The 228,909-nt window shown below is 47.2% G+C and overlaps 1 protein-coding gene across 4 annotated transcripts; it reads right to left on the reverse strand.

Annotated features, from left to right (window-relative positions):
* Nucleotides 1-9,458: 9,458 nt before the first annotated feature.
* LOC146808579 (uncharacterized) lies at nt 9,459-193,458 on the reverse strand. 4 transcript variants are annotated; one of them, XM_085620644.1, is made up of 7 exons: nt 189,045-189,152; nt 92,625-92,726; nt 91,199-91,300; nt 58,351-58,452; nt 31,081-31,182; nt 24,797-24,898; nt 9,459-9,542 (listed from the first exon to the last, which is right to left on the reverse strand). In XM_085620644.1, exons 1-6 carry the CDS (start codon nt 189,118-189,120, stop codon nt 24,804-24,806), a joined length of 579 nt encoding a protein of 192 aa, XP_085476770.1. In that variant the 5' UTR covers nt 189,121-189,152; the 3' UTR covers nt 9,459-9,542; nt 24,797-24,803. The 4 variants fall into 4 exon arrangements, 3 of the variants coding, with proteins under 3 accessions (XP_085476770.1, XP_085476771.1, XP_085476769.1); XR_014967577.1 differs by lacking the exons at nt 9,459-9,542; nt 189,045-189,152 and adding exons at nt 22,075-22,258; nt 141,165-141,389; XM_085620645.1 differs by lacking the exons at nt 9,459-9,542; nt 189,045-189,152 and adding exons at nt 22,075-22,258; nt 193,407-193,458.
* Nucleotides 193,459-228,909: the final 35,451 nt, after the last annotated feature.

Raw genomic sequence — 228,909 nt, forward strand, 5'->3', positions numbered from 1 at the left:
CGGACGTAGGAAAACTGAAAGAAGAATTTCCCATAGTGTTTGGAGGCAAGGTCGGCAAATTGACTAAATTCACACACAAGATCAATCTCAAGGCAGATGCGAAACCGGTGTGCCACAAAGTGAGAAATATCCCACTAGCAATTAGAGAGAAAGTACAGCAAGAATTACGCAGACTAGAAGACAACGGCATCATAGAACCGATAACCAGCGCGGAGTGGTTGGCGCCCTTGGTGGTAGCAATGAAACCAAACGGCAAGGTGCGTCTGTGTGTAGACCTGAGGGAATTGAACAAAAACATAATAGTAGAAAATTCCCACTACCAAGGATAGACGAGATGCTAGCGAAAACCAAGGGGGTGAAATGGTTCTCTACCATCGACCTCACATCAGCCTACCATCAGATAGCCCTATACCACACATGCCAAAAATTGACATCGTTCATAACCCCGTTCGTGGTCATGGGCAAGAACAAAGCAGACCATGATGCTAAGTTGTCCAAAGTCCTACATGTCTTGGAATGCAATGGACTCACGGCAGAGTGGGACAAATGCCGGTTCGGAATGACATCGGTCACATACTTAGGGCATGAGATCAGCGACCAAGGCATCACACCTAAACAATCCAATGTCAAAGCAATATGCGATGCGCCATCCCCGGGAACCAAGGAAGAAGTCAGATCATTTCTAGGCATGTCTGAATTCTACAGCAAATTTGTACCGCATTTCGCCACTAAGACACACCACTTACGCCAACTCCTCCGGGATAAAACAACCTTCAAGTGGACAGAGGAGACACAAAAAGAATTCCAGAAGATCAAAACAGACATCAGCACAGCAGTTCCTTTGAGCGGATATGATCAGCAAGCTAGATAAGTATAAACGACAGATGAGAGTGAAAGGGGCCTAGGAGCGTTCCTAATGCAAGAGACGAAAGATGGGGAACCGGCCACCCTCAGCTTCGCATCCAGATCATTATCGCCTACGGAGCAAAAGTACAGTGTAATAGAAAAGGAGATGTTGGCGGCAGTCTGGGCCATGGAAAAGTTCCGCCAATTCTTATGGGGTACAAGATTCAGGATAAGAACAGACCATAAGCCTCTGGTCAAAGTCCTCACATCATCTGGACATGCTAGTGCAACCCCCCCGCATAGTGAAGATGACTTTGAAATTATTGGATTACAGGTATGATATAGAACACATCCCAGGAACCAAAAATAAAGTAGCAGACTATCTCATTCGTGCCGCAGCCATGGAGGAAGCTCCGAGTGGCTCCGAGGATGAAGACACCAGAGTGGCGTTCACGGAAGATCACAAACGAGTGATAAGCGAACAGGAGTGGAAGGAATCATACGAGACTGACTCAGACATCGGGGCGGTCAAGCAGTTCACACTTAGGGGATGGCTAGAGAAGAGACACGTGGAGGCAGCGCTCAGGAAATTCTTTGAAGTGAGAGAGGAGTTATCGGTTTGTGACCAAGGGATCTTCCTGCGGAGAGGAGAAAAGGTAGTTCCTCCCAACACGCTGGTGCCACGCTTACTGGCCCTCATACACGAAGGACACCTGGGCATTGTGAAAACGAAGCTCAGGGCGAAACAGATGTACTGGTGGCCGGCAATGGATAACCAGGTAGAAAGGCACGTGCAGGAGTGTGAACAATGCCAAAGAGCGAACAAGTACCAAAGCCTGATGCACCCACCCTCAGGGAAAATCAACAACCCCACCAACCCTGTTGAGGATCTGTCGATAGACATCTTGGGTCCAATATTGGATACTCAGGGAGTCCAGAAATACGTGGCGGTACTTGTGGACCGGTACTCCAAGTGGCCAGAAGTGGACATACAGGAAGACATGGACACTGACAAAATATTACAGTTTCTCACAACCATTTTTCTTAGAGAAGGTATTCCACGCTCTCTTCTAAGTGACAATGGGCCTCAGTTCACGTCTGAAATATGGAATGCGTACATGGGAAGGAATGGTATAAAGGTCAAACATACTTCCATATACCATCCAGCGGGAAACGGACTAGCCGAAAGGTTCAATAGAGTCATCATGGGCTCGATACAGTCAGCGATAGGAGCTGGGAAGGACTGGGAGAAAGAATTAAAGTGCATGTTGTGGGCATACAGGATTACCCCGACCAGCACAGGATACAGCCCCTTCCAGATCCTCAGAGGTCGAGACCCATTCACGAAGGACAATGTTGCCTGGAAAGAGCGCACTATCACGAGCAAGTGGTCTCCAGCAGTAGTGCAAGACAATCTGGAAAAGGTACAGAGAATATATACCGAACACTTCAATAGAAGAAGAGATGTCAAGGAGACGGAGTTAGAGAGAGGAGAGTGGGTTTGTGTCAAACTAGCCCAGTTAAGAAGGAAAGGCGACAGCGAGTTCAGTGCACCTATGCAAGTGGAGGAGGTTTACAACCGAGCAGCCCTGCTGAGCGATGGAAAAGTTTGGTCTCAGGACAGGATGTCCAAATGCAACAAGATATTGAGATGGAATGAAAGAGAAAGTGGACAGACAGCAACTCCCCGGATTCAAGATACTGAGGTCAATCCGGTGGGAGCAGGAACGGGAATGACCAGAGAAAGAGAGAGAGAGGAGGAAGTAGAGAAGGGGGGTCATCCAGGAGCTAAGGAACTTTTGGGAAGCACCAGTGGATCGCCTTGCAGGGGAGTTCCCTGGAGTATAGGAAGAAGCGGAACGAGGAATTCCCAAGAAGTTGCCGTGTACACTTCCAGTACTCCGGTGAGGCGTACCCGCACCGGCAGAGCTGTGGTAAGACCGTTGAAGTACAGAGACTTTGAGATGGGAGATGGGAACGAGTCCACCAGCAGGTAGACTGAGAGACATTATCTTATGTGTGAAATGTATGTCCGTAAAGGGGGGAGACATGTAGCGTCACGCTCTAGTCTTCACGGTGTTGCGTGATGACGTAGAGCGCGGTGGCCATTTTGGAAATGCGTATTAGCGCAGAGCCTACGAGCAGATCGGACGTCTCCCGGCGCTCTCCTAAATGAATATGCTTTACAAATAAAAGTTGTACCTTACCAGCAACAATAAGTGTGAAGTGTCCTTCCTCCCTGGGGACCCCACAACATTACAGGTAGCTATGGGGCTTGAGGAAATCAAGGATGCAAAAGGCACAAAACATGTAGGGGCACATTTACAAGCCCCTTGTGTGACTTTTGCGCTGCAGTTGCGTCACTTTTTTGATGCAACAGCGGCGCAAACAATGTGGCCTATTTACAACGTGACGCATCTAGGGAGATGCATCATGTTGTAAAGCCCTGCATCACATTATACCTGCATCAGGTATAATGTATGCAGGGTGGGCGTTCCCACGCAGGAAGGCCTCGTAAAAGTGACTCAGTGAAATCTACAAGATTTCACTGCGTCTACAAGATTTCACTGCGCCACTTTTAGGACGCCACTGCGTCAAAACCTTACGCCTGCTTCAAGCAGGCGTAAGTAGTGACACAGTGTAGTGGGAATAGGCCTCAACACGCATTGCTGGAGTTGCGTTGTGCTTGCGACACAACTCCAGCAATGCGTGACTTTTCCACCAACAGATGCATCAGAATTTCTGACGCATCTGTCAATCCTTGCGCCATCTATGGTGGCGCAAGGGTTTCTAAGGGTGGTGCAGGGAAAGTGACGCATCTGTACAGATGCGTCACTTTCTTCTAAATCTGCCCCGTAATACCTTCTGAAATCGTGAAGGTCTTTGAGAATTTCTATGATAAACTATATATGGAAAACACACAACCTCGAACGGGCAGGCCGTCACCTTGGATTCTATTACCCCATGTGACTGGTCAGACCACCACTGCATCCTTTTTTATATCAACAAGGAGGTACAGTTGTGGAAGGCTCAACCAACGAAATCAAAGATATGGAAAAGGGACCTCAGACTAGTAAACCCTGTTGAGCTAGCCGCCCTCTGTACATCGACCCTCTCCTCGCAAGTGGACCTGTCAGAGGTGCAGTTACTCACTGACTCCTACAATGTGACCATCTCCAACATCATGAATGACATTGCTCCACTCAAACATAAAAATGCCTCAACTAAAATTTCCAAACCGTGGTATAATGAAAACCTAAACACGGAACGTCGCAACCTTAGGGCAGTTGAACGCTCCTGTAGATCGAATCCCTCCTCGCACCAACTCAAACTCCTAAGAGACGCCAGGAGCCTTTATCACAAACAAATCAGGAACGCCAAGTCTAACTATTTCAGACACCAATTAGGTCAAGCGGCAAACCGCCCCAAGAGACTTTTCGAATTGGTCAAACAGCAATCAATTGTAGGTCCAAACCTATCGGAACCAGGAAGCAGTCCACCCTCATGTGACGACCTTGCTTCTTTCTTCATCGAGAAATCTAACTCATATCAACTGAGCTCGCTGCTAAGAAGGCCGGACTCCTCTCCTCCAGGACAGCCTCTCCACCTGTCCTCTTTGAAAAGCTCAACTCTACCCCCCTGATCCCTAAGAACAATGCAGCCTGGGACACCTTTGCCCCGCTCAGTGAACAAGATATCAAAAAGATTCTCCTGAATATCAACCCTTCTAACCACTTCAGTGACCCGTTACCCCCATCCATTTTCAAGGAAATCATGAATGCACTCATCCCTACCTGGACAAGGATTGTAAATGCGTCTCTGTCACAAGGCACAATCCCTGATTGCTTAAAAGCAGCCCAAGTATCCCCTATACTAAAAAACCCTAACGCTGATAGGTCAGACCTCAATAATTTCTGACCTATCTCCAACATTCCCACCCTTGCGAAACTCCTTGAAAAATGCGTTCAGTCCCAACTCTGTGCTCACATTGACAACTACCAGCTCTTGGACCAACATCAATCCGGCTTTCGGACGGGGCATAGCACCGAATCGGCCCTCATTCATGTTATGGATGACATTCTAAATATTCTCGATCAAAATGAATCCTGCCTCCTGATCCTCCTTGATCTTTCCTCTGCTTTTGACACGGTCAATCATGTCAATCTCTTAGCTATCTTGCAAAACAGGATGGGTTTTGGTGATCAGGTGCTACAGTGGTTCTCGTCCTTCCTCCATCACAGATCGCAAAGAGTCAAGACAAATCACTCTCTCTCTCTCCTGTTCTCATGGGGGTCCCACAAGGATCTGTGTTATCTCTTATCCTCTTCAACCTTTTTCTTGGAACCATTAGCTAACGCACTTAACTCCATGGATATTTATTTCCACATGTATGCTGACGACACGCAACTCTACTTGAAAATCTCATCCCCGGAAAACCTCATATCACTCAACACCATCCTAACGTATACTCAAAACTGGTTAACTGAGAACCATCTCCTGCTCAACACCTCAAAAACTGAATTCTTGCTCGTCTCCCCTCAGAATCACACCCCCAATCTTGACCTCTGGCTGAACAACCTCACTGCTTTCAACTGCACTCCGCTCATCGTAAACTCAGCCAAATCTCTAGGAGTCACCATGGACAAGAACCTGAATATGAAAAATCATATCAGCAACACATGTAAAGGAGCAAACCACTTGATAAGGACACTCAGAAACATCAAACCTTTCCTTCCACTTAAGGAGTTCAAGCAGGTGGTTCAAGCGCTGGTCCTACCGAGGCTAGATTATGGCAGTGCAACCCTCTGTGGCCTGCCAAAATACACCCTGGCTCCGCTAAGGGCCTCATTGAACGCTGCTGCTAGACTGGTTACAGGCACCAAACGCAATGAGCGCATATCGCCAGTCCTAAACACTCTAAATTGGCTCCCCTATGAAGCACGAACCCAGCTAAAATTGCCACGATGAAGCACAAAGCTATCCACTTCAAGACGCCAAGGTATCTGGCGCAAAAACTTCAACTATCTTGTGGTGTAAGAGTCTCTAGAAGCGCTACTACCTTACTCTTGAAGCCACCTATCCTGAACAAAAAGAGAACCTCTCACAGAGCCTTCTCTGGCGCGGCTCCAAAGATATGGAACTCTCTTCCTCCAGAAATACGCAGAATCACCAGAACAACGGTGTTCAAACTGGAAGTCAAAAGATTCCTGATGAATAAACTCCCTCAGTAATTGGGCTACCCACCTTGGCCCGTTGACATTGTTCCTACTTCCATTGTGTCAACATTTACTACTATACTTTTTTTTTTTTTTTCTTATTGTGTACACTGTACTCTGTTTAGCATAAACTGTATGTGAATTTTTATGCACTGTACGATTCATTTGTGTTTTCATCTTGTGGTTGTTACATTATTAGCCTTCCAGGTCTTGTTTGATTGTAAAGCGCTCTGATATCCCCTGGGATCTTGTTCGCGCTATATAAAACTTTATAAATAAATAAATAAATAAAACCTATAGCCAGGAATGAAGGCACAATACTACAATTAATCGATAGGGCCAGGCTCTGGTTGTAAGATCAGTCTATTCTCGAGCAATCAGTCTCAGCAGAAGAAGTGGCTGCAGCAATGGGATCATTAACCATTGGAAGGCTCCAGGGCCAGATAATATCCCTTTTGAATTATAAGAGGCATTGTTAAAAGAATATTGGAGGACATTGATCGGCTTCGGCCCCTCTGCTGAGGGAATTGCATTGGCTAACAATAAAGAACAGATCCTTTTTTAAGATCTGCTGTTTTACATATAATGCATTGAATGAAAGAGGCCCTCTCTATTTGCGTAAAAAACTATTAAAGTATTCTCCTGGCAGAAAACTTAGATCCAGCACTCTAGATCTTCTCCAGGTTCCCAGAATTTGCCTTACCCACACCAGAGGTAGAGCTTTCTCATATCTAGCGCCAAGTTACTGGAATAAGCTCCCTCTAGCCGTACGTAAAATTCCAACTCTAAGCATTTTCAGGAAACAGCTGAAAGCGTTTTTGTTCTAAACAGGACACTTTTCTTGCTATCCGGATCTTTTAACCCTCAGTACATTCTCCTAGTTAGCGCCTAGATGCCCCAGGGTGAGTTGTGCGCTCTATAAAAACCATTTAACATAACATAACATGTTGGTAGTCTTTCAAAAAGCTCAGTTAGGGGAGACACAAGCCTCATGGGAAGAAAACAACATAGTAGTGTTTAAAAAAAAAACTAAACCCCCATTAAAGCCAGGGTCCTATCGAAACAAATATAACAATGTACTACTGGCTACGGACATGCTACAAAATATGGGTGTTTTGATATCAGAAAATATATACAAGCCTAGTTAGCAGAATCTCCTTCAGTCTATGAGCTTTTAATGGGGGAGGGGGCTAAAGGTCTCCTAAAAACCCTGAAGCTAGCTACTATAATAAAACTATATGTAAGGTTTTGTTAGGGGTATTTAGAGTATGGCAGCAATTCATAAGGAAAATAAAATTGCCTAAATATAACTACTATATGCCATAATGGGGGGCTGTTACCTTACCAGTGATATTCCAAAATGTAATAATGAAGGCTGGGGGGCGAAAAGGAATTTCATGGCTGGGGGATCTCATATCTGATGAAAATGTAAGCTCGTTTGGAGACCTCTGGGAGAAATGTAAGATTCCCCTTCAACACTTTTTTTAATATCTTCAGAGCGGGAAATTTCTAAATAAATTGGATAGGACAAATGGGCCGGTGACCCGGATACCTATCATTGAGATAATTGGTAAAAGAGCCAAGATTGGAGCTATTTATGATTCATTTATTCAAAACGTTCCCAATGATTTAGAAATCCAGAGTGTTAAATGGGAAGGTAGACTAGGGTTTGAGGGAACAATAGTGCAAGAATCCTTAGACATTGGTGATGAGGTAATATTGACAGCTGGTCTAAAAAAGCCAGCATTTTAAGACTGTGTTTGACTTGTATTTTACCCCAGCTAAATTGTTCAACTGGGGAAGGAGAGAGGATGACCACTGTCCTTGGTGTAGGGAGCCGAGGGCTGAAATTGCCCACATGTTTTTCTCAGTCCAAGACTGGGAACTTTGCCTTATGATATGGCTACATTTTTAGAAGAGATTACTGGAGTCCCAATAGTAATTACATCTACAATGGCACTTCTAGGAGTATTAGAGGATCCACGAGGAAACCAGCTGGTAGAAAAAGAGGGCTACCTGATATTTATTGCAATGACTTTAATACGGATGTGTATCGCTATAAAATGGCTTCATCCAGAACCCCCAATTTTTATTAATGTTAATCTAGATTTCTGGCAATCCACACTCTGGAAATTAAGTTGTATGAGTGTAAGAGGTGAAAGGCTCAGAAATGGGGAACCCAGATATGGCACTCAGTCTCCCAATGGCTGAATTAAGGTGAATTTGAACCATTTGACATCATAGTTTAACATCAAAATATATAATTTGCTTTCCTTTTTCTTTTCTCTGGTTTAAGTGTGTAATGTAATGACATCCAGGAAACAAGTAAATTCCAGGTATTTATTTAAAATTCAGGTAGCGAGAGACACAGTACGTATTAGTACATGAGGATAAGATGATAACTGCCAACTCTGGAACATGGAACATAAGTTGTACAACGCAGGTACAGCGTTCCATGTTCCAGACAGGGAAATCAAGGAAGAAATAATATTACAAAGGGGACATGAAGAATGGTGAAGAATGTAACACATCCCACCCCTATTAAGAATAAAAATAATTAAGTCAAATACCTTCCGGGTAATTTTTTTTGTCGAATATTACTCTTAACTCTAGATGCTATTGACTGTGTAGAATGAGAAACATTACCAGAAATATTAGGAGGTTCATGTAACATAAAAGGTTTACCACTATGCAAAGTTTTACATTTTTGAACTCTTCTTACATTCCAAACCCTACCATCCTGGGTAATGCGATACATCCACAACCTCTTTCTCACAACATCCATCCAAGGTTCACTAGACATGCTAGCTGATTGAATGCCATCCTTAAGAACACGATTAAAGTGTTCTACTTGGCCATTTTCTCTTGGTTCATATAAGGAAGTAGTCAAATGTTTGATATTGCACATGTTAAAAAAATCCTCCATTTCATGCGACGTGAGTTGTATCCCATTATCAGTTACAATTATCTCAGGGGAACCCTCACGTGCAAAAACTTCTTTAATAAAAGTGGGAATGACTTGGGATGGAGCATTAGCCACAAACTTGACATCTGGCCATTTAAAGTGGTAGTCCATCATGACTAAAGCAAAATGAGCATTCAAGGGCAGATGTTTAAAGGGCCCAGAAACATCAAAAGCCACCTTTTGCCAAGGAAAACAGGCCAAGACACAGGTTCAAGAGGGGCAGAGGAAACACAAAGCATCTTATCACTGCTTATGCATTCTGGACACTCTCTAACAGTCCTATCTACCATTTTGTCAAGGCCAGGCCACCAAAAATTGGCTCTGATAAGCCGTTTCATAGAGGACATACCTAAATGTCCTTGATGAGTAAGTAACAAAATTTTGTTCTGCATGGAGACAGGAGGAATAATCTTACCTCCACTTTCTTCTATCTCGGCAGACACACGACAAAAAGGAGCAAGGTCAGCAGAAGTATGTCTTTCTTTGGGCCATCCATTTTTCACACACTCAGAAATCTGCTGACACAAAGGGTCACTAGTCATTTCCATTGTCCAGTCATATTCAGATAAATTTACAAATTGATGAGAAACAAAATCTTTTATAGTGGCAATTACATCTACATCTTGTTCAATAGAAGAAACATACACGTCATTGCAAGGTAACCTTGAAAGAAAGTCTGCAGTGACATTGTTCCTGCCCGGAACGTTTACTACTTCAAAGTCATACTCCTGTAGACAATATGTGAGTCGGGCTATGCGAGCAGTAGAATTCCAACCTCCCCTGGAGATAATATACTAACTAGGGGCTTATGGTCAGTTCTAAGTATGAATGTACTTCCCCACACATAATTACGAAAATGTTTGATGGCCCAGATACATGACAACAACTCCCTTTCAATTACAGCATATCTCCTTTCAGTCTCAGAGAGAGTCCTCGATGCAAAGGCTACACACCATTCATCTGTCACACTGGCTAAGAACTCCTCCCAGTCCTTAAAGACTAGCATCCACTGTAATAATACACTTCTTATTGAGACAAAAGGATTTTAGGGTAGGGGCATTAACAATCTCTTCTTTGATCTGTCTAAAGGCTGCGTCTTGTTTATCTGTCCAGATAAACTCAGAAGGTTTCCTCATCAATTCTCTGAGGGGTTCCATTTTGGTGGCAACGTTCTGTATGAATTTACTATAGTATTTGCATGGACCTGCAAAAGAGAGAAGTTTTTTCTTATTGTCAGGAGCTGGTGCATTGATGATAGCATCCACCAAAGCTTTCTTAGGTACCACACCCTCACCAGAAAGGGTATGTCCTAGATTACAGACTTACAAAAAGATTTACATTTGCCAGCCTTGAGTGTTAAACCACTTTCTCCCAACCTGGAACAAACTTCTTTAAGGTGATGAGTGTGTTCATCCTCATTTTTAGAAAAGATCAGAATATCATCTTGGAAGCACTTAACAAATGCGCTCAGATCTTTGAAAATGTGATACATAGCCCTTTGAAATACAGATGCGGCCAAAGCTAGTCCGAAAGGCATCCTTTTAAATTGGAAAAGACCATGGGGTGTTATAAAGGCAGTGTAGTGTTTCACATCATCTGTAAATTCAATCTGATGATAAACTGACCGAAGGTCAAGAGTGGAAAATATACAAGCACCATCTAACATGCATAGCATTTCATTAATGTTAGGGAGAGGGTGACAATCAGTAACCAAATTGGTATTCAATGCCCTTAAGTCAACACATAACCTAATACTTTTATCAGGTTTAAGGGCTAAAACAATGGGAGAATTCCACTCAGATGACTCAATCTCCTCAATAATATCATCCTTAACCATGGCATCCAACATGTCCCTTAATTCCGTTCTAATGCTAATAGGAACTCCTCTTAATTTTTGTTTTACAGGAACTGAACCTACCTTGACTTTGATTCTGTGACTGAAGCCTCTAAGTGTCCCCAAATTATCAGAAAAAACATGAGGGAATAAATCTGTAAATTTTGTACTAGATGGGGATAAAGCAAGTATTGAAACTGGTTCTTTGTTCCTGGGATTCAAGAGAATGCCTAACCTGGCTTGGTCCCGCCAGCCTAACACATTGACGCCTTTGAATGCCACATAAAATTTGATGGTGGCAGAATTATCTTTAAACTCAATAGGTACTTCTTTGAAACCTATAAAATCAATTTTAGAACCATCAAAACTGAAAGCAACAATGTCAGGTTCACACAGCAAATTGATATCAACAAGTTCTCCCAGGCATTGTGAACAATACTCTTTGGTAATAATGGTCCAAGGAGATCCTGAGTCTGCCATGAGCTCCAATCCTTTTCCTAAGATGTGTACAATGCATTTTGGAGAACACATTTTGTCTGCCTCGATACATCAAATAAATCTTGAATAGAAACCACAACCCCAGACTCTACATCTCCACAAGAGTGATCATTAGCAGAAATATCACAAGCAACATAAGAAACAATTCCTCTTCCTACATTGGAAGAAGAAAATGCGAATTTTTTCGAATCAAGTTTAGATTTAGACACATTTTTACACATTTTTGAGAAATGTCGCGAACGTCCACATTTGTTACACTCTTTGCCTATAGCGGGACATTGTGGAAATGAGGCTATGTGGTCTGGAGTACCACATCTATGACAAGAAAACTGTTTGAATTTATTCTCTCCATTGTAGTTGGAATATCATTTCGAAGTACTAGGGTTGACAACGTTGACCTCATTTGGAGTAGTGGATTTAGTTTCTTTGTCGAGGGACTTGATCCATTCATCAGATTGTTCTAAAGCTTTGGCTGTACTAATTGCCGTCTCCAAATTGGGATCACCTGATATCCATAGTTGTTCTTGAACTTTTTTACTTTTAACGTGCACGATGATTTGATCCCTGATCATCTCATCAGTCATCAAACTAAAGTTGTAATGCAAAGACAACGCACGTAGAGCGGTGAGAAACTCATCAAAACCTTTATTTTCATCTTGAGCCCTAGTATAAAATTTAAACCTATTAAGTGCCACACTGGTCGTAGGTTTAAATCTACCTTCTATACGCAAAACAGCTTCATCATATGCATTGTAATCTCCACCAGACCTGACAGGAGGAGGAGTTCTGTAAACTAATTGTCCTTCCGAACCTAGAGAGTGGAGAAAAATATTTTTCTTCCTTTCAGCTGACATGCGTTCTCCATCAATGGCCTTTAGGAAAGTGAAAAACTCCTCCTTCCATCTTGTCCAAGGGATAGGTGGTTCTCCTTTTGATTGTAGGAATTTAGAAGGTGGGTCAAATTGCATATTTACGATAATGTTAAATGTTGGCTCAGAGAAATATAAGAGACTAATTGTAGACTAACTGGAGACATGCAATTGTATAGACAGGATTAAATTCACTAAAAATAATAAGGTACAGTATGATATTTTAGACTGCAAATTAAATGAAATTCACTAAAAGCAATAACATGCAGTATGCTATTTTGAAATGTAAAGTTAATGGTGTGCCTCTTAGTAAGTAAAACAGACTTTTCTAACTGTCAAGCCAACAATTAGAAATTATTTAGCCATTTTAGCCAGGTGTGCACCACATATCGTGCACTGATAGTAGAAATATGCAGTATTAATAAATATGACTTGAACTCAATACCAATGGAATGTACCAGATGGCGTAGCACAAGTAGATATTATGCTGCACAAAATATGGAGATCACTGTAGTTTTACCTTGTAGAACGCAGGAAAAGTTATCAAATTGCCACTAGAGGTATGCACAGGCCGCAGAGTTAGTAAAAATACAAGTTTGCCGCTTGTAATCTTTTATCGTTGAGGAGGTAATGTTAATGACAATATTGAATCTCCATAATAAAATCCTACCGTTAAAGGTTTCTGAAGATAAACCTTTACCAATATGGCTGCCGACGTGATGACAAAATGCGCAACCAATGATAGCATGTTGTTAAATGTGTAGCAGCGGTGCGCGTTGATCATGCATTCTGCGTCACAGTTCGTATCTAGGCAACCGGACGAATGATGCTCGTGCGCAGGTCAGGCACACTAAATGCCAATAATGTATAAAATTCGTAACTTATGATTGGAAACTCAGAGATCCTCGAAATTTCGGCAAACAGCACCAGCAGGAAGTCGGCAACACGCAGGACGCTCACACAGGTCCCGAATCATCAACTCCGAAGCTGGGTCCGAAAGAAGACATCACCGCACCTGTGCCTCGTCTGGAAACGTGACTGAGGAGGTCTTCAGTAATTCGTCGCCAATTTGTAATGTAATGACATTCAGGAAACAAGTAAATTCCAGGTATTTATTTTAAATTCAGGTAGAGAGAGACACAGTACGTCTTAGTACATGAGGATAAGATGATAACTGCCAACTCTGGAACATGAAAGATAAGTTGCACAACGCAGGTACAGCGTTCCATGTTCCAGACAGGGAAATCAAGGAAGAAATAATATTACAAAGGGGACATGAAGAATGGTGAAGAATGTAACAAAGTGTTAAGAAGAAAGTATGGTAATCCTATTACAACAGCACCTATTACAACATGCCCCTGTCTCTGCAATACCCGGAATTTTTAGTCTCTGCTCCAGCACTTTCTCTCAATGAATTATGTGTCCATACTGTTTTATCTTTGCCCTTCGCATCTGTTACCTTGTATAATTTTTTTTGCCTCCGTGGTTTTACCTCCCCATATCCCAACAACTTTTAGAGCTCAGATAAAAATTTTATGTAATTGAATGATTGTTAAAATGCTGAGATCTAATCTGTTTGTAATGAGGTACCGATGATTTTTGTCATCACTCTGGATATCTGAGGTATCCTCATTCTAAGGTTATTTTTTGTTTTCTTTTAAATGCAAATAAATAAAAAAAAAAAAAGATGGGCTCTCCCAGGCACGACAGCGGCTCTGCTTAGCACACACACAAGTTTTCCAAAACTTTGATGTTCCTACACGGACCATACTATTTTGGGAGACACACCAGTATTTTTACACGGACCAGGCACCGGTAATACTCACACAAGCTGAACACAACAACGGGCCTTACCAGCAGTACCTCAGCTGTAGCCAGAATTCACAAACTATGCAAAATACATCAAGCAAAGAAAAAACACAGTGGGCAGAACTCTGTGGACTCTCGTGGAAAGTTTGTGTAGCTCTGCGTAATTCCACATGGTAAAACTCTGCAAGTTTCACTCACCCCTACTACTATAGTGGCAGGGGGGGGGGGGGGCAAATGGACATAGCTTGTATGGGATTTCAAGTCTTTGCATACTCAGCAGCAATTAAAAGGGAGAACCATGTACTCTGCCCTCTGACTAAGAGAGAAGAAGAAAGAACCCACTTGTCTTGGGCAGTCACTACAGAAGAGATTGAGCTCCAATAACTCAAACTATGTATTCACTTCCATCAAGGATTTTAGATCGTTTTTCAACGTGGAACTGTAGAGAAAGCAAACTTGCTTTGCCTTGGATAAGCACAAGAAGTTAGAATGATTTGTCCTTTCCAGAAGTGGGCCTGCTATGTTTATATTTGTGCGTCCCTTTGAGGTTTAAATTCTCACTACAGTGTACACGACGCCAGTATACACAACTTCACTCTGCCGTATTTGACTGTATGCCAGTACAGTGTTCACCAGCCCCCTCTACACCACTCCACTGTATGCCCATCTACTGTACCCGATTACACTGTAAGCTACTTCACTCTTCACTACTCCACTGCCTGGTATCCCACTCTACCCCATTCCAATGTACACCATTCAAATCTATGCCACTGTGTACTGTACATCACTTCACGTTAATCCAGTATAGGCTAATCCACTGTACGCCACTCCACTGTATTCCACTCTATGGCCACTCCAATATACACTTATACACTGTATGCAACTTCACTCTACACCACTCCACTCTATGGTATCCCACTCTACCCCATTCCAATGTACACCATTCAAATCTATGCCACTGTGTACTGTACGTCACTCCACGCTAATCCAGTATAGGCTAATCCACTGTATGCCACTCCACTGTATTCCACTCTATGGCCACTCCAATATACACTAACACGGTATGCAACTTCACTCTACACCACTCCACTCTATGGTATCCCACTCTATCCCATTCCTATGTACACCATTCAAATCTATGCCACTGTGTACTGTACGTCACTCCACGCTAATCCAGTATAGGCTAATCCACTGTACGCCACTCCACTGTATTCCACTCTATGGCCACTCCAATATACGCTAATGCACTGTTTGTAACTTCACTCTACACCACTCCACTCTATGGTATCCCACTCTATACCATTCCTATGTTCACCACTCCTTCCTATGCCAACCTCTTTATGGGTTGGTTCAAGGAGGTGTGGCTCTGGGGCCAGAATGGGTCACATTGGATTGAACATATATACTACTGGGACAGGTACATCAACGATATCCTGATGATCTGGACAGGGTCTGTGGACGAGTTTCTGACCAGTACATTTGGATATGAATATGTACAAAATGTCATTTACTATGAACTTTGATCGGCAAACGATAAAATTCCTCGATGTCGAATTGTACACATGTGGCTTCACGTTAATGAGCAGAATGTGTAGAAAAAAGACATCCTGTAACATATTTTTACATGCAAGTAGTGACCATTCCAGACATCCCATTTATGCATACCATATGGAGAAATGTCCAGGACCAGGAGGAACTACAGTTCAGATAAAGATTATCTTAGGAACTTGGCTGACATTAAACAGAAGTTCCTTATCAGAGGCTATGACAGTGGCACCATCAGAAATGCACATGAAAGAGCGATGAAGCTAGACGGACAAGTCACACTTAAAGACAACAGACCTAAGCAAGACAAACAAACAGAAACTATTAGACGTATCATCATCTATTGCAGTAACAGAAGTGATGGCAATAGGATTCGGAACAGACACTGCCACTTGTTGAAAGAATGCACCAATATTGCAAAACATGTCACCAGACACCCAGAAAATGCCTTTTGCAATGGAAGAATTCTTAGAGGACTTATCAGCCCCAGTAACCCAGGCAAAAAAGGACGTGAGAAACGGTTAACACCACACATGAAAGGTTTCCACAAATGCGTATGCTGCACTATGCGCAGAGTTGCAAAAAAGAATAACTCATTTAAATATAACGAAAGCCCCATCTTCTAAATCAAATGCAACATAAATTGAACAGTACAGTTTGTGGTCTACGTGTTGATTTATAAGTGCAATACAATTTATGTGGGAAGCACAGTGAGAATGGTCAAAGTAATGGAACACTTTCACGCAGTGAAACAAGGGGATCATAAATACCCCTTTGCACTTCATACACTGAGTTGTAAAACAACTAGACCAACATAGGAGCTTTTAGTTCCATGGTCTAGAAATGGTACAACAAAATGATAGAGGAGGTAACCAAGAGTTACACTTAAGATGCCAAGAAGCCATTTGGATTTTGAGTCTCAAAGCTGTGAAGAAAGATCTTAACATGGATCAGGAATTGCATTACTTCTTGTGTGATTAAGAACTGATCATATCTACCGTATTTTGTGACAATGTACTGCTAACAAGTGCTCCATACTATGATGCATGGACCTAGGAAACAGTAATGATATATAATTCCAAATGTGGCAGTAGGAAGCTTTATATCTGCTTCCAATACAGTCACAATGGTGCCTTTTTTCTCTATATATTGGGGTACATCCTGAAGCTTCCTCATTCTGTCACCTTGCTTTTCACTTATAACACAAATGAGTAGATAAATGTGGCCTCAAACTATTCACTCAGTGTGTAATATAGCAAGACATTGAGGACACAGTCTGACTTATCACATGACTGATTGCTCTATGAGTATCTAGCTTGGACCTGTACAAGAATATATATATACAATCTTTCATATACATACCCACTTTTGAGCATTTTTTTATGAGCAGTTCACAGCATTTGTTTGGAAACATATGCCATAACATATAACTTTACACATTATAGTAACTGCTGCCCGATATACCAATCTGGTCACCATATATCACCCCTGGAACTGACTACACGATTTGCAGGCCATGTACATATTCATTCGTTCAGTAAGGAAACACACTCTAATATGGCTGCCACTATCCTCTTGGAAGTGATTCTGACAATGGATCTCAATTGCATTATTCAGGCCAACATGGGAGGCCGTCTTCTTATCATACTGAGGGCAGGCCAGCTACATTTAATATACTTTCAGAATAGAGATGATCAATTTTAAGTTCCTACACTCGTGGACTCACTTCTATAGCAATGCTCATCATTCGAATAAGGCTGCCATATTCACGTATAGAGAGTGGAGTTCTGAATACAGCTAGTCTGTCTATTCTTACACTGACTACTTATCCTAGATTCAACATGGCACCCATGCAAAACTCAACAACATGCCATTTGAGTGTATACACGCGAGCGCCCTCCCGCAGGAATGCGTTGTAGATATTGAAAGTATGTAAGTATGTTTAAAGTACCCTTTAGGGACCTAGGGACCAGTGTGTGCACGGGGATTCTCTGTTGCTGATTTATGCGAGTTACTGGCTGACATGAGATACAAGCATATACTAATATAAGACGAGGCATGGTGATTTTGCTTTAGAAATAGACAGAATCGGACTGGATAATATTTTAAATACAAAATATATATTTATATCTCTATAGCAGAATAATATAACAGCCAGACATTATCCCAGACTCCACACACAATAGTGGAGCCACATAAGGTAGGACTTTAGAGTTTATTTATTGTATACGACCAGACACTAGCTGATGTAGAGGCAGTTTCTGAAGGTGTTCTCAATTATTTATAGCCACAATACTCTAGGACAATCCTGCTTCTTTTGCATATGTTACCAGAAGACTAGGTGAGTCTTCAGACCTTTTGTAACACTACATGGACCCAGGGGTCACATCTACAGTTGGAGAAACCAATGTGTGCATGTCATAGGGAGACTTGACAAGTACCTTGTTTCAATGAATAATAGCAACGGACTCAGGGGAATATTAGCAAGACCGGCGATAAAATTATCGCCATTTTAGCGGCAGCTTCCTGCCGCTAAAACGGCGATAATTTTATCGCCAGTCTTGCTAATATGCCCCTCAGTTTTTAACAACTAATACCACATTGATGGGGATTTGTAAATAAATGGACACACAATGTTTTTAATTCAGACTTAAAGTGCTCACTATAATAGACACAGAGCCGTAGTTGATCACATGATATTTTAAGGGACACTGCTCAGGTGATGAGATCTTAAATACTTAGGCGCTCCTCATAAATTGTGATTATATTCATGTTTGTCGCCCTGATGAATTCTGCTGCAACATTCTCAGGAATAGATTAAACACATGTTGGTGAGGGCAAAATGGATTAATGGATGTTTAATCAAGACAATATGTTTAAACCACAATCTCAACTCTGAATTCTGGTGTGCTTGGAGAACCCCTTTTTGAAAATAATAGTGGTGCAAGTTATGTTTATGGGCATTGATTCTGTTGAAATGAAACAAAGAGATGCTGTTAGACAAAACAATCCAGTGAAAGTTAGTATTGCAGTAAATGATCTCATTGGAAACCAACTATCCAGGAGGTCTGAATCAGGGCAAAGAACTGTGGGTTCATTTGGATCAATAGGGGTATATCAATGTAGCAAGAAAATGACAATGAGCTGATTGATAAGCTGTCTGTTAATTTGAACTAGTTGACTTTCGAGTATAAACCATCTATATTGATAGAAGGTCCACTTGGACTAGATTGGTATAATGTTTAGTTTAAACAAATCTTTAATTTGTGATAGTCAGAATTTTCTGAAAGGATGGAATATGGGAAAGTTTATGTTTAATATTTGAGTGTTTTACTTTCAGTGATATATTAGATATATTAAAGAAACCCTACTCAACATTGGTGTCTGTTTGTATCCAAAAGTTGTAATAAGGTTTGTAGTCCTATTTTATCTTCTGTACTGTAACTCAAGATGGCTGAATAAGTTAAAGTTTTAAAGAAACTGACAAAATACTGGTCGCAGAAAGGTTGTGTTTAGTTGTAAACATGTAACCTGTGTCTAACGTTATGCAACTGAACAGATGAATTTCAGTGCCAAGAGGTGGTGATTTTTTATTTGAGACATGCTCCACGTTTAAATTGCATCTGAATTTCTTACCGGCTGCCCAGCGAAGTCAGCGCTGGCTGTGTGAGAGAGTCGCGGACAGAGCAGGGGAGCGTTGTTTTCATATACATATATGTATGGTTAAAAGTTAAAGTGATGTCAAAATTACATGAAAATGTAAGTTAAAAGATAGTATTTTATTTAAAAAAAAAAAAACGCATTTGCCATGGATGGTGATGTCATTAATCCTATCATTTCAGATGAAATTAGAGATGTTATCGATGATATCATAGAACAAGTCCTAAGTGATGTAATAGGTGATGTCATATGAGAGGGCAAAAGTTATACATGGCTAGTGAGAAATTTATAGTTCCTTCATTCATCTATAACTGGTGAATACCTATCTGTAGTGTCAGATAACCAGGAAAAGCATCCACTCAGGAGCCCTGTCGGATCCTTGCCCACACCACATCTTCCTCAGATCAGTGGCCGCAATCACCCCACAGCTTCGCCACACCATCAACTGCTCCATCGAAACCACCACCTTCCCTGATGGCTGGAGACACGCCGAGATAAACCCCCTGGTGAAGAAGCCGTCCTCAAACCCGCTGACCTCAGGAACTCCAGGCCCATCTCCCTCCTCCCAGCCAAGGCCATTAGGAAGGCCATCAATGCCTAACTCTCCGCTTTCCTAGAAGTAAATCACGCCCTGTAAACCTCCCCATCTGGCTTCCAAAGCAACAACAGCACAGAGGCTGCACTCCTCGCCGCCACCACCGACAACATCCGCTCCCTCCTCAATCTGGGCGAGGCCACAGCTCTTATCCTACTGGACTTCTCGGCTGTCTTCGACACCGTCTCCCACGCACCCTAATAACGAGATTCCATGATGCCGGCATCTACGACAAGGCACTGGACTGGATTCACTCGTTCCTCACCGGCCGAACTCAGCAAATCATACTACCCCTGTTCCTCTCAGAACCCACAGAGATCAGCTGCGGAGTGCCCCAGGGTTCTTCCCTAAGCCCCACCCTCTTCAATGTCTACATGACCCCCCGTGCAGCCATCGTCAGAAACCACAGAGTCAACATAGTCTCCCCAACCAACGACACCCAGCTGATTCTCTCCCTCACTCACAAACCCAAAACCGCCAGAACCAACTTCCACAGTGGAATGAGGGACATTGCTACCTGGAAGAAAGATAGCTGCGTCAAGCTGAACTCAAAGAAGACTGAAGTACTCATCCTGGGACCTACCCGCCAGCCGCTTTGGGAACCCCTCCGACGCCGACGGACCATGCACGTAACCTTGGCATCAAACTGGACTCGTTGCTCACAATGAACCGCCAAATCAACGCAGTTTCCTCACTCTGCTTCTACACATTCTGCCTGCTTCAAAAGACATTCAGATAGATCCCCACAGAATCCATAAAGATGGTAACACATGCACTCCTCACCGGCAGACTCGACTACGGCAACGCGCTCTATGAGGCGTCAACCAGAAACTACAGAACGTCCAAAATGCCGTAGCCAGACTGGTCCTCTACTTCCCACACCACAGTCACATCACGCAATACCTTAGACAACTCCACTGGCTCCCAGTCAACAAGAGAATCACCTTCAAGCTCCTCATACATGCCTACAAAGCTCTCCACAATGAAGGACCAGCATACCTGAACCACCGCCTTACATTCCACATAACCGCCAGACAACTCTGTTCCGCACATCTTGCCTCCGTCTCCAGGATCCACAAGACCAGAACCAGAGAAAGATTGTTCTCTTACCTCGTCGCCAAGACCTGGAACACCCTGCCCATCCACTTCAGGCAAACCGCGTCACTGACCCAATTCAAAAAGGCCCTCAAGATCTGGCTCTTTGATTGATCCTACACCAGAAGCACTAGCAGCCCCCCCCATCTCCAGTGCCTTGAAAGCCTCACAGGTTGTAGCTGTGCTATACAAACCATTGATTGATTGATTGATTGATTGATTGATTGATTGATTGATTGATTGATTGACTGAACCAATAACAATATAAGAATATAAATATAAACTTAGAAATGTTATAATATTGTTTCTGTTCTGTGCATTTTCAATAATTTTTTTTCAAGTTGAATTTTTTTTATGAAAGAGATTCTTTGTTATTATATTTGTAAAAGAGTTTTAATGTTATTTATATAGTATGAGTAAAGAAAGTTGTGTTAAAATTAAATGTCTTCCAATTTTTTGGGGGGAGAGAAATTAACCATTTGTAATGATTTCATTACTATTATTACTACTATTTAACTTACTTGTGTTTTAATTTTTTCATCAGTTTTTCCCACAATATATTTTATACTCTATTTTCTAGTTTACTGTATTTTGCTTTTTAAAGCACTGCATTGTTGTAGTAGATATTTCAGTGGTAGATATGTTTATCATTTGCTTATTATTTGCAGTATGTTGGTAATTTTAGTTTACGAATAGATATTTTGGGAGTAATTATTTTGACTGCAATGTTTTGGTACATAGATATCTCTGCAGTAGATGTATTTTTAGAACCACAGGGCCAGAGGTTTCAGTTCAGGACACAGAGCTGGCCTTTCTTTCTTTCAGTTCAAGGAAGATGACCATATTGCACAATCAAAGTGTGTAGATAGGCCGGCAAGTAAACAGTACTAGACATATATTCTGCCAGCCCTATTAAAGGAGATCATAAGTACAGAGGGGAAAGGATCCATATTTACACAATACCATAACTTGAGGGAAAGAGGAACAGGAAGAACCAGACTAACTAACTGCTTTGTAATTCACCCTTTGTAACATTGTCAAACGGTGCGCATCATGAACGCGTATGTCATGAATGTATGAAGATTTTTGTAGTCCATGCATGAAACTCTATCTACATTTTATTAAAGAGGAGTCTGATATTATAGGACATCTCTTTATTTTTCCTGCTCCGCATCAGTGTACCAAGCAACATCATAAATGACAAACAGCATCCGCAAACAATGCCGCAACTGCTCCATCCTCAACGGGCGCGAAGAGAGAAGAGCCAGGGCCTGGTGGACATCATTGAATGCTGAGACCCTGGATGCAGGTGATGATCCCATCATTCTGAAAAACAAGGATACAATTCACAAAAGGCCATGCGTGGTTTGGCGGCAAAGTTAAGGATCAATGAGGTAGCATGACAAAGGTATCTGCATAACCACGGTTAACTTGGCCATTGTTGAACCATGACCAGAAGCTCTTGACTAGTTTAGAAGGGTACTGAAAAAATCTCCTCTTCAGTCTGCCACAAATTCACACAGGGATTCCTGGCAGGAATAGATTTACTGCTGTGGATTCCTGCACTGTGAATGGAGAGACACCTGCAGTCATAAACCCCACTAAGGGGGTAGGAAGTTTGGGAACACCCACAGAAGGAACTCTAATTTCACACCCTCTTTCCCTCACAATGACCAGAGATTTGTTTCGGCCAATGGGTGGATCACACTCAGTTTTGATAGGGTGTGGGTGAGGTGCTTTCTCCTCAGGCAAAATGTTTTACTGAAGAAAATAGAAAAATAAAAAAAATATATGTTTGCACTGTGGGTTCCATTACACCTTTGCTTGAATCTATGCTTTGTAGATTTCCATGTAAAGGAAATAGGACCACAGATACCATGTGACGTTCTTAGTAGTACATCAAATACACAAAATATGATGGGAGACATGCTTTCAATGCATGTGACCACTGGTAGTCACTCGCATTCCAATCCATCATTCTATTTCCCTATCATGCCATCTCAGGATGCACCACATGCAGACCAGTCTTGACCCTGCGCCAATAGGAACAGTCCAGCCCGGTCAGCCTGGGGAGGTCCTTCCTGAACCATAACACACGTAATGCAAGACCAGTTTTGCACTAATTGGGACTCGTCAGTCGGGTGTAGCTTGTTTCTAGTCGCACAGTGAGAACGAGACCCGGGTCTGAGCATAACTGTGCCACTTAAGGCGGTACATGAAACACACAAAATATGATGCAAGGAATGCCTGCACCTGTGCTAGACCCAGGTCAAGCTGGTTGTAGGGCTCAGCACTGCACTACAGGGAGCCTAATAACTGTTCATAAAGAGGTCTGTATGACCATTGGCCGAGGAAGATCTGCCACTGTGAGTCTTCTTGACCTTTCAACAGCCTAAGAACTGATATATCTTGACCTGTGGGACTGGGAGTCAAGGGGAGGCCATGGGCTGGACTGCTCTTTCATAACGGGCTGTACCCGGGAGGTCCTTATCCCACCCCTTAAGTCATTGTCTACCCACATTTTGCAGACACCCGCAGGAGTCCTCATTAAGGCGGACTCTTTTCAATCTGTATGCAACTCCTTCCAATCTCATTACTACATACCATCTTTCATGAATGTATTATACTGATGATTCCCTGTATGGTTCGGAGCCTTGATAGAAACACCAATGAGGTCCATAATACACTTCAAAGGGGATTCAGGCACTTGCATACTGGCTGTCAAGAAAATGCCTTAAATGTAACTCAGACAAAACTCTGCTAAGGATGCTGGGTGGACCTTCATCTATTTGATCCCCAGGTTGCTGACTTGACACACTGGGCCTCACCCCAGCTTCTTTTAGGACTCTTACAAATCTTGGTGTGATATTTGATGATGACATTTCCTCCAAGATCCTGATTACTAAGGCATCTGAGGGCTGCTTCTTTCACCTCAGAGGTTTGAGGAAAATAATTTATTTCATCTCTGACAACACTAGCGATCTCACTATTCGAGCCATAATGGGCGCAAGAATGAATTATGCCTCCACTGTAAGTTGCTTCAGCTTCATCTAACCTGTCAAAAGCACACCTGGTACAGAATCCAACTGCCTCACTTCTCCTTAAAGTGCCCTGGTGTGTTCCTAACTCTTGGGAACGGCATTCCTTGCACCGGCTTCCCATACGGAAACGAGACCTAGTCAAGAGTCTTTGTTCTAGTTTGAAAGCCCTTTGTACCCATGGGCAGCTTCAGGCGGGTGGTTGCTCGGTCCATGCATCCAGCTCCTCAGGGTATACTTGGCGGAGGTGTTTAAGATTAGTAAGTTCTGTCAGGACGGTAAGGCTTCTGCTCTCCGGATGGCCCCATCCTGAAATGACTTACCACAGGATGTCAGACTCCTTCAAAACTGCCTGGAGTTCAGGAAGAAACTTACGATGCCGCTCTTTGAGCTACAGTGGGTGTCTTGGACCAGATGTAGCTGAAGGTAGCTATGCATCGGAGCACCTTGTGCGCTTTATAAACACAACAAATAAAATAAATATACAATTAAGACTATACTATCGTTATATAATAATGCACACTATAAGAAAACTAAGTACAACTAACAATTCATGTTTTGATTACCATATCAAACACTGAGTGGCCAGTGATCAGTCTCATGATATCTCATCACATCACATGCCTCCATTTTACTATAAGACACTGATGCATTGAAGCTTTATTGCTTCAGATATAGGCTCAAGGCAGCATCACAGCCCAGGGTGGGACCCTCAGGACTCAGGCCAACCCTTGGGAGGAGGGGTTCCACCATGGGAGGACCACATGACTTGCTGTCATCCTTCTCTTCTGAGGTTGGCCATTTCCTATCATGCGTCAATACTCACCGGGGCTTTATTTGCACGGATATCGACAAAGCTTGCTTAGGCAGATATGACCCATAGGACAAGGTCTTTCTGGTCTACACTCTATAAAGCACGGTCCTTTGCCTGGAATAGAGAAATACGACAGTATGAACAGACATTATTAACATGTTAAAAACCTGTGAGTGCCCCATTTTGGTACCATAGCAATGTAAATAGCATCTTATTGCCTGAAGATGTTCATGAGTAATGAAGGGCGGGAGTCAATATGCCATTCCCTCTGAACCTTGAACCTTTACTGACTTTTCTTAATCCAAATCTCACCTGCCTCGTTGTAAATCTACCCCCTGGAGAGAAACACTCCCTTGGAATGTTCCAGACTCAAATATGGACAACAAGTCACCAGAATGGCAGGTGTACAAGAAGTGACATAATCTATGCTTTGGTACTGATGACATCAGATGTTCCCCCTACTCTTAGGCCCTAAGATTAAAATCTAAGTTTAACGGAGACAAAAGTCTAACTTTACTCCTCCTAAATGCCCTTTGTGAATACCAAAAATCGTAAAGTTAGACTTAAGTCTCAGTTTACTTTTGTGAATCAGGCCCCAAGTGTGTAACAATTGCTACAAGACGCAAGGTGCAGCGGCCTAAGGCTAGCTTTAAGGAAAACCACTGCTGATGGGGGGAATGCGGGAATTCATCTGTGCATTTGGTAATTACTGGACCACATTTCAGATCCTTGTTTTTTGTCAATGTGCTACTTTAGACAAAGATTGGCCATATGTAAATCAGTCTTGATTCCACTCCAATAGGAACAGTCCACCCTGTACTGTCAGGCCAGGTCCACCTCAGAGGAAATGCAAGAAAACCCAGACCAGTTTTGGCTTCGTAATGTGAGGGTTAAAATGTCATTGTGAACCTATGAGTGAATGTGATGGGTAGTGAATGAATGTAGAGGTGAATGCTTGAGTGTGATGTGCTATGTGTGAATCTGAAGGAGAGTGCATCAAAATGAAGAGGTATGTGTGAATTTCAAGGGGTGTGTGTGAAAGTGAAGGGATATGCCTACAAGCGAAGGGCAATATGTGAATGTACGTCAGTGAGCATGAATCTGAAGGTGAACGCATAAATGTGAGAGAAAATGCAAGATTGTCAGAAGATGTGAAAAGATCTAAAGGGCCATGGTGGGGAGTGAAGGCGTGTGCATGAATGGGAAGGAGTTTCAATGAATGTAAAGGGGTAATTTTGAAAAAGAGGTTGTATGCACAAGTATGAAGGGGTATGCATGAATATTAAGACCTGTGTGTGAATGTGAAGGGGTGTGCATGAAAGTGAAGGGGTATGTTTAAATATAAACAAGTATAGGTGAATGTAAATGTTATGTGTTAATGTGGGGGGGTATGTGTGAATATAAAGGGGCATATGTGAATTTAAAAGAGAATTTGTGAAGGGTATGGGTGAATGTGAAGGGGTTTATGTGAACATACAAAGGTAAGTGTGAATGTGAAAGGACATGCATGAATGTAAAGGGTATGTTTGAATGTGAAGGGATAAATGTGAATAAAGAGGTATGTCAGAATGTGAAGGGGTATATGTGAATGTAAAGGATATGTTTGAATGTGAGGGGGTATAAGTGAATGCGTATGATGTGTGAATGTGAAACGGTATGTGTGAGTGTGAAAGAGTAAATGTCAATGTGAAAGAGTATATGTGAATTTGGGGGCATGTGAAATATGAAAGTGTATGTGTGAATATGATGGGACATGTATGAAATTGAATAAGTAGGTTTGAATAAGACAGGCCTTATTTGATAGTGTATCGTAGGTCTAAATGTGAAAGGGTATGGGTGAACGTGAAGTGGTATATGTGAATCAGAGTGGTATGTGTGATTGTGAAGGGGTAATTTTGAATGTGAAGTGATATGCTTGAGTATGAAGGAGTATGCATGAATATTAGAACCTGGGTGTCAACGTGAAGGGGTGTGCATGAATGTGAAGAGGTGTGTTGGAACATAAAGAGGTATCTGTGAATGTAAATGTGTGTGTGATTGTGTAAGGTATGTGTGAATGTGAAGGTGTGTGTGAACATAAAAGAGTATTTGTGAATGTAAAGGGGTATGTGTGAACATAAAAGAGTATTTGTGAATGGTATGCATGAATGTTAAGGGGTATATATGAACGTACAAAGCTATGTGTGAATGTGAAAGGGCATGCTTGAATGTGAAGGGATATATGTGAATGTAAAGGGTCTGTTTGAATTTTAAGGGGTATTTGTGAATGACGTGTGAGTGTGAAGGGGTGAATGTGAATGTGAGAGTATATGTGAATGTGGGGGCATGTGAGATATGAAAGTGTATGTGTGAATATGATGGGACATGCATGAAATTGAATAAGTAGGTTTGAATAAGACAGGGCTTACTTGATAGTGTATCGTAGGTCTAAATGTGAAAGGGTATGGTTGAACGTGAAGGTGTATATCTGAATCAGAGTGGTATATGTGATTGTGAAGGGGTAATTTTGATTGTGAAGTGATATGCATGAGTATGAAGGAGTATGCATGAATATTAGAACCTGGGTGTGAACGTGAAGGGGTGAGCATAAATGTGAAGAGGTATGTTGGAACATAAAGAGGTATCTGTGAATGTAAATGTGTGTGTGAATGTGGAAGGTATGTGTGAATGTGAAGGTGTGTGTATGAACAAAAAAGAGTATTTGTGAATGGTATGCATGAATGTGAAGGGATATATATGAACGTACAAAGCTATGTGTGAATGTGAAAGGGCATGCTTGAATGTGAAGGGATATATGTGAATGTAAAGGGTCTGTTTGAATTTGAAGGGGTATTTGTGAATGACGTGTGAGTGTGAAGGGGTAAATGTGAATGTGAAAGGGTATTAGTGAAAGCATAGAGGTATATGTGATATTAAGGTGTATGTGTGAATGTGATGGGGCACGCGTGAAATGAAATGGGTATGTTTGAATATGCCTGTGCTTATTTGAAAGTGTATGGTAGGTCTAAATGTGAAAGGGTAGGAGTGATCGTGAAGGGGTATATGTGAATCAGAGTGGCATGTGTGAACGTGAAGGGGTGCAATCCCTTACCACGCATGCCTGAACAACGCGGTCTTAACAACAACCGTGTCTTAACTATGCATGCCTTTACAACCAATTTAGTTGTAATGGCATAATTGGTAAAGGCACATGCACGGTTATACCCTGGCCCCTGCCCTGAGTCCTAAAACCAGTCCTAAATCCCAGCCCCCTGCCCGGAGTACGACCCCAGCCCTAAAAACACCCTAGCCCCCCACCCTGACTACTAAAAGCCCGGACCCATGCTCTAATAACGAAGCCCCCAGGCCCTGCGCCCTGAGTCCGAAAACCCAGATCCCAGCCTTGAAATTGACCCCAACCCCTCCCCCCTGCCCTGAGCTCTAAAACATTGACCCTGGACCTAAAAAACACCCCAGCCTCCTGCACTTAAACCGCCTCCCCATCCGTAAAAAGTACCCTGACCCCTGTCCTGAAGGCCTAAAACACGGACCTGCAATCTATCCAGCCCACCACTCTGAGCCCTAAAACTGACCTCTCTGCCCTATAAAATACCCTGACCACCTGCCCTGAGCCTTAAAACACCTCCGACCCTCTCCATTGGCTCCGAGTATTGAGCGCGAACTACTAGTAGCGTCTAAACCACGCCTACGCATGGTAAAGACATATGTGTGGTGTGGACATGCGTGGTGATTCCCCCTGAGTTGTTTAGCCACGCATAGTTTAGGCTGCGTGGTTAAGGCTGTTTCCCGTATGTGAATGGCATGTGTGAATGTGAAAGGGTATGTGCGAGTGTGTAGGGTCATGCATGAATTTCAATGGGTACATGTGAATATGACATGATTTATGTGAAAGAGAACGGTTTGTGTGTGTGCGCCTCTCTTCTTCGTTTCACATCTGTTCCTGCTCTCCCTCTCACACTCTCATCACCGTCTGTTTCTATTGCATTCTCCATTTCTGTCTCTTCCTGCTCATCTATCTCCTTTGTACATTCCTACCCATTTGCCTCTGTCTCTGGGTGTGTGATGTCACTTCCTGTGATATCATTGATGTCAAAGGGTGTGTAACGTCACTTTCACTAACCCTGGTATTTCAGGGGCTCATCGTCCAGGTCAGCCCTGTTTATCAGAACTGACCACGCGCCTAGAAACGGACCGATATTTGATCTGATAGCCGGTGTGCGGAGCTGGGATATATTTGGGGTACTAAAGCCATTAATGGTGACCTTGAGGCTGTGGAGCCGGAGGGGAGCTGTAGGCATTACCTACACCCACCCCTGTCTCCGCAGTGGTGGGGGTGGGACTGCCAGCCTTACATGTGCCTTCTCCACACTTCCTTCTGTGCAGTCAGTCTTTCATTAGACTGTGATAATGCAGGCACAAGACGGGGGTGGACCGGGGGGTATGGAGATACCCCCCTCTATATTTGGAGTGGGGACCCCCTTCCCCCTACTTGAGCCAAAAGAAATCAGAGAAATGTCACCTGTGCCCTGGCAGGGCGGCTGCTTGCAAGTATAGACACTGTACACATGTAAGCTGGCCTCAGGGCGCTTTAAACCCCAGCCCACTGGGGGCAGCCCCTGGATGTGCACTAGAGGCCCAGGGGAGGGGGGGTCTGCTTCTGAATCTGTTATCTGACTGAACATTAACCCTTTTACCTCCTAATGAATACTTCTTCGGCTCTCTAAACACTATTTAAAGGTGTCATATCAAGTTCTACACATCTAAGGGCAGTGGGGCATAACTACTAGGGGATGGTGGAGCGCGGAGTTAATCCGAAATTGCTCACGCCGCACTTTGCCATTCTGAAAACGCAGGGCTGTGCCGTATTTATGATATTGCGGTGCAGCCCTGCATTTCCCCCAGAGCTGGCACTAAAATCAGCTGCCTAGCGCCAACGCAGACGCCCTTGTATCATAGCGCAAGGGTTCCTGCGTTGAGGGAATGATTGCTTATATTCCGGAAAGTGTCGATTCCTGAACATAAACAATCACTAATGGCGATTTGTAACTCCTATGTGTGCTGCATTGCGCAGCCCACTTAGAAGTTCAAAATCGACATTTTGTAATGATTGATTATGTGCAGGAAGGGACACCTTCCTGCACATGAACAATCATTGATGATGACTTGCTCTTTCTATGTGTGCTGCAGAATGCAACACAGATAGAAACAGCAAAAACGAGGGGAAATAAACAATTTCTCCTTGTTTCACCATGTTTAGACCAGGTTATTTTTGTCTTAATTTCGGCGCTGCCTCCTATTTACGCCACCCTTGTAAATAGGGGGCAGCGTCAACATCAGAGGTTGTTGCCGCCAAACCCCCACCGCAACACCCATTGCCCGCCCCTTTCACATTAAGTGTAGCGTGAACGAGGGCATTATTTACAAGGTGGTGTTAAGACACGTTAAGTGGCTTAACACCACTTTGTAAACAATGCGAAGGGTTTATTGCAAAAAGAACTTCGCAAAAATTGACATTCCTGCAGCGCTAAGCCCTTGTAAATATGCCCCAGTGTGTCTTTCAGCTATTTCTGAGGTATACCATCAATGGATATCTAGAACCTAATTTATAAAATCGTAAAGCAAACCAAAAATGTTCTTTATAAAGTTTCTTTTGGAATATGGTAAATTGTTGTTTATTTAAAAGTGGCTGGCTTAGTTCTAAGTAGGGAATATTATTAGGGTTTAATAATATATATTACGATGTCCCTGTCTGTGAGATCATTGTGAATTAAATATGCTAACTTGTTCCATTGTTATATTTCCAGGACTTGTGCCCTGTGTTAATGTATTTATATTTTCCTGTGCATTTGAATTCAGCAGCACCTGAGGTCTGGTTTGCTCTAGAACTGCCAAAAAACATCACCGGCCTTAAAAAGTAATATTGCCCTTTATAAACACAATAAATAAAAGAAATACACAAATAAGACTATACCTTAGTTATATATTAATGCACAATATAAACAAAATATGTACAACTTACACATCACGTGTGATCATCTTAGCAAACGCTGTGTGGCCAGTGATGAACCTCTTGATATCTCATCACATCACATGCCTCCATTTTACTATAAGACACTGGTGCATTGAAGCTTTATTGCTTCAGATAAAGGCTCAAGGCAGCATCACAGCCCAGGGTGGGACCCTCAGGACTGAGGCCAACCCTTGGGAGGAGGTGTTCCACCATGGGAGGACCCCAAGACTAGCGGCCAGCCTTCTCTTCTGAGGTTGGCCATTTCCTATCATGCGTCAATACTCACGGGGGCTTTTTTCGCACTGATGTCCACAACCGTTGCTTACGCAGGTCTGACCCTCAGGACAAGATTCTTTTGGTCCACACCGTTCAACACACGGTCCTATGTCTGGAATAGAGAAATACAACAGTATGAATAGACATTATTAACATGTTAAAAACCTGTGAAAGCCTCATTGTGGCACCAAAGTAATGTAAATAGCATCTTATTGCCTGAAGGTGTTCATGAGTAATGAAGGGCGAGGGTCAATACGCCGTTCCCTCTGAATATTGAACCTTTAGTGACTTTTCTCACGACCCTAATCCAAATCTCACCTGCCTCATTGTAAATCTAGCCCCTGGAGAGAAACACTCCCTTGGAATGTTCCCGACTTAAATATGGACAACAAGTCACCAGAATGGCGGGTGTACAAGTTCAAGTTCAAATAACTTTATTCGAATGTAATCTTTACAATCATAAAAGTACATTTCATAGACATACAAACATAAACACATTACATGGATGTATAATAAAAAGAAACCATCCATTTGATTTATGAGACAAAAAATGATTTACAGAGATATTGTAGAACCAGAACAACAGGCAGAATAAAACAAGTTAAGAATATAAATAGTTATACAAAGTTAAAAAGTGCAATGATAGTAGCAGCATAATTAACCCTCCATACTTTTCCTGAAAATAATGGCTAGTTTCAAGAAACTGCATACGAATAGAGTGCAGTCACAATTCAGGGGTTGGAGGTAATAAAGTGCTGGTTTGATCTGTGTGAATTGTAGATCTTTTAGGCAAGGCTTTAAATACAACTTCCGAGGTACTGTATAATAAGGACAAACAAATAAAAAGTGCGCCAAATCTTGCGGAGACTTCCCGTCGCAGTTGCAAGCAGGTAGCACTTGGCCTCGGTGGGCCCCTCTTGGTACTGCCAACAGGAGATGAAATAAGTCAAAACGGAACCTTGTCAATAGATAACGTTCATATCCAGACATGCACCATGATAGATACGGTTCCATTTGCGAACATGTTTTGAGTAGGGCATGGTTCCTAACACTATCTTTCAATAGCTCACCCTCCTCCCGGGCAAAATACCTAGTTGACATAAATGTTTTTTTCACGAAAGTAACATCTGCTTTGGTTATGGAGTTTGGGGTTGAGAACAGGTCCGGCCGTCCCATTTCAGTGAGACAGTCGTTAATGTACCTCCGCCACGGAACCTTGAGCCTACCCTCCCAAGTTAGAGCTTCTTTTAGTATGGCATGAGTGAGAGGTATATCGTCGTTTAGCCAAGAGTTCAACCAACATAATAGGGGGTTTGCTGCTATTCTGTCACTCAGAAATGGTACACCTAACTCCTCATGTACCGAGAAGTTTCCGGTTCCCCTTGGCAGCCTCAATACCTTCTTTAAAAAATTATTTTCTGCAACCTCCAGGTCTCGCGTCTGACTGTAGCCCCAAAGCTCGCTACCATAGCAAGCAGTGGCAACACTCTTGGCTTGATATAATTTAAGCAGAGCAGCCACCGGGCTATTGCCCATTTTTCTAGCGAAGCCAAGAATGGCTGCATTGACGCGTGTTACTTCACCCTTCTTTTTGACAACGGCTGGGCCCCAAACTAGTTGGTCGTCAAGAAGGACCCCGAGGTATGAGAAGGTTTTGGAATTTGGCGGGTGTACAAGAAGTGACATCATCTATGCTTTGGTACTCATGACATCAGATGTTCCACCGACTCTTTGGCCCTAAGATTAAAACCTAAGTTTAACGGAGACAAAAGTCTAACTTTACTGCTCTTAAACGCCCTTTGTGAATACCGAGAGTCGTAAAGTTAGACTTAAGTCTCAGTTTACTTTTGTGAATCAGGCCCCAAGTATGTAACAATTGCTAAAAGACGCAAGGATGGTTACTGAATGAATGTAGAGGGGTATGCTTGAGTGTGATGTGCTATGTGTGAATCTGAAGGAGTGTGCATCAACGTGAAGAGGTATGTGTGAATTTCAAGGGTTGTGTGTGAAAGTGAAGGGATATGCCTACAAGCGAAGGGCAATATGTGAATGTACGTCAGTGAGCCTGAATCTGAAGGTGAACGCATAAATGTGAGAGAACATTCAAGATTGTCAGAAGATGAGAAAAGATTTAAAGGGCCATGGTGGGGAGTGAAGGCGTGTGCATGAATAGGAAGGAGTATCAATGAATGTGAAGGTGTAATTTTGAAAAAGAAGTTGTATTCACAAGTACGAAGGGGTATGCATGAATATTAAGACCTGTGTGTGAATGTGAAGGGGTGTGCATGAAAGTGAAGGGGTATGTTTAAATATAAACAAGTATATGTGAATTTAAATGGTATGTGTGAATGTGGAAGGGTATGTGTGAATATAAAAGGGCATATGTGAATATAAAAGAGCATTTGTGAAGGGTCTGGGTGAATGTGAAGGGGTTTATATGAACATACAAAGCTATGTGTGAATGTGAAAGGACATGCATGAATGTAAAGGGTATGTTTGAATGTGAAGGGATAAATGTAAATGAAGAGGTATGTCAGAATGTGAAGGGGTATATGTGAATGTAAAGGATATGTTTGAATGTGAGGGGGTATAAGTGAATGCTAATGACGTTTGAATGTGAAACGGTATGTGTGAGTGTGAAAGAGTAAATGTCAATGTGAAAGAGTATATGTGAATTTGGGGGCATGTGAGATATGAAAGTGTATGTGTGAATATGATGGGACATGCATGAAATTGCATAAGTAGGTTTGAATAAGACAGGTCTTATTTGATAGAGTATGGTAGGTCTAAATGTGAAAGGGTATGGATGAACGTGAAGGTGTATATGTGAATCAGAGTGGTATGTGTGAATGTGAAGGTGTATATGTGAATCAGAGTGGCATGTGTGATTCTGAGGGGGTAATTTTGAATGTGAAGTGATATGCATGAGTATGAAGGAGTATGCATGAATATTAGAACCTGGATGTGAACGTGAAGGGGTGAGCATGAATGTGAAGGGGTATGTTGGAACCACTGTTCCCAATAAGGTGTGCGCGAGCGCGCATGCGCACCATGGTCACCCGGAGCGCACAGTGTCCTGGATTTAGCACGCACACTGCATCCCTGAAAGACGGTTCGCGCCGCAGCTTTTAAAACACGAGCGGTGCGAAATACGGTCATTTCCTGGTTGCGGGAGGCAGGAAGAGACAATGGTGACACCAGGGAGCGGCAGGTGAGTGTCTCCCTTACTGCCTGTCGGGTTAGGGAGGGCAGGAATTCACTTGCTGCATTCCTTTTCCTTATGGTGCGCGGCTGTGGGGCTGATCTTGGCCTTTGAGATAGTATTTGTGTTAATTGCAGCGCTATTGTAGGCTGCAATTAACATGAATGCTATCTCAAAGGCCAAGATCAGCCCCACAGCCGCGCTCCATCATGAAAATTAATGCAGCAAATCTAAAGCACGATGTGTGCTTTCAGGATTCTGAAAACACACGTCGTGTTGGTTAACTTTCTGCATTTCTTTTCTTAAGACTGTGCTGTTGCGGGGCTGATGTGGGCCTTCGAGATAGTACTCATGTTACTTTCAGAGCACACGGGCGCTGCAATTAACATGAATACTATTTCAAAGGCCCACAACCAGCCTTGCAGCCGTGCACTTTAAGGAAAAGGAATGCAGAAACGCAACAAGCACGACTTGTGCGTTCAGGATTCTGAACGCACACGTCATGTTTGAGACTGCGCATAGCTGCCAAGTTTTCAGATTGCGGTGTGTGACATTGTCATATTTTCAGACTAATTATGAGTGACATTTCAATGACTAGGAGTGACACTTTCTTGCGAGCTAAATCAAGCAAAGAAGAGGAGGGAAATATACAAATATCAGAAACAGCATCTATTTGAGTAATGAGAAACTCTATGAATTTAACGGCTTCAGACCACAAGTAAATTATGCAGCCAGGAAAAAAGCATTCTGTGAAATTAAAATACAAACTGCTACTTTTGTTCTTTATTATAGTTCAACACTTCTTTAATTAAGATTATTATATGTGCTCAGTCTCTTAGGCACTTACTTTGTTGGTTAACGTTCTCAGGCGTGTTGGGTCCATGGCAACAGGTGGGCCCCTGCGTGGCCAGACAGCAGCGATATGGAATTCGGCGGCTTACGAACGCCATCTACCTGGTCTGGGTGGGTCTGGCTCATGACTGGGAGACAGCCGCTGTTGACGCTGGTGGGACCGGGGTCAACTTAGTCCAGGATACATAATGCTCAATATAATACAGTCGCCGCCGCAGTGGTGAGATCAACACGCCCAGCTGCCATGCTATTACCCATACTGAGCTGAGCAAATGCAGCCGTGTGGTGTTCTTATCGCACATGCTGCTTCTTCAGTACCGGAGCTGATCACTGGTACCCCGCCTCTCTTTTCATGTTGCGGGCTGTACCTTGTCTCCGGGCGCCAGCAAGGGCTGGCAGTTGTGGCCCGGACACATTTGGCTTCAACCGCCCGGCGCATTCACCAGGCAGGGTCTATCAAGGCCTCAGCCTGCGTAGATTCTCTTTCCTCTTTACCTTGAGGGCCCCCTCGTGACACGGAGGAGACCTAATGAGAGTTTTATTGCCATGGACAATAGAGGATTTTGTAACGGCCCCGGCAAGTTATAAGCTTTGAGGATATTTCAAATGATAAATGTTCCAGCCCAAGGATCGCGCACCGCTCTCACAGCTTTCAGCATGGTGTGTAGACATCATAGACACTCCGCTTGACAGCTGTGAGGGGTGCTATAATGCGTGACTTTGCATTTCAGTGCGGTGATGCAGACCACGGCACTGAAATACGATAGTCTCACGCCTGATGCGTGACACTTGGCAGGGCTAACTGCATTTCTTTTATTAGTGCGGGGCTGCGGAGCGGATTGTTGGCCTTAGGCAGTTTTATATAGCGCTATCTCGATCCAAAGGTATCAGCGTGCTTTACATAAGCACCAGTTGCGTTACGGACGGACACATTCATTTTTAGGCTACCTATACTCTAGTGCTTCTAAACCATCTATTGCTTTTCTTCATACTTGTTTTATTGTGCCCTCTTCCCTGGGTCTCCTTTTCATGGTGATTTATTTTTGTAATTCTTTAAATATTCTGTGCCACACCCTCTCCAATGATAGGCGGAAGCTCTCCTGCCCTGCATGGATTAATTATGCCACCAGCCATCACTGTGTCATTACCCTGCAGTGACCAGCTATCACCCATCGCAATCAGGTAACAAAAGAAGAGAGAGTGATCATTATTGGTGCTAGGCTCTTGCTGCTTATTGTCATATGTTTGAAATAGAGATACCTTCAAGCCTTCCATATTTGAGGACGCAAAGGCACGAGCCATTTGTATCATTTTCGAAAAGGTAAAGGATATTTAAATCAGAACCTTTTGGTCTTCTACGTTTCAATCCCAAAACAAAGAAAAAATGTAAACGCAGGACAGTTTTTATTTAAATGAAGTAGTTGTAAAGCGGATGCTAACTTTATTAGCTGTGCAGGCAGAATGTGGTTCAATATATTCATCTAATTTTAAAAAGCATATATGGACATTTTTTAAGAACAGTTAGAACATTGGAATGTTGGGAGCTCCATTGAAAACAATGGAGCGCTCCGGGCTTATAATGGCTGGCGTGAGCCCGGAGCGCCAACATTCCAATGTTTCTTTGTTCACAGCTCTCGCTGTGAACAAAGGCTTCAGGGAGCCTGAGGGGATTTCAATCCCCTCGCGCTCCCTGAAGGCTTTCTTTTATTTGTTAGAACATTCTGCCCTCTAGTGGCAGAATGTTCTAATAGCCTTATAGCCCTTCGTAGCAGGGCTATACCGGCTTTTAAAGTCCCGCTGCTTTGTTAAAGCCCCTCGCCTTCGGCTCGGGCCTTTACCGATGCAGCGGGCCTTTAATAGCCGGTATAGCCTGCTACGGCGGGCTATAAGGCTATAATAAAATGTGCCTTGAAAATTCTATCACATATTTGTCCAGCAATATAAAACAAGGGTAAATACAAACATTACTTGTAGTTTGGATTGGGAGCTATAAAATCATCTATGTGAACTGTTTTTCTGTTTTGCCCTAAATCCTGTGCAGCTGGTGGTTTGTATCGTGGCTTGTGCCAACTGCTGTACTTTCATAAAGGGGTTGAATGCCGGGGCCAGAACTCATACCTCAAAGTTCTAACCCGAAACTCAATTAGAGCCCTAGCAGAAGGCAACAGACTGTTTGCTAGTGCTTAATTTGAGCCAGTGGCTGCAGGAGAAGTCTAGGGTTAAAACATACAGGAGTGGTTAGGGTTGTCTTTACTAATAAGAATGTATTTCTACTCAAACCAACCCTTTTTACCATCATTAGTATAGTGAAAGATGATTCATGTCATTGCGCGTATTTCTAAATTGAAAACCTGCCTTAAGATACTTCATTTGACGCTACATTTGTGGAAAGGAACTCTCTTTTCCCTTTTTTAAGTAAAGGTTTGGAGTGATATTTGGCGCTACACCCACACGCGCGGTCTGGTTCCGGGCGCACATAGCCTTAGTTGCAGCGCACAGAGACCTTATACTGCCGCACAAAGAGGAATAAAATTAGAGGGAACATTGGTGGGAACATAAAGAGGTATCTTTGAATGTAAATGTGTGTGTGTGAATGTGTAAGGTATGTGTGAATGTGAAGGTGTATGTGTGAACATAAAAGAGTATTTGTGAATGGTATGCATGAATGTGAAGGGGTTTATATGAACGTACAATAGCTATGTGTGAATGTGAAAGGGCATGCTTGAATGTTGAAGGGATATATGTGAATGTAAACAGTCTGTTTGAATTTGAAAGGGTATTTGTGAATGATGTGTGAGTGGGAAAGGGTAAACGTGAAAGGGTATTAATGAAAGCATAGCGGTATATGTGATATGAAGGTGTATGTGGGAATGTGATGGGGCATGCGTGAAATTAAATGGGTATGTTTGAATATGCCCGGGCTTATTTGAAAGTGTATGGCAGGTCTAAATGTGAAAGGGAAGGGGTGAACATGAAGGGGTATATGTGAATCAGAGTGACATGTGTGATTGTGAAGGGGTGCAATCCCTTACCACGCATGCCTGAACAACGAGGTCCTAACAACAACCGTGTCTTAACTATGCATGCCTTTACCACGCATGCCTTTACAACCAATTTAGTTGTAATGGCATAGTTTGTAAAGGCACATGCACGGGTATACCCTAGCCCCTGCCCGGAGTCATAAAACCAGTCCTAAATCCCAGCCCCCTGCCCCGAGTACGACCCCATCCCTAAAAACACCCAGCCCCCCACCCTGACTTCTAAAAGCCCGGACCCCAGCTCTAATAACGAACCCCCCCAGGCAGGCCCGGTTCTAGCGGGTGGGCCGGGTGGGCCAGGCCCACCCAAACATGAGCCTGGCCCACCCAAACATGAGCCTGGCCCACCCAAACATGAGCCTGGCCCACCCAAACATGAGCCTGGCTCACCCCTGGCCCACCCAAACATGAGCCTGGCTCACCCCTGGCCCACCCAAACATGAGCCTGGCCCTCACAGTGAATCTGCCAACGATGCTCAATGATAATAAAAAATGTACCGATACCTCTGGTGATTTACGCTCCTGCTGAAAAGCCATCATTTTGTCTGTTGGTAGTTTTTAAATGCAGATAATTTGAAATGTATGTGGCTAGCTCAGTGGGTTACTGCCTTTGTCACAGAGACTGCACGTTCCCCCTTCTTCCTACCTCCTGTACAATCAGAATGAAGAGGCCGTTTACGTTGTAAATGGTGTTCAAAGTGGGGAGATTTGCAGATCAAGAGAAAGTCGAGGCTTGTGTGAAACATAAAAACGCAGTGGACCTTAATAGGATACAAAGTGAGGCAGTATAGTCCATCGTGTCAATGCGCCTGCTGCTGCTGTGTGCAACATTCAGCCTAGACGGACATTCTTGCTGGACCAGTTTTGCCTTTCATCCCTCTGAGTTTGAAATGGGCATTGTGAATTCGGGGTGATATGTACCCTCAGATGACCTTGTCCTGTATGGTCGTCCCCTGAGAATGAGTTACAATGTGAAAAGATACCGTGGCGCTCACCTAATTCCTTCTAGACAGCACTCCCTATTCAAACCAACATCCTTCAAAAAGGGCCTTTTTATGTAAAATAAACGCAAGATTTACTGCACGACTATCCCCTACAGGTACAAACAAACATACAAAAATTTACATTAAAACCAATAACTTTTGACTTTTTCCAAAGTCATGCAATTGATAACACACATTAAAAACATCGATTAGTGTTTTTTACACAGGTACTTTCAGTCCAGAAGTCTATCTACTCGCTGCTTTTCATTGGCACGCTGCACCCATCACTTTACACCCAACAAGCCCTTCACAACCAATGGCAGGTCGGAACACTGATGTGGACATCGGGGAAGACATACGTTAGGGGCAGTCGTGTTCATTCATTGCATGGCCTCTGTGCTGGAAGCCTGCACAGCGGGCGGCTCGTTAAGTGCTTGCTGGGAACGGGTGGCAGACAGGGTCTGTCTGAAGGACAGCCAGAGGGCTCACACTGCAGATAGGCCTATGTTCTTTTATATGGTGCGCATGTGTCTGAGTTGACGTCAGAGCCCTTTAATAAAAGGCACAACAGACACTGTACATTATGTACATTCAGAGCCAAGACAACTAAATCACGATGCCTCATCAGAAGTAGTAAGTGCTATGTACACAAATCGCCATTCACACGTGTCCTCATTACAGAAGTGCTCTCTCGATGAACAAAGGCTGTGAGTGAACCACAGGACGATGGAGCGTCATGGCCAGAAGAGGCGCAAGATTTAAAAACAATCATTTGCAATGCAATAGGTCTTGCATTTGCTAGAGTTTGAGCTATTGGCATTGTAAATAAGAGTGCCTTGTATTTATGTGTTCGTTTTTTAAACATAAATTAAATGCATTGTCATTTACAAAGCCAATAGCTTAAACTCTTGCAAACGCGAGACCTATTGCATTGCACATGCCTGTTTATTTAATTAGCAGTCGGTTCATTAGGGCAACTGTGGAACATACTTTAAAGTGTATGCTAATTATATTTACTACTATATTCAATGTTTCAAGTTTGGAGGTGATTTTACTAATCTTTTTTAGCTGGAGCAGGGACGGATTGGTACTGCGGCCATTCGGGCATTGGCCAAAGGGCCGGTGTCTCAGTGCCCTCTGTGGGCCGTTTTTTTCTCCTTTTCCAGTCCACAGAGGGCACTGGACAGGGAGAGTAAAGCAGCCTTGCTGGGCAGCCTTGCGATATGGCCGTTCGGCGATTATCAGCTGTGGTCTTTCTTTGACCCCTGCCCTGTCAAGCAATCACACTGATGGTGGGCTGGGGAGCGGGTGATTGTGTGCCAGAATCGGCCTCCCTGGTGCCCAGGTGTTGCTCAGGCCATTGAGCCATTTTCACCTCAGCCCCCCTGGGGCCCAGGCAGCCCAGGAACAGTGTTTGCATTTGACACCTCGCCCACAGCCCTTCTCGTTCAGGGCATAGTGCGGGCGAGGAAGAATGGGTCTCGCTGTGGGGGACAGGCAGGGCACCGGGTGCCAAGCTGGGGTGGGGCGCTTAAAGCACACATGGTTTGGAGCTATCAAGGTGCGTGTCTGCTCGCCCATCTTGCTGTCCTTGAGTTTAGAGGCAGTGTGGGAGCGCTCACGCCACCCCTCGGATCAGAAGAAAGATGGCGGCAGCCGCATTTTGTTATTTAAAGCCGACCAGCTTGCTTGTCTTCCTTTTGGTGCTCAGCAGGGCAGGCACATTCTGTGGTAAGAGGACCAGAGATGTCATTGGCCTGTCATGGGAGCAGGAGGCCCTTGTGGCTTTTTTTGCCTCTAGAGAAACGATCAGGAGAGACACGTTATTTACTTTTACATTTCTGACTGTGCTGTGTGCAGGGAAGGGCCCTGCCAGTGGTAAGCACTTCAAGTAAATACAGCCTGCCAATGAAATGTCATTCTATGCTGTCTTATATTAAAGTCTTTAACTTTGCAAATAAAAAACTCTGATCTGGTTCACAGCAAAGACTGTAAGAACCCTTAAAATAATTCAAGACAGCCACGCCGTCCTCTTTTACATGTCAATCATTTTGGATCATGTTGCATGGTTTGCTCCCCTAACCTGTAGTAGTATTTCCTTTTCTCTGATGTTTTGGTTTTCATGTAATATGAGTCTTGTAAAATGCGACTGTGAATGGGTGTTGCGGATGGGACATGATTTAGAGCTGTGGAGCCTGTAGAGCTGTGGAGCCTGTAGAGCTGTGGAGCCTGCAGAGCTGTGGAGCCTGTAGAGCTGTGGAGCCTGTAGAGCTGTGGAGTCTGTAGAGCTGTGGAGCTGTGGAGCCTGTAGAGCTGTGGAGCCTGTAGAGCTGTGGAGACTGACCCCATTGTATGTCCTTGTCAGTGCTTGTCACCGGGTTTTAAAAGTATCCAAATGACATGATCATCCATTCATTGGCCTCTTTGCCAGTAAAGAGAGAGAGACAGAATTGGTTGTATATGGGCTACCCCCTTTCCTGCGTGTTCCCTCCTCATCCCGCACTCCATCATCCATCCCATGTCCACGGCCCTCCCTGCTAGGGAGATCAGATGGAGCACGTGCCTAGTGCACGGCTGACAGCTCTGGAGACAGAATAATGCTCACATATCAACCAAGTGAAATTGTCATTCTATCGAAATTATGCGGGTACACAGCTGTGAAAGCACAGAGAGCACCAAAGAAAACAAGCATTGAAAATGCAATAGGTCTCGCCTTTGATTAAGTTAAAGCCATTTGCTTTGCTAATGGTGTTGTATAGCAAAGCAAATGGCTTTAACTTAATGAAAGGCGAGACCGATTGCATTTCCAATGCTTGTTGTTGATATCATCATTCTGGTAACACTGGACAACCCCCTCCACTTGTCTGAGATGTGCCCCATCTGTAAAGCTTCACGCGTGGCCCGGGCTCTCACTCATAAGGGGTATAGCATCTGTTATTAAAACATGCAAGGAAGCTGCAGGAAAGTTGTAGGGGGCCATTGCTAACATGAGTCTAACAAGCAAGTCATCATGAAGTCACCTTTTGGTCATGCCACATTTTAGAGAAACGCCATATTATTCAAGATGCCTGGTCTTTCTGTCTCTGTGTCTTCAGTCCTGCATCTCCCCGCCCCTATAAGATTCCTCTGTGTATCTCTCTCTCAACGGCCTCTGCAAAAGTGAAGACAACTGATGTAATGTGTTGTCCCGATTAACAATAACGCACCGACCTGTTAAATGAAGCCTCTAGTGCATCAGAAAATGTGCCACTTTTAAGGTTTCTTCCCCTGCGTTTCTGTGGCAGGGTTAACTTCACATGTTCCTGAATAGTGGTGTGGTGTGGCATTTTATGGAGTGAAACTGTGAGGCGTGGAATTGTGTGGTGCGGAATGCTGCAGTGTGCTATTGTGTGCAGATCAAACAGAAAACAGAGATCTCAGTGTTTGGGGAAGCAGACGAGGAAAGCGAAGATGCAGGCATTAAAAAGAAGTAGTCAAATTAAACAGCACGTGCTGAAGTGTTTGTTCATAAAGAAAGTGTGTTTGTGGAAATTGCACAGATTTGCGTCATGGACAAAGGGCGCCTGGAGCTCGTAACAGTGACTGGAGGAATGATCAGAAATGAATGTGTCGGAGATGGTATGTGCGACCGGTGCGGCCGCACTGGGCGCTGACCTTTGGAGGGGGCGCTGTCCTCAGGGGGGGCACCATTTTTTAGCATTAACTTCTGATTGGAGATGAGGGACAGTTTTGCCTGGTGGTAGTGAGAGAATCTGAGGAGGAGGTCATTGGGCGTGGTGGGCGTCAAAAATGATTGTCGCACCGGGCGCCACCAGCACTCAAGCCGGCCCTGGGTATGTGGCTTCTAGATCGTGGAAACAGAGGCAGTGGCATATATTATGTGAAATATGCTAACGTGTGTTAAGTAAATTAAAGAAGACGACTGTTTAAATAAAGGTATCCGAGCTATTACAGATGTGAAGAGAGGAATAAAAAAAATGTCAAATATGTGCTTTGCAAGTAGCTATGAAAGTACACGCTTTTAAAAATAAGGTATGTTGTGTCTGAAGTCAAAAAGGCCTTGCGAGTAGGTTTCTTACAACCAGGGAACAGTAGGAAAAATGAAACACACGGCCAGTTGAAAGTGTGTGTGCTAATGTTTCAAGACGGGCAGGATGACAGATAGCAGCAATACAGAAAAGTGGTGGGTGGGCGGGGGAGAAGAAATAGTGCCTGAAAAACAGCGCGAAGGCGGACGCACTCTAATTAAAATGAATCAATGTGTGCTTGGTCCATGTGCGGAACAAAGAAAAGGAGACGACTGTCGCAGGCTGGGCAGCTACGAAGCAGCAAAGAACAGTGGCAAGACATTCAACCAATGGCATGCAATGGGCGGGCTGTTCGCCCCTTGTTGCACACAAGAGTCACGAAGAGACAGCACATATGCTGTCCAGTCGAGACCTAAAAACTAAACCTATTGTTTTGTAGGATTCTTTAGAATGTGATCACTCATTTTTCGTTGCTATAAGCGTTTATGAATGATCACACAACCAATACTAGAGCAAAAAGATATTGGCAAACCTGGTAAGTCATACAATTGCAGAAACTGATTCCTCAGAATGACCGTTCTGAGGTAATAAGTGATCCAGGCGGTAATGTTTAACGGAGGGGGGCGAGACATTGCAGGCTCAAGGCAGGGGCCTGGATTGGACTCAGCTCTGGGTTCTCCTGGACCCTGGAGCCCAAGACGAGGCGAGCTTTCATGTGACTTCTGCCGGCCACCCACGCTCTAAAATCCTGTGCCAAGAATTAAAGTCAAACCTTAAAGTTTGATGTAAAATAGAAAGCGAAAGCTATCTACTGGCTGAATCGCGTAATGTGAAATCACCTGGGATCGATCAATCCTGGCTTGCTATCCTGGGCAAATGGTATATTTCACCATGCCTTCTTTTTCATCATAATTGCGTATGAGGGCATTTTGAGATACATGAACTTGTTATGTGACCTGCACAAAAACAACTCTTGTGCTTGATTTAATAAACTATGATGTTGCTTCATATATAAACAAGCATTTGCAATGCAATAGGTCTCGCATTTACATGAGTTTGAGCTATTGACATTGCAAATGACAATGCCTTTTATTTTTGTTTTCGTTTAAAAAAAAAAAAGGCATTGTTATTTACAATGCCAATAACTTAAACTCACGTGTAAATGCGAGACCTATTGCATTGCAAATGCTTGTTTTTCTAATGCAGTCTTTGACACATAATTTTGTTTGAGAAGTCGCTGCTTTAAAATAAAAGTGTTCTCTGCGCAGAGTCCAGCTGTTCCTGCACGTCATAGATCTGCACTTAATTAAACACTAATTATCTGGCAATGGAACTTGATTTTGCGGATGGGTAGCATTCAGCCACAGAAGAGAAGAACAGAAGCTTCATGGACAGGGGAAATAACAGACATGAGATGGGAGAGGCTGACATAGGAAGTCATGGAAATAGGCAAATGTGGGAAGACACACACATACACCAACACAGGGGACATGAGAGGAGACCGGAAGATGGGGGGTAATTACAAGATAAAACATAGATTTGGTAGGTACAGGAAGTGCCTGACATAAGCATACACTAATTTACAGCGACATGAACAGCCAAGACACAAACACATGAAGACCAGGGAAGGTCTAGAAAGTGGACAGTGACATGTGAAAAGGGATATGGAGAAAAGGGAACAGTGGGAACCACGAAATCAGAAAGACATTAAAATGGGAGCCATTTGCTTTTCAAATACGATCTAATGTAACATAACTTACAATTATTCCTAACCCTTTTTAATTGGCGTCTGGTTTATTAAAAGCAAAGAACTATTGGTGCGTTCCATAAAAACGTATAAAAACCCTGCAGGGAAAATGTTTTGGAGGTTGTTTTCCCATTAAATAAATAGTCTTGGTAATGTGCAACTCAAAATCAGCAGCCCCACTAAAAATGTTTAAGCTGTGGCATTACAGCTATTACAGCTCTGGCTAGAAGTGCAGGTATTGTCCATTAAAAGCGCAGCAGCACTTCTGAGACATGTCAGTACTCTCCAAAAAACTTATGGGAGGCTTAGCCTTACTGAAAAGTGTTTGTCCTGAATATGAAATTGTAACTGACTTGCTGAGAAATTATTGAATACCGGTTTTTCATATTTGTTATGATCTTTTATAAGGAGGAGGTTTCAGTCAGAGAATGCCTGTTGCACACCTGGTGACAAATGTTTGTCCTGCCCCAATACTTGTCTGGCAGGGCTGCTAGGAACTGTCAGTAATGGCACAAGTGTAGCAACACTCATGGGAAGTGATGGTATTGTTCACGAAAATGTACATCCCAGCTGAAAGAAGTGCAGTTATGGGGAAGACATGATGGCTAGCTGAATTATTTTTAATTTGAGCAGCCTGCCAGCAGCCTAATTCAATGAGCCACAGTTGTGTGCCTAGTATCCCAATAGCCCTGCGCAGCCCGGTTAAGCTGAGTGACCTTGTTTTCAGTTTCCTACACAGGCAGGCTTCAATGTCTCCTACAGTTACATTGCACAAATCACACTTAGCATTTGAATGTCTGTCCAAACTGGTTAGGCAGATGCCTGAACACTGTTACAACTAGGCCTCAATGCACTAGGAATGCTACATATGGTGGAAAGGAGTTCTTCTTTTCTTAGGGGATGTTACATTTTTGCAATGTACTTACTCAATGATGTGTTCTTTTTGAGGAAGACAGCACATGTCTGGTTGGTATACTACCTGTTTGGTGATAGTGGATAAGACAGGAGAAACCCATACACCCAACAGGGACCTTGGTAATCTTTGTTCCAAACAATAATGTCCCAGAGGAAATCAATAAGGAAAGAACAAATATATGAATGCTTACAATACTAAAAAAAGCGAGACCTATTGGCTATCAATTAACTGCATTTGGAAAAAAAAAGTGCTCGATGCTTGTCTCTTTTAGGAAGCTTTGAAAAAAAAAATTTAAAAAAATTGTGCGTGGCTTCCTGTGTAACACCCTTAACAGACGCCCTGTAGATGAACTTGCAGAGCAATACATTATTTTAAGATCTTCTAGGACAATCTCTCGTGAGCAAGAGAGAAATACGTGCTTAACATGAGTTTCGTGATGTTACACTGTCCTCTTTCCTTGCTCGAGAGCAGTAGTCTGTTTTCAAGACTGTTTCTTTTCCCGGGCTTTGGGGAAGAACTTTTATTACCATACAGCTGCCACACTGCACATAAATCTGTGGTCAGGGAAACCCACAGATGGGATGTTAGCCATATTAGATTACTTCTTTCCACGACAGAACACCAGCCTCTCTAAGGATCGGGGTTCAAATTGTGGGCAGGTGAGCGAAAGGAGGCTTTAGTTATTGCTGAGTGCTGACGACAGTTCTTAGCCAGGATGCCAGTTGTGTTTTTAAAAGCAGTTTTTATCATAATGCTCATGAAAGAGTCTTTAACTTTCGTGGCTGTTTTGTAGAAATATGGGGTTTTTTTGTAATTTGTATTCGCTGCAGAGCAAAATTAATATATTCCCTTCACACAGATACTGCAAATGCTGTTCTAGCATTCAGAAGAGGAAGCATGCAATATGGAGACAACATGCTGTGTCGCCTAGCAACAAAAGTCGACCTCGTGCGTATCGTACAAAACACGTTTCGCAGAAAAACCTCTGCTACCGCTTCATTTTTTTAAGTTAAGCACGATACGCTAGGGAAATATCTCTTACGTTTTAGTTAGTGAAAGTAGCTAAGTGAAAGTACAGGAATATTGAAATAAGAAAGTTTACAGAATCACATTTTACAATTTAAGTCATATGTGATATCAGCAAAAGTAATTACGCAGAAATGTTCTCTGTAGATTGTGAACACAGAACATGTGATTGGGCTAATTTGGTAGTACCTGTGCATTTGCAATCACGTTCTCTAAGACAGTTTATTTAGTTGTATTTATTTGATATTTTCTGATTTTGAGCGCTACAGGCTACCCATTGGCCATTTCAGAGCATCACTAGAAGTGATGAGCACACGGAAAGGACTGGGAAAACATCACAATGCAAACAAGCATTGGCCACGCGGCCGCGAAAGTGAAGCAGACGCGGCCGCGATAACAAAAGTGAAAGTGATCGAGATCACGATCGCGTGCTACGGAGGAAAGACACATGGCGCCGCGCGCGTGCACGTTCACGTGCACTGTAGCTTTAGGCCACGGCAGCACTTTGAAAAGGCCCAGTTATAAAATGTCTCTTCGAGCCTTTGGCTCGCGAGACCTAAAAAGAATATAGGCCACACATAGGAAGTACATGACAACTGACCTGCCTGTTACACTTCACTAATGTATTTATCGGGGTGGGGGGTCAAGAATGTTTCTACGTTCATGGTTAAAAACTGTCTATTTCAATGAATGCCTGCAATGAAGTGATACAATCAGACGTACTTAAAGTGAAACGCTTCTGCATGTTAATAAAATGTACTTTTTTGAGTTTCAAAGATACTACCTTTTTATTATTATTACATGATGTTTGTTGCACCATTTTACATGACAAACATTTTCATTACTCGGCTTGTGCACGGTCTCTTAGAACCAAGCTAGATCCCCTTGGCTCGGCTGCATTTTAAAATGTTCCCATGAGGCACAGGGTCAAGACTGATTTGCATATGACTGGGTCTAAACTGGGGTGGCATGGTGAGCATAAGAACAATGGATTTAACCCAGATCTATTGACTGGGGGTGAATGTTTGATTTGCTCTGCATTCCGTCAATCTGTGTGTCTTTTGCTTTCTCGCCCTAAGTGCGCCTACCCAGACGTGGGTCCCCGGCTCACTGTGCCACTGGATTCAAGCTATCCTGGCTGATGAGGGCTGATGCCGCTCCAGAATGCTTGTTTCCAGTCTAGAGAGGACCTGACTTGGCAGTTTGGGCTGGTCTATTCCCATGAGGCACAGGGTCAACACTGATTTGCATATGACTGGGTCTAAACTGGGGTGGCATGGTGAGCAAAGGAATGATGGATTTAACCCAGATCTATTGACTGGGGTGAATGTTAGATTTGCTCTGCATTCCGTCCATCATTGGTGTGTCTTTTGCATTTTAATATGTTGGCTCGCCTACCTCTACAGATTAATAATGGGTCACCGTGTGCTATACACACGCCAAAGACAAAACAGCATACAATATCATGATCATGGTCATCAGCTTTCTTCCAACTTTGATACAATGATAAATACTGCGCTGTAAAATAGTTGTTATAGCGCAACAAAGCCGACAGCACTATATAAAAAAACATTAATGAAATAAATATGCTGCTACATTTTATAATCTATAAAGTGCAGGTAATGAAAACAGTACAAGTGGGCTCCAAATCGTAAGTTGATGTCAGACGGTGGTGTGCGCGTGTGTGTGTGCATTTCAATATCTGCATGCAGTATCTAACCCATTTGACTGGTGTACAGTTAATGTAATTTGAGTAAGGATGTTTGCTCAAAGTATGACTGGAGGGAAAACAAACTTGACGAACATGTTCAAACGTGCCCTTCACCCAAAGGCAGTCTGCTAGCTCTGTCTTTGCCTCCCGGGACAAAGGCAATCCCAGCTTCACTTCTTGCCACTGCCAATACTATGTGATCCTGGCCAGCGAGTATAAAGCTTCACCTCCCTTTCCAGATACTCTTAGCTGCTTTGATATCTGGAAGATGGAATGTCGTACTTTTGATTTCTCATGATACGCTCGTGAATGCAGTGAAGCGCACAGTGAGCGCGCCAACGAATACTAGGCTGTTAGTCGCCAAGTAAAGCAAGAATGGGCGCACTTCCCTACAGAATTAAACCGAGAGTGCAGGTCCAAAAAAATACTGTACTCAGGATGCTCAAAAGGACGAAAGGGGGGGGGGGGTTGACAGTGAGAAAATCGTGAGCGCCTACGAGGAATCGCGTCACCCTTACCTTCCGCGCGCTGCTTCTTCGGGTGTTCCGCCATGCTTGGTTTCCCGTTGCTGCTTCGGTCACTCGCCCTCCAGAAGTTCTTCAAGAAACTGTAAACAAAGCCCTCTTCTACAGTTGGAGCAGCTGGGCTCCCGGGCAGTCAGGCAGATATAGTCGTTTACAACTTCCTGGTCTGATTCCACCCTCCCCTCAGCCACACCTTCTGATACTCTACTGAGAATGACCCTCGGCACCTTGAGTCCTCTCTATGCAGATCACGGTGTTGTTTATGTTGTTAACGCTTTATTCGCGCACCCTGCTATTCGCCTGACAGTGACTTCGGAGAATAACTCTGCTCGGTCAGGATCAGGCAGAACCCACAGGCGGTCACAACAGATGTCAGCTCGGCCTCGGGCTGAGTTAGGGATACATGATTCAATGGCATAACAAACTCATCCCAGGCTATATAAATTACCTGACAGTTGCCTAATACTGCAGTGGGTCATTCCTGCACGAGCAGAGACAGGCAGGAAAGTGCGATTAAGGCAAAGAATAAAATGTAAAATAAAGGAAAGTTAAATTAATGTTAAGACAAAGTGAAACAAGCGCTCGCCATTATGTTTTTCGTTCGCCTTTTTCTGCCATCCCACTTGGACGGCCTCGCCTGTTAAAAGGTTTCTTATCTTTATGGGGCCATGTGTTTGGCCCCATAAAGAAGATAAGAAACCTTTTACGCCAGCAGGAAGTCAGGCGAGCTAGTCCAACTGGGACGGCTCTAAAGGAGAAAAGTGTACGTCACTGGAAGCTCTTTTCCAATGGCTGGCCACCATTTAGCATAAACGGTGACGCCAGCCAATGGAAAAGAGGGGCGGGGCTGAAACCCTGCTAGTGAAAGCTACTCAAAAACAAAAAATCTCGCCAGCGAGACTGCGCATGTCTGCACAGCCTACGCTAGCCGAGACCTAAAAATGCAGTTTGATGTGTGGGTAAAGGGGGAGCTAACAGTGGTTGTCGCACAGGGCACCACCATTTCCAAAGCCGGCCCTGGGGCCAGGTGATGTAGTGAACTCACACCATCATCACCTCGAATGTGGGCCACTTTTTTCGGCATTGCCCGGGCCAAATTGTGGTCCCAATCCGACCCTGACCAGGAGCAAATAAAGTGGAACCGGATGGTGGCTGGTATGGGGTTGGGCCCCAAGTAGAGCTGTGAGATAAGATGCACTGGAAAGGGGTGGTAGAAAAGTGGATAATCAAGCCTGGAAGGGAGTGCGTTGCAGAGTCCGGGGTCAGGTGGAGGTAGTAATGAAGAGGGATTCTCCCTGAAGGCTCGCACAGAGGGAGCCCGCGTAGTGTCACTTGCCTGATACTCACACCTCAGAAACATTACATGGAAAAAAACACTTTTTGAGAGTGATAACATTGAGAAAGAGATTTGGAAAAGAGTGCGTTTTACTGGGCCTTGTAAGACTAAGAAGAGATAAAGGACGGCCCAGAAGCAGGCCTGCCCAGACATATATGCGACAAATCGAGCCCGCAGTGGCCCACCCGAATGCACCCTTGTCCCACCCAAATAAAATTTCCTGGAGCCGGGCCTGCCCCCAGGCCATGCACCCTAAAACCCAGCTCCCAGGATTGAAATTGACCCCGACCCCCCCTGCCCTGAGCCCTAAAACATTGACCCTAGACCTGAAAAACACCCCAGCCTCCCGCCCTAAAACCGTACCCCCAGCCGTAAAAAGTACCCTGACCCCCGTCCTGAAGGCCTAAAACACGGACCTGCAAACAACCCAGCCCCCCACTCTGAGCCCTAAAACTGGCCTCTTTGCCCTATTAAATACCCTGACCACCTGCCCTGAGCCTTAAAACCCTAAAAAGTTACCCGACCCCTAAACTCCCAGAAATCGTACTCACCAAGCCGTTCCTCGTCCGAGCAGCAAGTCATCTCCGACCCTCTCCATTGGCTCTGAGTAATGAGCGCGGACTACTAGTAGCGTCTAAACCACGCCTACGCGTGTTAAAGGCATATGTGTGGTGTGGACATGCGTGGTGATTCCCCCTGAGTTGTTTAGCCACGCATAATTTAGGCTGCGTTTTTAAGGCTGTTTCCCGTATGTGAATGGCATGTGTGAATGTGAAAGGGTATGTGCGAGTGTGAAGGGTCATGCATGAAATTCAATGGGTTCATGTGAACATGACATGATTTATGTGAAAGAGAACGGTTTGTGTGTGTGCGCCTCTCTTCTTCACCTCACATCTGTTCCTGCTCTCCCTCTCACACTCTCATCACCGTCTGTTTCTATTGCATTCTCAATTTCTGTCTCTTCCTGCTCCTCTCTCTCCCTTTTACTCTCCTACCCATTTGCCTCACTGCTTTTTCTTGCTTTATCTTTCTTGATCTTTCTTTCTCTCACTAACTCTCTCTCACTCAGTGCCTCTGTCTCTGGGTGTGTGATGTCACTTCCTGTGATATCATTGATGTCAAAGGGTGTGTGACGTCACTTTCACTAACTCTGGTATTTCAGGGGCTCATCGTCCAGGGCAGCCCTGTTTATCAGAACTGACCACGCGCCTGTAGTGTCCTGCGAGACACGTTCTAGTGTTTCAACAGGAAGTTGTAATCCCAGCCACTCCCTCGAGGGCTGGACACACTGCACCCCACACCCATCCATCACGGGTGTCACGAGTGACGTGGCCCCGTCAATAAAAGGGCCCGAGTGCACGTGCTCGTGGGGAGTTGCTACCCGACATATCCTTGTGTCCGTGTCGCTCCTTCACCTTCATGTGGGCCTGAGGCCCAACATTACACTGGCGACGAGGCGGGTCTGACCCCGTGTGCCTGCGTCTCGGCGCTTCATCGTCCCTCGAGGGGAGGGAACATGCCAGAGATGTGAATTTCCCGCAGCCCGTGGAGCGAGTTTGACAGCGTCACGGTGTGTCGACCGGAGACTGGCTGTCTCCCACCCTCATCAGCTACGGTGCAGCGGAGAGAAGACGCCGATGCCCAGCTCAGGTGTGAGGGTGATAAGCCTACCGCCCCCACTACGATGTTTGCATTCCCCCCGAGGGCAGTAGCGGGCCACCTCAGCGTCCGCCGACTGGCGACCGTCGCGGCGCAGCTGAACGCCTCCTGAAGCACCTCCACCGGAGGGAAAGTGGGCCACCCTACGGCACCCCTGCAGAGCGCAGGCATCTGTGAGCCCTGACACAGGAGAGCACCAGCGGACGCCGATGCACCAGAGCGGCTGTAGCACCTGAGGTAGGACTGAAATTGCCCAGGGAGGACGCGCTGCACCCCCACTCAGCGACTGCTCAGTGAGCGCCGGGGGAGGAAGTGACAGTGAGGCGGCATTGCGGGGAATGAGTCCGTGCCCCCCTTACCTGCTCAGGAGGGGGTAGTCCATCTTGTCTGCCGCCGGCTGCCCAGCAAAGCCGCGTCACAGCAGAAGGCTTCGATCCAGCGCCGCGAAATGACCCGGCAAATGCCTCTGTCTCCCACACCCGGATGCGGCCCACAAAAGGAGAAGCCCGCCTAACTCCGACATCACGCTCGTGATCGACGAAACGGCTACGGCGGCTGAAAGAGCGGCGCGCAGCGCCACCTGGCGGTTGCCCGGGAATACCGCAGCATCCCACAAGGAGCAGCGCAAAGGAAAAGCCCCGATTGTCCCGCAAACTAAATGCACACACCAAAGCCCGTAAAGTGCTGGAAAGGAATAGGGGGCCTCAACGCGCAAAGACACTCGTGAGGTTCAAGCCAACGCTGCCTCAAGCACTGCTGCACAGCCTGCAATACCCCCGCGTACCTTGGAAGCCTCCCGCGCTATCGCCTGACTGCGCTCCTCTCTCCTGCAGAGCCGCACCTGCCAGTAGTAGAGTTTGTCCCTCGTGTGCTGGGAGGCGGTGAGTGTATCCAGAGTGCCACAGAGTCACCGCGCTAATGCCAAGGAAGATGGTAGGAGAGGCGAAGAACTTTGGCCTCCTTTGACATCCACAGAGCACTGCTCCTGCACCCACTGCCCCACCGTGCATGTTGTGCACCGCACGGCGCATGAGCGGATCTGCCAGCATGAGCAGTATGTATGGCCTGGAAGCACGAAGTCAAACGGCAGCGGCCTCTCTACAAGCGCTTGCCAGTGCATAATCCCTATCACAGTGCATTGAAGCAACACAAGCCGGTACCGGCATCGCCTGTACCAGCAGAAGCCCACAGTCCAAGGACAGATTTACCCTGAGGCCCAAGAAGCCAGTACCGCGAAAGAGGGGTGCCTCATATGCCTCTCCAAGCACACAGGCCAGCAAGCATCAACTGCAACAGCCTTTGCAGACAAGGGCAGTACCCCCCAATGATGGTGTGCAGTACTGCAGGAAGGGAACCGCACCCCTACACCCTGTCTCACAGTGATTGTCCACAGCACGCCCGAGCGGTCGTCTGGCCACATCGCACAGAAAATTAGCAGGCTGCAGGACCCCGACCTGTTTTCCTTCGCCAGGCGGACACAGCTGAGGCTGCTGAGGAAGGAAGAGAAGCCAGTTGAGGAAGCGTTAAGCTTCCACCACTCCCGCAAGACAAAAGCCAAGACTTACCTCGCTGGCAACCGCAAGAAGGATTGACCGGGGTCTCCTGCAGTGACCACGCCTCCCCGCAGACAGGAGTGAAGAAGGACGTGCTGCCCCTTCACAGAAGCACCAAGCCTCAACACACGTCAGCCGCTCACTGCACGTCAATGAAGAAGGGGCAAGCCATCTGCTAGGATTTGCTGGCACATGCAGTCACCGCATGACTGAGATACAACCAGAGGCCCAGGACTACGACAGCACGAGGAAGTACCGAGACGCCCGAGACAGCAAACCCCAAGAGAAGCATACGGCGGCGGGGTGCGAGGCGCAACACCCTGACAGGCTGTTTAGACTTTGGCAAGAAAATACTGTTACACAACACTGAGTACTCCTTGGAAGCCCGTAACTTTCTCCAGCCCAGGCACGCGCCGATCAAGCTCAAGCAGCAACACCAAATACGCTGCGACACAAGCCACAAGAGCGGACGACCAGCCGAGACGGCAACGTCTGAAGGGAGCTGCCTCCCACAATAGCACAGGCACCCCAGTGCTGGGAGAGAGCACGCAAGGCAAAGACGGAGCAAACGTGGTCCGGAGCACGTAGAAGACCACACCAGTGAATCCGACAACGCGGGCAGGCGCCCGGGAGATAGAAGCATCTCCGCAACGACACACAGCTGAGCGCAGCACAGAGAGCGACCATGTCCCCACTGCACCAGCGAAGCCCCGCAGAGGGCAGAAAAGCAACACAGGGTCCTCCTCAACACTGCCTCAAGATGGAGTCGGCGGTGACCCACAACAGGCAAAAGAGGAGTTGCACCCGCAGCGGCCCGAAAGCGTCACAGTGTCCGTGACACAGTGTCCTCCTCAACACAGCCTCAAGATGGAGTCGGCGGTGACCCACGACAGGCAAGGAAGGAGTCGCACACTCCACGTGGTGGCCGCCACAGCAACAGGCGCTCCAACGCCAGCGCCACGCGACTGGACGTCACGTCGCCCAGCAAGCAAGGAGCGCGCCGGAGCGAAGGCAGAAGCCGGCGCCATGACAGCGCCGCCTCGAGGTCCATGCACAACGCCCTCGAAGAAAGAAGAGTGACAGCCCTGTCACCCTGAAAAACCGGAAGACACAGGAAGACTGAATAGACCGGAAAAAGGAGAAGACCGGGGACTCACAGCAAGCCAAGAGCTCACCCTGACACATCTGACAGCCACCAAGGCGGACCACCGTCCCTGGGCATTGCCTCACAGGAGAACCGAACGTAAGCGGCAGCAGTTGCAAACCGCGTCTCTCCACAACACGTCTCCAGGTGAACGGCCACTCCCCAAGCGTCGGCTGTCCAAGTCAAGGGGCATCCCTGCTCCTGTCCGCAGATGCCATGGGTGAAGATCTGCCCTGAGTGTCCGTCCTCACACCGCCTCAAGATGGAGTCGGCAGTGGCCCCCAAGCCAGGCAAGAGAGGATCAACGCACTCGACGTGTTAAGCCGCCATGGACACTCAACATCAGCAAGGCGGAAGCACGTGGCTGCCCAGGTCCATCCTAACATCCGAACTCTCCCAGCGAATCACCAACACCTGTCATTCCGAATCACCACATGGCTGGCAACCGTCACCCACGCCAGCCATCGGCACATGCGTCAAGCACCACTCCCTGAGTACCGACGGACTGGAGTCCTTAACCGTTGCCACACCAGCCGACTAAAGGGAACCCAAAACCTCCTGTGAACCTGGCCTACACCGGACCCGCGGCAACGAGTGCAAGTCTTGGCCAAGACTCATCCACCCGTGAGGGTTGTGCGTGCGACCAAGCAACGGCTCCTCGGCGGTCCTGCAGCTGCCCCAGACGGCACACAAGCAGCGGCTCCAGCGCAGCCTTCCTATAGTCCCGCAGCAACCCCGACGACGGGCCTCCCCAGGCGGGAGAGCGAGAAGAGACATTGCCCCACCAACAGGGTACCGATCACAGCCCAGCGTTCCACAGGGACAGTCGGTCCAGCAACACCTCCGTGAACTCTCACATTGGACCCCGTCCATGATCATGACGCAGCCCACCAAAAGAACTAGTAGATCTCACCACAGACCATCACCGACGTCAGCCAAGAGGAAGCCATGCAAGACCCGTCATTGTCAGTGAACGGACGGTAGGCAGCGGACGTCTCCAAGCCAGCGGTCGTGCCCTGAGTCCCTCAGGTTAAACTACGAGTGCCCGCGGAGAAGGTTCTGCTGCAAGCCAAGGCCACCAGCCAACATCTGATGTCGTCCTGCCACCTGACTCGAGAAGCTGATGGACCCTGTGGTATTTCATCAACTGTGTTTTTCCCCGCAGGTTGGACTTGACTTTTGTGTTTTGTCCTTCAATAAAGTTGGGGAGGAATGTAGTGTCCTGCGAGACACGTTCTAGTGTTTCAACAGGAAGTTGTAATCCCAGCCACTCCCTCGAGGGCTGGACACACTGCACCCCACACCCATCCATCACGGGTGTCACGAGTGACGTGGCCCCGTCAATAAAAGGGCCCGAGTGCACGTGCTCGTGGGGAGTTGCTACCCGACATATCCTTGTGTCCGTGTCGCTCCTTCACCTTCATGTGGGCCTGAGGCCCAACATTACAGCGCCTAGAAACGGACCGATATTTGATCTGATAGCCGGTGTGCGGAGCTGGGATATATTTGGGGTACTAAAGCCCTTAATGGTGACCTTGAGGCTGTGGAGCCGGAGGGGAGCTGTAGGCATTACCTACACCCACCCTTGTCTCCGCAGTGGTGGGGATGGCACTGCCAGCCTTACATGTGCCTTCTCCACACTTCCTTCTGTGCAGTCAGTCTATCATTAGACTGTGATACTGCAGGCAAAAGACGGGGGGGGGGGGGGTATGGAGAGACACCCCCCTCTATATTTAGAGTGGGGACCCCCTTCCCCCTACTTGAGTCAAAATAATCAGGGGAGTGTCACCTGTGCCCTGACAGGGCGGCTGCTTGGAAGTAGAGATGCTGTACACGTGTAAGCTGGCCTCAGGGCGCTTTACACCCCAGCCCACTGGGGGCAGCCCCTGGATGTGCACTAGAGGCCCAGCGGGGGGGGGGGGGGGGGTCTGCTTCTGAATCTCTTATCTGACTGAACATTAACCCTTTTATCTCCTAATGAATACCTCGTCGGCTCTCTAAACACAATTTTAAGGTGTCATATCAAGTTCTACACATCTAAGGGCAGTGGGGCATAACTACTAGCGGATGGTAGAGCGCGGAGTAAATCCGAAATTGCTCACGCCGCACTTCACCATTCTGAAAACGCAGGGCTGTGCCGTATTTATGATATTGCGGCGCAGCCCTGCATTTCTGCCAGAGCTGGCACTAAAATCAGCTGCCTAGCGCCAACGCAGACGCCCTTACATCATAGCGCAAGGGTTCCTGCGTTGAGAGAATGATTGCTTATATTCCGGAAAGTGTCCCTTCCTGCACATAAACTATCACTAATGGCGATTAGTAACTCCTATGTGTGCTGCATTGCGCAGCCCACTTAGAAGTTCAAAATCGACATTTTGTAATGATTGATTATGTGCAGGAAGGGACACCTTCCTGCACATGAACAATCATTGATGATGACTTGCTCTTTCTATGTGTACTGCAGAATGCAACACAGATAGAAACAGCAAAAATGAGGGGAAATAAACAATTTCTCCTCGTTTCACCATGTTTAGACCGGGTTTTTTCTGTCTTAGTTTTGGCGCTGCCTCCTATTTACGCCACCTTTGTAAATAGGGGGCAGCGTCAACATCAAAGATTGTTGCCGCCAAACCCCCACCGCAACACCCATTGCCCGCCCCTTTCACATTAAGTGTAGCATGAAAGAGGGCATTATTTACAAGGCAGTGTTAAGACACGTTAAGTGGCTTAACGCCACTTTGTAAATAACGCGAAGGGTTTATTGCCAAAACAACGTCGCAAAAGGTGACATTCCTGCGGCGATAAGCCCTTGTAAATATGCCCCAGTGTGTCTTTCAGCTATTTCTGAGGTATACCACCAAAGGATATCTAGAATCTAATTTATAAAATCGTAAAGCAAACCAAAGATGTTCTTTATAAAGTTTCTTTTGGAATATGGTAAATTGTTGTTTATTTAAAAGTGGCTGGCTTAGTTCTAAGTGGGGAATATTATTAGGATTTAATAATATATATTATGATGTTCCTGTTTGTGACATCATTGTGAATTAAATATGCTAACTTGTTCCATTGCTATATTTCCAGGACTGGTGTCCAGTGTTAATGTATTTATATTTTCCTGTGCATTTGAATTCAGCAGCACCTGAGGTCTGGTTTGCTCTAGAACTGCCAACAAACATCACCGGCCTTAAAAAGTAATATTGCGCTTTATAAACACACAAATAAAATAAATATACAAATAAGACTATACCTTAGTTATATATTAATCCACACTATAAACAACTTACACATCACATTTGATCATCTTAGCAAACGCTGTGTGGCCAGTGATGAACCTCTTGATATCTCATCACATCACATGCCTTCATTTTACTATAAGACACTGATGCATTGAAGCTTTATTGCTTCAGATAAAGGCTCAAGGCAGCATCACAGCCCAGAGTGGTACCCTCAGGACTGAGGCCAACCCTTGGGAGGAGGGGTTCCACCATGGGAGGACCCCAAGACTAGCGGCCAGCCTTCTCTTCTGAAGGTGGCCATTTCCTATCATGTGTCAATACTCACCGGGGCTTTTTTTGCACTGTCTTCCACAACCGTTGCTTACGCAGGTCTGACCCACAGGGCAAGATCCTCCTCGACCACACTTGTCAGCGCACAGTCCTATGTCTGGAATAGAGAAATAGGACAGTATGAACAGACTTTAGAAAACATGTTAAAAACCTGTGAGTGCCCCATACCATACTAAGTTTATAGCATCTTATTGGCTGAAGATGTTCATGACGTAATGGCAGGCAAGAGTCAATACGCCGTTCCCTCAGAACCTTGAACCTTTACTGACGTTTCTCACGACCCTAATCCAAATCCCACCTGCCTCATTCTGAATCCACCCCCTAGAGAGAAACGCTCCCTTGGAATGTTCCAGACTCAAACATGGACAACAAGTCACCAGAATTGCAGGTGTACAAGAAGTGACATCATCTAAGCTTTGGTACTCATGACATCAGATGTTCCCCCTACTCTTAGGGCCTAAGCATGAAGTAGTCTCCTACTTGATGCTGGAGGGACAAGAGAAGCACAAACAGATCAAACTGTATAAGGTAAACTGTGCTCAGAAAGACAATGTCCTTTCCCTTCATGCCACTGGCTTCCTGACCTCGGAGCAGGAATACTAAGGCTGTGCCAGGATTTAAAAGGCTAATGCAGGGGCAACAGCTCCTGCCTCTGATTGGTGACCAGGGGCTCAGATAAAATGATGCCCTCCTCTGAAGGACAGGCGGGCAGGGCTTTCACCTCAAGATCCCTACGACTCATTCCGCCGCTCTGTGGCACGCTGGATCCTGCCATGCGATCACCAGGTATGTAGCTCTTGCTAAAAGACACAAGGTGAAGCGACCTAAGAACAGCGTTGAGGAAAAGAGATGGTGATGGGTGGAATATATTAATTTGTCTCTGCATTTGGTAATTACTGGGGCCAAATTTCTGACCCATGTTTCTGTCACTATGCTACTTGGGACAAAGATTGGCCATTTGTAAATCAGTCTTGATTCCGCTCCAGTAGGAAGAGTCCACCCTGTACTCTAAGGCCAGGTCCACCTCAGAGGAAATGCAAGAAAACCTAGAAAAGTTTCAACCTGTTTTGGCTTCATAATGTGATGGTTTAAATGTCATTGTGAACATATGGGTGAATGTGATGGGTAGTGAATGAATGTATTGGGGTATGTTTGAATGTGATGTGCTTTGTGTGATTGTGAAGGATCGTGCATCAATGTGAAGGGGTATGTGTGAATGTCAAGGGGTGTGTCCGAAAGTGAAGGGATATGCCTTCAAGTGAAGGGGAATTTGTGAATGAAAGTGCGCATGAAGCTGAAGGTGTACGCATGAATGTGGGAGGACATGCAAGATTGTCAGAAGATAAGAATATATCTGGAGGCCCATGTGGGATTGTGAATGGGTGTGCATGAATGGGAAGGACTAGCAATGAATGTGAAGGGGTAATTTTGAATGTTAAATTTTATGCACGAGTACGAAGGGGTATGCATGAATATTGAGACCTCTGTGTGAATGTGAAGGGATATGTATGGAAATGGTATGTTTGAATGTGGAAGGGTATGTGTGAATGTAAAAGGGTATATGTAAATATAAAACAGTATTTGTAAAGGGTATGCGTGAACGTAAAGGGGTATATGTGAACATACAAAGCTATGTGTGAATGTGAAAGGGCATGTGTTAGAACTGGGGGTCTCTAGTTGGCAGAGGTAGGTACCTTTGACCAAATAGGGACCCTTGCTTCTAAGTCAGGGAAAGGGGATTACACTACTGGATAACCCCTGCTCACCCCCTTGGTAGCTTGGCACGAGCAGACAGACTGATCTTAGAGGCAGTGTGCTAAGCATTTGTGACACATACAGTAATACAGTGAAAACACTACAGATAGACACCATATAGACCTAACACAAGACCACAAATGACAAAAATCCACAATACTGTACTTAAAATTGATGTAAAGATGGTAGTTTTAGCTTAGTTCAAGTTGTAGGTAAATGCAACAAAGTTCTCACAAAAGTATCTAGATGCGTAACGCAAAATAAACAAAAGTCTCGCAGCGTTGGAGATGCGTCGGTTTCTTGCTTCAGGGGAGATAATGCATCACGCCTCAATGCTTGCGCAGAGTAGGGGATGCGTCTTGATCCTTACCAGAGAGGAGGTGATGCGTAGACTCTTGTGCTGCAGCCCATTTGCGATGCGGCAAGATGGCACCTCAATGCGATGCGACAATCCGGTGCGATACGATAAGATGGTGCCCTTGATGTGACGATATTGAGATGATGCAGCACGCCCTGGCAGCCTTGAGGTGACTCTGTACTTTGGAGCCGCGACAGGCCCTGTGACACACTTCTCCGGTGACGCGACGGCAACCCTCACGGCTCTGATACGCTTCTCCGGTGATGCGACAGCAGACAGCTGCGACGAAGGCACACCTCTGGGAGATGCGGCGGCGGCACGCTTCTCTGGCGATGCGATGACTACAGCTGCGGTGGCGACACCCTTCCTCTCGTTGCGTCGCGCTTCCAGCTCCCAACGATACGCAGGCTTCTGCAGATTGAATTCCCAGCAAGGAAATTCAGGGGGGAGCTGGTGTTGAAGTCTGTTGTCCCTGAGACTGCATCAGGAGGCAAGCACAAGTTCAAGCCCTTGGAGAACTATTCTGCAAGATGATGAAGTACACACAAAGTTACTTCTCCTCTCCTTGGCACTGAAGACACCACTGTAGGCCAACCCAGCAACACAGCACACTGGCAGGGGGGCAGTCCACTTCTACAGCTTCCTTTGGTTCTTCTCCTTGGCAGAGGTTTCTTCTTGTTATTCCAGAAGTGATCTAAAGTCTTGGGGTTTGGGTCCACATATTTATACTACTTTTCTCTTTGTTCTCTGAAGGCAGAGAGGCCTTTGCCTAGTCCAAACCAGTACTTTGTTTACCTGACTCCTTCTTTCCTTTCAGAGTGCAGGGCAGAGACATAAGACACACCACAGGAGGTGGAGCCAGCATTGTGGAGGGAAGGCACAGCCCTATTCAGGTCCCAGGTGCAATTCCTCCCACCCATTTACATGCAGATCTTCCTATTTAGCCCTGTGCTGACTCATCCTCTCCCCTGGAATCCCCCAGCCCTTGTCACTCACAGAACCAGACACAAAATACACAACATAGCAGAGGCAGGCTTGGACAGTTAAGCAAGAAAATACCTACTTTCTAAAAGTGGTATTTTCAAACACAGAATGTTAAAACCAGCTTTACTAAAAGATGTATTTTATCATTCTGAGTTCAGGCACACTAAACTCGAATGTCTACCATGTTCCCTGAGTCAGTTAGGATTATAGAATGCAATAATCGAACTGCCCATTCTGGCCTATGGGGAACAGATAACCTTGTAATACTGAAAAACGAAAATGGCTGTAATTCACTATTAGGACATGCCACACACACCAGGGCATGTCCTATTTTATACTTACAATGCACCATGCCCTTGGACCTACCATGGGGGTGTCTGATATGAAGATAAGGGAAGGTTTAGGGACTGGCAAATGGGTGCACTTGGTCAGTCAGCTTGACAGTACCAGATTGCACACAGGCTCTGCAATGGCAGACCTGAGACACACTTTACAAGCTGCTTCTGTGGGTGGCACAACCAGTGCTGTAAGCCCACCAGCAGCATTTGATTTACAAGCCCTGGGCACCCATGGTGAATTCTTTTGAGAGTTTGGTCACCTGAAGCACGGGTGCTGTGCACATGGCAGTCTTCGGGGCGTCAAACGCCTTCTGACAAGTGTCAGTCCAGTTCACTTCCTTGGGCTGCTTCCTGGACGTCAGCTCAGTCAAGGGTGCAACAATGTAGCCATACCCCTTGACAAACCTCCTGTAGTACCCCGTGAGTCTTAAAAAGGCTCTCACCTGTGTCTGAGTCTTTGGGGGTTCCCATGCCAGGATGGTATCAATCTTGGGTTGCAGGGGCGCCACCTGGCCGCTCCCTACCTGGAGCGCCAAGTACACCACAGAACCCTGCCCGATCTGGCACTTACTCGCCTTGATCGTGAGGCCTGCCTTGCGCAGTGCCATCAACACTTCCCAGAGGTAACGCAGATCTTCTTCCAAACTGGCGCTGAAAACTCCAATGTCATCCAGGTAGGCGGCGCTGAAATCTCCCAGTCTACCGAACACCTGGTTGACCAACCTCTGAAAGGTGGCAGGGGCATTCTTCATCCCAAAGGGCATAACCCAGAATTGGTAGTGCCCATCTGGTGTGGAGAATGCTGACCTCTCTATGGTCCCATCAGTTACGGCGATCTGCCAGTACCCAGACGTCAAATCAAACGTGCTGAGGTACCGTGCAGCCCCTAACCGATCAATGAGCTCATCAGCTCTGGGGATGCACGTCAGTCCTGGTGACTGAATTGAGCCCTCGGTAGTCCACACAGAACCTGAGTTCAGGTGTGGAACCAGGCGAGGCAGCCTTTGGGACCAAGCCCACTGAGCTGGCCCAAGGACTGTTGGAGGACTCAATAACCCCTAAGGCAAACATCTTGGAGACTTTCGCCTTGATGCAAGTCCTGACCTTGTCAGTCACTCTGTAAGCCTTGTGCTTGACAGGAGGACTGTCCCCAGTGTCCACATCATGGACGCACCACTCAGTGACACCAGGAACCAAGGAAAACAAATCAGAGAATTGTCCCAACAGTTGGCGACAATCTTGCTGCTGATCAGTGGTCAGTGTGGCAGAGAGGCTGACGCCATCCACTGACCCATCTTGCTCTGTGGCAGACAGGAGGTCAGGAAGAGGCTCTGTCTCCTCCTCCATTCCATCATCCGTTGCTAGGAGCATGCCCACTTCGGACCTTTCTAAGTGGGGCTTCAGGAGGTTAACATGTAGGACCCGCAAAGGGTCCCTTGGAGACCGCAAATTCACCAAGTAGGTGATATCTCTCTTGTGCTCCACCACCTCAAATGGACCGGTCTACCTGTCCTGGAGCGCACAAGTCTCTACAGGAGCCATGACACAAACTTTCTGTCCAGGTTGAAGCTCAGAGTGGCATTCTGATCGTACCACCGCTTATCTCTTCCTGGCTGGCTTCCAGATTCGCCTGAGCGAGCTCTCTGAATCTCCGAGTTTGGTTCCTGACGGCCAGCATGTAACTGTATACATCCTGGGGAGGTTTCCTGGGAGATTGCTCCCAGCCTTCCTTGACCAGACTCAAAGGTCCTCTTACCGGGTGTCCATACAAACGTTCAAAGGGACTGAACACTAGGGACTTTTGTCGCACCTCACAGTAAGCAAACAGAAGGCATGGCAAGAGGACGTCCCACTTATGCCTCATTGGTTCTTCAAGACCCATGATCATGCGTTTAAGGGTCCGTTGAATCTTTCAACCAGCCCATTACCTTGGGGGTGGTAACAAGTGGTGAACTTGTAGGTAACACCACACTCCTTCCACAGGGACTTCATATGACTGGATATGAAATTGGCACCATTGCCTGACACCACCTCTCTGGGGAACCCCACACGGGAGAAAATCCCCATCAGTGCACGTCCCACCACGGGGGCTGTCACTGTCTTAGCGGGATGGCTTCCAGGTACCGGGTGGCATGGTCCACCAAGACCAGGATAAACCTGTTGCCCATGTCTGTCTTGGGGTCCAGTGGCCCCACAATGTCAATGCCCACCCGTTCAAAGGGGGTACTGACTACCAGGAAAGGTTGGAGAGGAGCCTTTTGCTTCCTTCCACTTTTCCCACTTGCCTGGCAAGTTTGAGAAGTCCTACAATGAGTATCTGAACTCTTCCGTGTTAGACCTGGCACCTTGGCGTGGGTCTCCCTTCCATTTTTCGCTGTTGCCTCATGTGTTTTTGCTGGTGTTAGTTGCTCATGGCACTGTGCCACTGCTGTCCAATGCCACAGTGCAAGTGCTCCCTATTGTAAATTAATGTATGAAAATTTGTGATTCCATGATTGGTTGGTTTGGTTTACCTGTCAGACCCTAGTACAGTGCACCAGGAGTGCCCAGGGCTTGTAAATCCAAATGCTGCTGGTGGGCTTGTTTCCGGTCCAGGGAAGACATGGCTTGGCAGTTCGGGCTGGACTGTTCCCATGAGGCACAGGATCAGACTGATTTGCATATGGCCATGTCTGAACTGGGGTGGCAGAGTGGGCTAAAGAATGATGATGGATTAAACCCAGATCAGTTGACTGGGGGTGAGTGCTTGCAATGTTCAACACTCCGTCCATCATTTCCTTTGGTTTTGCTTTGTTTGCCATAAGTTGGCAGGGTATGCTCAGACGTGAGTCCCTTGCTCACTTTGCCACTGGATTCAAGCAAGCCTGGCTGAAGACGGCTGAAATGCTAGAAACCGGTCCTAGGAAGCTTGTTTCCGGTCCAGGGAAGACATGGCTTGGCAGTTCGGGCTGGACTGTTCCCATGAGGCACAGGGTCAGACTGATTTGCATATGGCCATGTCTGAACTGGGGTGGCAGAGTGGGCTAAAGAATGATGATGGATAAACCCAGATCAGTTGACTGGGGGTGAGTGCTTGCAATGTTCAACACTCCGTCCATCATTTCCTTTGGTTTTGCTGGTGGGCTTGCAGCACTGGTTGTGCCACCCACAGAAGCAGCCTGCAAAAGTGTGTCTAAGGTCTGCCATTGCAGAGCCAGCGTGCAGTCTGGTACTGTCATGCTGACTGGGTAAGTGCACTTACTTGCCAGTCCCTAAACCTTCCCTTTTCTTCATATCAGACACCCCTATGGTAGGCCTAAGGGCAGGGTGCATTGTAAGGATAAGGTAGGACATGCCCTGGTGTGTGTGGCATGTTCTAATAGTGAATTACAGCCATTTTGTTTTTTTAGGTCTCGCCTGAGACAGCGCCTGCTGTCTCTTCGAGACATTTAGTAAGTGGCTTTTAAAAGTGCCACCAGAGGCTTTTGGTGGCCTAAAGCTTGAGTGCACGTGAGCGTGCACGCCCATAGCCGCCATCTGCCTTTCTGTCATGGCTCATTAAGCTTCCTCCACCCCCTTGCTGTCTGCTCTCACTACCCCCCCTTCTCCCCCCTCCCTTCTCCCTCTCCCTCCTCCTTATCTTGTTATTCTTAACTTTGCAACCCTGCCTGTAATAGCACTTTTCCCATAACTTTTAGCTGTGTTGCATGGCTAAAAGTTATGATGAAATAGCGCTAAGGTGCATTCGAGCGCTATGAAAAAAGTGCTATAACATGTTAGTTGGAATGAATGGAGCCACAACAAACACATCTTTGGCTGCACCAGGCTGGGCCCGAGCACAGAGCTCATTAGTGCTAAGAGGTATGTTTGCAGTATGTCAAGCACAAGATACTCCAGATTGTAGCCCAGCTGAGGAGCCTTAGAAAACATGGCTTGTATTCAACGTATCAATAGTAGTACACTAAATTGCTAGGTGAAATGATCCGCATTCACGGGTGACTGTTTGTGGAGGGGGTTGGCCAGAAAGGGAATAGATGATGATTTATGGATGGAGCTTAGAAAAGCAGAGCTCAGACATCCATTAAATGAGGCCCGTGCTTATAATTCCAAACAGAAAGGAGAGGCCAGCGCAGGGACTTTACCACTCATCAGCTGACCCCCGGGTTCTATGAGTAGCTCATATTGCAAAACATGGCAAATATATAAATATATATATATGCAAAAAAGGAGCAGAGAACTCTGGGTAGTTCTCAAGTTTAGGTGGAAAGCAGCTCCTGTATGGAGCACTCTCAACACCAGCGACACTCTAGATCTGCTCACCTCAAATGTCTGTTTTTCTATCAAAGTTTTTAAGCATAGGATTAGCACAGTGCCATCCACGTCGAGATAGAAAAGGACAAAGCCTTTTGCCATTTCTACAGCAAAGTCTTTAAGCATAGGACTAGCACAGTGCTGTTCTTGCCGAGCTGTAAAATGACAAAAGCCATTTACCACTCCAGGCACAGTATTCACTGTAGAAATGGCAAAAGACTTTGTCCTTTTCTATCTCGGCGTGGATGGCACTGTGCTAATCCTATGCTTAAAAACTTTGATAGAAAAACAGACATTTGAGGTGAGCAGATCTAGATTGTCGCTGGTGTTGAGAGTGCTCTATGCAGGAGCTGCTTTCCACCTAAACTTGAGAGCTACCCAGAGTTCTCTGCTCCTTTTTTGCATAATTTATTCGTCACTCTGTGCCTGAAAGGGTATTTTTTTTACTTATACTGGGTGCTCCCTGGTGTCTGGACAAAGCTGTACCTCTCTGAAGAGCTCTAATTAGAGTGAAACACTGTGTCAGGGGTTGCTTTTGCTCATTTTGGGTTGGCTTGGTTGGTATTTTACCCATTCAAAGCTGTAATACTGTGCCTGGAGTGGTAAATGGCTTTTGTCATTTTACAGCTCGGCAAGAACAGCACTGTGCTAGTTCTATGCTTAAAGGCTTTGCTGTAGAAATGGCAAAAGACATTGTGGCATATCAGCAACACCCGGCGATAATTATCGCTCAGCGCTCTTAGCATGAGGATAATTATCGCCGGGTAACGTGGATTTTTATGGCTGAGATAGCGTGCTATTAGCAACGCTTATCTCCTCAGCGATTAAAATCCTCACGCTAACTGCCTAACGTGAGATTATCGTTGGAAACCCAGAGATAATCTCACGCAATGTGGCGTTAGCTTGCTGATAGGGACTCACAAACTTAGCCAAACGATTCAACGATTACAAATTTGATGAGGGGGGGATGTGTTATGATCTAGTAAGAATTTGATGCATCCTCTCTGTTGCTGTCCTTGCCTTGCTGCTCAGTCTATGTGATGTCATCGGAATGTTGAGAGTGTTGGAGGGGGAGGAGAGATCAGTTGGTGTGGAAGGGCTGAGCAGCAGGGAGGCTGCTCCTGGTGGGGCATTGCTGGACATTGATTAAGGCCTGGCATGAACTTGTTGTGGATCCTGCTTGAAGAATAAAGCTGAGATCTTGAACCACATCTTTGGACTACCTAGCTTTCTTTTATTTGTAACACTGGCGACGATTTTGAAGAACCTGCGTGCTACTTGGAGATTGGACTTTTTAGAAATCAAAAGAATTTCGACTAACTGAATCATATGGATTTAAAGAAACCTGGCACCCTTTATGCCCCACCAGTGACCCCGTCAACGGTCGCCCAAGACTAATTTGTGCCAGTTTCTATTTGCCTGTCTACTACTACGTTTTGTTCCTTCTTTATTGGCCTGCTGTGACATACCACACACTCTCTAACGTATGCTGTGGAAGACTAACTCTCCTGCCTATGCGTGATACCAATGTAGAGATGCAGAGGATGGCAAAACCTCTGGAAGCTGTTCCAATCGTGGTGTAGTGTTGAGGAACTCTGCTGTACGATCGGATGTAAACTTGGTTGAGAGGCACAGAGCAACTCCCGGTGTTCGAGTCACACGCAAGGTTTGAACAGCGGCTCATCTGTTGTTTGCTGTCCAACAGTGTACCAAGAGAACCGAGCGTGTCTGAACTGAGGAGTGTATTGTTGAATGTACACGGTATTTTGATCCTAATTTCAAGCGTTACTTTAATTCATCTGACTGTTAACCGTGGTGTTGAAGTTTGAATATAATGCTCGTGTCGTGAATAGCGCGCGCAGTTTACCTGCTTCTCAGTGAGCGGTGATGTTGCCATGGATCCTCTTCGACGTTCTTAACTGTGCGCTGTGGATTCCTGTTCCGTAGCCTGCATGCAACAACGTGCCGAGAGCCACCCGACGCGCTGTTGCCTACGTGCCACCACTTTAGAATTGATTTTTTTTTTACAGCTACTTATTTTTAAGTTGTGGTGGCAATTTTTATTTTGGCAACACGATATTGGAGGAACTTGTTCAGGGCTCAATTGGAGTAGCGGCAACTTTTCCACGGTTACCAAGGATGCCAGAATGTGGGGGTTTCTAGACCTTCTTTGGCTGATGTTAATGGTTCGGATGTAGCGGCGACTGTTCCACGGTTACCAAGGGAGAGGCAGAGTCAAATGGAAGATTCCCTTTTGTTTCGCTATCATACAAGGCACCTGTGAGCCTCGGGTGAGAAGTCGCTCACCGGTCATTTTGGCTGTTTTGTAAATCTCTCAAATGTGAAGTCTATGTTTTTGCTTTAATGTCTAATGCCATACTTATACTTCCGTTTTTGTTTCCCAGGCTTATGAAGCTTTACTATGTTCTTTTCAGAGTATTCGAAGTGATGAGTGAATGCTATCTTATGTATGTTATCGCTAGTATAAGGTGTTAGACTTGTAGGTGTGTGCAGTTAAAGGATTACATAGGTAGTATCCTAAGTCCTCCAGTTTATGCAGAAGAGGGGGTGTTGTTATCTCCCAAGTCCTGCAAGTGTATACTGCACTGTAGTGCGTAAATGGGTGCTGTAGGGAAGGTGTCTAGTGTCCCCAGTCTTGCGAGCTTGTGATTATGAGGGTTTGTCCTTAGTCACATTTCTCTATATACCTGATTTGGTATTTGTATGTATTTGAGTATGAGAGGGGGGGGAAGTGTGTAGTGTCCTTGTTTTGTATAAATAGAGGGAGAGAGAGAGTGTAGTGTCCCTGGTTTTGTTAGTGTATGTTGTTTATTAGGTTTTGCCTCATGAGAGGTGTTTGGACTGTTGTTACATTGGACTGTGCGCTACGGGTGCGCACATAAGAAGACTTCTTCTTTTGAAGTAGTCTCTCAGACTTACCTGTCTGGTTTTACCCTTGAATTGGTGGTTACCTCGTGTGAGGTGTTGGTCTGTGCGTTATGGGTGCGCACGCAAGAAGACTCCTTATTTTGAGGCTTCTCAGACTTACCTGTCTGGTTTTACCCTTGTATTGGTTACCTCGTGTGAAGTGTTGGTCTGTGCGTTACGGGTGCGCACGAGAGAAGACTCCTTCTTATGAAGCTTCTCTGACTTACCTGTTTAGGTGATACCCTGTGTTTGGTTGTTACGTTGGACTGTGCGTTATGGGTGCGCACATAAGAAGACTTCTTCTTTTGAGGCTTCTCAGACTTACTTGTCTGGTTTTACCCTTGAATTGGTGGTTACCTCGTGTGAGGTGTTGGTCTGTGCGTCACAGGTACGCACGTGTGGAAACTTCTTATCTTCTAGCTTTCTGATTTGCCTGTCAGGGGTTGCAAGATTACCCCTTTCAGTGTTATGTTCTGAAGCTTTGTGTTATTCTTGAAGCTCATTGATTTTTGTTTGTGTGCATCTCTATCAACGCACATTTTATTTAATTAGTCTTATTGCATGTGAGTACATTGTTCTTGCATGTTCGTATTTTTACAAATTTGATGAGGGGGGATGTGTTATGATCTAGTAAGCATTTGATGCATCCTTTCTGTTGCTGTCCTTCCCTTGCTGCTCAGTCTATGTGATGTCATCGGAATGTTGAGAGGGTTTGAGTGGGAGCAGAGATCAGTTGGTGTGGAAGGGCTGAGCAGCAGGGAGGCTGCTCCTGGTGGGGCATTGCATGGTATTGAATGAGGCCTAGCATGAGACTTAATGTGGATCCTATCTGAAGAATAAAGCTGTGATCCTGAACTACATCACTGGACCACGTATCTTTCATTTATTTGTAACAATTGGTAAGGTGCACCAACAGTGTTCGTGTTCAAGAAAAGCTTCTGTCAAAAAATCCTTCTTTGATTGAGGTTGTGGCTATTGTGGAGGGAATGGAGAACACTTCCAAATGGGTGAAAGAGATTAGGAAGAACAAAGAAGAAAAAGGCCAAAAACTTAGTGAAGTGCATGCTATAGAAGAGGAAGAAAACCTTGAGGGTTGCAGTACTCTAGCGAAGATTTCTCCTTCTAGTAATAGCAAGACACCTGTTGAAAAGGACACGCGTGTGCGTTCTCCTTCTAAAAGTGTTCATAATAAGGGAGAACGTGACAGCCATCCTGCTGAGGGGAGTAGTAATTCTGGTGATAAAACTACTAGTCCTAAACCTAAGTGTATGAGGTGTGGCAGCTTTTCACATTTCTCCAATTATCCGCACTGTTTTGCGAGGGAGGCAGTGTGTAACAAGTGTGGCATTAAGGGGCATTACGCTAGAGTGTACAAGGCCCTTGACAATAACCGGAACCCACAGAAAATGTTTGAAGTTGTACCCACTATTCTTTTGAGAGTTAAGGCTGATGGTGGGGAAATAGATGCGGATAGAATAGTTATGCCAGAATGTAAAATCATGGTTGATGGGTATAATTTTTCTGTCCTAGCTGATTCTGGTTCGCCTTTTACCATGATTGCTAATAAGCAGTGGGATGAGTGTGTGGGTCTTGACAATGTGACCTTGTTGACACCAGATATCAACCCTGTTAGTTATGGTGGTTCTAAGATCAATGTCCTTGGTTATGTTCAAGCTCTTTTCAAATTCTAGGACAGGCACACCATGGGTAAAGTTTATGTGGCTGAAAGAGGGGAAAATTTGCTTGGATGGAGACATCAGCGTGATCTTGGCATTATGCTTAACCCTTGTGCCAAGGATCCCAAGGATCAGGTCATGTTGGTGGACTCCTTGGGTGCGAGTAATGAATGCTATGATAAGTTTCCAAAGGTCTTTTCTGATGCCTTGGGTTGCCTTAAGGGGTTTGAGCATCACATCGTCCTGAAAGAAAGAGCCATACCTTGTGTACACAAAGTGAGGAGGGTGCCTAACATGATGGTTGAGCCACTCAAGACTGAGTTGCAGAGATTGCTTGATTTGGGGATTATTGAAGAGATTGAGGCCTCAGAGTGGCTTGCACCCATTGTTCTTGACCCTAAGGATGGAGGAGCAAGTGTCAGGATGTGTGTGGACCTGAGGGGACTGAACGAGTGGATTTGGGTTGATCGTCAACCCTTGCCTAACATATCTGAGTCTCTTAGTATTCTCAGAGGAGCTAAGATTTTCAGTGTGTTGGATCTATCTTCGGCTTACCACCAAGTTATGCTGCACAAAGACTCAAGGCATCTTACATCTTTTGTGACACCTTTGGGGGCTTATCGCTTTCTCCGAATGCCTTTTGGGTTGGCATCGGCGGCGGCTTGCTTCCAAAGGGTCATGAAGATGGTACTTGGGAAGATACCTAATGTTATGTTTTTCCAAGATGATATTTTAATATATGGCAAGGATGAGAAGGAACATTGCTCGACTCTCTATACAGTATTAGAGAAGCTGAAGGATGCTGTACTCGCGGTTAAAAAACAAAAATGTCGAGTGGGGTTGAATTCTGTGACGTACTTAGGACATGTGATCTCTGGAGAGGGCATACAACCCAAGTTGGAGCTAGCTGAATCTGTAGTGAAGGCTCCCGTTCCTCAAGATAAGGACCAAGTGAGATCATTTTTGGGACTCGCCGAGTTCTATTCTAAATTTGTTCAAGGTTTTGCAAGTGTAGCTGAACCCATCAGGACTCTGCTTAAAAAGGGGACACAGTTTGCCTGGTCTGACGAGTGTCAGGAGGCCTCTGATTGTATAAAGGCTGAGATAGGTAAAATGCCCACTTTAGGACATTTTGATGTGAATAGTACGACTGTTCTGACGACAGATGCCAGTCTAAAAGGGTTGGGAGCTGTGCTCTCCCAGGTAGTGGATGGTGAGGATAGAGCTATTGCTTTTGCTTCAAGGGCTCTTAAGGATGCGGAAGTTAATTACTCTTGTATTGAGAGAGAAGCATTGAGTGTTTTCTGGGCAGTACAACATTTTAAGTTTTACCTCTGGGGAATTCCCTTTTTGGTCCGAACGCATCATCGTCCCTTGGTTCAAGTTTTCTCATGCCGCCACAATGAGAACATTACACCTAGACTCAAGCGTTGGAGTGAGGGACTTCAGGAATTTAATTTTGTGGTTCGGTACATTCCAGGCTTGAGTAATAAATCTGCAGATTGTCTTTCTCGATTACCAGTTGGTCAAACCTCAGACTGTAGTGTAGTTGAAGGTGTACTTTGGGTTGCGGAATCTGCCTTTACATCTGAAGAGTGGTTGGAGGGTGTAGGTAGTGACAAGGATTTTGTTCTCCTTTAAGAGTGGATAAATCATGGGTGGCCTGATTATAAGGTTCTGGATCTTGACATGAAACCTTTTTGGGCTGTGAGGGAGGAGTTGTCTTTTTGTTATGATAATCTCATGAGAGGTGATAGAGTGATTCCTCCCAGTGTTTTTAGGGACAAAATAGTTAACCTTGCTCAGGAAGGTCATTTGGGTAGGAGTTTAACAAAAGCCCGGGTGAGGGAGAAGTACTGGTGGCCTAGTATGGATCGTATGATTGAGTGTGTGGTTAAGGATTGTTTGTCTTGTGCTTCAAATGATAAATCTCACACTCCTAACAATGCTCTTTTGTCCCCTGTTGAGGTTCCCGATAGGGTGTGGACGAAGTTGGGTTTGGATATAGTGGGCCCATTTGAACTGTTACCTTCTTTTGAAAGGTTTGTTCTTTTGCTTGTGGATTATACCTCCAAGTGGGTGGTCACCAAGTGTGTGTCTGTGGCTAGCACAAAAACAGTGATAGACTTTCTTAAAGATGTCTTTGTTTCGGAAGGAGTTCCAAGGTTCTTGGTCACTGACAATGGGGTACAGTTTGTCTCTCATGAAATGTGCAATTTTCTTAAGGATTTTAACATTGTTCATCAGAAGACAGCTTTATATTCGCCTCAGGCCAATGGATTAGCTGAAAGAATGAACAGGGTGGTTAAGGGTTGTGCTCAGCTTGCTCTGGAATTGAAGATACCCTTTGGTACTGTTTTGAGGGACACCTGGTGGGCTCACCGCACTACACCGAATGCTATCACACTAAAATCTCCCTTTGAAGATTTGAGGGAGAGGAAAGCTCTTTCCAAGTTGAATCCTAGTTGGCTGCCTCCCAGTGTTGGCAGTAGTATATCTGCAACCACGAGACGTACCAGAGTTACTGATTACCAGGGGAGGTATAAATCAAGTTATGATTCTAGGATGAATGTGAAATACAAGAAGTGGTGTGTTGGTGATCAAGTGCTTGTGAAGAATCCTAGACACACCTTTAAAGGTAGATCTGGTTTTCTGGGTCCTTTCACCATTGTGGCCATCAGGAAGAATGTCGTAAAGGTTGACACAGATTGCTGGTGGAGTATGTCTAGATTGGTCAGATATTCGGGTGGTTTTCAGAATGTGGGGGTTCCCAGACCTGCTTTGACTGATGTAGATAGTTCGGATGGGAATAGTGCCCTTGATAGAGGGGAATCTAAATCTTATTCTCCTAGGTGTAGGAGGGTGCCCATCAAATTGAAAGACTATGTGTTGTACTAGTGTTATTTTTATTGTTTGTGCAGCCGCCATATTGTGGCTATAGTTAATAACTGCATGCTGCGCTAGTGCTCATTTTTACCTGCTTTGCTTTAATTTATGCTTGCTTGCAGGGTGTCATTTTCTGTAGTTGTTTTGTTGTACTTCTATGAATTAGAATTTTATTGTTAATATGTGTTGTTGTTTGTTTTATTGGGAAGGGGATGTGTTGTGATCTATAATCTAGAATACTCTCCATGTCATGGAATGGAGTGATGCATCGGATGATGGATCACTCATTCCAGAGGGAGAGAAAGCACCGGCAGAAGTGTTGGTGCTGTGTAATCGATCTCGCTGTATTGTCAATAAACCATTGACTTTAACCTCATCAAGTGGATCGATTCTTCATTACACCATGATATCCACCCTCCATAGGATATCATGGCTAAGTCAATCCTGAAGCAGGCGTAAGGAAAGTAGCGATAACAGGGGTTATCGCTACTTTTCCTGACGCTATGCTTCATAGCGTGGGGCTTGATGATAGGAGAAATGTCGCTTAGCGACATTTCTCCTGTCATGTTAGGTCAGGAATGCCCACTTTGCATCTCATTAGAGATGCAAACCTGGGCGTAAAGAATCCCCACGCTAAAGCAAGGTTTCACACGTTAGCATGGCCTTGCTAATATAGCGATAAAATTATCGTCGCTTTTCGGCCGTTTTCGGTTGCAAAAGCGGCGATAATTTTTTATTGCCTGCTTGTAAATATGCCCCTTTGTCCTTTTATATCTCGGCGTGGAGGGCACTGTGCTAATCCTATGGTATAAAACTTTGAAAGAAAAACAGACATTTGAGGTGAGCAGATCTAGAGTGTCGCTGGTGTTGAGAGTGCTCTATACAGGAGCTGCTTTCCACCTAAACTTGAGAACAACCCAGAGTTCTCTGCTCCTTTTTTGCATAATTTATTCGTCACTCTATGCCTGAAAGGGCATTTTTTTGAGATATATATATATATATATATATATATATATATATATATATATATATATATATATATATATATATATATATATATATATATACATATATATATATATACACACACATTACCTACTGGCGGTCGCCAGTAGGTAGTTATAGTTAGGACCACGTTTCCATAGGAAATCCGCAACATTCTATTTTGAATAACTTTGGCGCCGGTCGACGAATCCTCGCAAATTTTTCAAAATAGATGGGGCGCTACGCTCCGCTCCTACCCTGAAAGTCTCGGGGGGATTCGTCAAGCGGGGGCTGAGATAAAAGGGAGGTCCCAAAACGCGTTTTTCCCATGCATTTTTCCATAGGACCTTTAGACAGGGCTACAGTCCGAACGGCTGAACAGAATTTAATGAAATTTGGCAGAGAGGTAGTCCCCAGGTCAAGGAAGTGCCTTTTGTAGGTTTGGTGTAAATCTGTTCAGTAGATTCTGAGAAAATAGCCTTTAAATCAATATATATATCTGAGCCAGCTTACGGTGCGCTTACGGTACGCTTACCGTACGCGAAGCGCACCGTGCGCGCACGGAACGAACTGCGTTAAGTGGGCGCGCACGCCACGAATGGCGTAAAGTAACTTAGCATTTAAAAAACCGTACAAATTCACTGAAAAAACCATAGGTTTCACACACGTTATAGTTAGGAATTAGCATTTAAAAAACCTTGCAAATTCACTGAAAAAACCATAGGTTTCACACATGTTATAGTTAGCTGGACATTTTACTGATAAAAAACCAATGAAATTCCCCCGTTATAGTTACTGTAGGCAACTATAACTCACGCGACCGTAATCCTCTGCTGATCACATATGTGTCTTTATGAAAAAAAAATATTTGTAATATATGTATAGCTAAAATTTAATGGAAGAAGACATGGGCAAATAAGTGTCTAAATACAGTATTAGCATCAGCAGAGGATTGCGGTCGCGTGAGTTATAGTTGCCTACAGTAACTATAACGGGGGAATTTCATTGGTTTTTTATCAGTAAAATGTCCAGCTAACTATAACATGTGTGAAACCTATGGTTTTTTCAGTGAATATAAATATACATATACATATACATATATATATATACATATACATATATACATACATATTCTCTTCTGTCCACTGATTGCATGTGTCTCTAGCAGGCAAAGCAAGGCAGACACATTTTACAGTCACGATATGGAAAACCAATATACATGTACACGGGTTTCAAACCTTTGCTCTAATAACATGATAAACTGTGCCCGCCGTCCTAGCACCTTTCCCCTAATTATTAGCCATGTTGCATGGCTGAAAATTATTTAAAAAATAGCTCAGTGCTGCTTTGTAGTGTTTTGACAAAAGCTATTACACAGCCAGCACTGCCCTCATTATACCACTTGTCTTTTCTTTCAGTCATGCTACACGGCAGCCGTGCTGCTGTACAACATGGGTAAAAGACAATGACAAAGCCAATACCTTTTCATCAATCCACGACCCATTTATCCACTATTTCACCTTTCCATCCACCCACATATTTTTCTATCAATCACTTTCTCTTCTATTATCCTTTCACCTACTATCCATCTATTTACTCATTCATCCTTTCACCCTTCCCTCCTTCCTGTCCTCTATCGATCCTCCGAGTCATCCTTTCACTGTTCATCCATTCACCCATCCTTTCTTTCTTCCATTCTCAACTCATCCAGCCACCCAACTCCCTTCCATTCACTCTTCCATCTTTCCACCCTTCCATTCATCCTTTTGTTCCAGCAGTCTTCCAGTCCTCTTTTCATTCATCCATCCTTTCATCTTTCCAAACCTTCTTTCACCCTTCTTTGTTTTTCTCTTTTCCTCCAACCACCTTTCCTTCTGTCTCTATTTTAATTCTTCTTTCCACACTTCCTTCTTTGCACCCTTCTTTTGTCTCACACTTCCTTCCACTCTTCCCTTCACATTTCTTCGTTTTATCCTTCCATTCATACTTGTATCCTTCCTCCCTTTTTTCCCTTCCTCATTTCACCATTTATATTTAGAAATCTATTTCTTTTCTTCCATCTTTGATTTTTTACTTTATTATCTTTCTATGTACCTCTATCTGTTTGATGCCTCTGCTTTTTGGATTTCCACATTTTATTCATTCAATCCTGTCTCCTTCACGCACTTGGCTCAGTTGTCAGCCGTAGGCCTACACGCCTCAGCTCTTACTGTTCTGCAAACCTGAAGACAGAAACAGCCCTCAAAAGAGTCAACATTTTAGTGCCTTATCAGCCAAGTGGCTCATGTCAACACCCACCACACCTCTAGCTGCTATAGTAGAGGGTTTAGGCATAGCCAATAGGTCTAGCCTTTGGGACCTTAAGTGTTTAGTTATCCAGCACAATATCTTTGGTGCAACAACATCAACTGTTGCATGGCTAAACACTTATAAGGTCCCAAAGACGAGACCTATTGGCTATGCCAATGCATGTCACTATTGCAAGGCTACCTGTTCTCCATAGGCCAGAATGGGCAGTTTGATTATTACATTTTATAATCCTAACTGACTCCGGGAACATGGTAGAAATTCGAATTTAGTATGCCTGAACTCAGAATGATAAAATACATATTTTAGTGAAGTTGGTTTTAACATTCTGTATTTGAAAATGCCACTTTTAGAAAGTAGGTATTTTCTTGCTTAACTTTCCAAGTCTGCCTCTGCTTGGTTGTGTATTGTGTGTCTGGGTCTGTGAGTGACAGGGGATGGGGGATTCCAGGGGAGAGGGTGAGTCAGCACATGGCTGAATAGGAAGATCTGCATGTAGATGGGTGGGAGGATTTGCACCTGGGACCTGAATAGGGTGGTGCCGTCCCTCCACAATGCTGGCTCCCCCTCCTGTGGTGTGTCTGATGTCTCTGCCCTGCACTCTGAATGGAAAGAAGGAGTCAGGTAAACAAAGTACTCCAAGACTGACCAGAACTGGTTTGGACTAGGCAAAGGCCCCTCTGCCCTCAGAGGACAAAGGATTTTGGGGTATAAGTATTGGGAGCCTGATCCTAAGAACTTAGATCACTTTGGGAAACAAGAAGAAACTCTGCTGAGGAGAGGAACCAAGAAGAAACGGAGGAGAGACCATCCCTGAAACTGGGGGATTTAACTGCAGGGGTTGCCTACTGCCAAAGAGAGGAGAAAGGAACTTTGAGTGTACTTTTGCTCAACTTGTGAAGGATCTCCAAGGGCTTGGAAAAGAGCTTGCCTCCTGCTGAAGTCTCAGGAACAACAGACTTCACCCCCCAGCTCCCTAGAGTTCTTTGGCAGTGCCTGCTGCTGTTGTTGGGCCTTCTGAGGGACTGCGTGTCGCAAGGAGCTGGAAGCGCGATTCGAGAAGGAGAAGCGTGCCGCCGTCATAGCTGTTGTCGTTGCATTGCATAAAGTGTGTCGCCGCTGCAGCTGTCGCATCGAGCGGAAGCATCTCGCATCATCAAAGAAGTGTCTCGCAACGCCGAAGAAGCATGTCACCATCGCAGCCATCGTAGCTGACGCATTGCATCGCATCAAGAGAAGAGTATCACATCGAGGAAGAAGCATGTTGCCATCGCAGCCATCATAGTTGTCGCATTGCACCGCATCAAGAAAAGCGCCTCGCATCCACGGAGAAGCGTTTCGCCGTCGGAGCTGCATATAGGAGGTCGTTCTCCCAGTAGATCCAATGTGATCCAGACTGATCACCTGCTGCCTGGTTTGTGGCCTGCTGCCACAGACCCACAAGAGAAGGGCACTTCCTATGTTCTGCACAAAATTCCTCCCTCGAGGGTCCTCCTTCTTGCTGCCAATGAGTCAGCTCAGGCACGCCACAAATTTCAGCAACCTGTTCTCCTGTAGGTACCAGGGCATCCTCCTCAAGGTCTGCCTCCTCCTGGACCGTGGGAACAATGGGGGCTGGTTTCCCGCGCCCCCTACCTCGTCTCTTTAAGGCAGGTCCCTGGGCCACACTTTAAGGCTCCAGGACCTCTTCAACACCCTTACTGGCTGCCATAGACCAATTTGTAACACACGCCCACTCAGGCAGACCCAACATCTCCAAATGAGCCTTCTTCTCCACCTTAGCCCAAGTGGAGCTCTCAAAATCATTGCCCAACAGACAATCTACAGGCATGGCTGGCCTCACAGCTATCTGAAGAGTACCAGAGACCCCACCCCACTCAAAGGGAACCTGAGCCACCTTGCAGTGGCTCTCTGTGTTGTCAGCAGCAACAACTGGGTAAAAGGCATTGGGGACAACCTGCTCTTGAGACACCAGGTGACACTTGACAGCTGCCACACTGGCTCCTGTGTCTCTAAGAGCCTCCACTCTATGGCCATTGATGGTCACCCACTGCCTGTATTTCTTAGTGTTATCAGGCAGCTGAGCTTGAGGGACCATCTCAAAGTCTCCTAATGAGACAAAGGACATTTCTGCAGGACCCCACCCACCTTGGGCACCCTTCTCGTCCCCTCCCAGGGCTACACTTGCCATCTGACGGGATGGTGCACGTGGTGGCACTCTGGACTCCTTCATGGGACACTGTGCATCAAACCAATGGTGGCCCACTTGGCCACACGTAAAGTACTTGTAGGGGCCCCTCTGAACAGGTTTACCTTTCGGGCTTCTTGCTTCTTCTCAGGGGGAGGCTGGGAACCCTTCCCTTGGCTCCCTTGGGAATTACTTTAGGGCCCTTTCTGGAACTCCCTCTGTTTACCCTTGTTCCCCCCCCCCACTCTTCTGCTGGGGACCCTGCCCACCCTTGGATGAATCTCCCACATGACCCTTGTGGACCCTGGTACTGACCCAGCGGACCGCCTCCTCAGCAAGCTTCCTAGGATTAGTTAACTGGCTATCAATACGGTGCTGGCATAACTCTGGAAAACAGTTAGCAGAAAAGTGATCCCATGCAAACAAATCATAGAGCTCTTCAAAAGTATCCACTTTACTAACCTTCACCCAACCATCCATAGCTCTGCAACAGAAAGAAACATATTCCACCCAAGTGGTTCCCTCCAGCTTCGTGCAACTCCTAAACCTCGGTCTATAGAGTTCTGGGGTTAAACCATACCTTGTCATCAGGGTTTCCTTCATGTGGGCATAAGACATCCTATTCTCACTGGGCAGGTCTAACAAAGTATCCCTCCCCTCACTCACAAAGCGGCCCCACAACCCAGCTCCCCAATTCTTCTCAGGGACCCGGTGGGCCAACATTGCTATCTCATAGGCTGTAAACCACTACCCAATATCCTCATGCTCATGGAAATCTTTGATGACATCCTTGGGAATATACACTCTGCTTTCTGAAGGCACAGATGGTGCGCTGCCACCAGAGGGAGCGATCTCTAAGCCCTTTGCCTTGATCTCTAACTCCCTCAACATCCTCTCATGCTCCATTCTCATTCTCGCTCTCTCCCAGGACAACTTGTTATTCTCTATTTCCCTCTGACCCTCCATCTTAAGCTTAGCCATCTCCAGCTTGTGTGCAAATATTTCTCTCCCTGTCTTCCAGCTCTCTGGGGGACAGGTCTTTGGAAGAGACACTACTGGCAGGTGGGGACGGTACCCCTTCCCTGGCTGGAAACACTGGCCTTTCCAGTTGCCCATCTGCATCCCCAGCTGGCTCCACCGCTGACTCAGGGGCATTTCTTGCTTCTACCCAGGCCCTCAGCGCCTTTTGGTAGTCATCCCTTTTGGAAATGCCTGGTGTAGCAACTTTCAATTTCTTGCAGAGATGCTTGAGCTGTTTCAAAGTGTAGGTTACCAATCTAGCTTCCTCAAAATCAAGATCCATAGATGCAACAGATGCTGGTCTACTCATGGCAGTAAGAATTGGCAGTTCTCAGGAAAAAATAACAGTCCAAGGAAAAAAAATTCGACCAAAAAAGTATGTGGTCGCGTTTGGTCTGCACTTACTAGTAGTGTACACCAATCACTGTATATGAGTGACAAATGCAGGTTCAAATCCTCACAGCTGACTACCATTGTTAGAACTGGGGGTCTCTAGTTGACAGAGGTAGGTCCCTTTGACCAAATAGGGACCCTTGCTTCTATGTCCGGGAAAGGGGATTACACTACTGGATAACCCCTGCTCACCTCCTTGGTAGCTTGCCACGAGCAGACAGGCTTACCTAAGAGGCAGTGTGTTAAGCATTTGTGAACACATACAGTAATACAGTGAAAACACTACAGATGGACACCAGTTCCCTGTCACCATGGTGACACTTGCCCTTGTGTCCCTATATGCCACAGCTTTCTGACCATTGATCAGAGGCTCCTGTTTGTACTTGCCCAAAGAAATGTACTTGCCCAAAGAATATATAAATACACAAGGAACTTTTGAGATAGGTGCGTGGCAGGGAAGATACAAAGAGCTGCTCTGTTCATGGCACGAGTCCAATTAAGTGAAAAAAAAAACAAGAGTGTGACAAACACAGGAAATATGATCAGAATGTAAGGGGTCCTGTAACCTGACTAAATACTACAAGCCTCGCAGAGCAGCACATGCGCGCTGCTAGGCTCGACCTAATGACGAGTTGCAACTTTTATGTGTGCTGCACAAAGCAACCCACATAGAAGTTACAAAACGCCATTTCAGATTGTTTGTGCAGGAAGGGACATCTTCCTGGATGTAAACAATCATTCCCACAAAGCAGGCACCCTTGCACTAAGGTGGAGGGGTGCCTGCGTTAGCGCTAGGCAGCTGTAATTAGCGTGAGCGCAGAGGCAAATGCCGGACTGCACCGTATTGTTGTAAATATGGTGCAGCCCTGTGTTTCAAAACTGGCGGAGCGCGGCATAAAGCCAAGAAGGCTGACACCGCACGCCATCACTTTTCTTGTAAATATGCCCCTCAGCGTGTTCCATCCGTAATCGCTTTTTTTTGTTTATGCGGGATTGAGTGTTTGGAGTGAGATCTTGTGCTGAAGACTGATTAGGTCGAAATGCGGGTCCCTCATCTTCAACATGGAAGAAATGAAGTAAATCACATGTGTGTGTGAGTATGTGCGCATGTGTGTGTTTTGAGTGTGTATGCGAGTGGTGTATGTGTGCGCATGTGTGGGGGTGTATGCATGTGTGTGTGTGTGTGGACGAGTGCTTTTTTTATTTTAGGATTTTTTTCATTGCATGAAAGTGACAAACTTCTAAAACTGTCTCATGTTTCAAATACCCAGTCGCCTCTATGCTTCACAAGTGTGGCACCTCCTTACAAGTCATCATCAATGACATTATGTAAACAATGAAACAGGATAAATCGAGCCAATAGCAGAGGGTATGTTTAATGCATTGTTGCATATTGATTTATATTAGTGGGGTTCACTATTTTCTTAACTATGTTTTATGATTTTGATAGGCTTTATTTCGATACATAAAATATCTTAAAAGCAGTTCAACAGTTAAGAAAAACAGCAGAAAAAGGAAAACACTTTTCCAACAAGACAATAAAAACAATGCTTAATAAATACAATTAGTACAGTTAAGATCAGAATTAGATTGATACGGAAAGCCTTTTTCCACGAATCAACCAGGACCACTTTAAAAATTTAGACACAGCACAAACCACCAAATTGGATGTGTCGGACAATAAAATACGCAGGGTCACTGTGTGATTGCGAGTTCCCAACTGTCTACAAAGTGGTTTAAGCCAGTACCTCCTGGGAGAGCAATAATCAGGGCATTCAAAAAGAATATGCGCCACAGTCTTGACCCGCGTGGAGCAGAGGGCACGAAAGGGGGAGGGCTGGGGTGACAATTTCCACCGGGATATCAAATCACCTACAGGTAGGATCCCTACTCTGAATTTAAAATATAAGGCCCTATCAAAAGGAATAGAAATCATATCGAGATATGGTTCGTAAGCTACCAGGTCTTTAATCCTCAAAAAGGCTACAGTTGACTTGCATTGGCGTGGATCAACAGTAAGTTTAAATGAAACCCAATCCCAATACAATTTCTTTAGAGTGGCTTTGGGAGGGGCAGATCGAGTAGCCCAAGCTTCACCTAAGCCCAACTCCCCCAAAAGATGTTTAACGTCCCTCAACCATTTAATCCTACACCAGCCCCCCATAGACATCACCTCGGACAGTCCCTCCGCATAGGATGCTAGTTCAGGGACCCTCCACAAGCGGGCCCACAAGAGCAAGGGTCGTAGTCGAGCTTGATCCGCAATTGATCTACAGCCTAAATCCAGCAAAACTGGAACTGTGGGTGTACTCGAAGGGAGAGCCATCAGATCTTTCAAAAATTTGCTCTCCGATTTTGCAAGCACGTCAAGATTGCCTATGCCCCACAACTCTGCCCCATACAAGGCAGCACTAACCCCTCTAGCTTTATAAATCTCCACAACTGGGGCAATAAATTGTTTTGTGGAAGTACGATGTTCCTTGAGCAAGGCACCACCCACCCTTTTGTGATTAAGAAGCATCTTGTTGATGTGCAGAGTCCAACACATAGAGTCGCTAAGGCGGATTCCCAGGTAATCAAACTCTGATAGCCTCTCCAGGTAGGCAGAGTTCAACACGGGAAGGCGCCCCAGTTTCCCAGGGGGATTCATGATCAAATATTTGGTCTTATCGACATTGATCACCAATCCCCTAAGGGAACAAAACTCCTGAAAGCGATTAAGAAGTTTTTGGAGGCCCTGGGGGGTCTTTGCAATGAGGAGAGTGTCATCTGCAAAGAGCAGTGTAGGGATCCGAGTGCCCGCCAGGGACGGTTCTTGAAGCAAATGCTCAACCACCCCATTCACATAAAGAGAGAATAGGGTGGGAGCTAACACACATCCCTGGCGGACACCCCTACTTACAGGAATTCTATCAGTTTTCTCCCCATTCTTACCCCACCGGACCTGTGCATAATTGTCTGTATGTAGTTTTATCAGGAGTGATAGGATATAGGACGGCAACTCCAAACCCTGCAAGACCCTCCACAGTTCCTCTCTAGGTACCAGGTCAAAGGCAGTCTTGAGGTCAATGAAGGCCAAATAAAGACTGCCCTTGCCCAGCACCACCACCTTCCAATACAGGAGCGCCAGTCTAAAGACTTTCTCGATAGTCCCGGTTCCAGAGCGAAAACCAGCCTGGAAATCAGATAAAATCTTATTGTCATCCACCCATTGGAGGATTCTCCCCAGAATCACCTTCCCTACCACCTTTTGAGACAAATCAATAAGGCTTATGGGCCTATAGTTGGCGGGGTTGTCCCGACAACCCTTCTTGAATATCGGGACAACCTCCGCCCCTTTCCAGGATTCCGGTACAGATGCTCCCCCCATAATTGCATTCAATAGGGTGGAAACCAACTTCCCCCATTGCTTAGGATTAGCACGTAACAAGTCACCGGGTATCCCATCAGGCCTAGCAGCTTTTAGGGGGACCAGGGACTTGATTACGAGCTCCACTTCTCTGTCGGTAAAGGGATACGCCTCAGTGTCCACTGCCTCAGCCATCAGAGTGAAGGAGTCGTTAAGGACCCCCTTGACAGGGGTATAAAGGGACAAAAAGTGGCTAAACCAATTCTGAGCTGGGATATTACATGTCAGCAAAGTGTCAACAGGCCTATCCCTAGATCTTACCAAACTCCAAAATCCCCTTGCATTCCTTTCCAGGCTTGCAGCCAGGAGGTCCGCCCAGAACTTCTCCTCCCCCTCTCTTTTTGCTGCCTTTAAAGTCTGGGAGTAGTCTTTCCTTGCAAGCCTGATAGCTACCTGGGATTTAGATTTAACAGCCCCAACCAGCGCTTTTTTCTTAACTCTGCATTTTTTTGTAAACCAACCCTGCGATTTGGGCAGCAACTTCCTGTTGTTAGCACGGGAAGCCATGCTAGGGAGAATAAATAGGTTACTCAATGCCCTAGTTAAGTCGCAGAAGGTTAGCGTAATCTCCTCGGGCGATCGGATCAGCGACTCCGACTTGCACAGTGCTGTGGCCAGGAGTGCCCCTATATCTTCCACTTTCTCTTCGGACATAATAAGCTTTGCCCACTTCAGCCGTCTACCACAATTAGATGGGAGAACTTCGTGGGAAATAGGTGCTATATGGGACGATAATCCCCCCTTGACAGTTAACCACTGGGAAAAGAGAGTGAGTGAGAGGAGATTATGATCACTCTCAATGGTAGGTATGATCTCCATATCCTTCAGGATGCTCCATAGACTTGCGTCAAGAAGAATGTAATCTATTCTAGACGTATGATTTGGCCTATTATAAGTATGGGCACCCACTAGGTCAGACTTGGACCTCCCATTAACAGCCCTAAGATCAAATTCCATGTTAAGTGAGTTGATCTGTACCACCACTTGGGACCACCTCTTAATGGGAGGTAGCGCTAGGGCAGGAATACCCCTCCTGGAGTCCTCCTCACCACTTCCCAATATATCGTCGAGGCCCAAGGGCTCAAATGTGCAATTCAGATCTCCTGCCACCAAAATGCGAGATTTATTGGGGCGCTGCCTAAGCAGATCTTCTAGTAAGGATATTGTGGCCGATAGTATATCACCCTTCGTACCTCTGGCATAGACTTTAAAAATGTCCAGGAGGAGGCCGCCCCGTGTGCCCTTTATAGTAATATTGAGGAGGTCGGGAGAATTGGTAGGATGCTGAACCACCTGACAATCAAGAGCAACATCAACCCATATGAGGAGACCGCCCGAAGGGCGTCCCTTGCCTGAGACTGGGGGGACAGCAGGAACAAAATAAGTCGAATGACCTACCTTGTGGCAGGGTTCCCTGCACCATGTTTCCTGGAAAATGCAAATGGAGTAGCCCTCCACAAGCCCATTCCAGTCCGGAAGTCCCAGCTTCCTTGAAAGACCCGCGACGTTCCAGCAAAGAATCTTAATATCTGGATCCGCCACAACCGACTCTCTACAGTTAAAGTCCTGTGGTAAATTAGTGGCTTTATCCAACTGAGAGGGAAAAGAAACATTGCTTTTATTCGGCACGTTAGGCACAGGAGCAACACCTGGGCAATGATCCCTACAGACCACCCCATGGCACGTGTCGGTTCAATATCCCGACGGCCTCCCATAATACCCGGGCCAAAATGCTGGTTGAAATAAATGAGGGATAGCAGGATTCACGGGATAGATAGGATCGTTGCTCCAACCCCCACCAGAATGTGCACCATAGTAATTTGCTGCGGACCTAGGGTAAAAATAGGTTAAGTCTACTACACCAATGTTTGCCCCCCCAATTGCGTACTCTGGATTGCAAATAGTTTGGGCAACCCTAATGTCTTTAAAGTTTACCACCACACAATCTCCTTCTAGGTGCTTACGACCATAACCTACCCACCCTACCCTTCTCACTCCTAGGATCAACCCATCTAAACCTCTAGGAAGAGGTCTATTAGACTTTAACCAGTGCATGGTTTTATTTTTTAAAGCCTGATAGGATTCATATTGATCTTCCTTCAAAGTGGGTACGTTGGTAAGTATGGCAACATACGGGTGGCATTCGGGGGGCAAATTTACCGGTGGAAAAGTAGGAGACGCTTTTGGGAGAGATTACTCTGGCTGGGTTTCTCTGGGGGGGTTAATGCAAATTCTGGAAGAGTAAGCTTGATCAAGACCAATGCCCTTAGCAATCCCATTTGAGGTTTCCTTATATTTAGAAGGTCCCTTCCTACCCGGCAACTCAGCCCTGATAGGCTTCTCTACCGGGACATTAAGAGGCTTCGGCACACTCGATTGTACTAGGCCCAATTGACTAATACCACCTAAAGTATCCGTAACCTGAGTAGGAGGTACATTAGCCACAACCGACAAATTTGCAGTGTTTGCTCTATTAGAGGCGGTAGATATATCCTGTGTGGGTGCAGCGAGCATCCGGGTGCCACTATCCCCTCCCTGTCCACCCTCCTTGTTTTTAGAATGCAGTTTGATAAGGGTTTTCAGAGAGAAAAAATTGTCCAAAGTTGCCTGTTCAAATCTATCCAACCTCTCTCCCAACTCTTTTACTCTTTCCACAATCGGGGACAATAAAGTTTCCATCAGATCTTCAAGTTGTGAAATTGTCACAGAGACATTAGATGGAACTGAATGGCAGTCTAGTGTTGGATCTACACATGCGTCCTCAGTCATAAGACCTGAAGGATCCCCCCCTTTCCCAACCCAATGATTTTCGTAGCCAGCCCCTCACCCGCTTTAGTTCCTATTCCCCTTACACCTTGTTTCCTTAGTCTCTTGTGGAGTTTAGGGAAGCTGCCTTTACGTGGGCTAACGCTACTTTTCCTTTTAGTAGCAGTTATATTCGTAGAAACCGTTAGAGGTACCACAGGTGGTTGAGAAATATTGACTTGGGTAGTTGGAATAGTTGTGCGTTTTGGTAGAACGGGGAATTCACTGGAGCATGGGTCAGCACTACTGCTGTCGATAGGAGGGGGAATGGATATAGCTGCCAAGTTCTCCAACCTATCTATGCTGGCCCTCAAGGATACAACCCGTAATGGCTCCGGTGGAGGGGATGTCATTAGAAGGGGATCTGGACTACATACAGGCGAGGTAACAAGTGCCAGAGAACCCAATGAATACCGTTTCGACAGAGGAAGTTCTAGGGAGAGACGCCGCTCTGTCATTACAATCTCCTTCTCTATGACAGCAGCCACTCGTGTGATAAACTGGTCCATAGTGCCTGTAATACAACTGGCTCCACCCTCACCTCCTCTCCTGAGGCTCTTCCCTGAGCGGGTGGACATTAACACAGTCTATAACAGTAACCAAATGTTAATAATGGTAGTAACACCCCTATACGTCTCAACGTATCAATGAGATTATCAGGGGGATGGCCCGACCCGGCCCTGTACAGCACCGGACTGCCACAGACTGCCCGCCCTTTGCCCGGGCTTCACTCCGTGCTTCGACCCTCGCGCGTCCCGCGTGCGCGGTCGTAGGCGTAGTTAAGTACGTATAGGCTGGCGGCGTGGCTTGCAGGGAGAGCGGGCCAGGTGTGAACTATTGGCCAGGCAGGGACTCCTGGGAGATGGAGTCCCTGCAGTACCGCTCGCAGCCCTACTGCTGCCACAGACCTCCCCAGCCGCCGCAGAAACCACAGTCACTCCGCCGCTCCTTCCGTGAAGTGGGACCCGCGAAGCGGGTCCGGCGAACAGCGATGGCAAGCACAGCAGCTAAGTCCAGGAGATGAGGGTCCACTTGCCCAGGAATTACACAGAAGTACAAACAGTCCCACCAGCACCGGGAAAGGAGGATGATTTTTAAATGCAGCTGGTGTGCTGGGGGCGTGGCTTGCAGGGAGAGCGGGCCAGGTGTCAACTATTGGCCAGGCAGGGACTCCTGGGAGATGGAGTCCCTGCAGTACCGCTCGCAGCCCTACTGCTGCCACAGACCTCCCCAGCCGCCGCAGAAACCACAGTCACTCCGCCGCTCCTTCCGTGAAGCGGGACCCGCGAAGCGGGTCCGGCGAACAGCGATGGCAAGCACAGCAGCTAAGTCCAGGAGATGAGGGTCCACTTGCCCAGGAATTACACAGAAGCACAAACAGTCCCAATAGTAGAGGGTATGTTTAATGCATTGTTGCATATTGATTTATATTAGTGGGGTTCACCATTTTCTTAACTATGTTTTATGTAACTCTCCCTTTTATTAATACATACACTGGGTGCCACATTTATCAAAGTGTTGTGTTGCCCTTGCGTCACGCAATGTAACGCACGGGTAATAAAAAACTAAAGTCAGAATTATCGAGCCACGCCAGGCCCCTTTGCACGTCCCTGTGGGGCTCAGTAAATCTAGAGTAACGCAAGACAGCAGAAGTCGCAGCTTCCACGGAGGCGTTCCATGGGTGCAGTGTTGGTATTCTCACACGTCCACCATAAATTTAGGCGCAGTCCCAGATTTACCATGAGTGCTTGTCCTGGGAATGTGTCAAAATTCGATGCCTTCCCAAGTGAGGTGTAACGAAGAGAAATATCTTTATTTTTCCATGATTTTTATTTCTCTTTCAATGTGTGCTGCATTATGCAGCACACACAGAATGAGGAAAAGCATCAGCTGTCTCTTCCTGCACAAGAACAATCCTGCTTAGCAAACGGGCACACTTGCAGCATGACGCAAAGGTACCTTCACTGCGCTAGACAGCCAAAAGTACACCGGTGCAAGGAGAGGACAGGAATGCACAATATATTGTTAAATATGGTGCATTCCTGCCCTCTTTCTTTTACGCGGTGCAGCGCCGCAAATTAGCTGCTGCGTTGCCTAAAAAATGTATACATTTCGTTCTAGAGTGGAGTAGCATCAATTATTGTGATGTCATCAGGCTCAAGCTCATGTTGCATCACTTTCTGGGATTCAAAGTCATATAATGTCACGTCCTGTGATATCATTGATGTCAAAGGGTGTGTGATGTCACTTGTACTAACCCTGGTATTTCAGGGGTTCATCGTCCAGGGCAGCCCTGTTTATCCGAACTGACCACGCGCCTAGAAACGGACCGATATTTGATCTGATAGCCGGTGTGCGGAGCTGGGATATATTTGGGGTACTAAAGCCATTAATGGTCACCTTGAGGCTGTGGAGCCGGAGGAGAGCTGTAGGCATTACCTACACCCACCCTTGTCCCCGCAGTGGTGGGGTTGGCACTGCCAGCCTTACATGTGCCTTCTCCACACTTCCTTCTGTACAGTCAGTCTTTCATTATAAGGTGATACTGCAGGCACAAGACGGGGGTGGACAGGGGGTATGGAGAGACACCCCCCTCTATTTTTTTTTAAGTAGTGACTCCCTTACCCCTACTTGAGTCAAAAGGAATCAGGGGAGTGTCACCTGTGCCCTGGCAGGGCGGCTGCTTGGATGTAGAGACACTGTACACGTGTAAGCTGGCCTCAGGGCGCTTTAATCCTGAGCCCACTGGGAGCTGCCCCTGCACCAGAGTTCCAGCTGGGGGTGGTCTGGTTCTGAATCTCTTATCTGGCTTAACATAAACCTTTTTACCTCCTAATGAATACCTCGTCGACTCACTAAACACAATTTAAAGGTGTCATACCAAGTTCTACACATCTAGGAACAGTGGGGCATATTTAGTAGGGGATGGTGGAAAGCAGCATTAAGACGAAATTGCTAACGCCACACTCCGCCATTCTGAAAATGCAGGGCTGTGCTGTATTTACGATAATACAGCGTAGCCCTGCGTTTCCCTTAGCACTGGTGCTAAATTCAGCTGCCTAGCGCCAACGCAGGCACCGTAGTGCAGGGTGTCTGCTATGAGAGGATGATTGTTTATGTGCAGGAAGGTGTCCCTTCCTGCACATAAACAATCACTAATGGCGAGAGTAGCTCATATGTGTGCTGCATTCTGGCAGTAGCAAATCGTCATTATTTAATGATTGTTTCTATGCAGGAAGGGACACCTTCCTGCACATTAACAATCATTCATGGCGATTAGTAGGTGTGTGCTGCATTGTGCAGCACACTTAGAAGTTGCAAACTGTAATTATTTAATGATTGTTTATGTGCAAGTAGAGACACCTTCCTGCACATGATCAATCATTATTGGCGTTTTGCTCTTTCTGTGCGTGCTGCAGAATGGGGCACACATAGAAACAGTAAAATGAGGAGAAAAACAATTTTTCCTCCTTTCACCATGTAAAGACAAGGTTTTTTGTCTTAATATTGGGGCTTGCTCCTACTTACACCACCCTTGTAAATAGGGGGCAGCGTCAATACCAAAGAGGGTTGCGAACGAATGTGCTCCACAACACCCATAGCGCGGCCCATTCACACTAATTGTAGCGTGAAAGGGGGCATTATTTACAAGGCGGGGTTAAGCCTCGTTAAGTGGCTTAACGTCACCTTGCAATGTACGCAAAGGGTTTATCACCGAAGGAACATTGCAGGAAGGGACGTTCCTGCAGCATTAAGCCCCTGTAAATATGCCCCAGTGTGTCTTTCAGCTATTCCTGAGATAAACCACCAATGGATATCTAGAACCTGATTTATAGATTCTCAAAGCAAAGCAAAAATGTCCTTTTAAAATTTCTTTGAGGTTAGGCTAAATTGTTGTTCATTTAAAAGTGGGTGGTTTAGTTATAAGTGGGGGGTTATTAAAAGAGTTTAATTATATATATGATGATGTCCCTGTCTGTTAGATCATTGTGAATTAAATATGCTAACTTGTCCCCTCGCTTTATTTCCAGGGCTTGTGTCCAGTGTTAATGTATTTATATTTTCCTGTGCATTTGAATTCAGCAGCACCTGAGGTCTGGTTTGCTCTAGAACTGCCAACAAACATCACCGGCCTTAAAAAGTAATATTGCTCTTTATAAACACACAAATAAAATAAATATACAAATCAGACTATACCTTAGTTATATATTAATGCACAATATAAACAAAACATGTACAACTTACACATCACGTGTGATCATCTTAGCCAACGCTGTGCGGCCAGTGATCAACCTCTTAATATCTCATCCCATCACATGCCTCCATTTTACTATAAGACACTGATGCATTGAAGCTTTATTGCTTCAGATAAAGGCTCAAGGCAGCATCACAGCCCAGGGTGGGACCCTCAGGACTGAGGCCAACCCTTGGGAGGAGGGGTTCCACCATGGGAGGACCCCAAGACTAGTGACCAGCCTTCTCTTCTGAAGGTGGCCATTTCCTATCATGCGTCAATACTCACGGGGGCTTTGTTTGCACTGTCTTCCACAACCGTTGCTTACGCAGGTCTGACCCACAGGACAACGTCCTCCTCGACCACACTTGTCAGCGCACAGTCCTATGTCTGGAATAGAGAAATACAACAGTATTAATAGAAATTAGAAAACATGTTAAAAACCTGTGAGTGCCCCATTTTGGCACCATACTAAGTTTATAGCATCTTATTGGCTGAAGATGTTCATGACGTAATGGCAGACTAGAGTCAATACACCATTTCCTCAGAACCTTGAACCTTTACTGACTTTTCTCAACGCCAAAATCCATATCCCATCTGCCTCATTCTGAATCCACCCCTTAGAGAGAAGCACTCCCTTGGAATGTTCCAGACTCAAAAATGGACAATAAGTCATCAAAATGGCGGCTGTACAAGAACTGACATCATCTAAGCTTTGGTACTCATGACATCAGATGTCCCCCCTACTCTTATGCCCTAAGAATGAAGTAGTCTCCTACTTGATGCTGAAGGGACAAGAGAAGCACAAACAGATCAAATTGTATAAGGTAAACTGTGCTCAGAAAGACAATGTCCTTTCCCTTCATGCCACTGGCTTCCTGACCTCAGAGCAGGGACAGCAAGGCTGTGCCAGGGTTTAAAAGGCTAATGCAGGGGTAACAGCTCCTGCCTCTGATTGGTGACCGGGGGCTCAGATCAAATGATGCCCTCCTCGTATGGACAGCCGGGCAGGGCATTCACCTCAAGGTCCCTACGACTCATCCCGCCGCTCTGTGGCACGCTGGAACCTGCCATGCGATCACCAGTATGTAGCTCTTGCTAAAATACATAGGGTCAGATTTATGTTCCCTGGCGCATCCCTGCAAATCAGCAGGGATGCGCCAGGGAAGATGCGTCATGCAAGTTTGCCCTTGCGCCACCGCAGATGCGCCACATTTACAATGCGGTGCATCATGGCGCAAGGACAAGCAGATGCGTGACGCATCTCCCGGCGTAAGGTTGGCGCAGTGCTGAAGTTGTGTCGCAAGCGCGACGCAACTCCAGCACTGTTCCAACCTGCCCTATCCCTAACATGGTGCGTCAAGCCTTACGCCTGCTTCAAGGAGGCGCAGAGTTTTGACGCATCAGCGTTGGAAAAGTGACTCAGTAAAATCTTATAGATTTCACTGAGTCACTTTTCAGGGGCGTTCCTGCGGTGGAAAGCCCCCCCTGCGTAGAAACCCCCACATGAAACCTGACGCAGGTTTCATGTGGCGCAGGGCCTTACACCGTGACGCATCCCCATAGATGCGTCACGATGTAAATAGGACGCAACGTGGCGCAGGGTTTACGCCGCCGCTGCGTCACATGGGGTTCCACCATGGGAGGACCACAAGACTTGCTGCCATCCTTCTCTTCTGAAGGTGGCCATTTCCTATCATGCGTCAATACTCACCTGGGCTTTTTATGCAGTGATGTCCACAACCGTTGCTCACGCAGGTCTGACCCTCAGGACAAGGTCCTTCTAGATCACACAGTTCAACGCACGGTCCTATGGCTGGAATAAAGAAATAGGACAGTATGAACAGACATTATTAACATGTTAAAAAACTGTGAGTGCCCCATTTTGTCACCATAGTAATGTATTGCCTGAAGATGTTCATGAGTAATGAAGGGCGAGAGTCAAGACACCGTTCCCTCAGAACCTTGAACCTTTGCTGACTTTTCTCACAACCCTATTCCAAATCCCATCTGCCTCATTGTGACTCCACCCCCTGGAGAGAAACACTCCCTTGGAATGTTCCAGACTCAAACATGGACAAGTCATCAAAATGGCAGCTGTACAAGAAGTGACATCATCTAAGCTTTGGTACTTATGACATCAGATGTTCCCCCTACTCTTATGCTGTAAGAATGAAGTAGTCCCCTACTTGATGCTGAAGGGACAAGAGAAGCACAAACAGATCAAATTGTATAAGGTAAACTGCTCAGAAAGACAATGTCCTTTCCCTTCATGCCACTGGCTTCCTGACCTCGGAGCAGGCATACCAAGGCTTTGCCAGGGTTTAAAAGGCTAATGCAGGGGTTGTAGTGAAGATTACTATCTCCCTATGTACAATGCTAAGTTAGCACAACCGTGTTAGATGTTAGAAAGCAATCTTGCCGCTTTTGCTGCTTTTGCACGCGACACTGTTGTTGCATGTTAATTGAGAAATGCTTACTCGACTTTGCTTCACATGAGAACTGTCTGTTGTTAACATCCTTAACAGTGAGCAGCGACCTTGGTCTGTACATTGTGTAAAGAAACAGTCTGGGTCACTAGACGGTGCATGTTGTTGGGTGCAGGTTGATCGTCCCACTATTTAGCCATAACATGCACGCAGCTGCAGATACCTGAAAGACGAGTGATTTTAATATTGCAGTGCAGCATGTTTTAGATTCATTCGGAAGAAGAGCGTTCCCAGGAGAGAGCCTAGCTGATCCGGTGATGTGATTCCACTAAGCTGATCCATACGGTATGGGGTTCCCCATTCAAGCCTAGAGACCTTCTATTAGTCTAATAATAATACTATTAGTTTACTAGCGAAAGGAAGGTTGCTGATTTCCACTGTGTTTTTATTATGATTGCTCCTTTCATTTTCTATGGTATTGTAACAATGCTGATGGTTCTGATCTTAACCATTTGTCTGCTTATGTTAGCCAAAGTACTGCATCTTAGGACACGAGGTTTATAAATTAAACTCTTTAAACTTTACAGTGTCTTTATTTATTCTGTTGTGGACTGATATGAGAATAATTACGAACAGGTATTTCTGATTCCCACCATTCCTGAGAATATTCTAAGTCGCCTGTTCTGGGTTGCCTATACATTGGGACCGCCGAGCGAAACCTCGGCTAACGAATGGGACACTAAGCTAGTAGGATAAGGGGTTCTGGGTTCTGAGGGGAGTTTTTGGTACACCACAATTCTCTGAGGTCCTGGGTTCCTGCGCTTAGTTCTGTGCATAAGCAGAATCCCTGCAACATGGCGCACCTAACGTTTGGTCTATTGATTTGAAACGCCTTAGTAGTGCTTGTATTAGTCCACAACACCCTCACTCTGGTTTCCGGTTGACGGGAGTGACGGTTTAACCTACCTAGGTTTCGACTAATAGGTTCCTTCAAGCTTGATCATTAAAAAGGTTATTTTTACTGAACCCTAGTGCTACTGTGGATATCGTTGTTACTCTTTAGTGTGTCCTTATGGCTGTCGAAATTGCCGCACATAGTCGAGCCCCTCTGCGCCGTCATTTGACGACGTATGGGGTGCCAGATGATGGGACGACTGTTATTTTTGTGGTGAGCGCTGATGCATCATACCCGTATGAGTTATTCTACTCATGGGTGACTTTCCCGGCGGTGGATGCAGACGATGATACGTTTCATACCTTTACTCCCACGCAGCTACCTCCGGTCTATACCCCATATAGGACACAAGAAATTCCTATTTCTGCCTTGCAGCATACTATTTGGTTTAATGGCGCCCTTCCCCATGCGGTTGCACCGGCTAGAATGGGCCCGTTGTCTATTGCAGGGGCTACATGGCCGGTGCTGGCCGGTTTTACGCCTCATCCCCGCTATCTCACGGTGGCGGTGGCTGAGTTGCGCGTGCTACACACAGCCCTGATTACGGTACATAGGGCTTTAGTGCAGTACGTGTCACGCAACGTCCAGGCGGGGGCACCTGCTGTTGCGGGACACACAACTGGCCACCACGCGTTGGTTATTAGTCCTGTTATGGTTAATTCGGTAGTGGGCAAGCGCCCCCAGAGTAAGGATGAATTTCCTTGCTGGCTTGCTGAGAAATTTGACCAACTGGAAGCGGTTTTTCCGCACACCACTCCTGTGGAGAAACACAGGAATCTCACCATTACTTTGCCGAAGGACCTGGTCCCAGATATGGCCAATTGTGACAACTGGGGTAAGGTCTTTGCTGCGACCTATTCGAAGTGCTATGGCACTCCGTCTATGTCTGGGCTACCCTCCGTCATCAAGAAAGTTCAAGACAATCATGATGCGGAGGCTGCTATTGAATTGGGAATGAGGCTTGTCGACAGCTTCGATGTGGTATGTTCCATGGTGATGGGCAACCTCAATGGAGATGCCATGCAGTTCCAAGTAGCTAATATGCTGGACCTCGTGGATGACGTCGACAAGCCCAGGGAATTCGCTAAAATTATTGCGAAAGCCTACAGAACTGTGGGACGTAGTGCCTTAGGTGTGAAACCTACAGTGATCATTCCTGATGTAGTACAGCAAACTAAGGTGAGTTCGTCTACTAAAGACAAAAGACCCAATTTTCCTAAACAAAGTTGGAGAAGTTAAAAACAGGGGAAGCAGCAACAGAAACAGGGTTCTCGTCCTGCCTCACCCGTCCAGTCGGCGGGTTAATGCACATATGATCTGCGCGATCGTTCTCGTATCAAGTCACCTGATAGATTTCAGGTTTCTGAACAACGCTCTCCTCGTTCTTCACAGGAAACATCGGCTTCCCAATCCGGTGGCGGAGACCGTGGGAAAGGAAGGGGTGCCCAAGGTCGTGAGCAACCCCGTCAGACTGACGGCAAAGGCAAGCAGGACAAGTCTGCACGTCAAAAACCCCCGTTTCAGAAGAAGAAAGTTGATGCCCTAACAGCGAGGTATGCCTCAGATAGTACGGATGCAGCTTCGGAACCTGACATGGGCACTAACGCTGCTCGACAGCGCGGCGGAAGTTACAGTAGTGCGACGAGCACTGCGTCCATATCTGGTGGCGACAGCAACTGATACATTTGTGACTGTTGAAACTGCTGACACTCGCGTGGCTCCCCCTGACAGACTGTATAATATAGTCCTTTTAATTGAGGGTGACATACACACACAATTCAAGGGATTTTTTGGGATAATCTGACCTCCTCCTATGATATTCTTTTGGCGGAGGCTGATTGGCCCCCAGCTTTCGTTTTAGACGCTCCTAGAGGGGAGGAGATGATCCTCCCATCCTTTGCGCACACGGTGCCGAAGGACCAGTCTAAGAGGTTAGCCGGGGAGTGGGCTCAGGTGCTCGCACCTGCATTGTATCGTAATCAGGTAGGCTGGGATAAATTGTCTCCTAGCCATGAGATTCCGTTGCGGTCAACTCCCCAGCCGCAACCCCAATATCCCATGCGTCGCGAAGCAAGACCTCACGTCGCATCTATCCTTGAACATTTGGAATATCAAGGAGTAATTGAAACATGTGTGTCACCAATGAATAACCCTTTATTCACTGTGACGAAGCCTGATGGGTCGTACCGCCTAGTTTTGGATTACCGGCACTTAAACTCACACTGCCAGACGTGCGCGGTACAAAATACCCACAGTTCTGCTCTCGTCGATAGTCTCGTGAGAAAACGGTTTAAAACCACACTTGACATATCCAATGGCTTTTACAGCCATAACCTGTCCTCTCTCAGTAGTGAGTGGGCGGCGTTCACCTCGGGTGGCAAACAAAAACAGTTCAAAAGGCTGCCAATGGGCTATAAAAACAGCCCTGGTGTTTTTGCCGCTCGTGTGGTCTCTCTCTTGGAGATGGTAGACCCGGAAGCATACTCGTATGTCGATGATATCTATCTGACGGACGACGAGTTGATCCCGCACCTGACTCGCGTAGATAACATAATTACTATGTTTGCAGACTTCGGTTACAAGTTCAACTTTGCGAAGTCTCACATTGCCGGGTATACAGTGTTGTTCTTGAGGTACGAATTCAACAATGAAGATCGAGGATTGGGCCCGCACTTCCTTGAGAAATGCGCATGCCTTCGTGCTCCTACAACACTGTCAATCAATCTATCAATCATAGGCATTTGTATAGCGCACTGCTCACCCGGAGGGTCTCAAGGCGCTGGGGGGGAGGGAACGCTACTGCTCGAACAGCCAGGTCTTGAGTTGCTTCCTGAAGGCGAGATGGTCTTGCGTTGTCCGGAGGTGGATGGGGAGGGAGTTCCATGTCCTGCCAGGTAGGAGAAGGATCTTCCTCCGGCGGTGGCTCTGCGGATGCAGGGGACGGTGGCGAGAGCGAGGCTGGCGGAGCAGAGCTGGCGGGTGGGCTTGTGGAAGGTCAGGCGGCTGTTGAGGAACTTGGGGCCCAGGTCATGGAGGGCCTTGTGTGCGTGGGTGAGGAGTCGGAACGTGATTCTTTTGTTGACGGGGAGCCAGTGCAGGTCTCTCAGGTGTCCGGAGATGTGGCTGTGTCGGGGGATGTCCAGGATGAGTCGTGCTGAGGCGTTCTGGATCCGTTGGAGTTTCTTCTGGAGTTTGGCGGCGGTGCCGGCGTAGAGGGCGTTCCCGTAGTCCAGACGACTGGTGACGAGGGCCTGGGTGACCGTCTTCCTAGTCTCGGTGGGGATCCACCGGAAGATCTTTCGAAGCATGCGCAGGGTGTTGAAGCATGAAGACGAGACAGCGTTGAATTGTCTGGTCATCGAGAGGGAGGAGTCCAGGATGAAGCCTAGGTTGCGTGCGTGGTCCGTTGGCTTGGGGGTGGCTCCCAGGGCGGGGGGCCACCAGGAGTCGTCCCAGGCGGAGGGTGATGATCCCCGGATGAGGACCTCCGTCTTGTCTGAGTTCAGTTTCAGGCGGCTGTTCTTCATCCATTCGGCGACGTCTTTCATCCCTTCATGTAGGCTGGCTCTGGCGGCGTCCGGGTCGCTGGTGAGGGAGAGGATCAGCTGGGTGTCGTCGGCGTAGGTGATGATCTTGAGGTTGTGTTGACGTGCGATGGTTGCGAGGGGGCTCATGTAGACGTTGAAGAGGGTGGGGCTGAGCGATGACCCTTCTGGAACGCCGCAGATGACTTCGGTGGCCGCTGACCGGAACGGGGGGAGGCGGACTCTCTGGGTTCTTCCGGCGAGGAATGAGGTGATCCACTCCAGGGCCTTCTCCTGGATGCCGGTGTTGTTCAGGCGCTGTACCAGGGTGCGGTGGCAGACAGTGTTGAACGCTGCGGAGAGGTCCAGGAGGATGAGGGCCGCAGTTTCCCCGTTGTCCATTAGGGATCTGATGTCGTCTGTGACTGCGATGAGGGCGGTCTCCGTGCTGTGGTTGGCTCGGAAGCCGGATTGCGAGTGGTCGAGGGATCCGTTGGTCTCGAGGAAGGCGGCTAGCTGTCTGTTGACGGTCTTCTCGATGACTTTGGCAGGAAACGGGAGGAGCGAGATGGGGCGGTAGTTCTTGAGGTCGGAGGGGTCTGCAGTTGGTTTCTTCAGCAGGGCACTGATCTCGGCGTGTTTCCAGCACTCCGGGAAGGTGGCGGTGTTGAAGGAGGCGTTGATGATGTCGCGGAGGTGGGGTGCGATGATGTGGTCGGCCGTGTTGAAGATGTGGTGTGGGCAGGGGTCCGTAGGGGATCCGGAGTGGATGGTGTTCATTGTGCGTGCTGTGTCTTTGGTGCTGACTGGGGTCCAGGTGCGGAGGGTGGCGGTGGGGGGCATCGGTTCGGTGGTGGGGTTCGTGGTTGATGGGCCAAAGCTGTTGTGAATGTTGGCGATCTTGTCGTGGAAGAAGGCTGCGAGGGAGTCGCAGAGGTCTTGCGAGGGAGTGATGTCATTGTTTCCGGCGTCGGGGTTGGAGAGCTCTTTTACGATGCTGAAGAGTTCCTTGCTGTTGTGGGTGTTGTTGTCCAGTCGTTCCTTGAAGGCTGTCTTCTTTGTGGCGCGGATCAGTTGGTTGTGTTTGCGGGTGGCGTGTTTGAGGGCCGTCATGTTGTCTGTGGTCTGGTTGGTGCGCCAGGTGTTCTCCAGGGAGCGGCAGTTCTTCTTGGAGGTGATGAGCTCGTCGTGAACCAGGAGGCTTTCTTGCTGCCGCGTCTGCTGGGGGGGTTCTTCTTCAGTGGTGCGAGGGCGTCTGCGCAGTTGGTGATCCACTGTGTGAGGTTGTTGGCGGCTTCGTGGGGGTCCGTTGAGCTGGTGGGGGGGGTTCTGGCTGAGGAAGGTGGTGAGCTGGTCGCCGGTGATCTTGTTCCTGCTCCTGCGGGGGGCTTGTTGAGGGTGGTGGTGGGTCGTTGTTTTACGGAAGCTGAAGTGGACGCAGCAGTGGTCAGTCCACTGGAGATTGGTGGAGTGGCTGAAGGTGACGTATTTGCTGGATGAGAATACTGGGTCAAGCGTGTGGCCGGCGTAGTGGGTGGGGGTGGTTACCAGTTGCTTGAGTCCGAGGTTGGCCAGGTTGTCCAGCAGAGCAGTGGTGTTGCGGTCCTTGTTGTCCTCCAGGTGGAAGTTGAGGTCCCCCAGGAGGATGTAGTCGGTGGAATTGATGGCGTGCGGGCTGACGAAGTCTGTGATGTCTTCGCTGAACTGTGTGCGTGGTCCCGGTGGTCTGTAGACGAGGGTGCCTCTGAGCATGGTCTTGGGGTCGGTGTGTATCTGGAAGTGGAGGTGTTCGGCAGAGGTGAAGGTGTCATCGGAGTTGGTTGTGATGCGGATGGTGTTCTTGTGGATGATAGCGATGCCTCCTCCTGTCTGGTTGACGCGGTCCTTCCTGGTGATTTTGTAGCCTTCCGGGACGGCGATGGCGACGTCGGGCGCTGAGGAGGCGTTCATCCAGGTTTCCGTCAGGAAGGCGATGTCTGGTGCTGTCGAGTCGAGGAGGTTCCAGAGTTCGACGGCATGCCTGTGAACGGAGCGGGTGTTGAGCAGGATGCACATCAGGTGTTTGTTGCTGGGGCTCGGTTTAGCAGGTGCGGTGTTGGGTCGGAGGCCGGTGAAGTGGCAGGTCAGGCAGGTGAAGGGTCCGTGGGTGCGTCTCGGGGTGGCTCGGTAGCAGGCGGTGTTTCGGCCGGCATTGAGTGTGTGGAGGGTTTTGGCGTCATAGCTGTGCGGGGTGTGCTGGCGAGGACCAGGGGGTCTGGCGCTGGGCGCGGTCCAGGCGCGAACGGGCGCAGACGGGCTTACCTTTGGCGCACCTTCGGCGCTCAATTGGCGCTCACACTGCGTGCGTCCGCTGCGCGGTCACTCTGGGGGCGTCATAAGTAAGGAGCCGGGAGGGAGGAGCAGCTGGGTGGCGGGAGCGGGGCGGCGAATAGAATCACAGGGGGGCGGGGCCGCAGGGAGGCCACAGCAGGAAATTCCAAGAAGCAGCGGGCAGCGGGAAATTCCCAGGAGCAGCGGGAAATTCCCTGGAGCAGCGGGCAGCGAGCGAAGGAATCTGCAGGCAGGAGGCGGCAAAGGCAGGCAGGAACGGCAGCAGTGAGTAACTGAAGAAACTACAATCTTTGCTGGGCTTTCTGAATTTCAGTCGTACCTACATTCCTGACTATGCCCAGCGTATCAAGCCGCTTTATGCCTTGGTACAACCTACTTTTTCCAAATCTTGTTGGCTGCCGGAGCATTCAGCTACATTGCAGTCATTGCAAGCTGATCTTCTTGCTTCTAAATACTTACAGACGCGTGACAACCACACTAACCTGGTCATTAGAATTGTGCCGGGCACAGTGGGTTTCACATACTTAACGTTCAATGAGGGCGACTCCGTCCCCATTGCTTACAAATCCCACTTGTACACTTCAGCTGACCTGCGATTTTCCGCTGTCGAGAAAGTACTGACGGCAGTACAGATGCGATCCTGAAAGAACGAGCGCTATCACAAGGGAAACGTATGTTGGTGGTAACACCATATCCTGCCCTTGAGGCAGTGACAAAAGCTAGTGTACCCAATTCTAAAGCTTTGCATCCAAGGTGGATACAATGGGCAATTTCCTTGACTTCGCCTGACGTCACATATATCTTTGACGCAGCATTACAGACTCAGGAGTTCTTGCAGTATGAATTCGTTCATTCAGCTCCTCTGACTTTGCGCCCGCTCGAGGATTACCATTGTGTCATTTACACTGACGGTTCTGCGCAACCCGCAACTGGGTCAAAGCACGCCTATTCAGCGGCCTGCGCAATTGTGGTCGGTACTTTCGTGAATGGTGAATTCCAATCCGATGTAGTGTATACGCAGTCCTTGGGTGATTGTACCACGCAGTTGGCAGAGCTTCGTGCTCTGGTGCTTGCACTGGGGTTTGCTGATCCTCGAGTCACTACTCTTATAGTGAGTGACTTGTTTTATTGTGTTCAAGCTTACAACGACAATCTACATTTTTGGTCTCAAAATGACTATCGTGATTCCAAAGTTAGCACAGTTAAGCATAAAACGCTTTGGGTTCGAGTGGCAGAACTTAAAGAACGTCTGCCTCTCGTGAATGTAATTCACACTCTTGGTCACCAACGTGTTGGCGTCCATGCTGTCGGTAACAGTTTGGCTGACGAGGCAGCAAAAACCGCAGTGGCGACATACTTAGTAGCAGCAGTTACAAGATCACAAAGTAAGATCGATGATGACATCTTGGCAGCTATTGCTGCTACAGAGACGGGAAAGAAATTTCCGAAAGGTTTCCCTTCTCGTTACCATTATCGCTTAAGTCCTGATAACGTCCCGTTAGTGAGGATTAACGACGTTGGTGACAGATTGATTCCCAACGCGGACTGCAGACCATCTTCAATATCAGCGGCCCACGAGGGCATGGCGTCCGTGCATGCCGGTGTTGCGGCTACTGTATCTCTATTACAGCAACGTTACTGGTGGTTCGGCTTATACAAACAAGCGCGCGCCTATGTTCTTAATTGTGACATTTGCCAGCAGATAAAGCCTTCATCTGCGGCGCGCCCACCACAAACGCAGTTGTATATATCTAATAAACCACTTGCTTGTGTTTATTTAGATCATTGCAGTCCTTTTACCTCTGATACTGCGTACAAGTACATCTTGGTTGCAGTGGATTCGTGCACACGTTTTCTGTGGGTGTGGCCACAAAGGAGTGCTGATGCCCGTACTGTCATCAAGGATTTGCGTGTCTTTGTTGGAAGTTTTGCATGTGGTACTTTTCATTCGGATCACGGCCCTGCGTTCGCCTCTAAGGCGTACAAAGAAGCCATGAGAAGTTTGGGGGTTCAAGTCAAATTTTCGTCTCCATACCGGCCTGAGGGTCATAGTGTGGTGGAGCGAATGAACCGTGACTTAAAGCAATCTTTGACAGCCAGGGTTTTAGGTACTGGCCGGAACTGGCTAGCCCACTTGTATGACGTGCAACGTGCACTTAATAATCTCCCTAGAAGGTCTCTGGGTGGGCGGACCCCATACATGATGCTCTTTGGCATACAAATGTTTGTCCTGGACCTTGATGGTCTAGACATGGCGGCGGCGGCCACGCCTTTTGACCTAAATGATCACTGTGCTGTATTGCAGAATCTTCAAGAAGCCAGAGACAGTCTAGCGAAGGAACACTTACCCTCCACATCTGATGCTGCAATTCAGATTCCGGTATTCGGCTGGCTACCTCGAGTTGGTGACCTGGTCCGTGAGAAGGTGGAGAACAAGAAGGAGTTTGGCCCCTCTTATCGTGCACCAGTTCCGGTGCTTGGAGTACAGGGTACTAGAACAGTCATTTTACCTCCACTTTCTGGTCGCAAGGATAACAGGTACATCTCTATTGACAATGTAGAGCTACAGCGAGTGGCCGATACTTGTTAATATGACACCAGCAGTGTCTTGCCCTTCAATGCTACGAAGTTCTGTTGTGGCCCCAGCTTCTAACACCTTGCCTGATGTTGCCGTCGAGATGCATACAGTTACTGGTCCTTTATTGCTGCCGACAGTTGGTGGTCTGCCTGAAGATGCTGAGTATGCTTATCCTGCAGAAGTCCCGGTGCCTCTTTTACAATCAACCGTAATTAACCAGTCACATTATTCCTTTGACACTAATTCAATGACTTCCAATGCCCCATCAAAAATTTCTATTTTTGTTGCCTGGATCAAAAGAAATTTTTTAATTCCGCCTTGGACTTACATTTGGCTGGTGCTCACATGTGTTTTTTTGTTTATGTCCATTGGTTTTGTGGTAGTGTTTTTTAGACTTATCAATGGACACTACCTGAATGAAAGATCTACAATTGGATTAATTGATGGAACTTTGGCCCCCCACTCCTCATCGCATATTATGAAAAGGGACCAGACTTTTGTGAACATTACTGCCTGGCCCGTGCGTGATGGGATCGCTTGGGATGCTGTTAAATTTCAAATTCACGGCCCCACTGAAGTAATTAATGTGCCTAATGTCTTTCGTGTTTCTATGGGTGATGTAGTTAAACAGAACATCCGATCAGATGATTGGGATGTACAAGCGATAGAAGTGCTGTTTTCTGATTTGAAATATTATGCTGCATTTGATGCTGAAGATTTGTATTTAGATACTGCAAATTATGATGAACAATTTTGCTACCAACATTATGGCACACATTTCCTACACAGAGCAAATACTTTTAGAAATGTTGTTAATTTTACTCAATGAGAACACTGTCCAGCACCTATATCTGGCAGCTCTGCCACTTTAGTGAACAAATTCACATACTTTTCCGATTTTAGTGTGTCTAATCCAGCCTCCTTTTATTTTAAGGTTACGGCTGAATCTGCTTCTAAGGTTAGACTGACACACACCAAATTGTTATATTCCAAGTCCTTTATGGATGAATTGGCAATCGGAGGTTATGACCTATGGAAGGCTACTATTGATCTTAAATCGGTTTGGGGTTCTAAACCATGGCAGGTACAGGGAACAGAAGCTTTGCATCGTGCCTGCCTCATCCCGAACCACATGTTGTTTTTGAATTCATCTATTTTTCAGACCACCTGTTTTGGATTGGCTACATCTAAAAAATTAAATTACCCCTCAACCCCGGATCTGGGTGCTTATCCTAATTGGGAGAATCATACAGATCTGTCCCTTGCTACGTTGCAGTCCTTCGTTTCCAACACAACCTTCAATGTTTCTGCAATAAATCCTGAAGGGTGGTTGGTGTGGCAAACAAGCTCAGATTCCTGTCAACATCGGTTTCTGGATTTGAAGCCGGGGTATACACAGGATAGAGTAGACCCTCGTTTTGAATCTTCGCACACAGTAACTACCTACTCGGTAGGTAAGTTATGCCAGTCATGGCTGCAACATTCCACCTTAGCGTCTGTTAAACTTCATTTATCACGTTTGAACGACAAAATTGATTTGAATGATTTTGTTAAGGGTCCTGCGACTGGCAGGTCCAAAAGATGGGTACATGCTATTTACAACGAAGTTTGGAAGCTGTCACAGATTGAGGCTGCATCCAGATTACGCGCTATTGACCAAGCCAATATGGAGAAAGTATTGGCTGTGATAGATAATAGCATTAACACCCTATCTTCCAGAATTTATACCTTAGATAATATTGTTTCGTCTGTGGTAGACATTGTGCAGGATGATTTGTCTGTATTGTATCATGGTCAAAATCAATTTCGTTCTATTATGCAGTTTGCATGGACATTGCAAACGTTAAAGGCTGGGAAAGTCCCTTGGGATTACAAGAATACGTCATCTTTGTTCCTTCCTTTTAATTTAACTGCAAAATAACAGTTCATGTCCATGAAGGATGCTACTTATTCATTGCTGCACATTGAAAAGTTAGAACCTTTACCTTTCTCTGTTGCTGAATTAAACTCCGCTGTGTGGCTTATCCACGGGTTGATAACATTACCGTTCCCCCTGTTTAAGTTCAGTTCGTGCATGAAACATTATGCTCTAGGCAGATATGAAAAACTTGGTACTGCCTTCCTGCACGAAGTTTGGTCACTCCTTTCACATATAGGTGTGTGAGAGACGGCAAGGAGGTTTACTTAAAAGGTGAAGAGTGCACTTCCACTCCGGATCACTCTGTAGTGTGTAGGCACATTCAATTGCATGGTGCTTGTAATATACACGCTCCTAATTTAGCTTGCATCCTGAAAGGGATTCCGGTGCCAGTTATAACACCGTCTATTACGCTGCTTGCTAACGGTAGTTATTTGCTATTAAATAATGAAGCTTGCTGTGGGATGTTAGTGGGAATTCCTTAAATAGTGACTGTATCCCAACGGGTAGTTTGCTGCAATAACGTCCTTTTTCCACCCCCGCATGGACGGCTCGATGTATCCATCTGGCCTTCCATTCCAACCTTGAAAGCAGAGTTCAACAAGATGAGCAGAATAAGGGCTCTATTGTCTCAAAAAGAAGTCGCGTTGACTTCGTCCCGAGAAACATTTGTCCTTCACGTAGCTAACACACGCACGGAGGTGCAGGCGCTTTTGAATAGTGATCTCCCACTTCATTTTGGGACCCTGATTCAGACTATCTTTAATGCCTCGTCAGCAAGTGGCCTGGCTCATTTTTTTTAAATGGTGGGCTCCGGCTTCGTGACCTCCTCTCAAACTATTTTTGGTGTGATCCCCGCATTTTTTCATTCTATTTTTTCCAACGTCTTCGGAGGTCTCCCTTTGCTTCTCGCCCTCGTAGCTGGTGTACTTTTATTGATCTGCGTACTACGCTATGGCTGCACAACTTGCGTTACAAGAAAGCATGCCCCGGCTGCTCCATCTTCGTAACCGGATGCTTGAATACTATAGCACCTTACCTCTGGTGACCTTAAGCATAGCCTATGGATTGTCCTTCCGGTTCCCCTTCTTTACTTGTGTGCAACCTGTCTTTCATTGCCTAGATTGTCCATTCCAATGGGCTCTGGATTTGTGCCTGTCGAACTCGGTGTCTCCTGCCCCGGATTATGATCGGCTAATGAGCCCCTCAGTGGCACATGAGTTGGACTGTTCTGGCATCAGGATTATGGCCTGTGGAGCAGCACATGGAGTCCTGGGGAATTGGGACATCAGAACGGCTGCTGCTGACTTCTTAGAGAGAAGTTATCTTGAGGAACCCGCCTGTTGTCCTCGTATGGTGCTAGAGGCTCCAGTGGTCGAGGAACACGTGTGTTCCTTCCCCTTGCTGAACTGGATGGCAGATACTTTTGCGGAACGTTCCAATGATTTCCTCTTGGAAGCTGTGGCAACTTATTGTGCTTATACCTTGATGGATTTACTTTTTGCCCTCTTCAATTCATGGTGCATCCATCGATGTTACATTTTTTTCCCTTTACATGGTTTTTTTCCCCTGAAACATCGTTTTTCTTTTTATATTTTATCTTCGAACTTTTCACTTACCTTATACGGACTTATAGTTCATGCCCTTGGTTCCGTTCTATCAAACTTGAACTCTGCGTTCTTGAAAGTGCACCCCTAGTGGTTAGTGGTCCGATCAAGGGGGGGGTGTAGTGAAGATTACTATCTCCCTATGTACAATGCTAAGTTAGCACAACCGCGTTAGATGTTAGGAAGCCATCTTGCCGCTTTTGCTGCTTTCGCGCGCGACACTCTTGTTGCATGTTATTAATTGAGAAATGCTTATTCGACTTTGCTTCACATGAGAACTGTCTGTTGTTAACATCCTTAACAGTGAGCAGCGACCTTGGTCTGTACTTTGTGTAAAGAAACAGTCTGGGTCACTAGACGGTGCATGTTGTTGGGTGCAGGTTGATCGTCCCACTATTTAGCCATAACATGCACTCAGCTGCAGATACCTGAAAGACGAGTGCTTTTAATATTGCAGTACAGCATGTTTTAGATTCATTCGGAAGAAGAGCGTTCCCAGGAGAGAGCCTAGCTGACCCTGTGATGTGATTCCACTAAGCTGATCTATACGGTATGGGGTTCCCCATTCAAGCCTAGAGACCCCTAGGCGCCACCCCACTCCCCAAAAAATGCGTCAAAAATCTGGGAGTCTGGGTGGATGCCAACCTTGGCTACCAGACTCATACTAAAAAGGTGGCAGCCACCTGCATAGGCCTTCTAAGGAACCTCAGGCCCATACTCGGGCTCTTCGATTCTAAGGCCCGCCAGCTCATCGTCCAGGCCACCATTCTATCGCGCCTGGACTACGCTAACGTCCTCCTTTTGGGAGCTAACAAAGCGGAAACTGCTAGGTTCCAACGTATCCAAAATGCGGCAGCCAGAATGCTGATAGGCCTTCCACGCAGATGTTCAGCCAGAGCGACTATTCGCAAACTCCACTGGCTGCCCGTGGACCGTCGAATTCAATTCAAGGCCTTAGTTACGATCTTTAAGATCGTTAAACTAAGAAATCCCCCGCTGCTTCGTAACCTTGTCCAACCTTACGTTCCTGGCCGTGATTTGCGTTCTTCCAACCAACTCCTCCTGTCTATCCCTAGGACCCGGCTCTGCCGAACTGGAGGCCGTTCCTTCAGCGTTCTTGGCCCCAAATTGTGGAACGATCTCCCCCTCAGTATTCGGTCCATCGACTCTTTCCCAGCATTCCGCAAAGCAATTAAGACTCATCTCTTCCCCGCTCCCTAGTCTTCCCTTTCCCCTCTCCCCTCAATCTGTGCATCTGTTCTTAGCGCCGGGACACCCCTTTGCCGGGGTAGCTGTTGCGCTTCATCAAATCTAGAAATAGAAATATTAGTCTAATAATAATACTATTAGTTTACTAGCGAAAGGAAGGTGGCTGATTTCCACTGTCATTTTATTATGATTGCTTCTTTCATTTTCTATGGTATTGTAACAATGCTGATGGTTCTGATCTTAACCATTTGTCTGCTTATGTTAGCCAAAGTACTGCATCTTAGGACACGAGGTTTATAAAATAAACTCTTTAAACTTTACCGTGTCTTTGTTTATTCTGTTGTGGACTGATATGAGAATAATTACGAACAGGTATTTCTGATTCCCACCATTCCTGAGAATATTCTAAGTCGCTTGTTCTGGGTTGTCTATACATTGGGACCGCCGAGCTAAACCTCGGCTAACAAATGGGACACTAAGCTAGTCGGATAAGGGGTTCTGGGTTCTGAGGGAAGTTTTTGGTACACCACAATTCTCTGAGGTCCTGGGTTCCTGTGCATAGTTCTGTGCATAAGCAGAATCCCTGCAACAGGGTAACAGCTCCTGCCTCTGATTGGTGACCAGGGGCTCAGATCAAATGATGCCCTCCTCGTATGGACAGCCGGGCAGGGCTTTCATCTCAAGATCTCTACGACTCATCCCGCCGCTCTGTGGCATGCTGGATCCTGCCATGCGATCACCAGGTATGTAGCTCTAGCTAAAAGACACAAGGGGAAGCAACCTAAGACCAGCGCTGAGGAAAAGAGATGGTGATGGGTGGAATATGTTAATTCGTCTCTGCATTTGGTAATTACTGGGGCCACATTTCAGATCCTTGTTTTTTTCACTATGCTTCTTTAGACAAAGATTGGCCATATGTAAATCAGTCTTGATTCTGCTCCAGTAGGAAGAGTTCAACTTCTACACTCAGGCCAGGTCCACCTCAGACGAAATGCAACAAAACATAGACAAGTTTCGACCTGTTTTGGCTTCATAATGTAATGGTTTAAAAGTAATTGTGAACCTATGAGTGAATGTGATGGGTAGTGAATGAATGTATTGGGGTATGTTTGAATGTGATGTGCTTTGTGTGATTGTGAAGGATTGTGCATCAATGTGAAGGGGTATGTGTGAATGTCAAGGGGTGTGTGTGAAAGTGAAGGGATATGCCTTCAAGTGAAGGGGAATGTGTGAATGTAAGTAAGTGCGCATGAAGCTGAAGGTGTACGCATGAATGTGGGAGGACATGGGAGATTGTCAAAAGATACTAACAGATCTAAAGGCCCATGTGGGAGTGTGAGCGGGTATGCATGAATGGGAAGGACTAGCAATGAATGTGAAGGGGTAATTTTGAATGTTACATTTTATGCACGAGTTCGAAAGGGTATAAATGAATATTGAGACATCTGTGTGAATGTGAAGGGGTATGTTTGAATATAAAGGGGTATATGTGAGATGTTGGCCTGGTATATGCTGTCCACTAGTTATAGTGGACACCCTCTACTAGTCCAAACAACCCCTTATTGGTTATAGGTTAAAGACAAGCTTTATTGAAAGCTGTCCTAGTGGTAGCTATGGAGAGCAGCCTTCAGGCTAAGTCTTGAAGGAATGTAAAGCAGCTTGTTTTACCAGTCTATAATCTCTTGAGTGCCTAAATGAAAGAAAACCACACCAGATATATATATAAAATATATGTATTTATTTCTAAACACACCTTCCTAGTCTCTTTATGAGACTAGAGGTCAAAACACATAAGTTACACTTCAAATATCACAGTAATAAGCACAAATACACGTCAGGCCCTAGGGGCGAGCCAAACCATATACTAAAATAGTGGTATAAGAACCACGACTTAACTAGACACAAGGCCTAGAGCCTGGAGAATTGCTGGGACCCCAAGGAACCACCCAAGGTAGTGACATAGGGGACCCATGGGGTACGTGTGCAGTGTGAGAACACAGCTGCGAACTCCTGTTAGCTTCTATGGGGAAAGTCGCGGTTAGGTTTTTAAAGATTAGGGACACTTAGAAACGAGTCAGGACCAAACCCTTTGGGACTTAGGACGTTCTAGGGCTAACACCCACGGGAGCACCGGAGTACTCATGTTACCTCACCCAGGGAAGCCGGGTGCATAGGTGTCAAATGGTGTCGGGTCGTGTCGTCGATTTCAATGGGAGCTGGCAAAGAAGTGCTGCTGCTGGGAAGATGCGAAGTGTCCGAAGAGATCCAAGCCTGGATCGAAGTCGAGAAGAACCTGAAAGCAGAGGGGACAGAGTCTGGGTCACTTGCCAGTGATCAGGAAGGCAATAGGCGGATGCCCACCGATGTCGAGTGATTTCAGGTGAAGAAGGTGAAGGTTGACTCTTCAGCCACGAGGACCAGGAGGTGTCGAGGATAACCAGGAGCTGGATTCGTGCTGTCCTACAAAGGATGCCAAGTGCTGCAGCGTCGGTGCCCGTATTGGACACAACAAGCCTTAGCAACAGCAATCAACGCAGAAAGGAGAAAGATGCTTCGGTGCAGACCAGCAAGGTCTGAGGAACTCACCACTTGGTTGGGAGCCAGGACACATCTGGAGCAACCAGGGAAGCCCAAGGAAAAGCAAAGTTACCCCCTCAGGGACCCACCAGTCGACGGACCAGGGATCGCAAAGAGGAAACACAAAATGGTGTCTCATGGGTCACTCTGGGTGACTAGGCTGACAATCTTCAGTGGATTCTGTGCTCGAGGTGGGGGCTACAAGTAAGTCCAAGTACGACTTCAAGAGACGTCGAGAAGTCAGTGCACTTGCTAAAGTGCACGGTGACCAGGAGTTCCGGTTCCACGCTACTCACGAGGGCTGCGGGTCTCAGCTTTGCTGGGGACTCGGGTCGTTCTCTAAGGTGTCTGAAAATCCTCTTCCTGGGCTGCAAATACTTTGGAGTCTGGTGGGAGCTTTGGAGATGCAGACCGGCAAAATGCTTTGTTGGTGCCTGCCAAGCAGGGGAGTCACTCCTTGACCCCATGGGAGATTTCTTCAGTCCTCTAGTCTTTAGTAGAGCATCGAAGTTCCAGGATTCAGATTCAGAGCTTCATCCAGTGATATCTCAAGTCCTGTTGCCAGGGGTTCCTTACTTATACCTAAGAAAGGGGTTGGACTAACTCAGGGGACCCACCTATGGGAGGGATTGGAAAGAGGGGTGGCTTCACCCATTTCCTTTGTCCAGTTTTGCACCAGAGCAGGGGCTGGAAGCCCCTAAACCGGTTTGAGCTGGACTATGCACAGGGACACCAAATGTGCCCCCAGTGCAGGACTTCAAAGCACCAGAGAGTGCTCACACCCAGCCCCAATACACATCTGCCTGTCTGGGGAGGTGGTTATGCCTCCCTGTGACTGGAAACCTATTGTCCAGTCCTCCTCTGCCGGAGTTTCGGTCAGCAGCAGGAGGCCAGACCCGTGTCTGTGGCTGCAGCATCCATTTTGTGATGCCAGGGCTCTATTAGATTTCAAGCGGGTATACCAGTACTGCCATCTGTCTCCCTCTAGAAGGGTGGGATCATATCCTCACATCAAGAACTGATGTGGGGGTATGATTCCAAGGTGTTTGACACCAAACACGACATGTTTCCGTGCAGCCAGTCCAAAGTTAGCATTAACCGTTTAAGATATAATGCACTTAAGAGTATATGGTCAGGCTGCACCATTGACAACCCCGGAGAAGAGATTCCGAAGACTGCAGAGGGGCTCAGCTCTTGCCTGGGCACCCTCTCACATATAACCAAGCACCCTGCCTTCAGGATTGATAAGGCCTGCCTTAGGGGTGACTGATAGGTTACTATGTGCAGTGATAGGTGAGGTATAGTGAACCTATACCTCAGTAAGGGGTGCATGCACCACCTTACCCAGGCTGCAGTAGTAGACCTTTGGTGTCCTTTTTTGTGGCGTTCCTGGGGTGGCATAATACATGCTTCAGACCCTGGGGTACCTATGCCCTGGGTACATAGTATACCATATACTAGGGACTCACAAGGGTTCCCCAGAATCCAATCTGGAGTGTACCTAAAGTACATGCAATCAATTTAGCTAGGAAGCAGCTAGGCTGGGGCCATGAATAGCAGGGTCCCAGTCAGACTAAATTTGAAAAACAGTTAAACACCAGCAAAAAGTGGGGGTAAACATGTGAAGCAGATCCTACTCTCCTACACTATACATGAATGTAAATGGTATGTTAGAATGTGGAAGGGTATGTGTGAATGTAAAAGGGTATATGTAAATATAAAACAGTATTTGTAAAGGGTATGCGTGAATGTGAAGGGGTATATGTGAACATAGAAAGCTATGTGTGAATGTGAAAGGGCATGCATGAATGTAAAGAAAATGTTTGAAAGTGAAGGAGTATAAGTGAATGTAATGGGTATGTTTGAATGTGATGGGGTATATGTGTATAAGAATGAAATTTGTGAAGGTGAACGGTGATGTGTGAGTGGGAAAGGGTAAATGTGAATGTGAAAGGGTATATGCGAATGGGTATATGAGATATGAAAGTGTATGTGTGAATGTGATGAGGCATGCATGATATTGAATAAGTAGGTTTGAATATGACAGGGCTTATTTGAAAGTGTATGGTAGGTCTAAATGTGAAAGGGTATGGGAGAACGCGAAGGGGTATATGTGAATCAGAGTGGTAGGCTCCCAAACGCCACCTCCGATCAGCCAACCACGCCCTCGCCGCCGTCCCCCGCATCCGAAGAGCGACTACAGGAGGAAGATCCTTCTCCTACCTGGCCGCCAAGACCTGGAACTCCCTCCCGACCGACCTGCGCCTGACCCAAGACCACCTCTCCTTCAGGAAGAAGCTGAAGACCTGGCTGTTCGAGCAGTAGCGGCACCCCCCCCCCCCACCCCCAGCGCCTTGAGACCCTACGGGTATGTAGTGCGCTCTATAAATGTCATTGATTGATTGATTGATTGATTGAATGTGAAGGGGTACATTTGAATTTGAAGTTGTATTTATGAGTATGAAGGGGTATGCATGAATATTAGAACCTGTGTGTGAACGTGAAGGGGTGAGCATGAATGTGAAGGGGTATGTTTGAATATAAAGTAGTATACATTAATGTAAATTGTATGTGTGAATATGTAAGGGTATGTGTGAATGTAAAGGGGTATGTGTGAATATAAAAGAGTTTTTGTGAAGGGTATGCATGAATGTGAAGGGGTATATATGAATGAACAAAACTATGTGTTAATGCGAAATGGATATGTTTGAATGTGAAAGGGTATATGCGAATGTAAAGGGTATGTTTGAATGTGAAGGGGAATATTTCACTGTGAATTACATGTGTAAATTGGAAAGGGTGAGGGTAAGTGTAAAAGCGGCAATGTGAATGTGAAAGGGGATATGTGAATGCGTAGAGGTATATGTTTTATGAAGGTGTATGTGTGAATGTGAAGTGGTGTATGTGAAGGTTGTATGTCGCAACCAAGCACTACCCAACCACGCATGCCTGAACAACATGGTCTTAACCGTGCATGCCGTTAGAAAAAATTAAGTTGCATAAATGGTAAAGGCATTTGCGTGCTTGTTATGCCCTAGCCCCCGACCGGAGTCTTAAAACCCAGCCCCCATGGCCTGAGTACGACCCTGATCCTAGACCTAAACACACCCCAGCCTGCCCACCCTGACTCCTAAAAGCGGATCAAAGCCCTAAAAACTAAACCCCGAGCCCCTGTGCCTTATCCCTAAGACCTGGCCCCCCATCCCGGAAATCAACCCGACCCCCCACGAGTCCTAAAACCTTGACCTCTGACCTAAACAACACCTCAGCCTCCAGCCCTGAGCCCTAAAACCATCCCCCAGCCATAAGTACCCTGACCCTTATCCAGAAGTCCTAAAACATGGCCCTGCAAACTACCCAGCCCCCGACTCTGAGCACTAAAACCGGCCTCTCTGCCCTATAAAGTACCCTGACTACACGCCCCGAGCCCAAACACCCTAAAAGGTTACCCCCAGAAATCATACTCACCAAGCTGTTCCTCGTCTGGGCAGGAAGTCACCTCTGACCCTCCGCCATTCGCTCTGAGTACAGACCGCTAACTACTACTAACGTCTAAACCACGCATAAACGTGGCAAAGCAATATGCGTTTTTTAGATCTGCTTGTTTCCGCCTGTGTGGTTTAGTCATGCGTACTTTAGGCTGCGTGGTTAAGGCTGTTTCCCATACGTGAATGGTTTGTGTGAATGTGAAAGGGTATGTGTGAGTGTGAAGGGTCATGCATGAAAGTCAATGGATATGTTTGAATATGACAAAATGTATGTGCAAGTGAACGGTATGTGTGTGCACCTCTCTTCTAGATCTTACACCTGTTCCCGCTCTCCCTCTTACACTCTCTCCACCGTCTGTTTCTAAGGCATTATCCATTTCTGTCCCTGTCTGATCATCTATCTAGGGTGACCAACCGTCCGTAAATTTCATGGACCGTCTGTAATTTGGATCTCACGTCCGTTGTCCGTGATGATCCCTTTTACGGATGCCTTTTGTCCGTAATTTTGGGCATTGCAGGGAACAGCACTGTTCCTCTGCATGTAGCCTCAATTCCCTGATGAGGCCGCCTCACACTGACCCGGAGCACAAGAGCAGCCCCACCCCACCCATTGTTTTTCTGTGTGCCGGCTTATTGCCACATACAGAATGACAATGGGACAGTCTGGTCTGGTACAGCATGTGCTGGCCTCCTCCAGCCTCAGTCTAGGGCAGGGCATTCTGTTAGATGGAAAAACTGATGCATTTTCAATATTATATTCAACGGAGCAATGGTTGCTGCTTTTGTATTTTATGCAACTAACAACCATTGACAAAGCCAAAAGTTCAATAGGTGTAACTTTACTTATTGTGTTATATATCTGGATACAATGACAGAAGAGTCAAAATACATGTTGGGCTGTACACTATACTAAGCACAGATTTTAGCTTTGGTGTTTTAAGCCACGCCCTTAACTACATCAAACACCCCCTCTTAAGAGACCCCCCCTGTTTTTTCCATCCCACTTAAAGCCCTGGAAAAAACACCATGTCACAGTCACCTCATGCCCTGGCATCACTCATAACTTCCACTTTTTCAGATTGCCTATGTAGAGGGGCATAGTGAACCCTAACCCCACCCCACCACACCCCTTGCTTTAGGAACTACAGCAAGTGTGACATTCTTGATGGGCCTCTTTTGTCTGCAACTCAGTAGAGAAAGGTTCAGCTCATTATTTATATAAAATGGTGGGCGAGTGAGTAAGTGAAGGGATAGCTGGATGGATTACTGAAAGGGTGAATGGATGAATTAAAGGGTGACTGAATGGATAATGAGAGAAAGGATGGATGGAAGAGTGAAAGGGTGGATGGATGGATGAATTGGTAAGTGAAAGGGTGGTTGTAAGGATGGTTGAGTGAGTTAAAGGGAGGGTAGATGGACAAAAGGATGGACAGATACATGAAGGAGTGAAAGGGTGGATGGATGAGTGATAGGGTCAATGGATGGATTCATGAGTAGATGAGTAGATGGATGGGTGGGTGTATGGATGGATGGAAGGAAGGATGGCTAAGTGAAAGGGTCAATGGAGAGAGAAAGGGAGGATGGATGGATGACTGAAAGGGTGAATGGGTGGAGGAGTGACCAGGTGGATGGCTGGATGGGTGAAAGGTAAATGGCTGGATGGATGAGTGAATGGATGCATGGGTGGAAGAGTGGATGGATGAGTGTTAGAAATGGGGGTCTCTAGTTGGCAGAGGTAGGTACCTTTTGTGGGAAATTGGCCTGGTATACGCTGTCCACTAATAAAAGTGGGCACCATGCACCAGTCCAAACAACCCTTATGGTGATTAGGGCAAAGATAGCCTTTTGAAAGCTATCCTCGTGGTAGCCATGGAGAGCAGCCTTCAGGCTAAGTCTTGAAGGAATGTAAAGCAGCTTGTTTTACCAAAACAGAACCTCCTGAATGATCAACTGAAAGGAGAAACACACAAGTGTTATATATAAAAAATATTTTTATTACTAAACACTCTACTAATCTCTATATGAGATTAGAACATAAAACACACAATACTTAATCAATAGAACATCAGTAAATAGCACAATACACAGCGGGCTCCAGGGGTAGACCGAACAATATACTAAAACAGTGGTAAAAGAACCACAACTTGCATAGACACTGTGCCTAGAGCCCGTAGAATCGCTGGGGCCCCAAGGAACCGCCCAAGGTAGTGACACAGGAGACCCACGGAGGACGGGTGGTGTGGGAACATGACCGCGTGCTCCGTACAACTCTATGGGAAAGTCGCGGTTGGGAAATTACAGTTTAAGGACACTTCTACGAGGACTTCAAGCAAACCCTTTGGAACATAGGAGGTTCGAAGGCTAGCACCCTTGTGAGTACCGAGGTACCCGTGTTACCTATCCCAGAGGAGCCAGGTGCATAGGTGTCAAGTTGTGTCGGAAACCACTGTCGTTTTCAATGGAGAGCTGCAAAGAAGTGCTGCTGCCGGGAAGGGGAAGAGTGTCCGGTGGAATCCAAGCCAGGGTCCGAGGTGAGAAGAACCTGAAAGCAGAGGGGACAGAGTCTGGGTTACTTCAGGGTGACCAGGGGCTTGGTAGACGAATGCCCACCGATGTCGGGTGCTTCAGGTGTGAAGATATTTATTTATTTATTTGTGTATTTTGTAGAGCGCAACAGCTGCCCCAACGGGGCGTCCCGGCGCTGATAAATCAAGGAACTAGAAGCTAGGCACCGATGGGGCATTATATGAGGAAGAGATGTGTTTTCAGGGACTTTCGGATATATAGGATACTTGACTCTGCAGCCACGGGTACCAGGAGATGTCGACGATGACCAAAGTCCGGAGGTGGGCTGTCCCACGAAGGATGTCGAGTGCTGAGGGGTCAGTGTCTGGATTGAACACCAACAAGCCTTGGCAAATGCAACCAATGCAGTCAGAAGAAACAGACTAAGGTTCAGGAGACTCTCCAAGCTATGGGGAGTTAGGGGCCAGGGCACATCTGGAGCAACCAGGGAAGCCCACAGGAATTCAAGATGACCCTCGCCAGGACCCACAAGCCAACGGACCAGGGATCGCGAGAAGACATTGAGCGGATTCACAAAGCACCAGCCCACAGAGCACTCGTGGAGTGGAGGCCGGAGATCTTCAGTGGAGATGCTGCTCGGGTTTGGGACTACACATAGTCTAAAGCACAGCCTCAGGGATCGCCAAGAAGCATATGCTGCTGCAAATATACACGGTGCACAGGGGTTCGAGTTGCACGGTCCCCACGAGGGAAACTGGTCACAGGATTGCTGAGAGGTCAGATCAACCTCAGGGACACTCAGGAACCCACCTCCTGTGTTGCAGAAATCTTCGGAGTCCGCAGGAGCTCGGGAGATGCAAGCCGGTCAGATGCACTTAGGTGCCTGCTGCTGCAGGGGAGTAACTCCTTTAATCCAAGGGAGATTCTTCTGTCGTCCGGTGAAGTGTAGACCGTGGAAGTACTTGGTTTCTTTGCAGAGTTTCGTCCAGGTAAAATCTAAAGTTCTTGAATCAGGTTTCCCACTTTATACCCATAGGAATGGGTTGGACGGACTCTGGGGACCCACCTGGGGAGGGTCAGGACAGAGGGGTGGCTACACCCATGTCCTTTGTCCTGTTACGCACCAGAGCAGGAGCCAATGGTTCTACCTGGACTATGCACGGGGACACTAAATGTGCCCCAAGTGCAGACTTTCTGGCACTCTCAGAGTGCACCCACCCAGCCCCAATACACTAAAGTCGTCACACCTCCCTGTGACAGGAAACCTATTGTCAGTCCTTCCTCTGCTCGGGCTTGGCTCAGCAGCCGGAGGGCAGACTTGTGTCTGTGGCTGGCAGCATCCATTTTGTGCTGCCTAGGTCGAGAAAGCTGGTACCGGGTAGACCGGTAACCCATAGTAGTGGTTCTACTAGGGTGGAATCATACCTCCCACAACAGTTACTGGTGTGATGGTATGATTCCAAGGTGTTTGACACCAAACACAACATGTTTCTAAGCAGCCGTTTTAAAGGTAGCATTTCCCGCTAGGTTATAATACACTTAAGTATATATGGTTGGCTGCATCACAGACAACCCCGGAGAGTGGATTCTGAAGACTGCAGAGGGGCCCTACTCATGCAGGGGCACCCTCTCACACAAAACCCAGCACACTGCCTTCAGGATTGATAAGGCCTGCCATAGGGGTGACTGATAGGTTTATATGTGTAGTGATTTAGAATAGATATAGAGAGCCTATATCTAAGTACGGGGTGCATGCACCACCTTACATAGGCTGCAGTAGAAGACCTGTGGTGTCATTTTGAATGGCCTCTCAGGGTGGCACAATATATGCTTCAGCCCCTGGGAGGCCTCTGGAGTACCTATGCCCTGGGTATATGGTGTACCACATACTAGGGACTTATAGGGGAAACCCAGTATCCAATCTGGAGAGTACCTAAAGTACATAACACAACCAATGTAGGGAGCATGGAGATAGACTGGGGACCTGATTAGCAGGATCCCAGCCCGACTAGTCAAAAACCAGCAAAACACCAGGAAAAAAGTGGGGGTAACTATGTAGTCAGATTCCTCCTTCCTACATATCCCCCCCACACCCCCAAATGAAAGGAGATAAGGCTAACCTTGCCCAGTTGAGACCCTATTGACTAAGTGGCCATATAAGGAAGATCCTACACTGGCATGGATACCCCCTGTCTTATGGTCCACTAAGTAGTCCCTCCCCTTAAGGGTATTGGATTCTCTCTAAAATTTGGGATTACCACCTGTAGCGTGTTTTGGCAAAGCAAAGGGCTGGTGGGGTGCCTGAGTAGAGAAGTGAGGCCCTAGTAAAGTGGGTCTCAGCTTCCTCAGAGCACTGGTCACCATGGAGGCCTTTCTGTCCATGACTGGGTTATATCTGGCCCTAGGGGTCAACCTCTGGCTGCCTACAGCTGGGGGTTAAGTACCTTTGGTTGGAAAACTGGAGGGCCAGGGCAGGTTTGGAACCATGTGATCCCAGTTTTGCCTTTGCCGAACAGAGTCCATCTGGGGATGTCACTACCTAAGGGTAAGAGGAATCCGTCAGTGGGTTTGTCGTAAATTGGCTGCGATTGGATTAGCATTAGCGGAATCCATCTGGTATCTAGAGGCTATCTTGTCAATTTTGTGGAATCCATTTGTATTTCTGACAGCCGTTTTGTCTGCCATGTGCTCACCAAGAGCTGTTTTCTTCTTCACTGTTGTTTACACTTGTGCTCTATTTAAAGGACTGGTTATACTTAGACTCTGCTACTCTGCACCTGCGCAGAAGAATCTAACTGTCCATGCATCTGTTTTTAGCCTGTAGCTGTCAGGTTGTTTCTACCAGAGTCAGCAACTGCTAGCTCCTCCTTTACTGTTGACTGTGCATTTCTGTATGACCATCTATGTATGTAATTCTCCTATGTGTGCTTGTACCGCCCTCTTTTTGAGCCCCTGTGTGGGTATAAAAGACCCATGGTTCTTCTACTCTGTGTGCTACTTCACTCAATACCGAAGGGTGCTGTTTGAATGTAGTTCCACCTCATGAGGTTTTATTAAACTTTGTATTTTCTATTCCAGTTTCTGTGCCAACTTCTTCCTATTGGTCTGAGGACTCTGTGCAGAGAAGGGTGAACCCCTTGCACTGGTAGGCCTAGCTGAGGTCACCATCAACAAATTGGCGCCCAACCTGTGGGGCTCATCGGTGACTCGGATGCCCAAAGGATTGGTCGCGACGAAGGATTGGAATCTCGGTCTGGACGCGATCGCTGCCCGATGAGACCCGAGTCTTGGCAACCACGGCGTTTTTCCTTTCTTTCTGATCTGACCATCCAGGTGGTGCCGGTCCTCGACTGAGATCTCTTCTGTTGATTCGCCGTGCAGTGACCATTTGGTCGATTTTTGAACTTGGCAGTTGGAACCTGGATACCAAGTGATTGGTAAGTGTCCTTTGGCGGCGCTTGCTGTTGGTTTTGATGCCTGGGATTGGTAAGGTAGTTTAGTAACACTTACTGTGGCTTCTGGAATGCGCATTTTGTGTTGGCCAACTTGGTTTGTTATGGTATAAAATTTATATAAGTTGCAACCTATATAGGCAGGTAATGAGGACAATTTTCTCTATCTGAATTGATTTGAACGGCACATCGTACTAAAGGTACCTTAAGTGCTACTTTGAATATAATACTGCATATTATGCACTATTTTTGGCATGCCTGTTTTTAGCACACTTCGTAGGATGTGTTGCTTTTGTAGTGGTACCAAGTTGCTTTTGGATGAAGCACAACCGGCCCCCCCGGAGGGGACGCCTAATAGGGATATGTATATTAAGTATGGTCTTTCTTCCATAATGTACAGCGCATTATGGCATAAATACACGCGTAAGGATCCTGAGTTGCGTTGGCCTATGTATGGGTCATTTGATTTACGAAAGATTGAGTATGTGGAACAATGTATGTTTAAGCGAAAGACTAGGCAAGATATGTTTGACTGTGTACGAATGTGGGAGAAAGAAGTGCGTGAACGAATGAAGCGTGAACAAGCCTTAATTGAAAAAGAACATTTATGTGAAAGCATTAGAGCTGAAGAACAAAGAAATAAAAGAGTTAAAAGAGAGAGAAGATAGGGAGCTCAATTTACAGGTAACTGGCCAATACGCTGATCGGCGGCCCCTTTATCCTATACTTAATAAACCACAAGATGATTCCTTATTATTAGATCGCCCTCCACCTCCATATACTGTTCCTTCTGCCCCTCATGAGTCTGATGAGGACTTTAGTTCGGGGGAATATAAGGCACGAGAAACTCGTTCTATGTTGACTGCTGCGCGTTCGTCCCAGCTCCGATCTGCTGCTCGTAAAGCAGTTCATAGTACTGCCCCCGCCTCTGAACTTCTAGATAGTATGAGAGGGTGGTATGAAAGGGAGCAGCTGTATTTTACTGAGGTGTTCGCTGCAGAGGTCCTTGAGCTGTTTAGGAAATATTCTGAGGAGTTAGAGCCTGCCGATATAGCAGATGATTATAAGCAAATGCGTTATGGTCTTTTTGTTTTCTCCCAGGTGGCTGATACAATCAGGCGTTTGGTTAAACTGCGTGTTGATGCAGTCCGTTTGCGAGAGGAGAAAAAGGCTGCAGACGTAGCTGCACAGACATCTCAGACCGGCATGGCACAAGCTTCTACCTCCGGAGCAGATAAGACTATGATAGTTCACGCGAAACCTATGCGGGAGGCCGCGCCTTTGTATGTTCCTCCTAAAGGACAGGGTGCAAGCGATGATAAGGCCTCTATCGATGCAAAGGGTTATTTTATTTATAATTGGGTTTACACTCCTTGGAATAGGATGGATGTCATGGCACTTAAAACTGTATTGCCTGATCCGCGGAAAAATCCAGCCGCTTTTTATGAGGAAGTTGAAGGTGCTATTAGTTCTTGTACTATGACTTTGCCTGATATTGATTTATTTTTCGGTTTGATATTACCACCTGATATGTGGAGAACTGTTCGTAAAATTGATGATCGTGCAGCTTTTGGGGTGTTATGGAGAGACTTAGAACAAATGGATGTAGAAAGAGAACCCGCACAGAAGCCATGTCAGTTAATTTTAGATCTTCCCGCAGCTATATTAGTTAAGTTAAAAACGATTATTCCCCCTAAAAAGATAGATTGGACTGTTTTAGCATCTTGTAAGCAAAAGACAGATGAATCGGTCTCTGATTTTTTTACACGCTTTGAAGAAGCATTCCACGGTTTTAGTGGCCAGTCCTTGACAGATGACACAGGCAGACATCTGTTTGTCGATAAATATGTCGCAAACCTGTTGCCAGGAATAGCTAGTCGCCTAAAGGCCAGTGAGAGTTCATGGACTACCTCTTCCCCGGTTTCTCTCTTGACTATGGCTCAGTATTATGAACGCCAGGAATTAGAAGCAAAGGGTAATGAGGATAAAAAGACTAAAGAATTAAAAACGAAGGTTATGTTGGCTCAGGCTTATGGTCCGCCTTTTAGAGGTAGTGATAGAGGTGGACGTGGATCTTATGGTTCGTCTTTCCCTTCTTATACTCGTTCGAATTTGTCTGCTGACCAGTGCGCGTACTGTAAGAAATTTGGGCACTGGGCTTCCGATTGTCCAGCACGGAGTGCTCAGCAGTATACACGTGGTAGGGGACAAATGAGAAATCGTCCAGGATATTCAGGGCCTCGAGGAAGTACAGGTGATCATGCTAGGTTTGATGCTAATATACGTGGGCAGGATGGGTTTAACACTTTTGATAGAAGGAACCAATATCAAATGTCCGACTATGTGCCGTCTGATCTTCAAGGTTCTGCTCATGCATAGGATTGCCTAGGATGGGGTAAGGAATCAGTTGAAGTTCCAGTAGATCAGAGGGGTCCCTATGTCACAGCTAATGTTTTGGGCTCCACTGATCAGTTTCTGGTTGATATAGGAGCTACTCGTAGCGCCTTGTCTAAACAATTGGTTCCAAGGGCTCCCCTGTTTGGCTTAACCATTACATCGATAGGCTTTGATGGAACCCCTTACCTTAGCCCATTGTCGCAACCACTTGCATTCCATATGGATAAATTTACTGCTCCATGTCCATTTTTGCTTTCCCCGAATACACCAGATAATATTGTGGGTCTTGATATGCTTAAGTATTTCAGGGCTACGATACGATGTTCTCCAGAAGGGGTACGTGTTATCTTGAATGACAACCATCCTGTGACGGAGAGAGCTTGTCTTGTTAAAGAGGATATTGCATTACCTTCACTCCCTAGTACTTTGTGGGCTACTTCAGACACTGATGTAGGGCAAATGGTTATTCCACCAGTACATATTAGTGTCAAGGAGGGCGCTGTACTGCCACGTTTGCCTCAATACAAAATTTCTCAGGAAGGTGAAGAAGAACTGTCCATGATCTCATTGAAGTGGGGGTTGTTGAGGAAGTTCTTTACAATGTTTGTAACAGTCCGATTCTTCCTATTCTGAAAAAAGATACTGACACTAGGGTTACAGATTTATTATTGATTTACGAGAAGTTAACAAGATTGTAGTACCACAATACCCCGTGGTTTCTGACATAACGACACTTCTCACTTTGGTTCCCCTGACAGCGACTACATTTTCTGTGATAGATTTGAAGAATGCTTTCTTTTCGATCCCTATTCATCCTGATAGCCGATATTTGTTCGGTTTCACTTTGAATAATCGATCGTATAGATTCTGTAGAGTTCCTCAAGGCTATACTGAGAGTCCTAGTATTTACAGTCAAGCATTAAAAAGACAACTTGATTCTTTTGTTTTGCCTGAAGGAGTGGCTCTCATACAATATGTCGATGACATCTTGTTGGCAGCTGACACCCCTGAACAGTGTGAAAAATGTACTTTGTCCTTGCTGTCTTTTCTTGCCTCCCATCATCACAAAGTATCACGAAAGAAATTGCAATATTGTAGACCGAAGGTAACCTACTTAGGTCACCTTCTGTCTAAGGAGGCACGTGCACTTACACCAGATCGCATTCAAGCTATTTTAGACACACCAGTGCCCCGTACTCAGAAAGATGTCCGTGCATTCATTGGTCTTACTTCTTTTTGTAGGCAATGGATATTAGGATTTTCACACATTGTTAAACCCTTGCTATCACTTTTGACCAAAGATTCTCCAATGCCCCTCCCATGGACAGATGAATGTGAGACTGCTTTCCGACATTTACGACAAGCTCTTTGTTCAGCACCAGTGTTAGGTACTCCAGATTATACGAAGCCTTTTACATTATATGTACACGAGAAAGATGGATGTGCATTGTCAGTTTTAGTGCAGGCACTCGGTGACAAACAGCGTCCCTGTGCATATTTTTCAGCAGTACTTGATCCTGTTGCTCATGCGTTACCTGGATGCTTCCGTTCAGTTGCAGCAACAGCTGGGTCAATACGTCAGAGTGAAGGGATAGTTTTGTCACATAAGCTGTTGGTGCTAGTACCCCATGCGGTTGATGCCCTTTTAAATCAGACGAAGACGCAGCATTTAACTAGTGCTCGTCTGACAGGATATGAATTGACATTGTTGGCCCCTCACATTACACTAAAGAGATGTGCGACACTAAACCCAGCCACTTTGTTGCCATAACCGGTGACTCAGTTTCAGTCACAGGAGTCTCATGATTGTATATTCCTTTCTGAGGAACAGACAAAGGGTCGTGTCGATTTGCAAGACACGCCCCTTTCAAGTGTTGATGGGGAACTATGGGTTGATGGGTCCTGTTTGAAGTTACCAGATGGTACAACGTCAGCTGCATATGCAATTACAACACTTCAGATGGTAGTTGAGACAGCTCGTATTCCACAGAAGTCAGCTCAGGCAGCTGAGCTAATAGCGTTGACACGAGCGTGTGAACTTAGTACTGACTTATCTGTGAACATTTATACAGACAGCCGCTATGCGTTCAGAGTGGCCCATGATTGTGGGCTACTCTGGAAGGAGAGGGACTTTCTTACATCCCACGGGGTGCAAATAATGCATGGAGAATTAGTACATAATCTCTTGACTGCTTTAACATACCCGAAGAGAATAGCAATTGTTAAATGTAGCGCACATAAGAAAATAATTGATAAGATAGGACAAGGCAATGCTTTTGCAGACCAAACAGCCCGTGAAACTGCCATGCAGCGAAGCACCACGTCTATGTATGTAGTGAAGTCACAGGCTGAACGCTGGCATGATACCAGGCAGGAAGTGCTAGATATGCAGAGATCTGTTTCTGCAGAAGAAATTGAGCAATGGTCCAAGGAAGGAACATTGGATGATGAGGGCTGTTGGAGGAATAAAGAGATGAGCAAGTGGAGATTGCCGACAGCCTATTTACAACCTATGATTCATATGGCACATGGGCCGGCACATGTTGGAGCCTCCTCAATAACGAAATTGCTCACGCAAGTTTGGGAGCATCCAGAAATTGCCGGCATAGCTAAAAAGATGGTGCAGTCTTGTCTGATTTGTCTTCAGCATAACCCTGGTAAAGGGACAAGAACTCCAACAGGAGGGTTTACTACGCCAACCGCACCTTTTGAAGTTTTGCAAATGGATACATCCAGCTTGAGCGCTGTAATAACTTAAAGTATGTCTTGGTAGTGGTATGTGCCTTTAGTAAGTGGATAGAGGCATACCCTACAAAGGACAATACAGCTCTCACTACAGCAAAGGTGCTTTTGAAGGAATTTTTCCCTAGATTTGGTGTTTGTAAATTTTTATGGAGTGATAACGGACCCCATTTTATTGGGCAAGTTGTCGAATATGTCCTGAAGGGGTTAGGGATAAAGCAGAAGTTTCACGCTGCTTTTCATCCACAATCAGCAGTGTTAGTGGAGAGGTATAACGCCACATTTAAATTAAAACTGGCTAAAATACTAGCCTCCACATCCTTGAATTGGCCAGACGCATTACCTTTGGCACTGTTGTCCATTAGATCAGTGCCACATTTGTGGTCTGGTCTTACACCTTATGAGGTGGTATTTGGGAGGCCTATGAACATTTGGGGAATTCCTAAACCGCGTCCCATACATGATGTGCCGTGTGTATTGATGAGTGACTACCTATCAATTGACTGACAGTTTGGTCTCTATTCATCAACAGGTTCGAGAAGCTCTTCCTGATAGGTCTGCAGGTGAAGGCCATGGACTTCGGCCTGGAGACCAGGTGATGATCCGATCGTTCCAGAGGTCGAGCAGCTTGGAACCGAGGTGGCGCGGCCCGGAGCAGGTGCACCTTTCAACAAGAACTGCGGTTCGAGTGACGAACAGGAGGAACTGGGTGCCCTCCACCCACTGCAAGAAAGTGCCGTCTACCTTGGTGGATCCTGTTGCTTTGATCGACCATCGGGACATCCTGGATACAGAGAAAGGCCAAGCAATATCACCTGACGATCCTGAGGAAGTCTTCCCGGACCACACAATTCCTGGAGTATCCCAATACCAACTGAGACAACGGAAAGAGCCTGCATCGTCGAAATAGAGTGGTTGAGCAACCTCCCTGGGTTAGTGAAACGGAATGCCGATGTGGCAAGGGGGGGGATCAGTCCTGTATAGTGTAGCGACACCCGTCTTGACCCTCGGTGAAGAAATCAACGGCTGCCCAGGGATAAGAGCTCCAACGATTGTTTTCAACAATAAGCTGATCATGTCCACAATGAGATCAACTGTTTCTAAGAGAAAGATCATTTGTGCTATAGGGTTTGTTGTTGCTATGGTGGCTGTAGCAGTAATAACCTGGTTTGTTGAGAAAGTGGCTCCTGCTCGAGAACTTTTGATCGCCACTACTCCAGTACCAGTTGAACACCACTACTTTACGCTTCCCTATCATGAGCGGAAACATCGACAATCCTACTTAAATAATACCTTTATCCAGATGTTGCATCATACTCACAATGCCACGAATACTACCAACTGTTGGGTGTGTGGGATGATAATTGCACATCAAAAGAAAGGAGGAACACCTTTTATTCCTCTTCCCTTTTCTCATAATGTTTCTTGTCAAGCTTGGTATGCGCTCCTGTTTGCATCTGGAAGACGTACAGTAGGCGGGCTTCTTTTTCGCCTCAATAAAGTATGCTACCAAGATAAAGATGGATATCCTCAAGCCAAAGGGACCAAATGGGAATGGGAAGAGTATCAGCCGGACAATATTTCAACTCCATATATCTTCACAAATATGAGAACTTTTTCCAGTAATAAACAATTTGTGATTTCTGTTACTAGAGCTAAAGCAGATTTATGTGTAAGCAGTATTGGAAAAATTCCAGTGGGGAAAAGTGAATGTGCTGTAATTCTGCCTATTGAAGGTATAAAGAAAAGCACTTTCATAGCCTCACACAATACTTATTTTATCTGTGGTAGCCACGGATATTATCAACTACCTGTTGGGTGGTCAGGCGTGTGCTATGTGTCCTTTCTATTGCCCCCTGTGTTTCTGGCACCTGCATCCTACCACCGGGACCTTAAATTATTCGACGATATCTCTAGAAATAGATACAAAAGGACAATAAGTGTTGACGAAGTAGACCAAACTGATACCACTCTACAATAATATGTTGATTTTAATTTAGGTTTGTTCTTTTTTGTGGGTGCTGCATTAAACAGTAGGAAAATAAGACGATTGACTAGAGTTGTGGAAGCTGTCACCAATCAGACAGCTATGGCACTCGGGAACATTACGGAGTAGCTGCAAATTGCAAGGATTGTAGCTCTCCAGAACCGAATGGTTCTTGATGTGGTTCTGGCTGATCGAGGTGGTGCATGTCGCATCATCGGCAGCAGCTGTTGTGTATTCATACCGGATCACTCGCCTTCAGTATATGACGCAATATCAAAACTGCATAAGATTGCTGCAGAAATTCATCCAGAGACTGGCACTTGGACCCTAGCTGGATGGTTTTGGACTCTCGTTTCTGCTTGGGGCTGGAAGCTACTAACTATCTTGTGTATAATCATCTCTTTACTTTTTACATGCTGTGTATGTATCCAATGTGGTCCAATGCTTTGCTCCATTTGCATTTCTGTCTGTATACCTGTCAAAGGGAATATTGCAGAGGCAAAGGCCCAACAAATGTTGAATAAAGTGGCCGAAATAATGTTAATAGATGTACGGGATGCATATTTAGATTACCCCAGAGGAACAGATGTCTTCAGCTAATGCTAAAAGGGTCCCTGTCGTAAATTGGCTGTGATTGGATTAGCATTAGCGGAATCCATCTGGTATCTAGAGGCTATCTTGTCAATTTTGTGGAATCCATTTGTATTTCTGGCAGCCATTTTGTCTGCCATGTGCTCACCAAGAGCTGTTTCCTTCTTCACTGTTGTTTACCCTTGTGCTCTGTTTAAAGGACTGGTTATACTTAGACTCTGCTACCCTGCGCCTGCGCAGAAGAATCTAACTGTCCATGCATCTGTTTTTAGCCTGTAGCTGTCAGGTTGTTTCTACCAGAGTCAGCAACTTCTAGCTCCTCCTTTACTGTTGACTGTGCATTTCTGTATGACCATCTATGTATGTAATTCTCCTAAGTCTGCTTGTACTGCCCTCTTTTTGAGCCCCTGTGTGGGTATAAAAGACCCATGGTTCTTCTACTCTGTGTGCTACTTCACTCAATACCGAAGGGTTCTGTTTGAATGTAGTTCCACCTCATGAGGTTTTATTAAACTTTGTATTTTCTATTCCAGTTTCTGTGCCAACTTCTTCCCAATAGTCTGAGGACTCTGTGCAGAGAAGGGCGAACCCTTTGCACTGGTAGGCCTAGCTGAGGTCTCCTTTCAACAGGTTGAGGAATTTCCACCTGGCTAGCCCTGCTAGAGTTGGTGTCCCTAATCTGTTGATGAGAGGGTTCCACTAGACAGTGGGTCCTTTGGGATTCACTGACATCCCTGACCTCTGCAACTCAAGGCTGACTGAGGCTGGGTAGAGAGGGGCAGGAGACCTGTTCCAGACTGGGCACCACCTTGGAGAGGTCCCCTGCCATCAGGGGTGTTGCCAGAACAGCCCTGACCACCTCTGGGGCAGTTCCTCCACAAGGGGTAGGATCAGTTCCCTGAGGAGACTGGCGCTTACCTATTGTCTAGGGGGAAGAGGGCTTTTTCCTTCTTCCCTTTGCTCTCTGGTGGAGTAGAGTGGGCCATTCTTTCAGGCTCCACCACTCCAAAATTCCCTTGGGGTAGGACTGAGTCCCTGAGGGTCCCACCAACTTTCTCAAGGAGGCCTACCAATCTTAAGTGGGCCTGGTGTTCCACTTCAGCCCAGGCTGAAGTTTCTAAATCATTACCCAAGAGGCAATCTCCAGGCAAGTTGGGGGACACTGCCACTCTCTTTGGGCCAGTGACCCCCCCCCCCCCAGCTGAGATTTACTATGGCCATGGGATGATTGGCCTGGATACCATCAATGTTGGTCACCTGGTATTTAAACTCAGATAGAAGCTGGGTTGAGGGGACTAGTTTCCCTGTCACCATGGCGACACTAGCCCTTGTGTCCCTCTAGGCCACAGCTTTCTGACCATTGATCAGAGGCTCCTGTTTGTACTTGCCCAAAAAATTGGGAGTGACAGTAAAAGTGGCAAAACCCATGCCACCATCACAGACTGAGGAGGCCTGTTAAGCCAGGGTCCACCTTAGCTTCCCTTGAAGCCCACCCAACTTTTTGGGTGCTCCATTACCACCTGGGGGGATTACTACTTGTAGCACCAGGAGGAGTGGTAGTAGTGGTTGGAGGAACATTTTCCTTATTGCTAACCTTTGGACAATTAGGATCATTTTTCCAATGGCCATGTTGTTTTCAAACAAAGCAATAAGGTTTCCTTACAGGGCAGGAAGGAGTTTGGGACCCACCCCCAGAAGAGGACGTTTGTGGCCCTGTAGGGGACTTGTCTTTTGATGTATCCCCACCTTTCTCTTGGGTCTTGGAAGAATCTTTCTTCTGGTCACCACTCTGGTTCTTTGGCTTCACCCTGGTTCTGACCAATATATCTGCCTTCTTGCCCAATTCTTGGGGAGAAGTCAGATCTGAGCCCACCAGATACTGGTGCAAAAGCTGGTATTGACAATTATTAAGGATCTGCTCCCTCATAATCACATTTTACAATCCTAAATAGTCATGCACTTTGCTGCCACGTATCCAACCTTAAAGAGCCTTAGTAGCACAATCTACAAAGTCTACCCAGTCCTGAGTCTGTGCCTTCTGGGTGTCTCTGAACGTAATCCTATACTGTTCAGTGGTTAAGCCAACCCCATCTATAAGGGCACTCTTCAAGACTGAGTAAAGGTCAGCATCCTCTTCTCAAACAGTGAGAAGCTTATCTCTACCTTTGTCAGCAAAGGAGAGCCACAAGATAACTGCCCACTGCCCCTGAGGGACCCTCTGTACTTTACAGGCCCTCTCTAGTGCAGTTAGCCATTTGTGGATGTCATCTCCACTCTGGTAGGGAGAGACTATCTTCTTCAGGTTCCTATGTTCATGAGTATACTCCCTACTTCTAGGAACACTGCTGCCGCCACCATGGGACTCTAGTCCCAATCTCTTTGTAGCTCTCTGGAGCTCTAGGGATTCCCTGTCTAGGGCCAACTTCTCCTTCTTGAGCCTGAGCTTGATTCTCTCAAGCTCCAGAAGTTGGCACTATCTCTCATAAGAGGTGTCCCTCTTGTTTGATATGGAAGTCCCTACTGAAGTTCCGGAGTGCTGAGATTCTACAGAGGGAGATCTAGATCTCCTAGGTAAACTTTGTACTCTTCCTGGTGGAACAAAGAGAGGGCCACTGGGGCCTTCTCCTCCACCTGAAGGAAGTTCTGGGTTTTCCAGGTCCGGATCATCTTGATCCCTCTGGCCAGGGTTTGATTCCAGGTCAAAGAAGGTTTCACTTCCTTGGCTTCTCTCAATCCCTGTGTCACGCACTCCATTTAACTCAATGAGACCCTGGGGCCTGAGGTCATCCAAGAGTAACATCTCTATGAGACGTTGGGTGCTTGCACTTCTCCCTCTCCTCAGCTTCCTAGACGTGCACGTTTCTCAATTATTGGAATGAGAGTATCATACCTAGTTGGCAGAGAGCCTGTGGCTTCTCCTTTAGAAGACACATTAGTGTTATGGGGTGTAGACACCTACCTAACCTAGTGGAGACTAAATTCTCTTGAGTTGGAGAAAGGGTGTGCTAGACCATTGACTTACCCAACTCCAAGTTCAGTAGAACTTACTTTATTCTGATCTTAATGTATTATATGTACCTAATACTTTTAGTGATTTTCAGTTAATCACTCAATGAGATTTATCTGGTAAAACAATAGCAAGCTTGAATCCCAACCGCTGCACTGCAATGTGAGAATTTGGCCTGGTATATGCTGTCCACTAATTAAAGAGGGCCCCTTGCCCCTTGCACCATTCCAAACAAACCCTTATGGTGATTAGGTCAAAGATAACCTTTAGAAAGCTATCCTAGTGGTATCTATGGAGAGCAGTCTTCAGGCTAAGTCTTGAAGGAATGTAAAGCAGCTTGTTTTACCAGAACGGAACCTCCTGAATGATCAAATGAAAGGAGAACCACACAATTGTTATATAAAACAAGCATTTGCAATGCAATAGGTTTCGCATTTGCGAGAGTTTGAGCTATTGGCATTGTGTTTTGAAAGCTGCAAGCGGTAAATAAACACGCACATTTCTTATTTATAGTACTAGCTACAAAAAGCACGGCTGGCAGTAAAAGAGGCGTAGTTACTGCCAGCGTTGCTTCTCGTAAGCCACAACTGTAAGTACAAAGTGCGTGTTTATGCACCACTTGCAGGTTTTTAAAATACATAAATAAAAGGCATTGGTATTTATAATGCCAATAGCTCAAATGCTCGCAAATGTGAGACCTATTGCATTTCAAATGCTTGTTTTGATGTACAACACATCTAGAATGTAGTTTCGGATAAGTTTTAATGTACTTAAACATTTTGGAGTGCAGGTTAGCATTTTCAAGTGGGCACCATAATCCTGTCATGAAAGAACACTGAGAATAAGAAGAGCCAAACAGGATTAAAGGGCACGAGGAACCTCAGGGATAAACATCCAACTGGCACCACTGCACACCAAATCACCCAGTGCAGAAAGACCACCACAAACATCAGTGACCGGCAACAACCACCCAGTGAGGAGCAAGGCCTGTGTGTGAAATATGAAACCAGAGAATTGAGGGCTTTGTGAGCAGAAGTTGAGTGTGTGAAGGAGCGATCGTGTAGCAGGGTATGGAGTGCCAGACCAAAGGAGTGAGTGCCTGAGAGGGATGCAAGTAAGCCTAGGTCCTGCAGCCTGACTTATAAGAGGCCCTTATCTGACCAGAGGCGCCTTCTCGTGCACAGTGCCGGTGAACCTGCAGCAGCCCCCTTCCAACAGTCGAATGCGCAGAACAGCTCCTTCAGCCCCATTGATCCTTGTAATGTCGCCTCTGTGACGCAACAGGGGTGACTTGTATTGATCCTCTTGGTTTCCCGTAGCCGGGAAAGTTTAGTGGACGTGCTCGCCCCCTCCTTGAGCAGTATGGAGGGTGGTCCGCAAGGCCCATGTGAGTAAGTTAAGAAAGAGACATCTGGCCGGACGTGACGGCAGTTTACGTATGGCCGAGGAAGCCAGTTAGCCTGCCCCTGTGTCTGTCCCTCATTAAACATGCGTGGCGTGCCCGAGCGCTAGTTGCGACCCGAATTTGCTCCTTGTAGGACTCCGGATTGGAATACGACATTACAATCATGGGTCGAAGCTGGACTAATGTACACACAAAAATAACGAACTCGAGCGCGGTGTCACTGAAGCGGGTGCCGCGCTCGGAATTACATTTTTTAAAATAATAAAATAAACATTTGGTTCCATTACAGATAAGCTTGCGCATTTTAGGGAGCTAGCCAGTTTTTTTTACATTTGTACGGCTGAAACATTGGGCATGTAGACCCCTTATTAAGAACAAAGTGACTGCGCGGCAAATACAATCCCTGCGCGATCAATGATAAGATCCGGCTGCTTGTGTTTAATGATTGCAAAATGACAAGACCTAGGGCCTGGGGAATTGCATTGTATTGTAATTGCATTTATATAGCACTTACTACCCCCGACGAGGCGCCAAAGCACTTTTTCAGCGAGTAGCACGCTACTCCGGGACCCATAAAGGATTAGTGTTGAATTTGTATAGTGAAATTTGAAAGTAATTAAAGTGGTAGATAGGTCAGTCAGTTATTTGAATTTGGAAGGATAGAAGAGGAAAAAAGTTTTGTATTTATATAGCGCTTGTTATCCCTGATGGGGTTTTGAAGCGCTTTTTGGGGGGGGGGGGGTTAGTAGAACGCTACTCTGGAAACTCATAATAGTGGCGAATTAGTATGGTGAAATATGAAAGTAATTTGAGTGGTGGATATTAGTTAGTTATTTGGAGTGAGAAGGATAGCGGAGGGATAGAAGGAGGAGAAAGGTTTGCATTCATATAGTGCTTGTTACCCCTGAAGGGGTGTTGAAGCGCTTTTCTGGCGAGTAGCACGCTACTCCGGAACCCATAAAAGGATTAGCGTTGAAAATTAGTGTAGTGAAATATGAAGTAATTTGAGTGGTGGAAATGTTATTTGGATCGAGAAGGGTAGCGGCAGGAAAGAAGAGGGAAAGAGGTTTGTATTTATATAGCGCTTGCTACCCCTGATGGTGAATGTGTTAGTCAGTTATTTGGATTGAGAAGGGTTGGGGAGGGGTAGAAAAGAGGAAAGGTTTGCATTTCTATAGCGCTTGTTACATCCAGTGCTCTTTCACCAACAGTGCACACACTTCAGAATGATGTACAGCATCTGATAATGCACTCACCAGTCATGTGCAGTCATGCACGTAGGGCACAAACAATGTGTTCGGTCTCCAATAACGACCATGCACATTTGGCATATGTAAGAAATGAGAGCTATCTATCACTCACACCTATGATTCTGTGTACACTCACCAATCATGGCTGCACACCATGGCCAGGCTAGAGGAACAGGCTCCTGCGTGGAGTGCACACAGCCGACATCTCAACACACCAACATGCACTCAACGCTTTTCTGTGTTGTGCAAGAGCCTTCATGCTATGCACCCATGTAAGGGATCTACATTAATTTACACTGTGTACACTTACTACTAAAGTGCATTTATAATGTACTGTCCAAATCTGTTAATGATATAGCTGATCAAAGAAGATGACTCGTCCCTTGCCAATTATTAACACACTTATGGGCACAATCAACGATGAACTCAACCCTGCCTCACGAATTATCGGGCACACGCCTGAAAACTCACCAGGAGCGTGAATGCTTCTGCACGTGCACCAGTGTTGTTGAAACTCCCACATGCACTGCATACACTCCAGTGCTGTGCAGACTTAAACACGCTGTTCACTGGGCTAACAGTTTGCACTCAGACATTTGATGCACACTTGGCAGCGATGCCAATCGTGCCACGCACACCCAGTGAGAATGTGCTTGTTTTTGCACATAAGTGTCAGTGAGGTACAAGGTCATGAAGCTACTCACTGTCTACAACCTAGTGCACATTCCTTCCGATTGTGAACCGACCAACAACGTGCACCCTTGCCAATAACGTGTGCAGTCCTGCGTGAGGCACATACTTAGCAGAGACGTGCACACACAAATTAGGTGCCCTATACAACACCCACAGAGTAGTGCACACTCTTCCGTGCTGTCAACACGTCAGTGATGTGCACATGCATAACTCTGGATAGTGCTGTGCATTCACCAGCAAGGTAGTGCCAATCAAACAAGCTGTTCACATTATTGTCGCAGTGCTCAGGCACGTGCATACATAGTGCAGCTCCTACTAAATGCAGACACATTGCACGTGTGTGCTCTGGGAAGTAAAGCTTGTGAGTGCACACAGAGATGCATTCGTATGCACACATACAAGGTAAAAAGCAAAGGCACGCACGCTAACATTAGAGAAAATACAATTGCATGTAGGGAATAGGTGGTAAATCACTGCACGGTTTTTGTGTGATTTGAGACAAGTGTGCACAAAACCCATACTTAAGATACACGTACACGCTTGAAACTGAAATGCAAGTAGATAAGGGCGAAAAGTGACGGGCGGGTGGGACGCCAGGGAGGGGGTGGAACAAATGGCCGTGAGTTTAGCGAGGTGGGAGGGAACGAAGCACACGGAAAACCAGTAGCGTGACACAAGAATGAAAGTTAAGCAGAGCATGATGAAAGGCGCAGCCACCATAATTACAGATGTGTGTTGAAAAGAAGCCGTGCTCTTCTGCGAGCTTCTCATGGCTCCTCGCCGCCTTCTGCCAGCAGCGCTGCATTTCACAGCCATGCATGAAAGATCACTGCGGGGCTTCTTGTTGGAGGCAAAAGCATCTTTGTGGCACAGCGGGCAAGTATGAGCACGAGCATGGGCTCTGCACGGAGGGCAAATAAACACCTATTACTTTGCTGCTGTGTTAGTGCAGTAAAATAGCGACCGCTATTTGCATTAGGGGAAACCATATTCATTTTCTTGCTAACGTAAAAAGAGAAAAGTTGTTTCATGGCCTGGTCTCTGCTGCAGCAACCTCTGTGCTCAGTTAGGACTCTGCGAGGCCAATTACCTACCAGAGGCGCGTTACTGATGGCGTTTGATCTGCATCATGGGAAATTTAGTGTCATATTTAGGTGGCTGGGCGCGATGCTCATTCTGTGAAAATAAGTCTAAGGCGCGATAGCAGCGCATCTTTACACATGCGAGAAGCAGTAAAATGGTGAGAAAATGATCCAAGCGCCGTGTCTTGCCTTGAATGAGCGAGGATTTCTGAGTCCTGCTCACATCGCGCAGACTTAATGTGAAGTTATTCTGGGGCAGCAGCGTGAAGTGCTCTGCTGCCCCAAGAAGCGCTGCACTCACAATGAGGATGTGCAGGGTGCAAAGCTGTGCCGGACATGCGAGCGCCTGGCAAAGAAACCACGGCACCGTCAGCAGTCTGTCACCCATGTAAACAAGCGTTGGCCACGCGCGCGCCTCGCGCTCAAAGTTAACAGGCACAGATCCTACTCTGCGACCAACCCGAACCTTTCTACTATTTTTCTCAGCAACATGTTGGGTGCAGGTTGGCTCCTCGAGATACTGTCCGGCACAGGGGGCAGAAGTGGTCTGGAGCACCGAGTGATGCGCGAGCGGCAGAAGTTGTCTCACAGTCACTAATACACCAGCTGCCCTGACGGTCCGTGGAGGGAGCAAAGCTGAAAAAAGACCTACTGTGGTCCCAAGTGCGTCCTGGTCCTGTCTGGGCTTGAGAGGAGGCACCAGGCAACAACAAAGTTGTCCCTACAATTGAAAGATACTGCCCTGTAGCGTCAGGTAACTAGTTGGTCGATGCTGCTTCCTCCGAAAACGGAAGTGACGCACCGGCCCACCAGCCAATAATGAGAGAGTTTAAAAGAGCAATGCCATATTTAAACCAATGGTAAGGGACAAAACAAAAGAAAAGCAATGGGTGGAATTTCACTATTAATACTAATTACTTGATGCCTCATAGAGGCAGCGCATGCACTGCCCTATGCGAGACCTAAAAATATGTATTTATTATTAAACACTCTCTACTAATCTCCATGTGAGATTAGAACATAAAGTACACAATACTTAATCAACAGAACATCAGTAAATAGCACAATACACAGCAGGCTCCAGGGGGATACTGAACCATATACTAAAAAAGTGGTATAAGAACCACGACTTGTATGGACACAGTGCCTAGAGCACGTAGAATCGCTGGGACCCCAAGGAACCACCCAAGGTAGTGACACAGGAGACCCACGGAGGACGGGTGCAGTGTGGGAACACGACCGCGTGCTCCGTACAACTCTATGGGAAGTCGTGGTTGGAAAATTACAGTTTAAGGAAACTTCTACGAGCACTTCAAGCAAACCCTTTGGAACATAGGAGGTTCGAAGACCAGCACCCTTGTGAGTAACAAGGTACCTGTGTTACCTATCCCAGAGAAGCCGGGTGTATAGGTGTGAAGTTGTGTCCGAAACCACTGTCGTTTTTAATCGAGAGCTGCAAAGAAGTGCTGCTGCCAGGAAGGCGAAGAGTGTCCTTTGGAATTCAAGCCTGGATCCGAGGTGAGAAGAACCTGAAAGCAGAGACGACAAAGTCTGGGTCACTTCAGGGTGACCAGGGGCTCGGTAGATGAATGCCCACCAATGTTGGGTGCTTCAGGTGTGAAGATAGGATGCTTGACTCTGCAGCCACGGGGACCAGGAGACGTCGACGATGACCAAAGTCCGGAGGTGAGCTGTCCCACAAAGGATGTCGAGTGCTGATGGGTCAGTATCCGGATTGAAACCCAACAAGCCTTGGAAAATGCACCACATGTGGTCAGAGGAAACAGGCTAAGGTGAGGACCAGCAAGGTCTAGGAGACTCTCCAAGCTATGGAGAGTCAGGGTACATCTGGAGCAACCAGAAAAGCTCACAGGAATAAAAGATAAGCCTCGCCAGGACCCACATGCCAATAGACTAGGGATCGCGAGGAGATCTCGAGCGGATTTACAAAGCACCAGCCCACAGAGCACTTGTGGAGTGGAGGCCGGAGATCTTCAGTGGAAATGCTGCTCGGGTCAGGACTACATGTAGTCCAAAGCACAGCTTCAGGGATTGCCAAGAAGCATATGCTGCTGCAAATGTACACAGGTACAGGGGTTCGAGTTGCACGGGTCCCATGAGGAATACTGGTCTCAGGATTGCTGAGAGGTCAGATCAACCTCAGGGACACTCAGAAACCCACCTCCTGTGTTGCAGAAATCTTCGGAGTCCTCAGGAGCTTGGGAGATGCAAGCCGGTCAGATGCGCTTAGGTGCCTGCTGCTGCAGGGGAATAACTCCTTTCCTCCAAGAGAGATTCTTCTGTCATCCACAGAAGTGTAGACCCTTGAAGTACTTGGTTTCTTTCCAGAGTTTCATCCAGGTATAATATAAAGTCCTGGAATTAGGTTTCCCACTTTAAACCCATGCAAAGGGGTTGGACAGACACTGGGGACCCACCTAGGGGAGAGGCAGGACAGAGGGGTAGCTACACCCATGTCCTTTGTCCAGTTTCGCGCTAGAGCATGAGCCAACTGTAGGAGAGTAGGATCTGCACTTATGTTGCCCCCACTTTTTTTCTGATGTATACACTGGTTTCTGGCTATAGTCTGGCTGGGTCCCTGCTAATCAGGGCCCCAGTCTCCCTGTTCTCTCTAAACAACTTGGTGTGCATATTAGATGCACTAGTGATTGGATACTGTGGTACCTTATGAGCCCCTAGTATATGGTACCTTAGGTACCTAGGGCATTGGAACTTCATAGGCCTACCAGGGGCTGCAGCATGTATTATGCCACCCCTGGGAAGCATTCTCAATTTGACACCACAGGCCTGCCACTGTAGCCTGTGTGAGGTAGTGTTAGCACTCCTCACTGAGGTATAGGTTCCTATATCTCACCTTACACACACATATAAACCTATCAGCCATCCCTATAGCAGGCCCTATCAATCCTGAGGGCAGGGTGCTTGGTTTACTATGTAAGGGGGTGCTTCTGCATGAGCAGGACCCCTCCGGGCTGGCAGAGTCTATTCTCTGCTGCTGTTTGTGGATGCGGTTAAACCATATACTCTTAAGTGCATTATAACCTCGCGGTAAATGCTAACTTTGGAATGACTGCATCAAAACATGTCGTGTTTGGTGGCAAACAACTTGGAATCATACCCCCTCACCAGTAAATGGTGTGGGAGTATGATCCCACCCTTCTAGAGGGGATGACATGTACCCACTTTACTAAACGGTAGAAATCTAAAAGAGCCCTGGCATCACAAAATGGATGCCACCCGCACAGACACTGGGCTGCCCTCCTGCTGCTGACCGAAACTCGCAGTGGAGGAAGCCCAACAAAAGGCATCCTGTCACAGGGAGGTGTCACCACCTTCCAGACAGGATTTAGTGTATTGGAGCTGGGTTGGTGCACTCTTAGAGTGCTTTGAAGTCCTGCACTGGGGGAGCAGTAGGCTCCTCTGTGCATATGCCAGCTCAAACCGGTTCAGGGGCTACCTGCCCCTGCTCTGGTGCAAAACTGGACAAAGGGAAGTGGGTGTACCCGCCCACTACCCTGACCCTCCTAGAGGAGTGGTCATAGAGCTAGTCCCTCCCCTGTCTTCACTATAAGATAGCAAGCATTGCCAATGCAATTCAGATAACCCCGGACGACGCTCTACAAAGAAGAATCCTGGCCCTTCGACGTTCCACTACCTTTGGAAGACAGAAGAATCTCCCTTGGAGTCAAGGAGTGACTCCCCTGCTTGGCAGGCACCAAAACTCTTCAATTACGGTTGCAAACTTTCCCACTCCCGCCAGAGTTCGAAGTCCCTGCTGCCCTGGAAGTGGATTTCCTGACTTCTTGATGGCCCCTGTGAGTCCCCAGTGAAGCTGTGGTGAGTGGACCCCACGAGTGATGAGGAACAGCAATACCCGGGGACCGTGCACTATTGTCGAGTGCAAACCCTAAACAATGTTCTACGAACTTGTGCATTGATCATCTGTGGCCCAAGCCTCCAGCAGGTCTTGCACAAAAAATCAGCTGCCTACCCCATCCCGAGTGACCGTGGGCTCCTGTGAAGCATTTCCTGAGGCGGCATCTTTGCGATCACTTGCCCATTGACTAGTGGGTCCCCCGAAGACTTTTTCATCAACTCAAAGGGCTCTCCTGGTTACTCAAGGCCTGCCCTCATTTACCCTTGCTGGGTGAGTCCATCAGACCTTGCTGGTTTGCATCATCGACTTTCTTCAGCTCACATGAGACTTGCAGTTGCCAAGGCTTGTTGGCTCTAATCTGGTTGCCGACACTGTCATCAGCTGCAGACAACGTGGGATACTCCGAATCCAGCTGCTGGTCATCTTCGATCCTTCCTGAACCTCGTGAGCGAAGAGTCAAAACACCATCGATGACCTGAATCAACGCGACATTTATGGTCATCCATCTTGCTGGCCACCGGTCACTGGCAAGTGACCTTGAACACCGTCCCTTCAATTTTCAGGTCCTCTTCATCTTCAATCCACCTTCGGATTCCACGGGCCACTTCTCCAGTCGTCGCAAGCAGCAAGTCTTCTTTGGTCTCTATTGAAAACAGCGTCTCGACCCGACACCAAAAGACACCTATGCACCCGGCTTCCCTGGGTGAGGTAACTCGTGCACTCCGGTGCCCTAGTGTGTGTTGGCCCTCAAAGTACTCACCTTGTAAGTGGCTTGCTTGTTGACTTCCACGAAGTGCCCTAGAACTTTAAAATTCAAACCGCGACTTGCTCCATTGAAACCAATAGGGAACCCGCGGCTGTGTTCACACACTGCACGCGTCTCCCGTGGGCTTGTTACTTACCTGCTAACACTGCAGTAGTGAAGCCCCAGCGATTCCCCAGGCCCTAGGCCTTGTCATTTTGCAAGTCGACTTTGTTAACCCATTTTTTTAGTATATGGTCTGGTACGTCCCTAGGGCTCCAGCCATATTTGTGCTTAATTTATTGAGAAACATTGACATTTGAATGTGTACCTGGCTTCTAATCTCATAAAGAGATTAGTAGAGTGTGTCTAGAAATAAATACATATATATTTGATATATATACTTGTGTGGTGTCCTTTCATTTGGTAATTCAAGAGATTATAAGGTAAAACAAGCTGCTTTACATTCCTTAGAGACTTAGCCTGAAGGCTGCTCTCCACAGCTACCACTAGGATAGCTTTATTTAAAAGGTTGTCTTAAACCTATCTACCATAAGAGTCGAATTGGACTGGTGCAAGGTGGCCACTATAACTAGTGACCAGCATATGCCAGGCCAACTTCTCACACCAACGGCTCCCAGAACTGGTTCTAGCTGGACTATGCACAGGGACACCAAATGTGCCCCCAGTGCAGACTTTTTGGCACTCTCAGAGTGCACCCACCCAGCCCCAAACACTAAAGCCTGTCAGGGAGGTGGTCACACCTCCCTGTGACAAGAAGCCTATTGTCAGGCCTTCCTCTGCTCGAGCTTGGTTCAGCAGCAGGAGGGCAGACTCGTGTCTCTGGCTGGCAGCATCCATTTTGTGCTGCTCAGGTCGCGAAAGCTGGTACCGGGTAGACCAGGTGACCCATTGTAGTGGTTCTACAAGGGTGGAATCATACCTCCCACGCCAGTTACTGGTGTGGAGGTATAATTCCAAGGTGTTTGACACCAAACACATGTTTCTAAGCAGCTGTTTTAAAGTTAGCATTTACCGCAAGGTTATAATGCACTTAAGTATATATGGTTGGCTGCATCACAGACAACCCCGGAATAGGATTCGAAGTCTGCAGAGGGGCCCTACTCATGCAGGGGCACTCTCTCACCCAAAACCCAGCACACTGCCTTCAGGATTGATAAGGCCTGCCATAGGGGTGACTGATAGGTTTATATGTGTAGTGATTTAGAATAGATATAGGGAACCTATATCTAAGTAAGGGGTGCATGCACCACCTTACACAGGCTGCAGTAGCAGACCTGTGATGTCATTTTGAATGGCCTCTCAGGGGTGGCACAATACATGCTTCTGCCCCTGGGAGGCCTCTGGGGTACTTATGCCCTGGGTACACAGTGTACCACATACTAGAGACTTATAAGGGTACCCCAGTATCCAATCTGGAGTGTACCTAAAGTACATAACACAACGAATTTAGGGAGAAAGCTGATAAACTGGGGTCCTGATTAGCAGGATCCCAGCCAGACTAGTCAAAAACCTGCAAAACACCAGGAAAAAAGTGGGGGTAGCCATGTAGTCAGATTCTACCTTCCTATACCTTTGACCTAATAGGGACCCTTGCTTCTAGTCAGGATAAGGGGGAAACACACTCTAGATAACCCCTGCTCACCCCCTTGGCACGAGCAGACAGGCTTATCCTCAAGGCAATGTGTAAAGTATTTGTACCAACACTCACAGTAACACAGTGATAACACCACAAATGGACACCAGACAGGTTTCCGAAAAAGAAAGTATCTTTCAAGACCAAATAGCAAAAATCCACAATACAGTATCAGAAATCAGGTTCTTAAAATGGTAGAAGTAGCTTACGTCAAAGCAGATGTTAAATGCGACATGTTTCTCTCAAAGTACTTTGGATGCGTTGCGCAAAGCAAACAAAATGGTCACAGGGAAGGGGATACATCTTCTTACTGCCTTCCGTAGGCGATGCGACAAGATGGCATCTTGATGCGATGTGACATCTTAGGTACGATGCGTGCTCGCCCGCGGCCTTGCGTCTATCTCAATGCGCCGGTGTTAAATATTGCACCAAACCTTGTAAAATAAAGATGTTTATTCCTTCAGCACGGCATAACATCCAAAGCAATCAACAGCAGATGACAAACTGATTGTCCTGGAATCTCCTGCCCCAGAAGCTCCACATGGAACTCTGGAACCTACATTTATACAAATACATGTCGCATGCCTTAAAGTGAACATACATATAAATAATAACATAGTGAAAATGTAACACATCCCCCTTATTAAAAAGACAACAATAAATAACTACATTAAACATAGTCTCTAAACAATCTGGGTGCCATTCTAATGCGTCCATCACTTTTAACTCTAGAAGCAACCGACTCGTTCACTCCTCCTCTAAGTAGTTTACTATTCCCATCAACTCCATTGGTGCACCCATTACTACCATTTTGCATTGGACACCTCGCTACTCTCCTTGAGTTCCACACTTTACCATCTTGAGTGATGACACTGTTTTTAAACACTTTTTTAATTTGTATGGGTCTGCCAAATTTACTTGTACCTTTATTGATTATAGTGGGTCTTAAAATCCTAACCCAATCACCCACTCTCCAGTTATGTGCTTTAGTTTTCCATTTGTTATCATACCACATTTTGGTCCTTATTTGTTTCCGTTCAACTCTGTTGGCAACTTCATGTACATTATCCTTATGTTCCAATACCTCATTACACTTTACTTTAAACCACCAAGGACACACCTCCGAAGCTGGATCTCTACCCTTTAACAATCTGAAAGGACTGATCTCAGTAGTCGAGTGTGGAGTAATCCGATATACCCAAAGTCTTTCTCTAAGTGCACTCAACCATTCTCCCTTCAATTTTAACGATTCCATCACGAAGTTTTTTAACACACGATTAAATCGTTCAACTTGACCATTCTCATGGGGTTCATATAGGGAGGTGCAGATGTGTTGAATGGAACAACTTTTAAGAAACTTCTCCATCTCACTAGAGACTAACTGCACACCATTGTCTGATACCAGAGTAGAAGGACACCCTTCCCGTGAGAAAACCTCCTTGAAGAAATTAATCACTGCACTTGTGGTTGCCTTTGCCACAAACTTGACTTCAGGCCATTTAGAATGGTAGTCAATTATAACCAAAGCAAAACGTGAATTCTCCGGCAACATGTAAAAAGGACCCGAAATATCAAAAGCCACCTTCCTCCACGGTTCTTTAGGCCATTCCACAGTTTTTAAAGGAGGAACATTAACCTTCAACATTTTGTCATTAGAAGCACAGTCATTACACTCCCTCACTGTACGATCAATTAACCTGTCCATTCCTGGCCACCAAAAATATGATCTTAACAACCGCTTCATAGAAGAGATGCCCGGGTGTGTTTTATGTGCCAAATTGAGTATCATTTCTTGAATTCCTTGTGGAGGAACACATTTCCCTGCTCTGAAGATGAAATCTCCATCGCAAAACAATTCATCAGCTACCATAAAAAATGGTAAAAGTTCTGAAGCTACATACTCCTTCCTGGGCCATCCTTCCATCACATATTTCTTGAGAGACACCCATTTGTCATCTTTAACTTGACCTTCCTTCCAAGTTTCTTCCGTAATTTCTTTGTAATCTGAAGGGAAAACGTCACTAACACTTAACACAAAATCCAACTCATTGATCCTGTTGACCCTAACATTCGTATTCTCACATGGAAGTCGTGATAAACAATCTGCTGTGACATTTTTCTTACCTGGCAAATATTCAACCGTGAAATTATACTCCTGTAACCTAGATGTTAACCGGGCTATTCTAGCTGTTGAATTCCAACCACCACCTGCTGACAAAATATGGACCAATGGTTTGTGATCCGTCCTGAGCACAAATCTGCTCCCCCACACAAACATCCTGTAATGTTCCACAGCCCAAACGCATGCCAACAATTCCCTTTCGATAACAGCATACCTGCGTTCCGTTTCATTAAGAGTTCTGGAGGAAAATGCTACATTCCACTCCTTTCCTTCATCCTTTTGTGACAGAACACTGCCCAAACCATATAAACTAGCATCTACAGTAATTATACAAGTTTTCCTCATCTTAAATGGTTTGAGTGTCGGAGCATTTACAACATCATTTTTGATAATTTGAAAAGCCTTGTTTTGTTCATCACCCCACTCAAACACAGTTTTTTGCCTTAATAGTTTCCTTAATGGCTCCATTTTAGTAGCAAAATTTTGAACAAATTTGCTATAATATTCGCACATGCCCGAAAATGACAACAGCTGTTCTTTATTCAACGGAGCCGGTGCATTTAAAATAGCATCAACATTCGACTTTTTAGGAACCAAACCATTACCAGACAAAGTGTGGCCTAAGTATTCTACTGAACTCTTAAATAACTTACACTTGTGTGCCTTGAGTGTAAGTCCAGATGTTTCTAGCCTTTTACACACTTCTGTGAGATGTAATTCATGTTCAGCCTCATCTTTTGAAAATACCAAGATGTCATCTTGGAAACATTTGACGTAATTTTCAATATCTCTAAAAATCTGAAACATGACTCTCTGGAATACAGAGGCTGCTGAAGCGAGCCCAAATGGCATTCTAGTATATTGAAATAAACCAAAAGGTGTTATGAAAGCAGTATATTTTTTGGACTCTTCGGTAAGTTCAATTTGATGGTATGCAGACCTTAAGTCGAGGGTTGAAAATATTTTAGCACCATCAAACAATGAGACCAATTCATTTATATTTGGAAGAGGATGGCAGTCTATAATAATATTTGCGTTTAATGCCCTCAAATCCACACACACGCGTAATTTTTGGTCAGGTTTGCGTACCAATACAATTGGAGAAACCCATTCAGCCGATTCAATCGGTTCAATAATCTTCTCTTCCAGCAGTTCATGTAACATGTCTTTAAGTTCACCCCTGACATTGATTGGTACCCCTCGTAATCTTTGTTTGACTGGGGTAGCATTTTCTTTCAGAACTATTTTGTGTGCAAACTGTTTTAACTTCCCCAACTTCTCGCAAAAAACTTTATCAAACTTGTGTGTAATATGTAACCTACCCTTTGTGGATTCTGCTACTTGGTTTACCGTGGTGGTCATGTACATGTCTAGTTCATCGCATAAAGATACAGGATCCTTAGAACGTGGATTAAGAATGATGCCAAATTCCCACTGATCTCGCCACCCTAAAACATTTACACCTTTGGTGGCTATGTACAACTTGATATCAGCAGACCTACCTCTAAAACTTAAAATTACTTTAAAATACCCTTCCATGTCAATCTTTGATCCATCAAAACTTTCAGCTTGTATATCTGATGGCAATATATCATTGAAATTATAGTAATTTTGCAATTTCTCTCTAAAGTACTCCTTGCTAATAATTGTCCAAGGAGAGCCTGAATCTACCATTAACTCCAACTCTGAACCTGAAATACCAAATACACATTTAGGGGACTTCATACACTCCTTCCCTTCACCGCTAGAATGCATGATGGAAACTACAAAACCCTTTTCTAAGTCTTGAATTTCTTTAACCGAAGTAATCTTGTTGGTATCAGTATTAACTTTTGTGGTATTACGTGTCTGGTAGTTGACACGTCTGTCTCTGCAAACATTGCTGAAATGTCCTGTTCTACCACATACTCTACACTCTCTATTCAATGCAGGACAACCCTGAAATGAGGCAATGTGTGTTCTACTCCCACATCTATAACAAACAAATGGACCCCCTGCCTGATCTTGTTTCCTACTTGAGTAATTGTTGTAGTTAGGTTTAGGCTTTCCTTGTATATTGTTTGTATTTTTGGGATCACTTTTTGCATTAAGTGCACAAATCTCGTCTTCAGTGGACGATTTACTAGACTTCTGACTAACTACATCCATCCATTTCTCTGACAACTCTGTTGACTTCGCTATAGCTATGGCTTCCTCAAGCTTAGGGTCACCCATAACCCATAGTTTCTCTTGTGTTTTCTTATTCTTGACATGCACTATAATCTGATCACGAATCATCTCATCCGTGATATTACCAAAACTACAATGTAAACTTAAAGACCTTAGTGCAGTTAGGAAGTCATCAAATGATTCGTCACCTTTTTGTGCTCTTGTATAAAATTTAAACCTGTTTAACGCAATGTTGGACGTTGGTTTAAACCTTTTCTCTAATCTGGATAAAGCTTCCATATAGACATTGATATTGTCCCCTTGACCCCCTTGAGGAATAACCTGGGGTAGAGACCTGAAAACCTCTTGGCCCTCAGAACCTAGACAGTGAAGCAAAATACTTTTCTTTCTTTCAGCCCCCATTCGTTCCCCATCTATAGCCTTCATATAATTGAAAAATTCCTCTTTCCATCTAGGCCAGGGTAATGGTGGGTCACCTTTACTTTGGAGAAATTTAGCAGGGGCTTCAAATTGCATGTTTGTTCTTGACCTGAATGAAATATGTAAATTTTTACCTTATGAATATAGTTCAAACATGCATACTACTACTGCTTACACTGAATTAAACATTTGACATATATCTACTCTTTAAAATATTTTGACCAACAAGTATTGGCTAAAGTACTGAAATAGGCGTATTAGACTTGAAACAGCTTCTAAATTTCCACAGTGTCGTCTTCCCGGCGTCTTCGTAACAGAAACAGCTTAAATGTACTCTTCGTGTCTTTTTTTCCGTTGCTAGGCAACCAATTGGACGTTTGAAGTATCCGTAGTACGTGCGTGATGATGCGCACGGTATGACGCGAATGTAAACAAAGATCCCTCTAGATGCAGGCAATGACGCGCTGTGTGACGCTGCGCCGGTGCGAGAAACGACGCGTGATGAAGGCGCGCTCTCAGCTTGAAAAATGCCCGACTCAACTGTAAGTCCTGTGTCCACTGAATAGTCTTGGTTATTTTAAACACTAAAACAGCACTTGTACAGGACTTGTTGCTTTCGCCTTGTCGCTCAAAGAACACTCTTCCGCATAACACGACTTACTCCTCTCGTCGCACAGCAGTTATGTTCTCCACCACCAAAGCGCGCAGAGACGTTATTGGATACGCTCACTTATTTCTTTGTTATATGTCTTGAAAAGTCTCTCCATACGCCAATTTCCGCCAATATCCGAACGATTTGTTGAGTTCAATTAAACAGGAATGAATCCACACCACCAGCCTTTAAGTGCATAACACGCAGAATAACGTGGGTAAAAATACTCCGCTCCCGTGCTGAATATGGCAGGAGTAGTTCCGCTCGTCGCCAAATTTGTTAAATATTGCACCAAACCTTGTAAAATAAAGATGTTTATTCCTTCAGCACGGCATAACATCCAAAGCAATCAACAGCAGATGACAAACTGATTGTCCTGGAATCTCCTGCCCCAGAAGCTCCACATGGAACTCTGGAACCTACATTTATACAAATACATGTCGCATGCCTTAAAGTGAACATACATATAAATAATAACATAGTGAAAATGTAACAGCCGGTCCCAGTCTTCGGGAATCGATGCACCCGCTGCGTCGTGCGGCGACTTCTCACGCCACAACAGGCGCTGCGACTCGCTTCTATCACGCCGTGAAAGGTGCTGCGACTCGTTTCTCCGTGACTTTCCAGCTCCTGGGGACACACAGTCTTTAGAGGTCCTAAACAGCAGCAGGCACCTCTCTTCAGGATAGAACTCCCAGCAAGGGAATTCAGGGGGCGCTGGTGGTGAAGTCTTGGTGTCCCTGTGACTACAGCCAGTCGGCCAGCTCTTCTTGGGCCCTTGGAGACTTTTCTTCAGGACACAGCACACAGCAAAGTCCCTTTTCCTTCCCTCGGCAGCAACAGCAAACTGCAGGCCAGCCCCAGACACACAGCAAGGGTAGCACTTCTCTTCAGTCTCTTCAGCTGTCCTCTTCAGCAAAGGTTCCTCTTGATCACGAAGTAGTCTAAAGTTCAGTGGTTTCAGCTCTAATATTTATACCCCAAATGTCTTTTTGTTCTTTGTGTAAGGGGCTCTGGACACAGTTCAAACCAGTTCTGGGGGCACTCTGCCAGTGCACAACTTCTTCCTTTGTCAGTGTGGGCCAGGGTCTTCAGATACACCGCAGGAGGTGGAGCCAGTCTTTTGTGGAAGGCAGGCACAGCCTTATTCAGGTACAGGTGCTACTCCTCCCACCACTCCAAATGCAGATTGGCCTATTCAGCCTAGTGCTGACTCACCCAGCCTCCTGGAGCCACCCCCAGCCCCGGTCACTCCAAAGCCAGACAGTCAACCCACAACCAGGCAGAGACACACAGAAAGGTTGAACAAGAAAATAGCCACTTCCTAAAAGTGCTATTTTCAACCACATAATTTAAAAACCCTCCTTACTGAAAGAGGTGTTATTAAATTCTGAGTTCAGGGATAGCAGACTTCAATTTTCTATCTTACTCCTATGGGAAGATATGCCTGTAAAAATGTTACACAGCATTCCCCATTCTGTCCTATGGGAAACATAGCCTTACAATAGTGAAAAACGTAATTGGCAGTATTTCACTATCAGAACATGTTACACTCACTAGTACATGTCCTACCTTTCATACACACTGCACCCTGCCCAAGGGGGTACTTTGGACCTGCTATAGGGGTGTCCTATGTGCACAGAAAGGGAAGGGTAGGGCCTGGCAAGTGGGTGCACTTGCCAGGGCAACATGGCAGTTCACAACTGCACGCAGGCACTGTGGTGGCAGGTTTGAGACCTCTTTTCAGGGCTACTCATATGGGTGGCACAATGAGTGCTGCAGGTCCACTAGTAGCATTTTATTTACCTGCCCTGGCACACAGTGGACTTTACTAGGGACCTACTGGTAAAACAGATATGCCAATCAGGGAGAACCAATCACAATATCAATTTACGCAGGGAGCACTTGCACTGTGACACTGATCAGCAGTGGCAAAGTGCCCAAAGCACCTAAGCCAGAAAAAACGAAATCTAGCACAGCATCAAAAATACAGGTGGTAGAGTCCAAAAGTCAGGGAAAACCATGCCAAGGATGCCAGGTCTAACAATGAGTGTAAGGATGGAGAGGGTGAACGGGTGGATGGATGGATGGGTGAAATGATGGATGTAAGGATACATGAGGGATAGGTTTGCAAATGGTTGAATATGTTTAGGCATGGATGGGCTTAATTATATTCTATTGCGCGACCTCCTCTGATGTGTCTGTAAAACTTACCTTTTGTCCCTTAGATTTGTCCTGAATTTTGTTTCTGAATTTTGACCCTTTGGCCTGAATTTTTACACTCACCGTCCTGAATTTGCACCCGTGTCAGTTGGTCACCCTACATCTATCTCCCTTTTACTTTCCTACCCATTTGTCTCACTGCTTTCTCTTGCTTTATCTTTCTGTCTCTCACTAACCCTCACTCAGTGCCTCTGTCTCTGGGTCTGTGATGTCACTTCCTGTAATATCATTGATATCAAAGGGTGTGTGACGTCACTTTCACTAACCCTGGTATTTCAGGGGATCATCGTCCCGGGCAGCCCTGTTTATCAGAACTGACCACGCGCCTAGACACGGACGGATATTTGATCTGATAGCCGGTGTGCGGAGCTGGGATATATTTGGGGTACTAAAGCCATTAATGGTGACCTTGAGGCTGTAGAGCTGGAGTGGAGCCGTAGGCATTACCTACACCCACCCTTGTCTCCGCAGTGGGGGGTTGGCACTGCCAGCCTTACATGTGCCTTCTCCACACTTCCTTCTGTGCAGTCAGTCTTTCATTAGACTGTGATACTGCAGGCACAAGACGGGGGTGGACAGGGGGTATGGAGAGACCCCCATTTATATTTGAGTGGGACTCTCTTTCTTCCTCCTACTTGAGTCAAAAGGAATCAGTGAAGTGTTGTCTGTGCCCTGGCAGGGAGGCTCCTTGCGAGTATAGATACTGTACACATGTAAGCTGGCCTCAGGGCGCTTTAAACCCCAGCCCACTGAGAGCAGCCCCTGGATGTGCACTAGAGGCCCAGGGAGGGGGGGGGGGTAGGTCTGCTTCTGAATCTCTTATCGGACTGAACATTACCCCTTTTACCCCCTAATGAATACCTTGTCGACTCTCTGAACACAATGTAAAGGTGCCGTGCCAAGTTCTACAGGTCTGTTTAAGCACAGTGTGCCTTTCTGCTATTCCTGAGGCATACCATCAACTGAAAGTTGATGTTTACTTAAATTTGGCCTGTTCAGTTCTAAACGGGTAATATTACAAGGGTTTAAAGCAGTGCTTTAAAATGGACCGGTGCAGTCCGGTACGAAGTACCGGCACTTTTTAATTTTGAGAGGGAGATTATCTGCACTTCTGAAGAGAAATCGAATACTTTTAATTGGAGAGCGCCTGCACTTCTATTTTTCAATTTCAAGCACTGGTTTAATGATATATATTGTGATGTCCCTGTCTGTGACATCATTGTGAATTAAATACGCTACCTTGTTCCCGCACTGTTTCCCAGCGCTCGTGGCCTGTGTTAATGGAGTTGTATTTTCCTGTGGTTTAAAAGCAGCAGCGCCTGCAGTCTGGGGGGCTCTAGGACTGCCCACAAACATCACCGGACCGCAAAAGTAAGGTCGGTTCCGGCCAGGCCCGGTTCTAGCGGGTGGGCCAGGCCCCCCCAAACATGCGCCTGGCCCACCCAAACATGAGCCTGGCCCACCCAAACAGGAGCCTTGGCCCTCGCAGTGAGGGCTTGAAGGCAGGCGCGCAGAGCACACGTGGTGTGTGAGTGCGCCAGGGCTGAGACAGCTTCCCAGGCGCACTCACACACAGACAGTTTTAGAGATTATCGCAGCCGCACCCGAGTACGTCACAGGTCTTTAAAAGACCATTAGTTGATAACGAGGCTTTGTTTATTTTTTCACCCCTTCTTCTCCACATGGCAAAGGCAACAATGTTCTGCTGCGTGGATATTTCTTTTTCTGTGCAGCGCAGGAAAAAAGAAGTTTGTTTATTCCTATTCACCTTTCCTGGCCCTTGCAGCTTCGTATCACATCAGGATGTGACACAAAGGTTGACTAATGGAGTAGGTAAGAGAATGTGTTACGATTTGTTTTTCTTTTTAAAATATGCACAGGCCCAGCAGGGCACATACTTCGTGAGTGCTTCATTTAAACAGTTTTTAGGTCTCGCCTGAGCCAGCGCTTTAGCACTGCTCTCGCAAGAGCTTTTGTAAAAGGGGGATCTGAAAGTGCAACCGAGTGCTTTTCAGGCCTCCAAATACAGTGCATGTGCGCCGGGTGCGCGCATCATTTGGCAGCCTGAAAAGCACTGCTTGATCACTTTCACGGCCACTTTGATGTCCTCAGTGAGCCGCGCGGCCACTGAGGACATCAAAGCGTCCGCAAACGTGCACACCATTTGCCACCCCCTTCCTGCTTGTTTTAGTCGAATACTCTTTAAAGTACTTAAGACACAAGTCTGCCATGTTGATTTTGTGAAACTCATGCCAATGATGGGTTGCTGCCGTCTTTAAAAGAGTAAGTTCAGTTCTGACAGGTGTGCTTGTCGAAATGTGGCTATGAATTCCGTCATAATTATGTAGGAACTAACACACAAAAGCTTTTTTTTTAAGTGTTGCTTTAATATTAAACCAATGCAAAAATAACAATTGATGGACAGAATGCAGAACAATGTCATACATTCACCCCAGTACAGAGATCTGGGCCTAAATCCATCGTTTTTTTGCTCACCATGCCATTCCAGTTTGAACCCAGCCATATGCAAATCAGTCTTGACCCTGTGCCCCATGGGAACAGTCCAGCCCGAACTGCTAGGAAGCTTGTTTCCGGTCCAGAGAAGGCATGGCTTGCCAGTTCGGGCTGGACTGTTCCCATGAGGCACAGGGTCAGACTGATTTGCATATGGCCAAGTCTGAACTGGGGTGGCAGAGTGGGCTAAAAAACGGTGATGGATCAAACCCAGATCTGTTGACTGGGTGTGAGTGTTTGATTGGTTCTGATGCTCCGTCCATTACCACCCCCTTTTGTACCGCTTTGTTCGCCATAAGTTGGCAGGGTGTGGTAAATATTTAAATTACCTGTACTATTTTTATGCGGTAAAATTCAGGAAGAATAACTCAGTAAAAATAAGAGGCAGAATCCGTGGTATTAGAGGTTCTAAAAAGGGTTTATTCCTTACAAAGGAATTATGGTTCGAACCAGGCAATCGAATTCCATCACCACGAAGGTTCAGGAAGGGATAGGCAATACATTATTGACAGGTAATAGTATATATATGAAATGCATTACATTAAGACAGATGCAGGAGGCGTAACAGCTGATAATACAGATAAGAATACACATACGTAATGAAAAAGGCGTTATAATAGGCGTGCATAAAGGCGTATACTAGAAATGTCATTTAAAATGATGTCACAGGTGGGTGGATCCATAAGAGAATCCTGCAATGTCAGCAGAAATATTTGGCAGAGATGCGCGCGCAGCCGCATGACGTGTGATTGACGTGTAACTAGGGGGTGAAGGGAACGTGACACTTAGCCCTACGTGAAGAGACAGAAGTCTGGGGGGTCAGGTCAACCTAATCCCAAATCATATCTAATATCTTATGTTTAAGGAACTGTATTATCCAAAAGGAAAGGTCTCTCAGACAGAATCTATTCTATACTGACGGTTAGTGCGTGTACAAGCGTCTAAGTGTCTACATGAGATGCGAGGGGGCATGGGCCTTTCATGGTAACAGAGGCTATGAATTACTTGCATAAAGACAGTGAGGCCGGGCCCTTTGCTCGGTAGCTGGAAGGATATTTACCTAAACTACTAGACAGGAATGCATTGGATGAGGAGCGGAACAGATAACTTGAAGGTGAAATACAGTTTTTGGCAGGCAACAGGCCGCGTCAGGCACCGTTAGCCGCGCATGGAGTAGGACAAAGTTCATGGATACAGATGCAAACTCAGGCTGGAGCTTTCAGAGGCAGAAAGCAGGAAAAGACTTGATGACAGGATTCAGGGCCTACTCGCCTGAACTGTAAAACGTGAAAAGTGTACCATAATAAGTCGGTGGCCAATCATACTTAGGAATGGAATATCCGACCCATTCATGGCGGATCTGAAAGAGGACATGTTAACGTTGGACGCACATGTATTTGCGTCTTCATAGCTGGAACTGGGGGAACATACATGTACTTGTAGCATATACATGGAGCCGTTGGGGTCTAAGATAGGGGACATAATTGATCATAAAATTCATATTTCCTCATTCCCTCCTTGTCCCCTACGGACCCTTCATGAAATATCGATCTTCATCAATCCATCAATCTGTTCATATAGCATCATCTGTTCTTCTTTCTTCTTACGAGGTCTTGAATGAAAACTTGAATGTGGAATACACGATGTGGCACACAGACCACAAATCGCTGGCCCACATTGTAGACACAAGCAGCAACTGAATAATATGAGAAAGCCAATACCTAGGAATGATAGAATCCTCCATCCCCAGGCTGACAACACGCTCCAGAACCAACCGGACCAAGTCCAGGTGCCTGGACTCTGGTGTATCTGGCTTACAATCTTATGAAGGCGAGTTATGGCTTTATATACTGATGGCGCGTTTTCTGGAATGAAAACACAGCAACTTGATCCGATGACCCTACAAGCTCCGCCCCTATCGGCCAGGATGACGTCAAGGACAAGACGATTTTGAAGAACAACAATCCGCATCGCAGACTGCTCCTCTGTTAAGTTGCCTAGGGCGGAAGTAGTTTCATTCACTACTGCTTCAAGGGTTCTAGTTAATCTACGTATCAGCTTACTATTAGTGACTGTACCTATGTAGGGAAAGAAACCTTTATTGAAATCTGTGTATTGCTCCCATGCCGTTTCAGTGTAGTCGACAATCGGGAGATCTCTCTGCTGTCTATTGTGTACTAAATGGGTATTCCTATGGTAATCAGGCGGGGCTAGGAAAACAGGTGGCAGAAGGAATGCAATGTAACAGGTACCATCCCAATCTAGAGGTAAACGTATGTATGCGGTCTGACCACATATGAAGTAGGAATGACGAGAAGCTCTAAATGTAGACTTGCCTTGATCACTGAATTCGATTACAGTGGTACATTTACTATGGCCCATGTGTATTGAACCATTCTTTCTTACACATAATTTACCTTTAACTGGAAATACTGACATAGCGGGCAAGATTGGTACAGCTTCGGATTCAACATTCAGAATCATGAGGTTAAGTGTAAAGTTACCTAATCCATATACTTCATTTTCTAGATCAGTTCCTGTTCTTTTGGGAAGTCCCTCCTTGTTAGGGTAGCAGACTTTAAGTAAAACTAGGTTCAGGTTTCCCCATACCCAGTTGTCCTGGTAAACTACTGAATTTGAATCTAAGGAATTAATCAAACTAAACCATGCTCCACAGGAGCCATTGTGTGTGAATGGATACGGAAAGAGGGGCAGAACTCCCTTGTATTTCTGATAGGGAGGGAGTCGGCCACATATCCAACAATTTGTAGCATTGCTGGTCTGATGGGAATGATGTAACATACTAATGAATGTGTTGTTGCGCAGCGCAAATCTATAGGACAACTCATGCGGAGGTAATTCGCTAAAAGAATGTTCGGCAGTAGCATTGAAAGCACGCTTTGAAATAGGGTAATACATGTGTAATAGTATACTTGCGACAATAATCAGAAGACTTAGAAAAAACATAATTAATAATGTCACTATACAGTGACTACGAAGTGATTTACAGTACGCATGTTTCTTGAGCTGTTTCTGTCTATTTCTCTCTCTATTTCGGTCTAGAGGATACATGTCAGAGACTAATTCAACCGATTCACCTTGGAGAGGACTTAAACAATCAAATTGTCTGACTTGCTAGACCTTAGTTTCAATTTATAGTTCTCTTGTTCTGATTTTTCAACCAGGGGGAGTTTTGAGTCAGTCGGTGAGGGAATGCAGGGCTGAAAGTTCAAATCCGATGGTAGTCCATGAAATTTTTTGATATGACTCGAGTGTAGCCAACCCTTGCGACCCTCAATCTTCACGGCTGTCCTTGTGGTGAGAAGAACGAGCTTTGGCGACTGCCAACGAGGCTCCAGCGGGCTCCTCCTGTCGAAGTTTCTTACAAGTACTAGATCGCCTGGAACCACTTCATGGGGCTTCACCTCAGTGTTATCGGGAAAAGCTGCAGCTACCTGTGAACGACAAGATTGTAGTGCAGACATCAAGGAAGCCAGGTAATCTGTCAGCATATTACAATCAACATCAGTGATTTTACGAGGTATAGGCGTCCCCCACATATTTGGTGGCCTACCGAAGACCACCTCATACGGGGATAGCCCTGTTCGAGAATGTGCTACCATTCTCATGTAAAAGAGCGCAACTGGTAAGGCTACTATCCAGTCGACACCTTTTTCTCTACAGATTTTGGACAATCTAATTTTCAGAGTTTGATTATGACGCTCCACGAGACCTGCTGCCTCGGGATGTCGGACACAGTGGAATTTCCATTGATAGCCTAACAGAAGTGAAACGTGTTTCATTAGCTCGGATGAGAACGGCTGGCCGTTATCTGAGTACACGACACGGGGCATACCATACCGTGGGAAGAATTCTCGAACTAACTGTTTGGCAGTAGTCGGAGCAGTGTAATCTGAAACCGGGTAGGCTTCTGTCCAACGGGAAAGAGCACATACAACTACGAGGACATATTTGAATCCTCGACATCGTTCCATCTGGATATAATCCATCTGGAGGACTTCAAAAGGGTAATCGGGAGGTTGAAATCCACCTTGCTCTACAGGAATGCTTTTACCGGGATTGAACTGACAACAAATCATGCAGGTACGTACTTTCTGTTTGGCTGCTGCTCGCAAGTGTTTGTTGAACCAAATATGTTGGATACTATCTAGCATAGCTTTCTCTCCTAGGTGCGCTGGGCTGTGTATTGTGTTAATGATGACTTGAACCATGGAGTCGGGGAGAAACCATATAGATTTTCCCTTCGTCATCCATCCTTGATCCGTTTGGATCCCTCCTAGTTCAGTCCATTTCTTTATTTCCTCTGGTGTAGCATGTGTCTGTATGTCAATTACATCAAGGGCGGGATCCTTAACTGTCATGCAGTGTGTTGGTGTCGGAACTATTGTCTTTGTCAAGTCAGGTGTATGGGTCTGATTCTGAGCAGTCTGTTTAGCTGTTCTGTCAGCTAGGTCGTTACCCTGAGAAATAATGTCAGTCACTTTCGTATGGGCCTTGCACTTCATAATCGATATTGCAGTAGGTAGATGAATTGCGTCTAATAAAGCTTGAATGAGGGGTCCGTGTTGGATGTGGGCACCGTGAGAAGTTAAATAACCTCTTTCCAAAGAACGCCGAAGTCATGGACGACTCCGAATGCATAACGTGAATCTGTGTATATGTTGACTTTCTTATTTGTAGCTTGAATACAGGCTTGTGTCAGAGCGATGAGCTCTGTTGCTTGAGCTGACAAGGTGTTAATACAATTTGTTTCAATAACTTCAGTGTCTGTTGTGACTGCATAAGCGGCCACTAACTCTCCTGTACTTGTTCTCATACATGAACCATCTACATACAATGTTAGGTCTGGATCTGGTAATGGGATATCTGTCAAGTCTTGTCTGGGTTTCGTCGTAATAGTAATGACTTCAATACAATCATGTGCCAATGGGTCTGTTCCACTTAATGGCAAAAGTGTGGCAGGATTTAATGTACTACAACGTCTGATTTCTATGTGTGGCTGGAACAATGTTAGTTCGTAACCCGTCAGTCTTGCTATAGTCAAGTGTTGTGTTTGTGTCCGATTCAAGAGAACCTCTACTGCGTGTGGTACTTGTACTGTCAATTGATGTCCTAATACTATGGCATCGCTTTGTCTGATCGCTAAAGCTGTTGCTGCGACTGATTTCAGGCACGCAGGAAGAGCCTGAGCTACGGGATCTAACGTACTAGAAAAATAAGCACATGGTTTGTGTGATCCTGCCTGTTCCTGAGTGAGTACTGACAAGGCAGTACCTTCGCGTTCTGTAACAAAAAGTGTAAAAGGCTTACTGTAACATGGTGTTGCTAAAACAGGTGCTTGACATAAAGCTTTCTTTAAGCTCTCAAAAGCTTGTGTATGTTCTTGAGTCCAAGGGAGGACGGTCGATGTCGCTGCCTCCTGTGTTGTCAACTGAATGAGTGGTTTTGCTAGAAATGCATATTGAGGGATCCACTGCCTACAGTACGAAGTGAGGCCTATGAATGCCCGCACCTCCTTTTGTGTCTTGGGTGGCGGCATGTTAACAATTAACTGGATGCGGTCAGGTGTAAGCTGTCTTCCCCCCTTGGACAGCAAGTGCCCAAGGTACACAACTTGCTGGACACAGAATTGCAGCTTTGAAGGGGACACCTTGTGCCCCTTGTCGGCTAGGAATTGTAAAACCGTCAGTGATGCTTTTTCACATTCAGGTTCGCTTCGGGCGGTGATCAGCAGATCATCGACATACTGAAGCAGGGCAGTGTTAACTGGCATGTGGATACTGTCAAGTTGTCTTTTCAGTGCTTGGCTATAGATGCTGGGGCTTTCTGTGAATCCTTGAGGTGCGCGTGCGAATTTAAAACTTCGTCCATTTAAACTGAATCCGAACAAATATTGACTTTCCGGATCGATTGGGACGCTAAAAAAGGCGTTCTTGAGATCAATTACAGTAAAGAACGTTGCTTCTGAATCAATAGCTGTTAGTAATGAAGAGATATCTGGGACCACGGGGTATTGTGGTACAATGCATTTATTCAATTCGCGCAGATCAATAACTAATCGATATACTGGCGGTGCTTTTGGATCAGTTCGTTTAAGAATCGGAATTATCGGGGAATTACATACATTGGAGTCGGTTTCCACAACCACTCCTTGTGCAATGAGCTCGTCAATGATTTGCAGCAAAGCCACTACAGCATCTGGAGGTAACTTGTATTGTCGCATTCGTGGTAGTACCACTCCTGCTTTGAGTGTGACTCGATATGGTGTAATGTGCATGCAACCAACATCAGTGGGGCCTTGTGCCCATAAATGTGCAGGTAAATTCTGTAACCGGCGATCCATGTCTCTGGACACGTAGTGACCTTTAAAGTCACGCAAAAATAATCGTACTCCTTCCGGAGAACAACATATTATAGCTCCTAGAGCTTTCAGTGTCTTTATACCTAACAAGTTTTCTGGACATGATTTAGTAAGCAATAAATCTGTAGTTCGTGTCAATGGACCAACCGTAAGTGGAAGAGGTAGCGATACTTCATTAATAATAGGCTTTCCTGAGAATCCAAGGGAAATATTCTGTGAGCCTGAGAGGGGTGCCCCTGGAACTTCGTTGTGACTTATAGTTGTTCTGCTTGCCCCTGTATCAACTAGAAATTTTCTGTCTTTCCCTAATACCTGACTATGTACATAAGGTCCCTCTTGGTCTACAGGAACCTCAATAAGGGGTAAGCCAACTTCCTTCTCTAGGCTATTTCATGTGTATCGCTGATAGTCGGGATAGTCAGCTTGTGCATACTGGTACATCTGTTGTGTCGTCGTTTGTGTTGCAGCAATAGGCTGCGACTGTGATATTGCTATGGTCTGTTGTGGAACTGGCATAGGTTGCACATGCTGAGGTACTTGTTGTTGGATCTGATCCTGTCTAGGTGGACGTGGTCTCTCCTTGGTTTTACCCGTAGAGATATTATGTTTCAGAACTGCACAATCGTGTATATAATGACCTGGCTGTTTACAATAGTTGCATGTCCCTTTTACAGGAACCGCTGAACCACTGGACTGTGTCGTACCCTTTTTATGACCGTCAGCTGGAACTGACTGAGCAACAAGCATTTTCATTTTCGTGTCTTTCATACGTCTTTGTTCATGTTCTTGTTCTTCTCTAATTCTATTGTGATGATATTGTAACATTTGTAACATCTGTGAAGGGGTGTTACCTTGCCAATTACTCTCGAATTTCAATACTCTATTCTTAACTTGGGGCAGGGAATTTTCAACTAGTTTTGTCACAAACAGATGTGGATACGACTCGCTATTTGCTTTTATGCCACTATTAATACCAAAACATTTTTCAAATCGGGAATAAAAATTACTAGTGTCTTCGTCTTGTTTTTGTTTACAGGCTGAAATTGCACCCCAGTCTTCCTTTTTCGTAGTTAATAAACGTGGCAGTACTTGCACTAATAATCCTGGTAATGCTGTAGTTTTTTCCCCAAGCCCTGAACCTGCAGTTCGGGCCTTTTCTTCGTTTTCTAATGCGGTCCAATCAATCTTTTGGTCTCCCACCTCCCATTCCTTTTCCTTGAGTTTCTCGTAAATACCGGCAGGCAATAATACTTTTAATATTTTCATAATGTCAGGGTAGGTATAATCTCCCATGAGTAACATGTCTTTTATCTCACGGTGGAAACCTGCTGGATCTTTGTCATGGCTAGGTACTACTTTTTTCATTTCCAATAATTCTATTTTAGTTATGGGCGTGTACACAAACACGCGTTTAAAAATATTGTCTTCACCTTTGACTGGGTGCACTTCGCGTAAGGGATTCTGTCTGTCTATGTGATACATTTTTCTTCCCATAGTGGGAACTGGAACATGTTCTGGGCATACGAAGACAATGTACTGGTGCCGATATTCTAGAATTTCTTTAATTAAATCAGTACCTGAACCTCTCCATTTATTCGTGAGTAATTCTATCAGTAAATCAGGTAGGGGACCAGGATCGGAGTGTTGGCTTTTATACAATATAAGGAGGTGTTGTATCATGTATATACCAGCTAAACGCTGTTCGTCTGGGGTACGATTTAAAAACGTGTGTGCTAGCGCATCATCACTGTATTTTTCAGAACTGTCAGCCCATTGTACTGCTGACCTAGCTAATTCTTGTTCATCCATAGAATCGAGCATATGATACCCCCTTCGGTCTCGGAGTAATTTATCAGCAGCCTGGAATAGGTGTTCAGGGGACCTCGTATTTAACATAGGGGCTTGAAAATTTCTGTTACATTCTGGACGTATCGGACGTATTGGATCATTAAAGTATCTGGTATTGTTAAAAGATCTTCCCCTACCTACATAAGCTATCGTTTCTAATTGTCCTGTGGACATTTCTGATTCTTCCTCCTCCTCTCCCTCTGATTCAGTTTTGTCTGCCTCTAATCTGATTTTATGTACTCGTTCTACTTCTTTGCGGATCTTTCGGCACATAGCTACTATACACTTCTGTTTATCATGTTTCCCTTCTGATATATTCTGACCCCATCTGGTAAGCACTTGCATTTCATCCTGATCTACCTCAGGCCTATCTCTGTTTCTGATTAAGCAGTTTATGAGGAAGCTTAACAGTAGTCTCTGTATATCTACTTTCTGGTATTCCATGGCCTTGTCAATACTTTCAGGGCCTCGCCCTGATTGGACAAAGTGATATATATTGTCCAGATGAGCAACCATTCCTGGTAGTGTTGTTAAATATGTGGACGCTCGTCGTATACGTAGTGATGACAGCAGCATTCTGTCATTTTTACCGGGCACTGGATCATATCTACAATCCACAAGATGTTCCTTAAACATATCGGATCTTGCTGTTTGAGGTGTACGTTGGTATGCTAAATCTCTAAAGGTCAATTTATTTCCTGGCGGTGGCGTGGAAAAAATTGCTGTCGCACCTCCTGTCACACCTTCTGAGGTGCTAGGCGCGAAAGGATTTGTTGAATGTAAGGTAGAGACTGTAGATGTAGGAAAAGCGATAGAAACAGATGAAACTGTTGGAATGTGAGGAGGAGTTTGTTGTTGCGGAGTTGGGGGCGGATGATCTTGAGGTTGAGCACCATCGACAGGTGGTGTGTGTGGCGGAACATTAACATATTCGGGAGCTACATCGTCTAAATAGGAAGAAAGGAAAATATCTTTTGCGGTCTTGGGATGTGTTTTAATCAGGAGTAATGGAGGTGGCAGATCTTTCGGTATTTCCGGGGTGGCCTTAGGTAAACCTTCGGCCAGAAGAGGATACATACCATTCATAAGAGTGTTTCGTTGTCTGTCTACTTGTTCTGTCTTTACTCGGATACCTTCCTCAATAAATATATTTTCTCGGGCTTTATTTGAATTCTCCCTACTTTTCTCTTCTTTTCTGAGCGCTTTCTCTGTGCGTCTATGCGATTCTTTACGCCATAATTCAATGGCATCTTTCTGTGACTGTCTGGCTTTCTTTTTCCATAATTCTTCTCTTCTACTCTCATGATGCAATCTGCATCTCATGTCCCAGCTGCGGGCCATCTCTGACTTTCTGCTAAATCCTTGGTGTAGTCCACCCATAAATCAAGATATAATACGGCATCGAGGCCATGCTTATGGTACATAAAGTACCCTGGAGTGTCCCTAGGTGGAATGGGAACAGCTTCTTCGAGTACCCCTTTTCTAGTTTTGATCTGTCTTAATTTTGAAAAGAACGGCATCTTTAAACCTTGCTACTTGATTCTTACTCAAACTCTTAATACCTGGACTTGAACACAATGAATACAATAAACACAATAATGAACACTCATTCATACCACAATTTTTTAAAACATATTAAAACATTTAACATTTAACGAACAATGATAAACAGAAGAAAACTAGTTACCGACATAATACTAATACTAGATAATAACTGGTTTATACACAAGATATACTAGATATACTGCTAAACAGTACAGATACACTGCTGAAACAGTGCAGACCGGATCTGTGTACCCAAACCCGTCTTGACCGGCACAAACTAATGTGCACGTCTAAATGCCTTCCCAGCAACGGTACTCACCGGGAAGCACGGAACGGAAGGCCTCGGAACTGAACTGGACTGGACCGGACTGGACTCGACTCGACACGGAACTTCGGAACCTGGTGGGCCTCTGTATACCTCGGATCTTGCTCTCTCAGCTAGGCTCTGGTCGGGATCCTTCGCACTTCTCACCGCCTCGTCTGGGTGTTGATCGCAGCCTCAGTCACCCCCGCTTAGCCGGAGGGAGATACAGGAAATCCTGCGGGTACGCGTAGTTGTCCGTCCAGCTGTGGCAGGAGACCGGGCCTGCAACGCACCTCCGGCGCGTGAGATGGGGAAAGTGTCCCTATTCGGGCGCCAATTTATGTGGTAAATATTTAAATTACCTGTACTATTTTTATGCGGTAAAATTCAGGAAGAATAACTCAGTAAAAATAAGAGGCAGAATCCGTGGTATTAGAGGTTCTAAAAAGGGTTTATTCCTTACAAAGGAATTATGGTTCGAACCAGGCAATCGAATTCCATCACCACGAAGGTTCAGGAAGGGATAGGCAATACATTATTGACAGGTAATAGTATATATATGAAATGCATTACATTAAGACAGATGCAGGAGGCGTAACAGCTGATAATACAGATAAGAATACACATACGTAATGAAAAAGGCGTTATAATAGGCGTGCATAAAGGCGTATACTAGAAACGTCATTTAAAATGATGTCACAGGTGGGTGGATCCATAAGAGAATCCTGCAATGTCAGCAGAAATATTTGGCAGAGATGCGCGCGCAGCCGCATGACGTGTGATTGACGTGTAACTAGGGGGTGAAGGGAACGTGACACTTAGCCCTACGTGAAGTGACAGAAGTCTGGGGGGTCAGGTCAACCTAATCCCAAATCATATCTAATATCTTATGTTTAAGGAACTGTATTATCCAAAAGGAAAGGTCTCTCAGACAGAATCTATTCTATACTGACGGTTAGTGCGTGTACAAGCGTCTAAGTGTCTACATGAGATGCGAGGGGGCATGGGCCTTTCATGGTAACAGAGGCTATGAATTACTTGCATAAAGACAGTGAGGCCGGGCCCTTTGCTCGGTAGCTGGAAGGATATTTACCTAAACTACTAGACAGGAATGCATTGGATGAGGAGCGGAACAGATAACTTGAAGGTGAAATACAGTTTTTGGCAGGCAACAGGCCGCGTCAGGCACCGTTAGCCGCGCAGGGAGTAGGACAAAGTTCATGGATACAGATGCAAACTCAGGCTGGAGCTTTCAGAGGCAGAAAGCAGGAAAAGACTTGATGACAGGATTCTGGGCCTACTCGCCTGAACTGTAAAACGTGAAAAGTGTACCATAATAAGTCGGTGGCCAATCATACTTAGGAATGGAATATCCGACCCATTCATGGCGGATCTGAAAGAGGACATGTTAACGTTGGACGCACATGTATTTGCGTCTTCATAGCTGGAACTGGGGGAACATACATGTACTTGTAGCATATACATGGAGCCGTTGGGGTCTAAGATAGGGGACATAATTGATCATAAAATTCATATTTCCTCAAGGGTATGCTCAGACGTGAGTCCCTTGCTCACTTTGCCACTGGATTCAAGCAAGCCTGGCTGAAGACGGCTGAAATGCCAGAAACCGGTCCTAGGAAGCTTGTTTCCGGTCCAGGGAAGGCATGGCTTGCCAGTTCGGGCTGGACTGTTCCCATGAGGCACAGGGTCAGACTGATTTGCATAGGGCCAAGTCTGAACTGGGGTGGCAGAGTGGGCTAAAAAACGGTGATGGATCAAACCCAGATCTGTTGACTGGGTGTGAGTGTTTGATTGGTTCTGATGCTCCGTCCATTACCACCCCCTTTTGTACCGCTTAATATTAAACCAGGCTTTGGTGGTGAATGGAAAGGCTGTGCTTCAAAATGACCCCATTAACTTCCCCGGAAAGCTTTGCACACTCGCTGCTCTGGATAATGCAGTCAATTGAGTCCATTTGAACAAGGCACGTGACACTGCGAAGACCAGGAAAAGCACGAAGAGCAGCAGTGCATGCTGCACGCAAACATCTGCATCAGACATAACACAGGTAACATCAGTGCACGCTTCCCTCGCGCACCAGCTACTGCACATGTAGCAACAGTACACGCTTCCTCTACACGCAGAACAGGCACGGCCTCTCCCATTCACCCACATGCACATTCATACACCAGGTACAGCAAAGGTAGTGAAATTACCCTAAAACAAAACCATCATAACACAGGTATCAGAAGTGCAAGCTTCCCACACATAGATCAAGAACACCGCAGGTAGCAACACCACCTGCTTCTTCCTTCACACTAAGAAGAGGTATAGAAAAGGAAGCAACGGTGCACATTACCAGCACACACACACCTCAGGTACCGCACAGGTTGAGGCCATTCAAGATACATACACAAAACAGGTACAGCACGTGTACAGAAGTGCAAGATTTCCACACGTGAATCAGGAAGAGCACCAGTAGCAGCACTGCATGCTTCTTCCTTCACTTGCAGAAGAGGTACAGAAAAAAAAGCATCAATGAACATTACCAGCACACACACCTCAGATATCGCACAGGGTGAAGCAATGCAAGATACAAACACGCAAAACGGGTACAGCACAGGTATCTGAAGTGCAAGCTTCCCACATATAAATCAGAACAGCAGAGGTAGCAGCACCACGTGCTTCTTCCTTCACACGCAGAAGAGGTACAGAAAAGGAAGCAACGGTGCACATTACCAGCACACACACAACTCAGATACAGCACAGGTCGGGGCAATGCAAGATACACACACAAAACAGGTACAGCACAGGTATCAATGGAGCGAGTTTTAATCCCACACGGACTAGGTACAGCACACGTAGCAACAGTGAACGTTTCCTCACACAGATGGCGCAGGAACAGCATAGCCAGTAGTACTGAAAGCTTCCTTTACTCGCAGAAAAGTCACAGCAGCGACATCAACAGTCAAAGCTTCATTCTCACAAATACGCCACAAACAGCGGTGCGTGCTTCCTTCAACACGGACCAGCAGCACTGATGTCAGCGGTGAAGGTCTCGTTACACAAGCACAGGACAGGAACAAAAGGACCGGTAGGGGAGCAAGTTTCCTTACACGCAGGGCTTTAAGTGGGCAGGGTCTCACCGACTCTGAGAACCGGCAGTGTTTTTAAGGAGGCCTCGAAACGGGTCTCTATCGGGCTCTGTTTTGTGCCCTGGCACAGATGGTCCGTTTTTTTCCGAGCGTTATAGAAAAAGGGGAATCCTTTAAAGAGAGTCATTTTCTCTCTGGATTTCTCTTCTCTTTTCCGAACTCAGGAGCAGTAACATTGTCGTGGTGTCACCTGGGCTTTAAGTGGCAGCTTTTTCAATATTATATACAAGCCACAGTAGCTGCTTATTTATCCTATGCAACTAACAACCATTGACAAAGCCAATAGTCCTGACTTGTTGTAGGTATGATGTTAAACAATATATCACCACAGTAACACAACACAGTGCACAAACACCATCACAAAAGGAGGCACAAGACCAAACAACACCGTCCGCATCACAAAATACCGTCACACAAAGAAAAACACCACTTTTAACAAACATTAGCATAGCCAATGGCAGGCAGGCTTACCCCATGGGTATTTTTTTTTTTTAGTTGCAAGCATATGCAATTGGCACTTAAACATAGCCACCATACTTCTGTAGATTATATTTTAAATGACCAAAACATTCATGGATGCAGCTTTTTTCTTTTTAAATAGTGACAAAAATTATTCCAATCGCGCTAGGCGGGTACTCGCAAGCATGCGTGCTATTTCTCAATACACTGTCCCTTCAACTTAGGCTGTGGAAATTGTCAACTTAGAAAGATATGGAAACGAAAACATGTTATGCTCTCAATCTGCTGCTCGGCTCTTTTTCTGTGCATCGCCTGTCTTCCCCCTCCCCCCTCATAAAGTTGGTACTAAAAATAAATTTGTAGATCAGCCAGCAGGCTTTTAGTCACAGCCTTTGGTTTATGGTGCAATTCGACTGGAAATTGTCGTTTTCGTGTTTTGGACATTATCTGCCACGAAACAGCAATACTAAGGGGGTAAGGCTGGTGACAGGGTTAGAGTTTAACATATTTGGCTCAAAACGGCAGAAGCTTTGGTTTTCCAGTTACTAGTATTGTGTTTTACCATCTATCGTGCAGTTAATGGTGCATTTATTTCTACTAGCCACTCTGAATTATTCGTCGGCTCTAGTCACCTGACCTGGGTGAAAGGGCTGCACGTGCTCTTCTCCTGGGAAAGAGGCTGGACTCACTCTGAGAGCCCTGGTAATAGTAAACGAACGATCTGTGTTGTTGCTGAGGACTCCCTGCTCTGTTCTGCTTGTCTTGAGGAATGTGCTTCTGTTAGAAATGGCGATTTCTGGCTGGCTGAGGCTTGCGCCAAAGCCAGACAGAAACCACCACTCTAGTCAGGGCTGGGGAGTTACACGACACAGATAACCCCTGCTCACCCCCTTGGTAGCTTGGCACGAGCAGTCAGGCTTATCCCTGAGGCGATGTGTAAAGCGTTTGCGCGCGCACCCAGCAACAACACCCAAGGCCCACCACAAAGGAAACTCCACACAAGGTATTATATAAAAATAACCTTTGTATTATACACAACACATTAGATAAAAACACACACTTTACAATGTGCCAACAGGCACGGGCAGAATTTACAAGGGATTATATATACAGGGGACAGGGCCACATGGACCCCTGTCCGGAATTAGCACTTTGTAGAAATTAGCACTTAGAACATAGGAATAAAACATTCAGAGGTGTAGCGCACAAGGAACACATGATGCATGAAAACATTCAGAGGTGTAGAGCAAAAGGAAACACATGATGCATGAAAACATTCAGAGGTGTAGAGCAAAAGGAAACACATGATGCATGAAAACATTCAGAGGTGTAGAGCAAAAGGGACACACATAAGCCACCACCTGTGGCAGTCCCTAGGCCAACTGGCCTTTGTCCAAGCTTAGGACGCTGTCTCAGGCAAGCTGCGCCAGCTGCGCAAGCCAAAGAGCAATTTCTTCCCAACCTAAACGTTGCAGCTGCCCACTAAGTGCTGGGCAGCTGTAGAATGAATCTCAGGCACTTGGCGTGCCTCTGGAGCCCTCTCTGGGCTCTGGCTATCAATAATGCCTTCGAGAGCCTTCGTGGCTCTGTACCCCCGATGCCCCACAACGTTGGAGCCTCGCTGGGCTCGAGAAAATACACTCCCCACGTTGGAGCGCTCTGAGCGCTCTATAGAAGCATGCCCCGGAACGTTGGAGTCCCACACGGGGGACTCTTCACTCACAAGGCCCCCCTAGAGCCTCACGGGGCTCGAGAAATGCTGGCGGTAACTTTTGGAGCCTCACGGGGCTCGATCACTGCCCCCGCACCCCCAGCACATGCGTGGAGTCCCCAGCCCTCTTAAGCACTCACCGGGCTGCTCGGGGACTCCCGCGTCGTCCTCTCTCTCTCTGGTGCCGGCGGACGGGAGGGCTCTTCTCCACGCGGAGGGGCAGGCACCGACAATGTGCCTCGCGCCCCCTCCGCACCAACTCCGGACGCCGCGCTCCTCTCCTCAGTCCAGTGCGGGGTGGGCTCCCGCCTGGATCAACACTTCTCCGACCGGGCTCTTCGTTCTTGGGCAGAGTGCCCCGGGGCGCAGGGTAGGCTCCTGCCTGCTCCGGGGCTCCCACCAGCCGCGACGCTTCGGTAGGAGGCGGGGTAGGCTCCCGCCCTCCTATTCTAAGTTCCGGTTGTCCCGGAGGCCCGCCCACAGCCCGCCTGACTTCCGGCTGAAGCCCGGCCGCGGCGGTGATTTCTCTGCTCGTAGAGGGGTAGGCTCCCTCGCAAACACAACGAATAAGCGGGGTGGGCACCCGCCAACGAAATCAAAGCGCACACAGCGCTACAAGGTCACGCACAGCGCTCCCAGCGCTGGAAAGCCCCACAAGCGCTCCCAGGCGCTACAAAAGAGAGCAAGTCCAGCAAAACAGCGCTCTAAAGCCCATAAAGCGCTCCCAGGCGCTGCAGGTCAAAAAAGGTCCAGTAAGTCCATCTGGAATCCAGGGGCTGGGCAGGGCCCAGGGAGGCAAGCCTTCCCCTGGGCCCCAGCAGCAGCATGCCCCTGGTAGATTCGAGTTTGGAACAAGAACCTTTTGTAAGGGGACACAGCCCCTTTTTATACACGAAATCCCTTTGTTCTGGGTTCAGGGTGAGGGGGAAAACCAGTCGCAGCTGGTTGGAGAGCACCCTTGATGTGCTCAGCCCCTCACTCTATTCACTGGCAGGGCTAGGGTCATTAGACGCACCACAGGGGCCGGCGCCAGCATTGTGTGGGGGAAGCCCTGTCCTATTCAGGACCCAGGTACACTCCTCCCCAGCCATCAACATGCTACCTCCCCATTCACCACTGGGTGACTCCTCCTGACTCTGGGGAATTCCCTAGTCCGTCACCTGACCTCACCAGCCAATCATCAGACAAGCCACACATTTCAGACTGCACACTGAAGTGCCCACTTCTAGAAGTGGCACTTCCACACCAGGTACATGCACGCCGCACACATCAACGCGCAGCATTCACTCACACGAGTCCGCACATACCAAACACGGGCCTGCACACCCCACGCATCAGGAACTACCGGGACATCTACATTCCCCCATGCATTCCTATGGGAGGGCAGGCCAACCTCACAACACGCACGCACTTTACCCTGGGACACAGCGGTAAAGTGCGCAGAAGCCCAAAATCACTACACCAAGTTACCAATTACAAGCAAAAAGTTTCGGGGGGAACCTGCCAGAAGGGCCAAGTCCAACACAACCCCCTTCCAGCCAAAACGCAGGGCAGACCAATCACCACCGTGATGGTCTTCCCTGCTTGGGGCGATAGAACACGGACGCAGGCCCGCACTGCAGGGACACTCTCCGGTTCTACGCCCTTCTCCATCAACATGGTTCCATCTGAAAAAAAAAACAACCGAAAAGAACTCAGGCCCAACTAGGCTACCCCACTGGTACTACCTAGTTGTCCACGGCCAGGACCAGGCCCTAGGCCACCCAGATACCACTGGTCCTTGCCAAACCCAGAGTGGGGGGTAGTAACCCCGGGCATACAAGCCATTCTCCACTCTCCCTCTCAGTGTAGTTCCCAACTACCACTGATCCTTCAACCTAGGGTCCGCACCCTCAGGCTGACCAGAGGTCACGGGCAAGAATGCCCCACCCTACCTCTACTTCTGGGGTTCCGCACCCTCCCAGGGAAGCACCCACCAGAACACAACTCTCCCACCAGTTCAGGACCTCTCTCCACCAACTGGTCTACCACCTGGGATCCAAGGGGTCAGAGGCGAGGACTCCCTCCCTCTGCACCCCCTTCCACTGTAGAGCAGGGTCTCTTCACTTAAGATGAGCCCCACCTGCCCTCAGGACTACAGCTGCCCTTACGTCCAGATCCGGAAACACCGACTACTGGCTCCCCAACCGAGGGACGTACCCTTTGGTCAGATGCCTGGCGAACCAGGACTTAACGAGGGTGACACATAACAAATGGGTCGTGTGACAGTCTGCCTGGCGCTGATCTCACTACCTCCTGTCCATCTGACAGTGCGTGCAGACCCCCCAGGACAGAAGTGGCGACACCACGGTCACTCAGTGGCGACACAGCCCTCCCGGCTGGTCCCTGACCTACTGGTTCCCACTGGGGAATCCCTCCCCCTCTCACCCCTCCCTCTGGACTTCCGCACCCTCCCAACTGGAGCGGTACCGCCAGACACCAGGACTACTGGAGCTCTGTTTACAGACGCTCCACGCCCTCTAGACACTGGGAGATCCTCCTCAAATGACCTATTGGTACAGCCTAGGCCCCCGACCTGATGTTCCCTAAAGAAACCATCCAGGCCCTGACACTGGGTTTCGGGCACCTGGAGACACGCAGTCCCACCCACTCCTTCTCCGCAGAGACAGGCCGTGAGCCCCTACACCGAGACCTAGCTGGGCTACTCTGAACCTCTTCCACCACGCTGGGCTGGAAGACACCTCAGCCACTACTTTTGGAATCACTCCCCCATGCAAGTTCCCTATCCCAGAGAACTCACACCCAATCAACCAGCAAGCTCCTTATTTCAGAGAACTCACACCAAAGTATTCAGCAAGCTCCTTATTTCAGAGAACTCACACCCTTCATCCACACACACACACCCCCCAGACTAGTAAGACAGTTTCTACCGCCCCTGATTTCTCAACCTGACCACCCCGTGACACAGGTACTATTACTCTGGGAACTGGGAGTGGGACATTCACATCCATCCAGCGCATTACACATTCATCCCCAAACCCCTCCCAAGACTGGTAAGACAGTTTCTACCGCCCCTGATTTCTCAACCTGACCACCACGTGACACAGGTACCACTACCCCGGGAACTGGGAATGGGAATACATACACTGGACACACATCTGCTGCCACCACTGGATCCCACCCTCTGGTGAATCCAGAAAACACAACGCACTAAGGGGGATGATCTACCCTCCCGAGCTAGGGACACCTAACTCACAGTGCACAAGAAACACATTTCCACAGAAATGACATTTAAAAACAAACTTAGAACAATAATCCCTATACCATGTGATTTATCTAAATGCAGAGTTTTGTAGTGCGGCCAGTTGCCGCTGCGGTACAGCGCAAACGCAAGTCCAAATCCCACCGCTGATCACCAATGTTAGAAATGGCGATTTCTGGCTGGCTGAGGCTTGCGCCAAAGCCAGACAGAAACCACCACTCTAGTCAGGGCTGGGGAGTTACACGACACAGATAACCCCTGCTCACCCCCTTGGTAGCTTGGCACGAGCAGTCAGGCTTATCCCTGAGGCGATGTGTAAAGCGTTTGCGCGCGCACCCAGCAACAACACCCAAGGCCCACCACAAAGGAAACTCCACACAAGGTATTATATAAAAATAACCTTTGTATTATACACAACACATTAGATAAAAACACACACTTTACAATGTGCCAACAGGCACGGGCAGAATTTACAAGGGATTATATATACAGGGGACAGGGCCACATGGACCCCTGTCCGGAATTAGCACTTTGTAGAAATTAGCACTTAGAACATAGGAATAAAACATTCAGAGGTGTAGCGCACAAGGAACACATGATGCATGAAAACATTCAGAGGTGTAGAGCAAAAGGAAACACATGATGCATGAAAACATTCAGAGGTGTAGAGCAAAAGGAAACACATGATGCATGAAAACATTCAGAGGTGTAGAGCAAAAGGGACACACATAAGCCACCACCTGTGGCAGTCCCTAGGCCAACTGGCCTTTGTCCAAGCTTAGGACGCTGTCTCAGGCAAGCTGCGCCAGCTGCGCAAGCCAAAGAGCAATTTCTTCCCAACCTAAACGTTGCAGCTGCCCACTAAGTGCTGGGCAGCTGTAGAATGAATCTCAGGCACTTGGCGTGCCTCTGGAGCCCTCTCTGGGCTCTGGCTATCAATAATGCCTTCGAGAGCCTTCGTGGCTCTGTACCCCCGATGCCCCACAACGTTGGAGCCTCGCTGGGCTCGAGAAAATACACTCCCCACGTTGGAGCGCTCTGAGCGCTCTATAGAAGCATGCCCCGGAACGTTGGAGTCCCACACGGGGGACTCTTCACTCACAAGGCCCCCCTAGAGCCTCACGGGGCTCGAGAAATGCTGGCGGTAACTTTTGGAGCCTCACGGGGCTCGATCACTGCCCCCGCACCCCCAGCACATGCGTGGAGTCCCCAGCCCTCTTAAGCACTCACCGGGCTGCTCGGGGACTCCCGCGTCGTCCTCTCTCTCTCTGGTGCCGGCGGACGGGAGGGCTCTTCTCCACGCGGAGGGGCAGGCACCGACAATGTGCCTCGCGCCCCCTCCGCACCAACTCCGGACGCCGCGCTCCTCTCCTCAGTCCAGTGCGGGGTGGGCTCCCGCCTGGATCAACACTTCTCCGACCGGGCTCTTCGTTCTTGGGCAGAGTGCCCCGGGGCGCAGGGTAGGCTCCTGCCTGCTCCGGGGCTCCCACCAGCCGCGACGCTTCGGTAGGAGGCGGGGTAGGCTCCCGCCCTCCTATTCTAAGTTCCGGTTGTCCCGGAGGCCCGCCCACAGCCCGCCTGACTTCCGGCTGAAGCCCGGCCGCGGCGGTGATTTCTCTGCTCGTAGAGGGGTAGGCTCCCTCGCAAACACAACGAATAAGCGGGGTGGGCACCCGCCAACGAAATCAAAGCGCACACAGCGCTACAAGGTCACGCACAGCGCTCCCAGCGCTGGAAAGCCCCACAAGCGCTCCCAGGCGCTACAAAAGAGAGCAAGTCCAGCAAAACAGCGCTCTAAAGCCCATAAAGCGCTCCCAGGCGCTGCAGGTCAAAAAAGGTCCAGTAAGTCCATCTGGCATCCAGGGGCTGGGCAGGGCCCAGGGAGGCAAGCCTTCCCCTGGGCCCCAGCAGCAGCATGCCCCTGGTAGATTCGAGTTTGGAACAAGAACCTTTTGTAAGGGGACACAGCCCCTTTTTATACACGAAATCCCTTTGTTCTGGGTTCAGGGTGAGGGGGAAAACCAGTCGCAGCTGGTTGGAGAGCACCCTTGATGTGCTCAGCCCCTCACTCTATTCACTGGCAGGGCTAGGGTCATTAGACGCACCACAGGGGCCGGCGCCAGCATTGTGTGGGGGAAGCCCTGTCCTATTCAGGACCCAGGTACACTCCTCCCCAGCCATCAACATGCTACCTCCCCATTCACCACTGGGTGACTCCTCCTGACTCTGGGGAATTCCCTAGTCCGTCACCTGACCTCACCAGCCAATCATCAGACAAGCCACACATTTCAGACTGCACACTGAAGTGCCCACTTCTAGAAGTGGCACTTCCACACCAGGTACATGCACGCCGCACACATCAACGCGCAGCATTCACTCACACGAGTCCGCACATACCAAACACGGGCCTGCACACCCCACGCATCAGGAACTACCGGGACATCTACATTCCCCCATGCATTCCTATGGGAGGGCAGGCCAACCTCACAACACGCACGCACTTTACCCTGGGACACAGCGGTAAAGTGCGCAGAAGCCCAAAATCACTACACCAAGTTACCAATTACAAGCAAAAAGTTTCGGGGGGAACCTGCCAGAAGGGCCAAGTCCAACAGCTTCCTTGAGATAAGCACAAGTTTTATGGGGTCCCTTTGCTCCACCCGAAGAATTCCTTGTCTTTGCTTCTGAAGTGTAGTGGGGGGCGGGGGTTTATGACCCCTCTATCCATTTGCTTAGCAAACTTTTTGCAGACGTGAGCTGCATCTAGTGTCGCGTTCGAAGTTCTAGAGCCCAGATATTTACTGTTTGCGATAGACAAAAAAGGCTTGCATTTCTGTGAGTCCAAATAATTTCTGATGGCTTATTGCCTGTTTTCTCTGTTGATGTGGGAAAATATTTTTGGGAGGCTACTCCTGTGAGAACCTGGATATTGTTGAAATATCCCTTAAATCCGGTTTCAAGTAAAGACAAGCATTTGCAATGCAATAGGTCTCGCATTTACACAAGTTTAAGCTATTGGCATTGTAAATGAAAATGCCTTTTTTTTTTAACATAAATAAAAGGCATTGTCATTTACAATGCCAATAGCTTAAACTCGCATTTGCAATGCAATAGGTCTCGCATTTATATGTGTTTGAGCTATTGGCATTGTAAATGACAGTGCCTTTTATTTATGTTTTTAAAAAAACAAACTTAAATAAAAAGCATTGTCATTTACAATAGCTCAAACTCGTATAAATGCGAGACCTATTGCATTGCAAATGCTTTTTATCATTATCATGGCAACTGCAGGACAACAATAAGACAATACAAAATGCCCAGATAACGCTGGTGATTAATGATCCCGCTGGAGAGCAATCATTTGTCTGTTAGTAGTTTTAAATGCAGATGAACTGTATTTTATGGGGATAGCTCAGTGGGTTACTGCCTTTGTCACAGAGATCCTTGTGTTACTTGCAGTTCAGAAGTTACAATCCTAACATAGGACTGTGACCAATGAACTGTCATCAATGAATGGTATAGTTAGAACTTCGCTTTTTTTGTTATGTGATATACTTAGAACTTCCCCAGTCTTTCATTATTCTAATGTTGTTAAAATAAGTATGTTTAGGCAGATATACATTTTTATCAGTAAAGCTGACACCCATGGAATACTCTTTAAATCCTAAGGTTGTGTTTCCCCAGAACAAACCCTCTTAAAACATACTGCCCACCAGTATGGATGACATGTGATTCCTACACCTTGTAATCCTCTTTGGCTTATGTGACATTCCCTGTAGACTGATCTACATACTTGTATGATTCATTGTCTCTGTATAATGTGTGCGTGGTGTAAAGTACTGACACACACTACACTGATATGAGTAGCGCTGTACATCAAATGAAATGCATATGAGAGAGGGGCTACGTAAAGATGAGGGGCACTGTTGTAGGGTGGCAGTGAGGGAATCCGAGGAAGAGGTCAAAAGGGGGAGGGGCTATGGAGCGATGAGGGGCACTGTTGGAAGGTGGCAGTGAGGGAGTCTGAGGAGGAGGTCATGAGGGGGATGGGCTACAGAGAGATGAGGGACACTAGTGGAGGGTGGCAGTGAGAGAATCCGAGGAGGAGGTCATGAGGGGGATGGGCTACAGAGAGATGAGGGACACTAGTGGAGGGTGGCAGTGAGGGAATCCGAGGAAGAGGTCAATAGGGGGAGGGGCTATGGAGCGATGAGGGGCACTGTTGGAGGGTGGCAGTGAGGTAGTCTGAGGAGGAAGTAGTGGGAGGGGCTGTGGAGCGATGAGGGGCACTGTTGAAAGGTGGTAGTAAAGGTATTTACGGAGAAAGAGGTTATTGGTGTGATGCCAAAAAAGACTTTCGCATCAGCGCTGAAGCCGGCCCTGTCATGGCCTTTCTGTTTTTGTTTATTTAATTAGCAGTCGGGTCATAAGGGCTACTGTGGAACTTACTTTAAAGTGCGTGCTAATTATATTTACTGCTATATTCAATGTTTTAAGTTTGAAGGTGATTTTACTAATGATTTTACCGGGAAAAATGAAAGTGGAGCCCGATGGTGCCTGATATGGGGCTGGGGCCCAAGGTCAGCTGTGAGATAAGGTGCACTGGAGAGGAGTAGTGGATAATCAAGCCTGTAAGGGAGAGCGTTGCCGAGTCCGGGGCTAGGTGGAGGTAGTAATGAAGAGAGATTCTCCCTGAAGGCTCGCACAGAGGGAGCCTGTAAGGGAGTGCGTTGCAGAGTCCGGGGTCAGGTGGAGGTAGTAATGAAGATGGATTCTCCCTGAAGGCTCGCACAGAGGGAGCCTGTAAGGGAGAGCGCTGCAGAGTTCGGAGTCAGGTGCAGGTAGTAATGAAGAGGGATTCCCCTGAAGGCTCGCACAGAGGGAGCCTGTAAGGGAGTGCGCTGCAGAGTCCGGGTTCAGGTGGAGGTAGTAATGGAGAGGGATTCTCCCTGAAGGCTCGCACAGAGGGAGCCTGTAAGGGAGAGCGTTGCAGAGTCCGGGGTCAGGTGGAGGTAGTAATGGAGAGGGATTCTCCCTGAAGGCTCGCACAGAGGGAGCCTGTAAGGGGGTGCGTTGCAGAGTCCGGGGTCAGGTGGAGGTAGTAATGAAGAGGGATTCTCCCTGAAGGCTCGCACAGAGGGAGCCTGTAAGGGAGTGCGTTGAAGAATCAGGGGTCAGGTGGAGGTAGTAATGAAGAGGGATTCTCCCTGAAGGCTCGCACAGAGGGAGCCTGTAAGGGAGTGCATTGCCGAGTCCGGGGTCAGGTGGAGGTAGTAATGAAGAGGGATTCGCCCTGCAGGCTCACACAGAGGGAGCCTGTAAGGGAGTGCGTTGCAGAGTCCGTGGTCAGGTGGAGGTAGTTATGAAGAGGGATTCTCCCTGAAGACTCGCACAGAGGGAGCCTGTAAGGGGTGCGATGCAGAGTCCGGGGTCAGGTGGAGGTAGTAATGAAGAGGGATTCTCCCTGAAGGCTCGCACAGAGGGAGCCTGTGAGGGAGTGTGTTGCAGACTCCGGGGTTAGGTGGAGGTAGTAATGAAGAGGGATTCTCCCTGAAGGCTCGCACAGAGGGAGCCTGTAAGGGAGTGCGTTGCAGAGTCCGTGGTCAGGTGGAGGTAGTAATGAAGAGGGATTCTCCCTGAAGACTCGCACAGAGGGAGCCTGTAAGGGAGAGCGCTGCAGAGTTCGGGGTCAGGTGGAGGTAGTAATGAAGAGGGATTCTCCCTGAAGGCTCACACAGAGGGAGCCTGTAAGGGAGTGCGTTGCAGAGTCCGTGGTCAGGTGGAGGTAGTAATGAAGAGGGATTCTCCCTGAAGACTCGCACAGAGGGAGCCTGTAAGGCGTGCGATGCAGAGTCCGGGGTCAGGTGGAGGTAGTAATGAAGAGGGATTCTCCCTGAAGGCTCGCACAGAGGGAGCCTGTAAGGGAGTGCACTGCAGAGTCCGGGGTCAGGTGGAGATAGTAATGAAGAGGGATTCTCCCTGAAGGCTCGCACAGAGGGAGCCTGTGAGGGAGTGTGTTGCAGAGTCCGTAGTCAGGTGGAGGTAGTAATGAAGAGGGATTCTCCCTGAAGACTCGCACAGAGGGAGCCTGTAAGGGGTGCGATGCAGAGTCCGGGGTCAGGTGGAGGTAGTAATGAAGAGGGATTCTCCCTGAAGGCTCGCACAGAGGGAGCCTGTAAGGGAGTGTGCTGCAGAGTCCGGGGTCAGGTGGAGGTAGTAATGAAGAGGGATTCTCCCTGAAGGCTCGCACAGAGGGAGCCTGTAAGGGAGTGCACTGCAGAGTCCGGGGTCAGGTGGAGATAGTAATGAAGAGGGATTCTCCCTGAAGGCTCGCACAGAGGGAGCCTGTAAGGGAGTGCGTTGAAGAATCAGGGGTCAGGTGGAGGTAGTAATGAAGAGGGATTCTCCCTGAAGGCTCCCACAGAGGGAGCCTGTAAGGGAGTGCATTGCAGAGTCCGGGGTCAGGTGGAGGTAGTAATGAAGAGCCATTCTCCCTGAAGGCTCACACAGAGGGAGCCTGTAAGGGAGCGCGTTGCAGAGTCCGTGTTCAGGTGGAGGTAGTAATGAAGAGGGATTCTCCCTGAAGGCTCGCACAGAGGGAGCCTGTAAGGGAGTGCGCTGCAGAGTCCGGGATCAGGTGGAGATAGTAATGAAGAGGGATTCTCCCTGAAGGCTCGCACAGAGGGAGCCTGTGAGGGAGTGTGTTGCAGACTCCGGGGTTAGGTGGAGGTAGTAATGAAGAGGGATTCTCCCTGAAGGCTCGCACAGAGGGAGCCTGTAAGGGAGTGCGTTGCAGAGTCCGTGGTCAGGTGGAGGTAGTAATGAAGAGGGATTCTCCCTGAAGACTCGCACAGAGGGAGCCTGTAAGGGAGAGCGCTGCAGAGTTCGGGGTCAGGTGGAGGTAGTAATGAAGAGGGATTCTCCCTGAAGGCTCACACAGAGGGAGCCTGTAAGGGAGTGCGTTGCAGAGTCCGTGGTCAGGTGGAGGTAGTAATGAAGAGGGATTCTCCCTCAAGACTCGCACAGAGGGGGCCTGTAAGGGGTGCGATGCAGAGTCCGGGGTCAGGTGGAGGTAGTAATGAAGAGGGATTCTCCCTGAAGGCTCGCACAGAGGGAGCCTGTAAGGGAGTGCACTGCAGAGTCCGGGGTCAGGTGGAGATAGTAATGAAGAGGGATTCTCCCTGAAGGCTCGCACAGAGGGAGCCTGTGAGGGAGTGTGTTGCAGACTCCGTGGTTAGGTGGAGGTAGTAATGAAGAGGGATTCTCCCTGAATGCTCGCACAGAGGGAGCCTGTAAGGGAGTGCGTTGCAGAGTCCGTGGTCAGGTGGAGGTAGTAATGAAGAGGGATTCTCCCTGAAGACTCGCACAGAGGGAGCCTGTAAGGGAGAGCGCTGCAGAGTTCGGGGTCAGGTGGAGGTAGTAATGAAGAGGGATTCTCCCTGAAGGCTCGCACAGAGGGAGCCTGTAAGGGAGTGCGTTGCAGAGTCCGTGGTCAGGTGGAGGTAGTAATGAAGAGGGATTCTCCCTGAAGACTCGCACAGAGGGAGCCTGTAAGGGGTGCGATGCAGAGTCCGGGGTCAGGTGGAGGTAGTAATGAAGAGGGATTCTCCCTGAAGGCTCGCACAGAGGGAGCCTGTAAGGGAGTGCGCTGCAGAGTCCAGGGTCAGGTGGAGATAGTAATGAAGAGGGATTCTCCCTGAAGGCTCGCACAGAGGGAGCCTGTGAGGGAGTGTGTTGCAGACTCCGGGGTTAGGTGGAGGTAGTAATGAAGAGGGATTCTCCCTGAAGGCTCGCACAGAGGGAGCCTGTAAGGGAGTGCGTTGCAGAGTCCGTGGTCAGGTGGAGGTAGTAATGAAGAGGGATTCTCCCTGAAGACTCGCACAGAGGGAGCCTGTAAGGGGTGCGATGCAGAGTCCGGGGTCAGGTGGAGGTAGTAATGAAGAGGGATTCTCCCTGAAGGCTCGCACAGAGGGAGCCTGTAAGGGAGTTCGTTGCAGAGTCCGTGGTCAGGTGGAGGTAGTAATGAAGAGGGATTCTCCCTGAAGACTCGCACAGAGGGAGCCTGTAAGGCGTGCGATGCAGAGTCCGGGGTCAGGTGGAGGTAGTAATGAAGAGGGATTCTCCCTGAAGGCTCGCACAGAGTGAGCCTGTGAGGGAGTGTGTTGCAGACTCCGGGGTTAGGTGGAGGTAGTAATGAAGAGGGATTCTCCCTGAAGGCTCGCACAGAGGGAGCCTGTAAGGGAGTGCGTTGCAGAGTCCGTGGTCAGGTGGAGGTAGTAATGAAGAGGGATTCTCCCTGAAGACTCGCACAGAGGGAGCCTGTAAGGGAGAGCGCTGCAGAGTTCGGGGTCAGGTGGAGGTAGTAATGAAGAGGGATTCTCCCTGAAGGCTCGCACAGAGGGAGATTGTAAGGGAGTGCGTTGCAGAGTCCGTGGTCAGGTGGAGGTAGTAATGAAGAGGGATTCTCCCTGAAGACTCGCACAGAGGGAGCCTGTAAGGGGTGCGATGCAGAGTCCGGGGTCAGGTGGAGGTAGTAATGAAGAGGGATTCTCCCTGAAGGCTCGCACAGAGGGAGCCTGTAAGGGAGTGCGCTGCAGAGTCTGGGGTCAGGTGGAGGTAGTAATGAAGAGGGATTCTCCCTGAAGGCTCGCACAGAGGGAGCCTGTAAGGGAGTGCACTGCAGAGTCCGGGGTCAGGTGGAGATCGTAATGAAGAGGGATTCTCCCTGAAGGCTCGCACAGAGGGAGACTGTAAGGGAGTGCGTTGAAGAATCAGGGGTCAGGTGGAGGTAGTAATGAAGAGGGATTCTCACTGAAGGCTCGCACAGAGGGAGCCTGTAAGGGAGTGCATTGCAGAGTCCGGGGTCAGGTGGAGGTAGTAATGAAGAGCCATTCTCCCTGAAGGCTCACACAGAGGGAGCCTGTAAGGGAGCGCGTTGCAGAGTCCGCGGTCAGGTGGAGGTAGTAATGAAGAGGGATTCTCCCTGAAGGCTCGCACAGAGGGAGCCTGTAAGGGAGTGCGCTGCAGAGTCCGGGATCAGGTGGAGATAGTAATGAAGAGGGATTCTCCCTGAAGGCTCGCACAGAGGGAGCCTGTGAGGGAGTGTGTTGCAGACTCCGGTGTTAGGTGGAGGTAGTAATGAAGAGGGATTCTCCCTGAAGGCTCGCACAGAGGGAGCCTGTAAGGGAGTGCGTTGCAGAGTCCGTGGTCAGGTGGAGGTAGTAATGAAGAGGGATTCTCCCTGAAGACTCGCACAGAGGGAGCCTGTAAGGGAGAGCGCTGCAGAGTTCGGGGTCAGGTGGAGGTAGTAATGAAGAGGGATTCTCCCTGAAGGCTCACACAGAGGGAGCCTGTAAGGGAGTGCGTTGCAGAGTCCGTGGTCAGGTGGAGGTAGTAATGAAGAGGGATTCTCCCTGAAGACTAGCACAGAGGGGGCCTGTAAGGGGTGCGATGCAGAGTCCGGGGTCAGGTGGAGGTAGTAATGAAGAGGGATTCTCCCTGAAGGCTCGCACAGAGAGAGCCTGTAAGGGAGTGCACTGCAGAGTCCGGGGTCAGGTGGAGATAGTAATGAAGAGGGATTCTCCCTGAAGGCTCGCACAGAGGGAGCCTGTGAGGGAGTGTGTTGCAGACTCCATGGTTAGGTGGAGGTAGTAATGAAGAGGGATTCTCCCTGAAGGCTCGCACAGAGGAAGCCTGTAAGGGAGTGCGTTGCAGAGTCCGTGGTCAGGTGGAGGTAGTAATGAAGAGGGATTCTCCCTGAAGACTCGCACAGAGGGAGCCTGTAAGGGAGAGCGCTGCAGAGTTCGGGGTCAGGTGGAGGTTGTAATGAAGAGGGATTCTCCCTGAAGGCTCACACAGAGGGAGCCTGTAAGGGAGTGCGTTGCAGAGTCCGTGGTCAGGTGGAGGTAGTAATGAAGAGGGATTCTCCCTGAACACTCGCACAGAGGGGGCCTGTAAGGGGTGCGATGCAGAGTCCGGGGTCAGGTGGAGGTAGTAATGAAGAGGGATTCTCCCTGAAGGCTCGCACAGAGGGAGCCTGTAAGGGAGTGCACTGCAGAGTCCGGGGTCAGGTGGAGATAGTAATGAAGAGGGATTCTCCCTGAAGGCTCGCACAGAGGGAGCCTGTGAGGGAGTGTGTTGCAGACTCCGTGGTTAGGTGGAGGTAGTAATGAAGAGGGATTCTCCCTGAATGCTCGCACAGAGGGAGCCTGTAAGGGAGTGCGTTGCAGAGTCCGTGGTCAGGTGGAGGTAGTAATGAAGAGGGATTCTCCCTGAAGACTCGCACAGAGGGAGCCTGTAAGGGAGAGCGCTGCAGAGTTCGGGGTCAGGTGGAGGTAGTAATGAAGAGGGATTCTCCCTGAAGGCTCGCACAGAGGGAGCCTGTAAGGGAGTGCGTTGCAGAGTCCGTGGTCAGGTGGAGGTAGTAATGAAGAGGGATTCTCCCTGAAGACTCGCACAGAGGGAGCCTGTAAGGGGTGCAATGCAGAGTCCGGGGTCAGGTGGAGGTAGTAATGAAGAGGGATTCTCCCTGAAGGCTCGCACAGAGGGAGCCTGTAAGGGAGTGCGCTGCAGAGTCCAGGGTCAGGTGGAGATAGTAATGAAGAGGGATTCTCCCTGAAGGCTCGCACAGAGGGAGCCTGTGAGGGAGTGTGTTGCAGACTCCGGGGTTAGGTGGAGGTAGTAATGAAGAGGGATTCTCCCTGAAGGCTCGCACAGAGGGAGCCTGTAAGGGAGTGCGTTGCAGAGTCCGTGGTCAGGTGGAGGTAGTAATGAAGAGGGATTCTCCCTGAAGACTCGCACAGAGGGAGCCTGTAAGGGGTGCGATGCAGAGTCCGGGGTCAGGTGGAGGTAGTAATGAAGAGGGATTCTCCCTGAAGGCTCGCACAGAGGGAGCCTGTAAGGGAGTTCGTTGCAGAGTCCGTGGTCAGGTGGAGGTAGTAATGAAGAGGGATTCTCCCTGAAGACTCGCACAGAGGGAGCCTGTAAGGCGTGCGATGCAGAGTCCGGGGTCAGGTGGAGGTAGTAATGAAGAGGGATTCTCCCTGAAGGCTCGCACAGAGTGAGCCTGTGAGGGAGTGTGTTGCAGACTCCGGGGTTAGGTGGAGGTAGTAATGAAGAGGGATTCTCCCTGAAGGCTCGCACAGAGGGAGCCTGTAAGGGAGTGCGTTGCAGAGTCCGTGGTCAGGTGGAGGTAGTAATGAAGAGGGATTCTCCCTGAAGACTCGCACAGAGGGAGCCTGTAAGGGAGAGCGCTGCAGAGTTCGGGGTCAGGTGGAGGTAGTAATGAAGAGGGATTCTCCCTGAAGGCTCGCACAGAGGGAGATTGTAAGGGAGTGCGTTGCAGAGTCCGTGGTCAGGTGGAGGTAGTAATGAAGAGGGATTCTCCCTGAAGACTCGCACAGAGGGAGCCTGTAAGGGGTGCGATGCAGAGTCCGGGGTCAGGTGGAGGTAGTAATGAAGAGGGATTCTCCCTGAAGGCTCGCACAGAGGGAGCCTGTAAGGGAGTGCGCTGCAGAGTCTGGGGTCAGGTGGAGGTAGTAATGAAGAGGGATTCTCCCTGAAGGCTCGCACAGAGGAAGCCTGTAAGGGAGTGCACTGCAGAGTCCGGGGTCAGGTGGAGATCGTAATGAAGAGGGATTCTCCCTGAAGGCTCGCACAGAGGGAGACTGTAAGGGAGTGCGTTGAAGAATCAGGGGTCAGGTGGAGGTAGTAATGAAGAGGGATTCTCACTGAAGGCTCGCACAGAGGGAGCCTGTAAGGGAGTGCATTGCAGAGTCCGGGGTCAGGTGGAGGTAGTAATGAAGAGCCATTCTCCCTGAAGGCTCACACAGAGGGAGCCTGTAAGGGAGCGCGTTGCAGAGTCCGCGGTCAGGTGGAGGTAGTAATGAAGAGGGATTCTCCCTGAAGGCTCGCACAGAGGGAGCCTGTAAGGGAGTGCGCTGCAGAGTCCGGGATCAGGTGGAGATAGTAATGAAGAGGGATTCTCCCTGAAGGCTCGCACAGAAGGAGCCTGTGAGGGAGTGTGTTGCAGACTCCGGTGTTAGGTGGAGGTAGTAATGAAGAGGGATTCTCCCTGAAGGCTCGCACAGAGGGAGCCTGTAAGGGAGTGCGTTGCAGAGTCCGTGGTCAGGTGGAGGTAGTAATGAAGAGGGATTCTCCCTGAAGACTCGCACAGAGGGAGCCTGTAAGGGAGAGCGCTGCAGAGTTCGGGGTCAGGTGGAGGTAGTAATGAAGAGGGATTCTCCCTGAAGGCTCACACAGAGGGAGCCTGTAAGGGAGTGCGTTGCAGAGTCCGTGGTCAGGTGGAGGTAGTAATGAAGAGGGATTCTCCCTGAAGACTCGCACAGAGGGAGCCTGTAAGGGGTGCGATGCAGAGTCCGGGGTCAGGTGGAGGTAGTAATGAAGAGGGATTCTCCCTGAAGGCTCGCACAGAGGGAGCCTGTAAGGGAGTGCGCTGCAGAGTCTGGGGTCAGGTGGAGGTAGTAATGAAGAGGGATTCTCCCTGAAGGCTCGCACAGAGGGAGCCTGTAAGGGAGTGCACTGCAGAGTCCGGGGTCAGGTGGAGATCGTAATGAAGAGGGATTCTCCCTGAAGGCTCGCACAGAGGGAGACTGTAAGGGAGTGCGTTGAAGAATCAGGGGTCAGGTGGAGGTAGTAATGAAGAGGGATTCTCACTGAAGGCTCGCACAGAGGGAGCCTGTAAGGGAGTGCATTGCAGAGTCCGGGGTCAGGTGGAGGTAGTAATGAAGAGCCATTCTCCCTGAAGGCTCACACAGAGGGAGCCTGTAAGGGAGCGCGTTGCAGAGTCCGCGGTCAGGTGGAGGTAGTAATGAAGAGGGATTCTCCCTGAAGGCTCGCACAGAGGGAGCCTGTAAGGGAGTGCGCTGCAGAGTCCGGGATCAGGTGGAGATAGTAATGAAGAGGGATTCTCCCTGAAGGCTCGCACAGAGGGAGCCTGTGAGGGAGTGTGTTGCAGACTCCGGTGTTAGGTGGAGGTAGTAATGAAGAGGGATTCTCCCTGAAGGCTCGCACAGAGGGAGCCTGTAAGGGAGTGCGTTGCAGAGTCCGTGGTCAGGTGGAGGTAGTAATGAAGAGGGATTCTCCCTGAAGACTCGCACAGAGGGAGCCTGTAAGGGAGAGCGCTGCAGAGTTCGGGGTCAGGTGGAGGTAGTAATGAAGAGGGATTCTCCCTGAAGGCTCACACAGAGGGAGCCTGTAAGGGAGTGCGTTGCAGAGTCCGTGGTCAGGTGGAGGTAGTAATGAAGAGGGATTCTCCCTGAAGACTAGCACAGAGGGGGCCTGTAAGGGGTGCGATGCAGAGTCCGGGGTCAGGTGGAGGTAGTAATGAAGAGGGATTCTCCCTGAAGGCTCGCACAGAGAGAGCCTGTAAGGGAGTGCACTGCAGAGTCCGGGGTCAGGTGGAGATAGTAATGAAGAGGGATTCTCCCTGAAGGCTCGCACAGAGGGAGCCTGTGAGGGAGTGTGTTGCAGACTCCATGGTTAGGTGGAGGTAGTAATGAAGAGGGATTCTCCCTGAAGGCTCGCACAGAGGAAGCCTGTAAGGGAGTGCGTTGCAGAGTCCGTGGTCAGGTGGAGGTAGTAATGAAGAGGGATTCTCCCTGAAGACTCGCACAGAGGGAGCCTGTAAGGGAGAGCGCTGCAGAGTTCGGGGTCAGGTGGAGGTTGTAATGAAGAGGGATTCTCCCTGAAGGCTCACACAGAGGGAGCCTGTAAGGGAGTGCGTTGCAGAGTCCGTGGTCAGGTGGAGGTAGTAATGAAGAGGGATTCTCCCTGAAGACTCGCACAGAGGGGGCCTGTAAGGGGTGCGATGCAGAGTCCGGGGTCAGGTGGAGGTAGTAATGAAGAGGGATTCTCCCTGAAGGCTCGCACAGAGGGAGCCTGTAAGGGAGTGCACTGCAGAGTCCGGGGTCAGGTGGAGATAGTAATGAAGAGGGATTCTCCCTGAAGGCTCGCACAGAGGGAGCCTGTGAGGGAGTGTGTTGCAGACTCCGTGGTTAGGTGGAGGTAGTAATGAAGAGGGATTCTCCCTGAATGCTCGCACAGAGGGAGCCTGTAAGGGAGTGCGTTGCAGAGTCCGTGGTCAGGTGGAGGTAGTAATGAAGAGGGATTCTCCCTGAAGACTCGCACAGAGGGAGCCTGTAAGGGAGAGCGCTGCAGAGTTCGGGGTCAGGTGGAGGTAGTAATGAAGAGGGATTCTCCCTGAAGGCTCGCACAGAGGGAGCCTGTAAGGGAGTGCGTTGCAGAGTCCGTGGTCAGGTGGAGGTAGTAATGAAGAGGGATTCTCCCTGAAGACTCGCACAGAGGGAGCCTGTAAGGGGTGCGATGCAGAGTCCGGGGTCAGGTGGAGGTAGTAATGAAGAGGGATTCTCCCTGAAGGCTCGCACAGAGGGAGCCTGTAAGGGAGTGCGCTGCAGAGTCCAGGGTCAGGTGGAGATAGTAATGAAGAGGGATTCTCCCTGAAGGCTCGCACAGAGGGAGCCTGTGAGGGAGTGTGTTGCAGACTCCGGGGTTAGGTGGAGGTAGTAATGAAGAGGGATTCTCCCTGAAGGCTCGCACAGAGGGAGCCTGTAAGGGAGTGCGTTGCAGAGTCCGTGGTCAGGTGGAGGTAGTAATGAAGAGGGATTCTCCCTGAAGACTCGCACAGAGGGAGCCTGTAAGGGGTGCGATGCAGAGTCCGGGGTCAGGTGGAGGTAGTAATGAAGAGGGATTCTCCCTGAAGGCTCGCACAGAGGGAGCCTGTAAGGGAGTTCGTTGCAGAGTCCGTGGTCAGGTGGAGGTAGTAATGAAGAGGGATTCTCCCTGAAGACTCGCACAGAGGGAGCCTGTAAGGCGTGCGATGCAGAGTCCGGGGTCAGGTGGAGGTAGTAATGAAGAGGGATTCTCCCTGAAGGCTCGCACAGAGTGAGCCTGTGAGGGAGTGTGTTGCAGACTCCGGGGTTAGGTGGAGGTAGTAATGAAGAGGGATTCTCCCTGAAGGCTCGCACAGAGGGAGCCTGTAAGGGAGTGCGTTGCAGAGTCCGTGGTCAGGTGGAGGTAGTAATGAAGAGGGATTCTCCCTGAAGACTCGCACAGAGGGAGCCTGTAAGGGAGAGCGCTGCAGAGTTCGGGGTCAGGTGGAGGTAGTAATGAAGAGGGATTCTCCCTGAAGGCTCGCACAGAGGGAGATTGTAAGGGAGTGCGTTGCAGAGTCCGTGGTCAGGTGGAGGTAGTAATGAAGAGGGATTCTCCCTGAAGACTCGCACAGAGGGAGCCTGTAAGGGGTGCGATGCAGAGTCCGGGGTCAGGTGGAGGTAGTAATGAAGAGGGATTCTCCCTGAAGGCTCGCACAGAGGGAGCCTGTAAGGGAGTGCGCTGCAGAGTCTGGGGTCAGGTGGAGGTAGTAATGAAGAGGGATTCTCCCTGAAGGCTCGCACAGAGGGAGCCTGTAAGGGAGTGCACTGCAGAGTCCGGGGCAGGTGGAGATCGTAATGAAGAGGGATTCTCCCTGAAGGCTCGCACAGAGGGAGACTGTAAGGGAGTGCGTTGAAGAATCAGGGGTCAGGTGGAGGTAGTAATGAAGAGGGATTCTCACTGAAGGCTCGCACAGAGGGAGCCTGTAAGGGAGTGCATTGCAGAGTCCGGGGTCAGGTGGAGGTAGTAATGAAGAGCCATTCTCCCTGAAGGCTCACACAGAGGGAGCCTGTAAGGGAGCGCGTTGCAGAGTCCGCGGTCAGGTGGAGGTAGTAATGAAGAGGGATTCTCCCTGAAGGCTCGCACAGAGGGAGCCTGTAAGGGAGTGCGCTGCAGAGTCCGGGATCAGGTGGAGATAGTAATGAAGAGGGATTCTCCCTGAAGGCTCGCACAGAGGGAGCCTGTGAGGGAGTGTGTTGCAGACTCCGGTGTTAGGTGGAGGTAGTAATGAAGAGGGATTCTCCCTGAAGGCTCGCACAGAGGGAGCCTGTAAGGGAGTGCGTTGCAGAGTCCGTGGTCAGGTGGAGGTAGTAATGAAGAGGGATTCTCCCTGAAGACTCGCACAGAGGGAGCCTGTAAGGGAGAGCGCTGCAGAGTTCGGGGTCAGGTGGAGGTAGTAATGAAGAGGGATTCTCCCTGAAGGCTCACACAGAGGGAGCCTGTAAGGGAGTGCGTTGCAGAGTCCGTGGTCAGGTGGAGGTAGTAATGAAGAGGGATTCTCCCTGAAGACTAGCACAGAGGGGGCCTGTAAGGGGTGCGATGCAGAGTCCGGGGTCAGGTGGAGGTAGTAATGAAGAGGGATTCTCCCTGAAGGCTCGCACAGAGGGAGCCTGTAAGGGAGTGCACTGCAGAGTCCGGGGTCAGGTGGAGATAGTAATGAAGAGGGATTCTCCCTGAAGGCTCGCACAGAGGGAGCCTGTGAGGGAGTGTGTTGCAGACTCCATGGTTAGGTGGAGGTAGTAATGAAGAGGGATTCTCCCTGAAGGCTCGCACAGAGGAAGCCTGTAAGGGAGTGCGTTGCAGAGTCCGTGGTCAGGTGGAGGTAGTAATGAAGAGGGATTCTCCCTGAAGACTCGCACAGAGGGAGCCTGTAAGGGAGAGCGCTGCAGAGTTCGGGGTCAGGTGGAGGTAGTAATGAAGAGGGATTCTCCCTGAAGGCTCGCACAGAGGGAGATTGTAAGGGAGTGCGTTGCAGAGTCCGTGGTCAGGTGGAGGTAGGAATGAAGAGGGATTCTCCCTGAAGACTCGCACAGAGGGAGCCTGTAAGGGGTGCGATGCAGTGTCCGGGGTCAGGTGGAGGTAGTAATGAAGAGGGATTCTCCCTGAAGGCTCGCACAGAGGGAGCCTGTAAGGCAGTGCGCTGCAGAGTCTGGGGTCAGGTGGAGGTAGTAATGAAGAGGGATTCTCCCTGAAGGCTCGCACAGAGGGAGCCTGTAAGGGAGTGCACTGCAGAGTCCGGGGTCAGGTGGTGACCGTAATGAAGAGGGATTCTCCCTGAAGGCTCGCACAGAGGGAGCCTGTAAGGGAGTGCGTTGAAGAATCAGGGGTCAGGTGGAGGTAGTAATGAAGAGGGATTCTCACTGAAGGCTCGCACAGAGGGAGCCTGTAAGGGAGTGCATTGCAGAGTCCGGGGTCAGGTGGAGGTAGTAATGAAGAGCCATTCTCCCTGAAGGCTCACACAGAGGGAGCCTGTAAGGGAGCGCGTTGCAGAGTCCGTGGTCAGGTGGAGGTAGTAATGAAGAGGGATTCTCCCTGAAGGCTCGCACAGAGGGAGCCTGTAAGGGAGTGCGCTGCAGAGTCCGGGATCAGGTGGAGATAGTAATGAAGAGGGATTCTCCCTGAAGGCTCGCACAGAGGGAGCCTGTAAGGGAGTGCGCTGCAGAGTCCGGGATCAGGTGGAGATAGTAATGAAGAGGGATTCTCCCTGAAGGCTCGCACAGAGGGAGCCTGTAAGGGAGTTCGTTGCAGAGTCCGGGGTCAGGTGGAGGTAGTAATGAAGAGGGATTCTCCCTGAAGGCTCGCACAGAGGGAGCCTGTGAGGGAGTGTGTTGCAGACTCCGGGGTTAGGTGGAGGTAGTAATGAAGAGGGATTCTCCCTGAAGGCTCGCACAGAGGGAGCCTGTAAGGGAGTGCGCTGCAGAGTCCAGGGTCAGGTGAAGATAGTAATGAAGAGGGATTCTCCCTGAAGGCTCGCACAGAGGGAGCCTGTAAGGGAGTGCGTTGCAGAGTCCGTGGTCAGGTGGAGGTAGTAATGAAGAGGGATTCTCCCTGAAGGCTCGCACAGAGGGAGCCTGTAAGGGAGTGCGCTGCAGAGTCCGGGATCAGGTGGAGATAGTAATGAAGAGGGATTCTCCCTGAAGGCTCGCACAGAGGGAGCCTGTAAGGGAGTGCGTTGAAGAATCAGGGGTCAGGTGGAGGTAGTAATGAAGAGGGATTCTCACTGAAGGCTCGCACAGAGGGAGCCTGTAAGGGAGTGCATTGCAGAGTCCGGGGTCAGGTGGAGGTAGTAATGAAGAGCCATTCTCCCTGAAGGCTCACACAGAGGGAGCCTGTAAGGGAGCGCGTTGCAGAGTCCGTGGTCAGGTGGAGGTAGTAATGAAGAGGGATTCTCCCTGAAGGCTCGCACAGAGGGAGCCTGTAAGGGAGTGCGCTGCAGAGTCCGGGATCAGGTGGAGATAGTAATGAAGAGGGATTCTCCCTGAAGGCTCGCACAGAGGGAGCCTGTAAGGGAGTGCGCTGCAGAGTCCGGGATCAGGTGGAGATAGTAATGAAGAGGGATTCTCCCTGAAGGCTCGCACAGAGGGAGCCTGTAAGGGAGTTCGTTGCAGAGTCCGGGGTCAGGTGGAGGTAGTAATGAAGAGGGATTCTCCCTGAAGGCTCGCACAGAGGGAGCCTGTGAGGGAGTGTGTTGCAGACTCCGGGGTTAGGTGGAGGTAGTAATGAAGAGGGATTCTCCCTGAAGGCTCGCACAGAGGGAGCCTGTAAGGGAGTGCGCTGCAGAGTCCAGGGTCAGGTGGAGATAGTAATGAAGAGGGATTCTCCCTGAAGGCTCGCACAGAGGGAGCCTGTAAGGGAGTGCGTTGCAGAGTCCGTGGTCAGGTGGAGGTAGTAATGAAGAGGGATTCTCCCTGAAGGCTCGCACAGAGGGAGCCTGTAAGGGAGTGCGCTGCAGAGTCCGGGATCAGGTGGAGATAGTAATGAAGAGGGATTCTCCCTGAAGGCTCGCACAGAGGGAGCCTGTAAGGGAGTGCGCTGCAGAGTCCGGGATCAGGTGGAGATAGTAATGAAGAGGGATTCTCCCTGAAGGCTCGCACAGAGGGAGCCTGTAAGGGAGTTCGTTGCAGAGTCCGGGGTCAGGTGGAGGTAGTAATGAAGAGGGATTCTCCCTGAAGGCTCGCACAGAGGGAGCCTGTAAGGGAGAGCGCTGCAGAGTTCGGGGTCAGGTGGAGGTAGTAATGAAGAGGGATTCTCCCTGAAGGCTGGCACAGAGGGAGCCTGTAAGGGAGTGCGTTGCAGAGTCTGGGGTCAGGTGGAGGTAGTAATGGAGAGGGATTCTCCCTGAAGGCTGGCACAGAGGGAGCCTTATACTCCCACCTCAGGAACCTCCTCTTCCCATCAAAGGAACTTTACATGGAAAAAAACACTTTTTGAGCGTGATAATATTTAGAAAGAGATTTGGAAAAGAGTGTGTTTTACTGGGCCTTGTAAGACTCAGAAGAGATAAAGGAGGGCCCTGAAGCAGGCCTGCCCAGACATATATGCGACAAATCGAGCCCGGAGTGGCCCACCCAAATGCACCGTTGGCCCACCCAAATAAAAATTCCTGGAGCCGGGCCTGGTTCCGGCTCTTACCTCGTGGTGCTGCCAGAGCAGCCCCCGCCCAGAGGGCGAGCAGGGCGAGGAGAACGAGGGAGCTTGCGGCCTTCATGCTTCTGGAGACGGCGGGGAGAGATCTCTGGAGCTGAGCGACGATGGCTTTTATACAGCCCTTCAGTGGGGCCGGCACACCTCGCATTCGGGGTGACGCCCTGTCCATAGTCACTGCGTGAGTGACGTCACCGCAGGGCCAGGTATTGCCAGGGTAACATCTCCCAGCAGCATTGACCCCCTGAGCAGCATTTCCTCATGTTAGTTCATGGTTTCGTTATTTTTTCCGGTGTTCCTGTTGCATTGAAAGAGCCGTGTCGTACCCCGTGATGCCAAGTGTGATCCTCGGCCGCTGCCTCGCCCTCACCGACGTGTCCTTTGCAGTCTCTCCCTCTAATCCGGGTTCTTCCGGAACCTTCCTAGCACAGACAATAATTCTCCGGCCTCTGGAGAGAAGCCCAGTATTGATGCCTTCCTCACGTCTTACCTTATACTCACATCGCTTCTTCCAAACTTGGCGCAGCGGCACGTTTAAGAGAATGATTCTGTTCATCAGCGCCTAGAAGCCCTCGCCGTGATTAGCCGCGCTTTACGAATCTAGTGTGTTAATTGATTGATTAGCACTTGTTTGAACTCTTAATATTTCTCTCCTCACTGGGACTCGGTCACCAGTTTAACTGAATTGTTTCCCTCTTGTTACATTTCTTTTTAAAAAAAAATGTTTTAATCCATCGAAGGTTCTAGCCGTGACCCCCTCTTCCATGTTTTTTTCATATATCTCTCAACTTCTTTGCATTCGATGTAGACATTGGTTGCAAATTGCGCACTGAAATTTTGCAACGAATATCTCATTTTGCAAACTGACCTATATATGAATAGGTCAGTTAAATAAATGTTCAGTCACAGGGGACTGCAGAACCACGTGCCCAATGAATATTGATTGGGCAGGACGCAATTTGCAACCCCCTGGGGCTGGCTAGGAATACAGGGATGGTGGCCTGCGAGGGACACCAGACCACCATCGCTGTGTGACATTTCCAAACGGAGAACTTATTTTAAAGCAGCCCTTGTCCTTCAGAGGAACCAGTAATGCTCAAAAAGCAAAGGGATGTTACAGATATGTGAAAATGTCAATTAAAACCTACAGTTTTAAACAAACAAAACCACTGAAATTCACCAGTTATAGTAACTATAACTCCTGTCCTGCTAACTGCCCCATCTGTTGTATCAGTTATGACATCATCGATAACGTCGCTGCAGCAATTGTTAACAGAGCTGTGCATGGCGGGGGATCGAGGTATAGTTAACATAGGGCACGAGATATAGTAACTTGAAATAACTATAACTGGTGACTTTCGGTGGTATGGTTTGTTTTAACTGGTGTTTCCACCTAACGATAATGCCCCTTTAACCTTAGTTGTTTTCAGTGACGCACATATCAATAGATACAAAGTCATTTCACCTTTTTAAGCAGACTGTGAGTTTGACAAGCGCGAAATATAATGAAGCGCGCACTTAGGACTCGGCCCCCCGGGCACCCAGGCACGCCCCCCCCCCCCATTGGTGATCGTGAGTAACAGGACGGCAACACGAATAACTTCCGGGTCAACGTCGTGACGTCACTTCCGGCCGGAGTGGGCGCCCCAAGGGGGGGAGAGGGCGAGGGCCTATTTAGGGCAACTCGCCCGTGTCCTCGCCCTCTCTTTTCTTGCTGCGCCGTCCCCGGGATGCAGGGGTCTCCTTTTAATCTCATTTGTGCAGGTCGTCGAATTATGCGTCGTTAGAGGACCGGCGCTTGGGGAGTTTAATGGACAGCAGCTGTGGGAGAGCATTGCTGCAGGTCCGGACGCTGGAGTACAGTGGATTGCCAGTATGGCGAGAAGTGCGGCGCGGTCTAGGAAGAGGAGATTGTGCCATAGTGTGTTGGTGGAGCAATGAGGTAAAGGGAAGGGAGCCTTTGATTGTTTTGCGTTAAAAGTGCGCAGTAATTTTGTTTTTTGAAAAATGCGCGGGAATGGAGCGTTGGCTTCAGTCGCTGGTCACCCGCGGTCTGTGTCTAATTACGATAACCCAGCGGTGGATGGGATTGGGCTTTAGCTTCTTTATGGGCACACATATATCTACACTGGTGGGGGCACGGGAGATCTGAGAGCGTTATAATGTTGTGGCGGGTACACGAGTCTGCTACGTTGTGCAACGTGTAATTATCGGAGCTGCAGTCCACGTAAGGTAATAAAGCGGTGTGTGCTGGGCTCGGAGCATAAGTGAATGGTCAAACACACGTGTGTGGGGGCGAGTGCAGCACGTTGTGGCGTTTTTTGAGCGGATGAATCGCGGGATAGAGAGCACCGGGATCCGTTGCTACTGTGGCCTAATGGTTAAAGTATGAGTCGCTGACTCGCATGGTGACATGTTGAAGTCCCATTGACTCTGTTCGGTTTGATATCCGTGTTCGTTACGATTGCGAGGGGCAGCCCAGTTGTCCGATGGTGAGGGGCCCAGGTTCGGGCCTCGGCGGGCTGAGAGGCACTGGGATCCGTTGCTACAGTAGCCTAGGGGGTAAGGTATGAGATGTTGTCTCGCAAAGTGACATGTTTATTTCCCTTCGACTTTGTCCGTTTCGATATCCTTTTCCGTTACGATGGGGAGGGTTAGCCCAGGTTCGGGCCCCGGCGGGGGTGAGGGTCAGCCCGGTTGTCCATTGCTGTGGGGCCCAGGTTCAGACCTCGGCGGGTTGAGGGGCACCGGGATCTGTGGCGACTGTAGCCTAATGATTAAGGTATGAGACGCTGTCTCTCAAAGCGACGTATTTAATTCCCTTTGATGGTGTTTGTATCAATATCCGTTTCCGTTAGGATTGGGAGGGTCAGCCCAAGTGTCCGATGCCGAGGGGCCCAGGGGCCCAGGGTTGGGCCTCGGCAGGGCTGAGGGGCACCGGGATCCGGAGCTAATGTGGCATAATGGTTAAGGTTGAGACGCTGACTCTCAGGGGACAGGTTTAATTCCCTTTCATTTGTCCGGCTCGATATTCCCCTTTTTTCTGTTATGATGGGGTGGGCCAGCCCGGTTGTGGTATTTTGGGGGTCCCGGGTTCAGGCCTCGGCGGGGCTGAGGGTTATAGTGGGCTGAGGGGATAACAGCACGCAGGCAGGCAGTCACTGGTTGGGGGGGCTCCCAGTTTTACTCTGCAGTGAAGGCGTCAGACATACTCGGACACGGAAATTAGAGCAACACAGTAAAAGAAACAGTTGGGACAGAGTTGTGCAATACATATGGGCAAACAGCACTTCTAGGACTTGTCTTTCCAAACTGAACTGAGAGCAGTTGCACCTTGCACCGAGTGGAACACCGGGGGCACAAAAAGAACACGAATCAACCATACTCGATGATAGAGCTTCCGACAGTGGTAGCGTGTTTTGTCGTTTGTTTTAACCAGGTCGTGCAAAAGAGTGTCAGAACCTCTTTCGTTCGCTCAGGCTACCTGATCCGACCCTCTAGTTTAAGGAATGCTGGGTTCAGTCGGTGGCTGAAAGCGTATTCTGGCTACCTGTTCCGAACCTCTAGTTTAAGGAATGCTGTGTTCAGTCGGTGGCTGAAAGCGTATTAGGTACTAGGAACAAGGTACCAAACAACTTTTAACATCTACTCTTAATTTGTAAGGAACACCATTGTTGTATGGGCGGTCGGGGGAAGGATGGCGGTGCACGTCACTTGGGAACAATAACTGGGCAGTGGAATGTTGTAGTGTCATTAGAGCAGCAAGGGTTAGTGCTGGCTTAGGATTGGGCAACACGAATATATCCCCGTCCAACGGTTAATGAGCATATTGCAGAAGATGACTTCGACATGGTTGAGTTAGTGGGGGTGTTTTTTTCCGCGGAAAAGTGGTGAGCCCGCGTGGTGTTAGCAGGATTGTGGTTTTTTCGGGCTTCCGATAGAAATCCGGATATCCGATTCAATATGGGAAACCCCTTGGCACTCAATTAGAGCAGTGAACATCAAATCAGAATATAACATAACACAACAGTACACAGCACATTAAAGTACAGCACTGTACGCAATGCGATGCAAAACAGCAGCGCTTAATAGAGCACATCCTTAGTGAACCCTTCCACACTATGTAAATATCTTTAGGCCTATTGCCCCGTATGTTCATGATTGGTGGCATTGGTGTTGCTTTCTCTATATATGTGAATTTATGGGAACTTAGTCTCATGTGCATAGATTATGTGTCTGTGCTGCAGTTTATGTATTGGCTATCCCGTTGGTTATTAGGACTGGCTTGACAGTGCAGCTGTCTGAAAGACCCATTGTTACCAATTCTTTAAAAAGCACAGTGTACTTTACCTCTATTCATAGGAGTGTTACTCTTTCATGTCGTTCTGTTGGCCGTTTGGTGTATCACTCACTCTCCTGTGGAGTATCTAACAATGTAATGCGTGACAGATTAATTTACATCTGTACAAGAAACTTAATCATCACATAATACATTATTTGCGTTGTATAAAGAAAATAGTTATTTTTCTTTTTTTTTTTCCGCTGTAGTATGTTTTTCAAGTTTTGGTCAGGACTCCTCGATATGTTTTCCCTGTCTGTTTTTCCCTTTGTTCGCCTGTAGCTTTCAAGTTACCTGTGCTTGCATTTTATTTTCCTATTGTTTTCTCTGTATGAATGTTTACATTGCTTTCTTCGTCTGTCTCCTCTGCATTGGTCGTCTCTATCTATGTTTTCAGGTAACAAAGCTGTGCCAAAGGCGATAGGATTAGATTTAAAGAGCATTGTATTCATATTTTGCACATTAAATTCAGAGCTATTAGCTTTGTCAGTGCTCGATTAATTTATCGTTACCTTCTGCATTAAAGAGAAGTAAACTCGAAATAAATACCCCTTTTTAATAAGAACTACCAGGTACCCCCTTCTAAACCTTCTGACATGTTCAGAAGAAGCAATATATTTTTCTCAACTTCTAAGCTTCCCTTGGTAGATGTTAGAAATGAGGGGGCTCTGGTTGACGCAGGTGTGAACCCACAACAAGCAGGGACCCTTTACTTCTTGTCAGGGCGAAGGATGACTCCCCAGAATAACCCCTGCTCACCCTCTAGGTGCGTGGCGCGAGCAGTCTAGGCTAAGTCTCAGGCGTACACGGTTAAGCAAATGCAATTACACATACGGTAAACCCCCTGCATGCACCACAAATGGACACCAAACAGGTAGTATATAAAAATAAGCTTTTATGTAGTTTCAGCAGAGTTAAATACAAGGCCCAGTAACGTTGAACTGATGGGGCCACAATTCTTAGGAATGCGGTAAAGTTCTCTTTGTACGGAAAGTTCTTTAGGTGGGCACAAGGTGACTGTAGGCCTCAGCACACTCCGGGCTGAGGCGACGACCGGGAAGCACACGGCAGATGACAGGGAAATCAGAACGTTGCGGACCCTGGATCCGAGGCGAGCTCGCGGTCGAGTTCGTAAGTACAGTACCTTGTTTCTTGTCGCGAAGGTGGGTGCGGGATGTCAGCGGCTCTTCCACAGAAGAGCGAGGCGGCGTCCGGGGCTCCCACACTTCACGATGGGTGTCTGATCTTCAGGCTCACGACCAGAGTGGGGTGTTGCAGGTGGCGGGTGAACAAAGCGGGGCAGCCGGGCACGCAGATACGTCCGGGCCGTCCGAGGCTTGGAGATGCTCACAAACGCCGATTCCGGCGGGAGGGTGAAGGTGCACAGCGAGCCTCCAGCGAGCGAGGTGACAGGGGCAGCCCAGCACAGCGTAGGGGGAGCGGCTCCGATCGAGCGAGGCTCTTCCCAAGGCGGGGGCGGCTAAGCAGTCCTGGTCACGGCTCAGGGAGGGACTGCGGCACGAGGGTCACAGCTCCGGCGAGGGAAAGGACACCACGGTCTAGCAGCAGGCGAGTGAAGATCAGGTAGAGCCCAATGGTCCTGGGGCTCAGTTCAGGGGGCAAGCTCAGTTCCAAGCCCTTGGAGATCGTTTTGGAAAAGCACAAGTCTTGAAAGTAAAAATAAAGCAAAGTCTTCAGCAACAGTTTCTCTTCTCCCCTTTGGCAGCGAGGTCACCACTGCAGGCCAATCCCCCAGGATAGGGACAGTCTTCCTCCTACAGCTTTCCCGGTGCCTCCTCCTCAGGCAGAGATTCTTCTTGGTCAAAAGCGGATCTAGTTTCTTAGGAGCAGGGCTCCTCCATTTATACCACAAATCTTTTGTTCTCCCAGGCCAGGGGGGCCCTTGCCTAGTTCAGTCCGGTTTCTGAGCACTCTGTTTACGTGATGCAGGCTTCTTCTTTCAGAGTGCAGGGCAGAGTCATCAGACGCTCCACAGGGGGTGGAGCCGGCATCGAGGTAGCGGAGTACTGTCCTATTCAGCCTAGGAGCACTCCTCCCACCCATCTACCTGTCGATCGTCCTATTCATACCAGGCTACCTAGCCCTGCCCATCTGGGTTCCCCCAGCCCTGTCACTCACACCAGCCAGACATCAGATACACATCACGCAGAGGCGGCTGAAATGGTTAGGCAAGCAAAGGCCAACTTTCTAAAAGTGACATTTGCAAACCCGGAATATTAAAATAAACCTTGCGAAAAGATGTACCTTATCATTCCGAGTTCAGGCATACTAAACTCGATCTCCTACCATGTTCCCTGGGTCGGTTAGGATCATAGGGTGTAATAATCCAGGCCGCCCATACTGGCCTATGAGAACAGGGTAGCCTTACAGTTGTGAACAAGAAAATGGCGGTCATTCACTACCAGGACATGCCACGCATCTAGGCTTGTCCTACCTCAGGCTCACAATGCACCCTGCCCGTGGGCCTACCAGAGGGGTGACTAACATGCAGCTAAGGGAAGGTTTCGGGGACCGGCAAGTGTGGGCACTTGTCGGTCGGCGCGTCAGTACCAGACTGCACGCAGGTTCTGCGGTGGCAGACCTTAGACGTAATTTACCGGCCGCTTCCGGGGGTGGCACAACCCGTGCTGCAAGCCCACCAGCGGCGTTTGCCTTTACATGCCCTGGCGCTCCTGGCGCACTTTACTGGGGTCTGATAGTAAATCAAACAATCCAATCATGGAATCCAACCAACATATACAATTTACAAAGGGAGCACTCGCACCGCGACACTGGTTGGCAGTGGCACAGCGCGCTGAGCGGCCAACACCATAAAATCACATGAGGCACAGCGACAAAAAGAGGGTGGGAGACTCACGCCAAGGTGCCAGGTCTAACACGTGTCCCCTCCAGCTGAAAAGTGGGGGGAACTACCCTACCCCAGGGAGTTCCTCATCACTAAGGCGGAAAAATCTGGACAGACCGTCAGCATTGGCGTGATCCGTACCAGGGCGATGTTCCACCGTGAAATCCATCCCCTGTAGGGAAATGGACCACCTCAACAGCTTTGGATTCTCACCCCTCATATGCATCAACCATCTGAGGGGCCTGTGGTCCGTCTGAACCCGGAAGTGAGACCCAAACAAGTAGGGTCTTAGCTTCTTCAGCGCCCAGACCACAGCAAATGCCTCACGCTCAATAGCACTCCACCTCTGTTCCCGTGGAAGTAACCTCCGGCTAATAAAGGCTACGGGTTGATCTAGGCCCTCCTCATTAATCTGTGAAAGAACAGCCCCCACACCATGCTCTGAAGCGTCTGTCTGAACGATAAACTCTTTGGAGAAGTTGGGAGCCAAGAGCACGGGCGCCGTGCACATAGCAGTTTTCAAGGCCTCAAAAGCTCTCTGACAGGTGTCAGTCCAGATCACCTTCCTGGGCTGCTTCTTCGAAGTCAGCGCTGTCAAGGGGGCAACCATGTTGCCATACCCCTTGACAAACCTCCTGTAGTACCCGGTGAGACCTAGGAAGGCTCTCACCTCGGTCTGGGTTTTGGGCGCCTCCCAATTCAGGATGGTTTCTATCTTGGGCTGAAGGGGTGCCACCTGGCCACTCCCAACTTGGTGTCCCAAGTACACCACGGAACCCTGCCCGATCTGGCACTTACTCGCCTTGATCGTGAGGCCTGCCTTCCGCAGCGCCATCAACACTTCCCAGAGGTGGCGCAGGTGTTCTTCCCAAGTGGAGCTGAACACGGCGATGTCATCCAGGTAGGCTGCACTGAACGAATCCAGCCCAGCCAACACCTGGTTGACCAATCTCTGGAAGGTGGCAGGGGCATTCTTCATCCCAAACGGCATAACCCGGAACTGGTAGTGCCCATCTGGGGTGGAAAATGCTGACCTCTCTTTGGCCCCCTCGGTCAAGGCGATCTGCCAATACCCAGACGTTAGATCAAACGTGCTGAGGTAGTTGGCAGCCCCTAGCCGATCGATGAGCTCATCAGCTCTGGGGATGGGGTGTGCGTCAGTCCTAGTGACTGAATTGAGTCCTCTGTAGTCCACACAGAACCGGAGTTCGGGTGTGGCTCCCGGTGCTGCAGCCTTTGGGACCAAGACCACGGGGCTGGCCCAAGGACTGCTAGAAGACTCAATGACCCCGAGGGCAAACATCTTGGAGACCTCCTCCTTGATGCATGTCCTCACCCTGTCAGTCACCCTGTAGGCCTTGTGCCGCACAGGTGGGCTATCCCCAGTGTCCACATCATGGACGCACCAATCAGTGACACCAGGGACCAGGGAAAACAGATCAGAAAATTGTCCCAGCAACTGGCGACAATCATTCTGTTGCTCAGGGGTCAGGGTGGAAGAGAGGATGACACCATCCACTGACCCATCTTGCTCCTTGGCTGACAGGAGGTCAGGAAGAGGTTCTGTCTCCTCTTCCATCCCCGCATCTGTTGCCAAGAGCATGCCCACTTGGGACCTCTCCAAGTGGGGCTTGAGGCGGTTGACATGTAGGACCCGTAAGGGGTTCCTGGGAGTCTTCAGGTCCACTACGTAGGTAACAGGACTCTTGCGCTCCACCACCTCAAAGGGACCGGTCCACTTATCCTGGAGCGCACATGGCTCCACGGGGGCCAAGACCCATACTTTCTGCCCAGGCTGAAGCTCTACCAGAGTGGCATTCTGGTCGTACCACCGCTTCATCTCCTCCTGGCTGGCTTCCAGATTTGCCTCAGCAAGTTGCCTGAAACGCCTAGTCTGATTCCTGAAGGCCAGCATGTAGCTATATACATTCTGGGGAGGTTTCCTGGAAGATTGCTCCCAGCCTTCCTTGACCAGACTTAGAGGTCCTCTGACGGGGTGACCATACAGAAGCTCAAAGGGACTGAACCCCAGAGACTTCTGTGGCACCTCGCGGTAAGCGAAGAGAAGGCATGGTAAGAGGACGTCCCACTTGCGCCTCATGGGTCCTTCTAGGCCCATTATCATGCCTTTGAGGGTTCGGTTGAATCTCTCAACCAACCCGTTTCCTTGGGGGTGGTAAGGGGTGGTGAACTTGTAGGTTACACCACACTCTTGCCAAAGAGATTTCATGTACTTGGACATGAAATTGGTACCTCGGTCAGACACCACCTCTAGAGGGAATCCCACTCGGGAGAAAATTCCCATCAGTGCACGTCCCACCACGGGGGCCGTCACTGTCCTCAGAGGAATGGCTTCCGGGTACCGGGTGGCATGGTCCACCAGGACCAGGATGAACCTATTGCCCATCGCTGTCTTGGGGTCCAGTGGCCCTACAATGTCAATCCCCACTCGCTGGAATGGAGTACCGACCACAGGGAATGGCTGGAGTGGAGCCTTCTGCTTCCTCCCACTCTTTCCACTTGCCTGGCAAGTCTGGCATGTCCTGCAGTGAGTATCCGAACTCCTGCGCATTTGAGGCCAATAAAAGTGGGTGACAAGCCTTTCAAAGGTCTTGTCCTGCCCCAAATGCCCTGCCAATGGCACATCGTGAGCCAGCCCCAGTAGGAAGGCTCTGAAGTCCTGGGGTACCACCAGCGCACGGGCTGACCCAGGCTCAGCAACCTTAGGCTCTGTATACAGGAGGTCGTTCTCCCAGTAAATGAAATGCGATCCTGACTGATCACCTGCGGCCTGGGCTGCAGCCTGCTGCCGCATACCCACGAGAGAAGGGCACTCCTTCTGTGCCTTACAAAAGTCCTCCCTGGTGGGACCCCCTTCCTGCTGCCAATGGGTCAGCTCCGGTAGGTCTCCCAGTTCAGCTATTTGTTCCCCTGTAGGCTCCAGGGCATCCCCCTCAAGGTCTGCTTCCTCCTGGACCGTGGGAACTTCAGGGGCCGGCTTCCCGCGCCCCTTGCTCCTTCTCTCCGAGGCCGGCTCCTGGGCCTCCCTCTCAGGCTCCAGGACCTCTCGAGTACCTCTACTGGCTGCCATGGACCGTGTGGTGACACACGCCCAATCCGGCATACCCAACATCTCCAGGTGAGCACTCCGCTCCACCTGAGCCCAAGGTGAGCTCTCCAAATCGTTCCCTAACAAACAGTCTACAGGCATGGCGGGCCTCACAGCTACCTGAAGAGTACCAGAGACCCCCCCCCACTCGAAGGGAACCTGAGCCACCTTGCAGTGCCTCTCTGTGTTGTCAGCGGCAACAACGGGATAGAATGCATTGGGAACCACCTGCTCCTGAGACACCAGGTGACACCGGACAGCTGTCACACTGGCTCCTGTATCTCTAAGAGCTTCCACCCTATGGCCATTTATGGTCACCCACTGCCTGTACTTCTTAGTGTTCTCAGGCAGCTGGGTTGGAGGGACCACTTCACGGTCTCCTAGCGAGACCAGGGACATCTCTGCGGGACCCCACCCACCTTGGACATCCCTCTCCTCCCCCAAGGCTACACTAGTCACCTGCCGGGGTGGAGCACCAGTGGGTGCTGGTTTACCAAACAACGGACACTTTACATCAGAGGCAAAATGCCCCAAATTGTTACACCTGTAACATCTTACGGACCCCTTCTGAACAGGAGGACCTGTCGGGGCCCCGGTCGGTTTCTGGGTTGGGGGAGGCTGAGAACCCTTCCCTTGGTTCCCTTGGGGATTATTTTGGGGCCCTTTTTGGAACTGCTTCTGTTTACCCCTGTCCCCCCCACTCTTCTGCTGGGGACCCTGCCCACCTTTGGCGGAATCTCCCACGGTACCCTTGTGGACCCTGGTACTGACCCAGCGGTCCGCCTCCTCAGCAAGCTTCCTCGGGTTAGTCAGCTTACTATCGATCAGGTGCTGGCGTAGCTCAGGAAAACAATTACTGGACAAGTGCTCCCATGCCATTAGATCAAGAAGCCCTTGATAATCATTCACCTTACTACCCTTCACCCAACCATCCAGCGCTCTGCAAAAGAAAGTCACATACTCCACATACGTACTATTGGGAATCTTAGTGCAACCCCTGAACCTCTGTCTATATAACTCAGGGGTCAACCCATACCTAGCCATCAATGCTTCCTTCATATGGGAATAAGAATTACGAACATCAACAGGTAAATCTAACAGTGTGTCCCGCCCTTCACTCAGGAACCTTCCCCACAACCCCGCTCCCCAATCTTTCTCAGGGACCCGGTGGGAAGACATGGCTACCTCGTAGGCTCTGAACCACTGCCCGATGTCGTCATTCCTGAAGAACTCCTTCACTACATCCTTGGGAATATAAACTCTTGGTTCCGCCGGTCCTGGCGGTGTGCTGCCACCAGAGGGATTAAGCTCCAAACTTTTTGCTTTCAGCTCCAGCTCCCTCAGCTTCATGTCATGCTCTAATTGTAGTTTCTTTTCTTCCATGGCTAATCTTTGTTTTTCCATATCCATCTGCCCATGAAGTTTTGCCATTTCCACCTCGTGTGCCCGGGTTGCTGCCCTGTCCGCCAACTCTTCTGGCGACAGGCATCTGCCAAACTCATGGACACTTTCTGGGGGAATCACTTCCACCTGATTCTCTGGTGCCTTTGACTCATACCAGGCCCTCAGCGCCTTCACAAATTGGGCCTTGTTTTTTAATCCAGTTTGGGCGATCCTGAACTTGGAGCACAAACCTTTCAATTCTTCATTGGTACGATTCTGAAGTGCGTCTTCCTCCCAATCTACGTCTTCAAATCCAGAGATTATGGAAGCCGCCCTTCCGGCGGAGTGTGAACCAGGCATGGCTCTAACAACGGAGATACTTGGCAAAACAAAAACAAATGCTAGCCTTGTGGCTGTGTTACTGGTCTGCTCTCACTACGTGGTGATCAGTGATTCACTATACGCAAACCACAAATGCAAATCCGTAAATCCTCACCGCTGCCACCAATGTTAGAAATGAGGGGGCTCTGGTTGACGCAGGTGTGAACCCACAACAAGCAGGGACCCTTTACTTCTTGTCAGGGCGAAGGATGACTCCCCAGAATAACCCCTGCTCACCCTCTAGGTGCGTGGCGCGAGCAGTCTAGGCTAAGTCTCAGGCGTACACGGTTAAGCAAATGCAATTACACATACGGTAAACCCCTTGCATGCACCACAAATGGACACCAATCCGGTAGTATATAAAAATAAGCTTTTATGTAGTTTCAGCAGAGTTAAATACAAGGCCCAGTAACGTTGAACTGATGGGGCCACAATTCTTAGGAATGCGGTAAAGTTCTCTTTGTACGGAAAGTTCTTTAGGCGGGCACAAGGTGACTGTAGGCCTCAGCACACTCCGGGTTGAGGCGACGACCGGGAAGCACACGGCAGATGACAGGGAAATCAGAACGTTGCGGACCCTGGATCCGATGCGAGCTCGCGGTCGAGTTCGTAAGTACAGTACCTTGTTTCTTGTCGCGAAGGTGGGTGCGGGATGTCAGCGGCTCTTCCACAGAAGAGCGAGGCGGCGTCCGGGGCTCCCACACTACACGATGGGTGTCTGATCTTCAGGCTCACGACCAGAGCGGGGTGTTGCAGGTGGCGGGTGAACAAAGCGGGGCAGCCGGGCACGCAGATAAGTCCGGGCCGTCCGAGGCTTGGAGATGCTCACAAACGCCGATTCCGGCGGGAGGGTGAAGGTGCACAGCGAGCCTCCAGCGAGCGAGGTGACAGGGGCAGCCCAGCACAGCGTAGGGGGAGCGGCTCCGATCGAGCGAGGCTCTTCCCAAGGCGGGGGCGGCTAAGCAGTCCTGGTCACGACTCAGGGAGGGACTGCGGCACGAGGGTCACAGCTCCGGCGAGGGAAAGGACACCACGGTCTAGCAGCAGGCGAGTGAAGATCAGGTAGAGCCCAATGGTCCTGGGGCTCAGTTCAGGGGGCAAGCTCAGTTCCAAGCCCTTGGAGATCGTTTTGGAAAAGCACAAGTCTTGAAAGTAAAAATAAAGCAAAGTCTTCAGCAACAGTTTCTCTTCTCCCCTTTGGCAGCGAGGTCACCACTGCAGGCCAATCCCCCAGGATAGGGACAGTCTTCCTCCTACAGCTTTCCCGGTGCCTCCTCCTCAGGCAGAGATTCTTCTTGGTCAAAAGCGGATCTAGTTTCTTAGGAGCAGGGCTCCTCCATTTATACCACAAATCTTTTGTTCTCCCAGGCCAGGGGGGCCCTTGCCTAGTTCAGTCCGGTTTCTGAGCACTCTGTTTACGTGATGCAGGCTTCTTCTTTCAGAGTGCAGGGCAGAGTCATCAGACGCTCCACAGGGGGTGGAGCCGGCATCGAGGTAGCGGAGTACTGTCCTATTCAGCCTAGGAGCACTCCTCCCACCCATCTACCTGTCGATCGTCCTATTCATACCAGGCTACCTAGCCCTGCCCATCTGGGTTCCCCCAGCCCTGTCACTCACACCAGCCAGACATCAGATACACACCACGCAGAGGCGGCTGAAATGGTTAGGCAAGCAAAGGCCAACTTTCTAAAAGTGACATTTGCAAACCCGGAATATTAAAATAAACCTTGCGAAAAGATGTACCTTATCATTCCGAGTTCAGGCATACTAAACTCGATCTCCTACCATGTTCCCTGGGTCGGTTAGGATCATAGGGTGTAATAATCCAGGCCGCCCATACTGGCCTATGAGAACAGGGTAGCCTTACAGTAGTGAACAACAAAATGGCGGTCATTCACTACCAGGACATGCCACGCATCTAGGCTTGTCCTACCTCAGGCTCACAATGCACCCTGCCCGTGGGCCTACCAGAGGGGTGACTAACATGCAGCTAAGGGAAGGTTTCGGGGACCGGCAAGTGTGGGCACTTGTCGGTCGGCGCGTCAGTACCAGACTGCACGCAGGTTCTGCGGTGGCAGACCTTAGACGTAATTTACCGGCCGCTTCCGGGGGTGGCACAACCCGTGCTGCAAGCCCACCAGCGGCGTTTGCCTTTACATGCCCTGGCGCTCCTGGCGCACTTTACTGGGGTCTGATAGTAAATCAAACAATCCAATCATGGAATCCAACCAACATATACAATTTACAAAGGGAGCACTCGCACCGCGACACTGGTTGGCAGTGGCACAGCGCGCTGAGCGGCCAACACCATAAAATCACATGAGGCACAGCGACAAAAAGAGGGAGGGAGACTCACGCCAAGGTGCCAGGTCTAACAGTAGACGACAGCGAAGGTGTGTATGATTGCTTTTTTACATTAGGTGAGGGGAATGAAATATCCAATAACTCGGACAGGTGAAGGAAATGTGAATCATAGAACTTTTCCCAAGCAAGGGTAAGAGCAGTTAAACTTCACAAGCTGCCCCACAACTAGTATCAACAAATCATGGCACTAGTTTCAGGGAAAGTCACTCCATCAACGCATGTTCAAGCGTAAGGTCATTTAGAAGCCTGAAGAACTAATACACATGAGCGTGAAATGCCAATGAATACTAAATGAGCTCATATCGCTCTTAAAGATGGAACTTGTCGCCCTTACATGATCACATATTTTAAGCATGATGGCAATTCTTAACCTAGAAGTAAGTTCCATCAAATCCAGCATGCATCATGGAAACGTCTCCGTGTTACAGCACATGTTTAGATTGCTACAGGCTGCAAAGCACCAAATGTCTCAGACTGCCAAAAGTCAACTACACACCAGGGCGCAGTGTACAGCCATGACTAGTACTCTCGCTCTCCAAAGAAATCTGCGTAGGAAGAAGTCCCAGGTCCATGTTGGTGCTAAAATCTGGAACCCGCTCTTAGTTTTTGAAATATCTCCGCTCTACAACCACTCCACAAAAAAACACAAAACGTGTTTTTTTTGTCGAAACGCTTTCCCACGAGATGTAGCCATCCACACATAACCGCACTCTGCATGCCCTGCAATCTAGGGTGACCTAGCATAAGTGCCACCAGCCTGTGCCATCCTGTGAATCCACGCCATATAAAATGAATAGAAACTGACAGTCAACAGTTCTTTGCACTTTACCAACAACTCAAATAACCAGTCAGGAGCAGCACGTTTTCTTTAACAGACAGGTGGTAGCGCCGGAGGCCATACGTGGTAAAAGGACTGACTCTTCGACATCTACAAAGAAAGAGTCTGAACTTCCCCTGAATTATTTTCCACAGCAATAAAGCCATCCAAACGCTGCCCACAAATCTCCCTCCCACTGCCCCCCTTCCATCCAGCCCCAAAACCTCACCAGGAATGCGATCCTCTCCAAGCTTTATTAGGATGCACTTGTTTCCCCGGGTAAACAAATTGTGCTAAATACAGTGCTTGCCAGGCGCTTCCTGCAGTAATGCACTGGTGACCCAAAAAACAGAAACAGGAATTGGAGATTTATTTGGTTCTAGGATTAGAGGTTGACGTAAATATACTGCAAAAAGAGGCAAAATGGAAACGTGCTGGCTCGGGCTTGATGTAAATAGAGCCGTTGAGGCGGCCTGCCCGCTGCCTGGGTTAATGATTGGCAGACACACACCCTGCCCAGTGTGTGCCGCTCCTGTGTGACAGCCCCTGTGCCAGCCACAGGAGCCAAATCAACAAACCAACGCCTGGCACAGAGTAAGGCAGTTTCAAAGAAACCCATCCTTGTATTCAGGCGCGGTGCAATGTTATTTAAAAGAAACTGCCTGAACTCCCTTCATTTTCTGATGTATCCTGCAGTGTCTCAGTGCAACATCCTGGTATTTTACACCAAACACTGGTAATGTCTCGCGCACCGCTTTCGACGGTCACCCACAGCACAATTTCCATGAGAGGTGTTAAGCAATAAGTAGACTGTGGCCATAAATTAAATAAACACACACAGGTGTCTTCACAGTATTTTACATGTGTTCGCCGCATAGCGCTCTCACGTGTCCTTCAAAACACTAGCTCTGTGCTAGTGAACACCCTCTGTATAGCCACAACATTGGAGTAAGAATGCGTACTTTTAATACATTATTATTATCCCAAAGTATTAAAAAAGTCCATTCATCTAAGTGCATTTCGAGGTGGCATCAAATTTACAGGTCCCTCTCTCCAGTCGTGGCCGGCATGACTAGGGTGGTACACGTGGGGGGGGGTCGTTTAATTCAATAAAATAAAAACAAGTACACTTACCAGGATGAGGCATCTCCTCCGCCGGTCCCGCGTGGCATCACGTCTCCGAGTCAAAGTGGCAAATCATAAGACTGAATGCAGCTGGGGGCGGGTACTCGGCGGTATCCTGCCATTTGACAGGGCATGGGGCGACTGTACGTCACCGCCCGTGCAGGATCCTATCTTCAGACTCCAGCACTACACTAGGCATACGCAGCATGTCTAATTTAATGTCAATGGAGTGGCCTTGCTGAAATAAAAAGCGCTCTGCTCGCAGATGCGCAGTAGAGTCCACTTCTGGACTCCTGCTGCTCTCGCCTGCGTGCATGCGCTGTGTTTATTGTTGAATGACTTATGCGCACTTAAGGCTGTGAAGCAGCTACCAGCACAGGCCGGAAATGTAAACAGACAAATTGCGTCTGCCGTCTGCCTACAATTCTTGCTGCCCGTGAACAGTTTTTCTTGTAGATTGTGACTAGTGGGGCGCTGCCCCGGCACCCGTGTGGACCAGCCACCACTGACTATGATTGTCTTTCCCCTGAGGATCGCCTCTATATCCTCCCTTTGATTGGCTGTGTTTGTCTCTCCATTGGAGCATCGCCTCTTTACCATCCCTTTGATTGGCTGTGTTTGTCTCTCCCCTAGGCCATTGCATCTTTACCCTCCCTTTGATTGGCTGTGCTTGTCTTCCCCCAGAACATTACCTCTTTACCCTCCCTTTGATTGGCTGTGATTGACTTTCCCCTGGAGCATCCCCTCTTTGCCATCCCTTTGAATGCCTGAGTTTGTCTCTCCACTGCAGCATAGCCACTTTAACATCCCTTTGATTGGCTGCATTTGTGTTCCTTTGATTGGGTGTGTTTGTCTCTCCCCTGGAGCATTGCCCCTTTGTCTTCCCTCTCACTGGCTGCATTTGTCTCTCCCCTGGAGCATCGCCTCTTTACCTTCCCTCTCATTGGCTGTGTTTGTCTCTCCCCTCGAGCATAGCCTCTTTAACATCCCTATGATTGGCTATGTTTGTGTTCCTATGATTGGTTCTGTTTGCCTCTCCCCTGGAGCATCGCCCGTTTGCCTTCCCTCTCATTGGCTGCGTTTGTCTATCCCCAGATCATCGCCTCTTTATCATCCTTTTGATTGCCTGTCTTTGCTTTCCTTTGATTGGATGTGTTTGCCTCTTCCCGGGAGCATTGCCTCTTCATCACCCCCTTTAATGGCTGTGTTTGTCTTTCTATGAATGGCTGTTTTTTCTCTCCCATGAAGCATCACATCTTCACCATTCTTTTGATTGGATGTGTATTTCTTCCTTTTATTTTTTGTGCTTTTTCTACACACTGGGTCATCGTCTCTTTACCATCCTTTTGATTGGCTGTGTTTGTCTTCATTTGATTGGTTGTGTTTGTCCCTCCCCTGGAGCATCGCCTCTTTACCCTCCCTTTGTATTGCCTGTGTTTTTCTTTCCCCTGGAGCATAACCTCTTTACTATCACATTGATTGACTGTGTTTGCCTCTCTTTGATTGGTTGTGTTTGTCTATCCCCTGGATCAATGCCTCTTCACCATCTTTTTGATTGGCTGTGTTTGCATTTCTTTGATTTGCTGTACTTGTCCTTCTTCCGGAGCCTTGCCTCTTTACCATCCCTTTGATTGGCTACGTGTGTCTCTCCGCACAAACTTAGCCTCTTTTATATCCCTTTGATTGGCTTTGTTTGTTTTCCTTTGATTGGTTATGTTTGTCTCTCCTCTTGAGCATCGCTCCTCTTCCTTCCCTCTGATATGCTGTGTTTGTCTTTCCCTTGGAGCATCGCCTCTCTACCTTCCCCTTGATTGGCTGTGTTTGTCTTCCTTTGATTGGCTGTGTTTGTTTCTCCCATGGAGCATCGCCTCTTTACCATCATTTTGATTGGCTGTGTTTGTCTTCCTTTAAATGGCTGTGTTTGTTTCTCTACTGGAGCATCACCCCTTTACCCTCCCTTTGATTGGCTGTGTATGTCTTCCTTTAATTAAGTGTTTTTTCCTCTCCCCTGGGGCATCGCCTCTTTACTATCCTTTTGGTTGGCTGTGTTTGTCTTCATTTGATTGTCTGTATTTGTTTCTCTACTGGAGCATTGACTCTTTATCATAGTTTGATCGGCTGTGTTTATCTTCCTTTGATTGGCTGTGTTTGTCTTCCTTCGATTGGCTGTGTTTGTCTCTCCCCTTAAGGATTGCCTCTTTACCCTCCCTTTTATTTGGCAGTGTTTGTCTCTCCCCAGAACATCGCCTCTTTACCCTCCCTTTGATTGACTGTGTTTGTCTTTTCCCTGGAGCATACAATCTTTATCATCCCCTTAATTGGCTATGTTTGTCTTCTTTTTATTGGCTGTACTTGTCCTTCTTCTGGAGCCTTGCCTCTTTACCATTCCTTTGATTGACTGTGTTTGTCTCTCCCTTCAAGCATAGCCTCTTTAACATCCCTTTTATTTGGCTGTGTTTATTTTCCTTTGATTGGCTATGTTTGTCACTCTCCTGGAGCATTACCTCTTTACTACACTTTTGATTGGCTGTGTTTGTCTTCCTTTGATTGGCTGGACGCCCTCATTCATTTTCAACATAGTGCCTATAGAGCGTCATTGAATAGGATTTTAGTCATGTGGAATTTGGGGATTGAAAATAGTATTAATTTGATATCAAGAGATATGGATACAACTTATGAATGCTCGATGTAGTGTTCTAGTGATCGCGCCTTTCTCGCTCATGATAGGAGGTGGGAGTCTAACTCTGATAACCAAACAGACCTAGTGCCAAAACCTGTCCTGGCCAGAAAGAACAGATAGATCTTAAAATGGGACAGGATGGAGGGGGAAGGTTTTCTTTACTCAATGATGGCTGCCAAGTACACTGAGATCATGATCCGTCTCGAGGACAGTGCCCCAGCAGAACAGGCGATAATAACATTTGAGGAAGTCCTGAAAGGGATAAGAAATAATTAGAAACGCCCATTTAAGAATAGAGAGATTACCCAAGAGCCATGGTTTGATCAGAATTGCACTGGAACTGTCAGGAACTTGACTATTGCCCCACGAATAGTATCCAGAGACTGGTCACTTATAAGATCCTTACGAGCAACCTATAAAAATTCGAGATGGGCTAGATTAAGAGGGGACTCCATTAGTAGATACTCACATAGAGGACAATAGGTGGGTTTTATGTTTTGAAAATATATTCAGAAACTCTAAGGTGACTTTAAATAACAACTATAGCATAGAAGATCAGCCTTTCACTCATGTAACCTATGCAGTGAGAGGAATAAATTGTGCATTAGCCAAGACTACCACCCTGAAGGTGCCCGGTCCAGATGGGGTTCTGCTGGATGTATTCTTAGAAACTAAGGCACAGTGGGGCGTGCCCTGACAAATGTTTTAAATGTTGTAGCCAGACTGGGTCCATCGAGTACATCGAAACATTCAATGATCAAACCTATATACAAGAAGGGTGATTGGCTCGACTCGATACAATGTGGAGCCCATCTCCCTATTTGATTGCACAGCAAAATTAATGGGTAGGGTGCCTTTAAATAGGTCAGAGGATTGGGCAAGTTTAGCAAAAGCTGCAGGGGATAGATGGGAAAAGAATACTGAAAAAAGTACCATAACTGTGGTTCCTCCTTTAAAGGGTGTATTGCAATCATACCTGTCTGTTGGCCAGAACTCCCAACACAGTTACTTGCTGACAAGCTTTAGTTTGAATTGTATTCCTTTTATGTTTGCTTTGCGGCCAATATTCATCCTGTGAGTCATTTACCACCATGTCTGTAAGAGGAGCGCACTTGAAACAACTTTATATATTTTATTCTTTTTCATATTCTACGGCCTCCAAAGGAAAGCTTTGTTTGTCCCTTTGTTGCATGAATATACATCTGTCTAATGTAGACCTGCACCGCACTTTATGCAACACTGGGAGAGCCTTATGTGTGTTATGCTCTTGTCTCTTTTCAGTGGGCGGTGGCTAAGCACATACGCTTGTCCTTGCAGACATTTTAATGTATTGTTTCGTTGTGATGGTATCAGGAATCTGTGTATCGATGAAATGATTGACTTGTTAATGTTAATGTTACTGGGTATTTATAGAGCGCACAGCTACTCCCAAGAGTGTCCCGGCGCTAATGTAACTTTAGCATGATGTATGTTTTAAGAGTATTTTTAAGATTGTAACATATTTATTCTTGTAATGTTTGTACTTTTATGCTTTGAACTAATGTGAAATGAAGTATAGTAAAGTAAAGTAAGTATGCTATACAAATACATGATTATTACAGCTCGACCAAATCTCCTGAAGACATTCAGTGGGACTAGAATCATACAAACCAACAATTCAGCGCGTGCCACGCAGAATACTAACCTTAGAACCTACTGACTAGAGACTTCTCTGTTAGAATTCCCATCCCTCATTAATACTATATTGGAACGCACAATCAGTTATTGGAGACAAGTCAGAGAGAACCAGAGACAGAATTGAGTATGGTTAGATTTTTTAAGTAAGTTAAGATGAGTAAATACATCAATATCAGGCATTTGAATTTAGGAGTGCAGAACAATCAAATGAATCTCTTCTGGGCCATCCATTATCAAAGTCCAAGAGGAATAGTTCAGTAAGGTACATAAACCATGTCAGCTCAAAAGGTACTCTCCCATGCGGGAAAGAGGTCCGGGAACAGCGCACACAGTGTATGGGCTAGGCAAAGGAAAGCCGGAAGAGTCTGTAAGGAAATTAAGAGTGTATCTCAATCGACAAAGAGAAACATCTCTGAAGAAGTAGACAGTGGAGGAAGAGAGAGCCCCTCTTTCCATCACACAGTGGGTAACATAATCCAAAGTTCCGTGGTGACACCTCCTGGGTCACCTCATCTGGTCAGACCACTCAGTCCATTGGTCAGTTTGTATAGGGCAATTGTCATGCAGCATAAAGAAGACATATTTTATGGCAAAACGGTGGTGATCATTATGGAAGCTTTCAATCATTCAAAAATGTAAAGATATGAACAATAGTGCTTTAGCAAAGGCACACGAGTGAGTTCAAAAAGACAGATGTTCCCAAAGTAGCAAATTAGTAAAGAGTATTCCTAGCATGTGCATGGGAACTCTTCCCATGAAACATAGTTTAATGTCACACTGCACGGCTATCAAGCCTTTCCATGAGAACAGAATCATGCAAGGGAAAAGAATTGCAGGCCTAAATTGCATTTAGTACATGACATACACTATATAAAATAGGTGAAATATGTATTTCGTTCTAAGTTTCTTAAAACCTTACATCCTTTTCATCAATTTATGGCTCTCCTAAAACATTTGAGTTTCATTTCAATTAGCATGTGTTACTATGACACGTTACGTATAAAATCATTTCAAAATATAAGGTATCAATATTGTTTCTAGCACATGTATGACGATTATTCGGAAGTTTCAGTGAAATTGGAATAATTATAAAGGTGCAGCACCATTTCACTTGCTTCTCTGTTGGTGCACACTTTAACATGAGCAAAGACAGGGTTGAAAACAAAACTCTTCCATACACATTTGTGGTGTTATCCAACTTACATTTAGTCTTGTTAATTCTTCACATACATCAGTATTTAAAGAAGAATGGTTAAGGAAATCTCTATAACGTGAGCCATCACCTGCACATTTTCTATTCCATGTTAAAAGAATACACCATTACAATTTAGTAAAACATGAACCTATATTATTCAACCGAGCATCTGCATCTAGTCTACGCTCTTCTGCATGCTTTTACGATGCAGTAACTAATGGGCACATTTACCAGGAAGTGGGGGCACGCAGCGTTAGCCTCTTTGACTTAGTGCGAAGCTCCGCCACTTCTGAATTGCAGGGCTGCACCATATTGACAACAATATGGTGTAGCCTGCCTTTCCCCCTGCACTGGCTCTAAATGTACCTGCCTAGTGCCAACGCAGGCAACCTTGCCCCATACTGCAAGGGTCTCAGCGTTGCAGGAGAAGAATGTTTATGTGCAGGAAGGTGTCTCTTTGAGCACATAAACAAACGTTCAATGGCGTTTTGGAACTTCTATGTGTGCTGCTTGATGCAGCACACGTAGAAATGGCAAACTGTCTTTTTTTTCATGATTGTTTATGTGCAGGAAGGGACACCTTTCTGCGCATTACCAATTAATGGTGTTTTGCTGTTTCTATGTGTGCTGCACAATGCAGCACACGTGGAAACAGCAAAAATGAGGAGAAATTAAACATTCTCCTCATTGCGCCAGAGTAAGACCAGGTTTTCCCTGGTCTTAATTTTGGCAGTGCCCCATATGTACTTACCCTTGTGAATAGGTGTCAAAACCAATGGGTGATGTGGTGCAATGCCCAACCCAACACCTCTTGCCCACCCCTTTCATGCTAAGTATAGTGTGAAAGGGGGCCAAATTTACAAGGCAGCAATTAAGGCGCGTTAAGTGGCCTAATGCTGCCTTGTAAATAAGGCGGTGCCCCTATCGCCAACACAACATCCATAAAAAGGATACGGTGGTGGCGGTAGGGGCTTATAAATATGCCCCTAAGTCTTTTCATGACCAATTTCTCAAGATTCTCTAATGTATATTGAGCACATTTTGTGCACTTTTGTAATTTTCTCACCAAAGGTGTCAACATTGGTTTTATGCATCTATTAAGGGATTCAGCAGTTTACCTGCTTCATCGGTTTTAAGTGAAACCCGGTTTCGAGTCAAATGAGCCCCTGTATACAAGGTGGAGTGTTTGAGGCACGTGAATGCAGCAGGGGAGCTCCTGAAGCTGTGCTCCTAGGCCGAAGTGGGCTTCATGTCAGACTATCAAGAGCATAAATATTGTCTAACAATAATACTTTCCCCTAAAATATAATTTACAAATATATCATCCCGATGGGTGTAGTTTTTTCTCTTATTAACTCCAATGGTGCTATATTTTTGAAAAAAATATTCAGAGCTCAATATTTCTGTAGGAGATATTTTTACAGTAATTTATTATGTACATTGCAGATCTACCAGAAGGATAAGACAACCTCAATTGGTATCCGCCCAAAATGGGAGGGACACTAATATTGTGCGTTTTGTGTGTGGGCGAAGTCTTGTTGAACATTAAAAATAAAATCGGATTGACGAGATCACTCATCACATTGAACGAGTAAGCCATAACAAACAAACTGGAGATTAATTAAAGTAAAACCAAGACATTTATAATGGGCAAAAGAAATCAAGAAATGAAGCTCTTGGCACCAACATGGTATCAAGTTGCGAAACTAGCCGAGTTTAAATACTTGCCTGCCCTCTGATAATTGAGGCACATTCCAACCTCATCAACAGCTACTAGATCAAAAGCCTTTGCTCTGGTGACAGTGACAGCCTTCCTTGACCTCTAGAGCTTACTATATCGAAAGCCTCTGATCTGGTGTCCGTGACAGCCTTCCTTGAACTCTACAGCTTACTGCATCGAAAGCCTTTGCTTTGGTGACGGTGACAGCCTTCCTTGACCTCTAGAGCTTACTATATCGAAAGCCTCTGATCTGGTGACCGTGACGGCCTTCCTTGAACTCTACAGCTTACTGCATCGAAAGCCTCTGCTTTGGTGACGGTGACAGCCTTCCTTGACGTCTAGAGCTTACTGCATCAAAAGCCTCTGCTCTAAGGAGCAATAACAACCTTCCTCGACTTCTACAGCTTATTGGATCGAAAGCCTCTGCTCTAAGGAACAGTGACAGCCTTCCTCGACCTCTACAGTTTACTGCATCGAAAGCCTCTGCTTTGCTAACAGTGACCACCTTTCTCGACCTTTACAGCTTACTGCATCGAAAGCCTCCGCTTTGGTAACAGTGACCACCTTTCTCGACCTTTACAGCTTACTGCATCGAAAGCCTCTGCTCTGGTGACAGTGACAGCCTTCCTTGACCTCTACAGATGACTCCATCGAAAGCCTCTGCCCTGGTGACAGTGATGGCCTTTCTCGACTTCTATATATTACTCCATTGAAAGTCTTTGCTCTGGTAACATTGACTGTCTTCCTTGACCTCTAAAGCTTACTACATCAAAAGCCTCTGCTCTGGTGACAGTGACGGCCTTCCTTAACCTCTACAGCTTAGTGCATCGAAAGCCTCTGCTCTTTTGACAGTGACAGCCTTCCTCGACTGAAGGAAGTGACCCAATTAGGGTCATCCGGGTCACTCACGACCACCTCTCACCTTCCAACAATGAAGAGTCGCCAACCCAGTAGAGAATGCAATCAAACTAGTTTATTCGAAAAATACACTGCAGTGGAGTCCAGTCTGACCAGCTTTTACGCGGAACAAACTTTACAACGCAACTATTACAACGCACTACACTTACAACACATTTTTTACAACGCAACATCCACTACAACGCATTCCATTACATCGCATGACACTACAACGCATTTTTAAAAACTACCTTTACAACGCATTCCATTACATCGCATACTACCTTTACAACGCATACCATTACAACGCATAATATTACATTAAGACCCCTACACTATCCAACACTTACCCTACTGTTGCACCCCCTGGAGTTAGAATAGTAATTTTTACCCCTATACTATCCAACACTTACCCTACTGTTGCACACCCTGGAGTTAGAATAGTAATTTTTACCCCTATACTATCCAACACTTACCCTACTGTTGCACCCCCTGGAGTTAGAATAGTAATTTTTACCCCCATACTATCCAACACTTACCCTACTGTTGCACCCCCTGGAGTAAGAATAATAATTTTTACCCCTATACTATCCAACACTTACCCTACTGTTGCACCCCCTGGAGTAAGAATAGTAATTTTTACCCCTATACTATCCAACACTTACCCTACTGTTGCACCCCCTGGAGTAAGAATAGTAATTTTTACCCCTATACTATCCAATACTTACCTTAAATGCAATGTAATATTATGTGTTGTAATGGTATGCGTTGTAAAGGTAGTATGCGATGGTTGGAATGCGTTGTAAAGGTAGTTTTTAAAAATGCGTTGTAGTGTCATGCAATGTAATGGAATGCGTTGTAGTGGATGTTGCGTTGTAAAAAATGCGTTGTAAGTGCATGCGTTGTAAAAGTGTGCGTTGTAACGACATACATCCAGCTTTTTCCAATGGCTTATGAGGGACTGACTCTAACAAACATAGAGTTACAATATGTAGGTTGCGGAGCCCACAAAGACCCACCTACTATGGAAAAATACTGGTATCTTTCGTAATACAATGGGGGTACAGAGCACAAGCTTCGATTCCACAGTCTGGCACAAGTTATCTACTACCCAAGGTCGTCTGGCTTATCCTCCCCTCTAGACAGGTAGGAGAAGGCCTCAGCAGAGAAGGAAAGGCATTGTGCTAGTGAACAAAATCTAACGTTGCAGAAACGAAACTTAACATGGATAATTTCTTGGAATCAGCAAGTAATGGTTTTGATTCTACTATGAAATGGCGTCCACAACGGCTAAAATGGCAGCACAATTGCTAACCTAATACACGTAATGTATTACGTTTATACGTTGCATACACACATTAACTAAATATGTTAGCTATATAAATGCCAGTAACATAACACCTTTATATTTCACTTCCCTCACAACCTCTACAGCTTACTGCATCGAAAGCCTCTGCTCTGGTGACAGTGACAGCCTTCCTCGACCTCTACAGCTTACTGCATCGAAAGACTCTGCTCTGGTGACAGTGACAGCCTTCCTCGACCTCTACAGCTTACTGCATCGAAAGACTCTGCTCTGGTGACAGTGACAGCCTTCCTCAACCTCTACAGCTTACTGCATCGAAAGACTCTGCTCTGGTGACAGTGACAGCCTTCCTCGACCTCTACAGCTTACTGCATCGAAAGACACTGCTCTGGTGACAGTGACAGCCTTCCTCGACCTCTACAGCTTACTGCATCGAAAGACTCTGCTCTGGTGACAGTGACAGCCTTCCTCGACCTCTACAGCTTACTGCATCGAAAGACTCTGCTCTGGTGACAGTGACAGCCTTCCTCGACCTCTACAGCTTACTGCATCGAAAGACACTGCTCTGGTGACAGTGACAGCCTTCCTCGACCTCTACAGCTTACTGCATCGAAAGACTCTGCTCTGGTGACAGTGACAGCCTTCCTCGACCTCTACAGCTTACTGCATCGAAAGACTCTGCTCTGGTGACAGTGACAGCCTTCCTCGACCTCTACAGCTTACTGCATCGAAAGACTCTGCTCTGGTGACAGTGACAGCCTTCCTCGACCTCTACAGCTTACTGCATCGAAAGACACTGCTCTGGTGACAGTGACAGCCTTCCTCGACCTCTACAGCTTACTGCATCGAAAGCCTCTGCTATGGTGACTGCAACAAACGTCGTCGACCTCTAAAGCTTACTGCGTTGAAAGACCCTGCTCTGGTGACAGTGACATCCATCCTTGACCTCTTCAGCTTACTGTATCGAAAGCCTCTACTTTGGTGACAGCCTTCTTCGACCTCTGCAGCTTACTGCACTGAAAGCATCTACTCTGGTGACAGTGACAGCCTTTGTCGACCTCTACAGCTTACTGAATCGAAAGCCTCTGGTCTGGTGACAGTGACAACTTTCCTCAACCTCTACAGCTTACTGCATCGAAAGACACTGCTCTGGTGACAGTGACAGCCTTCCTCGACCTCTACAGCTTACTGCATCGAAAGACTCTGCTCTGGTGACAGTGACAGCCTTCCTCGACCGCTACAGCTTACTGCATCGAAAGACACTGCTCTGGTGACAGTGGCAGCCTTCCTTGACCTCTAGAGCTTACTGCATCAAAAGCCTCTGCTCTAAGGAGCAATAACAACCTTCCTCGACTTCTACAGCTTATTGGATCGAAAGCCTCTGCTCTAAGGAGCAGTGACAGCCTTCCTCGACCTCTACAGCTTACTGCATCGAAAGCCTCTGGTCTGGTGACAGTGACAGGCTTCCTTCGCCTCGGCGATATGGCGTCCTGATAAACAGATAATTGAGGCTAAATTGTTCTGTATTATCACAGAGGGCTGTGAAGGTCTTTGTAAAGACAAGCCAAACTTCTGGCACAATCACACTTCACCTGCCTGACAAGGGTCATCGTGAGAATGTGCATCAAACTGAGAGCCATTAGAAGACACATTAAATCCTTTAACCTGCTCAGTGATATAAACTCAAATGGAGAAGTGTCCCTTTGGAACTACTTCGAGGAGTCATCAAAGAACTTCCAGGCAGGAAAGCTGTGGATCCCCCAGTCCTCTGAAATACATTTAAAAGGTTTCTTACCAAAAGCATGCGGTCTGTTTCATATCATCAAGACAGAAATGAGCTATCAAATGAGCTGCCAAATCGTTGATTGGCAAATTGAATAATATACTTCTGTTTAAAACAATCCTATTTGGGAACAATATGTTCAAAAGAATTGAAAATTACTTCATGGCATATCTGTTTGGTTGATTGGAAGCACCAGATTTATTTTCAACTACACTGTCTAAATCAAGGGCCAGTAGAACCTGTAGGCCATGTCATCAAACTGTGGAGATCACCCTTCATGTTGTTTGCATTCACCAATCTTAGTAAAAGAGAGACAAGCCTTGCTGAGGCAGCCGTTTCTACAAACAGGACTTGGTTCAGGTAGACAAGTGATCAAAACTTTAAAAGCGAACACTACCAGCTTGAATATTCCTCTTGCAAAATTCCGGTGTTTAACTGGAAAGAAACTGGAAGGTTCTATATAACGCCTCTCACTGGCTAAATCTGTTTTACCCAAATCAAAAATATTGCTTTCAAGTTTTATATATCCATACCTGTTTTTCAGTACATTGTAGGAAATAAATATATTTGATAATCTGAATTTTATTGCAAGTTTTAGGCACTGTCCCCTTCTGTGGCCAACCCTACCATTGTGTGGCTTTCTTTGTTGAGTGCAAAGTGCAGGTCTGCAGAACAAACACTTAACGACGAAGGAACTCGAGAACGGAAAGGACCTCTCCTGTCTGAGGAACAGGGCTGCTGAATCAGTCCAGCAAAGCAGAGCCAAGGTCAAACTCATCATGAAGTTGGGACTCTGGCTGCCTGTGCAGCTGATGGTGGCAGCGTCGTCCTCAGCACACAGCTGTAGCAGGCAGGGCAACTGCTGCCATCCAGAGGAAACTATCATTGTTGGTAGGCAGCTTTGACAAGGGACACTCAGAAGTAGATGTGGAGCATGGACCATGGCCCAGCAGTGCTGGCAGTCAGGCAAAACCTTATACATTGTGGTGGAAGGTTTTCAGCCACACCTTGGGATTGCGAGGCCATGAAGATGGACACAAGATTCTAGTCCTTCAGCTGATTTAGAGGGGAACTGGGGTAAATGAAGTGGGATCATGTTGATGTTCTTACAGTCCTTGGCAGCTTGAGTGTCCTCTGCCAAGCAGCTTCTGAAAGTCCTCTCAAAGATGGAAAGTGTGGTGCACTCAGAGGAACGTCCATCAATTGCACTTCACTAGGCTTCAGTATAGCTTGAAAGTCTCCTTGGTTTCAGGCATCCAGCGTCTCAAACGCTGCCTGCTCATCATCCAGATCATGATGTCCAGTGCCTACGTGACTCTCAACCCAGCCACCACAGAATTCCTGGTGTTTGCCAAGAACAAGAAACAGTACCAACTAACTAAATGTCATGAACCTTAATGGCTTCGAACACCAGCTTCCACCAAATGCCAAGTCACTGGGAGTTAGTTACACGCTGCAGCATTTCGCATCCAGGGCCTGAAGAAATCTCCTCAAATCACCCCCATCCTGATGGAACCCCATTATTTCCCCTTGTCAGCCTGCAATATCTTCAACAATAGCTGCATCATTTACAACGCTAACAGCCCTATTTATCTTGAAAACAAGCTCACCATCACATGTTCTTCTTAGCACACTTACAGCCATGACACTATTACCGAGCAGACTAAGAAGTGCAAAAAGCAAAAACAAGACAGCAGGCCTTTTCCATCTATGCCACCAGGATCTGGATCAACGTACCATGATCCATAAGGACGACTCTAAAGTTGAACCCATTTTGGAAAGAGTTGGAGGCACCACTTCAAAGAACACTGCTGCATTACAAGGTGTTAAGTGTCGAGAACTCATCTTCCTCTCCTATCACTTGTCGATGTATGCTTGTCTTTAACCATGTCAGACTGGGTTTGCACTATAAAAGTACAACAGACATATATAGATACGTACACATACATGCATATATTTCTACATACATGACTACATAGATACATTCATACATACCTACATACATAGATACCTACATACATTCATGATTATATATTTACATATATACATGTATACATACTTACATATCTACTTACATACCTACAGAAGTGCACATACATACATGTATTTATACCTACATATATACATTCATAATTACATATTGTGAGAAGTTGGCCTGGTATATGCTGGTCACTAGTTATAGTGGCCACCTTGCACCAGTCCAATTCGACTCTTATGGTAGATAGGTTTAAGACAATCTTTTAAAGAAAGCTATCCTAGTGGTAGCTGTGGAGAGCAGCCTTCAGGCTAAGTCTTTAGAGGAATGTAAAGCAGCTTGTTTTACCTTATAATCTCTTGAATTACTAAATGAAAGGACACCACACAGGTATATATCTCAAATATATATGTATTTATTACTAAACAACTCTTTACTAATCTCTTTATGAGATTAAAAGTCAGGAACATATGCACAAATCAACGTTTCACAATAAATTAAGCACTAATATGGCTGGGGCCCTAGGGGCGTACCAGACCATATACTAAAAAAGAGACTTAGGGATAACGACTTGCAAGGGGACAAGGTCTAGGGCCTTCAGAATTGCTGGGCCCTCACAAAACCACCCAAGGCAGGTAAGTAAATGACCCACGGGGGATGCATGCAGTGTGTTAACACAGCCGCGAATCCCCGTTGACTTCAATGGTACAAGTCGCGGTTGGAAACTAAGAGTTTAAGAATACTTCGGGAGAGTCTACAAGCAAGTCACTTGCAGGGTAAGTAGTTCTAGAGCCAACACCCACAGGAGCACCGTAGTGCTGGAGTTACCTCACCGAGGGAAGCCGGGTGCATAGGTGTCTTTTGGTGTCGCGTCGCGGTGTCGTTTTCAATGGGAGCCAATGAAGACTTGCTGCTTGTGAAGACAGAAGAAGTGTCCGGTGGAATCCAAGCCTGGATTCAGAAGAAGGAAGACCTGAAAGCAGAGGGGACAATGTTCAAAGTCACTTGGCAGTGACCCGTGGCCAGGAAGCTGGATGCCCACAGTCGTCGGGTGTTTTCAGGTAGTTCACGGGTGTCTTGACTCTTCAGCCACGAGGTCCCGGAGGTGTCGACGACAACCAGGAGCTGGAGTCGGCGTGTCCCACAAAGTCTGCAGCTTACTGCGGTGTCGACGACCAGATTGGAGGCAACAAGCCTTAGTAACAGCAAGTCTCATGGAAAGGATAAAAAATCAGCGGTGCAGACCAGCTAGGTCTGAGGGACTCACCCAGCGAGGGTAAGTCAGGACAGGCCTGGAGCAATCAGGGGAGCCCTTTGGAATTGTAGAAAAGTCTTCAGGGGACCCACAAGCCAACCGGCAAGGGATTGTGAAGATGCCTCAGGAGGATCCACTCAACAGTGGCCCACGGTCACTCGAGACAAGGTAGGCCTCTGATCTTTGGAGGAATCCCTGCTAGAGGCTTGGACCACATGTGGCCCAATGCACAGGTTCGTAGAACGTAGTGAAGGGGTTGCACTCGAAAATAGTGCACGGTACTCAGGGATTGCGGTTCCTCGTCACTCGTGGGGTCCACTTGCCTCAGCGTCACTGGGGACTCACGATGGCATTGGAGAAGTCAGGAAATCCTCTTCCTGGGCAGCAGGGACTTTGGGTTCTGGCGGGAGCGGTGGAGTTTGCGACTGTTGATTGCAAGATTTGGTGCCTGCCAAGCAGGGGAGTCACTCATACTATAAAGACTCCCTCATGACCTCTATTTCTTTTTCATATGATTCAATAGAATTCAGAAAATGGGCCATACAAATTATGATATACTACACAGACAACCTTATTCATTATGTTTTTATTTATTCCTTTTTAAAAAAAAAAATCCAATGCATTTCTTTTAATTTATCAAAACTTTATCAATTTTTAAATTCTTTATAATAAACAATCAATAAATTTACTCATCACATTTATTTATAGTGTATCATATCACTTTTTATACAAATGTAATCCCTAGGACAAGCTAAACACATCATAAAAAATTATTTTTCCCACAATCTCATATGCATACATACCAAATCAATCCACAATCATACCACTTTCATACTCACAAACAAACAATTCAAAAGAAATGTTTTTTGTGTGATAAATTGGAGATATAAGTATGGCAGTGATCTCCTTTGACCAACAAGACAAATGCAGGAAGCAGGATATAAATGTCAGTGGTCAGTGATCGACGCGTTTCGATGGCACAGAGAAGTAAAAGCCACCTTCATCAGGACCCAATAAATAATAAGAAACAGCAGTGCCCAGGGAGTACTTGCTTATCAAATTAATTACTGTCTATGATGTAATCATTATCGCCGTCCATTATTTAATGTTGACGATTTAAAAGTCTCTTTCATTTTAAATTTGTTTTAGACGCTCATCCTCACTGGTCAACATTACTTTTTAGTTTGTCAAAACCTCAGGAAGTTATTGATCATCCTTGTGTCATATCTCAATATCCTTAGGTCAATCGAGAACAAGAACTGTATTCTAATCGTCGTAATACTATTGGTTTACATCACACGTTTCAAAATTCAAACCATCCGGGAGAGCCCACTAATACAGTACAGCATAGCCGTATGCCGGGGAGTCACTCCTTGACTCCAAGGGAGATTCTTCCATCTTCCAGAGGTAATGAAACGTCGAAGGTCCGGGATTCGTCTTTAGAGCGTCATCCAGGGGTATCTAGTTTGCAATGGCAAGGGTTCCCTAACTTATACTGAAAGGAAGGGAGGGACTAGCTCTATGACGCCACCTATGGGAGGGTCAGGGGAGTGGGTGGCTACACCCACTTCCCTTTGTCCAGTTTCACGCCAAAGCAGGGGAAGGTAGCCCCTGAGCCGGTTTGAACTGGTGTATGCACAGAGGAGCCTACTGCTCCCCCAGTGCAGGACTTCAAAGCACTCTAGGAGTGCACCCAGCCCCAATACACTAAACCCTGTCTGGGAGGTGTTCACACCTCCCTGTGACAGGATTCCTATTGTTGGGCCTCCTCCACTGCGAGTTTCGGTAATCAGCAGGAGGGCAGCCCCGTGTCTGTGACTGGTGGCATCCATTTTGTGATGCCAGGGCTCTTCAGGATTCTACTGCGTTTCCACAGTAGGTACATGTCTATCCCTCTAGAAGGGTGGGATCATACTCCCACACCAGTTACTAGTGTGGGGGTATGATTCCAAAGCGTTTGACACCAAACACGACATGTTTTGATGCAGCCATTCCAAAGTTAGCATTTACCGCGAGGTTATAATGCACTTAATAGTATACGGTTTGACCGCATTCACAAACAGCCCCAGAGAATAGACTCTGAGAGCTGCAGAGGGGCCCTGTTCAGATCTGTTGACTGGGTGTGAGTGTTTGATTGGTTCTGATGCTCCGTCCATCACCACCCCCTTTTGTACCGCTTTGTTCGCCATAAGTTGGCAGGGTATGCTCAGACGTGAGTCCCTTGCTCACTTTGCCACTGGATTCAAGCAAGCCTGGCTGAAGACGGCTGTAATGCCAGAAACCGGTCTTAGGAAGCTTGTTTCCGGTCCAGGGAAGGCATGGCTTGGCAGTTCGGGCTGGACTGTTCCCATGAGGCACAGGTACAGACTGATTTGCATATGGCCATGTCTGAACTGGGGTGGCAGAGTGGGCTAAAGAACGGTGATGGATCAAACCCAGATCTGTTGACTGGGTGTGAGTGTTTGATTGGTTATGATGCTCCGTCCATCACCACCCCCTTTTGTACCGCTTTGTTCGCCATAAGTTGGCAGGGTATGCTCAGACGTGAGTCCCTTGCTCACTTTGCCACTGGATTCAAGCAAGCCTGGCTGAAGAAGGCTGAAATGCCAGAAACCGGTCCTAGGAAGCTTGTTTCTGGTCCAGGGAAGGCATGGCTTGGCAGTTCGGGCTGGACTGTTCCCATGAGGCACAGGGTCAGACTGATTTGCATATGGCCATGTCTGAACTGGGGTGGCAGAGTGGGCTAAAGAACGGTGATGGATCAAACCCAGATCTGTTGACTGGGTGTGAGTGTTTGATTGGTTCTGATGCTCCGTCCATCACCACCCCCTTTTGTACCGCTTTGTTCTTCATAAGTTGGCAGGCTATGCTCAGACGTGAGTCCCTTGCTCACTTTGCCACTGGATTCAAGCAAGCCTGGCTGAAGAAGGCTAAAATGCCAGAAACCGGTCCTAGGAAGCTTGTTTCCAGTCCAGGGAAGGCATGGCTTGGCAGTTCGGGCTGGACTGTTCCCATGAGGCACAGGGTCAGACTGATTTGCATATGGCCATGTCTGAACTGGGGTGGCAGAGTGGGCTAAAGAACGGTGATGGATCAAACCCAGATCTGTTGACTGGGTGTGAGTGTTTGATTGGTTCTGATGCTCCGTCCATCACCACCCCCTTTTGTACCGCTTTGTTCACCATAAGTTGGCAGGCTATGCTCAGACATGAGTCCCTTGCTCACTTTGCCACTGGATTCAAGCAAGCCTGGCTGAAGAAGGCTGAAATGCCAGAAACCGGTCCTAGGAAGCTTGTTTCCGGTCCAGGGAAGGCATGGCTTGGCAGTTCGGGCTGGACTGTTCCCATGAGGCACAGGGTCAGACTGATTTGCATATGGCCATGTCTGAACTGGGGTGGCAGAGTGGGCTAAAGAACGGTGATGGATCAAACCCAGATCTGTTGACTGGGTGTGAGTGTTTGATTGGTTCTGATGCTCCGTCCATCACCACCCCCTTTTGTACCGCTCTGTTCAGGCAGAGGCACCCCCTCACATGGAAACCAAGCACCTTGCGCTCAGGATTGATAGGGCCTGCCTTAGGGGTGACGGATAGGTTTAAATGTGTGTGCAGGGAGAGATATAGTGAACCTATATCTCAGTGAGGAGTGCTAGTACCACCTCACCCAGGCTGCAGTAGCAGGCCTGTGGTGTCAGATTTAGTCTGCTTCCCAGGGGTGGCATAATACATGCTTCAGCCCCTGGTAGGCCTGTGAAGTACCTATGCCCTTGGCACCTAAGTTACCATATACTAGGGACTCATAAGGCACCACAGTATCCAATCACTAGTGCACCTAATATGCACTCCAAGTTGTTTAGAGAGAACCGAGAGGCTGGGCCCTGATTAGAAGGGTCCCAGCCAGACTATAGCCAGAAACCAGTGTAAACATCAGAAAACAAGTGGGGGCAACATAAGAGGCAGATCCTACTCTCCTACACATATCTACATACATACTGTTATAAATTGGGTTTCTAGCTGGCAGAAGTATGCGCCCAGTCCATGCAGGAACCACAATCCCAGCCAGCATACGTTACAACACACCCTAAATTAACCTTTGCTAATCCTCCTGGTAGCCTGGTACAGAGCAGTCAGGCTTTACATACGAGGCAATGTTTAAAGTATTTATGCAACCCTTCAAACAGTAACACAGTGACAACACCACCAAAGACTTCACATCAAGGTAGACCATAGGTTAAATTATTATCAGTAAAACAAGACCAAAATGATGAAGATCCAATAGGTAGAAGTCAAGAAATGAATTTTCAAAGAATAAATGAAAATGTAGTGCTTCAAATCATAAAGCACCAACCGGAGCTGGCTGGTCACAATAGAATATTGTTGTGCTGAGCGTACAAAGATCTGTGCATGGTCTTACCTTAGGGGTAAAAACTTGCCTATGGACCCAAATAGTAAACAGTCAGTGGACAGATGGAGATAAAAACTAAATGGACAGCCACAATGGCAAGCTGCATTCAAAGAGTTGTTTCCCAGCAGAAAGCCCAACCTTCCACAGTTCACAAGTGTGTGGAAGTGCTTAGTGCTTGCATTAAAGTTAAAACCGAAAGCGCTGTGGCTCATCTCGGTGATGTAGGCACTGCTCGCTTCACCAATCTGTCATGCAGGTGACTTTAGCTCCCAGTTTCCCAGGTGTGTTGATACATTTGATTGTAAAGGCAGACTTTTAATGAGGTTGCCTCAGCAGCAGAGTGGTAGGGGCATTATCTGCACCACACCGGAAGCAGGTGCAATCACAGAGAGGTCCCCCAACTGATCTGCCAGCCACACTGGAGCGATGAAGACTGACGCCCTCCGACTGGGCTCTGACGACATCTCCATGGCACTCATTTCATTTTATTTCAGAATTAATTGCTACAAAACAATCTACTGTGATAACAAGTGGGGGTCAGTAACCAGCACCCATCTAAGATGGTGCCTACACAACTTTATTACCCTGATTTACAGAACAGAGAGACCTGACCCCAGGGAGGCACTGAGCGGCTTATTTATGAGCCCTTGCGTCACATTTACACCGCCATTGTGTCACGTTTTTGACGCTGCGGTGGTGTAAATAATGTGCCATGTTGCGCCATATTTAGAAAGTGGGCTTGCCCCACGTGAACGGATACATTGCTGGAGTTGCGTCTATTTTCAGACACACCCCAGCAATGCGTTACTTTGTGCCTACAGATACGTCAGTAATACTGACATAGCTGCAACTCCTTGCGGCATGATGCGCCGAACTGTAAATATGGCGCATCCATGTTGTCGCAAGGAGGCTGCACTGAGAAGTGTTGCATCGATGCGACACTTCTCATTAAAAGAGGCCATGAGTGCTGTGACAACAATGGGTGTGCCGAGCCACCCAGATTCCCACAAACACTGCAACTATCTGGGTGCACTCTGGACACCCCTTTTCTTAGGGTCACATGGTACCTTGGTTGCGCCACTGATACAGTCAGTTACCCTAAGCAGCGGGTATGGGGCCTGCACCCAGATGCAGAGGAAGCGCCCGTGAGCCAGGGCAGTAGGTGTGGATGAAGGATCCCTGAGCGACACGGTAAGACTCAAGTGCCTTTAATTCCTCCAATGACAGACTTGAAAGTACAATCTTACAGTAAATAAGCAGTTTTAATTAAAAATTGGCCCCACTCTGACCCTTTTCGGCCTTCCGCTGAATGCAGCTGAATTTTAATGTAATTCTGCAGAATTCTGTGGAGTGAAACTCCGCCAATCCTAACCACCCTTAGTTTTAAGCAGAGAGCACATGCACTTTAGCACTACTTAGCAGTGGTAAAGTGTCCAGAGCCCTAAAGGCGACAAAAACAAATTCAGCAAAAAGGGGAGGAGGAAGGCAAAAAGTTTGTGGGTGACCCTGCAGAAAGGGCCATTTCCAACACACAAACATACATAAAAATGAACTGTTCAGTCAATCAATCAGGGATTTATATAGTGTGGCTACTCACCCTTAAGGGCCTCAAGGTGCTAATTGAGAATGTAAATGAAATTGATTCAAACATCATTGGTATTTCTATAATTAATAGAAATGTGCAATTACCAAGATGTGAATTGAAATAAAATCAATCAAACAATGATTTGAAGACCATCATGTGGCGGCCCTGTAAATGTATACACTAAGGGTCTGTCTTCATTCTTAGGACTGGTTGATGTGTCTCAGGAATTTGGGAGAACAAGTTCCAATGCATTTGTGTTCTGAAGGCTTTCTGGAAGAAAAGCTACAAGAGCCATGAGAACAGACCCATAGTGGAAGGAGAAGATCTTACAGATTGAGGCAACGAATATCAAAGTCATGCTGATAATTTAACACTGAAGATATCAAAGCTCATTGATATATGAACAAACAAAAAGACCCTAAAATTATGGAATAAATCAATGTACCTTGACGTTGTGATATTTAGCAGACAAAGGCCAATTGTGATAATCTTTACACATGCAATATGAAATCAGGATGTTTGGCATTTGATGTCAAGCTGGAATAACCATGGTGTTGCATCAGTGAAAGGAGGTCAGATTTTCCACTGGAGACTTTACGGCTCAAGAAGCAGAGACGCGAAAGCGATCCGGGACATATGAAGATTGAAGAGCAGCAGGAGCTAAATGTACCTCTTTGAAATTAGAGCTCTGAGAGGATTGTGCCAATACTGGCAGTGGACAGAGGGACTTAAGGAGGAGATGGATTGGGGCGTGGGAGCTTCTACGCAGAAGAAGGTGGGTGGGTACATTCTGGAATGACTTCCAGTGCCAGGGAAAAGGTTCAGCAGCAAGCAATCATTTCAGTGGCCGTTGGGATTTTAAAACACAGGGAAGAGGCTAGATAATGATGAAATAAGAAGTGCAGGGAAAGTTCATCAAAATGATAATTTCACAGGGAGAGAACAAATTAGAGCCTAAGACACCACTAATGACCTCAAGATGAAGCCTCCTGAGGGATGATCGCAAACATCACAGTGACGTCCCAATGGAGGATGTTCACATAAAACATGTATGCCCAACATACCAGAGATCAGCAATCTAAGAACAACAGAAATGATGCACAGCTCTAAGGTGAGTGATCTGAGTGATATTTTCATCTATATTTTAGTCAAAGAGCTGCCAGAAAAATAAGCTGGAGCGACAGCTCTCATAACAGAGGTGTGGAAGGTTCTTCAAAGGGGAGAGCAAAATATATGCCTCAACTAAAGGAATTTAAAAATTGACCAAGAAATCTAGCCATGGTACGAAAGGCAGTTAACTGCAAAGGAATCAGGGGTCTATTTATGAGCCGTTTAGTGTCACTCTTGCATCAAGCAACGCGGTGCAAGAGCAATGCAAATACACATGTGATCTATGGAGCCACGCAAGGCCATTTTGCACGAGCCTGAGTCGCTCAGTAAATCTTTAGTAAGGCAAGCAATCGCAAATACCTGTGTTACCTTACTCTGCCCTGGTAAGGTATTCTGTGGGTGTTGTGTGGTTGTTCCCATGCAACTCCCATGGTTTTTTAAGCATTCCCAGATTTAACAGAACTGATAGACCTGGAAATGTGCCAAAAATATATGGGTTCTCACTTGAGGTACAATGAATAGAAATATCTTTATTTCTCCTTGTTACTTCCTCTTTGTGTGTCAGCTGAATTCTGCACTACACATACAAAGAGGAAAATGCCTCTAGGGATTTTTTCTGTGCAGGAAGGTGCCCCTTCCTGCATAAAAACAGTCCTGAATGCATCGCAGGCACCCTTGATCCAAGGTGCAAACGTGTCTACTTTGGCACTAGGTAGCCAAAAGGGCGCAATTGCAGGGTAAAACACAGGAATGTGCAGTATTGACATAAATATGGCTAATTCCTGCTCTTTCCCTGTCACGCAGTGCATTGCAGCATGGTGACTTGCTGTGCTGTAATGCGTAACATTCTTGTTAATAGGCCCCTCAATGTCTGAGAGCTCCTGGTCTAAGCTCAAGGATATAGTGCGATGATGTCCTGGTCTAGCTTCCAAGATTTTAGTATTCTGTATCTGAAATTCAATTTCTACTACTCCTGGTCCCACCCTCCAGCATTTCCACACGTGCCTTACTCTTGGAAGGTGAGTTGGCAGAAGTAAATGTAATGATCCTAGAGGCACCACCAAAAGGGCATTGGAAGAAGCTGTCATGCTTTTGGCTGGCCCCCTGCACCTCATTGGACAAGGGTGCTCCCCTTCTTGTCGTCTCAAATACTTTAATAAATATGTGAGCTGCATAGCAAGTCAGATCTGCTGCATGAAACTTCAAGAAGGTGCACTGCTCTGCTAGAACCCTCTGTGCACCCCAAAGTCTTGCCCTTTGAAGGACTGTGCCTGGTGCACACTTGGAACTAAAGCCCTGTGGACTTTTCCTTGCTTCAAAAAGGATTAACAAGTGGACTCCCTGAATTCAAAAGGTTAACAGAGCTTCCCTGCACCATCTCCCTCAAGATGCCCTCAGCCTGGAGTGCGTCCAGTGGACTTTCAAGGATTTGGCCAGGTGCATTGTGGTAATTTTAGTTCCAAACTATCAAGGTCTATCGCAGAGCTTCTATACCCTTGCATTTGTGTTTTGGACACTTTGAATCCTCAAGGGGAACTTCAGGAAGAAGTTCTAGAAGTTTGGAGCAACGTTTTGAAAAAAATCTATAAGTGAACCGGCCTGACGCCGAGAGTCAAGCTGGCTACCCTCAACCCGGCCCTGCCTGGATTTCAGGTTTGTCCCGCTGAAATATCCAGAGCTCCAGACTTCCAGGAATTGACCTGGGTCTCGCCAAGAAGCAGTCCAACAATGTCACATTGAAATTGGCCTGCTGGAGGGGACCGTGCAATGTCACGAGAAAACCCTCCATAAAAGCCCGAAAGTAACATTCTGACCGAGGCCCCTCACTTAGTGTATCTGACCAGGGCTCCATCAAGATCAGCCTCAAACTTTGACTCTGCGCT

Source organism: Triturus cristatus, chromosome 8 (assembly GCF_964204655.1).
Source record: "Triturus cristatus chromosome 8, aTriCri1.1, whole genome shotgun sequence".
Lineage (NCBI taxonomy): Eukaryota > Metazoa > Chordata > Amphibia > Caudata > Salamandridae > Triturus > Triturus cristatus.

Excerpts from the sequence above, each read along its gene's own strand:
- LOC146808579 (XM_085620644.1), bottom strand. The coding sequence starts at position 189,120 with ATGAAGGCCGCAAGCTCCCTCGTTCTCCTCGCCCTGCTCGCCCTCTGG. Across the intron at positions 58,453-91,198 it reads ACAGTGCAAACAAAGCCCCC|ACATAGGACTGTGCGCTGAC; the intron begins GTGAGTATTGAC and ends TCTCTATTCCAG. Across the intron at positions 31,183-58,350 it reads ACAGTGCAAAAAAAGCCCCG|ACATAGGACCGTGTGTTGAA; the intron begins GTGAGTATTGAC and ends TCTCTATTCCAG.